The sequence below is a fragment of the Lonchura striata genome, chromosome 4, assembly GCF_050655825.1.
Source record: "Lonchura striata isolate lonStrDom1 chromosome 4, ASM5065582v1, whole genome shotgun sequence".
Lineage (NCBI taxonomy): Eukaryota > Metazoa > Chordata > Aves > Passeriformes > Estrildidae > Lonchura > Lonchura striata.
Genome location: NC_140706.1, coordinates 10,099,501 through 10,387,858, shown reverse-complemented (window position 1 = coordinate 10,387,858; position 288,358 = coordinate 10,099,501). Strand labels below are relative to the sequence as shown.

Here is a 288,358-nt window from a genome sequence, read left to right as displayed (position 1 = left end):
AATATTTTGAAACAGGTTTCAATCTCCTCCCCAGGAGTGTGACAACTGCTGCTCTGTTCAGTTTCTGCATTCCAAGTTCTCTAGAGCTTACATTATTTCAGCTGTTCATAAAAAATGTGAGTGTGTGCTTCTTCAGCAGGGTTGCTCAAGTCATGGAGAAAGAGCCTGATTTCTCACTCTCTTCAGGGAACGATAACCAAAGTATGGTGAAACATGTACACTCTTAGCAAATTTGCAGTCACACTTCAGACCTTTATTTCATGCTCCAGGCAGTGATCATGAAGCTCTTTCAAAGTGCACAAAGCTGGGCAAGCAGAGCTATTTCTTGCTGCTTGTGTCAGACTCCATTTCTTACACTTGTACATGTAATTTTGAACTCCTCCTCAATTTTTTTCTTGTGACTCAATCTATGGAGTACTTCCAAAGCATAATTAAAATCAACATTGATTTCACCATACTGCCATTGGAAATATTACTTGAACAGTCTTTATGCAATTAAATGTGCCTGTGGGGTCTGGATTTGAGGGTATCCAGATAACTTGAGAACCCAAAGCATAACTTTGGATTGGTTTGGCCCCTAAAATAACAAGAAGACAGCCTTAAATATAAGAACCAAACACAGTTTTGAATGGTGAAATTAGAGAAAAATGCTCAGAAAGATCTGAATTTTGCTTCCCTTTAATCCTTATTGATTTTAATCTGTTAATGAAGTTGTTTTACGTGTCCACAAAAATAGTGATTTTTAAAATATTTGTGTTCAAATAAATCTGTCAGAAATTGAAAAATAATCACAAATATTTGAAAATTATCTTCTCTAATTGGTCGACATTTTGTTTCTACTTCAGACATTTGAAATTTCATTCAGTTGATCTGTAATTCTCTTTCCCCTTTCAAAAAAAAGCATTGTTTCAAATCCCAAAATTAACACATCATTTTGAAAATGTTGCATCTAAAAACTCTGGTGATTTTGCCATGTTTCCAGAATGACCAAGAGCCAATAATTTTAGCCAGATACTTCCTTTGCCATGATGGATTTCAGATGAATCAGCATTTATGTTTAAAGAAATATTTTGGTGAAAGAATTCTCACCAGATCTATATATATAGCCACTATTCCTTGTCTAAGGGGAAATAATAAAAAGGAAACATGAACTTTGATGTTCTAGACATTAAGATTTTCTTCCACCTGTCAGGATACCAAATTTGTGTAAGTCTGGGGTCTCATCTTCACCCTGTCACAGATTTCCCACATAGCCCTCAGCAGCTTGGTAAGTTATCCCTCTTCTTTAATTCTCCCCACTTCAGTATTTTCATCCCTGGTTAAATAATGCCTACTAAATGTATGGCAAGGCAATATATATTGTATGAGACCAAATTAACCCCTGAAGTGCTCTGACATCCTGACAGAATGAGATCAGCTGGTCAGGAGCAGTGGGAGGGCACCAGCACCAGCCCTGAGTGGTGAACAGGTTATGCACTTTCCATTGAACAGCCCTTTTCCTCCACAGCAGTGACACAAGGAACCTGGCCCAAATCTGAGCCCCTCTCCTAGAGATCAGCCAGCCTACTGGTGTGCACCCTCCCCTCACATCTGTCTTCACCTTCTGCCCTAAGGAATTATGCTGCTCTTCCAGTCATTCCCATCTGTTCCCAGGTAACCAAGAAGCAGCAAAATGCCCAGGGGTGTATTACATGCAGATGAGATAGAGACTATTGTATGTATTTAGCCATGGAAATCTTGGAAATCTTCAGGGACACAAGAAGGTTCTGGTTTGTATATCTGTGTGTGGTGACATCCAGGACCTCCCTAACTGGGCTTTGTTCTCCAGCACACATGGTGAGAAGACTGGAGTAGATTCCAAGTTACTTCTTGTTTTCTCAGAAGAGGATCCCTAACCACACCATCAGCATCCTCGCTGATGTGTGATACATTTGTGTTTGTCAGCATTAAGATCATAGCCAATATGGGTCCCATTTTGCTATGCTAAACACATAATAAACCATATTTCTTCTTGCATTTTCCCTTGGACATAATACTAGGGCAGTGGCATCACTGGCAGATGCTCTTGAGAGAAGTGCTGCATACTTGAAATTAAAGGTAGGAGCCATAAATCTGCTTCTGTGAGCAAAATTTCTGGTGATGTCAATATGCTGTGGAGAGATTGCACAGCAGGAGTGAGAGTGAGATAGATATATTGACAGCCAGAGAAGAGGTGGGTAGGTGTAGAGGTAGGTGAATAGATGGCTTGATAAAACAATTTACTCTACAAATAAATTTAAACAACATATTGAAACAGCAACCTTGAACAAAAATAATAGAATTATCATAATATTGCAGTGTATTGTGTTACTGAAATACAAAGAAAAGGGGATATAGGCAAATTTTTTAAACTTTGTACATCACCAGCTTAGGTACTGTTTCACTGCAGTATGAGCACTTCTGTCTGTGCATTTGGGAAGACAGCAAGGCAGAACACATACAGTAAATACTTCAGGAAAGGGTAAAGAAAATCCACATCAATTGTAGAAGGATTGGATGGGATCCCAGCTCATAAGCCTGAGGATGGAAGAATCTACACAAGTCCTGATGACACTGTAAACGTTTTCAGAGTGGGGGATTCTGAGAATGGGAAAGCAATCAAACTAAGAAATAGAGCCTAAAACTACACATGACACAGTCCAAGCCATTCGCTGTGGGGTGGGAGAGAATCCTATCAGGCAGAGCGTTAAGCACTGGGAGAGAGGTAATGGAGGTAATTGAGGCACCAGCACCAGAACTATTCAATAATAGATTAGATAAGTAGTAGAAATAATGTAGGGGAATATCCTGCATGGCACAGGGAGTTGAACTAAATTACCCAGGAGGAGAATAATTGCAATTATAGATCTGTCCACCACCACTAGAAAAGAATGGTACCAGGTGCAAGTATTAATTTTATTAAAAACTAAACTGGAATGTACACACTCTCAAACATAGTCAAAAGCCATGTATAATCTATTTAGGAATGAAAGTCAACCCTGTTTCACAGATCTATATATTATTGTGTTAATTTTAATTTTTGCAAAGCTGATGCTGGTGTGACACTGAAAAAACATTTGGTCTGCAAAGTCTGTTAAAGATAAGTCTCTGCTCCTTTATTTCATTCATGTTGGAAGTGTGTTATTTTGATTTGTGAATCTGACAAATTTCATTGTCCTTCTTTTATATTCATAAAAGATGGTTTGGAATAATCTGAATATATAAAACAGTCTGAAAATAGAAACCGTGTATTCTTCTGATCCTTGTAGTAGAAAGCAGAAACAGCACTGGAAAATTAGCACACACATTTCACAGGATGTGAGAGTTTCTCCTTTAACCATTTCTAAGAGCCTGGTGGTGTCCCACACATCTCAGGTCTTGCACCCAGCAATTAAACCATGCATTTCTCATCATTTTTATTGAGAGAGGGACTCATTTCATTCTTATGGAGAAAAGAAGACTAAAAGAGACTCGTTCCAAGCCACTTGACTTTGGTATCAATGTTCCAGTGAGTTTGCTAGATGTGCTACTCAGCCTCCAAGCAGATCTGTGAGGATCAGAATGCTCCAGTCTAGCCTGACAAAAGCACTTTTTCAAAATGAAGCTGTGGAGTGAAAAGCCACATGTTTACATATGCATGCCTTTCAGAATTGCCAGAGTCTTTCCCCAGATTGCTTTCAGTTCCAACGTTTCTGGGTTTGCTTACAGCAATCCCCAGCCAGATTTCCTGTGCAAGGTGCTTTCAGTTCAAGCACTGTCCCTGCCACTGCTGCCACCGTCCTGAGTAGCCCCTTCCCACATGAACTCAGATTTCCACAAAAAGCATGAGGATTCATTGATCCTGGCATCTGACCCAGGGCAAAAGATTTTTCAATAAAGGGACAAGTAGGCATGTGAGGGGACATTTCCCCATTGATTTAGATCAGAGTCCAATGACATGACAAAGGGACTGTTGTCTTGACTGTATCAGTCATCTGCTATTTCTGATAGCAATGCTTATAGACACTCTGTCTCCCTTGAGACATGCGACTGAGAGATTGAGTTTCATTAAAGGTGGTATTTGTCTTAATAAGTGAGTTGCTAGTTTTAATACTTATTTTCAAAATATTCTGCATTTCTAAATTGGATTTTTAAGAAAACATTATTTTATTATCATATTCTACTAAAAAAATAACACTGAGGAAATGCTAAGAAACAGTCTGGAAACAGCCTGTTGTTTGCTATGTTTTTAATTCTGCGAGCTTCCTAATATGAAAAGATAGCTGAATTTTCCACATATTTGTTTCACAGGTTTTATGATGCAATCTGTAAGTTTACAATTTTAAGCATTCTTCTTTTTTAATTTAGCTGTTATCTTTTCATCTATTTTGCCTGCATCCCAATTTTACAACTTTACCACATGGTTATTAAAAGCTTGTTAACACAAGGATGTATAAACTAGTGCCATTCTCCTAACCCACTTAAATGTCAGGTTTGGTAGTCTAGGGAAGCAAACACATATGTGAAATAATTATTTAATAATGGAAATTGAATACAGATATTTAGTTACAAATCCACAAATTGCAGAGTGTTTTAAAAACACATGCACATCCTACCACATAACATTTCCTACAGAGTAATTAGGGTTCTTTGCATCTATAATTTCACATCGATGACTCTCTAAGCAAACACTGAAATTACACAGTGATATACCATAACAGCTCCAGACTGCTTCCCTTGTGCTGCACAAAAAGGCAGAGTTATGTCACTGTACAGAACACAGAAGTCAACAAACAATCCTACATGTACAAAACATGGGAGACTGCTAAAGCCAAAACTTTTTCAACAATGTAGACTTTTTCAGTGTTTTATTATATGCTAAAGCACATACAAACATACCTGAAAATACAGGACCACCAGGTATTTACTCAACTGATAATTGGGAATCAGTGTAAATATATTATAAATCTGTTTGCATGAAAAAACATGAGGATGTTCAGATCTTTATCAGTTCACACAAAAGAGTCACTAAAACTCAGTAAGACAGTGAAAAATGCAGTAGACATTGCCATCATTGCAAGGGAAGAGTGAAAGGGAAGAGCTATTTACTTGCAAAATAGATCTAAACTTGTAATTTACTTACAAAAAAATGAGAAAAAGAGAATATTTATGTTGTCAGGAGTAACTTAAGGAAGTGTATATATCTCACAGTGAGTATAGGCTATACATGTGTAGTCTGATCTACATCTCCCAGAGGACTGGGATGCAGACAACATTCTGATTAACTGACAGGCAAATCTCCTTTCTGATTTGAGCATTGGTGTTACTTTAGAAAGATACTGCATACAGGGATTCTTTTTTAGTAAAATATTTTTGTTCATGATGTTTAGAAAGAACTAAGAGTTCACATCAATCTCACAGTCATGTTGGCTCTGTGCGTAACTTTGCTTTTCTCATTAGTGGTCACAAATAAAACTTTGGGTGTTCCCAGATAAAATCTATAGGCAGAACTGAAGTTCTTGTAGCTGCCCTATAGCTGGTTGTTAAAAGAAATAAGGAGCTGGATCTGGAAGATTTGGGGAGAACAGCCATGATGAAAGCTAATCCAGATTCAATCAAGTGTTGATCTTCAAAAATTATTAAATGACATTCTCCCTTGATTAGCATGCTGGTTCAATAATTTAAGTCAAAATAGAAGACAGCCATGAAAAAGAACTTCCCTAGATGATTTCTCATATGATGCATCCTCTATAAAGGTAATACTTCTGACCTCTAGATCTAAGTGTGAAAGTAATGAAAAAAATAAAAGTTGTGGGAGAGGATCTGTTGTTTAATAAAGTCTCACTTCTTTCAGTGTAACAATTCACAAACTGATGAAAAACCTCTGAGCAGGTTGGAGTGGCCTCTGTTCCAACCAGAACAGCTCAGAAACCACTGTCCCAGAGGACACAGCAGACTGCAGCAGACTGAGGAACCAAAATTCAAAGGTGAATCTGTACAATGGGATTTTGCACAGTGTTTTACACAGGCACCACTGCCACTACATTTGTCCTCAAAGTCCCCCAGCATTTCTGGTCTGGCCAGTTGTCCTGGTAGACTCATGATTTGTAACTGGCTTATTGGGTTGCTGACTCCAGATACACCTTTTGATACTCTGACCACACAGCTGCTCATAAAAGAGTCTCTGTTGCCCACCAGGACCTAAAAGTCTCACAGGTAAGGACAACTATTTTGCTTGAAAATCTCTTTCCCTGCTGCTGTGGTTCTGCCTTCCTCAGAGCCACCTTCAGGCATGCCCATGTCTTCCTCTCCTGCTCCTTCTAATTACTTGCAGATTTTCTGATCTTGCAGACTTTCTCTGATTGAATGTTCTCAACTGCTAATTGTGTTAAATAACTTGATTTTCATGATACAGCTGTTGTGCTGTGTTCACAGTGGACATTCCTTTAGTTTTGTTTTGTTTTGTTTTTTCCTAGAATGCCTGGTAATGTTTTCTGGTCTCCATTGGATTTTATATAAAGACCATCATCAATGTAAATGATGTGTGGAGAGCAGAGAAGAGGCAGATATGATTGTCCCCTCTGTGCACTGATTACATTGCAATCACCATTTCCCATTCCAGAACTCACTGTTTTTCTCTAGAGTTAAATTCTTCTCTGAAATAAAAAGCTTTCTTCTTTTAGGAACAGAGCACTTCCTAAGCACTGCAACACAGAATAGGACAAAAGATAAATATTTTTAGTAATAAACATTTTACAGGTTTTAAATTTTTTATATGATCTCTACTTTAAAGTGACAGATGAACTGGTTGATAACCACATCTCAGGATGCAAGAGCATGTTCAACATCAGTGTTGAGACAAATGTAAATGCACATTTCATTTCAGGCATTTCCAAGCCTCTCCAGTAAATGCATGACTTACTGTTTCAATATGGTTACTATTTTACATTGTAGCTATGAAGATATTATAACTTCAGATTCTTCAAAAAGGAAAATATCTTAAGGACTCAATCTGACAAATTCTGCTCTGAGTCAGACAAATTCTACAGGTCTCATCCTTGCCTTCTCACCATGTGTTTGTAAGGGAAAGCAGAATCAGTCCAAGTCCAAGTTTAACCTGCAAAAGGAGCCCACTGCATATATTCACATGAATAGGAAAGGGAAATAAATGGCTTTCCAAAAAAAAATAGTGTAGTTAGATCTACACTACACAGAAGATGCAGAGAGATCATTTTTACTGTGTGCCTCTCCAAAACTATTTATTTTTGTTTATGATTTTGTATCATCCATGTTGTTCTTCTTCTGGGATTTTGCAATGGAATTTTATCTTCCTTAAGTTTTATTAATCTTGCCTAGATTCAAATTAATCTCTCCTGGGAGACAAAGTTGTGACTCCTGTTTCTTTGTCTAATTCCTCTATTGTCAAGCATTGGTGGCTTCCTTGCAGAACATGAAACGTTACTGCTTTTGAGGGTAACACTGCAAGACTTCCCCTAGGCAAATGAAATCCTTCTTTAGCATACAAACATATAAAATGTGTAGTAAATTCAATCCTTTCCTTAAAAAAAAGGAAGAAAAGTTATTTCAAGTTAGCAAAACAAACAAAAAATAAAAACAAAACCCATAAAAACCAAACAAACAAAAAAACCCCCAAATCCATGAAAAGGGGAGAAGCAGCAGGAAAGTTTTCATATTCTAGAACAACACCTAGTAAGGCCATGGAATTATGCTGAGTAACTCCTCTCTCTCTAGTCTGTAGCACACCTTCCCTCACCTGGTGCAGGTGAGACCAGCCTGGTCAGGAGCAGAAATCTAAACAGCACAGGGGTGGACAAGGCTGGCACAGCGTCCTTGTGCTGCCCATCAAGGTGTTTATGTATGTGATGATTAGGGAACAGCAAAGCAAAGCAAAACAAAATGAAAATGAGTGTCTGCTCCAGCCTCCTGATCATGAGACTCCAGTGGGAAACCAGTCCTAGGGGAGTTTTCTAAAACCTTCCAACAGAGCAGATAAGTGAGAAGGCTTGCTCTCCAGCAGAAAAAAGTGAATTCTCTAATTCTCGGCACACTTTCAGACAAGAAAAGAAGTGTGATTGATCATACTAAGCTCTGGGAATTTTACAGCATAACAAGTGATATGAAAATCAAGTTTTCTGGAGCAGCTGCGCCTAGAATGAGCCTTGTGAGGCTTTTATGAATAGGTGGAGGAGAGACAGATTCAGCAGATTTTTTAAGTCCCTTTATTACACTCTTTCAATGATTAATGCATTTGTGTATGTATCCAACACATTTGTGTATGCATCCAACTGATTTTTAAATATATTTTCCCGATGATAAATGTCATATTTAATTACCAATATTTTTTTTTTTTAAGATTCAAGCATCAGGTCTTACTCTTAACTCTCTTTCCTATTTAGTTTATAGAGAATTCCAAGGGAGCCTGCTGGTACCTATGTGCCATGCCTAACACAGGAGATCTACCAGCACAGGCAGGGATTCCTGTTATTCTAATAATCATCAAAAAAAAATCACTTTATATGTGCTTTTGATAGGCAATGTGGAAAAAACACACACTTCTCAAGCAGTTGCACCATCTCTTTTTAATGTGTCAAACGTTTAATACCATGCTTTTAAATCTCCATTCCAGCAGCCAATGAGCTTTAGCACTGTTTGGAGTTGGAATTGGTTGTTTGATTTGGTTATTTGTTTGTTTGTTTGTATTTTTTTCTTTTTTTTCTCAAACTGCTTGCTAGTAGAGTTTTTTGGGATTTGAGGGTTTGGGGGTTTTGGGTTGTGGGTTTGTAGTTTTAGTTTTTTGTTTGTTTGTTTTTTTATTGAGGTTTGGAGTATTTTTGTTGATTGGATGGTTTAGGGGGTTGTTTGGGGTTTGTTTGCCTGTTTTCTTGTTTAGTTCTGCTGTGGTCTGTTTCATTCCTTGAAGTCTCTCATCAGCAGGTTAGCCATACAGTGGCTTGTAGCAATCTCCTGTTGCAGCAAGGAGCAATTAATAACTGCAAGCACAGTTGTTTTGAGCTGTAAAAGAAATGTCAGTAATATTCAGTGTGATCAACATTGATTGCTCAGCTGGGAATCCCTATAAATCCTGAACTTGGTTTTCTTCAGAGAAAGCCCCTTTTGCCCCTGGCCGTGTTACCCTGTGTAGCAACAGTTTGGATAATACTTATGGCCAGTACTCTCAGAACCACCGCTTTTACCTTGATGGGAAACGAATATTTTGGGGTAGTTATTTACTTTGCCTTGGTACACGGCTGTTTCGGGCGTTCGCTGCTCATTAACTCCTAACGATCGGGTCCTTCAGCAACAAGCGAACTCCTCTTGCCTGCAGAACTACTCTTCCTGTTGTTTCTATTGAAAAAAAAAAAAAAAACAAAACCTTCCCCGTTTTCGTGGGGTTCGTATTTTCCTTTATTTTGCTTCTGTAATTCCAGCAACAGTTTGAAAGGAAAAATGGTAAAGCAGGGGGAAGACTGAAAATGGTTCGATAAATGTAGAGAAAAGTAGATTAATTGCAGAATAACAACTTCTTATGTGGTTATTTTTCACCACGGAGACGTAGGAGCCGCAGTCGTGGAAGGACAAAGTTTAAATAAAGTTTCGGTCCATGTTAAAGAACTAAAGAAAGGGACCCTAGTGTATAGCTGTTATATCTGATTGAACTTCCATTGGTAGGGATTTAGGAAAAGGTGGATTATTCTATTGTTATTAATTAATCTGGTAATAGTAGTCAAGTAATGGGGTGTAGGCATGGAAAATATTAGAACAAAAAAAACAAAAGGAAGGTTCTGAAACAGATGACCAGTTATGAAATACAGAAAAATAGGAACCATAGATCATCACTCTGGTAAATGTGTTTTTTAGCCACGGAGCAACTCGCAGACTCAGAGGATTTTAATTTCTTTAACTATCATAATAAATTCAGACGAGAAAAGAAGCGTGAGTCCTGCTGTCCAGACCATCAGTTCGTTGCCTGCACCTTCCCGGGAGCGGCAGTGGGGAGACCTAAGCTATGAAATGCACCCAGCAGGTCCCCTAAGCCTGACACCACCCTCTCCACAGCCTCGATTTTTTTTTCTTTTTTTTTTCCTTCCCCAGAGCAAGGCGACTCCGTGAGACACCTCTCGCTACTTGACACTGATTGGAAACGGATTAAAAAGCGAGAGGAGAGGTCAAACGAGAAGTGTTTTCTAGATAACCACAGCGGCCGGAAAGCTTCGGGCGGCCGAGGAAAGCGTCTCCCCGCTTCCTCGGCTCCCGGCCGCGGCGCTCCCGGCTGGCAGCGAGCCCCGGCAGCCGCCCCGAGCCGCGGGGATTCGGCCCCCTGGGCTGGGGCATCCTTGCGCATCTGCCTCAGTTGCCCACGGAAAGACAAACGGAAGAGTGAGAAAAGGAAAGAAAAGCCCTTCTTGTCCAGTCGAAACAACTATCGTGCTTTTGTCCCCGCTGGGAAAATCGATGAGTTGCCATTCGCGCATGCAAGGGTGAATTTCGTAATGCGACGATTATGCTTTTATTTTTAAATTGTGTTCTTTATTTGTAAAATAAGAACCATCGATGCACTCTAGGAAATACCTTTCCTTTGGTACTACCTGGTAGTGACTATTGAAAAGGCAGGAGTTTCAACTTTCTGAAAAGGTTTATTTCCAACCTTAGGATATAAAGCATGTTAACTTAGAAACCAAAAGACCACAAAAGCGTTTGCAAATTTATATGTAGATAGATATCTTAAAAAAAATTAAAACCCCACTTCTTCACCCTAGGATAGCAGGTAAAACCGTTCCACGACATTTCGGAGGGCGGGATTAGCACAAGAGACAGCTTGTCTTGCTCTGTTAAAACACCACATGACCCCCAGTCTGAGAACCAGTTAGCACAAAACATGTAAGAGAGATCTTGGGATGTTTCCTCCGAAGGGGAAAAAAGTCACAGTTTAAGAACCAGGTCCGAGGAAAGGTGTCTACAATTTGATAATGCAAAAGATGGGGAGAAGCTACTCAGAGGGATAATTAGAGGAGGAGAGTTGGAGATAGAGGAGCACAGAGCGGCCTTCGCCATTTACCAATCTCTATGAAACGTGACTCGGTTCACGGTAAAGCGGCTGCCACGGTGCACGGGACAGACACGGGGACACAGTCCCCACGGACTGAGGCAGAGCACCGGCCCTCCTGTAACACCGGAACCGGATAATTTGGAAGGGCGGCAGGCAGAGCACGTCCCCGTTTCTTTGGTGGCTCCGTGTTATCTCCTCGGTCCTGACCGCCGAAAAAGCGCTGCAAGAGGGAGAGCGGGTTGGCACCGCCCTTCCGAGATCTAGCAACGTGTCGGCAGCCCACGGACACGCGTGGGGGGAGCCCGGGCAGCCCCTGCGTGGGCCGGGTGGTGGCTTTGGCGAAGACGGACACTCCACCTGCACAGCGGGGTCATAAATAAAATCGGGGCGGCCCCCGGCGAGGGAAGGTCGGAGGCCAGGGCTATACGTCCCCGTCCAGCAGGCTGAAGTGTTTGCCCGGCCCGGGGAGGCAGAGGTAGGGGATGGCGCTGCCCGGGCAGAGCAGGGGGAAAGGCAGCGGCAGCAAGCAGCGGCTGAGCAGGGGGCTGTCCTTGTAGAGGGACGGGAAGGAGAGAGCCGAGGCGGCAGTGGGGGGCTGCGGCTCCCCGGGGGGCTCTGCCGGCCCCGGCCCCTGGCCCTCGGGCTCGGATGACATTTGTCTCTTGAGCTTGTTGCGGCGGTTCTGGAACCAAATCTTCACCTGGGTCTCGGTGAGGTGCAGCGCGGCGGCCAGCCCGGCCCGCTCGGAGCTGCTCAGGTAGCGCTTCACATCGAAGGTGGACTCCAGCTGGAACACCTGGCTCTTGGAGAAGATGGTCCGTGTCTTCTTCCTGCCGCCCGCCGCCGATGATCTGCCGTTCTCTCCAGAGCCCCCGGCCTCTCGCGGCGGCGGCTGCCGGGGACCGCGTGGCCCCTCCGCGGGGAGCGGGGACCCCGCATCGCCGCCCTCGGGGCGGAGGCCGCGGCTCGTCCCTTCTGCCCCAAGCCGGCGGGGCTCGCTGCCTGCAAGGGCAAAGCACAGCATCAGTCCCCGCCGCAGCCCGCGCCCCCACCCCGCATGCACGCACGGCCCGGCGGAGCGCAGGGAGAGGGTGGGGGACAGGATGGGGAGGGGGCTGCCGAGGGCTGGCCGCGGTCCCACACCCTCCAGAGGGAAGAAGAAGGGTGAGGTGCTTCCATAAGGATCCGCGGAAATCCCTCTGCCAGCTGTATGACAGGAAAGCGAGGGGCTCCCTGGCACAGGACAGGCAGCCGCAGGAGGCCGGGAGGGGGGCACAACGCCCTGGAAGCAGGTTGGTGCGTGTGCGGCATCTCCCCGCGTCCGCCCGTGGAGCCCCCCCTCCTCCCGCGTGTCCGTGTGTGTCTGAGTCTGTGTTCGCGTGTGTCTGTATTTGTGTCTGCGCGTCTGTGTCCGTGTCTGCGTCCGTATCTGTGTCTGTGCTCGTGTTTGTGTCCGTGTCCGTGTCCGTGTCTGTGTGTGTGTGCGCTGGCCCGGCCCGGCCCGGCCCGGCCCGGCCCGGCCTGGCGGCACTGGGGGTGCCCAGGTACCCCCTGGGTGGGGGCCGGACTGCGACCCGACGTGCGGGACAGCCTGAGGCTGCTGGCTCCGTACCCGAGTCGCTGGAGCCTTTACTGGGGTCGTGCTCCTCAGGCCCCTCTCCCTCCTCTTCCTCCTCCTCCTCCTCCTCCTCCGGCAGCGCGCAGCAGGCTCTGCCCTGCTCCCTGGCCGGGCGGCGGGGCCCGGGCTGCAGGATGCTGTCGATGCTGAAGGCCGGCGGCGCTGCCGGGGCCGGAGGGACGCGGCCGCCGCCCCCGAGCTGCACCATGGCGCGGCGAGCCGAGCGTGTCCGGGCCGGGCGTGTCCGGGCCGGGGGTGTCCGAACCGGGCGTGTCCGGGCCGAGGGTGTCCAGTCCGGGCGTGTCGCCGAACCGCGCCGAGCCGAGCCGAGCCGAGCCGCGGGACTGGCGGCGGCGGCGGGAGAGCAGCAGCGGCAGCCGGGCGGAGGGAAGGATGGGTCCGCGAAGGAGGAGGGGTCGCGGTGACGGAGGGAGGGGATGGAGCTAGAGGGAGCCAAAGCACTGAGGACGGGGGGAGCGGTGCAAGGGAGGGAAGACTGCAGAGAGGAGAGGGAGAAGGAAAACGAGCAGGGACTAGAGGGAAGCGGGGAGGGAGGGAGGGAGGGAGGGGCGAGGAGCCGAGGGGTCCCGAAAGGGTGCCCCGGGCAGCCGCGGCAGGGCAGGGCTCGCTGCCCGCCTGCCCAGGCCCTTCTGCAAGTGGGCGGAGGGAAGGCAGAGCCAGAGCCCACGGAGAAGGCGAAAAGGAGGTGGGATGGCAGAAGGGAGATCTCTGGATTGAAGGAGAAGAATGGAGGGAGAAGACGGGGAAGATGGGAATGAGGAGTCCAGTGAGGAAAAGCAGAGATGGAAATCAGAGAGGGAAGGAGGGAAGGAGGGAAGGAGGGAAGGAGGGAAGGAGGGAAGGAGGGAAGGAAGGAAGGAAGGAAGGAAGGAAGGAAGGAAGGAAGGAAGGAAGGAAGGAAGGAAGGAAGGAAGGAAGGAAGGAAGGAAGGAAGGAAGGAAGGAAGGAAGGAAGGAAGGAAGGAAGGAAGGAAGGAAGGAAGGAAGGAAGGAAGGAAGGAAGGAAGGAAGGAAGGAAGGAAGGAAGGAAGGAAGGAGGGAAGGAAGGAAGGAAGGAAGGAAGGAAGGAAGGAAGGAAGGAAGGAAGGAAGGAAGGAAGGAAGGAAGGAAGGAAGGAAGGAAGGAAGGAAGGAACTGTGAAAGATCAGTTAATACAGGCAGTCTATCCCTGCGCTCCTTCCACCTGCAGACTCTCAGACTGAATACGAATGGTCTCCCTGTGGAGAAAGGGATCCTTTTTTCCTCCCAAGGAGTCCCGTGTTGTCAGGCCACCCCAAAATCCACATATAACTTCCACACATTCCCCCCACACCTCACCATCCCCTCTATCTCCCCTGCTCCTCCCCGCGGGTCAGCAGAGCTCTTCCTCAGCTTCCAAATGAGGCAGTGCTGGTGCGTGGCAGGTGTGAGTTCTCCAGGGTGCGCCTTTGGGAGATGGAGACGCGTTCACCTGAGCTGAGCAGCCTGGGGAAGGATCGATGTGTTTCTGTACTATCTTGAGAACTTTTGCTTCCTACACCTACTAGCACAGCTGCGTTTAAAAAACCGTCGAGGCAGGACGTCCAGCGATTTTGAGCCGCCGTCCTTTGTGCATCACAAGGAAACCTCTCCCCGTCTGCGACCCCGTGTAAATCCAGGACAATGCTTCCAACGGCATTTAAGGGGGCTTTTAGGGAGAGTCTCGAGGCTTCCACCACGAAAACTGCTGAGGGAAAGCCAGAAGTCCTTGAAAAAAGAGTTGACAATAGAAGGGCTGACAGGCTTTTAAATATTGCGATGCTAGAGATTCCATGAGCTAAAATCAGGGACATCTTAAGCTTTGGATGCGTTAATCTTTAACGCACTGGTACTTGAGAAAGCGGGTTTCAGCTCTTTTTCATAATTTTTTTTTCCACTTTATGAATGCACTCAAATTTTAATGCAGCCTTCTGCTGGAGAGCTGCACATTTTCCACCAGCCGAAAAAGAAATGTATCCATCTTCCATCAACAGGATTATTGGCCAAATACTCAAACTTGTTGCATTTGTCTTACAGTCTCCTATAAGAACTGGGTGGTTTATCAGAGCAAAATATCCATTTAAGAGAGAGAAAGAGAAGGGCCAGGGCAACGACCCAGGTAAGAGAGGTACAAAATGCGAAAAAGCAGATGAAAATATAATTTAAGAAATTTGGTCTGAGATGGTGAAACTAGGAGCATGGGAGCCTTGGATGCACAGTCAGTTTGCTGTTTGCACTCCTGTCCCAGCCTCCCTTCGCGCTGTCTGTGAGTGAGGCATGTCCCAGGTGCTCACATCTATTCTTGCTGCAAACCATTTCCCTTCTATTAAAAACAAAACAAAACAAAACAAAACAAAACAAAACAAAACAAATAAAACAACCCACCAAAGCAAAAAAAAACTACATCCTAAAAAAGAGAATGCCTTGAGACAGTGTATTTTCCTAGAAGGCATTTTCTTGGAAGAAAAATTAAAAGCTGAAAAAGACAGAACTAAAAGGAAAGTGATGAAGGAAACATAAGTTTTACTACCCAATCTTTTTTTCACCGCAGCCTCCTCCACTCCCCGAACAGTCCAAGCCCAGTCCTGGAAAATGTGATCCGGTACCACCCTGCTGGGAAAGGTCTGTCATCCATTCCCAGCCCCATCTGGCCACTTTTCAAAACCGGTTTTTTTTCGGGTGAGTATTTTTGGTTTGGTTTGGGTTCTTTTCGTATGTTAGGTATTTTTGTTTTGGTTTGGTTTTTTGTTTGATGTTTGTTTGGGTTTGGGTTTTTTTTTGTTTGGTTTTTGTGTTTGGGTTTTGGTTTTGTTTGCTTTTCCCCGACAAACCTCGTGCAGAAGGAGCACGCTGCAGAGCTGGATCTCTTCAGCCCCTGGGACAAGTTGGAATCAATTCACTGGCCACAAGAGGATGCAGGGGAGTCCGGGGTCCTCCTGCAGCGAGTTCTACAAGCCAGGTCCATGCCGGCCTCCCCATGTCCTCTTCTAGGTCACTCTTACCTTCAGGGGAAACTGAAGAGCAACAGGTAGAGCGTATCCTGTCACCTGCGAAGAATTCTCCTGCAGAGGGAGCGGGGATGCGCGGGGGAAGGCAGCAAAGCCCCCGGGCCCACTGCACACCGCCAGCAACACCAGCCCCGCCTCCGCCGGTATTGACCCAGAGATAACGTGGGGAACAGCGTCCGACCGGGCGGAGGGGAGAGAATCTTCCCCAAAATTCAGGAGTTTTTTCCAGTGAGTGGTTCCCGGGATGAGTGGGCAGCCCCAGGAAGAGACTCGTGTGAGCAGGGGCAGCTTTGGCCGCAGCCTTCGCGTTCTGCCGGGATCAGAAGAGGGTCTGGGCTCAGAGGCCAGGGAGTGATCCCAGCTCCGCTCCTCACCACCGCGGTTCCTCCCGCCTCCGAAAGGCTGTCGGTAACAAGCGACAGCTTTTCCTGCAATAGGTGGAGGTTTTCCGACGCTGGTACTCCTTCAGCCCACTCTTCATTTGCATTTTATTTGTGAAGAACCTCGTTGTCTGGGACGTGTGAAGACACGGAGGCCAGTACCGCACAGCGGCAGGGCAGGAAGAACCAGCCTTTTCCTTTTAGTAATATAATCCTGTAGTAGAAGCTAACATCGTGCAGAGTGGAAACCTTTCACCTGGGAAAGCTTTTTACCAGAAAATACTCGTCATACGTATCTATATTTCCATTTTAGCTCAGAGCACAAAAAGTCTCTTACTCTAACCCTGATGGAAATGAAATCTGATTAGACGGTACAGAAACGCCAAAGAGTCTGGTTTTGCTTGGTTTACAGAATCGAGTTTAGTTTATCCCCCGAGGTACTCGAGGGTAAAAGTCCCTCCCTGGATTTCAAATCCCTTGCAAGTAAAACCCTGGCGATTGCGGACACAGCAGCGCCTCGCAGCGCTCTCTAAACCATCTCCGACGCTCTCCTGGGACTCAGCCCTGCGAGCGGCTCTTAAGCAGAAGCCCTGTCCCAAAAGCTTGTTAAAATCACTAGGCGGGTTCGGGCACTTTGGCGCTGCTTGTCCCTGAATAAAACACGCTTTAGCGGTTCAGCAGTGGCTGGACATGGATTGCGGGTTGCTGCTGTGGTCTCCCATCACCCCGGCAGGGCCCCGCTGCCGCCCCCCTGGAGCAGGCAGAGGTTCGGGCAGCGGGGACATCCCTTGCCTGCGCCGGGCAGCCCGGGGAGGGAGCGGGGGAGGGTGGCAGAGAAAATGGCATCACTGGAGGGAGAGCAACTCTCCCAGGGGTTCCCCAGGAAAGCAGCTACAAGCGTCACACAGACACAAGCTTTTCTGGGGAGCTGGACACGCTCAGAGGATGCTCCGGCCCAGGAGGTGTTGGGGCACGGCCACGCTGTGCCGCGGGACAGAGCATCCCCTTTGGAAATTCTGTTTCTCTCTGAGGTCAATTCAGAGTCCTCTGCTAAATCGCCTTCCTCCTGACACTGTGCTTGATATCTGAGGAAAAATCTGGAGGGGAACTCCGAATAAAGCTAGTTATATCCAACTGTTTAGGGGGCTGGAATTGCTAAAGAGGAAAGGGAAAGGGAAAGGGAAAGGGAGAAAAGAAAAGAAAAGAAAAGAAAAGAAAAGAAAAGAAAAGAAAAGAAAAGAAAAGAAAAGAAAAGAAAAGAAAAGAAAAGAAAAGAAAAGAAAAGAAAAGAAAAGAAAAGAAAAGAAAAGAAAAGAAAAGAGAAAAGAAAAGTTTAAATTTTAGGTGGACATCTAAATTTTCGTTTATATCTTTTTGAATAGACATTCATGTATCTCACTACATAGAAATTAGATCATAAGCAGAGTTGAGAAACTCAGGATAGTTAAAGGAAGCATTAAGACATCCATCATAAAGTTACATTCATCTGGAATGGGAAGGAAAATGTAGGAATATTGCCTGGATCTAATTTGAGGCTGACAGCACTGCGGGTCCACTGGAGTCAGGAGCTAGTCTCTCTCCGATCGATGGTGAGCACGGGGCACATTGGCAGAGGGCACAGACAGACTATTCCAAGATAATGCAGTGGACAAGAAAAAAAGAAGAATCGATCCAAATATATTGTTGAACAGTGGAGCCAGCACGCACCTACGAGATTTATCAAGTATTGATTTGCATTAATATTTTAGACTCGTGCCTACGAGAAAAGTTATGGGCCATCTTAAACCGGTGAGCAATGTACCATTTGCAAAGTAGCCATTTAACAAGGTGCTTTCCAGCATATCGATCACTTTCATTTAAAGTGTAATTAATAATAACGTCTTACTGCATCTACAGTAGGAATTTATTTCAAAAGGGCACTTCAGACTCTCTTTTGATTGTCGTTTGCTTTGCTTAAAAAAAAAAAAAACAAAAACTTTTCACTGATTATTTTTATTAGCGTCCAATAAACACAAGTTGTCTTTGTGAGTAATCTGGCAAGGTTCTCCTTTGCCTCGCCTCTGGAGTGCCATCTAGCTAAGCTGTTGTAGCAACATTCATTAAATAAATGTCAACAGACAAGGATTTATGCTGCATAATAATATTACAGCTGTAGTATAACTGGATTTATTTTAAAGCTATTCTGAGGTTGCTTTGATCTGTAAAGCAGCAACGTATGTCTCTATATGTCATAAATAGCCTTTGCAAAAGTACTTTGAGCTTTACAGTCCATCAGCAATTTCTTAGAGATTTCTGTTTGCAGGAACAGTACAAAGCGTGTGACTCTTACAATTTTTATTCGTTTAATAAAAAAAAAAAAAATACACACAAGGAAGAAATCTGCGAGGAATTTGCTGTCCTGATTTAAGGGATGGGCTTGGGTGTTCGGGTATGGGGGTTTTGTCCATTTTGAAATAGTCAATGCACATACCTCAGGGACTGCATCTGGTGCTAGGTGTTCCTCTGCATCCAGCAGAAATTTCTTGCCATCAGATACAGGGAAAAGTATAATTGCAAAAGCTACGAGGTAAAAAACCTGAGGTGTGTATGTTCCTACTTGCAGCACATACTTTTAATAAGCCACTATAAATCATTTTCTGCATGTACAGAATAAGGCATAAGTAAGCACTTTTTCTTAGATGACTTCACGTCTTGCACCTTTTAATATTTTACCATGATCATAAGTTACAAATACAGTGTATGAAAAAAATCTGTTTATTGATATAATCAGCACATCTTTAAAAAACAAACATACTAATGTCAAAACACATTTTAAAAATCCGATTGATCATTTAGCCCTGCCAGTTCCTTAACTTCAAGGAAAGAATACTTAGTAGAATCAGAAGTATAATAATCTCATATGTTACTCCAAAGAAAAGGCATGTGGAGAGTGGCAGGCATGTTAAATTTCTCGTTGGATTACAATCTACTCTGATATGACTGTAATGAGTCAGGATTTTACTCCAGTAGGTAACACTGGGAGGTCTGGGGTGCTGGATATAACGGGAAAAACTGTTTAGCCGCTCTCTTCCAGGGGCAGCCAGGCTTTGAACGGCATCAAAATCAAGTGCTTGCGCCCTGAGGAAGAAACATCGCCCCAAGTCACCTCCCCTGACACGAAAAGGCTGAAGTCCAGCCCAGCCGCTCCCCCGCGGCCGGGGCACCGGCGTCCCCAGCTTCGCCTCCTCCCGGTCCTCCTTACACCGCTCGGGGACCAGGCTTTAAACGTTTTCATCTCAAATTCGGGTGTTTGATAGATATGCCAAGAAAACAGCTGGCCAATATGTCCGGAGATTTCAGGGTGAGATCAGCATCAGTAGGGAGATTAAAAAAAAAAAAAAAAAAAAAAAAAAAAAAAAAAAAAAAAAAAAAGTAAAAAGAAAACTTCAAAAGACAACAGCGTCCAGAAACGGGTTTACATCGAAACCAGTATCCCGGCAATTTAGTGCTTTTCTCAGGAGCTTATAAACATATACATGCATGTATACATATATATGCAATTCTCAAGTGGTTTTGAGGCTTGCAATGTCCTGACTTCAACTGCGCAGGCTGGTGCTCAGAGCCGTATTTCAGGCCAAAGCAGAGACAAGCAGAAAAAGAAAAGAAAAGAAAAAAAGAAAATAGAAAGGGGAAAAAAATAAAAGAAAAAACAAATGAAAAAAAAAAAAAAGAAAGAAAAGGAAAAAAAATGGGGGGAAAGTCCAAAATTGCGTCGAGGTTATAATCCACCCCTGACTAGGGTTTTGTATCAAAGCTGAAGCTCCACCACATCTTGCTGATCGATTTCATAACCAGAAAAAGATTGCTCCAATTATAATGAAAAGCGTAGGAAAGAGTAAGAATTAGATCGCCCTTCCTTCACAGGAGACAGGTCCGCATTCCCCAACAGATCCAGGACCTGGCCTTGCCTGCAGGGACACCGAGTGCTCCGAGCTGGTTGGTTCATTTGCAGCTGATTATGCCCTGGAACGTACGATCAAAGCTTGACTTTCCACCAAGGCTGAGTTTTATAAGGTCATTTCCCCCTTACTATTTGGAAAAAGGAATTCAAACTTTTAGAAATAATGATAGTCCAGAAATTCATTTTAGGAGTGGGTAAGAGAGGGAGGGGAAACAAAACAGTCATTAAAGAAAAACAATAACTTGGCATGCATAATACTTCATATAATATCACGTTACAGGTTCGCTTGCATAATCAGACATACAGCTCCCCAGTCTGTTCCCATCTGATTATTTTTCTTTGCTTCCTTTTTAATTGCCAGTGAATTATTAATCGATTACACAAACCGATCCCGTAAGAGACGGACAAGTCGAGGTGCACTTTCCTCAACCTCTTCAGGAGACCAAAAAAAAGTGGCAAATCCACTTGTAAAATACAGTATGTAGAATTACATATATACGTGTATATATAAAACCGTGTATTTTAGCCGATAATTTGCCAGGGAAATAAAACGAAAACAAAGAAACCAAATCCTCACAGCTCGGATTTCAGCAGGGCGAATTCTTTCCAACACTTTGCCTTCCAGTTGTTTCAAATCAAAACTTCTGCATCGAGAAGGACCGGGGGCCACCAGCACATGCTTGGGTGTCGGTAGTATGGAAATGAGAGTAACGATGGGAGGGGATATGTACGGATTAAGTGGCTAAAACAAAGGGCCCTGGAGAAGCTGCTGGAGGCCGGGATCAGCAGGGTTCCCCGCTCTGCACGGCAAGCTGCTGGGGCCGCGGGGAGGCTGAAAGGTTTCCCCGGTAGGAGCGCCGGCCCGGGCCCCAGATGTCCCGGGGAAGGTCTCTCGGCCGCGGCGGGGCCCGGGGCTCGGCCGCCCGCGGGGTGGGGGCGGCCGGGAGGCGCCGGCGGTTCCGTACATTCGTGTCACGCCCGGCAGCTCTGCGGGATGCAGCAGGAAGGGTCGGGGGAGCCTGTAAGTCCCCCGGAAAACGCCGGTCTGCGTCAGCCCGGGGCCGGGGCGGCGGTGAGGGGTTTGCCGCTGCCACGGGGCTGGATTTTCTTTGGATGCGCGGCGGTGGGAGCCCCGCCGACCTGATCCCTGTGCATGGCTGGGGTTTTTCAAGTCCTTTCGGCTCCCTCCGGGCTGCCGCACGTCGCTCCGAGTTAACCCCAAGAGTAAGTTTATTGCACGTTAAAAAAAAAAAAAAAAAAAAAAAAAAGGCAGAAAAATCAAGAAACGTGTAAATTGAAAATAAAAAGTCCGTGGAGGAAGGGGGGTGGAACTGGAAGCCGAGGGAGGAGGCGAGGGGCCCGCGGTCCCGGCAGAGGTGGACGCTCAGACGAGTCCTGTCATCTGCGACCGTAGGAAAGGGAGGGAGGCGGCGGGGAAGGTGCCCAGGGGGTAGCTGACGCCGCTGGAGAAGCCCACCAAGGGGGGCGACATGTGCGGCAGGGTGAAGCCCAAGGCGCTCGCCGGCGAGTTCTCGTGGTACAAAATGGGGACCCGCACTATCCTTTGGGCGGCGTGGGAGAGGTTGGCCGCTTCCAGGTCTGCGGCCAGCTGCCGCTTCCACTTGTTGCGGCGGTTCTGGAACCAGATCTTCACCTGGGTCTCGGTGAGGTGCAGCGAGGCGGCCAGCCCGGCCCGCTCGGAGCTGCTCAGGTAGCGCTTCACGTCGAAGGTGGACTCCAGCTGGAACACCTGGCTGCGGCTGAACACCGTGCGCGTCTTCTTCTTGCGGCCGGCGGCGCGCTGCTCCGGCTCTCCCGGCTCCTCGCCGCGCTCCTCCTCCTCCTCGCGGCCGCCCGGCCCCGGCCGCCCGCCCGCCGGGCCTCTGGCCGCCGCCCGCCCGCCGCCGCCCGCCCGCTCCGCCGGCTCCTCGGGCGGCTCGGGCGAGTCCCGGTCGCTGGCTGCAAAGAGAGGCAGAGGCTGCTGCAGGGATCGGGGAGCAGGGGCAGCGCGCTGCCCGCCCGCCCCGCTCGCCGGGAGGGGAAACCAGCGCGGCTGCGGGGACAGCAAGGCCGGGCAGCGAGGGGCCCCGGCAAAGGCTCCTGCCGCTTCTCTGCCCCCTGCCATAAACTCCCTAATATTTCTGAGTTATAGGCACACGTGCACGCATGTTTGTATGGAAACACAAGCACTGTATTTTATATCTATAAATATTCTGGTCTATGGACACGCTCGTGGATCTGCGTATGCGTGCGCACTCCTGTGTATGCACATAACACACACACGGGCTGTTTTCAAGCCATAAAACGCACCCGTGAGTGTATACACACACGTGGATATGCACAGAAGTGCGTGTGTAATTTTTATGAATATATGCACACGCAGGAATACGCGTGACCTCTTATTTATATACACATGTCTGTATTTACACACGTATACATACTTAAAAGTACATTTGTAAGTAAGAGGGGTAAGCATAATATTGTGTCCGTGTGTTTATAGAGAGGGACCAAAAAGAAATAATTCACATTATTCTGGACTACAAAAAGGTAATGGATGGGGACAACTATTCCAGTATCGAGACATACCTCCATGCAGTCTCCAACACTGTGCATTCCAATTACAATTTGAAAGGGGAAAAAATATTTCCTACTCTCTATAAAATAGAGGGAAAAGAGAAATTAAAAAAAAAAGAAGAAAGAAAGAAAGAAAAAAAAAGGGGGGGGGAAGCGCAGTTGTTTCTGGAGTACTTTGCTGTCTCTATATGTACTTCTGAGAGAAATTAAAAATATTAATAAGTCCATGAATGTAAAAAGAAACTATTTGGATTACTAATCACTCCTCTTTTCCTTATTGAGCAATTATGAGATTTCTGCAGGCTCAGAGAGGGTCACAGAGATGGGCCAAGGCACAATGTTTTTTCTATCAGGAAATAGAAAATAACCACTAATGGCAGCCCGTTCACTCTATCCTATGTTAATTTCTACCCCGAACCCCAGCTTCTGCTCCAACACCCTCTCCTTTGGGATCCCTGCGGCGAGAGGCCGCGGTGCGAGAGGAGGCCAGCGGGGCTGGCTCTGCAGGAAGGGTCGGATGGGGCAGCCGGGACTGAGCCCAGCTGCTCCCCCGGCTTCCCAAAGTCTCCATTGCGCAGCTGGGGGACGATGCTCCCAGCTTTCCGGCTTGATGAGGAGTCAAAAAAAAAAAAAAAAAGAAAAAAAGAAAAAAAGAAAAATAAAAAAAGCCAGACCTGCCTCTTAAAAAGAAATGTAAAAAAAAAATAAAAGGAGAGAAAAAATAGAGAAAGAAAAAAGATGGGGGAGGGAAAGGGAAAGAAAAAAATCCCCAAGCAAGCCAAGAATCCCTGTTTACACTTTGGGCGGCGGGGCGGAGGCTCCAGGTGCCTGACACATAGGGAGCATTTCCGGAGATTTGCCCCGAGCGGCCGAAAACGGGGAGGCAGGGCGGGGGGCACTCCGTGCATCCCCCTCCGGCCCGCTCCGGGGGCCGCGGCGGGACCCGGACCCCCCCACCCCGGGGGGAGCAGGAACACCCCCAGCCCCGGCCGGGCGCGGCGGTGAAGGGTGGGGAAAGGCGACTTACTGTCGGGGCTGGCGCAGCCCAGGAAGGCGGCGTGCGCCCGGCGGTACCAGCCGACGGCGGCGTCGCGGAGCGGGCAGCCCGGGGCGCCGATGCGCAGCGGGGAGCGCGGCCCGCAGCGCGGAGCCCCGCGCCCGCCGCCCGCCGCCGCCGCCCGCCGCGCCCCGCCGCCCGCCGTGCCCTCGGTGCCCAGCAGGTCCTCGATGAAGAAGGACGAGACGCGGGCGGAGGTGGAGCCGGCGTTTTCCGTGGCTTCGTCCGGCATGGTCGGAGAGAACTGCGGGAGGGGATCCCGGCTCCGCCGGCGGCTGGCTCCTCGGCTCCCCGCTGCCCCGCGGCCGCCTCTCGCCTCTGCCTAGCCCCGTGGATGCTCTCTTGGTATAAAAGCGTTTTTTTCCGGAGTAATCATTTCAGATCGCGGTTTGCCATCATTTCCTGCAAGCTAGGAGGGGAGGGGGGAGGGGGAGGAGGGGAAGGGAACGGGGAAGGAAAAAAAAAAAAGGCAGCCCGACAACCCATCGGAGGCGCCAGATTCTGCGCGAAAACGCTAATAACGAAATAAAAATGTCATGCGAGTTAAACGGCGGGCAGGAGCGGGGGATCCTGCGGTGGGCGGAGCGCCGCGCCGAATGGGATCTGCGCGGGGAAAGCGGCGGGCGCCGGGCGCTGCCGGGCGTCTGCGTGTGTCCGCGTGTGTGTCTGTGTGTCCGTGCGCGTCTGTGTGTCCCCGTGTCCGTCCGTGTGTCTGCGTGTCCGTGTGTGTGCGCGCCGCCCCGGGGCCGCCGTTCCCGAGCTCCTTATTTAGGTCAATTAGGGAGCAAATCCCGGCGCGGGGGGGCGGCGGCGGCGGCCCCGGCACACGGGCCGCGGCCGGGAGGGCTTGGCCGCTCCACTTCCCGGGCCTTCCATTGGCTGCAGCGGGCTCAGCGGGCAGCCCCGGCAGCCAATCGGCGCCGCGGACATCGCGCTTATATTAATATCATTAATATTATTAATAATAATCACCCCCCGCCCACCCCCCGCCGAGCGCTTTCATGTGGCGGCGGCGGCGATGGACGGAGGAGATGCGCCCTCCGCCGCCCGGAGAGCCGGCTCCGGCCCCGCGGGGGCTGTCGGCGGAGCGGTGAGGTTGTCCTCAGCACGGAGCCCCCGGCTTGAGGCGTTTGACTCGGTTTTGGGAGAGTGGCGGAAGGGCGACTGCTCCCGTGAGCAGGCAGCGGGTGTCCTGCCGGAGGGGATGGTGTCTGCTTGGGAAGGGGAGAGGACTCTCCTCTAAGGGGTCTCCAGGTCCGTTTTGCTTATCTTATATATGTGTATATACCTGTACAGATATATTTTATGGGTGTCCATGCGGTGTCTGTGTAGTTTATTTAGAAAGACGCCCAGCCCCGCTCATCGGCGAAGAGGCTGTCCGGGACTCCCTGTCCCCTCCCGCCCTAGGCGGGGAGGCACAGGCGATGCGCTGCGCCCTACAGGACCCGGCCCGTGCTTCCTGGCGTTACCGCTCTTCAGCCCGACTTTTTAAATCATTATCTTACTGTAACACCATTTCGTGGGAAGCTCTTAAAGTCGTCCTCCCCCTACCGCTTTTTTCCCAGCCTCTGGAGCTAGCCCTGGGACATGGACCCCGGCAAGCCCACCAAAGTGCGGGGCGCCGGAGCAGGAGGGTGACGCTCCGCCTTTCCCTTGGGACCAGGCGAGCCAGATTAGGAGAGGGGCAGCTCGGTCCAGGGCGCACGTCGGAGACCCGTGGAGGTTTGGGTGAGTACAGAGGTTCCTCCGCGATACGCATCTGCTGCTCTGCTCAGCCTCTCCTCCTCTGCTCTTGTCTGCCGGAGGATCCCTCCCTGGTCCCCTTTGCGGTGCTCCTGGACAAGTGCCCCTTCCCCAGCCCCGCCTCCCCTCCCGCTGCGGAACGGGGGCACCGGTTCCTGCCCAGCGGGAGCGCCCGGCGGGGCGGCGGCGCAGCCGGGAGCCGAGCCGGCCTCCCCGCCACGGAGCGGTCTCGCTCCCTTTCCCGGAGAGACAGTGGGGACCTTTGAGGTCAGGGCCCATTTTTTGAAAGAATACCTTAATAAAAAAATAATAAAAAAATAAAAGTCATAAAAAATAATTAAGGTAAGGGAATAATTCCCCTTCCAACGGCTCCAGAAAGAAAGATGCCAACGCCCTGAGCTGTGAATTGGACTCTGGAAAAGTGGGAATTCTCTCTTACTTGGGCAGAGACCGAAGGCAGTCTAGTGAATTGTAAGCCGAGCGACAGAGCATTTGTCACTTGTTGCACAGAAGTGACGTTAATAAAGATGACTTCTATGCTTTGCATATTTCGCTTGCTCCTGCGTAGGAAATACGGGTTTGGCCGAAAGTTCTTATGCATTCATAAACCGTCAGCTCTATTTGACTGCCAGACTCAGAAAATGTGTGCTTTCCGGAATACAGAAAAAAACATGTGGCCAGTGATTGCTTCTATACATCACATATGCAGTCTGCATAACTATAAAGGATATGCTTGTGTTCTATATCCATATTTTATAAAGTGTTTCTACAGTGTGATGATGGATCTTCTGTAATATTGTTTGTTTTCCGCTTATAAATAGTTTAATAAAATTAAACTTAAATTTGCTCATGCTTTCCCCACTCCAACCCCCTCCATATTTCTTTAGTATAAGGTATAACTGTTGGGTGTGCAATAATGCTGAACTGTGCTTGTGAAAATCGTGTATACTCAGATGTATTCCTGAAACACAAAATCAGGATGAGTATAATTCTATACCTGAAAATGCAACACTCGTACATACATGTCCGTGTTTACTGGGGATATTTTTAAACTCATAGTTATGTTTACACACTTTTCGCATTGCGATAGTGACGTGGCTAACATTTCAGGCTTCCTGTCCTTACTGCTTGATATGATGATGAGAATAAAAGGGGTGTGTGTCTCCTGCAGCCATCCATCAGGGCAGGGAGCAGAAAAAGCACGCAATGTCGGTATTCTCTTAATTTAACGTTAGAAAGGCATCCTTGGCCGCTGCCCTTACGCCTTTCGGAGTCGCCTGCCCGGAGGCAGCGGGGGCGGAGGGGTCCCCTTGTGCCGAGGGCTTTGCCATCACCCGGGCAGGGGCCGCGCCGCAGCTCCCGGGCCGCCTCCGCCGGCCTTCTGCGGGGCCGCGGCGAAGCGAAACCTCTCCTTCCCCCACTGCCTTCTCTTCCTCGGCCATCGCTGTGTGGCACCGTAAACCTTTATTTTTTGCAGGCGGGAGAATGGAAAGACTTAGCCTGGACATGTCTAATGCCTGATGCCTTCGGTGGGTCAGGAGGGAGAAAGAACCACGTGTTTTCTACAGAGTTGACTTTGAGACCGGGTTTAGACTAGGGGTGGTGAGGCCTCATTTTTTTCCATCCTTGGCTCTGGTTCTTTCCCAGGTACGTGTTTTTCTCCGAGGCGTCGGAGACACCCAGGGCCAGCGCAGCCCCGAGAGGTGGCGGGCTGTGTCCCCGGCCCCGCTGGCAGCGGGGTCTCTTCGGCTGAGCACTCCTGGCTCCCAGTCCGTGCCCACCGCTGCCCTGGGATGCCCGCCGGCCGCACGGCGCGGGATGCCCGTGGGGTATCCCCGTCACCATCTCCGGCGGCTCCTGAGCTCGACTGCGGCTGCCACGCAGAGGGCAGACAGAAGTGGGGATTTGGGGCCGGGCTCGGTGGGGAATTAGCCGACGGAGGGCTATATTTGGGGCCGAAAACGCGTGTGTGAGTGTGACAAGAGCCTCCAGCCAGTCACGGTGCCGCCGCTGCCCGGCCGCGTCCCGCACGGAGCGGATCGGCTTCCCGCAATGTGAGTGCAATCACCCTGCCGGTGTTTGATGTCCCCCCTCGCTCTCCCTTCGCTGCCTCGCTGTGTCGAAAAATAGAAGCGAAATGAAAGGCAGGCTTTATCGCTCGCACCCCTAACCTCTGCTCCTCTTTGCTTTCAAGGGCCGCGATTTTTGGAGCCCGGGTCTTTGCGGGGCACTGTTGACCCCCAGCGCTGCGGGCAGAGGTGGCTTTGGGCAGGGGCATCTTGCTCCCTTTTCCGCGTCAAAACAAAGCGGTGCTGAACAGATCGCTCAGTTCTTGACACCTTCCCAAGAGATCAGACGGCATCGCTGGGGGTAAGGGAATTTTTGTCCAATATCTGCCTCGGGTTGATCTATCTATCTATCTATCTATCTATCTATCTATCTATCTATCTATCTATCTATTTATCATCTATCTATCTATCTATCTATCTATCTATCTATCTATAATATATTATACATATTTATAAGTTATAACTATACACATAAACCCGCGTGTATGTATATATATATATACACACGTGTGTGCGTGTACTTAAAAATAGTGTTTCAGCCATGTTCTGTTCAGGTGTTTAGGAATAAAAAGAAAACAAATAAAAGCTGTATTAGCATCTTCAATAACTAGTCGTAACGCAAAAACTGTTCCTAGAAAGCACTGTTGCTTTTTTGTGTCCAAAAATCCTTCAGGAGAGCAAAGGGGGTGGGATGGTTGGGCTAGCTACTAAGAAGCAGTAATAAAACAAGAGAACAACAAGTAACAAACGAACAAACAACCCCCATAAAATAAAAATAATCCAGAAGATGATTAAGCCCCCGCTAAATCTCTGTGTAACAAATTCCTCTCCTGCTCCTTTTTTTGGAGAGGCGGGGGCCCGCTCACCTTCCTGGGAGCCACCCAAACTCTCCCTCTCGGTTATCTCTCGTCCCTCTAGAATTTGCCAGGTCTCTGCACAGGCTCTGCCACCCTCAAAAAGCGGCAGGTGCGGAGCAGGACCCAGGAGTGGTGGGTTATGTCCCGCTGAGGCTCTCAGGGACAAGGAAAGGGGACTTTTCGGAGGGGTGCCCCTGCTATCCCCCACGCCTGGATGGAGGTCCCATGCTCATCTCACCTTTTTTTGGGTGGCCTCTGCGGCAGGGAACACGAAAAGGACAAGGACACGGCAGTGGGAAACTTTTACTTGAAGGTAGAAAACCCCAAAGCCCCTCAAATGTGGGTTAAATAGCATTTGAGTGCAGCAACACTTTGTGGATTCCCTCCCGAACTTGCAGTAAAATTTAATGGGTCCCTGAAGATGGGAAAACAGAGCAAATTATTTTTCTTTCCAGTGTATTATCTTTATAAACCCAGTCCAGCTGAATGCTTCACCATCAGTGAGACTGGAAGAGAACTTTTCCCCTCTCAAGGGCGCTGCCCAAGCCATGCTGCATCCCATGAATGTGTTCATTATTCACAGATAGTCACTAAGTGCTTTGGATGGAAACTTGCAGCCTGTGGCACGTCCTGACTGCCCGTGATGTCTGTTTATTGCTCGTTAGAGATGCCATACAACTCGCAGCATGAATAGCATCTCTTAAGAGCTGGCTTCACGCTAAGTGAGGGCTATTTTAACCCATGATACATTATCGAACCGGAGAATGTCCTTGGGTACCTGAATATATTAACTAAGAAAACAGTTTAAGAAGGATTTTGGGGAATATCTATTCCCTTGTGTTAAAATCCCAGGGCTCTTTCAGAAATATTTAATTGTTTCACTGGAGATGGGGAGAGAGGGAGAGAGTAAACCATCAGCAAATTATATAAAATCTTAAAATAAAAAAAAGAAAAGTAGTCCCTGCGGAAAATAAGATAACAATTATAATACAATCCAGTTTTAAAGTGACTTTTCTAGAAAGGTCTTTGGCACTGATGTCCTTATACAATTTTAACTTTTTTACTTTTTTTTTTTTTTTTTTTTTTAATGTACAGTGAGAAAATGCATGGTTTTATTGGTACTGGTTAGGGTCAGCCACAGGAGAATTATGGAGGTCATGTGAAATAGGTGCCAATAAAGCTTTTATTATTGTTATACAGACAAAAGAGCATTATGGAAAGAGATCCTTACCAGACCTAACCATGGATATTTTGTTCTGTTAACAATCACACTGTAAATACAGAGACACTGTAAAAAAGAAAAAGCCCTGACTTTTCAAAGCTTTTCAGAACATTAACCTATTATCAAGTAAGATTGTTGGAACTATGTTCCCCTAGAAAATTAAGGTGTCCTGAAATGAAGTACTGCACACAACTCATTATTTTATCTAAATCAAAAGAGCTATGGAGCTAAAAACAAAAATCTTGCACTGTCACAAGACAATATGACTCTCAAATTTGAAATAACATTTAACATTTGATTTTTGTGTAATGCAGCATAATTTTTTTTTTTTAATAACAAGGTACTCTTTAGCTTGTTTGTATGTATCCACTATTTGAATCTGAAGATTTTCTTCCAAAACTTGAAGTTGAGGATACTGAAGTAAAAATTAAAATGCTGTTCCCCTTCCTTTTTCCAGTCTTGAATTATTTTAGCAGAGCACTAAACTTTGTCAAGTGCTGTAGTGAACATCCACATGTGTTGATAGATTGGATTCTCAGATCAAACTTCAAAAACTCTTGGAGCTTAGTGAATTTCGTAAAAACTCATACCTTCTTAAACCTGATTGACTCAGGAGTTTCAGATTAATTCCAGGACAGAACCAATTTCAATCAAAGAAAGTATTAAGGACTTAGAGTACAAAACATCCTTTGTACTTTTACAGTTGTGTAAAAGGAAAATTGATTCATGGATCAAAGTTAGCCCCCAAATATTGTTAACATTGGAGTAAAAATCATACTAGCTTTTCCACTTTGATAATAAAATATTTCAAACTGTGTATGTACTATGGGGATATTCTAATGTTCAAGAAAACTTGTGAAAATTACATTAAATGATATGATATTAAAAATCACATGTAGTTATGATTTATATTAATAAGAAGCAAGTGTGCTCTGCATAGATAGAAAACAGAAAGCATCTCCTTTCCACTGACTTTTGAGTCATTCATTATAAAGAAGGACAACTATACAACCTTTAAAACTGTCATTAGATCAAGGAAAGTGTTTTCCCTTGTCATGTGGAAATGATGCTTCTCTAAATCATATTTGAGTAAAGCATATATATTCCACCTCCAAAAAAACCCTCTTTCACCAGTGATATATATGCAAATATAAAGCCATAAGTTTTTGAGTAAGTCCAGAAATAATCTTTATAGAAATCCATAAGTAGTTAGAGTTTATGTGAGTCATTAAAATCTGGGGATGAATATAGTTTTCAAATGGTTCTGCAATAGATTATAAATGGTTTTGCAATGCTCCAGCATGTGTGGAGATACATATCTGGAGATATATACAATTACATACATATGAATATATTTATTATGGTACGCAAAAAAATTACATTTTCATACAGCATGAAAATAGTGTTGAAATGCTTTTAAAAAGGTTTGAACCTAGTCAAAATTAATATTGTAAGGAAGTCAAATCCTAATGTAAATCCATGGAAACCCCAAGTGCATTCACTTTCTTGTTCTGAATTATTTTGTTATCAATTCTGATTAGTCCTAGAAAACCCTGAAGCAGTAGGAAGGCTGGGTCAAGCACTTAGTGAACCCGCTGGTAAAGCTCTGTTTGCTTTCTCTCCTGGAGCAGCACTGGGAAGTGCTATCTTCCCCAGGATCTCAGTGGGGCTGGCAGGAAACTCAACCATATCTGCTCCTTCTCATAAGATTCCCCTTTGACTCCCCAAGCTCCTTGAGTTGTGCTAGGATGGCCAAGCCAGTTCCCACATTAATTCATTATGAAACCTGAGCACCTCGGCTCACATTCTGCCCTTGCCAGGACATGAGAAGTCAACCCAGAAATTTACACAAGCCTCTGGCTATGAATAATAAAATCTGCACTGCAGTTAACTGAAATTGGAGCAATAAGTGGCCTTGCTGCAGGAAAATTTCCATATTAGGCTTTGTAAATGCATGTCTTGCCCAGAGGAAGCTCTAAAGTTCTATTTAAATGAAGACACTGGAGAAGTGGCTGAGGAGAGCTGAAGGTGCAGCTTAGCTCTGTGCCATACTAAGTGGGGAGAGGTGCCAATGTCTGTTTTATGTCCTTCTCTCAGGCAAAATTCTCCCCCCACATCTGCTGGAGGGGACTAATCAAACTAAGTGGAGACTTCTATGTTTAACCTTTTCATCCTGTGCTCCTCTTAAATATAGAGCATACCTAGCCAACATTTTCCACAAGTTTAGGGGGCAAACATCATACAGGGAAAGTCAGGTGAGCTGCTTTGTGTGGCCCCTTCCAGCTGTCTGTCTTGGGGAAGATTTCTTGGTGCTCCATGGCAACACCTGCCACGGTGCAGAGGCACCACGGCAGCTCTGCAGAGAAGATGCAGCCAACTGAATTTTGTGAGGGGAAGAGCTCAGCTGGAGGTGGAAGGTGCTCTCTGTACCAGCACTCTGTGATGGTGTGGCCTCTCCACTCCAGATCATAGATTATTTGTTCTTGCCTTGTCCTGCTCAAATGCTCCACATGGCTTGGCTTTCTTGTCTGAATGTGCATGGGCAAGTTAAAAAGGACCATGGCACAAGTTTGGGCATATGTTTGCTCACAGTCTTCACTGTAAAGTTACTCCCTGGATGCTTTTGGCCTATCAGTTCCCTTTCAGACCATGTCAGGGCATTTGGAGAAGGATAAATCCATAGACTGCTCCTGGTGGATATCAGACCCCCCTGTTTTGGCAGGGAAGAACCAAGCCATGTCACACCATTTGCACTTAGGACTAGAGGATGGAGCCAGCAGGGATCCAACCTGCAGCCTCCAAACCCCTGTGGTGCATCTGGCAAGGGACCCCAGTTTCCTTGGTGGGAAGAGGAGGTACCCTGTGCAGTTGTGGCACTTTGTGTAGGTGCTAAGCACTTTGCAAAGGAGACTTCTCCTTGCCTACACTTCCTCATCTCCCCTGCCAGCATCCTTGCAAAAGTCTGGCAAACACCAGCCCTTTAGCAGTATTTATGGCTATATCTCTATCTGATGAGCCACTCTAAAAAGTAGGTTAACTCAAAACATACTGCTTTGCTGCTTGGAAATACAGATGTGAAGGGATATCTGGTTCTAATATACCGATCACCTTATGGTGTGGCAGGTTTCAGTTTCCACAATAGAGAGTGCATTTGTGCTAGGAGTGATTTAAGCCATTTGGGACCTTCAAAAGCAGAAAACCTTCATGAACCTTATTGGAAATGACTACACTTGGTGAAAAAAAAAGGAAGAGAAACTAGAGGGGTGATCCAAGATCACACACATCTAAAGAGTGGAGAGGAAGCCTTTTCAAATGTTGCTTTCTCACAGAAAATGCCTAAGTGTTTGAGAAGTATCTCCATTCCTCTGTTGAGCCATGAAGTCCTGCTAATGCTAATGGAACTAGAATTTCATTGCACAAAGCCACCAGATTTAGTAAAGATTAGTCAGTTTATTAAATATTAGCATTATAAACCATTATACTTTCTACTGCATTTTCCATTTTCCATTTCCACTTTTGCCAAGGGAAGCAATGAGGAGGACAAAGCAGGTTTTTCCTTTCAGATACACCTGGTGGATTTGAGCTCTGCTATTTCTCTTCCCCTCAATACACAGAAATCCCCCAGGAAGAGCAAAATATCAGCATAAAGATCGTCTGTACAGATTGGAAAAAAGGATTTTGCCCTTGGGTCCAAAAGCTGGAATGTTTTCTGCAGATCATAGACTCCATAAAACATATGTACTTAATAAATAAGCAAACAAGCTTATGCTTAAGTGAGGCTTCCACGCAGTAAAGGAGAACAACATTTGACAAGTTGGGGTTGAAGGTTTGACATTTGCACCCCTTGTATCCCAGAGCCACTTTTTTCAATATCCACTTTTCAGGTTCACAGCGGCTGTGCTTTGGAGGTGCACAAGAGGAACTTTACAGAAGCTTCACAGGCCTGAGTGACCCCATGCAGAAAGTGTGTGGGATAGGTCTGCCTTTCCAAAGGGGGAACCAAATCAGCTGAGAAGCCTTTCCCTCATCCCCATCCACCTTCTCACTGCCTGCACAGCTCAGCAGGGAAAAGAGCAGAGGGGAAGCAGCTGCAGCAATGCCAGCACTTGGGGCTTTTGGCAGCCCTCTGCAGCAGGAGCTTGGGGTCTTTTTGCATCCGTCTTCTGTGGAGCTGTCAGCAGGTAAAACACTCTGCTGTGCTTCTCAGAGCTGCTGAAACATGATGTGCTCTGCCCCCACCTTTGGCAGAGCTTGCCTGACCCTGCCTTGCTCCTTGCTTAGGTGAGGCAGATTCAATCCCCTTGGCAGCCCTGGCGGGTCACCCAGCCTTGGTCAGGCCTGAGGAGCTGTCCTCTTACATTTAGCAAGAGGAAAAAAACCCACCAGCTGCTTGCAATTGCTAAGACACTAAGCACAGATTTTGCTTTCACAACTGAACATTTGAGAGTCCGTGATAGCCAGACTCAGCAAGATCTTATCAGTACCTTTGTCTGTCAGGCCAAAGGCCTGAGCACCTCCAGGCCTCCACAGGGTTGGCTGGGATGGAGGATGCCTGTGTTAAATGCTGCCCCAGCAGCGAGCACATCATTCCAGAGCCTCGTGGTCCCCACTTGGGGCAGGAGCCAGACAGAAGTCAGGTGTCAAACCTGATAGATTATCTTGACTTTTCTGTGCAGAGAGGCAAGAGAGACACCTGTAGAGGGTCATCTATTCCTCCTCTCTGTGCATCCCTACTTGGCAGGGATGATGGCTCCTGCAAGTGCTGCCAAAATCACTGTACAGGGCATTGACATGAAAGCAAACACCTAACTGCTAGCTGTTTGATATAGGTAGAAAGGAAGCCCACTTTTATTTCTTAATATTCTGGTTGTTTTTATCTTGTTTTGTCAGAATAAACCTTTCCCCTCCCTCCACTTGTGCCCCTTGGTGTGAAGAACAGCAGAAGCAGGCCAAGGACCCGACTTATCACTCCATCTTTAGCTTATCCTTAAAAATGTATGTGCATAGCCTCAAAACGATGTCAGTACAAAGCTGCATGGCAGCTATTCCTTTTCATAAAAGGCAAGTTCTGTGTAATTTTGACCAAATTATTACATGCTACAGTGAAGTCAAAGTAGAGTGCAGTTGAGGATAAAAAACACAGTAAATTATATTTGCTTAGATTTGTTGTTCTCTTAGTCCACAGGGATAAAAACCAGTGATTCATCTGGAACTCTTCATTTCCACCATAATTTAAATTGTTTTATTAAGTGAAACAACTATACTATTCCGAGTTAAATTCATTGGGTTATATGTTCAATTCAGGAAAAAAAATAGTGTGACAATGAAATATTTCCTTGCACATTTTTTTTTTTGTGCTAATTCAGGAAGTCTTGTGGGCACCCACCTCTGAGATGAACAGAATTAAAAAGAGCAAGCATCTTTTTCCCTGATGCTGAGTTGTTCCTTTCTATCTTGTGCTGAAATTTCAAGTGTTTCTACACACAGGTTTTCACTTTTCATATACTTACTAATACCAGTTTAAAACCAAAACAAAACAAAACCCCAAATCCATTGAGATCTAACAAAGAAAAGATATCTTAGACTTATGAGGTATAAATTAAAGAGCAGGTTATCCTTGAGAATTATGAGTTTGAGGAATCTGAACTATTTATTTCCACAAGGACCAAATCTAATGATGGATGGGAAGGATTAATGAGGATTTTAGCAGTACTTGTATCTTGCTGATTCTAAGGACCATTCAGTATTTAGAGAGCTTTAGGCACCTTTCTGACACCTAACAAGGGCTTAGAAATTCTTTAGTTTAAATTTAAAATTCAGATTAATAGTCCAGATTAATTTGCTACTACCAATTTTGCAAACACTAACAATTGCCAATTATTGTGTTTGTACTTAATCAGATATTAAACAGGATATGTAGATGAAGATTATTTCAAATTCTACCACAATCAGCATGATTAAGAAAAGAATTATAAACACCCCAAGGTTGTCTTTCACAGAGTCTGAATCTGGGGAAATGCTAAAGTGGCATGTAAGTTTATATGGCTTCCATTTAACAAGAGTAGTTGGATCTGAATGAAATCTGAGGAAATAAATTATAAAACTGGGCCTTTCCTTGAGCTGAAATCTTTTGCATCTGACCTATTTCAAGGTAATGGTTTTGACCATCGGCCACATGTGCTTTGTTTTGTATTTATTTCTATTCTGCAGTCTTATCTGATGTTTCTCCCATGAGCACATTTAGCCAGCCTTCCTTGGTATGAAACTCTACACTTGCGAGGCAATGCACAGGAAAGAATTTTTGCTAGTGGGAATCAGCCTTGTGCATCTTTTCCTTATGTAAATTAAGTCAATAAGAAAAGTGTCTGGTCATTCTGCAATAATTTTAAAAGCATATAAAATACTTCCCTCTCCACTGCTTTAGTTTCCTCTTCTAATCTTTTTTTCAAAATGTGTGCCTGTATTTACTTGAAGCTGCAATTAATGTAAGCAAAAAATAGGTGAAAAGAAGATGATACAGAGGAACATCTTTGCTAAGCCTTGACTGGAGACATGGTGTGTAGATACCTTTTAATTGCTTAAACACCAGGGCAGGGTTTGGTGTAACTGAAGACCAAATGGATCTTTCCACAGTGCACCTAGAGGCTAAATCCCTGTGCTGACCAAGCACAGACCTCTGCAGAGTGCTCCCAACACAGCCTGATGGGTGTGTTTTTCTCATTTCTCACTAAAAGTTTATTCCAAATGGAGCAGGTGAGATCTGTGGTGTAAAACAACTCCAAAACTGTTCTGGTGCTGCAGAACCCCTTGGGATGCTCACAGGTGTTGTGAGAGCACAGTGCAGGTAACCCATTTCAGACAAAAGCCACTGCTGAGGCCCAGGTGGATTAAAATTTTCTTCTAGCAGTTCTGTATTGCACAATCCAAATGTACACTAAACTTAGATCTGTACTTCTGCCAAGTTGCAATTTATAAATAAAAGGCTTCAGAGCAAGCCAATTTTCCTACTTAGTTTTAATAGCTAATACTCTGAAAACCTCAAGGCTAATTAAACTGTTCATTGTCCTGCTGCATTTAATTATTCAGATATTGATCTAACATCTTAATACATAAGACAAAATAGTGACACATTTTATATTTGGAAATGGAAAAAATAGGAAGCAGAACTGCTTTGCAAATCATTTAGCAGTTAAAGACTGAGCTCAAAAAGCATTTCCAAGTGTTGTTTTTTTTTCATGAGACACATAGACTCTTTGTCTACTTAAAAAAAATTAAAAAAGAAGAAAAAGAAGGGGGGGGGGAAATGGTAGAAAGAACCCTAACAAGAATCCCAAACAAACAAGCAAAACCCTACACAATTACCCATAAAGCCTGGCTCAAATTTTACATCTAGCTGAAAAAATACCCTACACAGTAAATTGCCAAATCCACGTGTCTCTACAAAGATGGAGACAAGTCATTTGTAACAACAGAACAGCACAGGGCAATCCTGTGTTCAATTCTGACCTTACCTAACACAACCTCTGACCTTGGACTAATAAATATTTCACTTGCCTTATTCCTCCCCTGCCTGAAAACTGAGCCTCATATGTTTCATTCTTTTACTGGTGGCTTAATTTAGGTCCCCATCTTTTGATATGGGACTTAGTCTTGCTGGGTGCTTAGCCTTGGGACTGAAATAGAACCCCACACAATACAAAACAAGCTGCTCTATAAAGACAACCTTGTCCAGGCTTTTTTTTTTTTTTTTTTTTTTTTCTGAAAGAATGAGTTTGTGCTCGTCGTTAGTTTTTTGTTTGTTTGTTTGTTTTGTTTTTGTTTGTTTTGTTTGTTTGTTTCTTTTTTTTTTGTCCACCATTTTAATGTCTTGGAAATATCATCTTGTTCCTAGGAAGCTTTCTCATTACTTTTTTTGGAAAGGCTATTTTCTCCTTCCCAACCACAATATGTGAAGATTTTGGAGAATGAGAAACACAGATGTTCTGGGTCCACCAGCATCACTTCCACTTTTATTGTAACATAAAACAGAAAAATAGAACCTGGGTCATTTATAGTGGAAATAATCTATAATTTAGCCATTTACAGCTGACCTAGACACCCTAACGTGCACAGAAACTTATGAATGTAGCACACATCCTGTCTCACCCACAGGACACTCTTAGCAGAGGCACTCTGCCCTAATAGTGCCTAATAACATCCACTGACTATGAGGACAGCTCATGCTGACATGTTCAGAACATCGTTAGGTTGTTTAAAGGCAGCTACTTAGTGTGTTTTGATATTCCCAAAGTCATCCAAGATATTTACACAGGGTTTCAATTATGACCCTGGACTTTTGGGAGACTCGCACGGTGCTGGAGCAGGACCATTTAATGCCACATGGCTTGAGTGATACCAGACACATCACTCTGCTTCCCACCTGAAAAGACTGTGAGACAAATGGCATTATTAATGCCAGGTTTTGGGGTTACTTGTCTTGTTTTGTTTTGTTTTTTTCCCAGAGGACACACTGAAAAGGCAAAGTGATTTGCCAAACCATAGGTAACAATTCCCACTGGATTTGATTTGCCCTGCTGGGTGTAGGCCCTGTGGTCAGAAGATCCCTTGGAGGAGAGCTAATTCTCCTGCTATGGAGTAAGAAACCAACAACTACCTTAGGGCAGCTCAGTTGCATTAGCTGTCCCTCCAATGACACTTATGCTGCCTTGAACTTGCTTCTGGGGCACAAGTAAAAATGATAATGAAATTAGCAGAAGAAAATGGGGTAATCTTGACCCCTCTGAAATAGAGATTTCACTGCAAGGGTAATGCAGAGAGCTGACCCAGCTCTGGGGACCTCTTCATGCAGGACAGCACAGACCAGACACTTTGCTGGGAGGGGCAGAGCTGAAGGGCCACAGTGAGGGAGCACAGGAGAGAGCAACAGGCTGTAGGAAAGGCTTCCTATGCCTTCATCCATGCCAAGGTTCTGCTTCCACTCAAAACTTTGATCTTGCAAGCTGTTAAGGTCCCATGGCTGGTCATTAGAAAGTTCTGGAATCATATTTTTGTTGGAAAGAAGTAAATTTAAAATTTTTTAAAGCAACATGTATTTCAGTACAATGGCTCAGCAGGGGATTGACTTAAAGTTTGACAAATGGAAGACATTGTTTTATGCAAAAATGCAGTGTGCTCTGCCTTGCACCAGGAGGAAACACAGATTTTCTCTTAATTGGCTCTAACACCGGTTAGAGGTAAAATATCCATACAGGAATAGCATACAGCATCTGGTCATAATTGCACAATTCACTGGCTGGTAACTCCTGTGCTGCATCTCCAACTCAGAGTAACTGACACCAGATAATACAGTTGGGATTAATCCAGGCCTTATGAAGTGTTCCAAAAACTCGGAGCTAATTACTAGGCTTGAGATTCCCAGATTGGCATATGGTGTTAAAAAATGTTGTGCAATTGAAAGGAAAGCATAAATTTTGCAAGAGTTGTATTTTGCCAGAAAACTTGCTTTCCCCTCCGATTATTTATTGCTAATTGCAGGGAAGTGTCTTACATATGTCAGCAAGTTTCTTTTTGAATCTGCTAGTCCAGATTCTAGTACCCTTTAAAAAAACTACCTTATAAAAATCTTCAGAAAAAAATCTGGCTTCTAGTCTGGCAAAGACAGTAGAATTGACTGTAATAAACTATAGCAGATCACTTTGCAGTCGCATTAAAATCAAGTTTAATAACATTAAAGCTTGTACGTGATGGGAAATTCCCCTTTAAATTCCTTCACCATTTGTTGGTTAAAAGTCAGCCATGAGTATTTCCCTTCCATTTCTCCTTTCCACAGAATGGTTATTGCACAGACACAAGTTTTTAAAGGTTATACTCAGGGTGGAGTCTTGGAAGGGGAGCAGAAGGACCTTGGCTGTGCTGGAGTGAGAGAGTGGCATCTGCTGATAGGGATCAGGGACTGAAATTTCACTCACCAGAAACTATTTAATCACAGAGAAATTATTCAAGAACTAAGTTGGTTGTTAAGCCTTTTCTCAATGAATACGAATCTCCCCTGCTCATATTTTGGAATTATTGATGGAATAATCTGCTGGAGAGTAACAGAAATTTAGGTGAACCATTTATTTATTTATTTATTTCAGGGTATATCTCTTTACTACAGCTGTCCGAGTCCTTCTTTCTGCCATCTAAACAGCACCATCTTCAGGCACATTTTAAACCTATCCATTCCTCGTAGTGGAACAGCTCTTTTTCTGAAATTGCACAGCTCCTCCTCCTGCTTTTTCCCTGGGCATCGTTTTTAAATCTTGACACTTGTCAAAATTACTCTATCACTCCAAGATGCTGTGACTACCAAGAATACCAAACCCTTTCCAGTTGCACGCATTTTGTCTGTATGATTGAATCTTTTCTCAGATGGACACTTAAATTTTCTTTAAAGAGTTTCACCTGTTTCATATAGTTTACTTCTATCATTCACTGTGATTTTTTCCCCCCAATCTCCTCCGTGGAAAGACCAAATCTACTTTCATTGGTAAGTTCAAACAATATTTCCACTTTATGTTTTCACCCTTGAAAGAGACAAAGAGATTTCTAGATCAATGCTATTTTGTTATCTCCTTGTCTTAAACATATTTTTAACACAACTAAAATTCAGTTAAGTCAAAAGAAATACACGAGTTATTAGGCTCTAGCAATTACGTTTTTTCATATATAAACAAAATATGTTTTGTCTTGATGAGTATTAAAACTACAGGAGCACACAATGAGAGATACTCAGTACATTTATAATGTCATCATAACAACCTATTGTTATTTACCCCAACAAAATGTCATTTGCATGGTTTGTTTATTCTTTGGTTTTGTTTTTGGATTTTTTGTTTTGTTGCTTTTTTTTTTTTTTAATAGTCCAAAGGCAAACAAACAGAAAAAAAAAAAAATCTATGCAGCAGATCTGTGTTCAGTCACTGTGCAGTTCTCTGGAGCCTTTGGAAGAGGAAGCAGAGACAGACAGAGCCTCATCCCCTTCATCCCACTGCCCACTATGGTCTCTGTGCAAGGAAAATTGTAAAGTGACTCAATATATTTATTTATGACAAGGTTTATCCTCGAAGAAACACAGTAACTGCTTCTGCCCTTTGCTTGACAGCTCGTAAATGACGGGGAGATGCAGTCCTGCCTTGCTGCCCTCTCCTTGCAAAGAGGAGGACGGTGCTTCACGTCGAGGAGGGTGTTCACATCCAGCATTGCCTCCACTGAGTTTCCCCAACTCCGTGGGATCTCTCCAATTGTGGCTGCTTGTGGCTGCTGCAGCACTGATAGAGAAAGCACAAGCTCCCCTGCCTTTGCTTCAGTACACAGACCAACAACGTGGTGACACTTGAGGTTTTCGTTAGTCATTATCTGGGAAAGAAAATATTCCCCAGTACCAAACCCGCTGGATTTGCCAATTTCCAGTTTTACCGCGAGAGATAATTTTGTCAAAGCTTCGCGGGGTAATTACGGTTTGCGTCTGCACGGCGTCTGCAGCAATGCAGCAGCAGGCAGCGCTCGCCAGGCTCCAGGGCGTGTTCCCAAAGCAAAGGAGAGCGCAGATGCCCCGGGGGCCTGTCCCGGTGTCCCGGCATCCCGGGTGTGTGATCCAGACGTGCAGCTCTTCAGACGCTGCATTTCTCCGAGAAACAGTGGCTATTGCTCACCCCTGCTCGGCCTCCTCCTGCCCGGCCGAGGGCCGGGACGGGGCGCACGGGGCTCGGGCGGGGCGCTGCGTTTCCCCAGGGAAGCGGGAGGGAGCCGCGCCAAGGTCCGAGGCTGGGTAAAGCATCCCCCGAATGCTGGGGAAAGCATCCCCCGAAGGCAGGGTAAAGCATCCCCCGAAGGCAGGGCAAAGCATCCCCCGAATGCTGGGGAAACCATCCCCCGAAGGCAGGGTAAAGCATCCCCCGAGGCAGGGTAAAGCATCCCCCGAAGGCAGGGTAAAGCATCCCCCGAATGCAGGGCAAACCATCCCCCGAGGCAGGGTAAAGCATCCCCCGAAGGCAAGGTAAAGCATCCCCCGAGGCAGGGTAAAGCATCCCCAGAAGGCAGGGTAAAGCATCCCCCGAAGGCAGGGTAAAGCATCCCCCGAAGGCAGGGTAAAGCATCCCCCGAAGGCAAGGTAAAGCATCCCCCGAATGCAAGGCAAACCATCCCCCGAAGGCAGGGTAAAGCATCCCCCGAAGGCAGGGTAAAGCATCCCCCGAAGGCAGGGTAAAGCATCCCCCGAAGGCAGGGTAAAGCATCCCCCGAAGGCAGGGTAAAGCATCCCCCGAAGGCAGGGTAAAGCATCCCCCGAGGCAGGGTAAAGCATCCCCAGAAGGCAGGGTACCGCCGTTCTCATCCCTTCGGCCCCGAGGATGAGGGGAAAGGGCTGTGCGGAGGGATGACACTCGGCGCCGAAGAGGGGCGGCAAGGTTGTTCCTCACTCTGGATAGGAACTAGGCTGTTCGTAATAAAGAAGCTTTGCGATATCTTACAGCAAAGATAAAAGTCTTGTGTCCTGCTTTTGGGCGAGAGATGGCCTTTGTGGGTTAATTTAAGGAGACGGAAGAAGCTGCGGTACCGGCCGGGAGGGGAAGGGAAGGGTGGGCAAGTACCGAGGCCACGCTGGAGGGGCAGGGGGACAACGCAGAGCCCCCCTCGGCTAATGCTCAGCCCCCCTCCAGCGCCGCCCGGGTCTGTCTCCGGCCCGGTTCGGCAGCCGCAGGTTCCGCAGCTCAGCAGTCCCGGCCCCAGGCCCGGGCCCAGCTCCCAGGGGAGAGCAGGGATCCCCACGCTGCACCCCGACCTGTGGTGTCCTTCCCCACGAGGGAAGCTGCCGTCCCGGGAGAGCCGGCACGTCCCCAAGATCCCCCCACAACGCGGCCCCCTAACAGGCCCGGGGGCGCCTGCGGCTCCAATGGCACCGGGGATTCGGGAGCTGCGCCCGACTCCCCTTTCCACTCCTGAGACAGAGGAAAGGATTTCTTTTCTCTTTTCTTTTCTTTTCTTTTCTTTTCTTTTCTTTTCTTTTCTTTTCTTTTCTTTTCTTTTCTTTTCTTTTCTTTTCTTTTCTTTTCTTTTCTTTTCTTTTCTTTTCTTTTCTTTTCTTTTCTTTTCTTTTCTCTTTTCTCCTCTCCTCTCCTCTCCTCTCCTCTCCTCTCCTCTCCTCTCCTCTCCTCTCCTCTCCTCTCCTCTCCTCTCCTCTCCTCTCCTCTCCTCTCCTCTCCTCTCCTCTCCTCTCCTCTCCTCTCCTCTCCTCTCCTCTCCTCTCCTCTCCTCTCCTCTTCTTCTTTTTTCTTTTTTTTCTTTTTCTTTTTCTTTTTCTTTTTCTTTTTCTTTTTCTTTTTCTTTTTCTTTTTCTTTTTCTTTTTCTTTTTCTTTTTCTTTTTCTTTTTCTTTTTTTCTTTTTTTTCTTTTTCTTTTTCTCTTCTGTTTCTGTTTCTCATATTATTTCTTTTCCTTTCTTTTCTTTATTTTAGCCCATTTTCTTGGTCTGGTTTTGTCCCTTTTTTTACTCTGATTATTTTACTTTTTGAGATAAACCATTTTTCAAGTTCATTTCGTTTTGCCAGACCCTGTGGGCCCGGGAGCCCAGGTTCAGGGCCTCGCTCGGGCAGAAGCAGGAGGAGCTCGCCCCTTTCCCGACGCCTTTGCGGAGCCGAGCCCGCCCCGTTGGACAAACCCAGCGCAGCGGAGAGGCGAGGAGGGATGGAAGACAGGGCACTAAAATCCCACACAAAGCGGCCTTTCTTCACAGCTGGGGGGTCCCCAGCGCCCCTCGGCCAGCCGGGCACCCCAGGGACCCGTCCCGGCCGCCCGAGCCCCGGTGAGGAGCGACCCGAGCCCCGGGGGCTTCCTTCCATCGCTTTCCCTCGCCCCTCAATAAAATGATGTGCATCTTTCCAGGAGAACACACATGCGGGTGAGGGTATCCCCACAGAGTCCGCCTGAAGGAAGGAATAATTTTTCTTCAGGCATCTGTCTCCTTTCCTCCTTTAGCTCTATCCCAAAGCAGAGGAGTATGCTTTGTTTTGTTTTGTTTGCTGGTTTTGTTTGCTTGTTTTGTATGCCCACTTATTTTTCTTTAAAGTTATTTTTAGTGATGTCTCTGTGTCTGTTCAGAAAATTTCCAGAATATTTGATTTTGTTTAAATAAAATTTTTACTTTTTTTTTTTTTTTTTTTTTTTTGCTAACACTCCCAGGGATAAGACATAGATTAGTCTTAAACTGAATCACAAAAAATAGGTGGCTATCCAAGATGAAAGATAAATTCCCAGCTACACCGGTGTCATGTAGGAAGGCCTTGCACCCAGGTGTACCCTATTCTTTTCCAGGTTTGACTTTACAAAGGTGAACGTATCTTTAAGTTTTGATTCTTTCCTAGTATGCACATCCTCTGTCATTTCTCTGTTCTAGACCCTTGCTCAGATCCAAGAAACTTTTACTTGCTTTATTGTTTTTTGTTGTTGCTTTGTCAAAAAACAACAGCAGAACAAGTATATTTATATGAGAAAAGCCCCACAGAATAGTGCCCTGCTCCCTGTTGTACAGCATCAGAGCCTGGGCACTGAACTCTCTGTGAAATGCCAATCACAGCTGAGGTGCTGCACAATTTGCAACAGGTTTTAACTTCTCACTTCTGCACTTACACCTTCTTTCTCTTTTCCTCATCAATGGGACTCTGCAGAGCCCAGCTAAGCATTTTTACCACTATCCCACATTTTGGGTTTACCTGATTTACTTTGCTATCACTTCCCTTCATATCACTCCTCTGAATTTTTGTTTTCTTTATACCCAGATGTGAGGGTGTCTGTGTCTGAACTCTATTCTTTCACATAATATTGTCAACAGAAACAATATTTAAAAAAGAAGACAGGTTTAAATAGAATGTATAAAGGATAACCAGAACAAAACATACACCAGATCCTTCCATTCTTGAAGGTAGGGTGTCTTTTGCCCTTTTTGGAGTTTTCTGAAGTTGGTAAGATGTTATTCTGGGTTGGCTTTTATCAGGAATCTCAGATGTTATATCAATATATTGCTGACAGAATTTCCTGTGTCATAGAAAAACAAGCACCTAACTATAATTTCTGTAGCAAAAGAAATGCTAGTATGACTCTTCTGTGCCAAATCTAGAATATCTTTATTGCCAAATATTAACATTGCTTGTACAGCTTTGTGAAATACATACTTTTCAGGTAGCCTGTAACCTCTGGTTGTTTCCTGGCAGTGTGATAGGTTGTTAATGAGCCCTAATATTGGGGAGATGCAAATCTGTGCATATGCTGAACATCTTGGAGGTTTTGCCTTTCAGAGCTTTTCCAGTTCTGTAAGATATTTAAGCCTCTGAAATCAATTTTGTTTGCTTGGGAACTCATTCGTATCACTGTGAAATCTTACCTACAAAGTTCTTCAGCATGAGAAAATGCTGAAACGATCTTTGCAAATTTGTTCTCTATTATCTGTTTTGGGAAAGTCAGACCTACAAGCAATTAGTATTAAGAACACATGAAAAAATTAGAGAATGCTGAAAGTCATTGCCCAGACTTTGGTTCTCCAAAACACAAACCACATGTCTTCAGGGTCTAGGTTTGAACATCAAGCTGAGTTAATTCAGATCTGATCCTACATGCAATTATGGATAATTTACAGGACCAGTTCTATGCCCCACTAGTAGAACTTTATGTTTGTGGTATCTGTGTCTTTTTGGTGAGGAAAAGAAAATTAAGTCTAATGCAAAAACATTTGTATCACTCATCTGGATGAAAGTATCTATATGATGTGTGTGGTAACATTATTTCTGGTCATGAAATAATTTCTCTGTCTTTTAAGAGACTTTCTCACTGTTTTAAGAGATTTGGTATGCATATGCTAAGCAGGGTTGGCCACACACTTGCTCTCCAACAGTCCAAGTGCCTCTCTCCTACCTTGGCCATGCCACATCAATCTTTGCCTGCCTGGGGGCTGCTGAATAATCCAAATTCCCAATATAGAGAAAACAAGGTGCCTTGAGCTGTAGTGTGATCACACTCACTGAGTCACTCTGGGGAATAGCTGCCCCAGATTTTCAGATTTTTTAGGGATTCCATTTTTCCTTCATAACCATTGTTCACAGGAGAAACATCCTTTAGTGCTGCAACTCATTTCCAGAGCACTGGTTCCCTCCCTGCTCATCTTTCCAAGGTACGTGCCTCACAGCTCCCAGCCTAATGGCATTTTGACATGCTGCTTGCAGAGTTGGGAAGCTTGGCTGCCCTTGTAATGATCAACAGGAAAGAGTCTACAGGATAACGGAAATCTGGAAAACATGAGGGGTGAAAGATGTGCCTTTGTTTAAGTTGGAAAAAGAAAAGGAAAAAAAGAGTAGGAAGACAGGGGACAACAGTGTTCTGTATGTAAAATGTGGCTGCAAAGTCACTGGTAGTCACTTATCAGCAACCGAAGAAGAAAGAAAAATCACTTAAATGTGCAGCTAAGAAAACTAGGGTAAGTATTAGAAACAGAGTTTGTTTCTTAGGAGGGTATCCAAGAAAAGGGTTTGGTAGAAATAAATGCAGATCAGAAGAAATATCTATCAGAGATTATCTAAAGTATTGTACTTAACTTCCATGCAGAGGGTGGAATGGTGGGAGAGTGGCCCGGATGGTTGGATGGCTTCTCTTTCTGTGCTTCACTGCTACAGGGCTATCTCACCCCCGGAGGCAAGGCAGCTCTTCAGCTGGCTGACAGCTGATGCAGGATGGAGATTAAACTCAGCTGAAGACTGACTGTGGTGGTACAAATATGTTGATTCATGTGGAATTTAGGCTCTTAATTCACACCAAACCAGCAGAGCCACTGCTGGCTTCAGTAGCTCAGTACTAAGTTCTTATCTGGCAGGCACTAACCTGTCCATTTTGCTACATTTTGAAGAAGTATCACAAGATTTGCCTCTTACCAAATCCATTCCATCTCTGTGAAATATTATGGCTATTTCAGCATGAGCTGTATGGCAGTCAGAGATCAGAATGACACAAAAGGTGATTAAGCTATTAAGTTCACTAGGTTATTAAATAAAACTATTAAGCTTTTCATTTTCCTCTTTGTGGTTTCATTTGAATAATTGTTACCCAGGTTTCAGATATTGAAATTACTGCCTAAGAAATGGTCTCAGTAGAGCAGAAAGGATGCAAAATGGACCAATTAATAGGAAGAAGACCTACATTTCTTTTTTTAAACAACATAATTACTGGGATAAGAATTCAAAGGAGGAAGCACAGTACTGTTTTTCTAAATTCTGGTCACAGAGGTCCTTTTCCTGGAAACAGAGAGGGGGAGATCAGCTTCACTTTTGGACTGCATTTATTTGTTTGATTATGCTCTGGAATAGATTAGGAGTGCTCATACAGGCAATTATGGCACCTCTGATGGGGCATGGCAATAAACAGGAGGGGGGTGGTAACTTTTTCTGTTTTCATATTTGCCTGCAGTGTAAGGGGGAGAATGAGCACAAAGCAGAAGGTGGTGGAACCGGTGACTGGTGAGGCAGAGAGAGGAAAAGAAAATTAGGACAGTGGATGTAATAAGGAGGGAAGGACAAAACAGTGGCAGGTTGAAGCACGGGAATCAAATGGGCTTGGAGTCATTGTGGAAAATCACTACTAAATGATCTTGTGGTAAGTAGAAAGTAGCTGAAGGAACAAGGTGAGGGATGTAAGGATCTAAGTGAGAGAGGAAGCAGGCAGAGACATGGACCTGGCATGGGCATGGCTGGACTGGCACAGGAAGGTGGCAGGGTTTGCTCATAACAGCCGCTGGGCCTTCCTTCAAATGTTCCTCCAGAAGTCACAGCCATGCCTGCGTGTGGATTTTGGGAACATCACAGCTAAGCCTCGGGGATGGAGGGTGGGGAAGGAGAATGCTTAATGGGGATAAGCAGGAAGGTGACAAGGGCCCAAGTTAACAAATGACTCAGCTGAGCAGGGCAGGGGATCCCTGAGGACACAGAGAGCAGTGCCACTTGCTGCCCTGCTCAGCTCTTGCCATGCATCTTCCCACCCTTTAACATCAGGCCAACATCTTCCCATCCCTGTAACACATCGGGCCAAGGAGCTCAGTGCCATCTCCTCCTGCCTCCACCACTCACAGCAGCAGAAATGAAGCCACCCTTGGCTGCGGGCACTCTCCCTGGGAGGGCAGCAGAGCCAGTACTATTATTAATCTGCTCTATATATAAAGTGTCAGGAGGATACCCTAAGGCATCTCCAAGAAGTTGCAGTTTAGATGTGTACTGCACGGGGTATCCACCTCAAAATGGGTCGGGGAACTAAACCCTGCCTGTCTGCAGGGATTAACCCTCTCCCAGCAGAGTGCCAGACCTGCAGCCACAGCAGAGGGAAGGTGAAGGCTGCTATTACAAACCTCCTCTGAAGACTGAGGTGCTTTTAATTTTAGTCTGGGAACTTCCCCTCATTACCCTTCTGACAGGATGGGCGCAGACAGCATTAGGGATGCTGGGCTAGACACTGGCCCCAGAGGAATGTCCTCCTCCTCCACCTCCTCCTTTTCTGCTGCGGCACCTCAGCACGGGGAGGCACAACAGCCCTTCCAGTCAAACACCTTCCCTTGCAGGACTTCAGTTTCTCCAAGCAAAGGCAGCTGCAGGAGGGTCGGAAACCTCCACCCCACCCTCAGCCTGGCTCCCCACAGCCCTGCAAGAGTCTGGCTGCTGCCTTTTCCCAGGGCTAAAGGGGATCGCTGATTAAAGGGGCCTTCTGGCCAGCTTTCCCCTAAAAGGAGCTTACAAAGCCCGTTTGTTTAACCTTTTCACAGCAGCTTGACCCTGTCATGAAGAACAAATCACTCCGAAACAACGCTGAAGTGTGGGACCGACGGAGCTGCTCCCAGCCTCTTCCTCCTCTGCCACTGCAGGCCAGGGATGAGCCCAGCCCTGGCCAGGAACAAGGACCCATTTCTGCCTCCCACCAGCCCAGGACCCATTTCTGCCTCCCACCAGCCCAGGACCCATTTCTGCCTCCCACCAGCCCCAGGACCCATTTCTGCCTCCCACCAGCCCCAGGACCCATTTCTGCCTCCCACCAGCCCCAGGACCCATTTCTGCCTCCCACCAGCCCAGGACCCATTTCTGCCTCCCACCAGCCCAGGACCCATTTCTGCCTCCCACCAGCCCAGGACCCATTTCTGACTCCCACCAGCCCAGGACCCATTTCTGCCTCCCAGCAGCCCCAGGACCCATTTCTGCCTCCCACCAGCCCAGGACCCATTTCTGCCTCCCAGCAGCCCCACAGCTTTGGGCTGGGCACGAGGGCTGGGCGTGGGTGTCCGTGCCGAGGGCACAGACTGGCACTGCCAGGCCAGCCTTCTTCTCACCTGCATGATAAGAGCACAGCTTCTTGCCTCCAAGTTGTTTTGTTTTGGTTTTGGTTTTTTGTTTTTGTTTTTGTTTGTTTGGTTGTTTTTTTCTGAATATTGGATAAACTTAGGGGATTGTTCGTTTTTTTCCTGATTTTAAATCCTTTGGACAAGTTTTGCGTTTCTATTGCCTGTTTTACACAATTTGTGTGCGCCTTTTGTGCACTTCTCAGCAGTGAAACCAGAGGACAAATAGAATCACTGGTTAAGTTTAGATGAAAGTATTTAAATTTTGTTACGTTGCTTGTTTTATGGATAGGGAAGGAACTGTTCAGTTAGAAATAACAATTAAATGCTTATTGATATTCTCAGATTTTAAACAATAGCTCTCTTTTCCCTTAAAACAAATTATCAAAGCAAGAATGCATAAATTGGCAAAAGTTATTATGTTCCAGTGTTTTCATGAAGTGATTTTCTACATGAACAGGAAAATGAATCTTAATTGCTTACCACAAAAATATCCTCAGGCACTGTAGTACAATTAAGAGTTTTTCTTTAAATAGCATGCAAGAAAATGCAGTACATATGGTGCCATTAGCAACTTCAAAACAGTATTTGGATATTCATTTAATTTAAAACAGCATGTGCTAACACAAAACTTAGCAGTAATAATAAATGTAAACTTGGGTAAGAAAGTAAACAATGCCATTTCTCTTGAGTGTGTAAGCCATTAGTCAAAACTAACAGAAACAGATTTTGATAGCAAGTATAAGAACAAAATATTTTGTAATAGCTAATTTTAAAGTCTTGTTTTGTTTGGCTTTGGTTTAAAAAAAATAATAATTGTACAGAATTGTGTTTTATTGTGTTCAGTAACTAGGCCATCCAGTAAAAATGGACAGCAGCAGACCAAACTAAATGTCTGAAATGAGGAATTGGATAAAAGTTGGATAACTTCTCATTTCTGTTACAACTGTGTGTGTAAATTTAAACACCACACTGGTACTTTGTGTTTTTACCTAATGATATTCAGCGCAGAACACAACAGATAGAACCCAATGTGCTGAGGGTGACATACTCAATTTAATGGTCCCATGGAAATCTAACTGTGTAAGTGGCCAGGTGATTAAATAAAGATCCTTCCTGTAAAGCAGACTAAGCTATGTAATCTCTGCCTAAATCCTGACACTTTAAAAGAGTGAGATGCTACTGAAATTAAGATTGTTTGTTTGTGGAGGATAACACAACACAGACCATTCCCACTTGCCCTTGCAGGGGAAAACATTAGTTATCCATCTCAGTGAATTTTATAAAAACATTGCCAGCTGGAAGAAAAAAACTGTAATGGCCCTGACCTATGAGGTGCAAAATATCCACATTGAAACACTTCAGGAGAAACAAACAGCATGAGAGTATTTTCCAGGTCTCCTTATTGTAGAGAAAGTTTCTTATTTTCACTGCCCCCTCCTCACAGCAGCTCCTGTGAGCCCTGGAAAACCCTGCAGAAATTCGTGTTCCCTGCTCCCTCTTGGAGCCTGGCCCTCAGTGTAGCTCCTGGACTTTCCTTCTCTGCACAGATGGGGAAGATAGCCGAGGATGCAGGGAGTGAGGCACAGCAAAAGGCTAATTCCTGACCCTGGTGACAAAGGAGTCACTGCTAGGCAGGGGCTGTGCCTCCCCTGGCCAGGAGCCTCAACTCTGATTCCTGCCATGGAGCACAGTGCCCAAGCCCTGCTCAGGGGATCAGGGTCAATAAATTAGCAAATTACAGTGCAAACAGGAAACATTTCCTTGGCAAAGAGAAAACACGCAGCAAGATAATCTATAGTTAAAAGAGAAGAGGTTTTGTGCAGTGCAGGAGAGGGCCATCAGTCTTGCTGGCATGTACGTCCTCCTTACTGGAGCTGTTCTACTTTGTATGAATAATTAAATCATCTTTGGAGCAAGGACTTGACCCTGCATCTCTCACATCCCAGGTGAGCACCCGAACAACTGGGCAATAGACTCAATCTCTTGCTCTTCTCTCCCTGGCCCAATGAATATTTAATCACCTATACAAAGTGAAGCAGTTCCAATGGGAGGGAGTGAAAGCCAGGCACCTCACAAAAACTCTGTAGCTCTATGGCCCATCTTTTTTCCAACCAGATTTTGACTCTCACTCATGAAAGCCCTCAGTATGTTGGAGCAGGGGCAGTGTTGACTGGATGCTCCCCTCTAGCAGAGTCAGAGATGGTGGGAGAGAGGTTCTGTCTCTCACCTTTCCCATCCATAACACGTCCCCACCTACTGTGGCAGCCACTCTCTGGCCACAGAGAGCAACAGGCACAACTTTCCCAGGCATTGTCCTGGGGAAGACTGTGAGAAGATCAGAGAAAAGAATGATAAACAATTCTTATCTTCACTTACTGCACCTGTTGTTTTGAACATGTGGAATGTATTATGGAGATTTGTTTACCAAAGGGTGGTTTCATAATTCGCCAATGGTGATGGTGTTTCGATTGAAGGACCAGTTGGGTCTACCTGTATTGTGATGTTGGTAAGGGCAATGGGTTTATTAATAAGTATTGTAAAATAAAGTGATCGATCAGCCTTTTGAGAAGCATGGGGTCAATGATAAATATTACCCAGCTGAGGGTTTGCAGTGGCAATCTACATAATTTATTTTACCACTGATAATATTGATGGCCACCCTTGGTGTATTTGCCTAACGATTTAAAGTAGTCAGCTAGGCAGAAGAGTCAGACAGAACCTACACATCCCAGCAGATCTGCCAGGGAACATGCTCCTGCTTCTGCTCAAGTTGGTGACAAAGTCAAACAGATGAAATGTGATGGTGGCACAGCCCATGTGCCCACTGGTGGGAGCTTAAGTCTTGGAAAGGTTTAGTGTCTCACATGGCTACTGCTTTCACACTCAGTGCCTTACTTTATCCACTGAGGGATGCACAGTGCAATCCAACACATCCAGCAGTAAAAAGCATAAGGAAGAGCTGCAGGGAATAAGAATGCAAAGAATGAGGTCATTCTGCCCAAGGCGCAATTTTGTTTTTTTTATAATTCTGCAGGAAACTAGGCCATCCAGTAAGGTTTTTAAAGCTAATGCAGATTTTAAAAAGAAAGCACAGCTGATGTTTTTTAAAAAATGTGCTGAGCCAGAAAAGGTATTTCTGTAGCCTATCAAGGTCAGAGTGGAATGAGAAGTGCCCTCTTATAAAGAATCACTCCTAGTCTCACGTGGTCCTAAATAACAGTTGTTTCCTAAATCCTTATTCCTGTTAGAAGCAAAAAAAATCTAACAAAATGTTTACTGTTATTTACAACTGTACCAGAAATTCAACATTATGTAGGAAAAAGTGAGGAAGATATTTACCTATTTAAAAAAGATAATTGCTTATAACCTTCATTTTGCCAGCGTATTGTTGCATTTTTCCCAACAGATGTTCTTTTGGGAACATTTGGATATTTATCATCACCTCAAAGTAACACAAATCAAAACATTGTGTATTTACAAAAATAAAAATGAGATTTTTTTTTTTTATTTGCCTGTTAAAAATTATTAAAACCACTCAAATCTAAGGGTGATAAAGAGGGGTATTTATGGTATGTCTGGGCTTTATATTTAGGTCTCTGGGTTGGAAGTCTCCCCACAGGTGGACAACAAGATTTAAGACCCTCCAGGCAGTGGTACTCCAGCTATCCTCTGGAAATGCCTGATTCTACAGCCTACATGATGTATCCCCTTGACATCATGCCCAGGTGAGCTGTGAGCATATGGCTCTCTACTCTCCAAATTTCCCAGTCCTGGCCATAGGCTGCAGACATGGAACAGAGACACATCTGATTCCCCACTACCCCATTCCCAATTCAAATACTATAAATTAATCTCTGTTGGTTTAACTGTCTTTAACTTGTCTTAATTGTAAAATCAACTCCTACCACCTGCAGAAGGGAGATTAAATCTCGGGAGCCATTGGGAAAGAACTATCACAGCAGGAATATCAACTCTGCATCAGCAGTACTGGCAGGGGGAGGAGAAAGCACAGGCACAAGTTTTCTGCCTTCAGGAAGGGGCAATTTTCTAAGCACAGACTTGCATTGTTTGCAATTAATTAAATTATCACTTGATTTTACTATTCCAGACCAAACTTGCTGAGCCATGGGTTTTTGCCTATTTTTCTGCAGTGAGACTCAGTCCTGTCTCCCAGAGCTTGTCAGCAGAGACGATGGCAGGAAAGCGATGAGTCAAGAGCAATCAGATCAAGAGGGTCATTTCACAGACACACCAAAATGTCTGGGAGCATTTTCTGATCCTTTCCCTCTTCTAACTGCAGAATGAGTTATCTTTGCTGAGTGTGCTTAAGCTAGCCTTGGAGAAGGGCTGTGAAGGGGCCTGGAAACACAAATGGTGTTTCAGCTCCTGCTGGGGATGGGAGACATATGGGTAAAGTATCACTGCAGCCACAGCCTCTCATCACGGCCCCATGGCACCACACCATGAAAATACTCATCCTTGTGAGACCTACCTGGCTGGCCAAGGACTCAGGAATCCCTGATTCCCATTGCACAGTATTCCTCAGCCACACTCAGGACATGGATCTGGCATGCTGTTTCTGTGAAAACGATGTTTATTTTATGTATTTGCCTGTGTGCTGTTTGCCTACTAAATTAGGAATAAGGCTCTTTGAAATTGTCAAGTTTCTGATCATATCTTCTGTTTCTGCACTTGTGGCTGCTGTCTTTGAGCTAAGGATTTCCTGCAAACAATTTTGTATTCTCCTGTCACACTGATCTCTTGCTTGTGAAGGATTCCCAGGGCAAACCTTCCTAATGTTGATGTTCAGCCAAGGACAAGGGCTACTTTTAATGCTATGTAGCTTAATTTAGAGTTTTTCTTTGCCTTCAAAAGGAGTTTAAGCTGCTGCCAGTGGCACTATCTCAGTTTTGTCAGGTCTGTCGCAATACACCCTTATTCTCCCTGTGCTCCAAAGCTTCCTTCAAAAGAAGTATTTATGACGAGTTATCACAGACAACATCACTTCCAAAATGTTGTGTATCTCAAGTAGAACGAAGAGAGGATAACTGCCTTGAAAAACCAACAGTCAAACCATGCTTGTGCCCAGAGAGAGCTGGCCTTCACAGGTGCAGATGAAGATGCACCCTGATGCTTGGAGGCAGGAGGGTGGTGAGCAGAGCATGAAGAGTACATTGCACTCATGTTTCCAGATCCTTTCCAAGGCAGCACGACAAGGAAGTTTAAGAGCTACAAGGGTGTTGAGCACCCAGTAGCCTAGCAGAGCTGGACAGGAGACTGAGAGGCAGACACAGCCAGGAAATAGTGATAAATTTAATTTTTTCCTTGTTAGCTCATTAATATTTCTCTGTCCCCTAGGTCTGTGCCCTACACTGCTTTTTCTTCACTTTCTCCTTTTGTCCTATATGCAGCTTTCCCTAATAAGAGTCACAGCCTAAACCTCTCTCTTTATGCTTCCTCTTCTCAGGGATGATACAAAACAATGTCAACAGATGGTGGTTTGTGTGTTTTCATGTGTTTTTCATACATGCACAAATTGATTCAAAGAGATGCACCCTTTGCTCTTCCCTCCTACCAGGGAAACACAGACCGAAAGCAAAGCTCCTGAGAAGTCTCTATTCCTGCTGTTCTCCATAAAATCACATATAGCAAAGCATTCTATAACTCACTGGATTGGGGCCATATGCTTGGTGTTATGAAATATATGGAGGAAATACGTGCTTCTCAGTAGTGTGAGGAAAAGCCACTCAGCAGTTCCCATATTTTATGTTTCTGTATATTACTTTGAGCAATGCAGATATATGTCTGTGTTCAGAAAAAAATCAGCCTTATTTCAGCTGCCAGTACCAGGAGAGTACAGAACTGGGGAAGGGCTGCCCATATAAATGTGACTGGAAAGAAATTTTAATTTGTGATACTGCTTTGGCACATAGGAATGGGATCTTGGTGTGTAAATGGGTGGTATAATCTCTGGGTGGAGGGAATCATAGATAACACAGTTAGAGCTTGCCTTGTACCGTGTTTCAGATGAAGAGAAGGGAAGGACTAACATTCTTTCTGGCTGAGATGTTGATACATCACATTTCTGCTAATATAATTTGTACAATTTTGTTATTACACAGCTCTTTTGATCAGGAAAACCTAATGAAATTTGTGAAGCCTTTTTGTGGTGCCATCAGGGACAAAAACCCGGCTGAGTCAGCACGGGGGGCGTCGGGCATTGAGGCTTTGCCTGGGAGACAATTCACACAACAGGCTGGTTAAGCCCCAGCTCCAACACGCCCTCTGCATGCAAAAAATAACACTTCAAGTGAGCTGAGTTCTAGAAAATGAAAACTAATTGCTGGGGTTAGAAGAATTCAACCAGTCTCAAGCCATTAGGATCACGGTCGAGCAGGGAATGTCATGGAGCCAATTGGAGCAAAGCTGTCAGGGCTTTACCACACTTAAGACCTAACCTTGGGCTGCTCTGCGATCACACGACCACGGCTCCAATATCTGCAGGAGAATATTCTCCCCATGCCCCAGCAGCACTTCCCTCCACAGATGCAGCAATGAGTGCACGGAATGCCGATTCCACAGTACTCCTCATCGCCAGCAGGATAGGGACAGACAGGCCTGGCGGTTTAATTTGCCTTTCTTTCTTTCTTTTTTTTTTTTTTTTCCTAGAGGAATAAAAACAACAAAAAGACAACCTAGTCTGTCGTGAGATTTCTGACTGATTGTGGAGTAATTCGGACAGAATGGAATAGAGCCTGCTCAGTGGTTCATGAACAGCACTTATCCGTACTCCATTATTTTCCCTTTAGTTTGCTTTACAAATTAGAAAAGGGCACCAGTGTCAAATTCTTGATGCAAGCCTCTGTGTGAAATGATAAGCTAAATCCTAAATTGAGGTCAAAGCTGTTCATGTGGTTCCTGCTGCTAATAAAAACGCTTTTCTTTGTTCCTGACTGCTAAGAATGCCTGCCTCATTTATAAACAAGATCTTATCCCAAAAGAGACACCTCTATGCAGATGTTTGGGAAAAGTACTTTGCTTAAACAATAATCTTTCCTTAAATATACATTATGTTTTGTCAAGAAAAAAACTAGCATGGTTTCACTGATAGAAATTCATTTATTCTAGCTAAAATTCTGGTTTTGTCTGCATGTAGCATCTCAGTGTATTTCTCTGAGTGTTTCACAATGTGAACAATTGGCAGAATAATAGAATTATCTTCTAATGATTTAAATAAAATTCAGTTTAATTTCCATTCAGAGTCGCTGAGTTTCCCTCCACAATTTCCTTTTTTGACACTTCCTGAGTCCAAAATGGAAGAAAAAAAAAACAGTCCCACTGTCATTTCAATCCTTGCTACCTGGAGAGCTCTGGCTAAGAGGATACAAACCTGACATCATCACATCCTACTGAGGGATGATGCAGCACCTGGGAGAGTGATGTCCTAGGCATGAGTTTTTATGGTCCCAAAGCTAGATGGAAATGACTCAGGAGAAATTTGGTGTCCCTCCCTGAGGAAAAACGACACCTACCAGAGGGATGGGAACAATTGTTTACAATTACAATTTTATCCTTAGAATTGCTGCTGTAAAGTCACTCAATTTTAGCATCTCCATACATCTTTCAAAGCCTTGATGTCTGAACCTGGCTTTTTCAGTGAGTTACCAGCTTTGTTCTGTGCAGCTGTGTAGTTTCAGTGTCAGGAGACAGCTGATTCCACCACCATCAAACTTGGACACCAGAAACCACTGTGCCTCTGCCTTCCTTGGTTCAGTCCCCTCTGCTGTCACTGTAAATAGACTGCAATTGGTTACTACAATCAAATAAATTCTCAAATACTACAGAAAATTAATCTTCAGGCTTTTTTCCCCCCTTCCCTGGGAGAAAGGAAACACAGTGGGGTTACACAGCTCAAAGCAGTCACAGGAAACAGATAATTTGGAGACTTCAGTATCCATTCCTCTTCTTCCTTTTTTCTTTTCTCTGTGCTGAGCCCTTGGTAACTGCAGTGAGATGAATTAAAAGTGTCAGTTTGAAATGGTTGGAAACGGGTATAAATTGGAACTGTCTTTGCTGAGAAGCAGAATGTTATGGGATCAGGGCTAGAGGCAAGAGAGGTTTTGGAAGGGCACCACGATGTGTGTTTGCATGTGAATGTTTTACTACTAGGGAAGCAGAAACACAAGCAGAGATGTGAAATCAAAGTAGGGAAGACTGTTTCCTGCTGTTCTGTTTTTATAAAATAATTTTATAGTTAGATTTACAGGAATTCTAACCAAACAATGCAAATTTTATATGTAATTATAATGAATATGCAGATGTTATTATATGAAGCAGTGCTCTCCTGCACTGCTAAGAGAAGATAATCCTCATCAGCTTTACTTTGAAATAGCCTAAACACTTGTCCAAATATCCATACAAGGAGAGAGGCAGAGTAAGGATAAAGCAGAAATATGTTTGTGCATCTGCTCCAGGAGCAGCTGAAGGGTTTGAAGGACAAGAAAAAGCAAAGTCCTACCTGAGGAAGTTAAAATAAAAAAGAAAGGAAAAAAGGGGGGTGGTGGGACAGGAAGACTGACTGGAGTCCTTGGCTCTTTTCCTCGGGGGCACACATTATGCCAAGGAAAGTCACTGAATTTCCCAAACCAGGCTTGTGAAACATTTGCCCGGTAAAATAATCTAGCAGCACAAACAGTTCAAAGTCTGGGCATTTCTGCCAGAAAGACAGATAACACTCATCCCCAGCTTTGACACGTCAGGAGCTCACAGGGCTGGAGGTGACAAGCATCTCAGAAAGGTCTGTTTTACCCAACTTCTCTCCAAGGAAGTCCCACATTGAGTCCCTGGAGGGAATTTTTCACAGCGTTTGCAAGCGCTGCTGTCAAACCCAGCCATGAAATGGCATTGTTGGGTAAACAGCCCATTTCCTCTCCTGTCGTACACTGTCCCTCGGCAGAGCAGAGGCTGAGCACAGCCAGCTCGCTCAAAGAGCTGGAGTTCCCTCGCAGACCCCGCGGTCCCGGGGCTCCTCCCGAGAGCATCCCACGGCTCTGCGCTGCCCGCCCCCTCCGCCGGGGCTCCGGCTACGTGTAATCGGTTTCAAAGAGCGGGTTTTGGTGCTTTTTAATACTTAAAAAGAATTTATTGCTAGTTAAGTGAGCGGGTTGAGATGCCAGTGTCGAAATGGCTTGAGGAGGGAGAGAATTCTGGATTTCCTGTTATTTGTCTTGCTTCACAGAATCCCATTTTTTAGTGAACAGATGGAATATTTTTGGTTTGTTGAACATTTTGTCATCACTATTCAGCACCAGTTAACCTGCCAAATGCTCTTGAAAAATACACAGTTATTGCAGTCTCTGGTCCTCTCTTTTACAAGACCAACTTTGCTCCTTGGTTTCCATGAATAAAAAGAACTGTTTATTTTTTTTTTTTCCTTTTTTTTTTTTTCTTCCCTGCCTCAAGATCCACAGACTATTCTCTATTGATCTAAGTGGCAAAAAGCTCATTCAAAGTAAGATAGATGTTATTCTGCCAGAACAGGAAAACTCTTGGATGAAACCAGCAGAGACTGGAATTTTTGTACAGGGAAATCTACCCCATTTGCCAACAGTGACCAACAGCCAAGGATAACTGTGATTAATTTTTTTTTCCAGTTGAAGGTGGGTGGTGGTTTCTATTAGCTTTTAAATGCAGAAATACAAGGAGATTTGGGTCAGAGGCTCTGCTTGGTCTAACATACCTCTGCAAATGCACTTGTTTGCTTTCGGTCCTGCTGAACCAATTAGCTCGTGCTAGGCTAAGGCACCATTTCAATGGGGCAGAATTGCCTCCTGTAGAAAAGCAGGCTGTGTTCCATCAGGACGTAAAAGGTGGACCTCACATGGCTGACTTTGGTAGGACATTCCCCTGCTGAATAACCATGGTGGATAAAACCTGTTTTCTTTGCAATTTGGGTTTGTCATGCTTAATTTTATGTTGGTTTTTTATTTTTTTTAAGCATTATTTTCAGTCTTTTCCAATTCCTCTGTTTTCTACTCTCTCTTTTTCAGAACTCTTCAAACTGTAAAATCCAACTCTGAGCACAGATTTCAGATACAAAACACACATTGATTTTCATTCCCTGCTCCTTGGTGAAAAGGGATAATACCTCTCTCATGCATTTGAGTAGGATTTATATTGTAATATAGCCACCACTGCTTTTTAGAAAATCTGGCTACAGTTTGCTACCAGCCTCTAGTTCATCTCTCAGACTGAAATGACAGCAGCAGAGAAGACTATCTTATATTTTTTACTGCACTGTGACCCATACATGTTTGTTACCTCTACCTTTGTACTGAATCTGCACGAATTCAGACCGTGAATTCAGCAGAGAGCTGCAGAATGGTTGTCAGTTTGTTTGCATCTGTCATCTCTGATATCCGTGAAAAAGAAAAGAACATGAGCATGGCTATACAACAAAACTAAGGCAAAAAATATTTTCATGAATTATGTGCATGTTTCCACTGGAGAAGTTTTGGTCTAGTTAACAGCAGAGGAAGTCAGTGAAAATTTTATTTCTATGCCTGGCACTGTGTGGGGTCAGGAATACTTTGCAGTTCTACAGCACTTTATGAGTAGAATTTCCTAACAATATGCCCAAATCCTTTTCCTGATTTCCAGTTAAAACACTCTTATGGTTCTTAGGCTGTAAATGAAAGAAAAACTTCAAGACACACACTGGAGAGGGTGGGATTCTGCCCTGTTTGTTAGGACTACATGAGGAAGTTAGCTGAGGAAGAAATATTATATATGCCCTCCCCTACCATCATGGTAATACATCATATCTGTCATTGGATATTACAAGTCTTAGAGAACACTTCCCCATGCTTCAGGAAGGACAAAGGGAAGAATTTTCTTTGAGGGATTTTTATTCAGTGACAATTAGTTGCAGAAAAAGAAGTTATAGAACACCAGATTAAAAAGGACCTCCAGGACCATCTGGTACAACTTCAGAACTTTTTAGCTGGCAAATTCCTTTAATTTTTTTTCATTTTTCTCAGTGATTAGGATCCAAGACAAACACTTTGGCAACCTCCTATGTACTGCTCCCCAAGGAAAAAAGATGGCATGACAATTTAAGTTATCAATGTGTGATTTGTGAATTCTGATTCAGTGAATTTCTGAATCTGCTTTATTACGAATACTCATAACATTCCTGCATAACTGAGATCCAGCAGATGTTGGCAGACCCTCACTGCATGTGTCTGTGACCATGAGCAGCACAAGACTGCTAAAAACTCACACAAGGAGGAGCATTTAGGGATCATGGTGTTCCTCACTAGCAAAAGGCAAGTTTGTCAGTGGGGATTGGAATTTCAAGGTCAGAAATGCCAAGAAAAAAATCATTAAATGCCGAGAGGAAGGACATACAAGGAAAGAGAATTTCAGGAAAGAAAATGGAAAAAGAGGATCTACTTTTGTGGAGGAGACTATTTGTGGCTGTTGAACCAGCTGAGGTGAATGTGAAACCACTTAGATCTGTTTCAACTCCAGAATGTGGAAAAAAATATTCAAGTGGGCAGTGTTAATATATGCCCTAAAACTGACATAACCTTGAAAAATCTACAGATGGTGAAAAAACTGAAGAAGATAAATGCTGTCTCCTCTTTCATTGCTGAACATTAAATATTTCAGGAACTGCAACATTTAAAATCTCAGCAAATGCAGGTATGTGCCTCAACTATAATATGAAAGAGAAAGACACAAGACTTGAAATTATCAAAAAATGAGAAGCTTTGGGAAAGAATAGTAGAGAAAAAGACTGAGAAGAAGCCGAGGAAAATGGTAAAGTGGTGCTGCAGGTGTATAGTGAAAATTTACTTGAGAAATGTGGACTTTGGTGGGTGGAAGCCCAGCACATCAGGGCACCCACTGTGTGTCTGAAAGCCAAACTACCCCTGGGTGCTTCATCCTTATGAGTAAGCCACTGAAAATCTGAAGTATCAGGCTTGTTCCAATGCATTTAACTACTTTCATCAATTTTCTGGACTTTTTTAGAAATCCTGATTGCTCAGTGATCCCTCTGTGAATAAATAAAAACTTCCAAAGCACTTTCAGGTATTTATTCAAGTATTTGAATTGGAGCTGGAGTCTTCTATCTATTGCAACTCAACATAGAAAATATGAAATTATTTTATATAAAGAGGTCAATAAATCTTAAAGACAGAAGGATCGTTACTGTAAGACTATGTACTGCAGAGCACAGACACAAAGAATTCATCCATTAATTCAGAATTCAAAGTACATCTGAACATATCTTAGTTACTCTCTGTCCCATAAATCCAGAACTTTAATTTTTAGCATGTCTTAATATGATTAATGCTCAGCCAAAAGCTATCCAAGTTACTTAATGAAAAACTTAAGCTGTCAAAAACATGAATTCAACAAAAATGTTGGGGTTTTTGTTTTTGTTTTTTTTTAATGCAGGACAATTTACAGTTTTCTCTGCACAGGATAGAAAAAAGTTTCGGGTTTTCTTATGGATGAATTTTTATTTTCATATTCCAGTTAATGTTAGCTTTTTATTTTAAATAGTAAAGGTAAATAATTATATTACTCTAAACTACTGGAAAAATATTTTCTTCAACTTAGACTGGCTTGGGAAGATTCCTGTTAAAAAAACCAAACATTTATATATTCTAATTTAGGTCCAACTCATTTTTCAGAGACTTTAAAAGTCCTCTTAAGAAGGAATACTAACAATAGTTTTTGAGCTAGATACAGTTAGCTGAGATTGGTGCTTTTAAATTCATATTTCTGTCTCTGAAATTCTATTTTAAATAAACACTTGCTCAGTATTTATAGTATAAAAGCACAATGTGTTTTGTATGTTTCTTATTGTTGCCATTGCTATGACATTGATTGCAGTTGCATTAATGAAATCTTTTCGCAGCCCAAATTAATCTCACTTTTACCACTGTAAGTGCTTCAGTAAGAGATAAGAATGAATGAATCAGTATGCTCACAGAAAACACTGATTATGAGGGACACTACTCTTGGCCTCAGACAAAAAGAATTCCTGTGTGTTTTGTTACGAAGATCATATTCCACAGATCGATGAATGCCTCGCTGAAAGTTCAGTCTGGCCGTGGGACACAAGAGTCCCAAGGACCAAATGGATTTTCCTGCTTCTTTTGTGGAGCCATGGGGCAGAGCCTTCCTGAAAACAAGAAGCAAAACAGTAGAGAATGTTGAGGTATTGTGATGCTGTTACCAACCAGTGCTTTGGAAAAAACTGGCAGAAACACCAACATATCCCAGCTGCAGCCCAGAGGACAGGAAAGCCAGAAGCCTGCTTGAATTTCCATTTTGACTCACAGACACAGAAGTTCAGAAAACTAAGGTTTCTACGGGTATTTCTAAATTATTTTAATGTAGTAATTTATTTTTATAATCACTAATGTAAATTATTAGGCAGAATATGTGAGGGGAAATGAATTATTTTTTATTTTTCTTAACTAATTATAAATATCTTTCACATGTATTGCTTTATATGTATTAATTTCTGTATCTGGGTAGTAGTTGTGGTATAGCTATAAATGTATCAGTGTGCAACAAGGTACTTACAAATACATTACAACAATTCTATTTATCTGGCACTTCAAAACTGTTGTTTTCTTGGAGCAGGAGGAAAGATAAAACTGTATAAACTTCACTGTAACAACTAAGGCACTCTAAGATGGTCTTTTTCAGGAAGTACAAATAAAAACCAGGAAAAAAAAATCACTTAAGATTTAAGCGACATTTATGTTAATCTTATCCTCTTTGGTCCAGTTTGACAGACTGCTGCTGTCCTGTTAGATCAACATTAACTCCCATCTGTGGGCAGGAAGAAGAAAACTCTGCCTGAGACCTTATGTTGCTACTGAAACCAGATTTCTGTTTCTTGTAAGACAAGCAAATGCAAGTACCAAGATGGAGGAAACTGAATACAATTTCAGCTTCTGCCTCTTGTTGCATCTTTTCCTCATCAGCCACTGGAGGAGAAATGAGTCCAAGGCAATAACCTGACTGGGCAGTCCAGTGCTGCCACGTGTGTGCCAGTTCAGCTTTGTGGCTGCTCTGCATCAGCAGTGCCACTGACAGACACGAGCCAGGGACAGCTGACTGAACAAGAACACTGGAAGGTAGCAACACACAAAAAACCCCCAACAAAAGCCCAACCAAAAAACATATAATACCTGGGAGTTAAAAAAAAAACAAACCAAACCAAACCAAAAAATCCCCCAAAAAAACAAACCCAAAAAAACCCACCAAAAAAACAAAACAAAACAAATACCCCAAACAAACCACAAACCAACAAAACCAAAAACCTAACCACAAAAAAAAAAAAAAAGAACCAACAAAAAGAAAGGAGAAAAGCAAAGACCATGGTGTCATTAGGATGCAGCCAAAGCCAGGAAGGGAAATCACTTCTTTCAACTTCCCTCTCGGTGTCATTGCTGACTCCAGAGTAAACTGGCAGCCAGAAGGCAAAGGGAGAGCAGCAGGTGTGGGATGAGGATCTGCTTCTGGGTCCCACCCATTGTTTCACTTAAGCATATGCTTAAAGTTAAGTGGCTAATGAATCATAGAATGGTTTGGGCTGGAAGGGACCTTAAAGATCATCTTTTTCCAAGCCCCTGCTGTGGACAGGGACACCTAATAGAATAGTTAGAATCCCATCCAACCTGGTCTTAAATCAGGCCTGGAAAGTATCTAAAAGCAATGGTGTCTGGCTCTATGGGAAATTATCCATAGCAGTTTTTATTCTCTACTACTTTATAAAGCATCTGAAAATCTAAAGCTTTCTAAAGGATAGAAGAGCACAATTTCTCTTGACTTTCAGAAGTTACTCAAGGGCATCCTCCAGTCCCTGAGACAATCAAGAAAATAGCTTTGCAGCAATAGACATGGGCTGATTGTTGCTCTGCAGTCTTTTTCCCAGAGGAAGATGCTTTGAGCCTGCTCTCCTGTTAAGTCAGTGTCTGTAATACTGCATGGTGCACAAACCATGGTCTTGAAGTTGTGGCTGTCAAGAGGACAGCCACCACTAAAAGGAACCAAACAGGCAACTAAACATTAAATAAGCACTGTGTGATTATTAGCAATTATACAATCTTTTGGACTCTTGTGGGACAATACCTGTGAAGGGCTGAGAGATAGAGAAGATCTCCAAACCACCTTATTGTTGTTCTGTTCTCACCTCCCTGTTTCAGAGAAGAAACACTTTCTCCTGCCATAGTTTGTCTCAGGGTGGCATGCCATGCCCCAGGAGCTATCTCCAGCATGTCCCCAGATGTCCCCAGCTCTCCAGGGCCAACTGGAAACACCAGCCTGTGCACAGCCAGCAGCACAAGGGGTTTTTCATTCTCATGGGACCCCAGTGCCAGCCCAAAGAGCCAAGGTCCTGTACATGGCCCCTGCATCGGTAACGAAGCTTCCTAGTGCCAACACCAAGAGCCTTTTGGTCTGCTGGGGAGACCTTTCTGGGGTGAAATGGAGGGAGTTCTGCTCCCATGCCTATTACTGAATTCTCCACAAAAAGTGCAGGCAAGGATGTCAATTAACACTAATTGGGTTTCTTTTTTTTTTTTATATGTGGACACGTGTCCATTAGGAACTTGATTGATAGACTGAGACAAGTGATTCATTTTGTTGTTGCCATAAAGTAACCATTGTACCATTTGGGGTTCTTTAAAAGGAAAATACAGCAAGTCTCACCTGCTCCCATTAAAGTCAAAGAATTTTGCTACCAATTTGAGAGAAATTTGTCTTTGGATTCTGAACACTTTACCTAGAGGTGAGTATTGCGTTGTCTTGCAGTGCTTTTATCCAGAACACCTTGCTGTAAAAATAATACAGTCAGACATATTGCTACTGATCTGAGCAACACCTTGTGCTTTCTCTGTAAACAGTCTTCAATTTTTTTTCTTGATGCACAATTTAAGAAGACCAAATTTGAGCTTTATGTCAGTACTGAAGCTGGGTTTCAATTTCTTTGAAAGAAACCACCTATCATTGATTCATCGTGAGCTGAAGACCACAGGAGTATACAAACTTCTCTGGTGAGAAACCACTTAGTGTGGTCACAGGAGGAAGCTGACAGCTCCATTATGGGCTTGTCAGAAATCAGCTGCACTTTAAAGAGGACACCAGCCCATGGGTCTCTGCTCAGCACGAGGCAGTGAAGGAACAAATGCAGAACAAAGGTGGGGGACCCCAAATGCAATTTTCAGCTGCTCACCCTGAAGCAGGTAGCCTGCCTAAGGCATCATTCTTACACAACTCTCTCGGCAGGAAAACTGGTTCAGAAAAATGCTGCTCATTTGGCTTTTCCTTCCCTGACCCATGGTCCTAATGTGTGGATCATATGCGAAGGCAAGATCAGAGCTGACAGATCAGTTTTGCTCTCAGATATAGTCAGGTAGATGAACAAAATCAGCTCAGTGAGTTTTGGCATTTAGAAACAACAGCTGGAAAATTCCTTTTAGCACTTCCTTGACATAAGTCAGCTGCTAAACAGGAGGGTTTTTCTTTCAGGGCTGCACTAGTGTCCCTGATCAAGCCCCAGCTCTCCCCAGTTTGGAGCACAGAGCTTAGCCTGCTTTAGAAAACTGTGGACACAAATCTGGCCCTTGAGGGTTCTTATACATTTTGGTCAGTAAAAGTGAGGCATGGCTTTGAGGAAAAAACAAATTTTCTACTTCTATAACTCCCTTTTTGTCAACAACTTGATTTTGACTGAAGTAAAATATAATGCATAGAGATCTAAGAAGTATTATTTGCGTCTTGCTTAATACCATGCCATGAAGAAAGACTGAAATTTCATAAGAAAATCTACAGAGTTTGGTGGACAGAAAGCCAAGAATGCTGTCAACAGCATCCACTGGAATAAAGAAAAATCCCAGAATTCAGGGCTGTTTTTTTTCTTCCTGCCTTGGTATCTTTCTTCAGTAGAAAGGTTGCTAGTAGAAAACAAACTATCTGCTAAATTTCCATAGGCATCCAGGCATGGGATGGTTTAGGAGCATTTTTCCACACTTTGCCTTGCTTGATCCTGGCTGGATTCACGTTTACCCAGCCCTGGTGCCAGTGGCTTTCTGTAAGGAAAGATATGAGTGTTATCTCAATGCTACTCTTAGGAGCCTGCTGATCGTGAAATCACTCAGTGATTCAAAGACTGTGAACTCAGTGATCTAAAATTATAAATATATGCAAAAAATACCCCCCTAAATTATTAAGTTTACATCCCTGTACAGGTAGTACCCCTCTAACAGAGCATTGCTTTGCTGTATGTGAAGGAAGAAACATGTTGAGTGCTCAGTGGATTGCCCACAGATGAGGTTACCAAAGCAGGCATTTTTCTTTCTCTGATGCATTAAAAAATCCCACCCATCTTTTTCTTACATGTACTACCAGGTCAGTGATTATGTAACATCTGTTATACTGTACTGTCAATAAACTTCAGAAATAATGCTGAATGGGCAGTTTTTGGAAAATCTCAGAATATATATTCCTTACCATTTACACTGGCACTAGTTCTTGATCTGTTGTTGCTAACACTGTATTGTTGCTCTTAGTTACACAGTATGTAAATTTGCCAAAATAGTATTTTTTTTTCCTATAAATGATTCATGCGCACATTTATTGCAGATGTAAGGATGCAGCACTTAAAGGTTGCTTGCTTGCTTCCTTTAATAGATGTTTTCCCATCCAGGCTGGGTCATGGTGCCTCCCAAAATAACATCTCCTTTAGGCCTGGGCAGAGCTGACAGCTGTGGGCAGGCTGATGAGGCAGTAACCCCAACCCCAAACACTCACCATCAGCCCCTTGGGACAGTAGTGCCACCAGCCAGCAGAAAGAGGGGCTCATTGCTAGGTGGCACGTGGGGAAACATCAGCCTCATGTAGGTGAGATGATCCTCAGCTCTGCCTAAATTTCAGAGCAATGCTCAGTTGGTCCAGGACAGATGCACAATTGCCAATATTTCACTCTCATAAATAAAACCCTGCTGTGTTGGGGGTGTCTTCAGTCATGGACTGGAAGTACCTGTATTTTCCAAATTTCCCTCTGTTTTTTAAATCATTAAGGGTAGAAAAATACATTTGTGTTTCTGTCTCCCAGAGAGGACAGGCAGCTACAGGGAGAGCAGGGCTGTGCTGGGTGTCCATGAGGATGGGTGCCCCATGAGGAGATGCAGTGATGAAGAAACCCCACCCTCATAGCAAAGCTCTTCAGTATCTGGAAGGGCTCAAAATAAATTTATCCAAAGGTGTGAATCCTGCTGAACTGAGCAAGACCCTCAAGACCCTTGCAGCATTCAGGCTGCAAGCAGCACACAGCCTTTGGGAAATGCCTCATGTGGCTTTCACCATGCACCAAGGATATCCAGCCAGCCGTGGGATGATGTGCAGCAGTGTCCCTGGTCAGAGGCAGAAGACCTCCAGCCATCAGTAAGTGTCTTTGTCTCACATTGTTCATGGTGTGCTTCTCCCAGGTGACCAACAGCTCTGCCCCTAAAGCAGCCACTTCTTGGAGCCACAGGCACATATCTGCTTGAGTGCCAGCCTGGGAAAAAGGAGCCCTGACTTGGGTAAGCCAGACTGAAGCCCAGGGGTGGCAGACACTCTCTGGAAGCTACAAACCCTGATTTTTACTTTGGCATAAGAATTACTGTGCTTTCCCCTCTTCCTAAAATCTGCTCACATTACCTATTAAATATTTCTGTCAACATGCCTAGGAAAGACTTCAGACCTCTCTCTGCAAACCACAGGGCCACCAGGTCAGACATCAGGCAACCAGGTGCCTTCAAGGGATGGACACGTTTGAGGCAAACTTCAGGTGAGACACAGCATCTGCTGTAGAGAGCTGAGCTGTGGTTTTATGGATTTATTTTTTTTTTAATGTGGACTTATGGTTTTATGGAAACTGTGAACTTTCTGTAATACAGCTTCTGAAAGCAATATTGCCATTTTGCATTAATGACCTTATTGATAAGCTGAAGTGGCTTCTGTGGCATCACACATGGGACCAGAGCTCTGTTACTGCTGAAACACCTGACCATCCAGTCAGCAGGTTGAAAGGCTACAGGGGTTTCTGGTTCTGGTGGGAATTTTGGAATTATTTAAATTTTGAATTGTTGGGGGAATAAACTGTCTTTTTATTCTGTGCTTGGAGAGACAGTAAAGTCTTTTGAAAGATATCTAATAAAAAAACCCATTAAAGTATCTTTCAATGAAGGCTATTGCATTAGCTCTGCTTGCTTTGTCCCACAGAACAAGACTTTAATAAAATATCCCCATTAAAAGTAAAAGCTGTTTGCAATACATTTTAATCTCTTCAACATAAGCTATCAGTGGATGCTATCTCCCTTTAAAAAAATGCAAAGAACAAGAATATTCCTCAAATGTTTGTATTCATACCCTGATTTGCACAAACAAGAACAGATTTTCAAAGAAAAAGACACCACTTTTTAGAGATTGTAAAACTTCATCTACAGTCTGAGAAATCTTTTAACCTTTGGATAAAACTAATTCCCAAAAAAAAGTCATTCTCATGTAAAATACTCCAAAATGAAGGTGCAAACTTACATAATTCGCAAGTTTACCAGATCTCTTTCACCATCATGTCAATAATGTGATGAGGCACTGGTAATGCCACTGAGCTTGTGACTCAGAAATTCAACAGTACTCAGTTTCTGAATCATGAGAGGTGATTTATGATAACAGAGGATGTAAAACAACACTAACAGCACAGAAATAAAACAATTCTCTCCGAGTTTTTAAGTAGTGTGGAGGCTATTTGGCTGCTAGCTATGAATTCATGGCCAGTCTCTTCATAAAATATTTTGTGTGTGATTCCAGTGAGACTCTTTATGTGCATAAAGATACTGTGAAGGACTGTAAAAAACTGAGGATTTTCCCAGGGAACAGAAAGCTGAGCAAAGCAGCAGCTCAGAGGGAGAGGGATGCTCTCTAGAAACACAAGAAGGCATTAAATATTAGAGACAGCTAACTATGCCAAAGAAAGCCTTTAAGAAAGGGACAAAAGCCACTCTACCCAAATCTCTTACTCACTGTGTCTAGAAGAAGTGTTTAAATTAGTTGATCAGATCTACCAAACTGACCCATCATGGACTCTTCCCCTATGATCCCTAACACTGCCATCCCATCCCACCCGAGTGCCCACAGAGGGATCCTGTGCCAGGAGGAGCAGGATGATTTCTTCTGCTCACCTTGAGCCCTACTTCCCAAGATCCCAACTAGCCAAAAGGTGCCACTGAAGTCAAACCATATTATCCTTTCTATCAGATGTTATTACTCTCACCTGTAATTGAATTTTCCATGAAGCAACTATTCAGAAAGGTCATCATATCCCTTAAAAAATAACAAAAACAACCTTACAACAGCTATGATGATCAGGTCAGCTTTTCAATTTTTTTTTCTCCTAAAAAACAGTGCAAAGCCTTGCACTGGGGTCTGTGATGCTATGCTGTGCTGTGTATTTGTGCCCAAAACAGCACTGACATCACACCAGTGCTTTACCTATTGCTGACCAAGGCACAGCACCCATCAGGTTCACAGCATAAAGGCTTCCTCCACTTCTCACTCTGCCCCTGCAAGAGGCAGGCAGGAGTTTGAGGACACAGATGGAGAGTTGATCCACAAAGAGATGCTCCAGACTATAATATCACACTGGGCAATAAAACTTCAGGGTGTTTTTCCAAAGAAGCTGTTACTTGATAAGTGCCACAGTGTTGGTCTGCTGAAAGTGATGTAAATGTAAGCACTTGCTTTTTAAATTTTTATTGCACTTACTGATGTGCCTTTATCTCAACCCATACGTTTTCTCACTTTTTGCCATTTCAATTCTCACCCCCATCCTTGAGGAAGAAGCTGGGTGAGGGCTCACCTGTCAGGCAGGGTGAACCTACCACAGATTCTCCAGTCTTAATCCAGGTACCCCCAGCTGAGTCTCTAACTGGAAAATCCTCTGTAATATAACAATTCTGCATCATGTCTCCCTAGTACACAGTATTTTGTAGGAGGTACAGCTTTCCTTTGAATTGCATCTATTTTTCACCACAAAACCCATGGTAATTTCCATTTAGTAGTTCATTACCTACACTTAGGCAAATTGAAACTTAAAGTATCAGTTTGAATAAGGACCACATTTCTGTTGTTTGATTTTTTAAAATAATTTATTATAATGTTTCATTTAATAATTTATTATTATGGAGTGCTCATAGTGGGTTTAACTACTACAAAAACTGCCAAAAGAGCAGCAGAACAGTGTACAAGGAATTCTGGCTGCTTTCAAGTGCATTAATGATAACTTCTTGACACCCCCTTGGTGAAGGGACAGGTGAGAAGAGACTGTCTGAATCTCATCCTTGCAAATGAGGAAGAGCTGCTCAGGGATGAGAGGGCTGAAGACAGTCTTGGTTGCAGTGACCATGGAATTGTGAAGTTGAAGATTCTCATGCGAAAAGAAGAACTGGCAGGATCACAACACAACAGACTCTGGCTCTTTCAGGCACCTACTCGGCAGAATCCTATGGGATATTTTCCGAGGAAGGAGAAAACGAATTAAGAATTAAGAGTCCCAGAAGAGCTGGATGATTTTCAGTCTCCTTCAGCCTTAAGAACAGTCCAACTAAACATGTGGAAAATTAAAGGAAAGCTACAGGAGACATCCATGGATGAACAAGGAGCTCCTGAAGAAATTAAAAAAGAAGTCAGGACAGATGACCTAGGAGTAATCAGTCTCTACTCTGAGCATGCAGAAATGTGATCCTAAAACTGAATTTTCCAGCAGGTGAAGGGAGGTGATCATTCCTTTTGGCCCAACAACGACAGGATGCATCTGGAGCTTTGGGTCCAGCTCTGGGCTCCCCAGGATGAGACATGACCTTGCTGGGTGAGTCTGGTGAAAGGCCACAAAGACAATTAAAGGGCTGAAATATCTGTCACTATGCCAGGAGGTGCTTAAGAGGTGTCTGGTACTGGCAGTGGGTGATGGGGTTTAGGGGTTACAGGTGCAGTGCTGGGTTGAAAGTTGGACTGGATGATCTTAAAGGTCCTTTCCAATTTCAATGATTCACTGAGAAGCTGAGAGATCTTGAAATGTTCAGCCTGGAGAAGGCTGCAGGGGACCTTATCACTGTGTGTAAATGACACTTCTGTGAGAAAAGGGAGTAAAGAAGATGGAACTGCACTCAGTGATGTCCAGTGAAAGGACATCACTGCAAAAACTGAAATACAGAAAAATCCATTTAACTATTCAGCAACTTGACCATTTTGAGCAGGAAGGTGTTCCAGACAACCTCCAAAGAAATTCATCATAATAGAGGAAAAATCAATCTGCTAGGGAGCTTCATTAACACAAACTAGAATCCAGTGCAATAAATAAGTGTGAGGAGAAGAAATGTAAAAAACAGACAAATTAAAAATTGATAGAAAAATCTCTAGAACACAAAGTCTTCACACTCGGGAGATCTTGGCTCCAGTCTTGTCTCATTTTCTGCCTTTAATTAGCCTCTTATGATGGAAAAGTTTTAACAGGAATTAATCACCCTGGACAACCCCCTAGTTAGCAGGGAGTGCAAGAGCCCTCACTCTGGGCCTGTGCTTCAATCCAGACAAGAAAATTGGTCTTCCAGAACTTAAGAGCACAGTTAACTGTTGATGACTCGGTGAGCTGGATCAGCTGTCAGACAAGACACACCACGATGGAGCTCCTAGAGATATTCTGTATGGTATGGATTGTCAGGCCTGGCATTCTCCTGAAATCTTGTAAATAGAAGGAGGAAACATCTGCCTGCTCTTTTTGTTGCTCTTCCCACAAGTCTGGGATGGGGATCTTTTGATTGTTTAGGGTTTTTTCCTCTCCAGGGTGCTGGCTGGGGAACGTGAGACTCCATGCTTCTTCTGAGGTCAGCTAACCTCAAACCAACTCAGCAGTACTGCAACAAGCAAATCCCACGGAGGACCTAGGCATCAGGTACACATTCTCCCTAGGGAGAAAAACAAGCATTATTCTAAATACCAATAACAAGCATTATTCTAAATACCAATTCTGTTCTCACATGAATTTAAAAGAAAATTTTAAACATAGCAATTGGGATAATCCTATTGTTATAATGGTTCAGAAATGGGATTAAAATCTTCATGCTGTCCATTTCAGAATTCAAATATAGCCACTTATTTCCTTAGTTCTAGATCCAGAAGCCATTAAAAAAATAAAAATAGGGGCCTTAGAGGAACTTTCAGCCTGTTTTTTATTTGTGGCTTTACCTGCTAGTGCAGAAAGAACTGATAGAAAGAAAAAGTACACTCATCATTGTATTTTGTTTCATTTCCACCCAGCATGTGTTTTGCAGCTTCCCATTTCAAGACAAAGGCAAGCTTTAAGGCCTAACTCCTCCCTCTATCTGTAGAGTTGCTAGCACCCAGAAGATGCTGCAATTTATCAGCTTCATAGCCATGCTTGCAGCCACACAGTCCTGCCCAGAGATGTATTCTGGAAGAGCATCCCTTCAAAGCTTCTGGAACCAGTTCAGAACGGAGATGAATTCTATTAATTTATCTTTTCATTTTCCTCTAGACTACTAAATCCAGCAATTAACCCAGCACCTAGAGGGGTGTTTCTCCCCTCCTGGCTGAATTAGGCCATTGCGTGAGAAGGCTCCAGCACAGAAATCCACGTCCTCTGCAAGCAGACAGCCCGGAGGTTTAAGAGCTTGTACCGGATGAGTCAGCACAAGATTTACTTCTGGCCGACTGTTCCAGTAAATAACAACGTTTCCTCCAGACAAAACCATCCAGAAAGTGGCATGGAACCTCCATTTCCATTTTCTCCTCCCAGTGACAGATCCTAGCAAGCAATGCCATCAGGCATGGCTGCCAAGGGCTGGAAAATACCAGGATTTATAAACAGCAGTGAGAGGGAGCTGTAATGAGATCAATGTCGAGGATTGCAGTAAATGGCCTATAAAGCAATTTTAAATGGGATTTCCTGCAACAAAGGCCAGCTCCCTACAACCTTTTCCAATAATACAGGGTGAAAAGGATTGGATTTGAATTGTAATACCCGATACTAAGGCGAGGACAGACAGCTTTGTACTCTCCATAAAGCTGGCTGCTCAGGCGATTTGTTAATTTCTCATCGGGAAACAAAAACTTAAAATAAATCTATACGGTACATCCAGCCCCAAATTACTGCACCAGAATAATTCGTTACGGTACAATTGAAAGGGGATGGATGATCCTATCATTATTTGTTGGTATTATATGGAATATTAGATGGAATAGATTAAATGAGAGCCAGCAGCAAGCGCAGCCATGTTTATTTCCCTTTCCCGATTCCATCTTGGATGTAATTCTCAAAAGAAAAAAAAAAAAAGTAAAAATTACCGAAGCAGAAAGCTAATAAACTTTGTGAAAGCTATCAGAAATAGTCGTTTTTCGTTCCAACGCTTCAAGGCACTAACAAGTCCCTGTTGAGGCTTAGGCAAAAGATTTCTTACCTGGGAAAAGCCCCTCCATTTCTCAGGGCCGCTATTCCTGCCTCGTCCTGCACAGCCACTCTCACAGCCAAATCTTTGATACTTCACGGCAAGAGCGGAGCCGGGGCGCGGAGGCGCCGGCACCGCCTGCGCGCAGCCCGGCGCACAGAGCAGCAGCCCTGGCGAGCCCGCCCGGCTCCGGGCGAACCCGGGAACCTTCCCAAAAACGCACGGCACAGGGACCAACAAACAGCCCCGGGCTCTGAGCTGCCTCCCCTCCACCCGGCACAGGCTACCCCGGAGGAGAACATCGCCCTTGCGCTCGATTTTCAGAGCCGCTCCCTGCTCGCCGAGCGTCTCTGCGCCGAACGCAGCCGCCGCTTTGCCCATTCTTTTTACGATTAGATCCATGCTAAAACCAAAATTCAAACTATTTCAACGATTTTTTCCCCCCCACTCCCTTTAGGGAGAGGATTTCAGCAGAGAAAGCGCCTCTTTAGGTACATCTGGACGTGATTTTCCAGCGTCGCGTTCCCATGAGCCTGTAGTTAAAAATAAATCAAAGACAGCGAACTCGGAGAAGAGAGCTTTCGTATTTCGCCACTGCCCAGGAGGTTTTCTGGTCGTTAAACTGAATTTATAACACTTGGGGATTTCTTTCCACGTGGGGGCTATTAGCGAGGTATTTAAGAGCTATTACCGCGGGGTTCGTGATTGTTAATGTTGATGCCTATTTAAAGCTACATGTGACTTCACAAACTTAAATTATTAGCCTGCTTTCCCTAAAATGGCAAAAGGTATCCTCAAGAAAAATACGCACACCCTGTGGCGGAGCTTCTTGGTGCCGGGATGCTGCCCGACGGTTGTTTGGAAGTGTAAATCCTGGTAGAATCTTAACTCCACGCGTCTGCTAGGGATGACTTTGTTTTGTTTTGTTTTGTTTTGTTTTTTGGGGTTTTTTTTGTTTTAGTTGACGTGGGACTTACTGCCAAGAGTACACCTGAATGTTATTTGGAAGGTGAAGAAATCACAAAGGCAAAATCAGAAACGATAATTGTCTTTCTGACCTGACTCCCTCTTTGCCTTTAGCTCCTATCCACCACCTTCCCTGGGATGGGTGTGCGTGTGTGTTGTTAGATTGATTTTACTTTTTATCTTCTTTGAACATCCGAGCGGCATGCCCCAAAACATTCCCCAAACAATGCGGGAAATTCACTGCCACCGACGGGGCTGCGGCGACCCGGCTGTCTCTCCCAGGATGGGACATCTTGTGGCACGGCCGGGGCTGGGGTGACCCGAAAAAAAGTCCTATTTTGCGCACCTACAAAGAGCAGCCATTCTCCGTGCCGACCTCCGGGAGGCTCAGGCTTCCTAGGGGTGACTCCCACAGGCCTGTCCGGGCTGCCACTGACCGTGAAGGCCAGCGGATGCTCCTTCCTCCTGTCCCCTGGGGAGGGGACACAGGTCGGCCCGAACGTCTGCTGCTGCCTCCCTGGGTGCTCTCGGGGAGCACGCACGGCGCTGAGCGAAGGGATGGCCCCTCTTCAGTGACCGAGAGAATGAACGGAACGACACGGTTTCATCCCTGGAAAACCCCCGGGAACGCTGGGTTAGCCAGGTTGCGAAGTGGAAGCGCTGGAGGGCCGCAAGGGGCTGGGCAGCAGCTCCCCTTCCCCCCCGGTGGCCGGAGAAGCCGCCCCTCTGCCCCATCCCTCCCTCCGAGCCCGCTTGAGGCTGAACAGAGTAGATGGGGCAGAAAGGGGGGTTGGAAGGGAACACATTTGCTCATTAAAAAAGCTTCAAACGTGACAGAAGTCTGTCAACCAGTTGATCCAAGGCCTCTGTTCCTCTGGGGGGAGGGGATCCCCCATCCCCGAGTTCATCCAGGGATTCCCGCAGGTGACCGCGGCTGGGGCAGGGGTGGCTCGGCAGGGCTTCAGGAGCGGCCGCGGCCGGAGCAGCCCAGACAGGGCGAGCAGAGAGCCCCGGGCTCCCTCCGGCTCCACGGCTTTCCCCTCCCGGAGCTTTCCCCTCCCGGAGCTTTCCCCTCCGCTGCCCGTGCCGGGAAGGGAAGGCGCTGCGGCGGGAGGGCAGCGGGGCGCCCACAGGGCCATAAACAGGCAAACAAACAAGAAGGCGTCGCAGGGCTCGGGTGGGGCTCTGACTGGACTCCAGCTCGCCGCAGGCTGCCACGGCCACCGAGGCTGCGGTTCCAGGGCTCGCCCGCAGCCCTGGGAATGATGCAGGAGCGAGGGATGCTGCGGAGCCGCTGGAAGCCCTGGTTCATGCCGTGACCTGGGGAAGGCGCAGACCTGACGACTAATCGATCCGCGCCCATTAACCAAGGCTTCCAGCAAGCGGTGTGAATCGTCCCGCTTCTCCTTTCACATCCGAGCAGCAGAGCTAATGCGAATAAAAGGTTGCCAACAAGCATGACGTTGTTGGTACTAAATCAACAAAGCAAACCTTCCCAATGTTCGTTTCAAGGGACCACACCGAGAACTGCATCTCTTCCCCCCCACAAAAATGCACCGACTCCACCAACAAACTCTCCCCAAACCAAACCAAACCAAACCAAACCAAAACAAACCAAACCAAACCAAACCAACACCGCAATCAGACCTAGATTTCAGAGGTGCCCAGGGACGAGCGGGCTCTCACGAAGGCATGTTTGTGTTGCATGTCAGCGCTACAATGGTTTCACACACACACACACAGATGTCAGGAGGAGCTGGCGAAGTCCCACTCGGCCCCACGGAGGAGCTTCAGTCACCCGCGCGGAGCCGCGCTGGACCCGCGGGTTGCGCTTGTGCGCTCAGGGAAGAGTGCCAGCATCTCTGCTGCTGTGTCAAATGTCACCAGAAGCCCTGTGACCACCTGCCTATTCTTTTTTTGCCTAAGATAAAGGGACTATTTATTTCGTATTCCTACTTATATTCTTTCTCTCAATTCCTTAATTTTTAATTTTCCTTTATTTCCTTCTTTCTTTCTCTCTTTTTCTGTTTCTCTCTTCTCTCCTCCCTCTTTCTCTCCATTTCTCTCTCCCTTCCACTATTTCATCCTCTTGTTCATTCTTTCGTTCTTTCCAGTCTTTGGCTCTGGCTTGAAGGAGATCTGATGTGATTAAACTCACAGGGCGTTGGAGGGCAGAGGTAAATTAAGCCAAAGCGACAGAAAAGATGAAAGAGGCTTGCTCAACTGGAGTGCCTGAGGACAGCTACCCTCCGCCTTCCTCCCCTGGGTCACGCAAGCTCCCCGCCGTTTTCCCCGGGGCCTTTCTGCCCATCCTGCCCCGGAGCCGCTTCTTCCGACGACACCAAAAAGGATTCCTTTTTTTCCTTTCTTTTTACCTATAGCTTCCCCGGGGCGCGTGGAGAAACGCGCCTGGCCCAGAGCGCTGCCTGGCCCTGCCCGCATCCTCCGACAAGCGGGGGAACCTCGGGGAGGTGATGGATGCAGAGGTGGAAGGGCACTGGGAACTCTGCTCGTTACGGAAGAAAGGCTCGGAGCTGCGGGGGCTTCCCGGCCGGCACATCCCGCACAGGAGCTGCCGGCCCGCACAAAGCTCTGGCGGCAGCCCCGGCGCGGCCGCTGCCTCGGGACACCGGGATCCGCCACCGGCGGCTCTGCCGGGCCCTCCGCCTCAAAAAACACAGGAGAAAGGAAAAGAGAGAGGGTCTCGATCCCTACGCTCCACCTGCAACGCAGCCGGAGCTTAAACACAGTCTTAACCTTGTACTCAGCGCAAAAAGTAACGATAATTGTAGTAAAACAAAAAGAACAGAGACCTATCCCAATTTAAAATTCCTTCTTGCAGGGCAAGAATGTCTGTGCTTTTCTGTTCATCAGGAGCTTTTAAGCGTTAAAGATGTTCGGAACCACATTAAAGGTATCTCGAAATTCACCGATGAAAGGAGACAACAAAATCCGATTTTAAATATTGGTAGGTCCCTCTTTATCTTTTGGGAAATCAGAGAAAAACAAAATGCGGAGACCAACGAAAAGAGCTGAAAATCCCGAGCTGCGAAAACCCTAGACGTACATAATTTTTCAGGGTATTGTCATGGCAATAACTTGTGTAAACGGATGCGCAGCTGAATTTTAAAGCGTGGCAGTACACAGCCACTTTAAGAGATAGGCAGCTTTAGAGATAGTCCATAATCTGCTTATGTCTCTAAAATAATGCATAAAGCGCATCTTGAATTTTATTTATAACTATAGCTAAATCAAGCTACCAAAATGGGAGAACAGAGTTAGCCAAAGATGCTGGGATGCAATCTTACATCAGCCCGAGGCGAGATACATAAAAACTGCCATGCAACGAAATACTGCAGAGATTTATAGGATCAAAAAATACAATAAAAAACAAAGTACACCGTTGGTTCCCATCTTAGCAATTATGCAATTTAAGTGAGGAGAGATTGCATTTGGAGTGATCAATTCCACGTCTTTCAGAAAGCTGTGGAGAAATTTGCATCATGTTTTAAATGTGATTTAAAATGAGACGTGATTTTTTGGAAAGTAAACATGTAATCTTTATTTTACTACAGTCGGAGGGAATTAAAGGATACAAAACAGAGTAATTATTTAAACGTGAAAATAAGTAAGAACAAGTGAGGCCGGATGTAGGGTTGTTCACGATTGATTTACTTCTCTGATGGATCTTTTCACCGAAGTGTTATCAACAGGAAAAAAAGAAAGGTGGATTTTTTCTCCCACAGGGAAAAAAAATCCCCCTATGTATTTTGTCTTGGAAAAATACACGGAGTTCCACCGCCGGGCTCTCACCCTCCCCAAATGCAGGACTTTTCTGGCAAGAGAACCACGCGTGATTTGCAGAGCACCCGCAAATCACTCCCGGTGACTATTCCCTCCTTGCCCGAGTCTGCTTAATTTGTAAATAAGTTTCAGGGCCCCTTTCACAGAACCCAGTTGAGCAGGTAATTTGTTGTTAGTGTTTGTTTAAATGTTGTGAACCATGCACTCAAAAATAGGAAAACTATACACAAAAGAGGCAAACATGGGAACACAACTGGAAATTACTGAGTTATAAAAACGTCAAAGAAGAGCAATTTGCAAAGAGGCATCAGTAATTGTCTCCTACATTAACGGGAATGATTTGCCAAGCCCAACACTTTTGTTCTCTCCAGGATGGACGGGCGCTTCGCCATGGACCTCAATGAACTGGATCAGGACATTTTTATCAGGCTCTCAGCCCAGGGAGCTGCTCAGGACCCGGTGTTGGATCCTGCCTTGCAAATCTGCAGTCCTGGAGTGGGTTTGCTTGGGGAATGGAGTGGATTTATCATAGTCTGCCTGGACAAGAAGGAGACATATGCCTCTGAGCCTCAGCTTTGAGGGCATCTCCCAAAGATTCAAGGAGAGCACTGCAGCTCTCAATAGGAGTATGGGGTGAAAAGCAGAGATTGATGGGCTGGTCTCCAGTAGGCCTGGGAGGGACACACTGTGGCCCTGCTCATGCCACCATATGGTGAGGTGCTGTGGTCAGTCTGAGATGCCTGGTAGAGCCACACTTCCCCCAACCCAGGGAGGCTTAAACAAGTCCATCCCTGCTGTTTAGCTCTATCATCTCCCCCAAAGTCACATTTCATAAATGAACTCTCATCATAGAGCCAGTCTGGCTTCTCATTCTGTTAAGACCCCATTTCCCTGCTGGAACATGGGGAGAAATATTTTGCCTCGGGTTCAGTCAGGCAGAAATGAAGCTTGCACAGACTGACTGTGGCTCTTTGGGGTCATATTTTGTTGCTTACCCTTTTCTGCCTTATTTAGGACACTCTAAACTTTGAAACTGATTTGCGGAGAGGCAAGCTCAAATCCAGATCTTTAGACTCCTGCTCCTCTATCTTCAGGGTGTTTTTTCCCCCCAAAAAAATATTCTCTTGCATTCATACAGTCAAAAAAAAAAAAAAAAAAAAAAAAAAGAAAAAGACTGCCCAAAGCTAGAGGCTGGCACAGTGGGATGACTGCAGGTACCACAGCTGTAACCTGCTATTTTCATGTGTTAAGCCAGAGCTGGCTATGTTCAGAGCTGGTTTCTAACTGCTCACATTTACATCAGCAGAGCTCTGCCCAGTCCCTTGCTTGTATTTTGAGAAGGAATATTTTTGCACAGACTGACTCAGTAAAGTGTATCTGGTGTTAGGGCTGCCAGAAAGGTTTTATCTCAGATTTGCTCACTATCCAGGGAAGCATAAAACCAACATCCACAGTACAACATTGCACTGCGGAAAAAACCACTTTATGAGTTTCAAAGCATTATCCTTGCTTAAAAACACAGCTACTGGTGTAACATGTTGATGGTGAGAGCCACAATAAAACATGCAGACTGCACTGAAGCCAGGATTTTACTGAAGGCTCTGCCTGTGATTTTGTTGCTGAAGAAGTACCAACCATTCCTAATGAACCCGCAGCAGGTTATAACACAGTTCCAAGCACATTATTTTCATAAAATAATGGGCATTTATCTCTGCAATAAAAAAAAGTAAAATAAACTTCCATATTTCAGACATGAAATTTTCTAATTAATGGATTAGGATCTAGTACGCTAACCAACTAAAAATTGTAATATTCTATTAATTTCAGGTGGAAATTCCTTTCTTCCCTCTAACATTTACCTCACAGTGGACATTTTTTTAAACTTAAAAGCAAAAGGAATATTTTGCACTTATCCTACAAAGGATTTTTTGTTAAGCTGATTTCTTGCATCCCATGAACAGTATTAGGCAACAAGATAATATGGATTTTCCTTGCTGAGACCTATAAGATAGGATTAAATAACTGCTCAGGGCCTGATCCTGCCCTGCATTTTTCAGACTGTTTTGCCTGGTACTGAGTAGCCGAGAGGCCAGCCAGCCCCCCTGGAGCAAATTCCAGCTGAGAGTCTCAGAAGCAGCCACTCCACAGGCCTCCCTATGGCGAGCATCACTCAGCTGCCGTGGCCAAGCAGGGTGCCAGAACCCAAACTTCACCTGGAAACACCAATGCTATTCAGAGCTCTGCTTAGAAGAAAAGTGACATTAATTTGCTTCGATATGCGCTGTTCTTTTGCTTAGGGAATTCATGGAAATCTGGATTTTGACATCCTTCACATACGCTGCCCTTTGCCTTCGAGCTTTCAGCAGTGCCAGCGGGATGGTCTGAAGAAAAGCCCAGCACACAAACAGGCTCGCTGCTGATACCACAAGGAGAAAATACAGAATTGGGCTGGCAATTTTCAGGTTTGGCTTTTGATATTTAGCAAAGTCAGCCTTAGACAGGATCACAAGCACGTTAGGGCGGGCTTAGGTGTTAGTGGGACTAGCTGAGGCAGAAGGGAAGCTGACCTCGGCTGCTGTGCAGATGCTTTAAGAAGAAGGAACCCCAGGCAGAATGGATATGGAGATTAAGTTTGCCTGACATTTCCCATTTTTAGACACCGCTGTGAGCTGATGCTTAGAACTTTGGGCTGAGTCTTACTTGACACAAAGGGAAAGGAATATTTTTGGCAAGGAAAAGAGAATGTGTTGGATATTGTTACAAAGGGAGAGGATTGCTGCAAACAATTGCTGCAATTAAGTATACATTATCAGCAGATCCTGCAGTTGTGATGTAGCTCCCAGAGATATTTCAGAGATTACAATAATAACTGTAAACATAAGAAAAATATACAAAATAATTACCAAACTATCACTACCAACCCTACTAGGAGCCCCGTGTTTGCATCTGATTGGCAGCAGTCAGGAGCTGTCACACACTGAAAAGCATTCAACAGGTAAGACAAGAAAATGTGAAAAAAAAATCCTGAAAACTTTCTGAAGAAAAAAATAATTCTTTTTGCACCAAAATATAATTGTGGCTCAAAGTTTTGTAAGGAAGCAAAGTATATAATGGGATTTAAATTCTATTTATATGCAATGTCTGTCTCCTTTACAAAACTTTGAAAATTGTGCCGCAAACTTTGGAATGATATCTAGATTGGCCAAAAACTCAATAATGGAAGTTTTCTAATTTGAGGAAATATTTCCAGTTTTATAAAAATTTGCTATTGATTCATGAAGACAAGTTTTAATCCTTCCCCGTGTGTTTCTATTTTTAGTTTTAGATGGTTACTCAGTGTGTGATGCATTTAATGCACTGACCATGTTAGGTACTTTCAACACTCTTCTGTTTCACTGAAAATACAACCAAATACAGGTTAAAAAAGTTCTAGGTGAATTGAAAATTTTTTAAAAAGAAAATTTCATTATCGCTTGCTGTTTTTTTATAAGTGGAGTGAAAATAATGGAATATATGTGTGTGTATGACTGAGTAGGAAGGGAGCAATTATGCTCTGCAGATTGTGTGCTCAATAGGATTTTATTTACACAGAGTTGTTTACATTTGGGCTTGTAATTTACATTCACTGGCTGGCATAACTGATAAATCCACTTATTTGCCCATTTTTGATTTTTTTCCCCCATATATTTTTAGAAAGCTGGTACTTTCTTTTTTCACCAGATTTGGTAAGGTTCATTCTTTGATCTACCAGTTTGCCCTGTAGTCACAGCAACTGCATCCAGCTGACAAAAGGAATTGCAATAACACGGAGCGATTTTTAGGGGTTTTGCTCCTATTGCCATAATCCTGTCTCACAAGGAGAAGCATCCACTGATGAGTCAGAACATGTCATGGCTCCTGCCTTGTCTCCTGACCAGGAGTGGGTCACACACACACTGCTGCCCCTCCGTTTGAGCCTGGCCATCTGCAGTGACAGAGCTGCAGCTGCAAGGTGCCCCTGCAGCCTGCCCTAGGTCTGCATGGCAATCTGACATTTTAATCAAGAAAGTGACACAAGATGATTATTAGGTACTAGAAACAAAATGGGATGTGTTAAATGATTTCTCTCATAACAATGTGAAATTTCTCTTTATCTTAAAATAAATAATATGTCTGTGAATTGTGTCTCCTGAACATATTTTCAGAGGTACTCCTGCTTTATTGTTAAGCACATCCTTGATTTTATTGCCTAAGATTTTTATTCCCACTGTTAATTTGAAGCTCTAAAGACTCCAGCTGAAACTGTAAGTTCTTCCTGATTTAGCATCATCCTTGCTGACAAAGTCTCAAAATTAAGAAGTGCAACTCAGAGCTCTAAGCTGGGTGACTCAACTTTCCTGCACAACACCTCCAGCTGTCTTCATCTCACCCAGTGCTGGGTGTCTCTGAGGAGACATTGTAATCTTCTGCTTATAAACTACTTACAGTGTGCCGGAGGTACTTTCTGAAATTTACTTGTGTTAAGCTCAGCAAGTATACCTGAGTTTGTGAAACGAAGGGACCAGGAGATTCTGGATCTGGAGTCATTCTGGATATGCAAAGGTCTGCCTTGAACTTTCATGTATCTTGTTTAGTAAGTATTTTCTGAGGCAAGGTTGTATTTAAAGAGCGTGTATGCACCATGATTTTATTAAATGGCATCATTCTGTGTATTGGTTCCTCTTCATTTCTAACAGCCTATTTTTCTTATTGACTACAGTGGAACACTGAAAAGGTTCTTTTAAAGATTCATGCAAAGTGACTAATGGTTTCTTTGCAGATGGTGATATCTGGCTGTGAGTCCACCACGGTGTACATGGACATGTAGATAACTCCTTTAATTATGTATGTGTATATACAAGCAGACTTTCATTATTGTCTATATGCAACTGGCTTTTTTTATTCTCCAGTTTTGAATTTGCTGTCTTTGTCCATTTTATATCAAAAGATAGTTCTGAAAGAATTCATAGATGGTTTTAATTCTGACTGCTCCAGACAATTTTGTATCATTAAAAAACCCCACTACCTCACTACTCACCTTTTTCCAGACCATTCACAAATATGTTGAACATCTGGATGCCTGCAGGATTTCATTAGCAATTACCTTCCACAATTTATCACTACCTTTTGTTACAAATCTTTTTGAGCAGTTATTAATCCAAAGAAGGATCTTCCCTCTTATCCCATTAAATCCTATCTACTTTAAATGAATCTGATAACTGACCTCATCAAAAGATTTTTAGAAATCTAAGAACATTGCATCAAATATGTGACCTTTATCCACAGGCATATTTTCTGCTTTGAAGAACTTTATTACACTAGGAGGCATAACTTCTCTCTATGAAAGCCATTTCAACTCCATTTCTACCAATGCTTGAGACAGAAGTCAGACATGATAATCTCTGGTTCTCCAGACGTGCAACAGGTCCTTTAAAAACCAGGTGTCATGTGAATCTCTCTCCCTTCCTCTGATCATGAGGCTGATTTTAATAACTTATTTAAAACTTTTAAATCTACATTTATTAGAGACTTCTTGGGGAATGCTGTCTATCCTGGAAATTTGTTGCAATTTATTGTATTGACCCATTCTGTAATTTCCTCTGGTGCTGGGAAGAGCTTACAGTTTATGATTGGGAATCCATATGCAAGGGAAGAAACGTGGTTTGGATTTCCTCAAGCAGTTGAAGGAATGTGATGTGGATCTTTTCTTCCAGCATGGGAGCCTTGATCCCTGTTATTTACTGGTGTGTGATGCTACACCTGAATAGACTGAGGAATGACTGTTTTACAGTTTTGGCATAAGCTAAATGTCCTGTGAAGGCTGGGATGGGTCAGACTGAGCATGGATACAGAAGCTCAGCTGTTTAAGGACTTGGATGTTAAGAGCAAAGTGTAGAATTTGGGAGTTGTACACTCACGTTCTACGCATATCTGCATATCTGCCATTTTATTTCTATACCTACAGTAAGCAAAGAGGAGTGAAGTTACTGATTGCAGAGAATTTTTTTTTTTAGTAGAAAAATAATTATTGTAACAATGTGTTTTGGTAAAGCCCATGAAAGTGGAGTCTTGAAATTTTCATCATTAATATGCTACTCAAACAGAATTTGTACCTGTAATTTTACTGTTACAAAGAAACACATCAGTCACTCATTTCTGCAAGTTTTCATGCCAGACTTTTGTTGAAATCTGGTCCTTGGATTTACAGTGCTTCACTACCTTGTGTAAATAAAAGTAGCAGAACATCCTGGCTTTGTAGTGTATCTACATTATGGCATGGTACACAGCAAAATCAAATCCCATGCATCTCTTAAATGAACTTTTCCTGTAACTCCTGTCTATGTATAACCAGGCATTCAGGCAAAGGATTTATTTTTTTCCCTAAGTGTTTTCTTTGACGTTTCTGGAAGCAATATTCAAGGTTATATCCAGAAACTCCACAGTTAGGATAGAAGTTGTTTAAGCAAATAGAAGTCACAGAATGACCTGCAGTTTTATTGGAGGCACTGTGTACAGCCCAGCCAGACGGTGGATCCCGCTGGGACCTCGTGGAGTGACACTCCTGCCTGCTGCACAATTCCCATTTTGCTCTCTACTTTTGTCACTCCAATGCAGATGGACAACCTCTGCATTTTGCAAGAGTGCAAATGGCTGCAGAGCACCAAAGGTGACATTGTCAAATGTATTATTTCAGTCTTGATCTTAATGTACATGCAAGAGTGTCTCTTTATAAGTATGCTTTAAAGAGCTTAATCTAAGTGGCAGCTCGTAACAACAGCTTTCATGGTCTCTTACTGCTACTGTTTTGTAGTTTTACTAACCATGATCAGTGTAATGATCTGATAAGACAGTATTATATTTTGTAATATAGAATCAGAACATATTTGCAGTAATGGAAATTAATATCAAAAGACTGTGACCCAGCTTTTCAAAAGCAGCCAGCATCATTTACCATCACCTAAATTCTACTTGGTTTCCTCAGGAACTAAAGTATCATTTCTCTCACAACAACCTTTGCAGATTTTTGTTTCTGCCCTCCCAGCCTCAATGACTGACCTTTTCCCATGGAGCACTGAAGCGGGGAAAATTCCTTCATGTCATCCAACTCATGAAGTTCACAATAGCCCAGGCAGAGTTTTCAGAGCATTATGACTTAATGCAGGGAAAGGTGACATCGGGATGGGATGAGGATGCTGACAGAGGGAAGAGAAGTTCTATCCTAGTAGCAGGACTTTTATTGTCATCACTGTAAATCCTACTCAAAGGAAATACAAACTCCATAACTGCAGATGTTTGTGTCTTAATCCCAAACCCTAAAGGGAGGGAATCCAACTGGTACTTCACACATGTGGTGAAGTCTCAACACTTGCTGAAAAACATGGAGAGTCTCAAAGTGTCAACACTTCACAGCTTCCTTTCTGAGCAGAATGAATCACACTCTGGGTGGATTTACCTTGCAGTGAATTGATCCATGATGAACCAAGATAGGAGAGATCCAAAGCAAGAACAAAAGTGAGCAAGGGCTTGAAGAGCTGAGGAGAGGAATGGAAGAGGCAATGTGATACTTTTGCCAAGGAAAATTAAATAATAGCGCTTGAAAAGATTGACTCAGACTAAGATTTCAGCATAATACAGGGCAGTGTGCTGTGGAGAGAGACAGGAAAATGCCCATATGAATGTGGAGCTCCCTGAACTGGTGCTGCATTTCCCACTGTGTTGTAAGATGTGTGCAGACACACATATTTTTTTCCTGTGCAAAAAATATTTAGATATTTGGGACAGTGGTTTATTGATGGTTTTGCTTGGACCAGTAGGGCTTTCATTCCATGCAGCACAATACTGTAGAGACCCATGTGTAAAGACAGATTTTTTTTCATCTCCTTTCCTAAACCAGAGACAGAGTTTCTATAATGTTTTGTCATGAGTAATATTCTGGGGAACAAAAGGACTCAGATACTACTCATGAAAAGCCCTTTTTGGTTGCATATATGACTTAATTTCAATTTGACACACTGTAAATTAGAGATAATGGTAGAATACTGGAAATGCCACCTCAAATTTTACAGTAAATTGTGAAAATATATTTTCTAACTATATGGAAACACCTGAAACTACTGCTCGTGCACTGGTGTTAGCATCAATCTGTTTGCGTGCTATGGAAGAAGGTGGAAGATTTTTTTTTGCAAGATTCTAGAAAGGTAGAACCAGCTCAACACTCAGCTCCTCCATATGTAATGGGGAAGCAAGCTGGGAAAAAAAAAATAGAGAGAAAGACAAAAAGACAGAAATACAAGGAAACATGAACAAAGATTCATATTGGTAACTGGGCAGTTTGATTTTAAAGTGGTGAGCCACCAGTAAAATTTGGAACACCAATGCATGATCTGCAGGTTTTCACACTAGGGCAGACAATATTGATTTAGCCTAAAGAATGCTAAAGGCAGAAGATATTAAGTTCCTGAAAAGACAGCCTCTCTGTTCCTCTCTAAATCTTGCCCTAAAAATATTAACATTTGTAACTTTTTTTTTTTTTTTTAATAAATCTTGACCTTGCTGCATTCCTGGGACTCTTAGTGATGGATTAAGGGCATATTTAGTTGTGACCAATCTGTTATAGCTGAACTCCTGAGTCATCTGCATTCTCCTGACTAGTGTGAATTGATGCTTACCAAATGTCTCTCTTTAACTTGCATTTGCTCCACACTATGTTTGTTTCTTATACTTCAAGAAAGAGGATTTTGTTTTCCTCTGAACATTTTATTTTTTCCCTAAACAATTTCCGGATTTTAATTTATTAAAACTACAGGAAGAAAAATAGTGTGCTTATTTTCCTCTCTCTTTCTCCCTCTTTTCTTTTTAACAGTTTTAAAACATGGATGTTATTTTCAGCTCATTTAATCAGGTTTGCATGTTGAAACACAAATTTAATCCACTTTGTTTCCATCATTCTTCTAAGCAGAAGTGCACTACAATTTTGATGAGCTAGAAAACTCCTATAAATTTTCAGAGGATTTATGGATTTGTGGTCATAAAATCACTTGAAAAGAAAAATTGCATGCTGGGTTAGTTTCTTAATGCCAAGGTGTTTTTTTCCCCACACAGATCCAGGTACTTTGTGAGCTTGGGAGAAAACCAGTGGGGTTCCCCTGTGTGTTGTTGCTCTGATGTAAACATATTATTTCTCAGGAAAAATAAACTATTCCTGGCTAGTCAGTGTGTGTGTTTATGGAAATAAAGATCCTTCAATATCTTCAATTTCTACTTATAAACATTTTGATCATTCAATTTTCTTTTTAAAACTGGGCTTCCACAAATTTTAGCACAGTGTTGATGACCAACCATACTTTCAGCAAAGCTTAGGAAAACAGCAGCCCTGGGATCAGGCTCAGTATTTCCTGTGGAATGGCATGAAACACATTGTACTCGGTGCCTTAATATAGGTGAAATTAAAAAGAGGTTAATATTTATTAAAACTGAAATGCAACTGATTGTTCAGCCCTTACAGCGATGAAAATACGTGTTTTGACGTTTTTCTGTAAATAACTGTTGCCAGTGCAATTCCAAAACACTGTGACCACTCTAAAAAGAGAAATCAAAACTCCATTTTGTTGATGGATAGTTTACCCACATTTTAAACAATTTGTCAATTAACAGATAATGTGCTGCTTATGTATGTATGTCTGTACTTGCTTGTACTAGATGGTGGTTATCACATAAATAAAAACCTCGGTGGAATAAATTTGAAAATATTCCACGTCTTTAATGTCAGGTAACAGCTGAAAAAATAATAAATACATTAAAGAAGTGTTGCTATTTTCCTTCTTTTTACTTTACTTTACTTTACTTTCACTCATGCATTTGCATTTGTCTTAATGAAAAATCGCCAACTGATGATGAAAATAATAAAAATTCTTATAGGAACTCGTGTGCTTTTCAGATTTCATGGCGGTTTCCAGCCAACTTCCCAGCTCCAAGCCCCGAGGATGAGCAGGATGGGGATGTTTGCGCTCCCGCATTTCGGCGGCTCTGCGGTCGCGCCGGGTTTTCGGCAGCGCCGCTCCTTTCCCGGAGCGCTGTGGACATCTAGCGGCGAGCTGGATGGGGACGAGGGCGCAGGGGGGTAAGAGCGAACGTGTCTTTATTGTTTTCATCACATACTAGCAGGAAATCCTCCCAAGACTAAAGAAAGCTTTCCCAGTTCTTTCTCATCCCAACCTGGCCACTGCGACTCTCCCAGGACTGCAGTTCCCATGAGAAATTTCACGCAGCCTGCTCTATTTTCAGGCTGATAATGTCAAAGAAGCTCATAAGCTCTGAAGTTGAAACGACACACAGATGGTTTAGGACAATGCAGTCCAAGTGGTACAAACTCCTGATGATCCAACTTTGTCTTTCTGAGGAAGAACTCGGTCCCTACAAAAAGAGGAGAATGAAGTGAGGACTGTCAGCTCTCAGCTGAAATAAAACATTTCTCACTGAGGAGGTTTCCAAATCTTCCATAGGAGCTCCAAGGGGAGGGAGGCAGGGAAAAGAAAAGGAAGGGGAATCAGACCAGCTAATTGTAGGAGAGATGTCTGCTTCACTTAGAGTTATTCTACTGATACTGCCAAGCACTTCTTCTGCCTCTGACAGTGCTGGGCAGTGACTCGAGTGTGATAAGCAGACAGAGGGGCCATATGAGGGCCAGTGGCTTGCTTTAAAGCCCTTTGCTCTTTTACTGTGAATAAAAGTTAGAAGCAGAGCTCATGTCATTTATCTTTGCTGTTCCATCTGAACATTTTTCTACCTCCTGTCAGAGTGGCACCGTGGCAATATTTTCCTGACTCCTCCCTGTGGATGTCCTTGCTGTTAAAGCAGAAGCAGTGCCTGGGACCAGGGTGTATGGGACCTGGACGTGCCAGGATGCATTGCTTCATCCCTGGCAGCAATGCCAGGCTGACCCACAGCCCAGGACCCACGGAGCTGCTCTCTGGAGCTTTCCAAGGAACTCCTCGTGCTTACTGCACTGCATCTGCCCCACCCAGGGTGCACCAAGCATGTTGGACATGATGCCCTTTATTGGGCATCCCCCTCGAGGGAGCTTCTCTCTTGCCCCATCTCTGCCACAGTCACAGTACACAAGAGAAGAGTCATAGATAAAAGTATGAGAGGGAGGAAAATAATGTGGGTAACCCCTGAAGGCTGATTAGGTCATCATCAAGTTTGCTGATTACGGTCTCTAGGGAAATATTGCTTTGACTGAAAGTGAATAATTTTCATTCAGTTTTGACCTCAATATAATTTAGAAAGTGTTGCAACAACTAAAGGGCAAAGATATCCCCATTTTTAAAAATTAGAACCTGTTAGATAACGTGGACTTTGAATTTTCCGTTGGGATGCAAGAAACTTTTCAGAATATCATATTTTTCCATGAACTGGGAAACCTTGGTTTCACCTGGACTTTGCTGAAATTAATAGGGATTCAAACAGTTGTTTTGGATTGCTTTGTTTTGCTGTTATAGGTAGCAGCTCAATTGAATAGCCAAAATATAGTCCTCAAGACCAAGATGAGAACACCAGATGAGATTCAAAACCATTTTCTTCTAGAACACATACATGCAGAGAAGAAAAAGGAAACATGATCTTAATACATAGATTTAGCAGAGTTCTTTGAAGAGATTCAAGAACTGCTGTTTGATCTTAAACCTTGTGAGACTGATAGGATCATTTTATGTGCCCAGCCCAGCAATGACCACTAACCTAATTGATGACTGAAGGAGGACAGCAACCCTCAAGCTTTACTGGTTCATGTACAACCCCTAATAAATTGTGTTAAAGAGTGGAACATTAAGATCATCCATCATAATTTCCTCATGTACAACTTGCAAACCGCTGAAATGGAATTACTCTGAGCCTTCCCAGCATGACTTAAATTTTAAGAGAGGTTCCTCTAATTATGTGCCCCTGGATAAGGAGTAAAATGTGAATTTCAGACTGGAAAGTGCTGCTGGTTCTAACAATCAGCATCAGCATCTCTCCACAGCAGTTAAATATGCAGCAGTAGAGTTCCCTGGGGTCTCTGGCCAGGAGCAAGTTGTGCTCCAATTCTCCTGTAAGGCTGCCTCTTAGTTAGATTTATACATTTTGTATTTCTCCATCTCCAGTTCCTAGCTCTTCAAAATACATTTATTGGCAGCAACTTCAACCAATTCTCCTATCAAAGTATGAGGATAATATTTAAAAACTTTTCAACAAATTTATGAGTAGGAAATTATATTATAAAAAGGACAAAAAAGTGATCAGACAAAACAAGCCCTGGGTAAAAGAGAAATCACAGTTGAAGTAATCTAGGCTAGTTCTGTACAACTGTACCTCATTGAATTTAAAGAGGGGTCTTGCAGAGCAAGCTAGACAGGAGTCAACACTCTGGTGGTGGTACTGCAATCTCTCTAAGTGGAACACCTACATTTGGAAGCAACTTCTGGAGGATAACCTATTGAGAGAGAGAATTTAGGGTTTTAGATTGATTTCAATTTTGCATACAATTAATACTAAATTGTTCTTGGGATTTTTTTCCTGTTACTTGTCCTGTCAGTCACAGACCCAGAGAATTGGTTATTCCCCTTTTTTCCTTCAACAGGCTTTGTCTCCATATGTGTCTCATATTTCTCGTGTCTCATGAATTCTCGTCTCATAATTTTTTCTTTTCTCCACGCTTTCTAATCTCAGCTCCTGTCCTGGTTTTGGCTGGAATTCCTACAGCCTTTCTGAGTCTATTTTCATGCTTCTGAGTAAATTCTTACTGTTCTCACCAAGTCTGTTTTGAAATAGGTCCCATTCAGCACAGACCGAAAAGAGAATTCCAGCAAGGAGCAGAGAAGAACATTCCCTATATTTCAGGCTAGACTGTTTATGCACTTTGATGTGTTGATGCAGCAGGATGTTGTTAAATCAGCTTTGCCCATCATCCCAGACATTCCTCTCCAGCCAGTGTTACCAACCAATCCCCAGGACTCTGCTTTTCTGGGGTCATGCTGGGCTCTAACCCTGCCCACCAACATTCTCAAGGACTGCAAATTCTGTGCCACCTGTCACAGATGGGTTTGTTGAACCAAACAGGAGCCAGGTTGTATGTACCTCTTTCATTTTGGCTCTAAGCTGCTGAGAGCTACTCAAATATTTTTCCTAACAAGTTTCATATCCACCCATGGAAGTTCTATCAAGGCAAAAGTTTCCTTTGCTTTTTTTAGAAGAGCATCATGAAGTCCTCCCACTGAAGTTCACTACAGTCAGAAGACAGCTCATCTACTGCTTTTCTATCCATAAGTCTTGCTGTTCTGCCATTAAAGCAAAGTAAATTGGATTATTAAGCAATGTTTTTTCCAAATAATTGCTTATACAGAATATGTTAAGACTCAAATGGTGGGAGGTAAGGAACATTTAGGAAGTCATACCCAAAGCTCTTAGTGCAGTAGCCAGCTCCTGAAATCACATAAAAAAATAACAGCAGATATGTCTAATATATAGCAAAGTGAAAGGTGTCATATCACACCTGCCTACACTTTTTAACCTGCATGACAGGAGATGGATATTTCTTTCTGTATTCCTAGCCTGAGCTCCATCTCCAGAGTTTGCTAGTGCACTTTCTGGTTATTTGTACTATACTTACACTTTACTGAGTATTTACCCTTAATAAGAGTTCATTTTCAGGAAGGGCTTCAGAGCCCAGACTGACTCAGCTCAATTAACTTATGGATGGAGACTGTAAGGACCTTAATCCATCAGGAGACAGTCACCCATTAGAATTACAAAAAGTGCTGGGAGTCTTCTGCAGCAGCTGCAGTGATTTGACGGGGCAGGCTAAGTCTATTTGGTATAAATGAGCCACCAGGAAATTGCTGAATTTAACAGAACCCTTTGAAATGTTATTGTTGAATGTATGGAACACTATAATCCACATATATATATATATATATATACATAAGCATAAGAAGTTGACAAAATTCGTTTTTCACATTGCTTTTACTTAAAATTGCTTAGAGTCTTTGTGACTAGCTGAAGTGTTGAGGACTGGTTTTACATAGAAGTTGTGAGATTTTGATCTCACAGGTAAATCACAGAATCATAGAATTGTTTAAAGACATTGAGCCCTATCATTAAATTATACAACCTTACAGCACAAATGAAATTACAATCCAATGTGCAGCTAACAACAGAAGTAGGAAGAGGTGATTGAGAAGGTGCCCTGCTTCCAGCTGGGATAGTTTTCTTCCTAGTAGCAGGTACAGTGCTGTGGTTTTGATTCAGTATAAAAATAATACTATTATTATCATGATCATTTTTTTACCTAATTTCAAATATTAAACTGTATCTCAGCCCACGAGTTTTGCCTTTTTTCTGACTCTCCACCCCATCACACTGGAGGTGTGGAATGAGCAAGTGGCTGTATGATGCTTAGTTGCTGTCTGGAGTAAAACCGTGACAGAAGGTGAAGAGAAGTGGTAAGAGGCAAATTTTTCTATATTCAACTAGATGACACTTTTAGAACACCAGATGGCTCGGAACACATTTAGTTTAGCATGACAAAGAAGTTATTTGAAAAATATGAAAATACAGATGAAAATCCATATGAAAAATAAAAATTCAGAATCTGAAAGCCAGAATTGCTTCTCTCTATACTGTCATAAGCATCTTCATGAGAAGCCAAGGAAGGATATTCTGAGGAAAAGTAAAAGAATGATCTCCAGACAAGGACAAATACAAGAACTGTGTTCATCTCTGGAGATTACAGTGTTAGAAGGACATGGACCTGTTGGAGAGTGTCCAGAGGAGGGAAACAAGGATGCTCAGAAGGCCTGAAGCTCGTCCCTTATGAAGATAGGGCATGAGAGTTGAGGTTGCTCAGCCTAGAGAAGAAAAGACTCTGGGGAGACCTTACATCAGCCTTTCAGTATCTAAAGGGCCTACAGAGAGCTGGGGAGGGACTTGTAACAAGAGCATGGAGTGGCAAGATATGGGGAATGATGTAAATTGAAAGAGGGGAGGTTTAGATTAAATGTCAAGGAATTATTCTTTATCATGAGGGCAAAGAGGCTCTGGCACAGATTGCCCAGAGCAGCTGGGGATGCCCCATCCCTGGAAGTGTCAAGGAAAGGTTGGAGGGCCTTGGAGCAGCCTGGTCTGGTGGAAGGTGTCCCTGTCCATGGCAGGGGAGGTTGAACTAAATGATCTTTACCATTCCTTCCAACCCAAACCCTTCTAGGGTTCTATGAGCAGAGTAACAGCAAAGCACCTCTGCTGAGGTGTCTGACAGTGACCCTCCAGTACCAACGTCCAAAGCAGCACAGGGCCAGCAGCAGCCACACCTGGGCCTGCTTCTGACAAAGTGACCACAGAGCAGAGTCTCTAAGCAAAGAGACTCCACTGTCCAGTGCTGGTGTCACTGGGCAAGTCCCCAACAGTGTGAAAGTCCTTTTTTCCCCAGCCCAGCTGCTGAAGAAGAGGTCTGGAATGCGTGAAGCCAAGTTTTCAAGGTTGTTTATTTTCCTTTATCTATAATAGTTTCTCTCTGACCTGCTGAGGTCCAGCTAGCACAGAAGCCATGGCAGTCTCCCTCCTGCCCCAGGCAGCTCCCACATTATATACCCAAAATTACATGTACCATGTTTATAATTCCCATACCAATACCTAAAACTTACGTTGGACAAGGTGTCCCTGTCCTAAACCAATAGAAAAGTGTCACCATCACACCGAGACATGGAGGACAAGAAGAAGGAAGAAGAAGGTAGGGCACGCCCAGGTTCCTCCATCTTGTACCCCTGAATTTCATTCTAAAAACTCCCAAAATTCTACTTTTCCACCCTGTGTCAATTTCCTTATTATATCATTCAAACCCTTTTTGCTTGTAATTCCTCATATAAGGTCAGCAGCCTCTCCCACAGGCTAAAATTGAATCCAAAGGTGTTTTTCATTTGCTGCCAAGGTTCCTGGGCTCTTTGCCAGGGGCTCGAGTCCTCCAGGGCAGCCAGAGGGATGCTCTGGACTCTGATATCCAGGACAGTGTCACCCAGAACCCACAGAATGTCCTTTTGTCCACAGAGGTGCTTGGGGAGTGCAGAGAATGAAGAGCTGAGGGAGCTGTGCACAGAGATGATTTGCACGGTGCATTTGGTGGAACTCCTCTGGATTATTGTTTCTTTAAGCAACTGATCAATGCTGGACCCAGGTACATGAACCTGACCTCAGACAAATCAGTTTCATAGTTTTCTTACTGAAAACACATATGGTCTAAATAAACAGACAGAACATTTGTTTTAACACTGGTTTTAGATTTCTTTGTTTTTTCTATTGTGTTCTTAAATCAGTTTGAAATATGCTAAACCCCAGCAATTTCTAGTTTTTTTTCTCTCTGCAGAATTACAGGCTTGTGAGTGGGAAAGATTTCACTGACACCTACTTAAAGACTTTCAGTGAAAAAAGCAATTAAGTTGTAACATGATTTTTTTCTTTCAGAGGAATCAAATTTATTTCTTCTGAGCAATTAAAAAGGTAAGTTTGACCTGCCCAGACAAGAGCATTTCCACTTAATTAAGGATCAGCTCTATTGACTTTAAAATTTCTAGAGTCCAAGAGATTGTTTAAGGATTATACAGAGTGTCCAGGGAGTAAATTGAACAGTAGGCCAGAAAAGTCAGTATTTTTGGGTTTACATAAGTGGCTCTATAAATGATCCTCTGCTTCTTCCTTAGGGAGAAAGCAGAATATACAACCCTGATGATAGCAAAAAACACAGACTTTGCTGCTACCTATTTTCTACTCAAGCGTGGTCTGACAAACCCTTCAGTGAGTATTTGAGAAGGGACTGTTGAATGTTGAAAGCTGCAATAATATTCCCATGGATTTCCAACCTTTGCATCAGAACCCCACCTCCAAGAAGGTAAGGTGCAGATAAGCACCTAAAGATTGAATGTCCAATCCCACACTGCTGCTATCAGACTGGCAATCACTATCATCCCTAAAACCCTTTTGTAAGGGAGGAACAAAGATAAGCACAGAGTAATGCCCTAAAAAGTATTTTTTCACCTGGCACTAAAACTAGCGCCAGCTTTCATCATTCAAACCTGCTCAGAGATTCTGCTTGAGAACTGACTTGTGCCAAAGGAACACTTGGGAACCTTCACCAGAGTGCAGAACCTGCTGCTGCATCCTTACACATCCCCTCTGCCAGAGATGCAGCACCAAACAAAAGCCACGGTCCCATCAAGAGCAGAAGTTTCAGCAGGTTAACTGTGAAATAAATGGCTGCAAAACATTGGGCTTGAGATATGAACAACTCTGGGTAGGTGTTTAAGGAAGCTCTTCCCGGATTTCAGGACTTGTTACATAAAACAAAGAGACAGTTCTTTAACCACTACTCTTTTTCAGTAACTCGTGCATGCTGCAGTCTCAGCAATGCCTCTGTGTTTCCCAGCAGGAGCTACATAAATGTAAAATCCATCTGTTAAATGCAGTCCTTGCTAATTGTTCGGCTCTTTACCATGCCAGGACATCTCTCGCTTTGACAGAGGCTTTAACTAGAAGATATTTTTTCCAAGCAGTAGTTTGCAATTCAATATTGTAAGTAACTAGTCCTGTTTATCTTTCAAGAGAGATTGGTGACACAGAAAGGGCGAGGAAAGCAAGTCTCTGCCTTGACAGCTACAAAGTTGCTGTAGGTTTCTTGTTTGTGCTTTCTGAGGCTTCAGCAGGAGATTTCTGGCTCCCAGAGGCAGTGTAGTACATGCTTAATTCTTTAGTCAAAAGTTCTGTGCTTCTTCTTCTTCTTCTTCTTCTTCTTCTTCTTCTTCTTCTTCTTCTTCTTCTTCTTCTTCTTCTTTTAATTTTTATTTTTTTTTATTTTTATTTTGCTTGCCAGCTCATGAAAAGCAGAGTGCAGTGGTGAGGGCATTCACTCAGGCTTTTCAATGCCACTAGACTGCAGTGTGAGTTCAAAACAATAAATTTACCATACACATTGCACATGCCCCTGTATGAGCAACGATTTGTCATGTGAAATATTGCACGCATAATGAATGAAATGACATTCCAAATGTATGTACCCATTTTATTGTAAGTAGCAAATAAAAATTATGCACATCACCAGTTTTTTCACAATAATAGTATCATCTTTAGCTGGTATTTCTGAAATTAAAAAAAGCCCACCTTACATCATTTTAAGGGTTGCACTATAAAAGTTCAGATCTTAAGGAACAATAGTCAAATACCTATTCGTGTTTGGACTTTGAAGACTGAAAAAGTTGTTTCGTGTCACATTTCATACAACTAATCAACAGAGGGCAGCAGATTCCTTGCAAAACGCAGGAGTGCCAAAGATTTAGGAGATTGGCTTAAACAAAGTGTAGCAACGATTGCATTTCTTAGATTCAAAAAGCTAGTACAGAAATTCGTGATTTACAGAGCGTCCACTGTTAACTCAGCAATTTCTTCAGTGTTCTGTTACATCAGCTGATGAAATATAAAAGCTCCAAGTCAACACAGAGCACTCCCAAAAATCCTAAATTTCTGCTTAATGAAATTTCAGCTTGATGAAGTGTCTGCTTTGCTTTAAGCACAGATTCATGAAACTGGAACAAAGGATGGGAGGAGTTTTTTAAATTTGTGTTCAGTTTTGAGAAATATTAATATTTTTTGCAGCATTTTTGGACCCTAATGAGAAACTCCTCCCTGCCCAGACCTCCCAGGCACCCCACAAGATCCCATCTCCAACCTCAGGAGCTGCTTAAATGGCAATTTCTCTGCCATTGACTGGCTACACTCGAGACTGTCTGTCCCTGAGGTCTTATGTGGAATAGGAGGAAACATTTTACACAAGAGGTTGATTAAAAACCATACTAAAACTCAGTTTCAAGTGGAGTTTCTGGGGTTGGATTCTCAGTATCCAACGTAGTATAAATTGAATATTTCCTTGTAGCTGGAAAATCCCAAATACTTCTTCTTTAATGTGTACGAGGGAAGGAGTTCCTGATGCATTCTCTCACCCACTAGAAATTATAAATTTTTTTTCTCTTCTATCCGGCTACTTCTCTACTCAAATGAAAATCAGAGAAAATTAAAACTTTTGAATCCTTTAGCACTCAGTCAAAATCTGTGTAAATTAGACAGCATGTTTAACCAAAGCATCCCAAACCCATTTTCTAGGGAGTGGGAGACAGAAATGACACATTGTGGAAGGTATAAACCTAATTTTATTTAAAAAAAATGAATGTTTAAAAACTTTTACAAAATAAGAATTGTTTTTTTCATGGAGAAATAAGTTTATACTTAAGAGGTATTAAATTTCTGTAGATGGAGGTTTCAGGAACATAACCAATGTACCTGGAAAACTGCTTTTCTTTTTTTGTCTTACCTGAGATATTATAAATGGTTTGAGAAAAACAAACTAAAAAAACCCTTCCAATGAGGTAAGCATACCTCTTTACTGAATTACATTTTTTGGGACAACATTGTATTAATAATTTGAAATTTATTTACTGCCCCCTTTTCCACTTCTGCTTTACAAAAGTGAAGTTTGATTTCACCACAGCTCAGGAAAAATGTTACCTGCTCATGTAAAAAGTTTGAATTTGTCCATCAGAACAGAGGAAAATGGATAGCATAGAAATGCTTGAGAGAGTAATTTGATATTCAAAGAGATAGAAGTAAAAATATATATAAGTACAAAAATAACAGTGGAGATTATACTGTATGTTTTAAAACAAGGAAAGTTCTCTGCTTAATTATTTATACTCCACCTTTTCTCTCACCAAACCTACCTGTAAGATAGACAGTGAAGGAGCAGATTTTGGATTTATTTAGGCACCTTAATGTAATGAAAACCCCATCCTTGAAGGTGTGTGCTTACTCATTGCTATTGCTAAAGCTTCTGTCTTTATATTAGATTGCTTTTATGACAGTAACACAGAATTAAAGATCAGAACATTGAAAATAGTACATCCAATATGTATTTGAATAGCAGCTTAGAGGGAATAAAACAATAAATCTAAATTCTTATATCTGCTGCAGATGGTTTTTTTCTTCTTTCATTCGGCATTTTAATGACTTGTAATGACTTGTATTTATCTCTTCAGTTATAACCTCCTGAAAGGCATCTTAGGCCCACATCCCTTATGTAGAAGGATTTATTATCTCCTTCTCATTGTCCTGCATAAGCCCCAAATCAGACACATTGCTCAATTTTGTCCCTGCTGATATCACTAACACACCGTAGAGTTCCTCTGATTTACTAGTTGTTTAACAGCAGTTTTAACAATCCATTGCAAACTCCAGTGATGTTGAAAATGCCAAAGACACTCTGACAGGATATCCCCAAGGAAATACATTGCACAGCTTGGTTTATTATTCTCTCTTCAATCCATGACAGGCATGGAAGATGGTTTTATTCTTACTTTGTTCTAAAAGTGAGTTTATAAAATAGATTCCAAACTCACCCTTCTCTAAGAATTTTGCTATATTGCTTGAATCAAGTGAAGAGAAAACAAGGCAAAGGTTTTTTAACAGGCTCTGTTCTTGTTCCTATTTCTGCGCTGTCAAAGGAGAGGGCTACATCCTTCAGCAGTCCCAGAGATCCTTCTTCACTTTTTGTTAGCCTAATTAACATGCAAGGAAACAATGTAAATATTAGACAAAAAGGAGAGCAACCCATAAAGTTATTCCTGGCAAAATAACATAGGAACAATAAGAAACACACCTGGAAATCAAGTCAATAGAACAGTCAATAGGAATAGAAAACAAATTGAATGAAACTTTAAGAGGCAACACCCCAAGAGCTAAATAGCACACAGAGGAAGAAGGAAGTCAGCATTTGGGAGGCTCAGTGCATGGATGGGTCTGGGCGAGGCTGCACAGCACCAGGGCCTTGGCTTTGCCACCAAACTCTCTGAAATACAGGTTTGGAGCAATTGCATAACACCCAAACCTAGCAGAGGGAACAGCTGCTAGCTATGGCTCCTCACCCAAAGAGAAGAAAGATCAGAGACCTGTTGAAAGGCAGAGCATTTAATTAGTGCCGCCTACAACAAATGCACAAAGCAATTCCTCTAGTTGTAGTGCTGCTGAAGTATTTAAAACCTGAACATGAGAGCTTCCCTAGAACAGGTCCTTCTTAGCTGAAGAGTGGGAGAGCCAGGTCCCAGGAGGTGATGGAAAGTCCTGGTTACATCAGCAGAAACAGCCAAGTGCAGCAGCACCTAGCAAAAGCAGTTCCCTTAAAATAAAGGAAGATAAGCACAAAGTGTTCTCTCTCGAGTAGAAAAGCATAAATGAATAGCTGTCTGAACAAGCTAGTGTTTTACTTTAGCTGTATTCAGGTAAGGAAAATGTATAAAGCAATTATTTTATTAGGGAATTTGACCTGAGGTTCCTGATTTATGTGGATTACAGGTATATAAAGAAGCTGGAAGTCTTTCTAATGAGGTTTTGGTACCTTAATTTACAACAGATATGGCTTTTATCAGGGTATCTGTAAAAATTGTAATTTGATTTTTCTCTTTCATTATTTTAGGAGCAAACTTGGATCCTCATATTGTGGGTTTCTGAGATGAGTAAACTCAGCCTCAAGAGTGTTTTATCCATTTGGAATGTTTTGCATTTAAAATGGATAGTCTAATTGTTGAATGTTTTGGTTTCTGATGTGGGAGACAAAGTGGTAAATTATTAAGGTACCTGTGCTTGGTACTTGGCTTTTTCTATTAACCTTTTAATGCCTAGTATTGTTCAGTTATTGTAGAACATGTGGGAGACAGCACCACTGACAGAAGCAAGCTAAAATAATGAACCAAAATTATTAACACAGTAGTTTTGAGTATGCTTTAAGAAATACCTTTCTTTTTTTGCTTGAACATTAAAGTTTGAATTTCAGCATATGTCAACTATTTCATGTTTTTAATCATATCTCTTAACCACTTTAATGATCTTTCTCTAGGGAACCAAAGTTTTAGAAGAGAAACTTAAAAATTATATCAAATGTATTCAGCATAAAATCTGCTAACCTGATTATCTCTTTTGGCTGTGATGACTCACAGCTCACTTGATAGAGGGCTTAGTGCTTTGAGTTCTGGCTGCTGAGGCACTTCCCACATGATTCCTGATACCTCTCCCCCTTTTAAGGAATTGTGTGTTAAATCTGCATCAGCCAGTGTTAGTGATAAAGGCAGAATAAATGCTTTTCTTTTCCCCTCTTCTGTGTGTGTGTGGGTAAAGGCCTACTTGGATTATGGTAGTGCTAGGAAAAAAGGGTAGATCCACATCCTATTTATTTGGAAATCGTGATGAAATAGAGACCGTATCAGTGAAAGAGTGAAGAATCACACCTAAATTAGGAGAAGGGGGGAGTTCCAGTGTGAATCCACCCGATCTTATGCTGATGTGGAGAATAAAATCATCAAATAATTAATGCTGGAAAAAACCTTTGAGATCCTAGAGTCCAACTATTAACCCAAGCCTGCCAGGTCCACCACTAAGGCACCTCCCCAAAGATTACATCTGCATGTTTTTGAATGCTCCCAGAGGCAGTGATTTCCACTCCATCACTTCCATGGGGAGCCTGTTCTGATACTTGGCCACACTTTCAGTGAAAATGTCTTTCCTAATATCTGCCCCAAACCTCCTGGTGCAGCTTGAAACTCTTTCCTCACATGTCTTGCTTGTTACCTGGGAGAAGAGGCTGCCCCTCACCTGGCTGCAGCCTCCTTTCAGTAAAGTGCAATAAGGTCCCTCCTGAGCCTCCTTTTCTCCAGGCTAAACACCCCACAGCTCCCTCAGCTGCTCCCCATCAGACTTGTGCCCCAGACCCTTCTCCAGCTCCATTACCCTTCTCTGGACTTGCTCCAGCACCTCAGTGTCTTTGCTGCTGTGTGGGGCCCAAAACTGGACACAGCACCAGCACCTGGTACAGGGGGACAATCACTGCCCTGGCCCTGCTGGTCACACAGTTTCTTGTACAAACCAAGATGGGTATTTTGAAGCACCTCTCTCACTCCCCTTTAAATCCATGTAAGGATTTGCATGACTTTCAGTAATGTCACCCGTTATAGTTGCAGGTTGTTGCTTTCCATTACTTAGATTTTCAAGGATAAAGAACAAAAAGTTAAATTCACAGTAACACAACGGACTTAAATTCTTCAATTCTCCTTTCTCTGTGGCAGCAAATGTAAAACAAATGATTAGTTACACTCTACTGTATTTAGTTGAGACCTTATGTTCAGTGCCATAGTACTTTGTCTTCATTTAGACCTCGAACATGTAAGCACTTGAGCATGTATACAGAATTATTCACGAGTAAAACTATTGATTTCAAAGCTATTGGCTACCATATGAATCAAGTTCAGCTTTGTAAGGTTAAAGGTCTGGAGACATTATTTCTTCACTATACAAAGAAAAAAAAGGGAGCTAGGCAAGCTGTGGCTTTGGTACCATTGGGAGATTTTTCTTACAGATAAAGATCTCTAATGAAAATTGTTTTCAGTATTGTTATCCTGGAGATGTCAGGAACAGACAAGTGAAGATATTGTCACCTTCCAGAGTTCTGGCTTGTGCTATTGAAGTTATTTTATACCATACAACATTTTTTTAGTTTGTTTCTGGAAGCTCTCTGCAGGCCTGGTGTAGTGAAGATTGATCTAAACACAGTTAAAACAAATAGATAGGATTTTTCATTTTTCTCTCCTCCTTAATTTTTTTTTTTTTTTTTTTTTTTTTTGTGCAATGACTGTGCCCTCTGGGAATACACTGTAGTTCTTGGAACCTCTGCAAAAGCAGTAAATAACTGGATTTCTTCTGGGTAGACTAAAGAACATGGAGTCATGTCTGACATGACTGACTTGGTGTTGCTGAAAGCCACTTGACTGTGGAACTTCAATGCTGCTAGAACCATGTGTCACAAGCCCTGGGTAAAAAAATCTTAATTCCATCTGTAAAAAACGTGCCTTTTAAAGAGTAAATCCCAGTAATATGTGCTGAAAGCTATCTGAACTATTCAGCTCTGTGTGACTAATAGGCTCCATTGCTATCAAAATCCACTGCCAAGATGACAGAGATTTCTGTTATGAGATCTTCTTTGTGAGACAATAGCAAACTAAAAAAAATTCAAGCCGACTCCCTTGAAACAACAAATCTAACAAAGAAAAATACCCTACCCCTAAATCCCCAATACCATTCATGCCTCCCCCAGAACCAAGCAAAATAAGACCACCCTAAACAAAAACACCCACAACTACCATGACTTTTTTGGGTGAAAAACTCTTTATTTAATGAAAGACCTTTTTTTTCTCCCCATCATAAAAAAGATCAAGACATGATTTGACTCAAGAACCTTTAGAAAGGAGGAAGTGTGTAGTGGTGGCTCACCAGAGCAACACCATTGTAATTCTTCAGCTTTTGCTAAGGACTCAAGAATTCAAGAGGGTGACACTTCTGTGTGTTAGCCATGTTTGTCTTTTCTGTTTGTGTTTTTATTTTTTTTTTTTTAAGAAATAATATAGGTTATAGAGCTGAGCAGTCCCATCTGACCATGTGAAAAGGAGGCTGTTTTGGAGGATTATCTCTCCAGCTTGCAGATGTCTCAGTGTCCTTTGTGAGGCACCCTGCCATGAAGAAGTGCCACTGCAGATGGGGCCATTGCTGCACCAGGCAGAGCCCTGAGATGGGCTGAGGCTGCTCCTTTCCCCCCTGCTGTCCACTGAAATCCAGTGTCTGCTACAGCTGCTCTGGAGGTGCACGTAGGACCATGGGGAAGGAGAGAACTTGTGGCTTGCATTACAGGAGGAATCTATAAAAACAAATAAAGAGCTTGTAGGCAATGTTTGACACCACACTGGTCTCAGCCTGTCCAGTGGTGACAGATGTTACTCTGCACTTTTTCTGGTGAATAGAAATGTAGTTGTTGAACCACAGGTGGCTGCTGATTCAAAAAAGCTTAGTGACCCACTTGAATCTTGGGAGAAGCTCTAGTGTTTGCTCTTTATAGTGGTTGATACCTTGCAAGGTGCTCCTCTTCTGCATCAGTCCTAATCCAGCCCTTTTGACTCCTTATAAGAATTATTCTGAATATTCTGATATCCTTCTCTCAGAGTCCTGCTCAAAAAGGTGCATTGCCTGAAAGCACCTTGTACAGGCAGGACTGTCAATAGCTCTTCTAGGACCTGCAAGAAGTTCTGTGGATGTCTTCTGAATCATGCTTTATCCTTTGAGCCTCCTAGCAACTGTGCACCCATTTTTTACTTCAAGGTAAGACTCCTTCTAGAGACCATGTAAAAAATAATAGATTCCCTGCTTAAGGAAGACATATAAGTAATTTCAGAGGTTAGCTGTGTGTTTCAGCACAGTAGCATTGAGATGATAGTGCTGATGAGCACAACAACCTATTTCAACGTTCCATTATCATTAGTATTATATACTACCATTACGTTACTTGCTTTTAACTCAAAGCCTTGTATAAGGAGAAACAGTATCTGAAAGAATCCAGAACTAAGAATACTGGCTGATATAAAAAAAAATACAGTCAGGCTCTGTTGTATTTCACTGTTAGCAGAGAGCTTAGAACAGGGAATCAGATATATAAATTAGCTGATATAAGCTGATACTTTGGGCTGAAATGCAGCCCCAAATAAAAAGTCACTTGGCTACTTCAAGGAGCATGAAGTGCTTTGTATTTTCCCCAGGTTTATTTGCTGCTTACTTTCTATAAAATATGTTTTCACGTTACTGAATCTTTTTTAGAATAACACCATCACCTTGTTTTTCTTGTGAGTATTGCTGATGGTATTGCCACTGGGTGGTCCCTGGTGCTCAGCACTTCCACTGTGTAGTGAACCTAAAAGTGGAGGCTCCTTGGCTGATCCAGCTACCTCTGGATAATTAAACAAAGGAGTTGTGGGGCTTCACTCTTCAGTCTGAGATCTCTGGAAAACTGTTTTCAGTGATTAACTTTGTTCACAAGGCAACACAGTTTTCAGCAACAGTTCCACTTGTAGACTTTATTACAACATGATTTATTAAATGGATGAAACAGTTTTAAGTAAGTCTGATATATTTCTATCCAGAGGGAAGGTTTTACAGTCCTCAGCTCTCAACTCATCCCAGTTTCAATGAAGCAAGGAAGATGCTGAGAACCAGGGACCTATAAGGCTTTCTGAGACCATTTGTATACAGCAAGCTAGGTTGCACTTGTATAAATATAAGGCAACAGGTGGATCAAAAAAAGGCTGTTTTATAATGGTTTGAAGGCTTACTCAAACTGCAACTACAGCTGGGATCTCTGTACAGCTTGGATTTTGTATAATCATATTTCTTGTGTGCTCATGGAGCATGGCTCCTGTGTGCAGTTTCTCCTCTCAGTTCCAGGTATCATTCTGAGAACAGGTTAAGAAGTCTTCAGTGCAGAGCCCCATGACTGAACTTACATTTGTTATAAGATGTGCTCTCACAAGAGACAATGTAGTCCTAAATCCAGTGAATTTTCTCTAAGGGAAGAATAGAAAAGGCAAATGACTAACTGCATAAATTACAAAGAACAGCGCAAACTATTCTTGGTGAAAAGAGCTCGATCCATTGCATAGGCTCCTACTTGGAACACATTAGTTATTTTCCAAGAATCTAGCTATCAGGGGTAATAAAGAAACACAGCAGGTCATATCTGTGAGTGGTAAAATCAACCCTGAGAAAGTACGATTGGACTCCTGTTGTAGTTAGCTGGTGGAACTGTTCCTGTTGGGCAGCTGCTCTTGGATATTGCCCAGTTTCAGCAATATTGACCAGCACAGGCAGCTCTGAGCAGTTACCTCCAGCCCATGGACAGGAAGAGAGAGCAAAGACTTGCTGACTGACTGGAACAATAAGACAATGTATGTGTGTGAAATTACTCTGCAAAAGATTCTTAAATTCTTCCCGCTAACATATGGGGAGTTCACGGTCTAATTCACTCACCTTCTTGGGGTTTAGTGATGCGGGATAATCGCTGTCCTTCAGTCGAGGAATCAAAGAATATATTGACTTGCCCAAGCACAAACAGTGCTTTGGTGGGAAGAAATGAACTCAGGTCTTCTGCCCACGAGACAGGTTCCTTTCCCTCCTGTCTAGTCTTGCCTGCCTGAACAATTTCAGGGTTCAGGAAGTGAGGAAATGTACTGTGATCAATAGGAAAGGTTTTACTAATTTGCTGGTGTTCTTCCCCGATTTGGTTGATGAATCTCTGATAGAAGAGTAAAGCTCCAAGTGCTTTACTTCTTTTCATCTTCCTAATGGGCTGGACTGAGTTTTGTGAGCCCTTACCTTTTATAGAGATGAGAGGGTGAGTGGGAGGAAAATTTATGTGAGCTGATGGGTTTGGAGGTGTTGTTCTCTAGCTGCTCTAAAACCATGCTTCTCTGATCCCATTTCCTTGCTTCTTTAATCCCCTTTTCCTTCTTTAACCCCCCAGCTGTGTGAATAGTTCCAATCTCCACCTTGGACCCGCAAGTAGATTCCAGGTCAAATACCACTATGAATAATAGGCAACCAGACATAAAATCCATTTAATGCATGAACATACTTGATAACAGTGTAATTTCTTCTGTGAAAAGACTTGCAGTTGAGTTCAATGGTATAATAGCATTAATGTATTTATATGTGGGCACCTGATACGGCCTGGCTTTCCTGAAGAGGAGCCCTTCCTGGTGAGTATCTTGGTTTACTTGTTCTGTGTGCCTGAAGCCCTAAGCTGATGCCAGGAATAAGTGTAAGAGGACTTTGGGGTTTTTAGTACCTGGACATTGGCCCTTCCCACAAACTTAATGTGAGGGAAGAAATCAGAGGAAAAAGTAATTGTGATAGGAGTTGTCTGAGGTGATGGAATAGGAGGATGACTTCTGAGTCCTGTGTTTTCAGGCCTTGGTCTTTTGTAAATTGAATTTTCTGACAGCATAGAAATAACCACACAGGCATTATCCTTCAACATTTTAATGTAAAGATGAGTCTTTGTGATTATTGTTGACTGTGACTTTAAAGTGGTTGTGCTGTAACTTGCTGTTAAGAAGACAATACACTAGTTTTTGACTTGTTTATGATAAGAGAGCAGAAGATTGATGGGTACTAACTAAAACAGAATTGAAGGGCATGTGGAATAGCACATAGTTGAAAGGCAATGGGAGGGATGAGTTCTTGAACAAAAATCTATCAAAGAAAAAAAAAAAAGGAAGCTCTTTACAATAATAATTGCAGCATTTCAGGGACACAGAACCTTTCACTCTTGTGTTCAGGTGCATGCTGGATCTCCAAGTTAATGAAAGTACACAGACAGAAGCTGTGGAGCTGAGCCCTGACAGCAAGGGAGTAAAACACCTGAGACCACTTCAGTCAATGGGAAAGGAACACCATAAGTAAGGAAAAGGGATTATTTAGAAAACAAAATACTACACCTAAATGCAAACTGCAATAAATGAGGCAAGTCTGCCCAACTCCTTGTGCTTTCTGGGAATACCCATCCCAGTACGTGGAAGACTGGGGAATGATCATGACAAGGGCTAGCCACCACCAAAAGGTGGAAGCCATGCTACAGAAGTCAACTGTGGGAGGAGAGAAGTGCAGTTGTGGGAGGATGGATTGTAGGAGAATAGAGATAGTGCTGAAGGCAATCTCACCCCTGAGGAGTTGCAGCCGTACTAATTACCAAGGAGTAGGAACAGACTTGCCCTTAATAGGTCATAGTTGTGTTCCATAAGGATAGTCCAACAAGGACGGGTGTTATATAAAAGGGTGGCTCAGCTGGTTGAGGAGCAGGGGTTAGGTGGTCATGTTGGGGACAGGGAGGGTCAGTGTGTGCTGCTGGGGATAGAAAGAGTTAGGTGGTTGTCATAGGGGCAGGAAGAAGTCAGCCAGCACGTGAAGAAAGAGAAAAGGGGTCAGTCCTGTGAGGAGCTGCCAGTGAGTCACAGGGAGAAGATATGAAAGTTTTATAATAAGATAATAAACTAGCAGTGATAGTCAGTTCCATCCACCATCAATTGGTGCCAAGCACTGACACCAACAATTGGTGGCCCATATGGGGATGAGTTCTGACATGCAGTGACTCAAAGAAATCCATCTGAGGCAACTTCTGTTATCCCACCCATTTTCACATGGGCTTGTAGAGATGTTTAGGTATTGTGTGTCAATTAAAATGTGAAAATGCATGTGGAAATGATCAGTAGGTAATGAGAACTTGGATATTTGGTGTCAGTTCACTTCTAATGAGCAACTATTCTCTGTTGCTCTTTCCAATAGTTAACATTGCATAAGAATGTGTGTTACTTCAAAAGTGGGCCTGTTGTGCACTGCAGAATGGCTCATTTTTGTGGCTGTTTTTTTCCTTTCCTGTTTTATTATAGCTGGGGAGATAAAGGAAATTTCTTATTAAAATAAAGATAAAGGTAGACTTTGTTATTGTAGGATAATGACTTCCTTACATTTATTACTTAATATTTAAACAAATGTTGTTACAGAGTAGTGGAGTCTTTTGTTTTCAGTTTTTTAGTTGATTAGTGGTTTGAGTTTTTCTATCATCTTTTCTTCGTATCACTAACTCCTTGTGCCTGAATGCATGAAGGACTTCATTCCTTATTCTAATAATGGTCTTCCTTACTTTAATATTGGTCTGTAAGTTCCTCTTCCTTCTTTGACATGCTTTTCTGGAAACCTGGAAAAGTTCTTGGGGTAAACACTGTGGGCCAGAACTTTGTGTGGCTTTCCATTCATAGATTTCAAACTGGAATAAGTTTGGTTTAACACCACTGTCAGGACTGAATTGCTGCAAATGAACATTCTTAGTGGCATTTTTGACCAGGTGCACTTATAGGAGTACACAGGAATTCCACACCCTTTTAACTCATCTCTGGTGTCTTTGAGGAAGATGAAAACCAGCAACAAAAAGTCTGTCTCTAATGTGGATGGTAGGGATGTCTGAAATTAATGAATGTGTTGCAAACTGGGTGTTCATCTCTGTTTATCTGACTCATTGCAGGACCTCATTCCCACAGGATGGAGGAGAGACCAGGAGTTTTCTCAGGGCATGAAAGGAAACTGGTCCAGTTAATGGCAAAGAAATCCATAAAGATGGAATAAATGCATAGACATATCTAAGCTGGGAAGTTGCTGAGATGAAAGTAGAAGCAAACTGGACTTGCTGAGGAAACCCAGTGCCCTTGCTCTTCCCTAGGCATTCAACAGTGTCTTCAGGTGAAAGGGAGTATATTTAGAACAGGGGACCCTTGATCTTACTAAATAAAGTACTTAATATTTAAATAATAGGTAAACTAGTCCAAGTACAGTCTCCACTATCCAAACAGTGTTAGAGAAATCTTGAGATTTCTCTTTTAAAACACTGAATGACCAGCTAGGATGTCAGAAGCACTGGTGGGAGGACCTGTGTCTGTTTCTTTTAAAAACAATGCAGAACAATGAGTCCTGTCTCCTATTTCTCCCCAAAGCAGGTCATAGTCTCAAAAGTGCTCCTCCTGTTCCATGAAGGACTGCACTCAGGAGGGAGAAGGGGAGGTAGCAGCCAGTGGATTGCTTTTACACAGAGGTGCTCCTAGGATGTTCAGCACAACAGTTCAGGTAGAGATAGAAGCAGCATCAAATGCCATCAGGCAATGCCAAAGCAATATGAAGACTTGCTCATATTTAGATTAATCAGTCAAGGATTTAGTTGCTAAATTGCCATTTGGCTTTAATTAACAGAGGAATAATATCAGGCCAAAAGAGAAAACCACAGCTGAAAAGGTTTCTTTTATGAAACTCTGGATACACTGGGACATGTTGCTTTAAATGAATTATTCCAAGAAATAGAACAGTGTTAACTTTTTCATTTTTGGTATCTAATAATTGTATGCTTTAGTGAATTGAATATATTACAAGGGAAAACAGTACTTGGATCATCCAATTATGGTGGTTTTTTTGTTTGTTTCTGTTGGGTTTTTTCATTAAATAGCAAAATTCAGGGTATAGGTAGCAAACTGCTACAGGTAAGGAGTAAAATAATCTTTAATGTAAAATACATATTTGTGTGCCTAAAGGGGAAAATGGTCTTTTTTTAGGGGCTCTTATAAGCAGAAGTGAATGTGTTTAATTCAATAGGTTGATCTGACTCTCACCCCCAATGACCAATTCCTAAATGTCTTTAGGAACTCAAGGGGCTTGAATAGAATAGTTCTTGAACTTTTTATCCCAAAACTCTTGAGAAAAGTTGAGCTGCTGTAGAAGCCCTCAAGGAGCCAATGGAATCACTGAATAAAAATGGAAATGGGACTTTTGGCTTAGCACAGTAGAAATAAACATAATATGAATTTCTGCATCTCTCTTGAGTTCCTAACTTTCCTGGAACAAAAGACTGAAGTGTTCTGGCACAGGCTGCAGCATGTATACACCTATGGGGTAATGGAAAAGAAAGAAGAAATTGTGGAAGAGAACTGGACAGTATGAAAAATAAAACAGTGCAAAAATGTCTATAAATTTTCTTGATGTTTGAATAAAAAGTGAGAATATATCCCTTGTGTAAGGGGAGACTTCTCTACAAAACTGGTTAAACTGCTTCCTGCTTGATTTATAGCTTTCCACAAAACAGATGAAAGTTGTATTCTATTCCTTTTTTTTTCTCTGCACTTCAGTCAGAGTCACTTAAACCACAACTCATGAAGTCCAATCCCTTTCATTTTCATCTGGGAAGAAAGCTAAACACCAGATCTCAAATTAGAGGGGCAATGTATATGCCAGGATGGTATATTTGTTATCTTGCTAAAAGTTAAGTAATTTGTTGGTTTAGTTTTATAATTAGAATATAACTTTATGTCAAAATGCATCTCTGAGTATTTATTTGGCTGGAAGATGGATGGGGTGAAGAGAGAAGAGTTGTAGTCCTCTAAGTGCTATTTTCCATAATAATTTATACAGCTCCAAAGACTTTTAGGAATTTTTACAGGTATGAAGTTAAGCATAGATTTCTTGACAAGTCTCCATTATTGTGCTCTTGTGATTTCTTAAATAATTTGAGTTTATTAATCAGAAATGGAGATGTAAATATAAAGATGTGGGTGTTAATGACACCTGTAAAACCATTAAATTTTTAGTAATTATGCTTTTCATATATTTGTTTGCATGCTGCGCTGTTCTGTCTCAAAACTGAATTTCATCAGATCAGAAGGCAGATTTCCTTGGTTTGCAGGATTTGTCTTTCATTAGTTTTGGTATGTCTTAGTATTTATGAAGATGACAATGCCAGTAGGAACATTAGATTACAAAGGTAATTCTGAAAAGGTCAGCAGGTCTGACATGCAATTTGTCTTGTTCAATTAGACTTTATATTGATGTCCTGTCTGTCTAACCAGTGTGGTAATCACTTCAAATATAAATGATGTGTGGGCAATTATTGTATGTTTTTGTTTGAAAAAGTCACAACTCTGAACAATGACAAAGCTAATACATGTTTAAACTACAGTGTGTGATTCTGTGTTGGCTTTGATCATTAGGTCTTGTAGTCTACCTGATTTAAGAATTTAATAGGCAAAAGAAGTGTCCAGCTGTGGCATCTATGAATAAGTTAAGAAATACTTTCTGGCTTTCATTACTTACCTGAATGAACACGTCCAAAATCAACCCAAAATGCATGAGGCATGCTCACTACCTCTTCCTTAATCTAATGCCTGTTGCTAAGATTCAGCATCATATTGCAAAAGTCAAAATGCATTGACCTGTATGATCCTCCAAAATGCTTGCTCTGCATATTTACTACATGTCTGATGCTGTTCAGAAGAATATAAAGAGCAGCTGTCTACATTGATTTGCTAGAAGAAATGAAGAAAGGATAAGTATCTTGTGTTTAAATAAAATAGGTGTTCAGCAAACAATTCAGGAGAATTAGAATTTAAAGTCCAATCCATTTCAATTATCTATCATGGCTTGCCAGTATCCAAGGATTTTCATAATTTGCTTTAACTTTGCTTTCCAACAACTCTGAAATTAAATTGGAAATTATGAGAGAGCAGGATGTGATCTGCTTCCACAGCACCTGCCTGATTATTTCAGGGAATGGTTTTTCTTCATCTTAATGAAATGGGAATACTCATTTATAATTTTACAATGCAGAGAAACGTTGCAGGAATTCAATTCAATTGGATTAAAACATATGAAAGTATGCTCCTTGCTAGTCCTAATGCTGCTAAGAAATGTAAGGGATTAGCATTTAGAAAAACTGTCCTTAAATATTTCAAATCTCCCTTAAAACTAGTTAATGTTTGAACCTCCTTTAATGGACTGTTACTTCCACAGTGCCATCAAAAGTGTGTCTTAATCCTCTTTTAACATTAATTTTGGAGCCCTTTCTCTTTTCAGTGGCTGGAGTATTGATATTATTTCTCGAGTGACAGAAATTTACACATTTACTTTTTCTTTATATTTCCATAGTAATGATTCAAGTATTTAGGTATTTTAAAACTGCTCTAAGTATTGAGAAATAAGAGAAATATGATACTTATCTTGCAGAAGAGACACTGCTGATGTCTGAGATGGGGTAGTGTCATGGATTACACACGTTTTTTCCTTGTTTGTCTTGGAACTATTGAAGCCTGAAGAGTAATTACTAAATTAGGCTAAAAAGGTGTTATTTTCCTCAATGGAAACTGTCTGTAGGAATTCACATTTCTTGTACATTATATAAGGAACTGAGAAAGAGACTATTTGCTTATACTTGAAATATAGGAAATATAGGAATATGTGCCATATCCCTTTGTAGCTGGAAGGGGTGAAATGCTGCTCAAGAGATGCCAGTTCTGTTCCTGCTGTCCATCAGCTTTGCAGCATCAGGTCAAACTTCTTACATGCTCTGGATACCTCTGCACAAATTGCCTAAGCAGAAGCACTGAAAAAGTGTCCCTCTGGAGACAAAACGGCAAATCAAAAGGTGAAGAATGTTCTTTAAAACTTCTGCTATAACTGTCCGTGCTGACCTTGATTTTGGGGATCAAAGTGAGTGGGTGAGAATGAGTGTTCAAATACTGCCAAGATCCACTTGTGAAGTAGAAAGTAATAGTATTTAATGGACTCAGTGGGTCTTGCTGCTCTGCAAGCATGTCAGGACTTTGAGTAGATCAGAAAGGAGCTATGAAAATATGCAGTGATGAGGAAAAGTGGCCTTGTGGGGAATACTGGGGGTCTGTTTTTTGTTATAACCAGTCTTGGAAGACAATCCAGCATAACTGCCTTTATGGTGGGAGCAAATCTGGAGCTAAAGCTTACTTTAGTCAAGCAAAACTTTAACTAGGACTTGTGCTTGGGAAGCTGATCCAAGGCAAGACTGATATGTCTAAACAAAAAGAACCATCTACTACTCTCCTCTCTCTCTCTCAAAATGGTTAAGATTATTCCAAGGACTAAAATAATAAACATTAAAATTCCCTTTTGAAGAGACAAATTAGTAACTTATTTTAACTCTAGTGTTTGGCTTTTACTGACTCTGGCATCCTGAAGAAGAAAAACTGTAAGGATTACATTAATAAGAAAATTACATATGTAACAAAAATGAATAAGTATCTGAATGGTCTTTGTCTTTTACCACACTACTTTATTAAATTTGAAACAGAAGCCAGTTCTGAAAAACACATTTGAGGACCTTTTTCATGTACCCAGATTTTAGTAGAATGAGGGGGCTACTTCTTTATGTCTTATAAGGCAGAAGGAATATCCACCCTTCTGGAAATTTAATTCTTTTGAAGCTTGTATTCATGTAGCTTGTACATCCTGATGGAAAAAAAATTCACATGGTTCTAGATATCCTGGACATACTAGAAAGGTTTTAGTGAAGCCCAGGTGTCTGGAATTAGTCTGTCCATTTGCTCTACAAGGAGAGGATAACTCAGAAAGGGACAGCAGGACATGCATCCACCTGCTGACACCTCCCTCCCTCTTTTTCTGGGACAAGGCTTAGGACAGGAGGCACATCAGACATGATTCTGCACATGCTGAATGACAGAAGCTGGCAGCCCTGCTAGTCCTGGCACACTTGCAGCAAGGCTAAGGAAAGCTTTGGAGGAGTCTGGCTCTCAAGGCATGCACTGATGCAGTACAGGCCACATTTTTGGGAGGTGTGATCCGCAGCAGAGTGCTCCAGTGCATTGTGCAAGGGCTCTCCTGAATGGGAGAAGCCCCAGGGGGGTGTTGAGAGTGGGGCCTGGCATGGCCCCTCCAGCCCCTTCCCTTGCATTGCAGGGGGCAGGTGGTTCACCAGAGACAGGGGCTTGTAAGCTGTGTGGAGTTAAAATATCACACTAGTTGGAATTTTCTGTGGAAGTTTCTGGCAACACTTGCCACATTTCAGCCTTGGTTCAGTGAAAGGTGCATTCTAGGGGATGCACATTTGATGAGGTCTCTAATGGAAATGATAGTAAATGCTTCACTCCATGGTGAAAGCAGTTCTCTGATGAAGCTTTTGATTAATTTAGGAGTTGACAAAGATATTGCAGCATCTCAACATTCTGTGGGACCAGCTGTGCCAGGAATGTGCATCCTGAGCTAAAGGTAGTACTAGAAAAAAGTTTTGGCCAGGGAGTCTCTCTTTGTGTGTCTGACAGCACAGCTCTTGGTGTGTGGGGTATGTCACACCTGCTCTGGGATGGCTTTGCCAAGGGGTGTAATCACTGCTGTTACCATTCTTTGCAAAGGATACCCAGGTAGGAAGGTTCCTTGAGTTTGAACACCGGCCTAAATTTCAGTGACAAAAAAATCAATTTTGGTATAGAAGCAGCAACAACAATGCATGAGCCCATAAAGGTGGTACTGGGCAGCAGTTTTCAAGTCATAGTATAATAATAAAGGAAAAGTGAAAAAATCCTGAACTTGACTCATATCTGTCATTGATATGTATAAAATTTCTATACTACTGACACAGGATTAATAATCAAGACCTTTATATTGCCTGTAACCAAAATTATGACAATTCAAATTATGACAGCTCTATTAGCTCAGCTAGGGCCAGACTGAGATGTTGCCTCTGAGCCACTGAATCTGTGCTGCCGTGATGGACTTCAGAGGTGTTTTTTCTGTTTGGTTTTGCTTACCCAATGATTGTGCATCATGTGAGTTAAAAAAATGCAAGTAATTTTTCTCTTTGGTAAGAGACCTGGGTCTGAGGGCCAAATGTGTATGGGAAACACTTGAAGGACGGCTCAGACTCTAGTTCTCCAAACTGGTATTCAATTTTTGTCATTACCATGGTCTAGCAATTGAATTTTTTTCAGATTAAAAGCCAAGAAAATAGGCTAATTGTTAGTATTTTCATTACTTGCTCTTTCTGCTAACACCGTAGACTCTTAAAAGTTGGGTTTTTTTTCCATTAGCTTCTACCTGTGTATTTGTGTTAGTGGTCTAATATACTTGGTAGCTTCAAGCTTTTCAATAGGAGCCATTCCAGCTTTATCATTCCTTTTGTAGGAAAATATCTTGTGCTGCTTTGGAAATTATCTCTATTTAGATAATTATATACATGTCCTACCTAAATGGTGCAGCAGTTTAATTAAATTAATAAATCTGGTTTAATTTCCAGAATTCCACATGCATTTTCTAAGTCTCAGTTTAAGTTTTTCTGCAAGAGAAAATTCACGGCTTCTGGAATGGAGCCTTTTCTGCCAGAAAGACTAAATCTGCATCTTATGGATGCCTTACTGCTTGGTGAACTGTCTTGTTGAGCAAGAGGTTAGACAAAGGCTGTCTAACAGCAGTGCCTGTGCTGTTGAGTAGCACAAGGCCATGACACAGGTGTGAGCACTGGGTCACAGCCATCAGTCACCATCCGCAGCCTCACAGGATGGGTCAGGCTGGAAAGGACCACAGGAGTCACCTGGTCCAACCTGCCTGCTCGAGCTGGGTCATCCCAGGGCACAGGACACAGGATTGCTTCCAGTTGTAAATATGATGCCTGGTAACCTCTGGGGCCACAGCAGCCCAGCACAATTCCACATGGAAATCCCTTTCACTGATACTTTCAAATATGAGCAATGGATGGGTGACAGTGCAGTTGAGGCCCTACAGCTTTCATGACCAGGAGCCAGTGTCATTTTCTCTGCCAGTGCCTCCCCTTTGGCATATAGCTGGTGGGGACCAGGATCTACAATGTACAGCTCAGTGATGTACCTTGAGATAAGGGAAGATAATTGTTGATTTTGCTTATATTTCTTGACTTTTACAAGTCAGCTTCTGTTGAGTTCATTACTGCTTGGCCTGAAAAAATACTTGTGTGGATAACCCTTTTCTATGAGGATAGAAATTCTAGGGAGGAAATAATTTTGCATCTTAGAATTGTCTACCAAAATGTTTGAAAGATGGACCAAGCAGAAAGACAATGCCCCACTGGGTTGTCCCTGTCACCAGACACAACCCTACCACTTAGCATGGCAGCAGAATCCTGAGCAGAACTGTAGGGAAATGTGGTTTCTATGCTTTCTCTCCTTGGCTGAAAAAATCCCCAGTGATTAACACACAGGAAGAAGTTCCTGGCTCCATTCCTGGAACAGCCCCCAGGGAACCATAGAGAAAGTACTGCTCGTACTGGCACAAATCACCTTTGTGATGTGACCAGGTCCTGCTCAGAGAGAACTGGCTCTTCTGGGAGATAGAGCATTTTGGTGAGGGATGTGGATGGTGGCATCTCCTGAGACACGAGCACCTTGCCCAGCTGGGCAGTGTGGATATACTTGACCATGTAGGACTGAAGCTTCAGGCTGCTGAAACAGAAACTTGGAAGGATGGGATGCCTCCTTTTTACTTACCCAACCCTGTGAATGACCGGACAATATCTATTCAAATAGTAGCTATATATGCTTTTGTTTCTACCTCCTTTGTGGTGATGAAATACATCTTCACGTGTTTGTTTTGGAAAGAGAAGCTGTTAGAAGCTGAGCCACAGCCCTTCAGCTGGGGCATTGCAGCAATTATTCCTGCTGGGATGTTGGCAGGTGATTGTGTAGGGGTAGCATGAGAAGAGAGGTGGTAACAGTTCATACATGAATAGACAGGCAGGGATAAGAATGTAGAATCCTCAGTTACAGCAGTGGACAACATGAAAAGTGGACTCATGAAAAAGGAAGAGTTAACAGAATGGACTGTCAGCATGGGTGTGATTTATTCCGTGCTTATAGCACTGTGGGAAGGCAAGGCACAGGCAGAGGAGGGGCTGTGTTCAGGGAGGGAGGGGGTGAATGCTGCTAAGTGTTTGTGAAGGTTTTGAGGGAAATATGCATTATCCAAATTACCACCTTCAGTTCTGGAATTAGAAGAGGCAGACGAGTGTGCAGGGCCATCTGTGCCTGCGAGGCCAGGCAGTGTGTGTGGGAACTGAGGGCTGGGCCCTGCTGGGATCCCTCTGTTTGCCATGAGGATGCTCAGCAGCCATTTGGGTTGCACAGCAGGAAATGGCACTGTGAGCACTGTTGGTATGGATTTCTAGGATGTCCCTCAGTGTCCAACACCTTGTGGTCAACCAGCTGGACACACGCTTCACTGGTGATCACTGGAAGCTGGACCTAGGACCAATGGCTGAGGGGGAAAGCAACATTTTGTATTTTGCAGTATATGGAGAGTGTTCCCAGAAACTACTTCTAATTCCAGGCAGGAAAGGCACATTTTAGGAACACTGCTGTTTGTCCCAGACTAGAAATTAATCTGCCATGTAGTCCCTAACTGAGGGCAGCTTGCCTGGCTTCAGCCTGAAGAGGGCTGGAGGCAGGACTACAGATGGGCTGTATGAAGCACGGATAGTTGTCTGATAAGCATATGGAGAAAATGCTGGGATAGGGAGATTATCCCTGGCAGACAGCAAGATGTTGTCACACCTGGTGCCCAGCACAGATTTCCAGCCTACAAGCATAGAACAAGGTGTACTGGAAGGTTTCATACCCTGCTGCAGGCTTCTGGAGTGTGACCACCACTGAGCTTGTGGGGATTAACAAGGGCCAAAGCATGTCAGAGCTCTGAGCTGGGGCTGGCTACCAACAATTTGTAACTTGGATGCAATGGCTGTGTTTCAGGAGTGGCTTTCAGCTGATTTAGTGTATATGAATCAGTCTGTGCTATTTGGCCTTGGAGCCCAAAGGTTCTTAGCCCTCTTTTTGTCAATACAAACAATTTTTTCTAGGCTTACTGAGCTGTCTCTCAACTTTTTATCTACTTTTCAGCTGGATCTCAAAGTTTCCATTCTCAGTGCTGTAACCACATGTCTTTGAGCAAGTGTACAAAACTTGTGGAGTGTAAAAGAATAAGAAAAGAGCAGATAATAAGGAAAGGGAATTTGTGAAATTATTAACTTGTCAGTTTAACATCAATTAAGAGAAAAATTCTGGAATGGAAAAAATCAAACCATCTGTAACCTCTTGGAAAAATATCAAAGAGCTGAGTAGCTGCCAACATGGTCCATTTGTTCAACCCAGTTCCCTTCTGTGACTGAGTAATTGCCAATGGATAAAGGAGGCACATTAGATGTCACATTTTGAGATTAGTAGAGCTTTTGTTACTCCCTTGCATCACACTTTTGCAAATACTTACATAAATTTAATTACGTGTTGAAAAGCCAAATTACTTAGATAATCATGCTCAGAAAATTGATCTGATATCTGAACCAACAGAAACATCAAATGAGATTTCATAGGGTCTTTTGAATGGAATAGGGAGTTGGCCTACTACTTACAAGCCTTAGCTAGAAGCAAACAGACTGGCTTTATTGCTAAGCTAGTCCTCCAGTCTTGATAAAGAATATAATCAGAAATAAGGATAGGATTTAGTATCACAGAATGGTTGGGGTTTGGAAGGGACCTTTAAAAGTCATCAAGTCCAAACCCCCTGCAATAAGCAGGCTACATCAGGCTGCTCAAAGCCCCATCTAACCTGACCTTGAATTTTTCCAGAGACAAGGCGCATGCAACTTCTCTGGGGACCCTGTTCCAATGCTTCTCCACCCTTGTCATAAAAATATTCTTCCTTATAGAATCATAGAGTATCCTGAGTTGGAAGGGTCACAAGGATCACAGAAGATCAGCTGCTGGCACTGCACAGGACCACAGCAAGGGAGCATTGTCCATGTGCTTCTTGTCCAGCCCTCTGGTCATTTTTGTGGCCCTCCTCTGGACACAGCCCAACAGGTCCATGCCTTCCTTGTGCTGGGTTCTTCGGAGCTGGATGCAGCACTGCAGGTGGGGTCCCACCAGAGTGGAACAGAGGGGCAGAATGCCCCCCTCACCTGCTGCCCACAGGGCTTTGGATGCAGCCCTGGACACATTTGGCTTTCTGGGCTGTGAGAGATATGGCTGGGCCAGGTCCAGCTCTTTCAGCCTAAGTCCTTCCCAGCAGGGCTGCCCTCAGTTCCTTCTCCCACCAGCTCTGTTGATACCAGAGGTTGTCCTGACACAGGTGAAGCACCTTGCATTTTAGAGAGGGAAGGGTGAGGTGTTAAATTCTTTTGAGAGTAAATATGTGATGAGTGGCTCTGAAGGCTTCCTGGAAAATGAGATGGAGAATCATGGGACTTAAGATGTTCTATGACTCAGAAGCACAATGCTGGTTTTATCTGGCATGAGAAGGAAGCAAATGTTGTATCAATAAACATTTGTATTGCCAGCAAAATACAGAATGTACTCCTGGTCTGCTCAACATTATTGAGGCCTTAGTTGTAGCGATATGTCCTCTTCAGAGGAATATGGACTCCCTGGAGATTTTCTGGCGAAGGCAGGCTGGAGTGATCATCTAGAACTGAAGAGAGGGCTGAATGCAACAGGTCAGATAAAAGCTGCTGTCAATCTGTTGTTTAACAAGCCTGTGATACACAGGATAATAACTTTTGCAGTGGTTTAGAGTCATATAAAGGAAGGTCCCTGTGTATTTTAATTTCATTTCTTTAGCTAACTGGGAAAACTGTGTCAAACACTGAGATGGGCTGCTGGAAGAGTCTTGGGCACCTTTGCCTTGAAGACCCCACAGAAGCTTCGAGGCTTAGTTTGGTATTTTATCTGTTTTATGAAGAACTAGTTATCTAACAATTTTCATTGTAACACTGTTTAGGTTATATAAGGGCCAAAAGCCTAAAATACTAAGTAACATTTCTTGTCAAGATATCAGAAGTCTTCCTGGCTGAATTTTAATCCGGGTAAGGAAAGGAAGACATTCAACCAAAGAGAAGCAAATGAAATGGGAGTCTCCCAAGTTTAGGACCATGCTTTTACTTTAGGCAAGAGGAGAAAGCCTTGGGAATTCCAGCATTCCAGCCTGCCTCGTGCTATTTGCCACCTTACATGCTGACAAAATGGTTCCAGATTTTACTGAACTGTTGTACAGTCTGACTCTTTGTATAGAGCTGCATCAAATATGTGAGGAGCAAAATAAGGAGTACCTGTGCAGTGTAATGCAGCTCTTGGACCTCAGAGCAGCTGATACCTGCAGGAAAACAGGATTTACTGGTAATCCAAACCTGTTGCAAGCTAGATTTGAAGGTCAGCAGCTCAGACTCCCACTGCAACCTAGTTGATGTTTTCCTTGGCTGTTCCCTGGCTGGTGACGGTTCTGATGGCAGGGGTACACAGGAAGATGAGAAGATTTTCTCTGTGGGGTTGGATTTTCAAGAGGTGGTGAATGCTTCAGAGACACTTCCTTGTCTTCCTTTTGCTGAAAGTGCAGGCCTGGTTGGCCATCACCATGAATTTTAGAGAAAGACATAATAAGTGCCATGCCAGCAATGTCCATCCAGCCCTGGAGTGCCATGTAGATTATGTACAACATTATCTGGACTATGCACTGAGTCAGGATTTTTTTCCACACTAGTGTGATAGTGGGGTTATAGCCAGCCCACCCTAAAAAGGGTCATCCAGCCTTTACCTAAGTCTGTGGTATTTGTCTGGTGTGCTGTAATGCTCCCCACTGCTGATATGGTCTCCCATAAATATTGATACTGATCTTTGAGATGATATGTTCCTTCCAGGATTTGGTGCAGGAATTTAAAGTTTTGGGAACGTTGCAACAAGGAACCTCTTTTTTCTTCCCCAATAAAAGACTGTTGAAGCATGGCCATGTTACCAGGCTTCACACTGCCCCTGCCCTGCCCTGCCTGGGGAAGGCAGAACAGTTTGTGCAGGTCACTGAGGAGCAGGAGCTTTTACAGCCACTGCCTCCAGCTGAGCACATCTCTTCATTCCCATGCAGCTGTCGTGAGCTGGCCTGAGCACAGAGCCCAGGCTGAGAGTGTGGGGTACAAACAGGCATGTAATTATTAATCTCTGTTAATGCCATCACTTGGCACCAGAACAGAGGAGTGGGTGTAGAGCATTCAGCAGCTTTTACCTAGTGCATAGCAAGAGCTCTTTAAAGCTTGTAGCAGTTAATAAGCAGCTCATGACCTTCAGAGGTCAGAGTTTATGAGGAAGAGAGTGGTCAAGCAAAGTGTCCAGGGACAAACTGCTCACTTCAGCCATCTGTGTAAAGATCACTGCCTTCCCTCCCTGTCTGCTGGCTTTGGGGAGCAGAAACAGAACCACCCCAGGCTGAGCTTTGTAGGAAAGAGGACATGGAGTTTAAAAACAGGTAGGAAAAAAAAGGGGATTTAGGAGAGGAAGAGAGCTACATGAGAGTGTACTCAAGTAAGACCTGGAGATTTAAGCAGAATTCCCATGTCTCTGTTCCCCAGCAAGGGCTTGCAGGATGTGGGGCTTTCAAACTCTGCTGTCCTGGCAGGGTATCTGTCAGTTTGAAATGTCAGAATCACAAACCTTCATGATAGCTTGTGGTGTGGTGTGGTGTCACTCCTGCTGCTGATATTTGCCTTTACAGAACATAACCCCATTACTGCCTATTTTTTAGGTCTGTGGTCTGGTCCTTCGGATCACAGCATGATTAAATTCTTTCTGAGAGAAGATATCAGTATGCTACATCATGTCCTATATTTTGCATGACATACTCTCTAGTTTATGTGTTTTGACCAATTTCTACTCTCTACAAGAGCAGTTTAATGCACAGATCTGCAGAATTAAGTTTACACCAAAAGCCTCCTGAAAATGTTTGAAAAGTCCAAACTTTTCGGCTTCAGGCCAAAGATGCTTTTATTAAAAACAGCCAGCCTCTGAAGTCTGTAGGAGACATACATAAGTGTGTGTTGTGGAGTAACCAGTGAGACTGTTTACTGAACATGAGCCTTTGTTTATTGCCTTAGAGGAGTAAGTTAGGTGATGTTTACACTGAAAAGCTGCACTGAACTTCCACTGGGTGCAAGTACATGGGTGTGTGTGGCTTTTCTGTGGGAAGAGACCTTGGCTCCTGCTGTTTTCTGGAGCTCTGAAGTTGCTTGTAGACTCTATAACTAGTTTTTATTGAGGTTCAGAAAGTGATGGTGAGTGCATGAGGCTCCTATGTGCCATAGCTTGGGTTTTATGAAAAGTTTTAGTTCTCCAGAGTAATCTGTCCTTTAAAGAGCATGGCTTGTACTTGTGTGATTCCCTGCTCATTGCAGGGAATTTGGACTAGGTGACTTTTCCAGCTCCCTTCCAATCCAAACTCTTCCATGATCATATGATTCCAGTCTAGCACATACCAAACATAACAGGAGATGAGTGGTCAGAATCATGCATTTTGACATGGGAAGAGTTCAGATGGATGAAAGGCTGGAAAAATTCGCAGCTGCCTTAAAGAACATTCCCTATACATTTCTATTTAAAATTACACTTGATTAATTAAATATCACTATGCAGCACTGAGACTAGATTCTTTGTTCTTTGGGATTTTTTTGGGTTTTCTTGTTTATAACTTTGAAGTGGGAGTCTCTTTATATCACCATATCTCGGGCATTTATTTTATAGATGCTTGTAAGTTATCTGTAAAACTAAAAATATTTTTACTAAACAGGAAAGCTCAGTTTTCTCCTATGTTTGTCAAACTTTTTTTTATTGTTGTAGTAGTGGCAGAGAGAATGCTTTAACTCCTGCTATAAACAAACATGTCATTTTTGGGAGAAGCTGAACAGCTTTTCTAACTGAAATTTTGCTTACAGCGTGGCACTTGATGTTTCCCTCATTTGATACAAAATCCCATCACAGGATGAACATCTGGCTGCTCTCTTGTTGTCCTCAGTACAAGGGATCCACTGCTTTGCAACTTTATTGCAGGTAAACAGCCTTATTTAACAGAACAACAGTGATTTTACAGGGCCTTTGCTCTAGCTTTGTGTGCCCCTCACGAAGGAAGAAAGAAGTTAATCACAATGAGTTTGCCTAAAGGTATTTCACTGAATGATTCTAAATCAACTAAAATTCAATTAATTAGACATACATTCATATTGTTGCTTTTATTTTTAAAGTGTTATAAGATGGATTTGGCTTCAGTGGCATCAGAACGGATTATAAAATTGCAGATAATGGAGGAGAGCTGGGGACTTGATATATCTAGCATGTATTCATACCAATACCTGTTCCACCTACTCCAGGCCAGCAGATCTTTAGTGGCAAATGCAATTTGGAGGGTTTTTAAACCCAATCGAATGGGTATCAGAAAATTAGATTTAACTCTTTGCCATGAGGGAGCCTCAAAATTTGTCTTAGATTTCTCATCTTGCAGCTCAAGGTTGAGTTGGAAAAGTAAGGGATGCTGTTACTGGGGACAATGAAGTACTGTCTTCAACAGTATCCTTTTCAAAATCATTAAAAACATTTCCTTTGGGGTTTGAAAATGCTTGCATCTCTCGTGGTGCTACCATAGTGTTAGAATATACAATGTCTTCAATTAAAAATATATATTGTTTGTTTTAGTTAATTTTTGTTAATTACATTTTGATTTATAGTCAAAGGGAAGATTTTAGGCTGGTTTAAGCTAAGACAACTCAGTTGTGCCCAGTGGAGCTTTATGCAAAGCTGCTCAAGGGGATGTGGTGGACAGGAGAACTTGGTGCTTTTCATGGGCTAGCTTTGCTTCTCACTGCAGGCTGATGAGGCTTTCCAGTGACTCTCTACAGTGAATGCCACAGTCACATTACTGAAACATTTCATGTTTGTTTCTAATTTTTAAGCAAAGTAACAGTGTGAGTCTATCTACACATTAGCAATGAGAAAAATAAAAAAAAAGACTGCTGCTCACCTATTAATCAAGCAGCAGCACTTTGTCCCTTTAAGAAGAGCTTTTTTGGAGAGCTTGTTTGTGAGTGACCTCCTCAAGTCACCGTCTGAGACAAGGACCTAGTGTATGTGCTCTTCCTGGTGAGCTGGAAGTCACTTTAAATCTGCCAGCACATTTGCTTAGCTTTCCTTTTAGAGAAGAGCCAGCTGTTCTTCAGGGTCTCTGGAGTATCTGTATGCTCTCTTAAACTCTCCTTTCTGGCTAGAAAATAGGGACAGTAGCTAGACTGTTTCCCATACTAAAAGTTTAACAACCTTGGGTATTATTACATTGCTCAGATATGTTCATGGCCATAGTTCAGTCCCTGCTTGCCCTTTCTCGAGGCTTCATCAGCCCCAAGTGCAGGCTCAGCTCTTGGAGCAAGGCTGGCTCGTGTCAGCCCCTGGCACTGCCCACCTACCCTTCACTTTGCAGAGGTGGTGACACTTGGCTGGCAATTGGCTTTTCTGTCACGACCCCGAAAAAATCCAGGAATAAGTGGAAGGGATTCTGTTATCTGAAGTTAATTAGGAGTTAACGAGGCTTGTTTGAAGCCAGCAATGGGAGCCACAAAACAGAGCTAGTGATTAGAAGGGATGTGAAAAGGGCTGTGCTGAGCCATTAATCAGACAAAAAGAAGAAAACAAGTAATACTGACTCAGGAATGTTTTTCCCTTTGGTTTTCCAAGTAGGAAAGTCATGTTTAGGATTAAACAACACCATTTTAGAAGTGAGATAGAACAGTTTTATGAAAGGTTAAAGATGCTAAATGGGAGACAGAGGAAATAAGAGGGCAAAAAGTTTTATTCATCTTGGTCACTGGCCATGGAGTTCATTCCATCTTCTGTTGAAGGGTGCATGAACCTGTGCTCCCTGTCTCTTGGAATGACAATTGTTGAGACCAAGCCATCTTCTTCCAGGTGAATACACTCGTTGGTCCTTGTTCTTCCCCTCCTACTCTCAACACAGCTAAAAATCAAACCCCAGACCCCTGAGCTGGGGTAGGATGGAGGGTAATTTCTGCAGGCTCCTGTAGCCTGCTCTGTCATGTCCACCAGCAACAATGCTCAGGGATTCGACGACAGAAATTAAAGCAAGTGTGTGATATGATCAGCACAGCTGGGCTGTTCAGTAGATTCCAGAATCCTGCTGACAGAAGAATATCTAGCCACTTTAAATATAATATCAGGGGTTGGGTTTTGTTGTTTTTGCTATGGTAGGTTTTGTTTGTTTGTATTTAGGTTTATTTTTTTTCCCCTCCCCAGATGTGACAGGTGACTGAGTAAAGTGAAGTTCCTGAAGTGTTTTCCCCACCCTCCTCCTGCTTCCCCCAAATATGGAGAGTAATTTATGAAAAAAAGCTGTTGGGAGAGGAATTTCAGACCTAAAATAGTCACCTAGTGTTCAGATACTGGACAAGGCTGGACAGGGGAATTTTCAGTTAGTAATGCTTATTTTTCTCTTTAATCAATGTCTTTTTCAAATGGACAGAATCCTCAAAGTAGTCCTGTGTTTTTCATGTTTCTGAATTCAAAATATTCGTGACTATTTTTTCCCTTTTCAAGTGCTTAATTATTTGAAATAATTCCTTCTATAAATATTAGTATCCATACATTGATGTGCCTGATCATACAATAAAAGTGGCTACAAAGTCAGCCAAAGCAAATTTAATTTTATCTTTTATGAATAAACATACTGAAATATTTGCCCAGTTCAGACAGGAATACTGTCTTTCCTTGTTTTACTGTGCTATTTTGACTTGTTCCATTGATTGCTACATTCCTGCTGCATTTAGAAGATTCTAACATTTTAACAGGCATGAAGAAGGTGGGTGAAGGATGCTAATGAATGCCTTTATTGGAAAATTTAATGTGTATTATTATAGGCTGCCCATGAATGAGAGTATTCCAACAGGAACCCTGAACCTGCCAGTCAGTGGTGCCAAGACCTCCCTTTCACTAGAACCTATTTTAATAATTTTCTTGGACTTGAAGTAATTAAATGAACATGATATTCAAATTGAGTATCATGATTTTATGTAAATTACATTGAATTTCCACTTCTTTTCCCCCTTCTGAATGAAGCCTATTTTTGACTGCTATGCACTAAGCAGGATCTCCTGGTGAGCCACAGAGTGACAGCAGGCAAGTCCTTAAAGTGAAATGTGAAATGATGATAAGAAATCATCTGTATGGGGCTTGTTTTTTCTCCTTACCACTCTTTACTGCCTTGTATTCAGTTTTCACTGCCATGTTTGTTTTGGCTGTCTCCATAACCCTGCTGTGACCTCTGTCATCAGGATGGTATATTTTTTCCCTGCCTCGTGTATCTCCTCTGTTTACTTCACAGAACTGAACAAGACCAATGTTGATCTGAATGTCTATTCACAGCTATGTTTACTGGCAGTATTTTCCCATGACAAAATTTTTTGTTTTCTTTTCTCTGGCTTTTAACCAGTTCCTAGTGCATAACAGGACTTAATTTTCTATCCAGTTACCCTGTTCTCCCCTCTCCATTTTTTTTTTAATAGTTCTGTCCATAATTAGCTTTATATGCATGGAAAATGCTTTTAAACATTTGAATAGTGATTTCCATGAACTTAGGCTTCTAAGGAAGATCTCTGGATCCACTGAACCAAAAAGAACGAAAAATATATCCAGCCTAGGATATTTAAGGCAAGCACTCTTGGTCATGCCATGGCACATCACTCTCAGTAGACTTCTGGAGCTGCCTCCCAGAGTAGAGGATGAGGAAGACACTTCCCAGAAGTGGGGGAGAGGCTCTTTCTAAACTGCTAAAAGTGCTGCAGTGAATTGGGTGGTCTGAATTCCTTCCAGTGTCCAGGGTAGCTACCTCTAAACAATGGAGCTGGCCAAGTTAATTCTACCTAAAGGGTTGTCTTGCCTCTGAAATAGGGCTTGCTCCATGTGGTGAATCAGACTCAACTTTTGTAGGACAAAACGAGGAAGCCCTGAAAATGTTGATGCAGAAGTTCTCTCTTGCTCTTATCTGATAGACCTGCAGTGCAGCAGGAAGCTGGGGGCTGTGTGCCTTAGGGATTCTCTGTAATCTGGATCATTCAACCTTGAAAGGTTTGCTCAGAGAAATTCTACTGAGCTGTCTTTTACACTTTTACGTACAGAGACAAAATCCTTACTCTCATTAACAAATATGAACTACGACCTTATATTAATACATTTAGAGACTGAAGGGATATTCCAACTCTTGCCTGCATTATGCAGAACTATGCTGGAAAACTGAGAGAATGGAGGTGCTTTATTAGATGAAATTTGTGGACTTTATGCAGAGAAGATACCTTACAAGGATGTGGCTCCTAATATATCTGATACTTGGATATTGCAACAGCTTTCAGGAGAGAGGAATTTAGGCTCAGTGTAAAACCCTGACTGAAATGGAAAACAAACCTTGTGAGATCCAGGATCATGCCTGTAGTCTGCCAGGACTGTGAATGTTTAACTAACAAGGAAGAAAACACCTTCCTTCTTTTGTGGACATTTCAAAAGGGTCTGGTTGTTACTGTCTGGAGTAAAGGATCTAAGTATATCTGTCTTGTTTTCCATCCCTACCTTGATAACTCTTATGAAACAGCATTTGACATATGTGGGACTCAACAAGAACACTTCAGACATTGTTGGTTTCCTGCTGCTACCCACGTATCAGAGAAGTGGCACAGTGACACTGGGTGGCAGAGGACCTTGCCTATAGCAAAATGCAGCTGCTCACAGATATGTAAAAACGAGACAGCAGCACAAGTGACCTGTCAGGAGAAAGCACCAGGAATGTCCAAGGGGTTTTGGAGTTACCTGGCCTGTGCAACTGTGGAATATTGGATGCTTGTTATTTATGAGTTATTTGCTTGGCTCACATGAAAGGTTTTCTAGGTGATAAAGATTACTGAAAACCAGCTTTCTACAGGTGTACAGCAAGTGTGTGAAAAATGGTCTATCATAACTGAAATAGTGCTGAATGCCTATAGCAGTGCTTTAAGATAACCCAACTCTGTGGTTTCCATTGATTTATTTTTGAGAGTCATAAGGCATTCAGTTGTAACATGTCTCATACAGTTAACATAATTCAACCATATAGTAGTAAGTTTCATTAAAATTGAAAACAGTTTGTATAATAAAATATTATCAGGTACTGGTTAATTTAAAGGCTGGTGAATAAAAATGTGAATCTAATTTTATTTTATAAGTGAAAATTAATATTTATTGCCTCTAGTAACAAAAGGCAAATCTGATTTCAATTTAATGGACCCTAACAGAAGACTCTGAAATATCAGCTCCCAATGAATTTAGTGTGATAAGTTCAGCTACTATTTTTTGACAATATGAAATCAAACCCAATATCTCATTCTCCTAGGGGAAAGAAAGTAGATGGATTTGAACCAAAATAAATTCAATCTGCCCTATACTGAGGAACTGTACCAAATCAAGCAGCTCCCTCACATGACTGCTATTGTTTTGCCCAGATTTGATCTAGCAGTCATGTCAGTGCTGTGTCTTCACATTCTTAATTGTGGTGGTATTTCTGTTTGAGTAGGCTTTGTGGATAGCTAGAGAGCAAAGCCATGTTTTTGCAGCAGAAGACAACTTTCTGTGCTCAGAGGAGTGGAGTGGCAGAAACTGCCCACTCAAATAATCACCTCAATGGGGCATAAGTGCATCTAGGGAAAGAGCTCAGGGAGAGAGAGGTTCTTTTAATGCCCTGATGAATCAGCCATGGTTACAGGGAAATAGTTCTTCAGAGTGCTGTCAGAGTAAAGCAGAATGTTCTTCAAATTCTGGTATTTGTTATGTCCCAGTAAATATTCTGATAAGGACACAAGGCACTTTTTTTTAACAGCTTAATATCTCTTTCTGCTTTATTTCCCTGCTTTTTGAAATGGAGCTACTTATCTTGTGAGTTAATTAATTTTTAAAGTCTTAGCCAGTTGTAGCTTCATATCTCACTTTGAAACTAAATTCCATTATAAAAGTGCTGTTTCAAACTTATGAGTCTGAAATTTTTAATCTCCCTTTCCTCCTCCTTAAGTCCCACAGCTTTCTTCTCTTCAGTTCTGGTTTCTGAGGCAAACATTATATTTGAACCAAAAATAACCCAAATTAAAGTAAAATTTGGCTTAATGTAATACTTCTATCTATTGCTAAATCAAAGAGGTTACAACATTGATTTCAGCATTATCTGTACATGTCTTTCTTAAACTCTTGCCCAATATCTGTTTGAAGAAAATAAATTGTAATTCAGCAAACTTGTTTATGAGTTTTTGAGATTAAATATTTTTGGAGCTGTGTCTTGTTGATTTGAATAGGGTTTTTTGAACAGTGGCCTACTTGAAATAACATTTATACTGTTGAGAATCATTTATCATTTGCCTTGGCGAATGAAATTGTGTGTTGCGCTTTTGAGCACGTCTCCATTTGGTTGCTTGCATTCCCAATCTCCGTTTAAAGCCACATTCAGATTTACCACAGCACACAGGTGGGACAGTGGCACGTCAAGGGCGATGTGCCGTGGCACAGGGAGATGTTCTGCACATGAGCACCTGGGCTGAACCCCAGTTAGTGAATGAATTATAGCCAGGGACAGCCACAGCCTTCAGCTGCTGCCTTCCCCCTTTGTGTTTACACCAGTTTGCCCTCCAAAGATGGAAATGCTTCGCTGTTTGCCAGAGCTGAGCATTCTCAGGGCGCTGCTGTGATGCCGCTGGTGGCAGCGCTGTGCTGCCGCCTGGCACAGAGCAGGCAGCTCTCAGCTTGATCCAAGGTGAAGGCTCCTGTCTGCTGCAGGAGCAGGAGAGCACTGACCTTGTTCCTCCAGGCTGCTCATTGCACAGAGACCAGTTATCTATCCTCAGTTAAATCTGGAGCTGCACGAGTGCTTTAGTTAGGGCTGCCTTTACTGGAGTGTCAAGAAGAGGAAAGTACACTCTCTCACATCCTTGAATGAGATTTAACAGTGACTGAGATGTCCTAAAATTTGAAATGCCTCAGAATAAAGATAGATTTTGGGTGACAGCTGGGTAGGTTTAGTATTTAAAGTAAACCAACAAATATATTCACCATTCCACTCTGTCCCTTAGCATGCTGAAAAACATCCATTATAGCACTGGATTTAAACATTGGCGGTTATTGAAATTGGCTTCTATAACAGACCATCTGTAAGTCAGAAATCATTAAAAAGTTAAAGAAATATCTGTTGCTTGAAATGGGGAGCACTTCTGTGTAGCATTCTTGGGTAACAAAGCCAAAAGGAGAAAAGACAATGCCATTTGCTTTTTGTGAGAATGGTCCCATCAGTTCATTGTGTCTGAATTGACTTGTTCAGTATCACACTTTTCTTCAAATCTGTTTAGCCTTTGTTTTTTCCTTCCCCCCCCACCCCAACCTCCGCCAATATTTTTGTTTTCATTTTTTTTTTTCTTACCTGGATTGCTAACTGCTTGCTTAGGGTAGAAAAGCAGCAGAAGTATATGTAAAGTCACTCACCAAGAAAGGTTTGTATCTTTTCTCATTCAGCATTCTGAGGATTGTTCTGTGGGAACCTGAAATTTCAACTTTTTCACAATTCTGCTGTAATATGAAAAACTGAAATTCAGCAACAGATACAAAATCTCACAGAGGTGTTGTTTCAGCTGACTTCTGCCTTTTGGAAGCATTTGAGTCTTGTCCAGGTTTTAAATGGGGAGAACATGATGATGGAAACTTCATCTCATTGGGGTGGAACAGGTCTAAATGCCATTTGGACTCTACCAGACCACTAAAAGTAGCAGCAGGTGCCTCCTATTTGTGTTTTGAAGAAAAAGAGGCTGAGTTGTCTGAAGGCTCTGCTTATCTCTGTGTAGGTATATTGGAGTGCTGGCCTGGGTCCTGCTCTGCCTGGTTCTGGGATCTGAGCAGAAATGAGCCCAGAGCAGGGTCCAAGACAAAATGTAATCTCTGGGAGAGTTGAGGGAGTCATAAAAAGAAGATTAATTAAGAACATGGCTTGGGGGTCCTGAAGTTTTACGAAATACTAATTTTACACATCAACACTTGTTGCTTAATTGTTATGGATTTAAAAAAATATTCTAAAATAAAATATTCCTTAATGATCTTATTTGAATTAATTGTTTGGCAATTACAGAAGTGTCCTAAGGAGTCTCAAAGAAGTTCTAAATTTCTGAAAAGTTTTGAAAATATCTTAATTCGCATTTCCCCAGAGATTAGCATTTGGAGATAAAGCCTGGGAAAGAAAATGTTGTAATTTTGTTAATATCAACATATGGATAGTCTGGTTTCTTTTCTTTTTTTTTTTTGTTTGTTTCTTTGTTTTTTTTTTTTCTTTGAGGATTCTGAGTTACATTTGGGAAAGTGTCTTATTTTTCTCACCTTTGCAAATTGGAAAGTTGAGTAGATTGAATTGATGTTGATGTGGAGGACTTGCAGAAACTATTTTCACAGTTTATTAATTTTAAATTCAAAATATCAAATTTTTCTTGGAAATTAATGGTTTACTTAAGGTCAAACTAATGCTTTAATTTTTTTTTGTTTTCCTGTGAATGGAACAGCCTTAAATTAGTTTTTGACAACTCCAAGAATGCTTATGTTTTCTATTCCTCATGCCAAGACTGAGAGAGATATGAAAAGTGAACTTTCCATTAATGTTCTTGGCACAAAGAGAAACATGTTCTCCCAATGTTGATTAGCACTTTATTTTTCAGATCTTTTGGAGGGCTTGGAATTGCCTTGTTCTCTCTATTAAAATATTTCAATTCACCTATATAACTGGGTTTTTTACAAAAGAAAAGTATTCCTGCTCAGATAGAAGACTCAAAATCCAGTAGCAAAAACTAGATGTTGCTTAGCAGACTTAACAGGCTTTTGCAATCAAGCTGCTAAAAAAAAAAAATCACATTTGTGTGAGACTTCTGGAACATGAGGACAATTAAAAAAGTATAAAATTGCTTATTTTCAGTAAACTAATGTGCTTTAACAATCTGAAAGTGAGTTTACCAGTTTTCCTTTTAAATTCCGCTTCTATTATTTAACTCGCTAAATGATATCTGAATTTGGCTTGTTCTGAACCAAAGTATTTTTGCCTCTTGTGAGATCACAGAAATTGATTCATTTAAGTAGAATAGTTGTCATATGCTTTTCTCTGTCTAAACCCTAATTCCAATTTCTTCCATGAATGTTCATTTTATTTTAGGAAAAATTTATCATCTAAGATGATGAAAGCTACAATTTTCTCAGCAAGCTGTCAAACAACTGTTCTATTATCCTGTCATTTGCACATGAATAAAATGTCTGTGAGAACTAATAATAAATTTGCCTTCATTTTAATGTGACTGGTGATTTCGTGCTATCTCAAGGAACACTGCAGAATACTACAGGAAGTGCAACTGAGCAGGCAGTGATAATGTAATTTTGGCCCATCTTCAGTTACATGGGAATCCCATCACCATCTGGAAATATTTATTAATGTATGTAAAGTATGGGAAATTAAGGCCTGTCCCAGCTGAACTAATGTTTATTTAGCTACTATGACTTAAGGGTGATAATATGTGAGTTTGAGTATGTGAACTCCTGTGGACTGCTGGGTGAATAAACAATGTGACAGAGGTTTCATTGTAAGTTTATCACTGCTATTTGCTTTTTGTTGTGTTGACTTTTCTTCCTGCTGTGAATATTCCTAAAAGACAGGATTTCTTTTTTTTATGTTCCCTTAAATGTTTAAGAGATGTGAGCATGCCCAGTGTAAATACATAAATATTTCTATTTCAGATTCTCTTTTGGGTTTGGAAATGAGATTAGTCAAAGGGATAGGGGGAGAAGGGAGAGCATGCCGTCAGCTGGAGAAAAGATTAAATGCTCTTTGATCACAAGCAGCAGGACTGCTCTTCCATTGCTGTGTCCTGCAGATCTGACTTTTAAGTCCTAGAGCTGAGAAATACACTATTTCCACTTCTTTTTCTCCAGCAGCAGCTGTTGCTACCTGAAATGTGGAGGTCTGGATTTTCAGGGAGGTTTGGAGCAGGACTGCCTTGCCAGGGTGCAGGCTGCTACCTGAGAGCAAGCACATTGCCTCCACAGCCCTCCAAGCCCTGGTCTTTTGGGGGCCACAGCTGAAATTAGGACTGTAAAAAAGTGATCTTGTGATGTCCCACCCTGTCATGGGGTGTATGTCTGGGAGAGTTTTTTATATAAAGCTGTAATGACTTGCAAATGACTGAATTGTCTTGCATGATTCTCCAGCTGGTGGCTTTTTGTGTAGGATGTTCCTGGGCTCATGGAGACCCTTAGTTTTTGGGGAAGGCCAGTAGATGCTTTGACTTCCTGGCATATCTGGGTGCCACAGAATAGAGGAGGTATCCTGGCCAGGCCATGGGGAGTGCTGAAGGCAAGGACATATCTTGAGCTGTGTCCCTAAGACAGATAATTTATCTGTGCCTCCACTTGTAATTCATGGCTCCAAGAGAGTAGCCAAATCTTTCCTTTCAGAAATAAAACAGAATAAACTTTGAAACTGGTGATTACACATTTTTTTTCTCCAGTGTCTGGAGTAGTCAATAGAAGCCATCCATATCTCTTTCCTCTTTATTGCCTTAGACTGGCTTGTAGCTGTCATTCCTTTGGATCTGAATTGATTACCTGTCTCTGGACCAGTATAATCTCAGCAGCGTGGGAACAACACAGAGTCTCTACCCAAACATTTATGGAAGTTTCCTGGAAGGCAGGAAATTTCTCTTTGGGCAGATCTTGACTAAATCCTCAGCCAGAGCTCTGGCTTATGGGTGAGCATGTAGGGAGAGGAGGGCAGGGGAGAGCAGGACTGGGAAGGACTGACATAAATTCTGTGTCACTGGGTCAGGCCAAAGGACTGTCTGGGCAAGGGTCTCTGTCTCAGAGCATCCCACTCACCATGCCAAACCCATGTTTCAGCTCTCTTTCTGACAGCTCTGCTAAACCTTCTGCAAGTCCTCTGTGAATGACACAATTCCAAACGTGAGGCTGCTTTGGGCCAGCAGCAGGAGAAGAAATGGGAGGAAAGAGCAGCATCTGCTGAGACCTTACTGTTCCATGTCACCACTGTGTTTTGCAGGAGGTGAAGAACATGAATCTACTTGAGCTTCCTATACTGACAAGAAAAAATTACAGCAGGCAGTCAGAGACAAAGTAGATTTTGCCATCCAAGAAATTTTGTGGAATTCATCAAATTATATTCAGTACATGGGTCACAGTCAAATAAATGATTCATATAAAGCATCTAAATAACTGCCTTAACATATCTTGTGAAATAGTGTAATTTCTAGTGTGTTTTAAGCTATTGCTTGATGTAGCAAGTACATATGCACTCATAAAAAATTATTACTGGTGTGTAGTAAATGCATAAATTGGTGGGTTTGCATGACAGAGACAACAGTTTCAATTACTTCAATGTCATTAATATTTTTCTTAAATTTATATCACCTATTTATTTTTTTTTGTATTGCAAGCATGAAGAGGAATCCCAGGCAAAGTTCACAGCATTTCTGAGATGAGTTATTATATCCTACAGCCCTTGTTGTCTCCAATACCTTTTTAAACCACTTCTAATACAGCAAGCAGAGATGCTTGATTGGACATGCAGATCTTGAGTAATTTAGAAAGTTGCAGAGTTAAATTTTCAATAATGAATCAAAGTTTTTTTTTTTTTTGGATGATGGAAGAAGTACTTGCAAAGTCTTTTGATCTGTATGGCCCATATAGGGCATAGAAAGTACAGATCAAAGTACAAAACAGTACAAAGTTAATAAAAAATCATAAGAAAATGGGTGTGTTTTGTGGCAAAAACTATCAAACTTTTAAGTGTGAAACTAAGATTTGTCCTTTAGTTATAACAAAGGAGCAATTGAGTGTCAAGTCTATCTGTGTGCATGACCACCACACTTCAGTCATGAACTCTTTGGCTGGTTCAAGGATTCTGAGGCTTCTTATAAGAAAAGATGAGAAAATTGCTGGTTTGACAAGGAGCTTACTTGGAACAGGGTGATTGACTGCCCAGATAGACACCTTTTCAGCAAAATGTTTGATTAATTGGTGCAGCAACTTCTCTCTAGCTGGGAAAGTCAGAATGACCTGAAGAGTCCTTCTAGGCAGCTCCTGCTGTTCCTGGGTCAATTCCTGTGCTTGAACATTGTCACTGCAGGCCCCCTGTCAGGTAATAATTAGTATTGACTCTGTGACTGCAGAAGGCTGAACAATTGTTTTATTATATCATCCTGTACTATATTATTTTATACTTATTAAGAAACTCAGTAACCCTTACAGACAGTCCAATACAACTTTGACCTAACTGGTCAATCAATCCAAACACCATTCAGTGTCCAACTAAGAAATCTCCCTTTGGTAAACAAATGTCCATGACACATTCCACATGTGCACAACTGCAGGTGTAAGTGGAGATAAAAATTGTTTCTCATTCTCTCTCTGATCTTCTCACAGCCTTCCCTGGGGAAATGCCTGGGAAAATCTGTGCCTGATCTCTGTGGCCAGAGAGATGCTGCCACAGAACATTTTAATATCTCAGGTAGCCAACTGTGCTTTTCCTCCCACAGGCTCCATCAGAGGTTCCTGCAGCAAAATTAAGCACATATATAGGTAAATGATCAGAAAACAATCTTACACATGCGAAAATGGTCAAGCAGAATAAACTGGTTTTGCCTGTAGCTACAGTGATCTGTAGCAATGGGTCCAGTATGGGCTGCAGTGTTCTTGTAGCACCATGGGTTACAAGAATTCAGGAAAACTGGTTCAGGATGTCCCTCAAAATCTAGTCAAAGTTCCCTGCAAGAGCTTCCTGTTGTCATCTGGACAACAGCCACAAGCCCTGTTCAAGTGTTCCACTCATGAGTTTTATTCTTTGCCAAGACCCCTGGAGGCTGGTTGGGTTTTTTAACAAACCCTCTGCCCATGACTGCCTGTGTAATATTACCTCAGGAATTCCCAGCCCATTTAAATGAGCTGTCCAGGTAGTCCTGAGCTCTAGATTAGGCTTTGTGCTTTGATGAACGTTTCGCAGTCCTCCCTTGAGTTGAAATTTAGAGGTTCTGAGCTCAGCAGTGGCTTGTGTAGGTTGCCTGGAAGTAATGGACTCTGGTTCTGTGAAAACTTGGTTCTGATGGCAGCTTTAACAAGTGATAGTAAAACATTTTCATCAGAAAAGTTCCAAATGGTTCTAATCACAATAGAAATGAAACTAGAATCTCTTCCAATTTCTCCATCAAGTGTTGTCAGACATAACATATTCTCAAAAAAATGTGAATTTTTTTAACATTCATCAGACATCTGAAAAATCATTTGAAACGGTATTTGATGGAAAACTTGGAGTGAGGAATTAATGAACAACTTAGAGGCAACAGTAGAAGAAGTTTCAAAGAACAGAATTATTTGAATTTATTACTTACGGATAGTTTAGGTGTGTGTCTGTTTTGTTTTAGTTTTTTATATTTAGATTTGTATGACACCTGTTTACTAGAATATTCTAAATTACCAGGATAAGAATCTGAGTAATTTTGCTTGCTGGACCAGTCAATCTTAATTTCATTCCCTCTCCCCTTGGTTTGGGCTGAAAAGGATGTAGAGGTGGTGTCTCATGTCTTACATATATTCTTTTATTTATTATTTTTTCAGTAGGAAAGACAAAATTGGCTGCATGGAGGCAGGGATTTCAGCACTGACCTTAAAAAGAACTTGTATTGACAAAGGCAAATACATAGGTGACCAACTACTGGTATTCACTAGAAAAAATATTGCATAATAGGTTCTTGAAATATGCTTATCTTTTTTATATCAGTCAGAAATTAAAAAAATCCTTTTTTTTTTCACTGCTGGAGAATGGAGGTTGTATAAATAGTTATGTATTATTTTGTTTTCCCAGTTCCGTTTCCTGTAGAGAAGCAGAGTTTCAAGGAGGTTGATTTAGGTTTCATGAAGAATTTGTTGAACTATTCATTTGTGTTACCGCAAAATGAATAAGTAGCTATAATATAGATATCATTTTTTTTTCAGGCAATGTTTATACTGTTCTAGATCTATTTTTTCCTTTTGTTTATTTCTTTGTTTAAAGTTAGAAGCTAACGCATACAAGAAGCAATCACCCTCTCTGCTATGTTCATTGTTTTTTCAATGGGATCTCAGTCTGTAAATTCCCTTCAGATCTTGGCAGAAATTTCAAGTTCCAAACCCCCCAATTATTTTTTAATATTATTCCAGAAGAATAAGGCCAAAGGATGCTTTTCATTCTTCTGTTCCCTCTGTTCTTGAGCTGGTTTTGGTGCCACAATTGTATCTGTGTGTTGTGGTAGGAATAAATCTTATCCACCAAATACCTGGTGTAAAAGAACTTCTGCCACTGGACATACTGGATTATTCTTTCATCACCCATTTATTAATTGTTGTTTGGTCTTTTCTGGCTTCAAAAACATAAAACTTGTAACAGCTCAACTTTAGGATGAAGAAATAGAACTGTTATATTGAAGTGTGACGATAAAAAATCTCCTATCTGAAACTTCAGAAATCAAAGAGCATTTCTTGTTTCCACAAGGTCAGCAGTTCTAATATTATAACTGCCAGGGATAAATTCCTTTCAGGCCTGAAGAAAAAGTGCTGTACAGCTCTGTGTGCTTGTTGAAGGGGGGAAACCTGTCTGAAATAATTTGCTCAACTGCAGGCTTTGTGTGAGACTTTGAGCAAATGAGCTTTTCTTCTAAAAAAAATGAGGAGTAATAAAAGCCTTTCTGCATCTTCTTTTATTTTCTAAGCTGGAGGATGCAGAATTTATTAAGAAAGACACAAAGTGTGATCTTTCTCTAAGTCCTGTATAGGGGTTAAAGAGGAAATAGCAGGGGGTGAGTGTCCACCTGAGCTACAGCCTTGGAATTTGCCCTCTGTACGCTTATTTTCCTGGCTTTGATGATTAATTCAAACTGGGAGGCTGTAGGATGCTTCTCTCCAATTCCTTTTGCACTTTGACTCAAGTAATGCTGCTCCTAACTTTATAACTCTCCAGGGGACAGGATTTTCTGGGAACCTGGATTTATAGTGCATGTGTCCAGTGGTGATAGAGCATGATGAATGGAAAAATAAGAGGGTTCATGATGTTTTTTAGCTGTTTCCTTTTATATGAATGTGCTAAACTATGACTAGGCCATATTCTTAAAATGAAAGATAAGTGAGATCTTAGAGAAAGGTGTGGTTTTTTCTATCTGCATTTTCTGTCAATTTAGTCTGACAGCTTTTGTCATAGTTCAATAAGAAAAAAAAAGGTGAAAAAAAAGTGCATTTTCATTTAAATTTGGTTGCTTTTTGTATGTCAGCAAGTGTGGTTTTGTTTCTTAAAAGAAGTCTGAAAATAGTATTTTAGATTGTAAGGTGGTAATTAATTTCTATCCTAAAATTTGGTTACACTTGTCTTGCTTCTGAGTAATAACTTTACAATTCTACATTGATATACAAAACAAGGTTAGCTCTAAGCCCCTCAATTTTTCAGGGCTCTTCGTGGTTGTCCATAAAATAGATATATGTACACCTGAATTGTTCTCTACCTGGAAAGAAGCTTCCAAAGTTCACAGTGAGCAAGGACAAGGTGGTAACCATTTCACTGATCTGTTTGCACTGCTTGCTTTGGCTTCCCCTGCTCCAAGCTGTGGGGTGCTACCACCTTCTTTCCAGATGTCAGAGACACTGTCACACCTTGCCCTGTGCCAGTTTAGCCCATAAAGCTGCAAAAACATAATCTGGGTTTTTTCTGCTGGGCTGCTGAGCTGAATCTGTTCATAGAGGTTTCCAGCAGCTGCCAGATATGTCAGGTTAAGTTATGACTAAGCATGACTGACAAGGTGGAAAGAGTAAAACAGAGAGATAAGGAGACAAAAGTCAGAAATACCTCTTGACTCCTATTTTTGAGGGTGATTGAGTGTCTTGTCTTGTACTGGGGGACAGCTCCTAGTGAGGGGAGTCAGCAGACTCAAGCATCAGACCATGAACTCTCGTCTTCCTTAGCTCACAAAAATCACTGGAGAAGGGAGCCTGCTCTAGGAGGTTATTTGGGAAAAGAATGACTAATTTCAGTGCCCTGGAATACCTCAGAGGAACAAGTCTCCTCTCACTGAGTACTTTATGCATCTGGAGCGATCAGCCTCAAAAAATTAGCCCATGCAAGACTTTCCCTGAAGTTTTGTTCTCTGGTCTTTTCCCCTGAAGTTTTGTTCTCTGGCCTCTCCCTCTCTTGCCATTGCTGCCTTGGGTGGGGAATGTCTTGTGTTCTGGACCTTTCAGAACATCTGGGCTCTACTGACTGCTCTGAGCCAGAGAATCTGACAATTATTTGTAGACCTCCCGTGTCATGTAAGAGGTACAGACTTTGCTGGTTCACATGCTAGAAATGATAGTCCAGTTGTCCTTTAAAACGTGTCCCTTGGTGCTTCTGTAGGCAAGGGAGCCATCATAATTTTACTATTTTTCCACTGTACTTTAAAGAAAACATATGATGAAATTTCTCCTGGCTCCCACCCCTCCCAGTTTTCAAAATATTAAAACTGAAGAGCTTTAACTGCCTGACACAAGTTAAAATTCACAGTGGCTGTAGGGCATAATCTGAGCAAAAGTGTAACTTCTTCCCAATATCTTTAAGCAGTGCTTTTACAACCTTCTTATTTTAATACTACTTGAGTGGATAAAAACAAAGAGTCTTGCACAATTAGCTGCAAAAGACATGTGGTTGCAATTTTACAGTTATGAAGACTCTGCTCTCACTAGGCTCCTAGCAGTGCTTCTAAAATGCTGTTGGATTTTTCTCTCTTCTTGTTTCTTCTGCAGCTGAAGGCCAAATTTATAGGCAGAAAATATTTTTTTTTTAATTGAGAAGAGTTTGTTGCATTAAATGGCACAAGCACAGCCATATTTAATAAAGGCTATATTTAGTTTCAGTGCATGCCTTATTTACCAACTGCAATGGCTTTTTTGATTTTCAACATATTCTCTTATTTTTTACAACATACTCTGAATCAGCAACTTATTTGATCTTTTGTTGCCTTTTTCTTCTACAGCCTTGTTACTTCCAGACCTTCACGTTGTGCCCATGTGCCTGTGTGTGTGCAGGGTTTTTTTATGCATATACATAAAATTCTGCCTTCAACTGAAACAGTAACATTAAAACCCCTCTTCTCTGAAATAGTGTCATTCCTGTTCACTGCAGCTGCTATAAAAACATGGACTGTGTATTTCTGGCCTGTCTCCAACATCTCCATTCTTCTCCTCTGCCAGTTCTAAGATTTGGCCTTTGCTGTATCCTGTGCTTGGGGTGGAATTCCTGAACTTTTTGGGTCCTTGTTTTCCAACTTACACTTTTAACCTCTGATTTAATTTGTATTTCCTGAGTAATGTGATGCATTAGCAATTCTCAAGCATTACCCAAAATACAGAGACAGTAAGTACTTTAGAATGTTATGTTCTGTTTTCTGTCTTAAATACAATGTTTTAACAGTCTTCTGCCCTTTAGTTCAGAAGGTCATCTAGTGTTTTTGGTTGCTATATTAAGGAATTGAAGATTGATCCATGGTAAAAACAAACTTAATTTATAAAATCCAGAGGTACATGGAAGAACAGTTAGTAATTTAAGAGTTGGAAAGGAAAAGTGTGAAGGTGGCTTTGGTTGTGTACATCAGGGGTTCAGTGCTGACTGGGACAGGGCTTGTGTGGAATGTGACAATGCCAAACAAGCTCAGTCCCAAAGGTAAGCAGTGCTAGTTATGAGCCAATGCATAAGGACCATAACAGAAAGTGGATGGATTAAACACAGAATGGACCTAAATTTTTTACCATTTTCTTCATATACAGTCAGAGAAGAGGGGAGAAGTAAGATTCTGCCTTCCTTTTATTGCTGCTACTGTTCCACAGACAGCATCAAGCTCTGAGTGCATCGGTCTGTCTTTGTGAGCTGGTTTGAAGTGCTGTGGGATGAATAACTAAAGCACAGGGAGACAAGCTGACCCACACAGCCAGAGGCAACCTACACAGCAGGCTCCACAACCCTGAATCAGGGATCAGATTCCTTTCAAATGATAAAAGACAGGTAGCCTTCTTTCTCAGGGTGGGAATGAGTAAACTCAGGATCCTGAGCAGAGAGCTGTATTGCAGTTCAGTAGTTGGTACAGCTTGACCAGACTGCTCCCTGTGATGAAATGACTGGCTTTGAGATGAGGGGAGAGCAGTGGCTGTCACTTACCCAGACTTTAGCTAGGTTTTTGGCAGCGTCTCCCACTGCCAAACAATGTTTTTGTGTCCCACAATGTTTTTGTGTCCCAGCTGGAATGTCAAATCTGGATGTTTGGATCACCAGGTGTGTTGATAATTTATTAAGAGATTTGGGCTCAGAGTGTAGCAGTTAAGGAGCAGTAAAGTTGTACAATTTCCATTCTAGAAAGGTTTGTGCCCTACCTGGACATGACACTGAACAGCCTGTTCTAATTTCATTGGTGATCATGCTAAGAGCAGCAGACATACCAAGGTCCCTTCTACCCTGAGTTATCCTGTGAATCTCTTTTTCTAATGTTTGGGGGCACAGCTGATTGTCCAATTGGCCAGACCAGAGTTGGCCTCATGCTGACAGCAGGAGAACATAAGGTGGTGACCCTGTAGTGGCAACCTTCCTGTCAAAATATTGTTAACAAGCTAACTGTGAAAAACCATGGATTCATATTACATTGTGTTTTCTGTCACACAAGAAAAAGGCTTTGATTTAGTGGTGTTAATGACAACTGTAACACAGCACACCCACTTGCCAACATAAGGTTTCCAAGTTTCCTGTCCTCAGTATTTCATGTTGGTTATGTCTTGGACTACATTGCCTCTTGCATCCCACCTCTTAGGGGAGGGTTTTACACTTTGGTATTTAGATTCCTGTAGCTTTCAAAACATGCTCAAGGGCTGAACAAAAGCAAATTGCTCTTGGTGTTGATGCTGAATATTTTTCTACAGACAGGTAGGATTTCCTATGCTTTTCTTATTTTGGAATCCCATCTTATTCCCAAGGCTGTCTATGTTCTGATCATGAGGGGTGGTGGTTTGACTGTTTTTTAGCTGCAGTAAATTCACTAAAGGGGAGGAGAGAGACCCTTCTGCTACAGTCTTCAGGGTGCCTTTAGTGAGACCAATGGCTTTGAATGCCTGTAAAAGATGGAATTTATTCACCAAAATACATTTGGGTTCATGCCTTCGGGGGGAGGACAGACATATTCCTTAGATAATTTAAACTTACTAGCAGAACATTTGCCAAATCCTGTGTTTGGGATGAAACATGTGGAGAAACTTCTGGCAGAGCATCCTGAGCCAGTCCCAGGGCATAACTGAGCTGTGCAGCCACGGGCCAAGGTGCATGCACAGCACACAACTGAGTGGGACACTCTCACCCACCCTGAAAATACAGACATGTCTGCACTTGGGTGCTGTCAGGAGCCTCTTGTTGCCTTGGGGAACTTTCTCTTTCATGGATCTGTCCCCAGCTATTTTGTTCCTGAGAAGCCTGATACAGGACAAGGGTTTTGAGTATCTTGAGCCCCTGATGATGCACGTAGACAAGGCTTTCTTCTTGCCACTGTGGTGAAGGAGTCAAAAGTTTGATCCAGGTGTCCACAAGGCCAAAGCAAGTCATAACCCCAAGTCACTATCTGTTTTTAATTGTTTCATCCTTGCATTCCTAGACATTGAGGGCAGACAAAAGTTAGGGCACAGATTTTATAGCAGGTTCATCTGTTCAAACTCCCCATGGCAAATGGTCTGGTGACTTTGCCTTTATCTTCACTTTCCCTATTTTCAAAACAAGGTGAGCTACCTTGTTTTGTTATTCCTAGTTCATGCTAAGCCTATATTCATTGAGTACTAAACAGAAGCAAAAGGTCTTTGTAAATTCACACTTTTCTTTGTGTATAGTTATATCCTTCAAAACCCATCTATACAAAAGCCTTGACTCTTAATGGAAATACATGTTACTGCTACCAGAATTCAGTCTTTGCTGGCTGAGAATAAAATTCAATATGAAAACCTAATTTTCTTTTCTTTTTTTTCTTGAAGTTAAGTTCTGATGTTGGGCATCTTGTCAAATTTTCTGGTCCTATTCCCTCACCAGTTCTGCACATGACTGGATGAGGATGCAAATCTTCACAATAGTCATTCCAACTAGAAAATGAGGTGCAAACCCCATCTTTTTTTCTTTCCTCCTCCACTCTATAAAAAGTAAGGGTAATGTGAGGCTATCTTAGCCTATATTCTTCCTTAGATCTTGAATCATGTCCAAAAATGTGTCTTTTTTTTCTACATCTAAGTTACAAATCCTGAGGCTTGCTATAATGGTGCTATCAATCTTTTCTATGACAATACGGAGGAGGAAAAAACTGCTTTTTGTCTTTTTGAGCTTTTATAAATTAGGTTTCTTCTTCTTTCTTTTTTTTTTTTTATTTTCATGCATTAGTCTTGAATTTATTTCTGTGGTAACCAAAATATCTGCTTTTTCTTCTAGAATTCTCTCTCACATTTTACATCATCAATGGCCCAAGGGTTGATTAGCTCAACTTGTTTGATCTGGTTGTTTCTCCAGATCACTAAGTCTCCTCAACACCCAAGAACTTCACTTTAACTCAATCCCTTCCTTCCTTAGGAAGCTCCATTATATGCTATAAACAGCAACTTTATGCAGAAGTTCTCAGCTTGTCTTTAGCAGGATGACTGTTGCCTGAAGAAAAGTCTGTGTGCTTGAAAGAATGTTTTTTTGCTTGTTTCTTTATATTTATCACCCCTGGCAATGCTGGTTGGTTGAACAGAGATTTTTTCCCCCTCCTCTGAGTTTTGTCTCTCTTGTGGCAATAGATTGTTTCAGCTAAGACAATGGTTAAGCAGCAGCATTGACTCCAGAATCAGCAGCAGCTTTGGGAACTCAGTGGATAGCCAAGCAGTGCAGCAGGCAGGTACTCTGTGCTTCAGAGAAATGTGGGAAACCAACCTTCTTCCTAACTCATGCAAGGAAAATGTCTACAGAATTTATGAGACATTTTAATGAAACAAAAGAAAATCCGTTCCCATTGTGAGGAAACAAAGTTTTTTTAATTACAATCTACTATCTGCCGTTTTGTAGACTGCAAAACTCAAACTTCAAATGAAATATAAAAAATGTTCCATTACTCACTTTTCTCTTTCTTTAGAGCACACTGGAAAATAAGCACGTCGTCAGAGGCCCTTTCTGAAAGGTTGCTAAGAAATAAAAACTGACCCAGTCCCAAGTGTACTGTGCTGTCTGCAAGACAGAACAAAAATACCCTTATTTTCCCCCACAAAGTTGACTGCATAAACACAAGAGGTAATGGTTGCATTCAGCATGAACAAGTAGAAAATTCACCAAGCATCACTAGTGCACTTGGGAGGAGAGAGGGAACAGTCTCCACCTGCCAGGTGCTGCTGACCTTACCTGCCTGCAGACAGCTGCCTGCACTCTGCCAGACCCCTTGCAGCCCTGCAGCGCTGTGCATTTTGCAAACACCCTCCAAGGTGTTTCATAAACGCCTCCCTTTATCTTGGAAATACAATGGAAAGGCGCCTCTGTGGAAACGTAACATAAATAAAGCGTTGAGAGCTATTACCGCCATTTCAAATCCTGTCAGGGATTTGATTTTTTGAAATGAGAAAACATTCTTCCTCTGACTGAACCATCCGCAGAAAAAGGGCAGCAGGGTGGGGTGGATGCAGGACTGCAGAGGGACATGTGTTTGTGTTTCCAATTTTGACCCTCCTGATTTGTTTAGCATATGTAGTTATTCCACTAGTTTCCTACATTCTCAGTCACTGACCTGAACTGTTCAACTCTGAAATAAAAGAACTTCATAATCTCACAGGCCTGGACCAGAAGTGTAAAGGAGTTTTAAAGAAAAGGAAAGAAATATAACTTCTAAGCCTTATTAGATGTATACTTATTGTATTGTACAATAGTTATTGTACTGTACATAGCATGAGAAGAGCCCAGATGCTGCTACTCATTACACCACTGCTGCAGCATCCTCCCATCCTTGTGCATGTTCATCCCAGCTTTTGCTCCTCGTGAATTTAAATGAGAAGCAAATTAGTAAATGAGAAGTGTGCAGGGATGGAGCTATCTATGTGTGCAGACATGTGTTTACTCAGCACAGGAGGATCATTGTAGGTCAGAGTCTCTCCCACTGTGGGGATCTCACCAGAGCCTCTGCTGCTGTCCCTGTGATCAGAGAGCAGAGGCTGGTGTGGAAGCAATGGGTTGGAGAGCAGAGAAATGGCATGGTACAATTTGCTTTTTTTCTTTTTCCCCCTTGACTCAGTCTCTTGGATTTAATGAACAATGTCTTTGAAGGCAGCTGGGAATGTGTCTTTCAAGTGTCTGATTTATTTCCTTTGTAAGAGAAAAGTTTTGGCTGTCTTCATTTCAGAATAGGTGGGATTTCAAGTTCCCTCTTACCAAGCCTGGGAGCAGCTGTGTCACTGATGATTTACTCTCCCACCTTAACTTCCTCACTTGGTTCATGCTCAGCACCAGGTTCCTCTAAAAGAGGGAGGCCACCCCTGCTCCCAGTGTACTCTGATTTACCAGTGCATTTCCATTTATTGTCTCAAATTTTGACTCCCTCTTTGTCAGGCTAATTTCATCATTTTTATATCAGTTTTCTTCAGCTGAACTGAATTCCTCCTTTGCAAGGAAGCAAATATCCCTAGAATATTTTTTGTTTTGTTTTTTATTTTTTAACTATATTTAGACTTTAGAAGCATACAGAAAATCAAGGGTGAAATTATATAGATTATGGGAAGCAGAAAATCAAGCAGGGCACTTTCAAGCCCTGCAGATACTTTAAATGTTCTGGTAGTGCTTAACAGGCTTTGTAGGATACCATGACACAGCAAAGTCAAAAATACACCTGAGTAGCCTTGGCTTTTAATGATTCAATGAGCTCTCCTTGGCTTTAAAAGATGTGATACCTGTGTGTTTTGCCATTTTTTTCTGGTTTTAATGGATCTGCAATAGACTCCCATCATTATCTACAGTTTATCTTCCTGCCTTTTGCAGCACTTTGGAGATGTTAATTTTATTTGAGATTTAAATGCATAATCCAAAGCCCATAAATGCATTTACAGGTCTCCTCAATGTTCAAAACTGAGATGAGTCTGAGCTATATGTAATTCCTTTTGATGCCAAAGGGTGCTGAGCACTTCTAAACTGACAAGAATAAAAATTCAGAGTGCTGAAATATTTGCATTTTCACAAATCAGTTTCATGGGCCACAATATCAAGCTGATATAATTGACTCTAATTCCTTATCATATGGCTTGCCCCTCAATAGCAGTAAGTTTACATCAACAAGGACTCATTTCCTAGCTAGGGGACCATCTTTTAATTAGGAATGGAAGAAAAAATCCTCCCAAAGCTGAACTACCACTAGGACATTATGGGATAACAGCAGTAGCTCAGTCACACATGACTTTAATCTTGAAGTGCTTTAAAAAATATTAGCTGCTAAATGACTCTACCAGAAGATTGGTTCTCATCCATTGTATGGTTTTTTTGACCCTGCTTTGATGAAAGGAAGCCTTTAAGTGGAGGCAATGTCTATCACAAGTACTTTTCAAAGTATTGAGCCATTGTAGACTGTTGAAATATACTTATCTATCAGCATGAGGGACAAGCAGGTGTATTAAGTGCTTATTGGCCCCAAATCAGCTTTCAAAAAATTGCTATAATCAGAAGATGAAGAAAAATAATTCAAAATAATATTAAGATGTACACCCAAGGTGTAGCCTTGGGTGGAATTTTTTGTTTGTGGGATTTTTCCCCTTTTAATCTCCCTTTTCCCCTCTCTTTCTCTCTTCAGCTGCCCAGTCTGGGTTGTCTCCTTCTGTCTGCACTGTTCAGATTCTCTTCCTGCAATTTTTGCAAAGAGTGACCCTCACCATGCTCCACTCTGAGTTAAAGCAGATATTAGAATGGTTTTGAAATTTGATAAAGTAAGAACCCTTTAAATCTAATTAAAAATATTGTTTATTGCATAGTAGATATACTAAATAAATTTTCTGCATTTATCATTAAAAATGAGTAAAATGGACCACTGGCTCTGTCAGTATTAGCTATTATGGTTTTGGCTGGGGAAAATAATGCAACTTGGAAATGCTTTCATAATTTTTTCCAAGGCATCACTAACATATTTTCTAGGTCAGGCTAGTGATGCCAAATCCAGCAGTGAACAATGCCATATGTTTAATAAAAACCCAGATCCAACAGCACATTATTGCAATGGATCTAGTCTGTGCTCTTTTTCCCAGGTAATGCTCATAACTTTTTTCTATTGCTGTGTCTATCATCATTAAAAAACTGATCTTTGGTGTGCTATAGGAGGGTCTTTATTCTTTTATTGACACACACCTAAGCTTGTTTGCCTTTTTCTTCTCCCACTGCACAGACTGAGTAGTTCTCTATTGATGTACAGCACCAATGTAATGTGCTAAAGATGTTCTCAGAGGCAGAAGCCCCAACAGCTTTCCAATAAGCGTAGATGTGCTGATTTTCCAGGAGGGTAAATTGAAGCTTTATCTGAGCTCTGTTGTTTCTGCTTCTCATCATGCTCTTTCTACAGCACAATTTGCAACTTCCAGAGGAGCACAGCATGTCTGTGAGTCAGTGGCAGGCGAGGACATGGCTTGCTTAGCACTGGTGGTCACAAAAATATTTAGAGCATGCATTTCTGTATATTTTGTGAGGCTGAAAAATTTCAATGTTTATAATTACCAAATACATAATTCTTTTCAGTGTAGCCTTGTAAATTTGAGGTTGAGAGGATGAATCATATTTTAAAGGAGTGATTTAAATGTACTTTTAGTCAACAGAAAATATGGATTTTCTTTCTTTTATTTTTCTTCCTCCTTCACTCTTGGTTGCAAGTAAAATTAGGTTGTATAGGGAGATAAAGAAATAGATCTAATAGCGGTACAGAGCTTAGCAGTTGAGATGCTAGCTCCAAGGATATTTTCAATATTGATAATTGCTAGAATTTCTTACCTGTCATTTTAAGCAGAGATTCAGTGCTGAAAACAAGGTGACCCTGTTTCATGACACAGCATCTCTATGTTCTGCACTTGTCACACTTTTGCTTCCACATTGCCTGGTGATAAACCTGCTCTGCTCACAAATGAAGAATTGCTTTTACGATTTTCCTTTTTTGGCTTGGGTTTTATCTACAAAATTTTAGAGCAATTGTATTCAGCAGAGGTGGTGCAGTTTGTTAGGCTGTGAAAGAACATCTCACAAGGAAAGGCTGAGAGAGTTGGGTGTGCTCAGCCATGAGAAGAATGACTGAGAGGGGACCTCATCAACATTAAAAATGTCTGAAAGTATCCAGAGGATGGACCAAGCTCTGCTCAGTGGTGCCAACCAACGGGGCAAGAGGCAATGGGCAGAAACTGATGCACAGGAAGCTCCACCTGAACATGAGGAAAAACTTCATTGAGCAGTAACTGAGCACTGGGACTGGCTTATCAGACAGGATGTGGAGTCTCCCTCACTGGAAATATTCAAGAACTGTCTGGATGCAATCCTGTGCAATGCGCTCTGGGATGGCCCTGCTTGAGAGGGGAGGATGGATCAGATGACCCACTCTGGTTCCTCCCAACCTGACCCATGCTGTGATTCTGTGAAAGAAAATGGTTTTTTGTACTAGTAGTGCTATTAGAGTTGTGACTATCTACAAACCTGGCAGAATTTTGGAGAGAGTAAGAACCAAAATTAGACCAGATTTTTTGTGGCTGCAAACACTCAGTAACACATTCATGGAAATTGTTACTCTTTGAAAACCCGTCAGGGATTAAGAACAAATTCTTGAAAACATTAAGGTGTGGGGGATTACTTTGGTTAGTTGGTTCATTGATTTTGGGTTTTTTGTTTGTTTGTTTTGCGGTATTTACAACTTTTCCTAGTTGTAGGTTGGAGGGTGAAAAGTTGTTTTAATAATGAGAGGCGAGAGAGGAAAGAGAGGCTTAGTAGGAGAGATGGAACTCAAGTTGCGAAGAACGCTGACATAAGAGCACACATTAAAACGTGAGAATGCAAGACATGCTCAAAAATCCAAACCTCAAAAAAGCTCCCAGTCCCAGGAACAGACTGTGCATAGCCACATGGATGGTGACTTCTGCCTGTTTGAGCTGGTCTCTGAGGAATAAAGCACAAAGCAACAAGAAGAGAGCTGCTCAGCCTGCATGTTCATTCTTACTTCTGCTCTTCAGTAATTAGAGGCTGTTACAGCTCTCACTGAATCCAGCAAGTCTGCTGTAACAGATTATTCTCCATGCTGCAAGCAGAAACATCATTGTAAACTAAAAGAATGGATCCAAAGCAAAACAACCTCTCTCTCCCATCAAAACTGGAGTCCAATAATCATGTTTTCTCCTAGTCACCTGTTTCCTTCAAGGGAAGGAGAGGAGCATGGGCTGGATGGGAAGAAATCCTGTGAATCAGAGTTAGTCACAGGGAAGGAGAGGATAGAAATCTCCATAAGAAAAAGGTTTTCTTAGCAGCTAGTGAGGTCTCCTTAGAAGCGATGCCATTGAAACGGGAACATAATTATAGGTTAAGGTTCCTGAAATAACACTCACAACCTTTTTTTCTTAGTTCAGCAAATGTGATGTGAGAATTATGAAGAGGAGTTAAATTAAATACCTTCTGAAAAATCCTAAGTGAGCTGTTTCCTTCCTAGATATTATACTTTAATAACAACATGCCTGCCATCTAGGAGAATAATATTCAATGATGCTACTAATACAGACATAAAAGCTGCATATTTGTGTAAAATCATATTCACCAAGGCAGATATCTGATGTGTTGTGCAATATACTATCTGAACCTGTCATTTTTGAAATGATATGTTAGACTGAGAAGACAGCAAGAGAAAATCTATTCATGTACCTATTTTGTGTGGAGAAACATCCTCCTAAGTTCTCCATCTCTATCAGAATGGGACTATGTAACATCACTTTGTTGGCCATGGTGGTGTCAAGGTGGTTTATTCCCCTGTATCTGGGGATAGAAAAAAAAAATGCATCTGACACTAATTAGGAGGATTATCATCACTCTCTGCAGGCAGGTAAACTTCTGTCATCAATGACTACTTAAAATGAATTTGTACTCAAATTTCTCTATTTGCCCCTTCAAAATAGAGCTTGCAACTATAGTTAAATTTTTTTTGCCATGGAGCATCAGAATGCAAGAGATGTGAATCAACATGAAGACTGGCCTATTTCCATATCAGCTTAGATTCAAATGTGTTGGAATAAGCTTTCAGGTTTTGGATGCTTATCTGAAGCATCTTAATTTTTTTTTTTTTCAGAAGTTATGTTTTATATCTGAAGAGAAAAGGTGCTCACAGCTCTTCAGAGCTATGGTTTGACGTGGCAGTGGAGGAACCTTTTACTCTCCTACTTGAAGTAACAGGGTCTCTGTCAGGTCTCTGTGTCTGCATGTATATGTGTGAGTGGGGAATGAGCCAAATGTTTCACAGTCTCGACAACTAAATTTAAGCTGAGCTTGTTTGTACAGCTGAACACTGGCTCCAGAAGGGATCTCAAGCATGAGACTTTGGGGGGTTACTTGTTTTCTTACTAGTAACAGCTTTCTCATCACCACCCCAAACGCCCTGAGAGGATGGAGGGAGTAAACTTGCACTCTGCATGGGTTGTCATACATCTGTTTTAGGAGAAAAGCAAGTAATTTCAGTTGCTGTCATTCTGGCACTTTCTAAGCCTTTGATGCATTTAAAAAGAGCTTTCCCTAAACAAGTCTGTTATTTCTGTGTCTTTTTCTATCTGGATCCAGGCTGAGGCATGTAGCAGATGTAATTGCTTGGCATTACAGTGAGCTAGGAGCTCCCATTTTTATTCTCTTTCCATAGAACAAAACCCACAAAAATGAACTCCCAAATCCACAAACCACCAAACAGCCAGACCCTCCAAATCCTGTATTTTTTCAAAAGACCTGCTCTGATGCCTAAAACCATAGATGTATATTCACATACTTGATGTGAAGCTCAGATTCCTTATACTCCCAGCAGGAGTCATGGTCAGTAGTGGCTGGTCACTTGCCCACTGTTTTTCCCAGACATGTGTTTTTCCTATCAGTGCAAGGCCCTGCAGAATGTTGACTTTGTGCAATGGGATTCTGAACTCCCACAGAGTTAGATATTACTTGATCAAAACTTATTTTCATCTGAACACGATCCTTTCACTATCCCATAATACTCTACTTGTGCATTAAAGAGTTTGGTCAAAATACTTCAGTAGTTTCTAAGAACATTTACACTGAATTTTGTCTTTTATTTAAAAACCGGTAATAATAATTTGCAGGTAGAAGCAAGTTGTTAAATTTTCATCTAGAAAATGCTTTTCTCTTATCTGTGATCTATTCCAAAACACTTTCATATGTCAGTGCTAGATGATCTATGGGCAGAGAGATACATTATATTTTTTTTTTTGTTTCCCAAATACATTAATTATTCATAAGTAACTCACAGAACAGTCCAAGCGAACTAATTACAGACTATGGGTACTTTGTAAATTATTGAACAGAACTATTTGTGGCATGATATTGAAAGAAATTCTTCAGTGAGTGTGACTAAAACTTCTGAATTACAGAATAACAAAGTCAAAAATTACTAAATTGTAAACAGAGGATTTATGGTATCAAATTTTATTTCTATAAATTTATGCCACGCTCTGTAGATCTTATCTTGCCAAAGATTTGATCCTGAAAAACCATTGTACCTGCTATACCTGTTTGTGAAAAATACCTAAACATTTCCATATTTGTTTTAAATCTAATGGCAGAAAAAGTAAAACAAGGATATAAGAAACTGAGTTTTATTATTTAGGCATATTTTCAGACCCATAAGATGTATTAAGTTCACACTGCTTTTCTGTTTTGTTATAGATAGAATGTATCTTTGGTTTGAATTAATGTTTTCTAGTAGGGCTTCTTTGTTGTTTTTCACATGAATTTGTTACACGCAGGATTTCAGTCTGTGTTATCCTGTTGAACATCCTATTGAACTATTTTTTTTAAATATGTTGGCATTTCCCACTGGTATGTTCTCAGTGGAAAAGTATTGGATAAAATTGGTGTGTCTTGTCAGCCATTTCAGGAGGGCAGCTGGGGCAATGCCCCCAAGCATTACCTGTCACTGGCTGTGCTTGGATTTCATCCTTTGAAGCCAGCAGGGTTGTATACAGTCTCAAATTTATTTTCATTTTGACTTTAAGGAAGTTAGATAACTTCTCTTTCCAGAAGAAATTATTAAAACATGTCTGTTTACCTTTTGTTATTGGACTGATGCCTGTGGATGCTGATGAGAAAGTTTCCTCCTGCTGCCACGTGTCGCAGGGAGGTCAGTGAGCAGAGGAGCTCTGACAGGTGGCACAGGGCTGCTGCTGCACATTTCTGATGGCACATACAGCCAGCAGCAAAGCCAGGATGACTTTTGATTCAGTAGAAGTGTTCCAACGTGAGTTAAATGCAGTTTTGTGGAATCCATGGCTCCTTTTTATAGCTGTAATTTTCACCCTGCAATTTGAGTGCAGAAAGGGAAACTCTCCTAGACAGGGGAAGCTGATACAAGTTTACCTAAAGGTTACAACAGGTAAACTCCTCTCTCTGCCCTGGAATAAGGACAGTGAGAGCACAGATACACAACCCTATGATGCAAATATTCTCCTTTCCTTGGGAAACATACTCTCTGCAGTTCTAATTCCAGTTGCTGAAATTGTGTTTAATGTTGGCAAAACCTCAAGTTTCAATCTCTGTCAATGAAGTTGACTGACTGCAGCCAAACTATTCCCAAGTGAACATCTCCATGAGACAGGGCAGAATCAAGCCTTCAGGGAGCAGAGCAGAATTTCTTTTTCCAGGCTGAGAAATTATTTATGTTTGCTTCCTATATTGTAGAGACAAGCCTCCCCCCACACCTTTTCTTACTAAATACAACATGAATTATTAAATAGAACATCTATTCATATGTTATACTCTTATTTATTAATTTCACTTTCGCAATATCCTATTCACAAAAGTCCTTTGGGCATTTTTTTTTTTTCAGTGAGGTGAGTAAAATTTGTTTTCTCAGCATTTTATCCATTATAGTAAAAGGCCAACAAGTACATTTTGCTTCTCTGAACATAAACTTAGAAGAAATATTTGCTTGGCTGATTTTATTACATCCTCAGACCTATTTGAACTCCATTCTAGATGTGGATAAGTAATAAGATAATTGTATCAAAGTTCCAGTGATTAAAAGTGTAAGAACAATCTGAAACACATATGGTCAATCTCAGTAATATTTGCCATTACAACAAATATCCTCCTTAACTGTGCTGCTCCCCTTCCTCTGCCCTCAACCCAGATATTATTATCTTGTTGTCTATCACAGTCCTGGTATTATTTATTTTTGTCTATCTCTTAATATTCAATCTAAAACCATTTCAGGAAAGAAGCCTTGTAGAATATGTGGGCAATGAACAAATGAAAGCTGTGGGAAGAATATTCTCCTTGCACACCTCATGAAGCTGCGGATTTGTGTGCAGCTGCTATTTTGAGTCTTGATCCAGGACCATGGTTATCCCAAACTTAGCAGAGTGTTTGGCTGGAGCTCTCCCTGCGGGAAACGTGCTGTGTTCCCATGTTTAGCATTGAATCCCTGACCTTTCATGCTTCAAGTTTCCTCTTGGACTGAGCAGGCTTTCGAGCCAGCAGAGGTTGACTCTGACCCCATGTGCAGCTCCTTGGCACAGGCTGAGTTCAGTGCCTCTTCACAGAACCACCCTGTGGTTTCTTTACACAGGAGAACAAATGCCTCAGGTTCCCCAGGTATTTCACTTTCCCATGCATGCCCTCCTATCTGGTCCACACTAGAGAAAATGCTGGTTTAAGTTTAATGTGATTTAATCCTTCTGGAATGGGTGAAACAAGCTTTTAGATAACCCATTCCAGGTCAGATAAAGAGAGCCAGAAAGAAGAAAAATGTTGTTGTTTTTTTATCCTTTTAATTTTGTCATTGCTCTCAGAACCCCTTGGGATTAAGGACAGCATTTCTTTAGAAAATCCAGGACTAGTCTGCACCCCTTTTCCCTCCTCCTTGTGCAGTCACATCACCTTCAGCAAGACATGTTAGAGTAGAATAATTTAAAAAAGGCCCTCAATACTCCTTAACTCCTTCATTCTCCTTGTTTTGCCCATCCTCCCCATTCAGTGTGTCAGTGCTGCATGTGGCATTTCTGCAACAGCAGCTGCAGTAGTGTGGCAGGCTTTCTGCTGTGCAGAGTATCACAGATCAGAAAGCAGTTTTCTGAAAACCCAGCTCCTTATTTGAGATGGTCATAACTGCTTGAGGTAGGTGTGCAGAATATTGCTTCCAGTGTGTGGTAATTGTGAAAAAAACCTTGCTTTTCTCTCACTGATGAGGCATTTGGCAGTGCAGTCAATGCAGGGAGTCTGTGGAGCAGGAAAGTGAACTGACTGACAGCTTCTGCCAGACATTGATGGGGCAGTACAGATGTTACCACTCCTGGTTTTGGATAGCTCTGTAGTACTCCAGGTGGAGCAAGGCAAGGAAATAAAGGTTTTTTCTGGCTAAGGCAGAAAACAGAAAACTGGCTCCGGATTGAAGAGTCATGGTCCTGGGCTGGCACATCCAAGAAAGCCTTTTCAGGTTAGCAGTAGACAACATGTTCTTAGTAAGTGAGACTAAATTGATGCCCACAAAACCAAAATTTCAGCTTATTGATGAAGTTCCTTTCTAACTCTTAGAGTAGATGCCATGTAAATCAGCAGAATAAGACCCACTTCTTTTGAATGTAGGAAAGGTAATGTATTTTTTCCTCCCTCCCCTACTCAATACAAAAGTGAACTGGAGACTGTCATCTTGGGGAAAAGCAAGTAGCCAATGATATTGAAGATGAGAAATAAATGAAAGAGAGGACAGAAGTCTGACCTACTTGTTTTGGTGCTTACAGCACTGCTTCTCTTTATCCATGCTATGGGAAGGATATGTATGAATGGCATGAGCATGTGATTAGATTAGACTGCTAAAAATAGTGTCTGAAAATAATTATATATCGTGTGTGTGTACATATACATCGAATCTATATAGCTGTGTTTTTAGCTTCATTAAAGATCACTTATCATCCAAGACTTAACTGCAATGGACTGACACAGTTCTGATAGCTCTTGGCATGTGATGTTAGCTCTGGGAGGAGTAAAAATTTACCCCTTTACAGCCTTGAAAATAGTTTGAAAAGATAGTCTTGCATTCTTATTCAGGGAGTTTATGGCTTGTTTTGTGTAGAGGGTGGCTGGCAAAGTAAAGCTGTAACCCTGGTTGAGGAGAGGGCTGTGTACACAGAGAAAGTGCAGAGCTGGGTGAGCCAAAAGAAGCAAAGGGAGAGACATAGGACATGTGATTTGTGTAGACAAGTAAATCTATGGTGATGAGGATGTGCAAAAAAGTCCTGAGTGCCCTGAAATAGGTTGCAGTTTTGTCAATGGCAGCCTGGGAGTCTATTGAAGGAGGTCTTGCCAAGGGAAAGATAGGGAATAAATTAAAAACAAAACCAGGAAGGTGAAGAAAAATAAAAATACAGAAGAAGAATTCATAGAGCAAAATTAACACAAGAAGGGCTTAAGAGAGAGATAGACAGGAGGGAGTGGGATGAAGAGAAAAAGAAGACAAAATTGAAAACTTCTGAGTAGCAGAACTCTCATTATCTTTTTGTTCATTATCCCTGTTTGGTGAACAGCTAGCACATTGTGGATTCACTTAAATATCTAGAAAAGCAGAACTTGTGCAACTGAATGCACTGAAGTATAACTGATTGGAATGAAACAAGGGAAGAAAAATTGTCTTTTATCTTTATCTGTAAGGCCTGAATATACGAGGAGATCCTCTTTGAGAAGAATAATACAGACAGACGCTGTGGAGGCAAAGTAGCTGAACGACCTGTTCAAGGTCATCTCACAGGCAACAGACAAAGCTAAAAAGCTTGGAGTTACATTGCACAGTGGATGAATTCATAAAGCTGACAGAGGGCTGGCATGCTCTAATCCAGTTTTGTGGGTTCTTTTTTTCATAATCTTCAAATAAATTCCAAAAATTGAGATGCTACTTTTTCTCCTTTTAGAAACTTTATTTTGAGAATTACATAGATGTTCCAATACTGATTGAAGTTTTACAACACTGCCTAGGGATGGCCCTTCTCAGTCTACTCCTCCCATCCAAAGCACAAGCCTACCAATTAAGGAAAATCCCTCTTTGTTCTGAAGCCTGAAAGGAGGTATACTAAGCTACAACATAGCTTATATGACCTGATAAGTCCCAGTAAAGAATCATCACAGTCTGATGCAACAAAGCAGTTCCTACCCATGGAGATTCCCTGCAATGTCTGCTTTCTGTAGTTATATTGATTAATATTTCTAAAGACTGCAAGTACTGTAGCCATCAGACACTGGAGGCCAAATTTCAATCTAATGCAAAACCACTAATCAGAAGTTGAAGTAGAATTGAGCTTTTAATTTATTAACTTGAGGAGTTAATAAGGGCCACCTGAATAGTACACGTAAATACTTCTCACCATAGCAAACAGAATCTCCTTTAAACAGTATTTGTGTCTTCAAGCTAAAGCATTAGAAATTTTTATTAAATAAGCTCCTTGACAAAGTGTTTCTAAATGCCATTTTGTCAAGTTTTTTATTGAAACCACAAGGTTTTGGATTATTAAGTCTTTGATCTCTTAGGATAGTTTTCACAGTGCAGTTCTAGTCTTCTGTTGTTTAAGGAGGGAGATGTGTTTTCTGGAAATAGTTTCCACAATTCTGGTGGAGTAGCCCACTGATTTATGAAAAGAAATCAGTGATTTATTATATACACCTTTTCCACTAAAGTAACTTAACATCAATCAAGGAAAATCTCTGAAAAAAGGTTTTACCTTAGCAACGAGAATAGTAGAGTAAAAGCGGACCAATTACTCACTCCCCATCATTTGCATTATTAAAGAGCCATATAATTGTTTTATGCATTTAAATATGCATATTTTAAACTCTTGCTGTGGCAAAAAATTCTATTTTATATGGTACCTAAATTAGTTTGTTTCTTTTATTGGAAGAGTATTAAAAAAAGTGAAGATGTTACCATGTTACATACAGTATCATAGCAGGAAGAGTGTCATATCAGTGATTTGCATAAAAGACTCATAAATAGAAGCATTTTAAGTGATGGGTCTATAATGTCAGTAATAATGGATCTATAGGTATATTGCTGTGCATGTTTAAAACCATGTTCTCAGGTGCCACGTACAAACAGTTCCTGTTGCAAAGAAGCAGTGGTTTATTATACCAAAAAGATATTATGGTTGATGATAATGTTATTACGTTCCACATAATGTAAGTAGATGTGTTGAAGCATTATAAGAAGGACTGAGCTCAGAGGGTGAAGTTTCTTCAGGAATGTAGAAATTGGCAGACAAGGAATAATGTCAAGGGATATCTGGATCTGGACATTTTTCAGGGTGCTGAGGTGACATTACAAAACCCTTTGAGGTCATCAGGCAGAGAACTAATTTTAAACAAATATTGTTTGCCAAGAAAACAATTTTCCCATTGTTCCCCAGTGAGCAGGTTCATTTCAGAACTGATGGTTTAGCTGCTATCAGCTACAAGTGGTAGCTCCTGAAAACAAATCTTTTGGCAAATACTCCTGTTTCCTTTCTAAAAAAGCTGAAATTGATCCCAAATATAACCACTTTAAGACTGAAATATAAAATTCACTTGACTTGACCTATATGCTAATAATTAAATGCAGTCATGAGAAAGAAATTTGATGTCTCCATCTCTTCAGCCCAAGAGGACCTAATAGATGTAGAGTCTATTTAAAAAATGAGCAAATTTTTTAAAGCCCACACAGGGTTTTAGAAAGAAATGGTTTCCATTTTTCAGATTATAAATTATATTTAAGTATTTAAAATCACTGGCTTTGGGATTATTTCATTTTGGGGAGAAGGCATTTTGAGTCAATGGATCGGACTTTGGCATTAGCCCTGTAAATTAATTCAAGTCTTCTACAGAGATCATTCTGATTTGCACATAAATGATAAAATAGTTTTGGGAAGCCTCTTAAACAGCATCATAATCAAGGCAAACACTAATAGCAGACCACCAGCCATGGATGTCTGAAAGCTGTGTTTTTCTGCCTCGGACATGAGAGGCAATCCTGCCTGTGCAGGACAGGTGCCAAGGTGAGCTCCTGGCTCTGAGCAGTTCCTCTCTGCTCTGGGAAGGAGATTCTGGTGCCTTTCCTTATGCTGGGTGGGGACTTGCCCCACCAGGATTCCCTCCCAGGCTGCAGGATAATTCCTGTCAGTAAGCCACGAGCATGGACTGAGATGCAGGTGCCAGAGCTCCCTTTAGAACACTCGGTCAGGGCTGCACACGGATTCCAGGCTCTTCCATGAGACTCGGGAGTTGTGCATTGTGACTCTTGGCATGCAGAGGTGTGCATTGATGGCCACTTTCCCCAAGGTTGTTGGCTGCACACTTGTGACTAGTTTTACAAAAGCTTTGAACACCAGCCTTCTTTGCCACCCTGAGTGTTGCAGTCCTATTATTATAGAGATATTATAAGAGTATTATAGCACTGAGAACAATTAACTCATGGCAACATGTCATTATATTAAGACTTTAGCAGTGATAGATTCCAAGACTTATTTGAAGTATGGCCATTATGGGCTCAGTTATGCTTTTGGCCACATGGGGCTTGACTGGAATTATTTTGGATTTATTTAACTGTAACTGAAATCAGAATTTTTCCCCATGATTATTCAACATTTCAGAGTTTTGAAAGGCCTGAGCTATCATAAAGAGCTAAAATGTAAGGTGTGAATGTACAAACAAACAAAAAAGGAATGTGTGTGGGCAGAAGATGTATTCCCTAGTCTGGAAAAATTTAAATTAGAGAAGAGAAATTCTAAGCAATTTCTTAATGGAAATGTCAGTGTAGCTGTATTCATGGCAGTAGAAGCAGGTACCAGTTCAAGAAGCAACCAAATGAAAAGGAAAAATAAGACAGGCAAAGAAAGTAAAATAGCAATATATAGTGTGAGACAAGATTTCTGTTACAATCTGTCTGTCAACTCTGCTAAAGCCACTCCTCTGTTAAAGCCAGTCAGCACGTACATCTTATCTATTGACAGGCTAAGGATGCATTATTTCCATCAGCAGGTTACCTAAGGTACAAGACTGGAAAGGTCTGGAATATTAAAATGCCCTTTCTATAATTGCAGCAGTCATATAAAAAATGTTTTTCACATTCTTGGAAAATATACTTCAGATGCCATCAACAAAACAGTTCAAAAACCATGACCAAAAGAGCAGGCTGAAGCTAAAGTACGTTTGGAAAAGACTTTTAGAAAGACTAAGCACTTTCCTGGTGCTCTGTGTTTTGCAGTTACAGGTATTTGTTAAACACAGCTCTCCAGAGAAAACCTCCCATGGGCTCAGCTGCTCTGACTTGGGGGAATGAAAAGCAATCCTCCTGACTGTGAACATGGTGGCAGGGTTTCCATCCTGTGTAATAGATTTTTCACTGTGCTAATGAAATGCTGATTGCCAGACAGTAAAATGGATGCATCTCAGTAACACAAGATCAATTTGACTTCCTTATTATAACAAAGGTAGCTTTCATTTTTCTCAATTAATCAGTAACATCATCAGCACATCTCAGCTGCAGTCAACTAGTGATTATAAATTGACTCTGGGGTCACTTGGTCTCTGCCTTGCAAAGGGAACATTTTAAATAATGTTCTCATTTTTCTGTGTGGTATTGGAAATCATGCACATGCACTTATAAGCAGAGAGTAGACTTGATTTTCTTTGCAATTTAGCCAAGATCTGGAGTTTATCCAACAGCAATTAAATCATGCCACCTTCTTTAGGCTTCAACAGAGTGGGGCAATTTTCTCCTGTTGTGAAAGGGAATGTTTCTCTATAATTATTTGGTCAACAGGAAGATCAGACTCAAGTTACATATACTGATGATTTCTTATTCCAGTCCAGATATTGTACCTGTAACAATGGTATGCAAATAGTTCTCACGGGTATTGAAACAGCTTTTTGTCTCTCTTTTCCTCCTCTCCTCCCTTTTCCTGTTCCTTAGTTGTAGGTGGAAGAAAACACATTCTTTAGATTATAGCCCACTTTTGTATATAGATTGATCAACCCTTTTATCTTTATTAGCAGCAGGTAAGAGAAAATATTTACATCCTCTGACTAAGCTTTTGGGTCTTTAACATTCCCATCCTCTGGGCTCTTTCTGTGGACTTGGAAGGACCGGAAACTATGTATAAACAAGTTGTAGGATGTCTTCATCTAAGTTTAGATCACTGCAGAGTGTGTAGAGGGAAGAAAGTGCTTTAATATACCTGCATGATGAGCAGGAACACCCTACAGTAGAGGAATCTGGAAAACTGAAGGGAAAAAGAAAAAATTGCTTGTCTGACAAGCAATGCTGCTTGTCAGACAAGTTATCAACTTGTGTCTCCCACTGAGCATGAAAATATGTACCTACAGGTGCAAATGTTTCACTTCACCTTTCCTCCAACATGCTGGACTCTCACCAGCTCCCAATTTTCCAAAGTGAAGGAAACCTTTCATTAGCTAAAGTGGATTTCAGCATAATGTTGTCAAATGTCTCAAAAAATGATGCTGTCAAGAAGAAGGCAGGCACAATGTCCTCCCAATACTCGATACAGTCTAAGAAACTTTAACCAAATGGGGCTATTTTTCCCATAAAGAATTAAATTGGCCATGAATTTACAACTTAAGACTTCATTGTCTTGCTGAATTCATTTTCTTTAACTTTTAACTTACTTCCTTTTCCCCCCCTATTTTATTAATTAATTTGGAAGTCAGCTCTAGGGAGAGTTATTCAAGCTCAAAACTTGTGTGGTTTTCACATCTTATAAAGCCAAACTACAGAATAAGCCAGGAGTGAATCTCATCCAGTTAAAACAGATTGGTATTTTTCAATCTGTTATTTCATTGCTTTGAATAAAAGTTAGCTTTTGTGTGTTCATATTTCATGACTACTCATAGCAGACAAGGAGATCATAGCTTAACTCCCATTGCTCCCATCAGCAAGTTTGCTTAACTTAATCTCTGATCCCTACTATGGGAAAAATTTCTGAATGCATTCTGATAGCTTTTCCTTTTCTCTTATGCCCCATTCCTATCAGAGCTCATTTATATTCTCCCAGCTTACTCATACCATCCCTGACCAATTTAAGAAGCCTGCTGCCAATGTGCAGACTTCCCCAGAGTCTCCAACATCATAAAGATAAGCACTGACGTTGCTAAGAGAAGCATCCCTGTCTCTTGCCCAGGCTTTTTTGTAAAGTAGATGAAGTGAAATAATAAGATTAAGCTAAATGTGATTAATAGGGTAATCACATTTTTCATCTCAGAATCATTCTGTCAGCTCTCCTTCTGTTTCAGACAAGGGAGATCTCAATTTCTTTCATGCTCTATCTCCTCTATCTCTTCAAAAGACAAAATGCAAATAAATTTTGCTTGGTATAGGTGTCCTTATTCAGTTTCAATCTGTTATAAAGCAATATGCTACCAGGTATCTCTCAAAGGACAAAACCTGTTGTGCGGTTTGTTTTTGTTGCACTTGATTTTTAAGTGAGTCTATATGATCAATGCAAGCTCAACCAATAAGTAACTCCAGGTTAATACAGTTAAGCTTAATTATAGAAAAAAAAATAAAGGAAATAGTGTACTTCTTGGTGCAGACTTTGGTTACTCAAGCCAGTGTTTGTGGGGCCTTCCAGCCTGATTATAGGGGCCTGTATATGGCTTATATCCAGGAAAGCACTCAGGAGCAGGTTTATGGTTTAATGGGCATCTAATGTTGTGCTGGATAAAAAACTATTGGAGCTGTACAGTGCCATCATTTTTGGACAGCAGTCTTTGTCAATGCCAGCAGAGAGTTCTGCATCAGTCAATGGCAAATGTTGGCCACTGGCACCATACAGACTCTTAACAGAGAGCTGCCCTCGTGTTTGAAATGATAGGTTTGGAGGATGTAAGTTCTGCAAGCAGCAGTTTGTAATGAGTTTAGGAGAGTAACTGCTCTATTATAGATCACATTAAGGAACCTTTTACTTGGGTGAGGTTTTTTTGCTTTCTTATACCCAGATCTAATCTCATGGCAATTCACTTCATTGCTAAGGAAATTGCTCATTCTATGTCCTTTTGTGTGTGCCCGCCTACCTTGTACAGCTCAGCTCTTCATGCCAAGAAAATCCTTGGACAAAATCAGATGTTAAACCACTGGAATATGAAGCAAAGCAACAATTTTCAGTGTCTCCACTTACTGCACCACTGTGGGGAGCAGGAAAACTGGGCAAGAACCAGTCATGGGAGCTGTCTGTGACTGAAAATACCAACCAAGCATCAGAGGTAAATTAAACCAAGGCCAACCAAGTGCTCTACAAACAGCTCTTCAGAACTGGTGTTGTGCAAGGGTGCAGTCACACTGGTACTTCACAGGCATGAACTTCAGAAAAGCTTTTTATAAAGCAAAAGCGTACTAGGCTTTTGCCCACAAACTTCTAGACACTTAAATTTTGAAGACAGCTTTAACTAAAGAAATTCTAGGAGTAGAAAAAGAATAACAGCTTTGTGGCATTCATTTTCTCTCCTGATAGTAAAAAGTCCTCTGACATTCCCAATAGAAAGGTCAAATGCTGAAAGGTACTGAGCACCTATAATTTTCACTACAATCAACATCTGAAATTTACTTACCTTCAAGGACTTGTCAGAAAGAATTCCTACAGGACACAGTATGGGAGGGTTTGGCTTTTTGACGTGCCAATCAGGAGTGGGTGTTTTGAGGTAAAAGACCAACTGATTAGGAAAAACACTTTTGATGGATTCAATCTTTAATATTACCGCTGTCTAGAGACCAGTATGTCCCTGATTTGCCCTGTGATGGGAAAAGAAGAGTCTTACGCCCTGTTAGGAACCTGACCAGCAAATGAATTAGTATGAAAAAACTCTGAAAAAAGTTGCTCACTCTTCTTCATCGCTGGGAGGATCTTGTCTGTGTTGAGTAGCCTGGACATTGGGGAAATGCAAGGACTGAGAAAAAATATGGGGGGCACAGGCAATGCCAGCATTTTGTGAGATGGAACAGGACTAAATCCCTTTGAGCTGGCTGTATATTATATTCTGACCCCTCAGGAATGAGGAAAAGTGCTGTAAATCTCATTAGAGGAGAAATTAGAAGCAAATATATTTAGGAGACAAGTGAAAATGCAGTAGTGGCATAACACAGTAGAACTATTATTTCATCCTGCAAGGTATATAAGAATTTGTAAAGGTTCTGAGTCCTGATGATTTTGAGGTTTCTGCAAGCTGAAAAAGAAAGTGGTAGTTGTGTGGGAGAATGATCATTGAGGTTTAATTTGGGCAAAATAATTTTGTAAAGGTTTTTAAATCAGCTTAAATGCAACTGGGTAAAAAATGGTTAAAGATATTCTGTCTCTCTAAATTCCAAGTAAGGAGATTACAGATAAAAGGAAAGTTTGGAAAAGGAATAAAAAGAAAAGACTTAAAAGAAATTTTCCTTAATGTCCTACTTCATAAAGGGCTATAAAAAATTCTATTTGGTTAACTAATTGCCCTGTACTGCTGATTGTTTTCCAGCATATAATCTTCTGTTTAAAAAGTTTGAAAGGTGTAAGCTTCTAAGTTTCTGGAAAACCTCAATTGATGTTAGTCATAATTCTCTTAATTGCATGTTAATTTTGTGGGCTTTAATGAACTACCTGATATAGTTTCAGCAGAGACTTGCATTCCTTTTTGAAACAGGGTATAACTCTTGTGCTGAAGTTTGTGGATAGCTTCAGAAAGCTGAAGTCACTAAGATTTTCATTAGCGAAGATCCTGTGAAGGGAAATGCAAATATGTGTTTATTAAATTGTTTGGCCAAATACAAGACAATGTCATGTGAAAGCTGCTTGGAGACCTTTCATACTTTCTGAGGTGGTAAATTTATCTGTCTGTACTTGTATGTATTGTTCTTCAGCTTGAAATATGCCTCTGATAGAAACCATCCCTCCAAGACTGATTTTCTGCAGGAGGCAAGGGTTAATGAATTTCTGCCGTGCCGAAGGCTGATGCTAAACAAGCTGCTGTGTGTCGAAGCTGCGTGCTGGGGAACGAGGCGGGCAGCGCTCAGCGGTCCTGCCTTGGCTCCTTGAGGAGAGGCTCTGCACAGCCACACTCTGATGGGAGCAGAAGTTTTTTGCATGGCTAACACTGGCCTTTGGTGGTCCTGGCTGCTGTGTTCATGTTTTCCAAAGACAATCTAGAAATGAGGTATAAAGATGTGGCCTATGGAATCTCTATTTCTTACAGACTCAACTAAAACAAAGAAAACTAGTAACACTTGTTGTAGAATATGTATATTTTAGTAGTAAATAAACCACCAGAAGAAGATCAATAGTAATAAAAGTTTCTTTGCATATGTTTTCCCTAAGCAAATCTGCTAGGGGAAGTGCACTGTCACTTGATTTTTCTTATCATAATATTTCCTATCTTTACCCTGTAGCAGGAAATCTCTCCAAGGGCTGTGAACATGAAATGGTTACACCCGTGAGTTAAATGGAAAAATAAGCAGTGACAGACAAGGAAACTGGATTGTAGCAGCTTTCACCTGGCCTTCCTGGGAACAGGTTCAGTGATGTGCTTCCACATCTCTGCCTAATGAAATCCACCTCCATGTGTTAGGGAAGTGAAACCCTGTGATAACTCCCACAGCTCTTGGGAAGGGCTGCAACACGTGGAACTCAAAACTACTTGTCTTACACACATCTCAGCGGCTGGTCACAACTTTGCAGCCTATAATGTAGAAGCAATTGCTGGACTCTTCAGCTGCTTTAGCACCAAAAACTCCCAACAGGGATCAAACTGCATCTTTGTGCACCTTCATGCTTTTGAATGTGCAGTGAGTTTAACATTCCTTTTGAAACATTGTCTCTGGCTTAAAATAGCTCTAAATTTCAGAGCTGCAGTGGGTTCTAAGTAGACCTGGGATCATTTTAAAATACTGTACTGAGATACTGGTAGAATACTAGCTCTACATAACCTGCTGCATAAATTAATGAGTAGTCATCACATAATGAAGGACTCTGGTTGTACTTGCAATAAAGTACCCAAGCTAGGATGTTTATTTTATTAAAGTCTGTGATAAGGCTGTTGAAGGGCTGATGAGAACCAAGTGTGGAGCTGATCTTTGAATGCAAGCATGGAGCATTTCCATGTAAATAAGTTCAAGCAGTTGAGGGCTGGTGTCTGCATTAGATCCCTCATCTGGAGTGAGCTAATTAATGCCCTTTTCTCTGCTTTTTACAGAGCTCTTGAAACTATAAGTATTTATTCTGACTCTTAAACAGAGCAATGTCTTCAGCTACTCTCACACTTGGATCTTTGTTCTCTCTGCTCATCTACCCAACTAGAGACTCTGACATTAGGAAGTGGGAAAGCACACATTTCTCTACAGTCATATATGCCTATTTTTTGGAACAGGTTTTGTCCATGTGTCCTGTATTTCTAAGTTCCTTTTCTTTACACAGACATTTGTAAAGTCCCTAGCTAAGCCACTGACACCTCTACTATTTTCTCATCACCTCCTGTCCCACTTTTCCTTTTACCTTCATGGCCTTGTTTATTCTGCTTAAATATGACACTTTACAAATTTTTGCACATATTTTTGTGGATTTGTAATACCTTTGGAGTTATTCCCTCCATCCTTCCCTTTTCATGCCAAGTCAAAGAGCTGCTTTTGGGCTTTGAGGACTTCTATTTTTTTCTTACCACTTAAAAAGACAGTTTTTCACCCTGACTCATATTGTCCTTGCTTGTTGCAAGGATCTTTATGATCAGGATTCAACTTCTGACTTTGCTGCAGGTCCTTTGATACTCTGTGCTTGTAAACTCTGCTGTTGCTATAGAAAACCATTAAAGTTCCTCTCTTATCCCTCATCTTTTCTGGTTTTTGCCTTATGAAATTACTGTCAGCTCTGGGCAGAAGGGATTTCCTCCATTATGTTCATACAGGTCCTCACATAGAATGAGAAGCCAGTAATTCAACATAATTACCCTGACAAGCATAGCTGAAAATATTCACCTGAGATTTCTTTAGTTTTACTACTGGCACTCTCTTCCATTTGTCCAGGTTTTATTCATTCTTTCTTAAAACTCGTGCATTTCAATAATGCCCTCTGCTCAGTAGATCCACTAAAGGTAGCATTTTGACAAAGGTTTAGTTCACAAATATAATGTTCTGAAAAGAAGGTCTGTTTTACAGGGTGAATTCTCATATTCATTTGAGACAGTCCCAAGAGCTGCAGCAGAGTATCCAGGATTGCCTTCTGAAGCACAATATTGTCAGGTCAGACACGGCACTTTCAATAAGCCATTGGGAGTCAATTAACAATTTTTTGAGTTCTGGCCTGTTTTAGCAGTGACAGGTCCTGAAGTCAGGTCAGATTAGTTTGCATCAACTACAATTTGCTTTTATTTTGTGCAAGATTCACACCAGTATTCACAAGCCATTTCACTGACCTTTGTTAGCAAAACCCTGACACAGTTTAAAGGCTTTTTTAAAAGTGAGAGAAACACAGTTGCTGGACATTTGGAACTCTGGTGTGCTCGTATAGTTCCTATTGCAAAACTCTGTCCCTTTGCTTGCTTAAACCCTGCATGACCTGAAACCTGTTTTGTGAGAAATTACTCTTCCTGGTCTCCAAAGAAGGCCTCTTCTGATGGAGATCTTGATTCATGATACGTAGAAGACTTGAGAAGGAAAATGCACCAGAGGGAAAATGCACCAGAAGACAAATGAAGGAAGAATCACCTAAATCTCATAAAAGAAAAATATGAATTTAATCTTTCTCCTTCCCTCTTTTTCTAGTACCCCATTTCAAAAGGCAGAAATATCCATGCAGCTCCTCTTGCAGAGCTCTGACTCTTCCTCCTAGCTCTATCTCCTCTCTGGTCCTTGATTTTCAAGGAGGCTGTAAGTTACTCTGATGTTTTTGTCCCCCCATCATTAAAAATATAGTTGACATAATCAGTGTGGTGTATGATCTAGGAGAAGTAGTGAGTGTGCTGTAATGTTTCCTACTCTCATTTCAAGCAGTATTTGGTTGTCTTGTGTTAGGACAAGAGCTGGTTTTACAGACAGCTCCTGGTTTTGGCTACTTTGGGCAGGAGTAGAGATGCCTCAAGAACAGAAGTAGCACAATGAGGAGGTGACACCATTTTGCCTTCCTCTTTCACTCCTGGGCACCAGAATCAAACCTGGGAGAGCCTCCAGCTCCGTGAGCAAGCAGAATTCCTCCATGCTCTGACACAAAGAGGGACCCCAAAAATAAAAAAATAGAGTCATCAGAAAGCCAACTTCTGCTTATGATGTTCTTCTGAAAAATGGAGTCAAAACAGGAAAAACATCTGTTTCCCAATGAAAGCTTTCTGCTAGGCACAGAATTCAGAAAGCAAAACTAATATGGTCAAAAAGGCTGACCTCTGTGTTGTTTGACTCTTCAGATGCATGAATATGCTTCAAGAAAAAAAATTTAGGTATTTACCCACACTGAGCAAGACACTCAGGAGTGCTTGTAGATCTGGAAAAGATGTGTAGTCCTTGTCCTTCATAGAGTTTAAATAAATCCAATAAGAAGTATTCAGTAAACTGCAATTAAACTTTGTGGGATCCAAGCCATAAACTGTAACTTTTCAAAGGAGAACTTGTTCTTTTTCTATCTCTTTCCACAATATTATCTGCCAAATAACACCTAAAAACTTTATTCAGCGTCTAGGATAGAAGTAGAAATTTTTACTCCTTTGTTCTCAGTTTGTGATAAGTTTGGTCCAAAATTCAATGCCTCTCATACCCAGGAGTGTAGACTCTTATACCCAAGTCATCTTTAGACTCTTATGTGAATTAATTTAATTTTAGGAAAAAATATACCTCAAAACTTAGAAGTAGAGGGGACCTAGGTACTTATAAGTATTAAAATGTGTCATGTTTCACACTGATACATTTAAAACAGTAAGTCTTCAAATTGATAAGGCATTGGTGTATCAAATTTGCCTAAGTTTTAACTGAGAATTAAGGACCCTTAATGAAAAATGAAAATTAAATCTCTCATTCCAATTAACACATAATTACATGTTGGCCTTGGATGAAATGACTGCCATTTTAATTTCATTAATATGTTGATTGAGTCAGCTGTTAAAAATCCTCTTAATAAAAAACCTTCATCCAGTCATATGCTAGGCATTGCTATTATACAGTAATGATCATTTTATTGAGGGGAATGGTAATATATTATAATTTCTGGTCATAAAAATGATATAAGTGTACAATATCTATAAAGGAATTTAATAGAATAATTTCTTGGCAAAATGAAGTGTCCTTTTCAGATTTTTCAGAAGTCATTTTAGTTTTCCATCTGCAGAATATAAAAGACTGAGATGAGTTTAGGAGTATTTTCCAGCTTTCTAGAGGCAGAATTTCAGATACTGGGACAGAAGATGCAGAATAAGACCTGTAAATTATTTCAGCAATAGTGCAGTAAAGACATCTCTTAATATGGCAGGCTATTTTTGAAAGTGTTTTTGAAAATGATACAACTTAGAATCTGAATTAGTGATTTTTCAGCAAATTCTACATCACCAAAACTGCTGCTTTCTCTGCTTCCTCCTGGCCTTGCAGTCCAGCACAGCAGGGCGATGCCTGGCAGCTTTAAAGGAGGGATGGGCTGGGACCTGCCAGAGTGTGCTTCAGACCCTCTCAGGAGCAGGGGGGTGGCAGGGCAGTGATTCCTGGCTCACATGCAGTGTGAGCAAACCAGCATCTTTTATGGAGACATCTGAGTGATCCCATAAATCCTAGTATTACCCATACACACCCCTCAGAGGGTTTGGTGTTTATTTTTCTCCATTACCCAAAGCTTTTTTCATTGTTTTATTTGTATATGGGGGTGTCTGTGTGTAGGCACATGGCATGGTTGTGAATGGATATTAAAGAAGTTTTCGACAGCTTTCATGATGATATTTTAATATCCAGGGTTTCAGAGAAATTCCACTTCCAGTACTACAGATTTGTTCATTCATGGGATGTTTGCATGAATTACTGTGTTTCTCCACAGTGATGCTTGCAATTTGTCCTAACTCATTTTCTTCTGCAGATGTTAAAAATTTGCTTCTTATGCCTTTTTGATATGATCATATAAAATATGTTAAACCAACAAGTTTAGAATCTTTAACTAGATATTTTGGAGACTTGATGAATGGGACATTGAATTGGGCAAGGAACAGACTGGAAAGGGAAATGGCAGTTAATGGAAGGATCCATGAAGTATGGAAGACCTTATTTGATATTTTCACTAAAATTCTAGTCTGTGTGAACTAGCAAAATATTCTGGTAGCAAAATTTCATGTTTTATCAATCAGTAGACAATTGAAATACAGTACAGAAAAAAAAATAGCTCTCTGTGAGATCTGGAACACTGAAAAGAAAATCAGAATTCCAGGTTGTATTGTGAGGCATTAATCCCACAGATTGCAATAACTACTATGAAATAGACTTCAGATGCCATAAGGTATGTTGTAGACATTAACTCAAGAGTATTCTCAAAATATGGAGTAGTTTGTTAGATACCTCCACCCTACTTTTCTCCAGCCTTGGCTATGGTTAATGCTGTTTGTATGTGAGAGTAAAATCAATTTATGTGAGTGAGAATTACAGAAGAGAAGGTGTTGCTTTCAGACATTTACCCGCTGTTGTGTCCCAGTCTGTTATTCCCAAGTAAAAAAATTCCAGTGCCAAGTAAGATCCAATCCTCTGGACAAGAATAGAGATCTGCTGGCTTTGGCTTTTGTAGCACTGAGTCAGTCAGTCAAGCACTGTTTTGAATGACAAGGTTAAACTATAACAACCTCAGTATGGATTTAAAACAAAATTATAATGGAGAAGGCAAACTTAGTTTGTGAACTAAAGGTCACTATTTTAGGGAGGCACTGTATAATTTCACATTGTTACTGACTCATATTCATTCCTTGGTATGGATTACTCATGTTTCTGTTAATATAATTGGGGGTGGTTTGCAATTGAGACTGTTTGGCTGCTGTCAGCTGGGATAGAGGTGCTTATTAACGGTGCTTTAAGGGTGAGTGGGTGTGGGCACATGTTTCAGAAACATCTCAGTCTTGAACCTGAATTTGGAGCTACACATTTAAAGAGCCTTACATTTATTTGTTTCAATTGGATTCTCTCCAATTACCTTCTCATATTCAAGTAAACATCCATCAAAATAATCTGTTCTAAGCAATATACCGTAAAACACTTCATTGTTCAAAACCAGCACTCAGAATCATTGCAGCATACCATGTCACGTATGTATATCCAAAGTGCTCTTGTTAAATGGTGAAGAGGTATTTGGATCCTGAGCACATGGGAGAAAAACCTATCATGCTGCTAATGAATAGTTTTAAGATGCTTTGAAAGTTATTGATCTCTTCCTTTGTTATTCCTAAAAAAGGAGTTTTCAAACCAAGAAACATTACAGCATACATACAAAGAGATCATCAAAGGAAATTTGCCCATGTCTATAAAAATTGCCATGACAAGGCTTCCCTATTGAGTATTGATCAGGTGTTACTCTCATCATTGGCTCTTTAACAAGTTGCCTTGGTGTGGTGAAAGTGACTCTGAAGTGTGACGTGTGTAACTTGGCTTTCTTGTGCTGAACTCTCTGTGTGCTTTTGCAAAATCGATGGATTCATTCTGCATGGATGGAGCGGGCAGGGTGAGCTGTAGTACTCCCCAGAGCTCCTTGCAGTACAGATACCCACCTGCATGAAAGTGTGGATCAGTCAGGATTAACAGATCCATGAGGATTTTGTGAGTCCTGGGAGGGGGTGAGTACAGGGTGTTAAAGCTCATGACAAGGAACGTGGTATCCTACACCAATTTGTAACATAATGATTTTCCTAACTCGTCTAAAACCCACATATTGTGATTGACTTAAATTTGCATTTGGAGTCACCAAAACCCCAGAGTAAATTATTCTAAATGCAGATGCACTATCTACGTTCATGTTTTAATATTGAAGTTATAAGTAAAAAAGATGATGTGTAAATAATTGTACTGTCTTGTTCAATCTGTCACAGTGTGTTCACATAGAAGCACTGCAATCTAAAAGGTCCTTTTTTATGACAGGAAATATATTTAATTTTTACCATTCTGCTTCATTAAATTAAGCTAGTCTGCTTATACAACTAATTGGTTTGGGGTTTGATACTCAGTCTAAAAATACCAGTTTTCCTTTATTTGTGTCTTTGAGAAACACATGAACTTCAGACATAACCTGGCAAGAAAGAGAAAGCTAGAAGTTAATGGAGGTTGCTTAGCTGTGTACTGCTGGAGAGAATTGTTATACAGTAATCTGCTATCCTCAGAGGGCAGCTTGAACACCTTTTCCTGTACTCACTTATAGAACCACTGGGAAAAACAGAGAGATAGTGCATGTCAGCCTCTGGCTGCTGGAGGAGGTGCAAGCAGCTGCTAAACCATAGGCTGGAAGGAGAACTACTCTGAAAATATTTGCGTAATGTATTTAATCTATTTCTGACCAGCTGTGTTTACAGAAAAGATTAACTGTGAAATTGTATTCAAAGCGGGTTTTTCTCCCCCCAAAATAAAAACATAGGAAAATATCATAAAATTATATTGTGCCTCATTTCCATTCAGATAGCTTTAATAATAGCAGCAAATTCTGTTTTGACTGTTTAATGCAGAAAACTTGGAAAATACATTGTCACTTAAGTTTTATTGAACCAAGAGCAAAACTTATTCTATTTCCTTATTTAGTTTTGCATTAACTTATCTCCTTCTCCAAACTTGAGTGGTTCAGCATTATCTGAGTGGCAAAGCCTTTTCAAATTTGTCAGTATTGAGCTGCTTTCCAAGACAATATAGTCTTAATTTCCTAATGCATATTTTGGGCTTTGTGGAGCTGTAAGAATTTGTCTTTGTCTACCTGGTGAAGACAACCCATAATTTCTTGACTCCAAAATAGATCTTGACTTCTTGTGGCATTTTGCACATGGAAATTCTCCCTGCTATTACTGTCTGATATTTAAATAGTACGCGCATTCTCACAGGAAGGGCTCACCGGGAGCGCTGAAACTTTCCGAGCACGCACGACTTTCTCTCCTCAGTGTTGGAGTCCACCCACTCACAGAGTGGGAGCCTCAGAGCTCAGGTAATTGCTGAAGAACCGGGAGCAGGAATTCTTCTATGGAGCCACTGGGACACGACAACGTGTCCGAGGAAAGTCCCATTACAGGACCTGTATGGAGAGCGGCGCTTGCACATCCTCACAGAGCTCCTGCATGGTCAGAAGTTTTGCTGTGTGGATCTGGACTTTATCTGAACCTGAGTTTCATATTGTTGTATTATCTTTTCTTAACAGGGGAAAGGAAAGAGTGCCTAACTGACAGGTTCTACTTCTGTGCAATAATTGTAGAATAGTTTTGAGTTGGAAGGGAACTTTTAAAGGTCATCTGGTCCAGCCCCCCATCAACGATCACAGAATGAATCCACATAAGCAATGTTTCAGGCAGAGTCCATTTGCTTGCTACAAATTGACTGAGTTTCTTCAAAAGTGTGCTTTCTTTTTTAGTTTTTTTTTCTGAGTTTAGTGAGTAGAGCAGGTTTTTTGCAGTCTCTTTCTCCTCTCCTACACACTATGTTTGTTAACATTCATAAACATGAAATGCAACAGGCTCTTCAGTTTTCTCTTTTTTGCATTTAATTTATTACTCCTACAGCAAAGAAGCTGTAGGACTTCACCATGGTGCAAATATCGCTTAGATATATTTATTTTTCATTCAAATAATTCAAAGATGTTAATGAGTAGCTGAAATACTAGACAGAGAAGAAGGTCTCTTGGATCTTGTATTTATATCAACTCCACATCTTGCTATGAGAACAATGCATAAATACATCTAAATATGTTGCAAAATTATGTAATCATTACAGCATACTTTTGAAAGGAATAAACAGAACAAGGAGAATTTTTACTTTTTATTGTATCTGTGCCACTAGAGGTTAAGAGAAAAGCAGGATAATGTGCAGCTTTTCAATATTTCATATGCAGTTCTTACATTCAGGCAATTTTAAGGTCCTGGCTAACTGTAATTGAGGAAAGGCATCATAGAACTTTATTTTAAATGTGCTAGATTTTATCTGGAGTAAGATTATAATTATTTATTTCAGTTTTTGCTTTTGATCGCAGAGGCAGGGATTACTGAACATAAAGAGAGTTCAGAACTTTTTTGTATTCTGTGCAGTGACTCAATTTGTGGTTTTGAATGTGGCAATATTGAGAACAAGAGATTCTCTCTGAGGATTGACATCTAAATAATCTGGAAGGGATATCTCTATATCTCTATAGGCCTGTACACTTCTTGTAACGATGTTCCCAACCTGTGCTGGGTTCACTAGAACCTTTCTATTTGAACTATCATCATACCTCCTATGTTAAAAATGGGTCTCTAATATTAATTTTCTAGAATATGCCCTGGTTACAGGAGCTGCAATATTGAATGCTATTTGCAGTGTGTACTTTAGTGGTTCACACCCCTCTGAGACTCTTTTGTGGACAAGAAATGCCTCTCAAGGTATCCAGGCACAGCAACTTACTCTCTTCCCAAAATTTTGCATAGCCCTGAAAAGGGCCAGTGAGTAAAAACTCTTTACCCTGGGGCCAGTTCTGTCCTCCCTTTGACAGCCTCCTAGCTAATGCAGTTTGTTCACTGGATGAAATGACAGCTGTCTCTGCTGACAACTTTCTAAGGAAAAAAAGACTGAAAAAGGGAATCTTCTTATGTTTTCTCCTTTAAAAAAAGCCTAGACAAAACAGCAATGTTAAAAGCTGCTCATGCCACCCTGATAGATGACATAGGCACAGAGCAGAAAACAATTATAACTGCAACTACTTTGACAGAGAGGAGTACTTGCCATATAATATTTAATATTTTTGAAGGCATTGCTTAAGTGAGGGAGAGACCATAGTTAAAAGTCAGGGTGAGTGATGCTGCTCATTGCAACCCAGGTAGACTGGCTTAAACTGGGTGATTGCCAGCTAGATATCATCTTTAGAGATATATGCTCCAGCTGGACTCCAGCAATGAATCTTGAATAGATCTCAGTAGTGCTTTTTTATAGCTTCCTGTGCTGATAGAGATACTGAGGGATCAAAGAAGACTGTTTTTCAAGTGTGCTGTATTTGCTGAATACAGAAAGGCATAATGGCAATAATTTTAAAATTAGTTTTCGGTTTACTGATTTCTGTTGGTTGTAATGCTTTGCCTTATCTGAGGAAAGGAAAATTAAAGAAGCACTCAGCTGAGAGGGGTCTGCAAGTTCTGTTACTGTTGAGAAGTGCTGTTATTACCTGATTTATCTGTTATTTACCTGATCAACCTAATCCAGTTTGTATTATAAACAGTGTTGCAGATAAACTGCTGTGGGTGGAGATATTCCAAATGTGCTGCTGTGCAACAGCATGCCCACCTATTAACCACTACAACATGAATCCCCTGAGCAGAGCTTGTAACCAAAGTGTCTTTGTGGAAGCAATTTTTCATTACCCTAAGTTATACAGACTATCCCTTATACCAGCAAGGAGTAATTGCAGAGGCTTAGCATGGTATAATTAGAAGCTTTATTATGCCAGTTGGAGGAATATTTCATATTAACACTGACAATTTTCCTGAGAGTCTTCTGTGAAAAACAGAATGAGAACATGGATGTGATACTAAATCTAACAGGTAACTTTTCCAGTATAAAGTCACCTTTATAACATCTTATTCACACTGACATATCACTTGTGGCTCCAGAAACTTCCTAGCAGTACTGCTTGCCTCAACAATGAAACACTGCTGTGCAAACAAATTAATACAGTAATTTGGGGATTCAAGAGCTTACAATAATCTCTGAAAATGTAACATTATTTAATACACTAATATTAAGACTGACAAATCTGTCAGAGTAGTGACTGAATTTAATTACATATTTCTGTTATGTTTATGTTTCTTAAAAAATAGAATATTATGCATCATTGCTTAATGCCCAGGTAAACGGAATCAATTTATTATTCAGAGACGTCCTCTCAACACTTAGCTATATGACTGATTAGAAACTAAATTTTAGTAAACCTCTTGGCTGCAGCCATCCATTACACTCCTTGAGTGATATCCTGTCACCAGAGGCAGCATTGGCATGGAAAGAAAGGTGTTCTGCCTGCATGACACTCATCTGGAGTGGCATTATTCAACACCTGGCATGCAGTGTGGGACGACGAAGGATTTGAAAAGATGTTCTCACAGCAGCTTGTGGTAATGGAGCAGAAAGGAGTGAAATGATTTTGTTGAATCCTATATTTGCAAATGTGGGTGGAATTCTCTGAATAATTTTGGCTGAAATGAAGCCTTTGCTCAATTTCCTCCCCTGCCTGGGGGAAGTGAACCCACACTCCCATTGGGAATACTTTAGTCAGAAGGCTACCACTTCATCTGGGGTAGTGTTCCTTCATGCTCTGAATTGCATATAATAATGGCATTTTGTCAATAATCAGCAATTAAATTGCCTGGGGAAAAGCAGAATGGGAGTGAACCCACAGCCCAGAGATTAGGGCACTCATCTGGGAAACATTTTTCTCTAAAACAGTCAGAGAAGGGAGTTGAAACAAGGGCTGCCTTGGATTCAGATGGCCTTGTAACTGAAGCACATCAGGTGACATCCAGATTTATACTTGGGGATTACCATGAAAGAATAACAGTGCATTACAAACAGTGCAAAATAGGCTTAGCATTGCTTCTAAAATAATTTTAAGAGTGTCTGACTTTCAGGAAATAGTGCTATTTTAAAAAAAAATGCACAACACTTGCTATACCAAAGTTTGCTTCAAATATGTTATTATTAATAATTTTAGCATAGATTTCTGAAAAGGTTCATGATGTCAAACCCTGAGATAAGTGCAACTGTGCCTATTACAGGTTTAGTTTCAGATTACTTTAGGTTAGGGAACCTTTTTTTCCTGCAAGAATATGCAAAGGAAAAAATGCCACACTTAAAATACATGGGCCAATATCTTATGGTTAAAAGGTATCCTGAAGATTTCCTACTTTATCACACAGAACACCATAAAAAGAAATTGGCTGTCCAGATGCTCAGATCAGGCCTATTTGAAAAGAAATAGTATAATCTTGATTTCTGTACTGCATAGATTGAAACCAAACTTGAATTTTATGAGTCTTAAACACCTGTGATGGATGACTTTTTTTTCTTCAAAATTTAATTCAATAACAATAATGCTTGCAAAACCTTACTTCAAAAAGTGTGTTTATGTGTAATTTTCCAGACAAAAGATGCAGTTATCTCTTCAGTCTTGTACAGTGGCTTTCATAGTGTTGCAGGCTCCACAAGTTCAAACATAATGAGTCATATGCTAGTCTCTCTTACAAAGAATAACAATTGTGCCATTGACTTGAAAATCATGACATGTAATTACCTGTTTGGATGGGTAGAAATTACCCCTGATTTTTTTAAGCTTTCTAGGGAAGTGGCTGGACTCTAAAATATGTGCAAGAGAACTGAAGGATCAAGTGCAAATGAGAGTCCATGGGCTACCCTCTCTTTTGGCTCATTGGAGGAGTTGTTCTGTGCATGGCGTAGGGGATGGGGGACCAGACCTTTGACTCCTGTCTGTCACCTCCATCTGTGCTGCCTGTGCTTGCCTTTGGCTCTATTCCTCTGCAGCTGTATCCTCTTTTAGATCATTTATCAGCTAATCTCCTCATGCCCTGTATATCAGAGAGGGACCCCTACATCCAGGCCCTTTAACATCCTTCTCCCAAAGGAAGGGTCAGAGTCCCTCTCCTCCCTGCCCACGACACTCCCTCCAGAACCTTCACGAGAGCTTTGAAGATCCACATCTTGAGCACAGCCCTGTAGAGAGACAGTAATCTTCCTTCTGCTCATCGTTTTGGGAGCCACAATTCTCATTTTTAGCATCTCTTCTCAAGCTATCTTGCTACAGCACGTGGAACAATATTTTCATTTGATAGCATTTGTGAAGCATTAATGAATGGTCTGTGAAACATCCTGGAACCTCTCACAGAAATCAGAGATGTTTGTTTCTCTGCCCCCAGTAGGGCTAAATTACAAACTCTTAAAAATTAAACAGATTTATTGCAGGGCTGATTGCTTGAATAAAGTAGCTCTTACTGCTTTGAAGCAATCAATTGGCTTTCTAGGATTCTGCTCTAACTTTAGATTAAATATGGCCTGAAACAGTCGAATTCCCTCACACTGTGGTTATTTTTTTCTTGTGCTAAATGGGTAAAGAATAATCTGTTACACTAAGGTTTAGCAAACAGATGCAGGATCATTGATTTTATTGGAATTCTGCCTACTCAGAGGCCTGGAGCTGACCCTGAGGTGTAATTGGGTTTGTCATAGCAGTGAGGAGTTTTCTGGAATACAGGACACCGTCAAGATAAAGGAATTAAATCTGGCAGAGGTGAGCCCATGGTTACTATACTTGAAGCAGGAAACCGACCTGTGCATTTACATTTCACCTGTTAAATGACAGATTCACCCCATGTGAAGCTGAAACAAAAGTGAGGTCAGTGGATTTATCCAACTCCAGCCTTGATGTCAGAGAAAATTACTAATCCCCTTTTTTTGCCATTTTGCTGGCTTTGCTTCTCCTCAGATTTCTTGGGTTTTGAGAGTCTTGGTTTTTCTCCATAAAATCTGAAATGGGAGAGTCCTGGAATGTTTTGTATTGGAAGGCACCTTAAAGACCATCTAGTTCCAATAACCCCATTATGGGCAGGCACATCAACCATGACGTGAGGTTGCTAAAGTCCCTGTCCTACCTGGCCTTGAACACTCTTGGTAGGAAGAGGAGGAACTTGTTTTCAGAAGAGAGTGTGATAATGTGATATCCTCATCCTGCTTTCAGCTTTTCTGATTTTTAATTTTTTGTTGTTGTTGTTGTTGTTGTTGTTTGTTTGTTGGTTTGGTTTTTTGTTTTTGAGAAACCTATCTGAAATTCCATGAACCCAAGGGATTGTTACACCTTCTGGGAAATAATATTTTGGTACTTTCACCCCTCAACTGTCCCATAAGTCTTTATGCCTTTGAGCTTAGATATCATCTGAATTTCTACTTAACAGTTTTCATCCCCATGGGAGGAAGATAAAAAGCATATTGCCTTCTCTTTGAGAGGTTTTCTAAACCTCTCAAATGAAAAACAGAAGGCTTTTGGTACTTACCACCTGATTATTTGCCACCTTGTAAAATCAGGCTGAAAAATTGGTGCTTGAGTTGCAAGCACTTTAATTTCTCATTAGGCATAGGATATATATGCCTTTTTTTAACAGAGTATGAAGCTCTGTTGTCTAAGTGGTGCACTGAACATCTATAAGGATTCATCCTTGCCATTCTCAGAAATAATTTGAAAAGTTATCTTCACCTTAGCTTACTAAGCAGCAGGCATACTGCAAAAGACCTAATTTTTCACTTCCGTGACTTCCTTTTATATGTTGGTTTTGGGGTATTTTTAAGAATAAGCTAATAATTCCAAGTCAAGGCATTGGTACTGTGAAATGGAATTGTAAAACTCAATAGATTTAAAGTAACTGAAGATGACTTTTTGAGGGTTTTCAGCCAGACCTTTTGGCATCTTGTATTATTTATTTTTTCTTCTTGGAGTTCCTAAATGCCTACTAAAATCTGTAACTGTGGTGCAGGTATGCTGATGGTAAATTGAAATCAAGTTTGGTTTTCTCAGTCTCTTTCAAAATATTATAGACCATAAATTGAAAACTAGTTTCCCCTGTTATCTTCCATGCCTGCTGGGTTCTATTCTGCAAGAGTCAAATGATGCAATTTGAAAAAGACAGGCAAAATATAATGGGAAGCTGGTCTCCAATACTAAGAAAAATAATCCTTAAAACATTTTACACTATTTACTCTGCTCTGGTATTGAGGTGGAAGTTTATTTCCCCTTGCATTGGTTCCATTGAAATGCTAAATGCTCTCAGTGAATGAAAACTTTAAAAAAAATATTCAGCTCTAGCAGCAGAGAATAAAATTATACAGAGGTGATAAATCAAGAGCCCTTTGTTAGCTACTTATTAAAATTAAAATATTCATTTTGGCTAATCACAGTGGAAAACTAAGCCAAAATGCAGGTATTTGAAACATAAATCTTTTTTATAGTTATAATAAAATAAATATTTGAGTGATGCTGGCTCGCTTCTTGACTTCAGAACCATTCATTAACAAATATAGAATGTTTATAATTCTTAGGCATGTGTCAGTATGAGAAGTCAATGCCAAATATATAAACAAAGATTTAAAACAGATATTTTGGAGGTATGGTAGGGATGGCTTTCCCACCAGGAAACTACTGAACAAAAATTCAATCTTGATATGAAAACCTCATATTTAACAAAGTGACAATAGACATGTTAATAGATTTTTCCATAAAGCTGATGATGGCAACTCATTCCTGAACAGGTCTGAAAAAACAAAAAAAAGTACAATAGGCTGGGACAAAGCCAGAGATATGCAATGGAAAGATTTCAGTAGAGAAGGTGTGAAAAGGCAAAAACACAACCTTCAGATTTATTAAATGACAAGAAAAACTACATCTCTAAAGCAACTGAACCAGCTTAAAAGTAGTTGTCTCTGACCCTTCCAGTTGCTGCATTTGTGGATCATCTGACATTTTATTGCTTCTCAGGTTCTGTTTCCCTCTAAACAGTGGCAGGTCCCTTTGTAACACAAACCTTTCAGTTCAGTGTGACAAAGAAATTTCTCCATTTCCACCTTCTGCAGACTTAATTCAAATTTTCACCAGTCTGAACAGGAAAAGGATCAGGTTTTGCACAATCACCACACAATCACCATCTTCATTCTGGTTGCTCAGTGCAAGGAGCTGGTGGGAGTGTTCCCTCTCTCTGTCTTTTTTTTCCCTTGGCTATCTTTCTTCCCTTCATTCACTCCCTCCAAATTACAAAGCCTGTAAGCAAAATAAACCAAAACTTCAAACTCTCAGCTTCCACACAGAATATAAAGGAGCAGCTAGCACAATACAAAATGAATAGCAGGAATCATAAAACCTTGTTCCCATACCAGAAACCCTAAATTAAATTTGGTTTCCTGAGGACTAAAAGCTTTCTCTGACTGCTGCGCTGCAACTTAAAGATTCAATTAACCACTTCCATCATGCTGGCTTTGTGCCACTAAAGTAAAACTGACTCCACAAAGAGAAAGTCACAATCAATATAAAACCACTGGGGTGGTTAAGCATGTTAACAAGTTGGCCAAAATAATCAGAAAATTATGTCCCTAAATTCTTTGAAAGCAAGGCCTGCATTTTTCAGTGAGGACTGAAAGATTCTTTTGATTATATTAGGACATGAACATAAGCAACATTATCATTCCCTGGGGTATTTTCAGGGCCTTTTTATGCTTGACCAAACAGTGAAGTGCTTTTTAAGGTGCCCTGAGTGTCTTCTAGCTCCTGAAGTCAAATTATCCAAATGTATCATCTCACCCAATACTAGGTTTTAAACGTAACGTTGCTACCATAAATGCAGGTGGCAAGTTGCTTGGTATCTTCCTGACTCTCCCCAAAAGATCAAATATCTGGCATTATTTAAATATTTCAGATGATATTTAAACCAAATAATTTCACTTAGACATTGCTAGAGCTGTGGGATGAAAGGAATGAAATTGTGATGGAAATCTAAAAGACGATAGAAAATTTAATTTCAAATTACGCTCTGACTTTCAGATCTTGGTCTTTTAGAAACGCCAAAAGGATCACACAGACCTTTACCTTGTGCTTTTAAATACTGTGGGGACTTAATTAATCATCCTGGGTAGGTTAGACACTCAACCTCTTCCTGAGCAGACATATTTCTTTTCCCTTATGTTTGACCTATTATCTACAATCTGATTTCAGGCCCTTTTGTGAGAGAGATTACCAGGTTTTCAACCCTACTGTGTAAAGCCTCCCAGTTCCAATCTAAAATGTGATTAAGATAATTTGAATAGTTTTCCAAACCTTGAGTGCTAGAACAAATTTCTCAGTGTTACAATAGAATGGATGAGATTCTAGGTTAATGGCCTTTTGTCTCTTAATAGGGGTCTAAACCTTGGCTGTCTAGCAGTGGGAAAAATCTGTAGAAGGAAAATTTTTCCTCAGTATCATCAGAGCAATACCTAAACCTGAAAGCAGATATTTCCTACTACATGAGAAAATTACAGAGCAGATAAAAGAGTGATGAGAAGACATAAGAAAGAGTATTCACCAGGAATATTGTGATCAAACCACTTTTCCTTTCACCCCTGCTGCTCAAGCCCAGCAGCAACTCCTGGTAATGGTTTTTGAAATCTCTTCTTGTGGAGAAAAGATGCTCTTTATGCACTGTCCCTTTCTTTCTTTTCACAATATGCACAAGTTTGGATTTCTTCTCTTCATACATGCTTGCATTCCTCCCTAGTGAAATGTGTTTAGTGCCTTTTTATCATACAAAAGCCACTGCTTTTTCATCTTTTTCCTTCAAGCTGTCATCTGGGTGAATGACTGTGAAGGCTTAAGTGAAACTCGCTCTTAGCAGCCCCCTGCAGTTATGATTTTGACATAAAAGGTCATGAGGAAGACATGATAGAAAAAAATTATATCTCTGTTTCCCAAAAAAGTTAACATATTATCTAAATATTTTTCTAAGCAATGGGCACACATAGACTTTTACATTCACAGTTCAGTATGGTACTGTCCTTCTACTCAGAAATTCCAACCATTTCACTTCTTTGGAAAGCTTTAAAAATCCTGGACAAACTCATCCCAAAGCCAGATATAGTTCTCAATGTTCCTGTTTTTTTTTTTCTTCCAGTGTATTTGTATGAGATGTACAATGAAAAATGAACTCTGAGAATTTGTTTATCAAGTGAAGAGGACAGAAAAAATATAATCTAAATTTTGTAGATGGTCATGGGGCTAACTATAACAAATCTCCAGTGAAGATCAAAAGAAAACTCCTTCATGACATTTCTTGCTTGCCTCCATGTTTATTATGTGTACATGCCATCACTTTGGTTTCATTCCTATTTTTTATGGATCTGGTGTAAATAATATTGGAAACATAATTCCAATAATAAAGACTGCTGCAAAGGCTATGTTAGAAACAAACAGCACCTTACATGTTTTAAATATTGCAATAAGATGGAATCTCCCTCAGTAAAGCACTTAGATCAGGTTTTTAGTCAGAAACATTCATAATGATTTTTCCTTTAGGCTGAGAAAGGTAGTGGGTGTGTTCTTTAAGATCCCTTCTTTACCTTGGGTGATTTAAAAGATTGCTCCTCAGGTAAATTAGAGAAAGTTGTAGCTGAACTGTGATCGAGGAACTGAAGCCTCCCTGAGGAGAGAGACAGTTTAATTTCTGTACACTCAGCAGTGCTAACTAATTTAAACAGTTTCAATTTTTATATTTTTAACTTCTTTTGTGAAATGTTCCAAGACATTTACAAAATGAAATTCTAATGATTGCTTTGTTTCTTCTTAAATCTATAATGTGAGGAACACCATTCCCACAGCTCCCATGGGAGGTAGGGGAGAAGTAGGGAAAAGTCTCTGTCACAAAGGCTCTAAAGGAGGAGTAATTTGCTCGTGCCACCCACTTCTGCCCTCAGCCATGATGAATCTTACACACACAGATTGCTGTGGACACTAAAGGCCATTATGGTAATCTATTCTGACTGAACAGCACAGACCAAAGACCTTCACCAATCATTTCTGCATCGCAGCTGTAACACAAGGCTGTAATCTGTCTTTTAAAAATGCTCTCTAACTTGATTAGAAGAGCTATCACACCCCCTAATAAGTTGTGCTAACAGCTTGTTATCCTCTTTTAAAATCTGTGTATCAAGATTCAGTCTCTAAAATTTCAGTCTCTCTATTCTGCACTGAAGAGCCCCAATTCTTCCACAATTAAGTTCTACTTGATTGTGATCCTAATCTTTTAACCTTCTTTTGAATATGATAAATAGACTGTTATTCATTATGCCTCCATGTTAAAATTTGTTTTTCAGACCTTAGATCATTCTAGCTCTTTTTTCTTTGCCTTTTCTTTGAACTCCTGACCCAAGACAAGAGAATGATTTTCCAACAATGGTCTTATTTAAAGTCACCATTCCTACAAAAAATCAATCACTACATTCACCTCAGGAAACCAACTGGTAAGAGCACTGGTGTGCTTCAACACTAAGGCATATTAGCATGGATAAACACTGAACCAAATATTTAAGCCAAGAAATCAACTAACAGAACTTTGAGTAGTTTTCTTCATTATCCCATCACTGCCTTAATGTCCAACAGCCTATAAATAAGCTTGTATTAAACAAAGTGAGTTTAAGATTAGCAAAAACTGATATGATTAAACCTGTGTATTAATTCTGGTGAATTTATTCTTCAGACATCCAATATTCCTAACACCAAGGAAAATTAATAATGAGTATGGTGCTCTGTAGTTGTGTATTGGCCATTCTAGGGCATGTGTATAAAATATAAATGCATGATAGCTTGATCTTTAATACACATTTCATAAAGTAGAGCCTCTACAATCAACATACAAATCATATAATCTAGCTATTCCATGAAGGGATTTAATTTTCAAGCTGCTCTGATGCTGCAGTGTCCTGTCCTGTGCTCACAGAACATGTAATGCTGATGATGGCCAGGGTTTCCTTAACTGCCCCCCTGTGCTCCATATCCTAATGCAGGATATGTTCAAACTAACCACAGAAATCTCATCCAAATCAAAGTCCTGTATCAAAAATTTTTCAGGATTTTTACCCATCTGTTGAACTGCAATATATAACATTTCTCATTCATTTGGCAACTAGGACATTTTCTTTGATAAAAACCCCAGCTTCTTGTGCCTTCCTTAGTTACAGAACTTAAAGATTGCCTAGAAGATAAGCTGATACATTACTAGCTTACTGTCCCTTTTAATAATGTCAGTTTGAAAGGTGTCAAATTTATCCCATGGTGTTGTGAGGCCCCTACACTCACATTTGGTAGCTGTGGGTGCAGTTTAAAAATGGTGAGAGATGGAAAGATATCCCTACCAGATCCCACAGTGTCACAGGGGAAGCAGAGAGATAAACCTGCACTAGAGATAACCTCCCCTTTGTGGCACCTGCAGAATTTCCTGATGCAGCTCAGGTAAACTCCAGTGCACCTACATCCATATTCCTCTCTTCAACTACCCAGAATTTCCAGATGATGTTTTTATGACAGCATCAAAAGTTATCAACTTGAGGGATAAACAGCCTTAATGGGACAAACACTCCACAAACACACTGATGGCATTTCAGCCCCGAGACAATTGGCAGGTCAGACAAAAGATGGGGAAAAGGAAATTGCTGTTTTGAAATGAATGCAGGCTATGGAGATACAGTTATCACTTTGAGGGTTCTGATGGAGTCACAAGCAATGAACAGAGAGCTCTTGATTTCCTTTCAAACATAAGAAAATATTGCTTTGTCTAGGAGTTAGAAACAAGGTCATGGAATGAGTCCATCAACAAGGAAGAGTGGATGCAGAGAGGTTGGGGAGAGTGACCAAGGAGAACAACCTCTTTTGTTCATTAGTAAACCATTTCCAGGATGCTTACTTCTGATTAATTCCGTGAGTTTGTGATGGGCAAAAGAATATTTTTACATCACCTAATTTTCAGAAATTACTAAAATACATTGCTTTGTATTTTCTAAAAAATATTTCAGTATAAAAGACTACAGAAACCATGTATTTCAGAAGATGAAGTTTAGTGAGCTCATCAGCAACTGAAACCAGGAATTTATAATGCAAGATGTTGGGAAAGCTCAATAAATGGTGCTGCTACCAACCCTACTTGTAGTATGATCAAAGGGAAGAAATCTACTAGAGATCAGAAGAGAAGTGTGTGTTCTTCATAGATAAAATGCCTTGAAATTCAAAAGCTGGTTGTAAAATGGATGGCAAGTAAAATGATCCAAAATACAATAGGGTGCACAAATTTTGGGAACAAACCTTCAGAAACAAAAAGGCATAGTGACTCCTGTAGTTTGTCTCAGCTCCAAAAACACTAAAAAAAAAGTCTTTCAGAAGCCCTTAGCACAATGATTGTGTGATGGGTATGCCTTGGACAGCTGCCAGACACCCACACAACCACTTTCTCATCCTCCCTCCTTAAGAAAAAAGCAGAGATCAGTCACCAATTACCATCATGGGGAAAAAGGATTTGACTTGAGAAAAAATAATACAATTTAAACAGATTTGGACAGTGAGAAACAAAGACAAAATTAAAGCAAATTTTCCCCATCTCTCCTTTTTCTCAGGGTTAGGTTCACTCCTGAATTCCTGACTCTCCTGATTCCTCATCTCCAAGAATGGGCAAATGAGGAATGATGATTTATGGTCAGACCATAGTAGTTCTTCTCTACAGCTCCTTTTCACCTGCCCTAAATGTAGGTTTTCACAGATTTCCTTCAGACAGTATTCACCTTCCTTGGAGTGGGGCTATCTGTTCTGATGTGTGCTGCATGGGAGTCTCTGCCCCCAGTCCTGGAGCACCTCCTCTCTCTCCTCCTCCTGGGTTCTTGCAGAGCTGCTTTTCACATTTCTTTCCCCACTTCACTGTGTGGCATCTTGTCCTATCTTAAATACATTTTCCCAGAGGGACCAGCAGCTTGGCTCCTGGCTCAGGTGTGTCCTGCAGCAGTTCACAGGGCTGGCTGGAGCTGCCCCAGCCTCTCCCCACTGCCAGCCCCTCACTGCAGACACCCAGTGCTCCAGGCTTTCAGCAGCTCTGCAGGGAGCTGAAAGGGTTCTGATCAAGAAATGAAGGATTTTACTACATTTATGGTGCTTGAGTATAAAAATTCAAAGAATAAGTGGCTTCTTAATTGTGAGTTTTGCATCCCTGGAGCATCTTAAACATGATGCCTGTGCTCTCCTGGGCATGGACATCCTCTGTCCATCAGCTATAAAGCTGGATGCAGAGGTGGCCATTCACAAACTACATAGTTTTGGAATAAAGAGAAGACTTATGGTAGTGGAGCAATTTGTATGGAAATCCAGAGATTCCTTGTTTCTGTGTTCATCAGGCCCTTTATGCTCCGATCTGTAGGGTTGAACATGGGGAAGGATTTGATAATTTCAGAACCTAGGCCCTAAAAAGTAACTTATTTGTTTGAAGGTGAATGTTACATGTGATTGTTGGAATTTTGTAATCAAATTCCAGTATTTGCAATTTCAGTATGAATCACTTTTACTCACAGATCATCTGTCTCAGTGAACATATTCAAAGGCTCAACAAAAGGAATAAGAATGTCTGCCAGATGCCTCTAAACATTGCTCAGTTCTCCCTGTGCAGTAACTTGAACAAATCATCTCATCCCAGCTCACCCACTTCTGTTTCTCTCACACGGTGGCATTGACTCTCACCTCTGAGATGACCTGATTAATGAGGTTAAAGGGATGCAGGGGATGCTGTAGAGAGATGCAAGGTTGCATTGTTCAGGCTTTGCACAGCACATGTGCAGAGTGTGGCATTTTCTGAGGGGTGAAACTGCTGCAGCACAGGGACATTATTTCACTGTTTATGTCATTTCAGGTTGTGATTTAAGCATGCAGAAGGCAGGCCCCTGATGTGGGATACCTACACTGGATGCTGGATTCTTCTGGCATTTTTTTGTTTTGGTGTTGGGTTTTTTCTATCTTTGAATCTTTTTCACGTATTAGAGTAGATTGTAACTCTTGCAAGGTTTCCAAATCATCAGGCCATCTTCCAATCCAAAAGAGAAACAATGAATCAGAGACATTTCTTAGATGAGCCTATGTGTTTATGTGAAATGTTCACCAGTCCTCGTTGTTGGAACAGAAAGGACAACAGAGATCACTGCTTTGCTTGCCTGCTGGGAGGAACAAAGAGAAACTGGTTTAATTTGGAAGAGAGAAGGTTCTGCCTGGATGTTAGGAAAAACTTTGAAGCTGACAGGGGGCAAGAGCCCAGTTCAGGACAATGTGTCATTGAGGGCTTTCAAGAAGAGGCTGGGCAGCAGCTGTGAGTGGGGACTGCTGCACCAGACCAGGGATGTGTCCTCAACAGTCTTACGAAGTATTTGTCTTTGGTTTTATGGTTTATTCTCTGCAAACCATAAACAAGCAGTGTTTAATCGTTAAGTCCACAGAAATATTTTCTTTCCCTCCTTGGTTAAACATTTCAGAGAAAACAAACCATCCAAAAAAATTACCCAAACCAAAACTTGCTCAGGGAAAGAACAGCACTGATTTTGATGAGTAATTCAGTCTGAGGTCTCATATGTGTTGGACTAGCTCTGTGATTTTTGAGCTGAAAAAGGCTATTCTTTACACAGATCTGGAGGAGGAGCCTCTCTACAGAGTATCAGATTCTAAGGGCTGCTTGTTAGACAGAAATGCTTGTGATGGTACCTGGTGCTGTGACACCAAGTTGCAGGTAGAGCTGCAAGTTTATCTGTTTCCCTTCTCCTCTGCAATTTCCTATTTTTTTTCCTGCCCTTCTTGCATCACATTTGTGCCTAACTCCAGGATCTGAATTTCAGTGTTACAAATCCTCAAAATCATCACAACATTGAGAATTGCTATCTAGCTACATTTATTGTGGCAATGCCAGTGATGTGGCTCTGTCCCCTACATCTCTCTGTAATAGGATTTTCTTTCAGATGTCTTCAGAACATCTATTTAACTAATTGATAAAACAAGACAATTTAGTTGCAAAGCCAACTGATGTGTATAATCAAGGAAAGCTGATGATTTTTACTTCCAAACTGCTCTGGCAATTTTCAAACCAAACCAATCTTGTTAATCAAACAAAACCAAGTTTGGGATCTAAAAATAGAACTATAAAATTAAATGTATTTTGTTCTGATAAAAAATTTGTCTCACTTTTCTTTCTTCTGGAGAAATTTTAAGCAGAAGCTGAATTAGAGAAGGTTGCAAGGTCTGCACAAAGGTAAATTAGACACTTTCTCTGTAACAAGGATAAGTTTTGAAACTAGTAGCAAAAATGTATACTTTGAAAACCATTAAAATCTCGAATATGATAGCCAGAAACGTTTGTATAAGTGGATTACTATACTTTTAGAACTGTGTACACTAGACAGAGGAAAGGCTCTATTGCTGTTTATGTTAAATGTCATAGAAACAAGAGGCTTCTATATAATTAGGCCCTCATTATTAGGCTTGGTATAAGTGGAAAATAATTCTTTGCTGAGAAAAAAAAGAGATTGACTTCCTTCACACATATAAGGATAGAATAAGATGCCCGAAATATTTCAACACAAAAAGGTCTTTGCATTATTAGAAAAGACATTTCAGACATCTGAGTGTGTCCCTCCATGTGGGGCTGTCTGCAAAAGGGCAGCCTCTAAAAGCCAGATTTATAGAATGACACAAGGAGTACTTTAGTACTTTACTCTCTGCTAGCAAATAACTGGAGACCATTGCTGAGGCCCTGTTCACCAGGGGCAGCCTTGTAGGATTCTGTAGAGTAATGCTTTGCAGAAGATCCAGTGGGGAAGAAGAGGTCCTGGACTTGAGTTTATCAGATGTTGAACTCCATTGATTCTCAAACACAGCCAGTAAACCAGACCCTCACACTGAGAAGTCTAATTTTTCTATAAGAATGCATCTTATTTGATGTATCAGAGGAAGGTGAATGTAAGTATCACTAGTGACTGAATTTGGTTTGTATGGCATTGTATCTCCTCCATGAATTTCAGTTTGGAACAAGAAAAATTAGGCCATTGTGCAATATTTGCTCTTGTGTGCTACAATTCATATTTATATGAATTCAAGAGACCTGACTTTGCCCTGGGTGCTTGCACAGATGTGCACAGGAGGAAAGGTTTCACTTCTTGGAATGTAAATGGTTACAAGAGGAGGCAAGAACATGAGGCTTAGAACAATGAGCAATCTGGATGCCAGCCCTACCCAATGCCAGCTGCCTTTATGAGCATTATCAAATCAAAGGGAAAATGTGCTGAAGGGAATAGGGATGATTCAACACATGGAAAACTGAGGGCAATATAACACATTCTTTGATCCTATGGCAACTGAATTATTTAGATTTAAGACTGGAAAATGATCTGTCTGCATAATTTCACTAACAATCTAAAACCGAAGAGCATTTAATTTCCTTATTCCCCCTACTTCATTCAATGGATGAAAACCAACAGTAGGAGTATAAAGAATTAATTTTTTTATTATTATTATGTAGTAAGGATTCTTTAAATGTACACAGCTAAGCCTGTTCTGGAGGGAGAGAGAAAAATATAGAGATGTAACTGGTATTAGAGGTTAACAATCTCTGTGATAGAAAGGGAGCATTTTTTAAAGCAGCAGTGGAACAAATTCTTCATAAAGAGCCTCTTGGACATGCCATCAGGTATTGGTGAAATCCTGTGTGTGCACAATCTGTTTAGACACACAAGCTTTTCTTGTGAAGGCTCTGCCACAAGCATTTGCAGATGTCAGGTTTCATCTCCTCTGCCTGTAAGACCTGAAAGCAGCGTGAGGCTGAAGCCCCTCAGCAGATGTGCCCTTGTGTGATCTCACCTAATACATGCAGGAATTAATATATTGTGGTTTTTTTTTTTGTTTATCCTCCCTGCAAGTCTTCCACATGAAGGTTCTCCAAGCAACTGTGCTTCTTTTTATTGCCTGCTACACCCGGGCTGAGACCCAGGGGTGGTTTGCTGGGACTCACAAAGTGGCCATTCCTCATTTTCGTTTATAGCAAATTAAATTGAACCAAAACTGTGGCCACAGCCATTACTCACAAAAAAGCATGTGGGAATAGGTTAATATCTCCCTTTTCCCATCTGCTTTTCAGGGCTGTGGAAGGTTTCCCTTCCAGTTCTCAAGGTGAGTTGTTGCCTGGGCAGATAACTCTGCTGTGAGCTCTGTGCCTGTGTGTCTCTAGATCAGTTTAGTCAAAAATGTTGCCCAAAAAACATAATTCCTTATTTTCTGGGCCACTGAAACTGTGATTTGCTTCCTGCTTCAGTCTGAGTATTAGTGAATCTGTGCCTGAAGCTCAGGTCTTCTCTTTCTTTCAGTGAATGCCATAAGTTTTAGGTTCCTATCTTACACTTTACTCTGGGCAAAATGAAATTTGAATTATTCTCTGCATGGAAGAACAAGAGTAGCTCTCTCCTGTCAGATTATCCTGAAGATCGTGGCTAGAGGAAAGCCCTGAGAAATGTTTCAAATTACTTCTGTATAGAACTTGAGTAACAAACAAAAAACAGCATAAATTTTACCCTAAATTTACCTTTCCTGTAAATACCAAGGAGACTTAGGTATCCTCCTGAAGCTTGATTAATTACCCAACACCTGGACAATAAATCTGTGACAGGCAACTCTGTTCAGGGAAGTAGATGTATATGAGTGAGGCCACCTGGCTATATTTATGACTGTTGCCACTGTATCATGTAAAAGTTTATTGTTTTAAAATTCAACCCCATACATCTGTTTGTCCATAGGATTATTTTGCTTACAGCCTTACATCCAGAGTGTGATGGAAGGATTTAGTGAGATGACATACATGTCAGCATAAAAAATATTACAGAACCATTTCAGATATACCAGAAGTGTATCCTTAACTGAGTCTTGCTTAGTGTCCTGGGAATACTTCTTATGTGGGATTATGCCCTCCTGAGCTAGCAGGGAACATGCATGCAAGGGCACACGATATAAATAAAGCTCTGATGCAAAAAGGTTCAGAATAGAGCTCTTAACTGAGATGTTTTCTACAGGCAGCTCTTGGCATTGGCTTTGTTCACAAAGGTCCCATGATCGTCCCCAGAAAAAGAATTTAGCTTCTAAGCACTTGGTGTGTTTAGAAATGCAAATATCTTTGTGCCTGGCATTTGTGATGGCTTGTCAGATTTAGGTTGCTGTGTGTGAAAATATACACAGAAAAATGCCCTCCTTTTGCTTTTGTTAATACAATATTCCAAAATTATCTCTCCTGTTCTAGTTTCTGCTTCCTTTTGAGTCAGGCCCAATTATCCCTGCATCTTTCCAGCTGAATGAGCAGTATTTCAGGGGACTGCTCACCTATGTACACTGCAGCACAAAGGTACACACTGCTCGCCTGTCAATCAACAGGTCTTTAATAACTATGGTACACAGAGAAAATTTGTAATCATGAAACAGGCTATGTCTACATCTACCCTGAACCCTCTTCATGCCATCTCGACCCTCAGGAAAATAAAGCAGATTTTGATCCACTCGTTGGCAGGAGGGTAATTTTGTCTTAAGTAAATCCTTGTGCTGGGAGATGCAAAGCAACTTGTCCTTGTTCAGGCAGGCTAAGGAGCCTGTTTCCCTCCAAAAGCTTTGCTTTGTGAGGCCAGGCCATGAACCTCTTGCAAGCAGCCCCTCCTCAGTAGCTTCCAGGAGAAGATGGGTGCTGTGGCTTGTGAGGTTGTTACTGGTGTTTGGCCAGGGCATTGGTGTTGGTTATTTTCATCAAGTTTTTGCAAGCTATCAGAGAAAAAGAATTTTAACATACTGCAGTGAGAGTGGAATTTCCTAGGTGCTACCAGTGTAGCTCCACAGAAATATACCAGCAGGGAATTCGCCCCAAAGCCTTTTTGAAATACAAGAGTTTTCTGAAGCTTTTAGTGAAAAGGACTGCCAAAGAGGCCAATTAAATAATAACTGTCCTAAAGTCAACTGGAAATTGCCTTTGATATGGGAATTCATCTGTGCCAATAAGTGAAGCCTATTCAGGGGGAAGGTGAAATAAAAACAAATAAAAGTATCATGGTTACTGACAGAGAAGTAGATAAAATTCAGTGGCTTAGCTTGAAACATGCATTCACAGTTATAAATTAAGTTTAACTTCTCCTTCTCCATTCTGGAATGGATTCTGTTCTACACATTCCACTCTGAGAAGAAAACTATTTTTCCTTTTGGACTTCTCCACCATACCTAATACGTTATCACTACAGCTTGAAATCTCATATCTATATACCAAGAAACAGCTTCTATATCTATCAGAGTGAGATAGAATTGTATACTACATGCATAGATTTTATCTGAGCAAAAATACTCACTACTATTCACTATACAGAACACAGGAAATCTCTAATGCCAATTTTGTAGCAGTTTCTAAACCAACTTTCTGAATATATGCCCTCTTAAATGTTTTCTCTTCATCATCTACATCTGAATTTTGTGCCCTGTAACAATTGATTAGCATTATGTAACAGACATTCCCTCTTGCAGTTAATAAAAAAAGCCTCACTAGATATTACTGCCACAAATTCTTTTGAAAAATGACATTCTCTTCTTAATAATGATCTTCTGCATTTTAGAAGATAAAAATATAAAGCAATCTGTGCTTCAGTAATAACAATCTACTTATTTTTTTTGTCTTCTTTTCAGTAAAATACTTTTACCCGTGCATATGATTAAAAAGCCATCTTGCTGATCAGTTGGCTTTACAGCTGTCACAAATTTTTTATCAAGCAATGTAGAATAGATGGTTTATTCTGATTAAATGATAATAAATGTATTATTGATTTGACATATTATAAAAACAAAATATTGATGGCAAGAACTGAATAAAAAAGGTATTGTTTTATTACAACAAGAGATTTCCTGAAAATATTTTCAAAAGCTGCTAAACGATAACAATAGAAAGTAGTTATAATCCAAGCAAAGAGATTTAACAGAGTGCCTTTTACTTGGGATTTGATGCAAGATTTTCAAAACCCAAAGTTACACCTTTAGTGTCTAAAGTTACTTTTGTAGTCCAGACTGAATTCTAAATACCTAAATTCTAACCTTGAGTTTTTGCCCTGCTGATGGAGCAGCTCTTTCTAAAAAAACAGAGCTCATTGTCTGAGCCAGCAACTGCTGTGTTGTAGCCCTGTGCTTGTGTAATCTGCCTTGTGAGAGCTGTGGCTTGTCAAGTTAACTTTGAGGAATTTCAGATTCCAACAAAAGCATTACAAAAATTAGTCAAGATTAAAAACAAGGGCAGATAAATGCCTATCAGGTACTTACTTTATCACCTCTGAGCTCAAATGGAAAAGGAGGGTTTCTAGTTTAGAAACCCTGACACCTTGTAAAAAAAAAATCTCTGACAAGTGACTTATTAGTCATTAGAAGTTTTCACTCCACTCTTCCTACTGTTTGTCTGATTTGGATTTTAAATACTTTTTCAAGAAAATGGATTGTTAAATTTTTAATTTTTTTCAGGTGTGAAGTTTTTGGATCTTTATTTTCTCCGCATTTCTGTAGTCAAAATGGGAAAAAAAAAGTAAAAGTGGGAGGGCAAGTGCAAAGGAATGAAATATAGAAAAAGGAGCTTTCAGTCATATGATTTGGGAGAGTTTTTCCCAATACTGATTTTGTTTTCCTTTTGGTAGAAAAAAAAAAAGATAATACTAAGACAGTAAAAAACATCATCCAAATGGGAAAATAACACTGAAAACTAGCTCTATTTTTCCTGCTAGGCAGCCAACAATACAAAAATAGCTCCAATTTTGTTAATTCATTGTTTTCATCAAAATGTTTTTGAAAACTAACTATAATCTGTGGGGTGGCATAGAGGAAAATTTTCCCCATTTTCTAGCATTATAGATATATGTAAATGGAACATTACTACAAGAATAAACACATCATAACCCAGGGAGACACAGCATAAAAATCGCTACAAAAACAGGAGTGCAAGACTCCCATCTTCAGTGACTTTAGTGATAGCTTGTTTCCTTGCTTCCCATCCTGATCAGATGGTCCTTCTAGTAACACCTCCACCCACCTCTCAAAGCTGCTGGCAATATCCAGGGTTTCAGTGGAAGCCTGTCTCCCCTCCCAGGGGATTTCCCTGCTTTGTCCTGGCAGGCAGCATCAGCAGCTGGCCTGGCTCAGAGATTTAGCTGGATTCAACTGGGCAGCCCACTCAGAGTCCCTGCAAAGCTGCTGCCTAGCACACAAACCTGAGTGCTCCCTTCCACAAAACCCTCCATCAGCTCTGTCACAGAACAGAGGAGGCACCAGCTCTGGAGGCAGCTGAACACAGCAGGTGTGTAAAAATAAACTCCACCTTTGTAAGGTAAGAGCTCTTTGCCTTTCTCTTCTCTGAGCCCCAGAAGTCAACTACAATGATGGATCAGTTCTAGAGGAACCATCAAGAGTTGGCCCATGCAAAATGAATCCTCTTTGACAGCACATCTCCATTTCATGAATGTATGGTACTTTCTGCCCTACAGTGTCTGAATAGGAATTGCTAATCAATACCATAGGGCTGTGTTGCAGCAAAAGAAGACTGGAGCTGTAAATTCTACATTTCTCTACCTGTTTTTGCAAGAAGCAGTAATATAAGAATGGTGCTTTGGGGTTACATATGGTGAATCTGTTTCTATCGGACTATTGCAATCATAGTTTCAGCAAAACTACAGTTACAGTTTTAAGAGTCCAGTTGACCTAAAAGCTAATTTTCTCAACACCTTGGGAGTTGAAATGTCACATACTGTTTTCCTGCACAGAACTGAAGCTTGTCTGAAAAAAATAGAGGAGAACCCAAAGAATCTGCCCTGGATAATTTCATCAGTGATTAAATGATGTATATTTTACGGGCTGGTTTCTCCTAGGCCCCATTTGGAAGGTGAGGTTGATGGACTAGCAGCCAGCTGTAGCTGGTGCACACTGGACTGGTATTCTCTGTTTTTCTTGTGTATTTCTCAAATTCATCCCTGGATATACTTACCCAAAGAAAGAATTGTTTACAATGTTGCAGGTCTCTGAATCTAAAATATGATAAGATAGTACCTCTTATTTCAGGGGGATGCAGTTGTGAGGGACAGGAGAGAGGCTGTTTGTGCTCCTGAGCTGTAAGTTCAGTTAATTCGATTGCCATGCAGGACTCATCTGTTTGAAATGAACAGGAGTCTGTAAATGCCAGCTTGCAGTCATTTTGCTGCTTTATTTCCTTGCACTCACTACACTTTTGCAGAGAGTTTGTGAAACGGGCATGACACATGAAGGAAGAAAAAGAGAAAGGGGCATTCACTAAAAAAAGTAAAATGAAAATTAATGGGTATTAAGGAGAAGCAGTCGGGGGCCTATAAAGCCAATATCCCATCATTAAGGAAGGCAATTCAGTTACAGAGAGTGCACAGGCAATTAAATTCTTGCCAAGGGACCCTGAGGCTATGCATGGAAATATTTACCTGATGCTGTGTGTGTGTTTGCTCCTTAAAAGAGAATAAAAATAGAAGCTAAACAAAAATCAAACTTAAAAGGACATGACAAATTTATGTATACATGAAATCAATCTAAGGGGACCATTTATAGTTTTAACAATACCAAATAAAAACATATTGTTATCCTGAACTGTACTTTATTTTTCCACAGTGTAATTACTGAAGTGTATGAATTGAAAATTCAGCTAGCATATAAAGAAAGCACCCTTCATTTGTTTTGACCATCAAAAATTTAAAAGTGGCTTATTTCTGTTATTTTAATCTTGGGACATATGTAGTTCTTGTCGTAGGATGTGCAATTGCTTGGGAAATAGTTATAAAAATAACTTCAAAGAACAGAAACAGAGCACACTGATTTGGAGCCCTCATGACTGCTGCAGTTTTCTGGATATATGTAGACAAAATGTTGACATTTATCATTCCAGAGTTTTTTTTCACATTCAGACAATTTGTCATTATTTGTATCCTGAGCAGGAATCAGGCTTCTAAGTATTGCATATTAAAAAACCCCAAAACAGGACCCGTTTTAGAAACACCAAAGTCTCAATGCAAGCACCGTTCCCAGAATCCCAGCTCCTGCAGAGATTAATGCCTCCTTCCCAACACTGTACCACAGACAGTGGGAGGCTTCTGCACTGAGAGTTTACAAATAAAAGCAACTTAAGGTAAGCAACAAAATATAAGGCAAAAGATTTCCTCTAGAAATTGTTCTGGCCTTTAGCTAAAATCATAAAATCATTCAGGTTGGAAAAGATCCTTGAGTTCAGCCATTAACTCAGCACTGCCAAGTCCACCACTAAAGCACGTCCCTAAGTGCCACATCTATGCATCCTTGCATCTTCTAAATTCCCCCAGGGTGGTGACTCAACCACTTCCCTGAGCAGGCTGTTCCAATGCTTGGTAACCCTTTAGGTGAAGGAATTTTCCCAAATATGCAGTCTAAACTTCCCCTGGTGCAACTTGAGGACATCTCCTCTTGTCCTTTCACTTGTTACCTGGGAAAAGAGATTGACACATCCTCTGAAAAATGGTGAGTTCTGTAATGTCTGCTGTAGGTACATCAGCTAGAAAACTCAAAGTTTTTAGAGGTACTTTCAGTGAAGTTAGATATAAAAGCAGACATTGATAATGCATACTGCAACCCTCACCACTTCAAGTCACTTAAAGCAAAGCCAGAGGAGAGATGAACTCCTCAGTGTGTGGTAACAGTGACTATCTTCTTCAAGTCCTTATTATATAATCATCCAGGATCTTTATTATATAATGATCTAAGACTTCTTCAGCACTTGTTTGTTCATAACTTTCAAAAGTATTTAGGAATGAAGTAATATTGTGCGTATCTAATGTATTAAAGATGCAAAGGTTCAAAAGCTCAGAGCATTTAACACTCTGGGCTAGAGACCAGCAATGGAACTAGACACAAATCCTTGTCCAAGGCTTGATACTTTCTCCATTTGTTGTTAACTTATTATGAAACAGTGCTAAAAGTTTTGGACCCAGAAGTAACACTTTTACCTTACACCCTTATCAAAGGTTAAATAAAACTTCTGGGATTTAGAAGCATTTTTGGAGTCACTATCATGACAGAACAGTCTCAAAGAGTTTTCTGAACTTTCTAAAGCCAGGTGGGAGTGCAAATGATATAAAGTGCTTTTAAGTTACACTGGAACTTTATAAAAGCAGTGGAGATGGGTAGGAAGAAATGGGTTTGATAACTAAACAGAACAGCACATTTATCAGTTGTAGCAATGGAACCTCTACTCTGTTGATCCCATGAACAAGTTTAGGGAGGAGAAAATCTAGTCTGGGGCTTCATCATGTTGGTTCACCCTCCCTCACCCAGGCTTCAGCTGCCTCAGTGGTGACACAGAGCAGAGAATCCAGCAAGCAGCTGCTCACACCTTGGTACAGATTTGGCCCCAGGAATCTTGTTCCTTTCTTGGGTGGACACAGAGGGGAATTACACACTTTTAGTTCTACTTCTGCAAGCTGCATCAAGGATTATAATGGTACTTTGAGACATTCTCTGGCTCTGTGATATATTTAGTGGCAACCAAAAAATAAACCTTATAACTTATAACCTAATAGCAAAAATAAAAAAATAAAAATAAAAAAACAGTGTATTGCTATATCCTACAATAGCATCTACCTCATAGTCATGGAGAAATGTTACTGGCATTTTTAAAGGAAGAAAAGGATTTCCAACTCCAAATGTGACAACAAATTCATAAATTCTTCAGCTGTTCCCTGATCTTCAGAAATGCCACTTCTACAGAAAGGTCAGACACCTTTGATGCAAAAATGAATGAGCAATGAAGCAACGTGTTGTGCCAGAGATTTCCCATTGCTCAGGCTTTCACTAAAGTCTTCAGCTGTTATGGAAATATAATCATTTCCTTGTCGCTTTCATGCCACCCACAGCAGCTATGGTGTGACTTGGTGCTTTAGGAACTACATTCTTCACCATTTCAGAGCCAGTAGGTCAGAAAGACACATTTGAGCTACTGGCCATAAGTGAGGTTTGTTTCACTTGGGAAAAACACACAAACAAACCAAAAGCAATATTTTGTTTGGAGTTCTAAAGAAAATGCTTGTAAAATATTTGTATATTTACATGCCTCTAAAGTGCTAAGAACTGTGGGGGATTGGGATTTAGCTGGGGTAGAGAACATGATGTAGAGCTCTTTAGTTACTAAATTTATTCTAAACAAATAAAAGGTTTGTGCTCTGGATCCAGCCAAATGTGTGTTAGACAGAATTTGCACACAGCAGATATAAGAATTCTAGAGATCTAAATATTCAAATGGCCTAATGATTTGCCCACCTATAGCAGTATATATGCAACTTTCTATAGAATATCATTGTGATGCTACCCAGATATTAGGACTACAACTTTTGTTTATTACTAGGAAGAAACAGGTCCCAGAATCACAAGCTAATTCAGGTTGGAACAAAACACCTCTAGTCCAGTCTCAGGCTCAAAGCAGGGTCACCTGGGAGGCCAGACAGGTTATTCAGGGCATTGTCCACTTGGGTTTGAAATTCTCTGAGGACAGACAGCACAGCCTTTCTGGGCAACTGAGATATTTTATTACATAACACATAAAACCTCATTGATAAGTAAATGCATTGAGTTAATTATTGAGTTGTGCTAGAAGAATCAGGCAATGAAATAGTCAGTCTGCATCCTAAATTCCTAATGACTCTTTAATATGTTTGTGCCTACTTTTTTTTTTTTTTTTTTTTTTTTTGCCTTACCAAAGTAGAAAAGAATAGCTATTTTTGTAGTCCTGTAAAATACCTTCTGTTTATTTCTCCTCTGAAGAAGAAGAAAAAAGAGCACAATTTCTGTCACTAATTAATAGTAACTGTTACCACAGCAGAAATCTATTTGATACACAAAATGTTATGACACTTTTTGAAAATATTGTAACCCGAGGGCAGCCTCAACCTATGTGACCATCAGTTATCCCTAGCTGGATATGGCAGAATTAGGTAAGAATGAATTGCTGCTCAAGTCTTCAGCAACAGACAGGTTCCTTTTCCTTTCACATTTTATATGCATGGCTACATTTTTTTAAAATTACTTTTATGTCTTTTTTTTCCCCTTTAAAAATATATCTGGGGACAATCCCATTCCTTATTATGACAAGCATGAGTTCGATAGACATTGACTGACACTTCTGAAGGTGGTAAACACTGTCAGGAAGCCTCCTCTGTACAAAACATTCACCTGGAACTCAAGATCCCACTATAGTCATAATTTTGCCTGAGAAATATACACACACTAGCCCCAAATGTTTGTTCCCAACAGTATTGCTAGATAAGGAGTTCATCCTGCCTAGCATTGGAATCATGTGTGCAATTTCTTGACTCTTAAACATTCGAGTTTCCAGGAAATTTCTGCATTATTGAACACATAGGTTCAGTAACCTCAAGAGATGACATTCAGAGTCTGAGAAAAGCAGAATCTAGTGATGTAGACTGTATCCTGAGAGACCAGCACTTAAAGAAATAGGAGGTATGAAAGAACCCTGGGCTTATAATTTTTTCTTTATTTTTAAGTTTATCTGAGTTTAAACCTTAACCCATAAATGAGATTGACTGTATCAATAGACTAGTTTTGGGGGGGGGATCTTTGGTAATTTTATTTTTTGGGTAGTATTTGTGATTTCTCTACTTTGCCAGGAATAGAGAAAAAGTCCACTCCTTTGGGGTATAAGTCATAGTTCAGTTATGCCCTGAAGGCACTTGTTCAACACATAATAAAAGTAGACATCCAGAAATGGCAGTATGAATCCAGCAGTAGTGACTAAAACCCCACAGACCTTAAAGAAATGGCAGCAATATCATTGTTCCCCCACAAACTGGAGGTAGTACATTCCTTTTTCCTTATTCTGCAATATCCAAACCCCATGAGCTCCCTACCAGATGGGGACAAGCAAAGGAGATGCATATTGAGTTTGTGTATCCTGATGGGATTTTTGTGCAAGTTCTGTGGGCCTATGGCAATCACAGAGACAGAACTTTAAAGCACAGGTGGGACTTTCTACATTGGAGCTAACAGGGGCCTGACAATCAATAGTGGGTTTGCAACAGCAAACAAAAACCAGAAGGTTTTTATGATCTACCTACCTAACTGCCATTAATCTTTTAGTTTCTCTTCAGAAAAAAGGGCATGGCTGTCACTCCCTAATGCATAAAGGCATTGACAGACTAAGTATAGCAGAAGTTATGAAGCATTTAGATGCTGTGATAATGGAGCTCAGCTGAGTGCCCATAAACCCAGGGGCCTGGGCTGCCAGGGTGCAGGAGCCTGGAAGTCTCGGCTCCCTGGCACCTCACCCAGCAGCCTGCCCAGGAGCCAGGCAGCCAGGCCAGCAAGTAGTCAGGCCCCCAGAAGCTGATTAAAGGTCTCCTGGTTTCCATTATACACTGGCTACAACAGACACATTCTTTAAAGAACAATCAGATTTCATTGAACTGCCTTCTTTTTTTACAGAAAAAAACATGCCATCCAGGAATCTTTAATTACTTCTATTGTGTTGTTAAAACAACACATCATGTTTCTCTGATGTTCCATGTGGCATATCCAAAGTAGTATCTGATGGATTGAATAAAAGTCTCCCTTTAATTACCTACAGAAATTGCTGCTGATGTAAACAAATCAGTGCCAAACTTAGGGAATTTATAGACACTTTGAAATTCTGCACACAAGCCTTTATTGGTGATAAAACAGTGTGGCTTGGAGTCTGTCAAGAACTTGCAGTAACTCCTGTTATTGCAGGCACTCATATATAGCAAAGCACCACATGGAAGCATTTCATGGAGTCTTCTGGAGAACCTTTCCAGCAGAGCTGAGAGGAGGAGGGTGTCATCAACCCTCTGCAGGTCAGACACTGAGGCATTTTATGGAAAGACAGTGCAAGCACAGGCTGTGTATGGCAGTCAGATTGAAAGCAAGGGCTAATTTAAAGAGTGCAAAAAGGGAACAGGAAGCCAAAGTGAGAGTGTCTGCTATAATGTGGAATGATTCAATAAGCAGGTGTTTAACTTCTCTAATCTTTGCTGGACACTTGAAATTGCTCCTCTCAGTACAGCTCCAGGGGTCCAACAGAAAAGCTCCACACACTGCACCAAATCTGATCAGAGGCACACCAGAGTAGCAGGGGGTCTCAGGTAGGGCAACCCCACTTGAGACAAGATTAAGCTTTTTTCTTTGTTCAGCTGTGGTGTTTTCTTTCAAAATTTACCTGGACTGGCTGGGGTTTTTCAGGATTTCTAATATTCCTCCAAGTATTTGACATATGTTTGCTTTCCAGATAGAGAATGTCCTTGTGGAACAAGAGTGTTAGTCTACTGAAAGATAAAAAGCTCGATCAAATAAAACATTTATGTGCCAAAAGGAAAGGCATTTTAGCTGCATCACCTATATAAATAGTCTATTGGCCAAAGCACTCAGTGAGGAAGTGGGAGACCTCAGTATTAATTTCTTACTCCAGCAGATGAAGTTGAAAGGGATGGTGTGCTGAAAATATTCCACTACTGAGCAAGTAATTTGCAATGTTGGGTCAAAGGCATAGAGAACAAAAGCAAGTGAAGCATGTCCCTGCAGCCTAGGGTGAGCCTCAGTTAAGGGTGCTGTACGTCTTGGAGCCCATCAGGTTATTAATTCTCTGATCCATGTCACTTACTAGACATCACACCAAAAGACCTACTTCTAACAGCCTGCTTTTTAGTGTATTACAGGACACTTAACAGAGTTAATGGAGGCAAATATGAATCCTCATTTTATTCCTGTTGTCAACAGGGTGAACAGCTTTCTCTGTCAGCAGAGGACTATCAGGAAACAGCATCATGCAAAATGAATGACTGCTGTTCACAAAAATGCTGAAACACAACTAATTGATTTTGATGTAGCAGGCAGCTACATTTCATTTGTGTTCTTTACATTCAGGACCATTAGCAAAGCATTTTTGTTAAGAGAGGTACATATAGGCAAATTGAATTAAGTGCAGATCTACTTTTCATTAGATTTTTCAGACAAGTATAGTAAAGAAAATTGCTTTACAGCAGAAAGCTACTTACTGACAGAAAAACTTTTTTTTCCTAGTGTAAACAGTATCATTGGTGTGGCCTATTTAAAATAAGCTTCTACAGTTTTGCATGAATTACTGTTTTCCAAAAGAAAAGGTGAGGAGGGAAAGACTGGTATTATGGTAAGATGTTATGTCCGGACTAAGACACAGGGTTTTATTACCTACTATTTTCCATGCCTCTTTTTTTTCTGTAAGATATTGACAATCTCTCTCTACCTTATCAACTGTTGTGTAATTGAATTAAAAAATGTTTGGGATAGTGAAGAACATGTGCCAGAGGAGAGATAAACTACTTAAAACGTCTTCTGTAGCACTCTAAGGGCTGCCACTTGAAACCAAGGCAGTGTACCAACTGTAGGTATTTCCTTAGTTCAGATCAAGTGTGATAGTCACTGTGAGTTGAAGACACCTCAGCCTTTCTTACAAAACCACTAACAGTTCCCAACCCTGCTGGAGTCGGGCTGGCATAAAGATCCAGACATGACTCTGAGCAATTTGCCACTTTTTGCTTTCTTGAGTTGCAGCATTACTACTATTTCCTTGTTTTCTACCTCCCCAGTCCTTTCTTAAGAGCTCAAAGTGATTGGGACCCACAAAACTGAAGCCAGCTCTGTTATCAGAATAGGATCTAGGTGTATTTTTCAATATACCTGTGACTCTTCAAACTGCTGATTATTCCTTTCTCACATGACTTACGTGTCAGATTCTCCTACTTCTGCCCTGAAACAGAGATGTGCAGGGTGTATAATATGAATTGATGCTTTTTGCTAAAACTAGACTATATTCAGTGTACCATTATTGATGCTACATAGCCTTTGGGTCCAAGTGCCAAACCTTATTTTTGGCTTAATTTCAAGGACAAATGACAAATTTAAGCTTTGAACAGTGTTGAACAGTGAAGTGAGCAATCCTCTCTCTGCTTTCTGCTGTGACATCTTTTGTATGGCCCAGGTGACCCACAGATCTGGAACACAACATTACCTATTGTGAAATGAAAAATGCAGTTTCCTCTACTGTACCTGTCCACAGTAAACAGAAGGCATGCAAATATGAATGTCCTCAGTGTTGTTGGTAGCCATTTCCTCATGCACTGTTCCACTTTCAAATTAGAGCTTTTTCTCTAAAGCATCTAATTGCTTTCTGCTCACCAACAAGGTCATAATGAGCAACCATAAAAACAAACTCACTGATAGCATCTGGTTGTCCTTTTGCACAGCTTGTAGATATTCTCTCCTTGAGAGCAGTCATAGTTTAAGGTCAGAACCTTCTCCTGAAATGGATTTCATTACCAACACTTCCTACAAAATCCTTACAATTCTCAGAAGCTGTTCTAGCCAGTACCAACCCTCACAGACCAACAGTTTTATTCTCTGAAAAACAAATGCAATCACATAATGCTCTTCACACAGCTTATACTAAAAATATACAGTCAAAAAAACTCCTCATCCACATCTTCTATGGGCTTGAACAGTAGTCCAGAGTTAAGCAGAGAGGATTGCATTCCTTCTGTTCTCCTACATTTACGCACAACATTTGCTTAAATTCCTCCGGCATGTTTACTAAAAAAGAGGCAACGTTTAAGGAAGCTCCTAAAGTCCTTGCCCACGGTGAGTATCTTCTGACTCACAAGTAAATTCCACTCAAGTTTTCTGGGATTACTCACAAAGGATGATAGAGGCCAATGTGTGCAAAGCTGCATAGAGATTTCACCTCAGATCTGCTTGTCAGAAATCACCAGTGCTCTTGCAGCAACATTACTTTTGTGAGCAGAGATCGCACAGAACAAGGGCCTGATTCTTATTTCCAACAATGATTTAAAGCTGTGATCCTGTCACATCTCCTATTTATAAGGCCCCTTCCATCTGCCTCAAGCCCTGAAGAGGCTAATTCTGCATTTCTCTCTCACGCAAAACTCCCACAGAGGTGGCTGAAGGACAGCAGCACTGAGTTCCCATCCCAGCTAAGTTACACTGTTCGATATTTCAATACCCGACAATAGCACCGTGCAGAAAATTGAAAATGAAACATCAACATCTCGCTTATGACAGACAGGAGCTTTTCTTCATGGTGAAATGAGCAAATGAAGAGTTAAAGATCAAGTACTTGTTAAAATCGATATGGCTTAGTAGCAATATTTTGTTTTTCCACAACAGTAGAGAGTGAATGTTTCAACTGGTTTATCATATCTGATCAAAGAAAAACTCAGCACATTTTACATATCTTCTCCCTTTTTCTTAAGCCAAAGCTGCATAGACTATTTTTCTCCTGTATACACTATTAGCCAGCTTACAGTTGAAGCACAACCACAGTGTGAGTAGCAGAGCTGAAAACTTTTTATGGAAAGTTAACACCACACAGTATATTACAAATTCCAGTCTTCAGCTATTACAAGTAATAAGAGACCACTGTATTTAAAAAAGTAAATCAGCCCCATTTTACTTGAAGCATACGCAGTAGTTACATTAAAAACAACTTTTATAGAAATCCTCTGTATTCACTAATTTAGAGGGAAATGCACTTAAAAGGGGTGTAAACTGCACATCTTTATTAATGAATATTACTTTTTATTTAGCTCAGAATAAATAAGACTCTCTTGAGGCATTGAATCAGATGAGTAACTGTAATGAGAAAAATTAAAACCATAGAAATACCCTGGTTTTAGCTATGTTGCTGATCATAGATAATAAGTATCTGCATCAATCCCTTTAAACCTTTCGGAACTGAAAAAAAAACCTGAAGCATTATTTCTTTAATGTTTATAATGACCACAGAATACTTTTACTGCAAAGAACTTAATTTTAAGGCACATCAGTCATTCCATATATATTTTATGCCCACTAAAATCTGACTGTCAGAATTTCATTTACATAGACTATTTGAATTCTACAAAGAAAACAAAGGGAGAAGGACTGTGTTTACAGGTAACAGAGCTCATTTCAAAAGCAGCACAACAGTGAAACCACTGTGAGTCTGCAGACTGGGAAACCCCTCTCAGGGAGCATGAGGTGACAAAAGCAGACCTTCACTTGGCAGGAATGGGTACCTCTAATGAAGCTGTCCAGGAGCTCAGAGGTAGTAGCCAGGTACCATATGGTGCTTTGGTTGCTCTCGTGGTTATATAGTTTCTTCAGAGTAAACAAACCTGAGCTTTTTAGCTACATTGTTACCTACTAATAATAACAGCTAGTTTCATCTTTTCTTGATGTACTTTTAATAAGATCTCTTCATTTTGCAGAAGAGAAATGGCTTGTAATTTTCTCCTCTCAGTTGCTATTTTTATTTCTACTTTATCTGTCTCATGTATGCATTTGTACCAGACCATTTGTTATTTAAACAAAGCTCAAATCTTTTCACATTCTGAGCCTTATTTCAAGAAAGCATCCAATAAGTTACAGATTTAGGACTTTGAAAATATTTCAGTTTACTTAGTGAAATCCAGCAAAGTTCTAATGCCTTTGGTTCAATCTAATCCCTACTTCAGCAGAACTCTCACCTGAATTTGAGTTAAACTGTCCATTGAAGGAACAACCAGAACCTCAGCCACTGACAGTCTCCTTTTCCAGGGTTAAGAGAACCAAATGCTTATTACGAAAAAACTGATGAAACAGAGACTGCTCTATCCCTTTTCCTCATGCCACACAGAATTCACAAGAAGAGGCTACAGACACCTTTCAGACAGAACAGAGGGACTAAGGAAGGGGGTATCTGATGATTCCTTAATATAGATTTAATTCAGCTGTTTAAAGAAATCTGTTATATGTGATTAGATTTCACTCTTTTCCCAAGAACTGTTTGCTATGGAAAGGTGCATTTGAGGCAGGTGCCAAATCCTGCTGCCTATGGAAGGAGTGATAAACATAGAAAGGAGCAGTATTTGCTCCACAAACAGAATACACACCTTGCAGCAGCACAGATGAAGAAAGGATGTAAATGCTCAGCTCACGCTTACACTTGGTATGCATTCAGTGGTGAATGTACAGACACCAGTCCCTTTCTCTCATTTTGTTCATTGCACTTTATGACATTTTATAAACCCATGGGAAATATGGTTTGCTTCAATAACTTTTCAAACTATTCTCCCCTCTTCTGCCTCTCTTCCCAGGAAATGCTCTAAAATCATAAACTAGAAAAGCAAACAGAAGAAGGGAAAGCAAGCAACATTAACACCAAAGGTTTGGAACAGCTGCACCTCCTTTTGAGATTTGTTCACACACACCACTGACAATCTGCAATGTATGCTTCTCATTAAAAAATAAATATAAAGGATTTAGTTGCTCTAAGACTGTAAATATGAAGGATTTAAAGACCTTAGTAGTGGGGTGATTGCTCTTCATCTGAAAACCTGCATATCAGAATGCCTTCAGCTGCCTGCCTGAGAATGAGGAGCATGCATCCAGCCCTGAGATTAGCCTTTGAAAGGAGACTGAAAAAAAGGGAAGGAAAAGTTCCCCTGGGCACATAGAAGTGGAAACTTGATTTTAAAAAAAATTTTATCTCAAAAAATGTTAGGCAAGTTGACCAGAATGATTTTTTTTTTCACTATCTGCTCCAGGACAGCAAGGTCCTTAGGTCACTGATCTGAGAAGGATGGAGTGGGAATTTACTGCCTGGTGAGCCAGCAGAAGGAAATGAGGTCATGGGGTATATATATTATTTTTCATATTTCATTAAAAAATGCAAGATTCCCAGGTTTGTCTCACTGACTAATCAAAAACTATGGGAAGATAGGAAAAATATTTCTCATCCAGATCTATAGGCAAAGTACCCCTCCAAAGAAAAAGAAAACCCCTTGCTTTGTTTGACTTCATCCCTTGAGCAAAATCATGATTCAGAAGGTTTTAACAGTACAAAGGTTTATTTAGAAAAGAGTTTGGATTGTTCTTTAGGGTTTTTTTTTTTTGGCAAACATTTAAAACCTTTCATAACTGAAAACACTGTCAGTGCCTGGTAATTTGTACTCTCCTTCCCCACACAAGAAGTAAAAACCAATTTCTTACTGGGACAAATACACCATAGGCCCCAGCTGCCCTCTTTATATAAACTCAAATCTCCACCACTACTGCCACTTAACCCTTGCCTTCTGATGTCTCTTCTTGTTTCCCCACAAAATTCCAGAGCCCATAAAAGCTCTCTGCCTCCCAGACTCAGGGTCTCAGCCTACTTTCCTCTGTGGGCTCCCCATGCCCTCTTGTCAGCATTCAAACACAATCACTCCCTCCCCCTTCACCCCTCCACACTCCAGCACTGCTCCCCCAGCACCATGTCACCATTCTGTGCCACGGTGAGTGCCTTCAGCCTCCCTGACACCATCCCTGTCCCCCACAGCATCACCCTGCTCCACCGAGGGGGCGAGCGCTCTTCCCGTTTCCTAAACCCAAGCCCCATGTTCTCTCCCCTCCCTTCTTTTCCAGCACTGAGCCTTCTCTTTTAACTCTACTCCTGCTCGAGGCAAATCCATCCCTCCAGCTCAATGCCGGAAGTTCTTCTTCTTCTTCTTAAAAAGAATGTGTTTAAAGGACCTGCGGAAGTCCTGGTTGAAGATGGTGTAGATGACTGGGTTGAGGGAGCTATTGCAATACCCAATCCAGAAGAAGAACTTGAAGAGAGTCTCAGGGACCTCGCATGCCTCTCGGCAAATACCATAGAGGCTGTAGCTGAAGAAAAAAGGGAACCAGCAAACTACAAAGACCCCCATGACCACAGCCAGCACAAAAGTGAAGCGTTTCTCCCGGGCTTGGGCAACTTTCTTACGGCAGATGCTGCTACGCTTCCGGCGGCGGCGATATGAGAAGAACTGCATGGAGCGATTGCTCGCCCGGGACAGACGGCTACTGGAGTGCTTGGAGGAGTATGAGTAGGAGAAGGACTGGCTCTTGCTTTTGCGGCGATGCTCCTCCCGGCTCCGCCTCCGCCTGCTCTCTGAGGTGCTGCTCTCCTCCAGCTCAATGTCCTCCAGCTCGGAGGCTTTGCGCCAGTGGTGCACGGAATAATGTCCGTTCTCTCCCAGCTGCATCCTCAGGGACGTGCAGCCGCCAGCGGCGCGGCTCAAGCCGTTCTCAGTCTGGGAGGACCCCTCTGGCATCGTACGCTTCTCAGAGAGGGTCCTGGTCCTTAGCTTGGCCACGCGGTAGATGCGGATATAGACCAACACCATGATGAGGCAGGGGGCAAAGAAAGAGCCAATGCAAGAAGAAAGGATGTACCATGTCTCGTCATTGAGCTTGCACTGGGGAAAGACATCTCCTTCAGGGTCCCGGTACACGGAGATCAATGGCGGGAAGGAGATGATGGCTGAAATGAGCCACACGGTGAGGATGATGGCCTTGATCCGCCGCGGTGTCCGTTTGAGGTTGTACTCCACCGCCTGTGTGACCGACCAGTACCTGTCGAGGCTGATGGCGCACAGGTGGACGATGGACGAGGTACAGAACAGCACGTCCAGCGCCAGGTAAATGTTACACCAAGCCTTGCCGAAGTACCAGTAATTCATAAGCTCGTTGGCTAAGGAGAAAGGCATGACCAGGGTAGCCACCAGGATGTCCGCGCTGGCCAGGGACACCAGGAAGAGGTTCTGGGGGGCTCTCAGCGCCCGGCTGGTGAGCACAGCTATCACCACCAGCACGTTGCCCACGATGGTGAAGACGATGAGGAAGCCCACCACCGCCGCCAGGCTGGCCACGGCCGCCGGCGAGTAGGGGGAGGGCGGCTGCAGGAGGGCCGAGGAGGACGGCGAGGCGGGGGGCAGCGCCAGGGACTCGTTGGGGGAGCCCAGGCTCGTGTTCACCAACAGCAGCAGATCCATGGTGGGTGTGCGGGGCGCCGGCGTCCTAGAAAGCCCGGCGGAGCCCCCGCCCCGCCCCGCCGCCCCGCCGCCGCCGCCCCGCCGCCCTCATCGCGCCCCGCCGCCGGTCCCGCGGCCGCTCCGCCGCCGAGCCGCCCGCGTCCCCCCGCCGCCGCCGCTCCTCAGGGCACGGCCGGGCGGCGCAGCCCCGGCGCGGCAGGGAGCGCGGCGGCGCCGCCTCCGCCCGGCCCCCGGCGAGGGGGCAGCGGGGCACGGCCGGCCCCCGCCGCCCGCCCGGTCATGCCCGGCTCCGGGCAGCCCGCGGCTCCGGAGAAGACTCCGCGCGGCCGGCGGGAGTCCCCGGCGGGAGCTGGATCCTCGCAGGGCGCGGGGTCCGAGGCGGCGGCAGCGTCGGCATCAACTCCCATGGAGCGGCTCCCGTGGAGCGGCTCCCGGCTCCGTCCCACTCTGGCTCCGCGCTCCCAATCGCGGCGTGCCCCGCGCCGCGCGCATGCTCAGTGCCCGCAGGTGCGGCCGCCGCGCCCGCCCCGCCGGAGCCCCCGGCGGGCGCAGGAGCGCCCCGAGCGCCGCCGCCCGCGCCCGACCCGCGCCCCGAGCGCCGCGAGCCCCGCGGGCGGCCCGACGGGAGACTCCCCGCGGCGGCCCCCGGGAGGAGCGGCCGGCGCGTTGCCGCGGCGCTCGCTGCCGCTCGGCGGCCGGACAGGTGTTTCTGCCGGGCGCCGTGCGGCTCGGCGGGGCGCGGCGGCCGCCCCGGGGGTGGCGGGGCCGGTGCGATGGGGCCGGCGGGGCCCGGTGCGGGAGCGGCGGCTCCGGTTGCGCTCCCGGAGCGCGGCGCCCCGGTGGCCGCTGCCTGCAGCGCCCGCCTCGCGCGCTGGGGGGCGCCGTTGTCCGGCCGGGCCCGTCCGGGGGCTCGGGGCGGGATCGCCGCCCCGGCTCCGCTGCTCCCTCCTCATCCTCCCGTGCCGCATCCCCAGCCCGGGCAGCTGCCCCGTGCCCCTCCTGCGCCCCGAAACGCGGTGTCCCCGGGTGGGCTGCAGTCTGGGGCGCGTTCGCCTCTGGTGCCCGGGTCATATTCTTTATAGTGCGAACCTGTGCGTGGTGAAGGCACGAACACCCCAGGCAGCGACTCTTCCGCTGTAAAACTTTGACAAAACACTTGTAAGGATCCCGAAGTTGTAACCGAATAGGCCGGGCTTTAGGGAGTCACAAGGGATATTCTGTTTCCAAGTTACCTTTGCGGTGCAACCAGCGCTGCCTCCGCTGTTCTCCGTCTCTTTGTGTAACTTCGTGGACTGGACGATGAAGGCTCGGAAATGAATATGCTTAGTTCTGATAGGAAGGAAAATTCTTCTGGATATTATGATCCTAATATCCTATTCTGTAAGCAATTTACTCCGAAGGCTTTCTTTTGTTTGGTTGTTTGGGTTGGTTTTTTTTTTTTTTTTTTTTTTTTCCACCTGAAGTATAATTTGCGAACATGTTGTGTCTGCGTGTAAAAGTGAAAGGACGTGGTGTTGACACTAAACTCTGTCAGGTAACAAATCCTAATTAAAGACTGAATGTGGAAGCCGTAATCACATTAACAAAGTGTAGCATATGGAACAAAATTAAATTGAAATTGGATGCCCTCTGAACTCCTTCTTAACAGACAGCAGCCTGATTAGGAGGACTCTAAAAAAGCTTGCCCCAGGAAAGTGAATGGAATGGAAGCTGAGGTTTTTAATTCAAAGAGGAAGCAAATAGTATATTTTTGACATGAAATCTGAATAACCTCTGAAGCAGCTTTCTTATATTAGTGTCCAGTTCCTCATATTTGGAAGTTTCATAATGGTATCTGAAATCTGAGAGGGCAAGGTGCAGGAATTTGCAGTCTAAGCTTTGATGTGACTGAGATTAGGGTGAAAGAATGTGTGATCTAACTGGTTCAATATGGGTTTAAAATTTAGTAAATACAAGCTACAAAATCACATGAATATTTGAGATTCAGGATCTGTCAAAAAAAGGGAGACATAAAACCTCAAGATATTCAGTTAAATTACTAAGTAATTTCAAAATCATGAGCAAGGGTATCTTGAAGTTATGTGAACTGGAACTCAAACTAATAAGTTTGAGTTAATAAGTTGGGGCCCCAGCTAGTAAGTTGGGGCTCCAGATAAGAAGAATTGAAGCTTTTCAAAATATACAAGCAAATGTCTGAGCAATTATTTGGCATTTCTAATGAGAAAATGCCAACTGGGACATAGAAAAAAAATAAACTGGAAGTAAAATATGCATATGTTGTTGTGGTTCCTTTAGCATGTAAGTTGTACTGTGCTGCTGAAACAATTCAGTGTATAACTCCACCAAAGCCAGGGAAAGAACATTTGGGTTTTATGTGTAACTGATATCCAGTTTGCCTAAAGTGCCATATGCCACTCCAGCTCATGTATATAGATGTGAATGGAGCGTGGGCATAGACACAAGAAATCTAGTCTCATGAAAATCTGCTTAGTCTGCTGAGAGGCAAAGGTAGGAGCAAGGTGAACAACAGTGAATAAATCAAGTGTAGTTGTGCTTTTGAATTAAAAGTGGGTTTTCTTTTTTCATAGAAACTTGGCAAATTATATGGACACCTTACTTTACTTTTTTTCCTTCCAACCCATTGTACTTACTTTTACATTCATTCTCGCATCTGGTCTTCCTACAGTTATCAGCTCATAATCATTGGCTTTTATTTGAGCTTATGCCTGGTAGATATCAACAAGCTCTCATTTTAAAAAGTGCAGTTTAGAGGCTGAATGAAGCACTTCTAGACATTAAACTGGACTTGGCTGAAATTGATACAAGCCCACTCTTCGTGAAGTAATCCAGTTATTGTGACATACCCATCCATCTGTGCACTGTCACTGCTGCTCTGCTCTCTCATCCAGCATCTAACTACAAACCTACCACAGCAAGCTGAGAAGATTCCACACGAGCAGAACTACTTCTTTTTGGTTTTTGTCTCCAATTTTTTCCAGTTTTTGCTTGGATTCTCAAGTTGGACTGACCTTTAATTTGGTTTGAGCAATTCACATCTTGTTGCCAGGAGAGAGCACCTGAGTTTAAGTCTTGGGAAATCCTAAATCTGTCACTGGAAAATTGGCCAGTGCTGCCCTCAACTCAGGGATAAATTCAGGGGCAATTACCAAAGGTGACATCCACCTAGCCACTAAATTTGGTGGGAAGATTCCTGCTGGCACCCAAACCTGTAGACTTCTCCTCGGTTGTTTAAGAATATTTGACTTTAATAATGCTGTCACAATGGCACACTGTGCCTGCACACACATAGATTCAAGACACAAGGGTGTCATTGCTGGTTTGTACTTCCAAACATGTTTTGCCTCCTCTTTTTAAGATCTGTGGGCCTGAAAGCTTGTTAATATTTTCCTCCTTAGTATATCAGATGGGTTAGTGGGAATTAACACCCCCTAAAATCCTTTCTCATTGTATTTTGTATCTTAAGACATCGCAATTTTAACCATGCTATGAAATGTTCTTCTGTGCATTTTTTATAAAATAATTTCTCCATCCACAGAACACTGGCATCATGTATAGAGGAACTACCTCAGCTTTCTTAATAAGTGGCTTTCTTAATAATTGGTGATTCTTGGTTTTCAGTGGGAACTGGGTTCCTTACTTCCTCCTTGTGGCTTTGAAAATGTGTCTCAGATAAACAAAGAGGTTTATGGAACATCCTGATTTACTAAACATCTGGAAGTGTTATCTAATCTCTCAAACTATGCTTTACATCTATTGACAAAATTTTACAGTCTTACCAACCACACAAGAAGCTGACTGCTGTCAAAACATTGTACATATATATACTTTCTGAGACAAAATTTGTGTTATAAATCTGCTCAAGATGCCATCAACAAACAGAATGAGTTTACTGAAATCTCAGTGAGTAGTTGAAGAGATCACCTGCAGTACAAACAGGTTGTGATAGAAAAATGGATTAAGAACTGAAGAATAAGTAGACTGTCCTGGATTTTGAAAGAAAGTAACTAAATATTAAGGTAACTGAAGTTACTTTGGAGGGGAGTTGAGGGCATTCAAAACTTGAATATTGTTACCAAGAGAAAGATTGTGAAATTCAGTAGTGTTAAATAGCTATTAACCTGTGAATTCCTCAAAGAAGTCAGGGTAAAATTCTAGTTCACTTAAAAAGTGTTTCTAAACACTTGAAGCAGGTATTGTGCTTGAGCTAAAATACAATGAAGAAAGGTATTGGTTCAGCTTCCTCATGCAATTTTTCTTGTGTCATATGTTGGTAACCCTTTTTCATGCTCCCAGTAAACATTGTCACTGGGCTGGTAAGACCATAAAGCAGAAGTCAAATCATGTGGGCCAGCCATATCCTGTCTGGCTGGTTCCCACCAACCATGACTGTGCTGCAGTGCCGAGGGTTCAGCCCTTTGGAGCCAAACCTGGGGCTCCTGCAGGGGTTTTGGTTTAATTCTCCCTGTTTTTGGAGAACCATGAGAAATAGATCTGTGTCCGCTCTCTTCCTTAATTCAGTTTGTACTGTTTCCATCATCTGTACTCATTTTAAAGGCTCCTTCATTTCTAATTTATTAAGTCAATACTTTAAATAGCCTTCACAGACACCTGTTCTGATAGCTGTGCCATTTGCACAGGATGAGTGCATTATTTTTCTAGGACTCTTGACTGTATTTGAGGACTCTTGCACTTGATTTCAGTGGGTTTTTTAATTATGAAATTCTTCTGCACAGTAATATGTATGGGAAATAGTTTGTTGGTTTTAACTTATATAAAGAATGCATTTGTTTTGCATTTTGAATGGGGTTATGCAAGTTTTTAAAAGCTTCAGCTTTTAAGTAGAGAGAATTCTGTGTAGATAATTTATCATCTGTGGCATTGCCTATCTCTAATTTATTAATTGTCTGGCCTGTTTGGCATAAGTGTAAGACAGCCCTTTCACAAAGATAGATTTTGGCTGCAAAGCCTTCCATCTCCTCTGTCTGCATTTATACTGACATAACCATTTCCACAGTAATGATCCAGTAACAGAAACCATTCCAGTGGGGGAGTGAGGGTGGTGAGGGAGGGTGGGGGAGAAAAAGGTGCAATGTTTGTCACCAAGGTTCATCCCCTCCCAGCTGCATCTACTTCATGGCACGTTTCTACTTGATACTTTCACCAGAAAGCATTAAGAGTACTTAATCAGAATCACCATCCAAGAGATTTCAAAGGGGGGGTGCTACTTGCCATGATAATCCATCATTAAATCAAGTCCCACGCAGTACAGGAGAAGAGGCATTTGCCATCTTGTGCTTTATTCTGTGTTGCCTGGCAGAAGGGAGGTCTTGTCTGCACAGGATCAATTAGGGAAAATGTTTGCCATGTTTCCTGTGTCTGGTGCAAGTGGCAACTTCAAAACAGCAGAGTTGACTGCACTGAAGACTTTCCATGGAAACAAGAGCAGATTGTGTTATTTCTGCTTCCCATTGAACCATAGGGGTATCTCCAAATATCATGCTATCCATTTAATTTCCTCATATCTGGGCTGCAGTGATTTGAATTGCATGTGTTAACTTTCTTCATCTTTCAGCAACTACTTTAAGCTCATGAAAATTTGGCTACTAGAAAACAGGCATCAAGTTCTATCTTGAAAAATAAGGTGGGTTGTTTTTTTTTTTTTCTTTGCAGCAGTGTTTGGGAGGTGTTCTGTCTGTCTTTAAAATAAGGTGAGATTTATTTTTTCAGACATTGCTCCTCATTGCACTTTACTTGTATTTTTAAACATTTTGATAAAAAGTTCTCATGTCTTCCTTCAGTGCTGCTGTTTCTGCTTTCAGTGTCTATCAACAGAGCCTCTTTTTTTTTTTTTTTTTTTTTTTTTGACGCTCTTGTACTGCTTTATCTTTCCTCATATATTTCCTTTTTTCTTTGTTTACTTTTCTGGCCTTAATGTATTCAGTAGGTTTAACCTAGCCTGCCTTTTTTTTTCTGTAACAGCATCACATGTGGTATTTCTCTTCCACTCTTCTTTCCTGGTTTCAATAAAAAACAATCTCTGCTGTATTATTATAAAATTTACAATTGACTTCCCATTCTTTTTGCATAATGTCAGATACAGTTTCTGCCATATCAGAAAGCTTAATTGAATGTTACAATTGAAAGTTTTTCCTTATGTATTCATCCTTTATTTTAAATCTATTAATATTTTTCTAATTTTTCATTTTCATGCTGGTTGTCTATAATTGATGTTTGTATGCATTCAGTGTCTGTAAATTTCATCATATACAGAAAAGAGGTACCTGATTTCTAGTAATGGTGTCAGAGGAGATCTAGCACTTCTTCACTTATTTAATTTTGGGGGAAAATGTCCTTCCAAAAAAGGACTATTCAATCAAAAAGACTTTTCACTACTATCAAGTGAGCCTTGACTGTATTTGTACACTGTATCTGTATCTGTCAACATATCATTGATGTCACCTTGGTAGTAAGGACTAGTAAAAGCCTTATCAACAATATTACTCTTTTTCTTAACATACTAATTTGTTCCAGCTTGATATTAAATGGTAATAATTTTCACATATGCACTTAAAATACTGCCAAGAATGCTGATACTTTATCTGTGTTGTAATTGCTCTTCTTTTATGACTCGAGACTGTTTCCAGGCTCTATAACAATTGTATAGCCCATAAAGGAGACCAAAATTTGGAACGAGTTGGGAGCAGTGACTTCTAGAATGCATTACCTCCCTGCTTTTGTGTTAATTTCTCAGTACACTTTGTGCAATCCACTGGAGAACACAAGTCGAAGAGATGCCTTTGACATTTTACTGTCTGCTTTGGATTTGAATTCCACTGTTTAATTAAAATTATGCATCTCCTTCTGTGTTTTGATGAATGGAGCCTTATATTTAGAAATGGCAAATGAGTAAATATCAATAAATAACTAATATTCACCAAAGTTTTTAAGGGAAAATGACTCATTAGAAGCATCTTATAAAGCAGAAAACATGTCACTAAATTAATTCTGAATTTCTGTAACTCATTCTTACCTAAGTTTGCCAGCTGAAGCAAGGAAGAAATCGAGTGTGTAATGGAGAGAGACAGGAGAAGAAGGAGGGATGAAACAACTTTTTTCATTCCTTCTTCATTTTACAAAACACCTGGGGAGTATGGATTCATGTGCTGTGTTTTTTCTGATCTTATAATTTTCAGTGTGGTAGTTTATGCTCTATGTTATCTAGGCTAATGGAAATCATCAGGGGTATTATGTCAAAAGTTGTGGTGTACCTTTGGGAGCAAATTATCTACTGAATGTGGTCAGCATAGGCTTTTCCAAATAAGAGCAGTTTAACTCAAAAAAGATGTACAGCAGGACTGGCAGCAATACTGTAGCCTGCTATTTTTCTATAATGTAAAAAAAAATGTTGATTTCAAGTTCTCAGAAAGTTCAGGAGATTTAAAAGGTATAACTTCTTGAAATCATTGTTTAGCAGTAGGAAGACCATAATCAATCAGAGATCTCTGGTAACTGCTCCCAGTCCTTGTTCATTTAAGTTCCTGTAGCTACAGGAAAGGTAAGCCAGTTTAGCACAATATTAGAAGTGCCTTATTTGCGTTCAACTTTTAATAGATGTATAAGATTTGGGTAACTCTGACTTTGCTATCAAGTGAGCATGCTTGACCATGCAGGTAGCATCCTGTGAGCAAATCCAATTCATAATAGGAATATTACTTTATTCTTTTTTCCTCTCTTGATCTTTAATTATTATGATCCCAGTCAGATATTCTGATTCATGTTGTTTATATTTAGCAGCTCCAGCAGGTGCAAATCTTGGCTAAAATCCACCACAATTATTCTCAACTTATAAGTAAAGAGTTTACAAGTAAGGCCTTTCTGAAGCACCTGTGCAAACACATTTAATCATTTATAAAGCATTTGTTACTAATCATTGCACATTTAACTATTTGCCTGTATTATCACTTATGTCACTGAAAAATTAGCATTTCTGTTCTGGTACTTGGAGCCCTTTTTTTGGCACCTCTGACTGGGCAGAAGCAATTTGGATTCTCTTTCATCTCTGAAAATTTGAGTGAGATGTGTAACGTGATTTTACTGGTGCTAATTTTCGCAATTTCTTTGGAATGTGTTAAAGAGAATGGGTGGAGGGTTCAGAGCTCCCCCTATCACTGAAGATCCCATTATCTGGCATCAGAGAAACTGCTAATGAGTGATAGGTTGGAACAGGGGATGTTTCCTCCTTGTTTAGAACAGTAGCTTGTGCTTATAAGTGGCCTCAGCATTAGCTTAATGAGTAAAAAATGCTAAGAAAAATATCTAAGAAAGGACTTCATTTCTTAAAGAGTAAAGAGGGTAGTTTCTCATGTGCAGAGTAATGCAAAATCATTCTGCAAATCCAGGACAAAGGCAGCTTCTTTGTTGTTGAACCCCTTTAAAATTTAATGCATTCTTTGAGTGGCTACTTTCTGTTAGCAGTTGTCAGCCAGCTTCTCTCAGGAAGGCATTTGCAGCAAACTCAGCAGTCTGACAGCAGCCTCCAGGTAGTCACTCACATGAGCTGATGCTGGCTTCCATTGCAGCCCAGTGGTTTTGGGAAAAGGCCTTATCAGCCTGCCCTGCTCCCCTCCTGCAGAGCTCTCTGCTCTGGCTCCACACCAGCCTCTGAGCAGGACCACACTGATGCTCTCTGCTAAACTCATGGCTTGGGCAGCTCCACGCAGAAAACAAGCCTGTAATTAAATTGTTCAAAATTTGAAGATCAGTGTGTTTGGCCATCCCTTCAGACCTAATTACTTGCCAAAACACACTGTGTACAGGGTGAGAATTAATATTAATTAGGAATCTTCTTGAACTGCAGATTACAGCCATTATAGGCAGAGGAAATGATTATGAGATTTATGCAACTCACATATTTTAAAAAATGTAATTACAGCAACAAAGCCCTGTCTCTCAGTATACATAAAGAGCTTGATGTAGACATTTGTTCCAGGTTAATATTAGTCTAAATTGACAGTGTTCAACCGGATTCATACTGGAGTAAATGACAGGAGAGAAAAGCCCTTTGTGTGCTCCATGTAGTGACAAACTGGTCCATAATGCTGCCCATGGTTCTTTCCTGCTGATAACATCCTGGCACATTCTGCTGGGCTGTCGGAGGGGCCTCTGCTGCTGCCCAATTCCTGCTCCCCAGGGTGTGCACAGACACACCACGGGTCCCCTCCAGGGCAGGGGACAAAACAGTGCCTGGGGCCCTGCTTCATCTCAGCAGAGCTGAAGGGTGTGCCTGGGCTGTTTCCTGATCCCAAAGCAGCAGCAGAGCCCCCAGAATACTGCTGCATGCTGGCAGACCCAGGCTAGAGCTCTTTATTTCTTGGGAAGATGAAGGTGGAAGCTTCTGCTCTCGAGGCAGAGTTCATGGCTGAATAACAAAGCAGCAAAGATTACTCCGTAGTGTAATGCTGGAGATCAGTAGTGAAGACTATATTTGTGTCCTAGGGTGAGTTTATGATACTAAATTGTATCCCCATTCATATGTTTAGCCCAGAAATAAATTTTGCACCTTTAAGACTGGTTCTGAGAGCAAAGTGGGGGAGAGAAGGAGTGTGGAGTTTTTTTTCAGAAACTGCACTCACTCCACCCCATTCCTGCTCCTGGACTGTGTTATCTACAGAAAGAACAGCGAGAGAAAGCTCTCCTTTGCTTTTAATTAGTTATTTGATAACTAAAGCAGTGAAATTCCCTAGATCTGTAGTGTTTTTCCTTTTTCTTAAAACTATTCAAACCTGCTCTGGACTAAAGAACCCAAAAAAACACCAGCAGCTTACACCTATGGGCCACCAGTCCCAGGATGCTGCATTCCAACACCAGAGACTGGCAACAAGCTGAGTGAGCCAAGCTGCAGCCCACAAAGAGGACTTTCTAAATTTGTCATCTCTTCAGAGCAGCGAGAGGTTTGGTTGTTTACTTTTGTTCATTTTTTGTGCTGGTGAATGCTTTGCCTGTGAAGCAAGCAGGTTTTCTTCCACTTTTCTCCAAGGAAATATTTTTCTGAATTAGTTAGGAGAGGAGCTGCTTAAATCTGCTTTCTAGAAGAACTCCTTTAGAGGTTTTCTCCCAGATTTGCCCTAAACCAGGACAATTTGCAAAACCTAAATACCAACGAATTTTGGTTGGATTTGAGGCATATTTTAAAAGACAAAAGAAGAGCACTGAAGAGACAGAAGAGTGGAAAAGTCAGCTGCTTGTAGTTCATTTTGTAGTTCTCAGAAGGGAAACACGGGTGTGCACTGACTTGCCTGATGTTGGATATCATCCCCTAATGCTTGCTGGTTGCAACAGAAGATATTTCTAATTCAGGCTTTCCAATAACACTCAATAATTGCTAAGAATATTTAATAGTCCATATAGATAAGAAAAATAAAATGGCCTAATGGCTTCTGCTGTGATTTCCTCTGGACAGTCTTGTGACCATTCCATTACTGATAAAATTTATATTGGATTGTCACCTTCTCTTTTAGCTTTGAGACTTAAAGAAACTATTTCCAGAGCAGAGTAAAAGATTTTGTGACTGAACATGCACCCTTGTAATAATATTAATGGTATTGAAGTCCTAATTGATTTTGGAAGCAAATACAAAACAAATATAAATAATATATTAATTTGGAATATGAAAATCATCATTCACTGCACTTGAGGTCCTCAGCTCCTGGAAAAGAGGCAATATTTGTTTGCAAATGCTAATGATTCCTGTCTATGTATTTATGAATTGATTGCTGTTGAAATGAAGAACCCTTACCCATATTTTACATTCACTGTTAAAAGCAAGAGTCAGATTGCCATTTTTGTTGCCATATCTCCTTTTATTTCTAACATATTTTATTGCAGGTTTATTCCAATATTCTTGACATACTGCCTTAAAGTAGCATATTTCAAGTGCTTCTCATTGGCAGCCAGCATGGAAAGATCTATATCTACCATTAAAAGGAATAAAGAGAAATATTTTAGAATAGTCATGACAAGTTAAGTGTATTACTGTGGGTGGCTCAAGAAGCTGATAGTGAGTTCCAGTGGAGTGTGTCCCACTCTGTCATATTTCAAAAGGCACAAGGAAGACACTGAATAACAAACCAGTGAAAATGTCAGCAGGCTGTATTTTACTTTATGATTTCAATACCTTAAAGATCATAGAATGGTATTCAAGTATCTTCAGCATTTGATCCCGATAATATAAGGTCAGGCAGACACTTGTTTTATGAGCTTTCAATACTCCTGGTTTGAAAAACATTAAGGTGCTTGGAGAACTCATAAAAAAATAAAATCTGAAGTTTCAGGAGAATGAATATTGACCAACCAAGAAAGCAATGCATTTCTAATGTGAGTAAATATAATCAATGTTGTAGAGGGATCCTATACTCATCAACATGAATCTGTGAGTTATCAAAAATAAAGAATCTCGGAATCGGTAATAGTTATAAATAAGCACAAATAAATAATTCCTGTAACTCTGGTGTTTCTTTGGGTAAAACCATAATCCTTTCTATGGATGTCCTGCATTCATGTCAAAAATGAAGGATAAAACAATAACTCCTCTGAAATTATTTGCAAATAATTGGAAAATATTTTGAGGATAGAGAGTGCAGCACCCTTTTTGAGCCATTTTCATTCAGAAGTATTGTTCTTGCAGAGCTTAATTGTTGACATTTGAATGTCCCCTGCAATCTATAGTAAATTCCTCGATAGTTACATTTACTGAAAAAATGTTTTAAGCTTGGAGTCACTAAAAAGAAAGATTTCTTTAAAATAATCTGGACAGTTTATTTCTTCAGGAGAAATAAAAAAATGTCAGTCAAGACAAGTAGTGTAGGTGTATTCATGCAATATCTTTATAGAAAGTTAGACAATAAGAGAAATTTTCCTACTGTAAAACTATGTATTTAGCCTGGCCCTTACTGTGCAAGTATCTTAATCAAAGAATATGGTTATGGTAATCTATACCTTTTAATATTGTGGAAGTCAGCTGACTACAGTAAAAAATCAGTCACCTTACCAACGAAAGGTATTTATTTTCTACTTATTTTCTACTGCTGAGTTAAAATTTTCAATGTTGATTTTCTAAGATATTTTGAGACTTTTCACTTGTTGTTTTCATCTTCAATTAGGACAAGACAAAGGGCTCAGTTCAGTTGTTTAACTCTGAATATTTAGTGCCAGTGCTGATACCAGAGCAAATCCTTCTTAACCTGCAGGTACAACACAAGTACTATGTTCAGGCCTTTTTTGTCAAAATTTAGGCAAATAAATCAAACTTCGAGTACAGAATATGTGATTCTTCTTTGAAACATTCAAACATTTGTTTTGCTTGTATAAAGAAATTTTATTTCAATTATTTCCTTCAGAATGTTGCGGAAACATTTTCCTGCAGACCACAGTAGTATTGTTGATTTTTTATCAGGAATGTTTGTCTAAATCTGTTTCCCTCTAAAGGATGGTAGAGTGTAAATAGATTTTGGATTTTTTAGTTAAAATCAATGATTGCAAATTTATTTATAGCTTTACTTTGATGTTTTGAGGTAGCTGATACTCTGATTCTCTGGCAGAGTTTCTTTTAGGTAAATACTTTCTGCCAGCGCAGTAACCATTTTGTTGCCTGTCATCTGGAGAATAAAGTGTTATTTTGAGTTCTGTTCCTTGCCTCAAAGACTTTTAATGGATTTTCTAATGCAGGGATCCTAATGTAAGAAGTGACTTCCAGACATCTCCTTTGGCCTCCCCAGATGTGACTTAGAAAGATTTGCTTCCTTGCCTTTAGTCCCCTGGCTAAACTACTTTTTGCTCTCAAACAAAAGAAGCCTTTCAGCCAGAGATCTGAAAATCACCTTCCTCTCCTTGCCCAGGGGTTTTCACCAGTAGAAGTTTGGCCGGCAAGGGATGAACAGAGGAGAATTCCCTCCCTCCTTTCCCTTCCAAAGAATTCAAAAAACCAACCCCAAATCCAAAACACAGTGCAATTGGATGTGGATGTGAAAATGGATGCACTCTCTCAGGAAGAAGGAAGAATGGTATCATCAGTGAAGGAGGGTGTGGAAATTAACTGTGGCATTTTTCTGATTCTCACTGAAGTTAAAATTGCCTGAAAAAGCAAAGAGGCAGTTTTTACTTTATCTTGTTCACCAAAATTATTGAAAAAGCCTCTCAATTGAGTACTTAAAAAATACTTTAAAATTAGTAAATGAGGAACAAAATGAGACCATATATATTAATATATTGAGACCACATATATTAATATAAAGACCACAAAATGAGACCATGTATATTAATAACCATGGTTATTTCAGCAGGTACTACACTGGAAAATATAATGATTTTGTCTTTGCACCTAAAATGGAGGGATGTTCACTAAATCCAAAAACAAACTATTTAATTTTTTTTCTGAATATTTGATTCTTAACTATGATCTTCTGCCAAGGCATATTACAGTCAACCTTGCAGAAGTCACTACAAAAGATTTGCCTCTTCATTGGTACATTGTCACCTTAATATCTTACTTTAAAGATTTCTTTGCTATGCATAAGATAAATTGAAAGAGGTATGTGTTTGCACTAAATCTGTTTACCAAAAACTCAGGCTAGAAACATGGTTTTGTTCTACCATTTACCTGTACTACTGTCATCAAAATTCTCCCCTGAAATGACTTTTTATTTCATCCTGTGGAAGGAATAAAGATGATTAAATATATCAGAAAAATTGTATGTAATATTATAATGGGTATCCATTAATTTTTATTCCAATATTTCTCTAAATAGTGTGCTAACATTATTTAGTGAGAAGTGAGATGTATTAAACTCAATAATTTATCCTCATATATGTGGGGATTTTTTCTGCCTAAAGAGAACTAGAGCTTTTACTGTTCCTCAGTCTGTAAAGATTTATTAAGTAATTTTTAAGCCATAAAAATAGAAAAAAGATCTTCATTGGCTTCATTGAGGAAAGCAGTAAGCGATAGTGAACTTGTTCTTTTCATCCTTCTCAGTGGTCAAGCATTAAAAATATAATTAAAGAGAATAATTCTAGCAAAGAGCTCCAGTAAAAGCAAAGGTTGATAGGTTTGATGTATTGAGCTACTAAAGCACTGAGAGCAGAATATATTGCATCTGGGTTGGGTTGAAGGGAGCAGCCAAACCCTTCTTGTTGCAGAACTGTTCTTTATTCCTTCTGTGCTCTCTCACTGTCCCTCTGGAGCGCTGCACTGCTCAGTTCCAGGGCTCCATCAGCAAACCTTGCTGCAATTCCCACAGGAATGGGCCTCAGCACAGCAGGGAGCAGCTCCAGCCTGGAAAGATCCAGCTGTGACAGCCCCGTCCAGCTGTGACAGCCCCATCCAGTTGTGACAGCCATGATCCAGCTGTGACAGCCCCGTCCAGCTGTGACAGCCCCCGTCCAGCTGTGACAGCCCCTGTCCAGTTGTGACAGCCATGATCCAGCTGTAATAGCCACAGTCCAGCTGTGACAGCCCCATCCAGCTGTGACAGCCCCCATCCAGCTGTGACAGCCCCCGTCCAGCTGTGACAGCCCCATCCAGCTGTGCCAGCCCCCATCCAGCTGTTCCAGCCCCCATCTGGCTGTGACAGCCCCCATCCAGCTGTGACAGCCCCAGTCCAGCTGTTCCAGCCCCAGTCCAGCTGTTCCAGCCCCGTGGGGTGTGGGAGGCACCTGCACTGTGGGATGTGCACTTCATGATTCCGACTCTGCCCATGGAGATGCAGGGCTGGTCTCTGCTCCCAGAAGGTCTGGCTGGAATTTTCCCTCCGAGGAAAAACTCCCTGCTTGGCAAAAGCTTTTAGGGGAGCTTGCCCTGGGCTGTGATGCTGTAGGCATGACTGTGGAAGAGAGAGAGAAACTTTTCCATTTCCATACCAGCAGATCAGGCCTTTGGGATCTTAGGACAAAACCCAGAATACAGAGATTGCTTTTGCTCTAAATTGTTTACAAGTGAACTAGAAATAAATTAATATGAAGTGGCTCAATTACATCCATTAATTTCAGGAAAGAAAACTCCCTAAATGGTATGCATTATCCCAGGTGAAAACCAGGTACATAACACCAACCATCACGCCAGACTAACACAATTATCTACTCCCTTCATTAAGCATTGTCTTTTACACACACACACATACACGCACACACATATATTTGTAAAGTGAATAAAAATTATCAGGGTAGAGATGAGCAGTTTAGGGACAGAGAGAAAAGTCCCTTTTCCTTTCTGAGAAAAACTGAAAGAGTAAAGAATCTCAGCCTCAACAGAGAAAGATGTTGCCAATTTCACAAAAAAGGTAGCTAAGAATTGACAACAGGTTATCTGCCAGCCTGTAGTAAATAGTAGTTAATTTTCCAAATAATGAAACAAAGCTTGAAGTTACAGAAAATTGCTTCAGCTAGTGGAAAATTTAATAAAATTATGCCATGAACACAGACTGCATGATCAAGCCCACTGCATGCAGTGGATGACCCTGCTATAAGGGGCCACAGAGACCTATGGCTTGCACATTGACGTAGGGCTGGCATCAGAAAATGAGGACAGTCAGTGAAATTTTTCAAGAATTCCTTGCAATCACAGAAAGTTTCACTGGGATGTCAATGTGGGCCTTCTTTTTGTTTTATTAACTGTGAAGGATTTTGAAATCACCATGTTTGCAAAGTAGTTAGTTCATCAGAGGATTTGAAAAATCAGACTGGCAGTGAAATAACTGCAAAATAGCCTGAGCGTGGAAAATATCCCCCTTCCATGGCAATGTGGAAGTTACTTGGGGAATATCAGGAATTGTTTTCCCAGATCTTCCAGTCATTTAATGAGTATGAGAGATTTGCTTAGTAATTATGGCTTTTCTCTGATATCAGCTGTAAGTCATAAAAGTATGGGGTTCAGATTTCATACAGATATTTTCATTCCCTTTCAATCTGTTTCTTTTCAGTCCTGTCTCTTATTTGTTTACTAAAATGATTTAGTTAAGATGTCAATTGGGAGTCAGATGGAATGTTTTCCGGATGGTGCATTTTTCAGTTCATTCAATTTGGCCATTTAAAATGTTATTTCATTTTAGCTTTAGATCTTAGATCTGCTAAAATTACCATTTGCATTTTCTGTAGCATCACAAAACATCTTTTCTTTTCCTTAATCATTTTATCAGTCAGGCCCAGGAAATTCTTAACAAATGGTAATCTATGGGTTAGCATTTGTTTTTGATAAATGAATTCAGCTGCAACAAAATAGCCTAAATAAACAAACTTCTGAAGGATCCAAGGAAGCAGTGGTATGTGGTGGTACATCCAGTACAGGCAGCCTGCAAGGCAAACAGGATTTGCAATGAAGTGTGTAAACAAGAAGACAAATCCTCCAAAAAGTTAAAATAACTTTTTTGGGTTATAGTATTTCCTTTGAACTCATCATTCAAAGGACAGAGGAGTGAAATGGGGAAAAGGAGCTAAGATGGAAAAATATGTTTTAGGATTTAGCTGTGAGTTAGTCTGGTAAATTGGAAGACTGGAAGGAAAATCCTAGAGAAAGAAACTGAGAGGAGGAGAAATGGATGATTAGTGGAAATCAATGTTCTGAAGTGAAGGAATTGCATACGAAACAGTTTTCTATAAAACTCCTTCCATCACAAGTGAGCACCCAAGATCACACTGCCCCACCCCCAACTCTCTGGGAAGTTAAAACCAAATAAATTTATTATAGAACTTATGGGAGAAAGTAAGGGAAAACAGCCTCAAGCACTGCACAGTCACTGCTCAGAGCTGAGTCCTGCTGGCTCTTTCATTCCCTCTGCATTCCTCTGGGTTCACTTCGGGAGCAAACACTTTAGTTCTGCTCCAAATAAATGTGCTGAGCAACGGTGAAACGGGAAGAGGAGAAAAGTGAGGCAGCAGCTCAAACCCCACAGGCTGGGCTGGGGCAGCACCCAGCACTCCCTGCCCTCAAGCAGAAATAAAGGAGAAAGGTCTTTACCTTAAGGAAACAGCTGTAGATTTATGTCCATGAACAAGATGCTGGTTAAAAATCTGTTGAGTGGTTTGCAGCTGTGATACCCTGAACACTTATGAAAAACTCATATAAAATGATGGAATACTCTTTATTAATTTCCTTGGATTCTGCTTTAAGCACTGGTATTCCTGATCTGTTCAGTGTTCCAAACAAGGGACTTTTAGGAGTGTCTGGGTGTGCTTGGGATATTCTTAAAATGCACATAATTTTTTTTGTCTTTTAACACTCTAACTCTTGTGCCTGCCATGGAGTCAGTCATTTCTAATAAACCCAAAATACTTTTTTGAGTGTCTCTAGTGCAGAATTTACTATTGGTCACAATAATTTACTTACAGAGAAAATTGGTGAGATTCTAGACCTAACTGATATGCAAACAAAATCTCAGAAGTCTTGAGTATATATATATATATATATATATATATATATATAAATATATATAAAATATATATTATATATTATATATACTATACTATATATAGTATAGTATATATATTATAATAATTATCTATTATATTATATATATAAAGATTATATATATTATATATATTATATATATTATATATATTATATATATTATATATATATATACAATATATAGATATATTATACTAAATGTACAATACTTCCAAAATAAGATTGATGAAGGTGCACAGGTATTTTTAAAATAACTCTAGGGAGTTTGGTTTCCTGATCATGACGCATGATAGAGACATATCTCATATTTTATCTCGAGTCAAAAGATTACTTAATGTGCTCTAGTAAGACAGCTCACCCCTGTCACACTAACACAGCAACGGAGGTGATGAAAGTTTTACTCAATTACATAATTCCAAAGGTTTGGGGTTCCTTTGAGGTCTTCCCTTCTGAGAATGACTTCTGAAAATATTTAATTCCCAAATTAAAACAAATGTGTGAAAGTACTTTACATCTCTGTGAGTGTGACACATGGTGCATTAGCTGCTCTGATGCTGTAGGGCTCTGGTCATTCAGCACTTGGCCCCCACCTGGAATATGCATCCTGCTCTGGGGCCCCCAGGGAAAGAAGGACATGGAGCTCTTGGAGTGAGGTCAGAGAAGGCCATGAAGATGCTCAGAGGGCTGAAGCACCTCTGTTATGGGGCTATTCAGCCAAGAACAGATGCTCTGGAGGAACCTAAAAGCACCTTCCAGTGCCTAAAAGGGCCTACAAGGAAGATAGAGAGAGGTTTTGGACAAGGAACAGGGTGGTAGGACAAGAGGGAATGGCTTTAAACTGACAGAGGGCAGGCTTAGATTAGACATTAAGAAATTCTTTACTCTGAGGGTGATGAAGCACTTGTACAGGCTGCCCAGAGACAGTGTGAATCCTCCAGCCCTGAAAGTGTTCATGAGCAAGCTGAACAGGGTTTTGAGCAACCTGCTATAGAGGAAGGTGTCTCTGCCCATGATGAGGTCCTGAAAGTGGCTAATCTTTAAGGTCTCTTCAAACTCAAGCAAAAAGTTTGCAAAAAGTTGCTGTCAAGAATAATGGAAAAATCTCTTTCTCATCTCTATGATGAATTCTGCCATGTAAAGTTCATATTAAACATCAGGAGAAAGTGTGCAGTAATAATGTTAATAAAACTCTGTGGTTGGTTGCTCAGCTGTAGTAAATGCAATATAGTGCATATGTCTGGGTAAAGGTAGGAATGGAATAAATATGGAGGTTTCTACCTTTGGCAGAGGATAGACTAGGTGAACTCTGCAGGCTGATATTTCACCTTGATTTTCTATGATTTTCATCTGAATTTCATAATTAAGAAATAATCATTTGGGAGCAGTTAGGCTGCTGATGCACTGGAGGCACTCATTAAAGATTTTCTTACCTGTTAATATCTATTGCAAGTTTTTGATTTACCATAAGATTTTAAACCCACTGGGGCGTGATGTGCCTTTTCTGTCTTTTTTTTTTTGTTGTTTTTCTCTGCTATACTATCTAGTGCAGTGGGTTACATTACATTAATTTCAGTTATTGAAACACATACACTACTTTATTGATCATCATCATCATTGCAGCTGTGGTGCACACTGAGCCAGTGTTTGGTGGGAAATGCACACTCAATGATCATTATCCTCTCCTGAGCTTGGTGTAGCCACAGGCTTCCACACAGTTTAGAAACAGCCATCAGAGAGTGCAAACCTGAACTGCAAGAGAAAATTACACTGGGTGTATTCCTTTTTAAATTTATTATAAACATTGACAAAAGTACACAAAATGCTGCCTCATAATCACTGCTCCTTTTTAAATTTATTATAAACCTTGACAAAAGTACACAAAATGCTGGCTCATAATCATTGCTACTGGAAATGCTTGCCCATGGGATGATACCACGTAGAGAAGACAGGTGAAAAATCTTTAAATACCAAGCCATGAGACTGGAATTGTAAAGAGGAAAGAAAGATCAAAGCAGTGTTTACAATAACAAGTACCATATGGACCATGCCTGAAACCAGACCAGTATCATAAAAGTGGATTAGAAAATTCTATCTCTGTACAGGATCTGAGAAAATTATTATCTGAAAGACATCCTCTGTTTTGCAGTAATATCTTCATTTAAATAAATCTGTCTGATTCTAGGATGAGCATTACAGAATTTCAGCTCTACGTGACATCAGTGTTTGCAGCTGGGTAATGCATAAAATATAATAATACTAAATACAAGAAATTTAAACTGGAGAAAGCAGAAAAAAATACCTCATTTTAACAGAAATACTCAGTTTGTTATTTTGTTTATTTTATTATTATTATTCTTATCCAAGTGTTTCAAAGCGTCTTCTGATCAAAAAAGAAAGATTTGTCACATATTAGGGAAAACTTCAGGAACAGGGGACTTACCTGGAAGTTCCAGATTCAAGCCTCTAATATGAATTTCTCCTGGGACATTATGTTTCTGACAGAAAATAGTATTAGAGAACATTTTTAACACTGATAGCTTGAATCAAAATTATTAAACATGAAGCAAACAACCCATTGTGTTCAATCTTTACAGGTATTTCATCCACGGGGACAGAATTAAAGTAGTTTTATCTTACTGAAATGTGGCCAAAAATATGGCTTTAAAGGCATGTGTCAGCTCTTCTTTTCATGACTTTCTAAGTATCTCACCTCAGGTAAGAGGTAAGCCTGAATAAGCCTGAATTTACTCTTATAATTATTCTACACTGGGACGATACCACTGGTTTGTAGTCCTGGTACAGAGTGTTAAATTAGGATCTAAACTCGGTGTATAACAACATGAGTGCTTAGGGAAATTCACTTCTCTTAAAATATCTATGACATAGACATTTATGTTTATGTCTTATGTCTAAAATTCAATTTCTGCCAAATGGAAGGACATTTATCTGACCGAATATAGGTGTTTATTTTAGGATAATTGATATCTGAAGAACAAGTTCTGCCCATTGACTGAAAGAAGATCCCAAGGCTGTTTGAAAGGCCACAGACAGTGACACTTCATCAGCTGAAGCCACCTTTCACAGGCCATGTCTGGGACTCAGCTCTTACCTGGGCACATGGAAACACACATGGATACAAAAAACCTCAGGAGTCCACAGCTTGGAGCCCTGATCCAGCTGGCCTCTGTACACACAGTCTGGTAGATAAATCAAAAAGTAAAAACAAAGCATGAGTAAAAGACAGTTTTATTATCCTTCACTGCTAGAAGTTAAACATGCTGATGCTCTGGGTTGGTCATGTTCCTTTTAGGATGGGATCTCGCATGACAACTCTGCAGCACTGGGTAGTCAGAGCCATCCCATGGCCTCTGCAGGGCAGCTTTTAGGCCAGAATGAGAGCCCCCACCTTGTATCATTCTGATTCCCTAACTGAGTAATTTGTCAGCATTCACATTCTAAGAAACACCTTCACACTGTTTAATTCTTGATTAAATTGCCTTGGAAATATATGAATATGTACTTTGGAGAAGGTTTAATTTTGAGGGATTAAATTTTCCAAATCCCTCTTTTGTAAGTCAGCAACTTCCCCCTTCCAGTAAAGTAAACACAGAGTTTAGAAATCACAGCATTTGAAGGGTATTTATAATTACAGTTTAGCATTTTTGCACTCTCAGTTAGAGCTGTTAGTAATACCACAGACTTCAGTGGAGTTCCAACAGTCTGATCCCATGCTGCAGGGCCCTGCACTACTTAGTGCAGGCTAAATTCCATAGATTCTTAGCATACCTCATTATGGTATTGCAGTAATTCTGCAGAATAGTGCCTTAAAGTGGCAAAATTAGGGAATAACCACTTGAATGCTAATGATCAAGGCAATTCAGATTGATGCAGTGAATCCGAATGCACGCAGGAATCTCACATGCAGTAGAACATCATTCAGTGAGTTTCATAGAGTTTCCCTTCAGTCACAGCCCTCCATGTGGTGGCAGCTAAGGGGATAGATAGTCTTTACTGTCACAAGGCAGTACCCAGGAGGGGTTCTGAAAAGTGACTGAAAAAGTGACTGAAAAAGCCCTTTGCTCCAGAGGGAAACTTCAGGGGAACAAGAGATGGCAGTCTATCAGTACTGGAAATTGAGTCCTGTCTATCATCAAAAATGCTGATTTCAAAAGCCTTTCATGACCCTCCTTCTAATGGTATTGCAAGGTTGGCAAGGTCTGAGCATGATCCAAGACCTTGCTTTGATCCTTGAAATGCTAATTTTCATCTCAAGACAAGAGTTTGAAAGTTCATGTGCTAATGTTCGTGTTCAGTTCAGTTCACATTGCTAATGATGGCTTTGATGTAATGAACTGGATTGACCCAAAATGCCAATTTATCCACATAGTTCTGAAGAGTCTGAAAGTTCTTCTGTTTATTTCACTATATCTGCTTTATTTTTCTCTAAAACTTTGTATCCATAGACCATAATTCCCAGATGAAATCTTTGTCATTAGAGACTTTCAAAACTTATCTGGACAAGATGATCCACCCTTGAATATGGCCTTGCTCTGAGCAGGAGGTTGAACTAATTAGGGTCTAGAAACTCCTTCCAACCTATATTAATCTGAGAGTTTGTAAGGTTTAAACCTGGTAGGTTTCAAATCTGTCCTTGTTATAGCTTGGTATTGAAGGATCTGGACAAAGATTTTCATTCTGGTAGCAGTTTGATCAGTTAAAAAAGACATATTCTCAGCAAGCTGTGAGGAAATATGAAGCAACATGAGTTGAATTGCCAGGCGTACTGCAAGGTTCCTTTTAACTGCCTTGGGCTTCCTAAATGGAGGATGAATTTCAGCTGAAGACAGTTTTCTTCTGCAGGTCTGACAGTTTTGCCCTCAATGAAAAGAGCTCAATAGAGAAATTCAGGATAATAGAAGTATTTAGTTTAAGAATATATCTAAATGCATCTCTACAGTGGGATGTGCAGCAGCATGGCTTGCAGAAGTAGGTCTCTCTTGTGTGAAAATGCCTCTCCCTCACATAGGACCAGATTTGGGTATGGAAGGCAGTGCTGGAACTTGTCATGCCTGTACATTTGGGGAATAACCATTTGGGGGTGGTGGTTGGACAGAGGGAAGGAGCTTTATCAGAGGAATGAGCCCAGCTTTCCTTTTAGAGGGGATCACATACACTGTCTTCACCTGCAACACATATTTGAATTTACACAACAGAAAATAAAACAACCTAAGTTTCATTGAAAGAAATTTGTAGTAAATTTAAAATAAGAGCTCTCTAAACTGCTAATAAATCTTTTACTTCCCTGGAGTTGAAAGGGAGCTTTCATTTTCTGCAAGCATTTTTCAGTGTAGTACTGTGTGTTTATGATATCCATATCATATTTAGCATTCACTTTAATGGTTCAAATATTTCCTTAATTGAAAAACTACTCCAGTGCAGCAATGGTAGTTGAGCTTTTTACTTAAACTAATGTTTTACTTCATCTAAAATTAATCATGAATAGTGAGGGCTTATTCATATAGTAGAGTGTAATTAAAAATAATGCTGTGATTTGGGTTATTCTCTATGGCCCAAATCCTGCAAATACACATGAGACCATCTTTATGCAAGACAGGTTTTATGCTAAGTTCTACAGAAATTTTCAAGGATATAAAAAGGCTGAGATGAAGAAGTAATTTTAAAATTAAGATATATCCAGATCTGTTCCTGTGCTCAGGACATTCAGTAGCATTCACAGTGCTCTTGCTAAACAACTCTACCTGCTCAGCATCAGTGAGAGTCATTATTCTTAGTTCATAGAAGGAAAACCAGACCTTAGGACTCCAGCAAGGATAGGAGTTGAGAAGGGGGAATCAATGGATGAATTTTTGAAAAGCCAACATAAATTGATACTTGTGGCTTCAATTTAAATTAAAATAACAAGATGAAATTCAATCCTCTCTTGCCAACACAGGAGCTTGTGAAGCCAAGAAGATTTCACCGAGCTCACACTCCAGCTGCCTTATAGGAATAAAAAGAAGTAAGAAATCTAACATTAGATGTTTACATATCTTGGCTCATATCTTCTTGTAGCACAAATCAGTTTAGAGTTTATTGGATGAAACATTTTTTGACACTGTGTAGGTGATGGAAGTTACCAAAAAATTATTTTGTTCATTTACATTCATTAATATTTTAAAAATTAACTAAAATATTATGTAAAATAATGGTTAGTAGTTCTGTCTATGAAGTTTATTGCTCTAGCACACTGATGATATTAATATCTTGGGGGGTATTGCAACTAAAATGCATCCATTCAAGAACAGTCAAGCAATGAACATTTATTGGTTGAATAACTAAATAAAATTAAAATATGTCAAGTCACTTATTTACTTTTTTTCCATACAGCTGTTCCAAAAAAGCATGAAACAACAGATTTCTATTGAGAAGCAACTGATTTAATTTTATAAGCAGAATACATGAATTTTAACAACTACAAGGTTTTAAGACAGAAACATGTAAGAGAGTTTTACCAATCTAGAAATCTGCTGCATGAGATAATTTGTCTACAATAGCATGGAAATCTTCCTCCAAAGGCTGTAATGTTTTTGAGTAGGTCTCCATTATATTTTAACTAAAAAATCCACACAACAAAGACCTAGAAGAGAAAAAAAACCCAGTCACTTTAGATTTTGGACAATAATGGACATATTTTAAAAAGATATCTCACAGTTTAAAAATCAATTTTAAAATTTATCTTCTATTTCCCATTTTCAGTAGGTTTTACGTATGGTCTCCATCCTTAAAAAAAAATGAGCTTTGACTCCAGTGCGTGTAGATAATAATGTTTAGATTCCTCTTCCAAAGTACATATTTACCTTCATGGGGGTCCTAAGAAAATAAAGGAAGCTCTTGCCAGCCTGTGGCATTAGGAATTCCAGGAGCCTCTTGTGCAGCTTGCTTTGCTCCTAACAGCTCCCGTGGAGTCAGTTTAAACACTGAGCCTGTTCAGACTAGGAAGCATATGGGTAATTTATATTAATGCTACCATGAGATATTACTGCATCAGGGAAACATTTCTTCATGTTTTTTAACTTTCCATTCGCTTTCACTCTCCAGGAAGAGTTTGAAAGGATTCTGCTTGTGTGGGAAAAATTAACACTAACTGAAGATGTATTTTATTCTTCAGAATTGTTTTTCAAATACTTTTTTTTTCCTCACAGGCTAGTTGTGTTCAGTCTATCCACTTTTTTCTTTTCCCTCTTTTACCATGATTATCTGTAACTGAGTTAGGCTTAATCCTAATTGGTAGATATTGCAGCCTAACCCAGACTCTGTTTCACCAACTCCTTTGAAAATGAGTGAATAGGAAAAAAATAAAATTATAGAGCCTTCCTAAATTGATTTCTTGTGAGAAAGGCAAAAACCAGGACCCAGACCAGAAGCTGTAGCTCTCCTACCTCCCATCTCCACTGGTGTACTCTCCACTGCAGCAAAGTTAGGTCACTCCTTGGGGACCAGCTGAGCAAACAGATTGGCAGCCCAATGGCTCACCTTCAAGAAAAGCAGGATTGGAGCTCTCTAGACATGTGCTCAGGGTGGGCTCAGCCCTGTTCCCTGTAAAACAGATTTAATTCAAACATTTCTGAGGGTCACGTACATGCCCCTGCAAAAGGCAGAGCCAGTGTCTTTAATGCATCATTTTTGCCTCATCTGATCCTTCTAACCTGAGCTTCCACCCAACACTTATTATTCTGTCTCAGGCTGCTGTACTGAAGGACACTCTGTTACGAGATTTTTGTTCTCGTGTCAGTACTTACAAACCTACATGAAGTCATCCCCTTAATCTTTGCATAAATCTAAGCCAGCAGAGCTCTTTGATTATATCAGTATAAAGAACAATTTTTTCTCTTTTCATCCTTCCCCTATTCAGTCTCCATACTGTCTACCCTTTAAGAAAATCCTTCTGGAAAGAAATGACTTGTTTTCACGTCCATGGTGTCTGACTAGTGCAATTCTCCTTGTAAAATTTGCCTGTAGTTTTAACAGCTCAGGTCTTTTCCAGTGAGAGGAAATACTTGGAAACACCACGGAACAGCCATAGCATGAGCCCTTCTTCATGTCTCTGTCTGCTGTGACCCCCATGTCATCTTCAGCCGTGGGGAACGTGGCCTGTGTTCAGCTTCCTTGGGTTTTAATGCCAGACTTGCTGCGGGGTTTCATCTTCCCAGCTCACAGTTTTATCTCACCTGTCAATCTTCTCTGGAAGTTTGTAAGAAAAATGCTAAATAGTATCATCCTCATTGGCAAGTTGTATTAGATACCCATGCACTGAGTTTTCAATTAAGGTCCAAAAGCACACAATTAACATGCTATTTTCTTTTAATTTTGTAATACTTGCATTTGTATTGAAAATGTAGTCAGAAGTTGTAGAGGGCTCTGTGCTTATATCAGCTTTACTACTTTTTTTCAACCAAATTTATTACTTCATTGAGAGAATATATCAAGTTAACTAGCACAACCTATTTTCAATATATCCTAGGCAATAAGAAATAATTTTACTACTCCTGCTTGCTTTGGCCATTCTTTAGAGCTGAAAGGCCCAGTAGGCCCATCACATTCTGTACTTTGCTTTTTTCGTATTTTCTTATAGCCCTGGCTTCCCTTCAGTTTTCTGAAACAAGTTTATAGTTTTAAGTTTTATTGAGAAATCAGTGCTAAGGATACAGAGAGCTGCTCAAACAACATTTTAAGCTCTCTGATGCAAGCTATCCAGACCTACTGATATAAAAATATACAATTTCAATAGCACCTTTTTACTATTTATTTGACTCACTGTCAGAAGACAAAATACACCATTGTCATCACTAATACACCATTGTCATCACTAGATGTGCTGCCATCCCAGCATATTGACTGCTCTACAAAGTCCAAAAGAGAAACAGCTTCTCTATACTGCAGACAATTCTATAGACATCATTTACTATTTTAAGAAAACCTCACTTCTTTACATATTCCTTTGCTCCAAACTTACTTGTACAATATTACTTTTATTCAAGTTTTCCTGACCCTGTAGATTTTCTTGCGCCTTCACCAGTTATTAGAGTTTTATGGCCTAATTTATATTCCTCAGTATCTTTCTTTCTTTTTCTTTCTTTGCAAAGCATGTGAAGCATTTTTTAATATTATTATTATTCCTATTATTTCATTTTAGCACTTAGGCCTGAATTTTTAGCTGGAGTGATTGAATTTCCAGCCACAGGGCTGGAACTTTCTAACTTTAGCTTTCTAACTGCTTTAACTTTATTTTTATTTATGCTTTTCTATTTGAGTTTTTTACCGTCAATTGATGCAATCAAAGCTGTCCTCATATTTTTGACCCTATGAAACTGCTCATGTAAAGCAGAGAGCTCACAGATGCAGAGCAGATGTGCACAAATATGCACTTGAAGCTGAAGCTACATAAAACTATGCAGCATCACACAGAGCTCACTCTGAACAGGCTAGTAGTAAAAGTCTGATTGCATTATGATTTGGAGCAGTATTCCCCATGTTCACATTTTAATATCAAAACTTATATTTTTTTTTTTTTTTTAGGCAACAGCTGTGTTCTGAACAGCAACAACTGCAAGACTTTTCAGCAGTTCCTGCCAACATTCTGGCAAGGTGCAAACAAGCTGGCTCAGGTGCAAGGAGGCAAATGTTGAAGAGTGAGGATGTGACACTGGAGTTACCTTTTCCTGTCACCATTTAGCAGCTGCAGAGGCTGAGGAGCATGACCAGGCACACGGTTTGGGAATACACAGCCATCATCTCATCCATTGTTTCTGTATATTGCAATGAGCTGGAACTACCAATTAACAGCCCAACCATTACCATGTTCACACACCACTGCTGGACACCAATGAGATGTGCTGGGCAACAAACTGATCTGTGAAAAGGGAGGATCCTTGATTGTGCTGTGCTCCTCTTTTCCTCCTCTTTTATTTTTTTCCTCTTCTATTAGCAATTTTACAGCTTATCATGTAAGTGCCTTCTTTCTGACTACTGGATGATTTCTCTTTGCTGTGAGCTATTACTAATGACTATCAACTTCACAGGCTCATCTCCCTGTGTTTTGATTCCTTTATTTTGCATGGCTCAGTAACCTACATGCTTTCTTGCTCATAGTGTGAGGTTCATCAGCTTGTGCTCAAGTTTTTGGTCTGTGGCACTGTGTCCTACCTGTCAGGATATTAGGTTGTAAAGAGTCACTAAATGTTTGCTTCTGAGCTCTCAGTGATTCCAGCAAACAATATTATTTTTAACATAGAATAACACTCTACCTCCCTCTTTGTCCACTCATCCCTCCTAAACAGGTAAGAGGAGAAGAAGCAGCATCCAGTCCTGCAGATCTCAGCAAGTTTCATTCCTCCCCAGAAATCTGAATAAATGCTCAAAAATGCATTTCAATTCCTATTATTATACAGGTCTATAACACTGTTGTATAGGAAATTAGCACATTTATCTCCTCTTATCCCTGAGTGCCTTGATTACTTTTGTTCTTTGCATTTTGATTTTTTGCTAAATTAGTGATTTATCCTCTTCTCTTTTAATAATTGAATACCTTCTGAATTATCATTCTTGTCTGCCCCCTTAAGCAGTGAAATGCAGGTGACACTAGAAGTAACTTTCCTCTAAAATATGTCAGTCTTGCACAAAAATCCTCTATTTAACTCCCTCTTTTTCCCCAGCAGTTCACTTCCACAGCCTTACACACTGCTTCTTTCTCAGAAAAGCAAAAGGCAGTCCCTGGATGTGGCCCTTGCATGTTCAGTGTCACTGCAGGTTCTGTGTGAGCCATCTGCAGTCTGTGCATCCATGATGCAACCTTAGAGTGCTTAAAAGTTGCACCAAATAGCAGCCAACCATGGGGTATTTGTATCCTTACAACCACATTGCTCTGTCAAGGTAACTTTTGCAGTTTCTCTTAATATCTCCTAGTGCCTGAGTGCTTTCCCTGTTTGCTTTGGTTCCAGGTCCCTTCTGACTTCAAGAAGAAATAAAACCTGGTCTGTCCACTCATATTCACTGATCCATCTCTGTCTAAAACACATGAGATGTACAATGCTGTCTGGAAGGAAAATATCTCACTCTGCTTCTCAAGTTTTCTTGTGAAATGCTTGGTGCCTTGTTTTTTTGTTTCTTTTTTCTTCTCCCCTTTTCTTCGAGGAGCAGATATTTCAGAGCAGAGTAGGCTGAGGGTTTGAAGCCTACAGTCTGATGGTATCAAAATGACTCAACTGGCTCCTTCTGCTCATTCAGAGCCCACTGCTCCATTCTATAACCCAAGAGAAATCCAAGACAAGCCAAACACAACCACTCAGCACTGCCATGTAAAAAATAAGGAGATGTGAGAGACTTGTCATCCTGCTAGAAGAGTAATAATCCTTCAACTCCTCTTCATTTAGATATCTCTTTGCTTTTTTGGGAGTCACTTAATCATAGGAGATTAAACATGTGCCATATGTATAAGTAATGCTGTTCCAGGGATTTAATGGGAGCAGACTGATTAAATCCTGTCAAGGATACAGTCATCAGAACTGTCTTGAGATAATGAACTTGACACTGAATTCAAATCCATCCCTCCACTACTGAATTACTAGACTTAGGAGTTGTTACCAAAATTAAGAGCCAACTCACCATACATCTAACTAGGTATATGACATGAATCTAAAATCTTGCCCTTTTCTGGGTTTTAGACATCAAGTGTCAAACGGTAAGAAGAATATTAGGATTTACCACTCTGAACCAATTCTGGGGCATAGCACTGCTACTGGGTTTTGTTTTTTTTCTAAAGCATGCATCCTGTATTTCAAAAAAACATGGAAAGCTTAAACCACTACCTTAACTTTTCTTAGAGTTGAACATCAGTGCAAGTCTGGAGGACCCAATTTACAGCTGGTGTGTACCTGATATAATGAAAAAAATCATGTCTTACTGAACTGGGGAGTGACATAACCTCTAGTTCACAGTTCCAGATACTGAGTAAATAAAATATTTTGTGTTTCCTTCTTTTGAAAAGTTGTTACTAATAGAGCTTCTTTCGTTTGCTTTTTAAAAACTATTAGGAAAAAACTCACATAGATGCTACTTAAGCTGTCATGTTGCAAGCATCTTTAATCATAAATGAAACTTGTATATTCATGAGTTCTCAATTTCAGCCATCATATCAGTGACAAGTGTATTCTGAATCATATCAAGTGTATACAGCAGAAATTTGTTAGATGCATTTCTGACCATGAGTAGCAGCCATCAGTGTCCCTGACAGAAATGATGGAATGAACCTGGTTTGTGTTGCTGCTTTTGCTCCAAACTTTGATGAAAGGTGAGACTTTCATGAGCTTTCCTGGTTGCTATGATGCCATTTTTAACATGTTGCAGGGTCTTTACTCAACATTGACTTTTTATTTCTGTGTTTGTATCTGAAGTTGGCCAGCATACTTCACTCCTAGCCTTCGAGTATTCAACACCCTTTGGTCCTGCTCAAGTATAGAATTCTATTAGTATTTTTTTCTGTAAAAATGCCTCAGAGAGGTAATATTTTAATCCCCATAGAAAACAACCATTCTCCACTGAGAGAATTTCAATTTCCAGAAACACTGAGGCTACATTTCTTTTTGACTAGATGATATCATTCCTAAAAAGAGTAATGCAGTATCCTGTCCAAAGCGTGCCTTGCTTCCAGAGCTATTTCCCAGCCTGCATTAAGGGGTCATGCAGGGGAATTATGCACTCTGTATATGTTTCTCTGGGGAGCTGGAACAATGAAGATAGTTTGTCTGTAAAACCACGTTTTTCTGATGCCACTTAACAAAAGTCATCTTGGTGAGCTGCTGAAATCAAAGCTGCTCTCTGCAACCTGGCAGCTGACCACAGGCTGTTGTCTACCATTGGGCCCAAGATGTTTATCCATTCTTTGATTAGACCTATTAAGAGGTATATTTTTCCCTATATATAGATATATATATAGATATATAGGTGGTAACTGGTGGAATTTAGTAATGCATCTATTTGTACCCAGTGCGCCTTCCCAATTGTACCCAGTTTGTGCTTCCTTACTCTCCCTTTCAGCTTTTACTATGGCTTTGAAATTAATTCTACAAGTTACTGAGTCTCCATTATCATCAACCAGTGAAGTGGAAGCCCCCATCTCCCAAAGGAACAGCACTTCATCCTACTTCTACGTGCTGTGCTTAAATACGTCCAGGAACCTGAAACAACTTTATTCCTTTTCCAGTTCCTCTGAGATTTTATTTTTTATCCAGTATATTTAATTATTTCTATACAGGGGTTATCAAGATGATTGACTCATAAATTTGGAATGAACCTTTCAAATATTTCCAGAAAACAGGGAATGTCTGGGATACTCTGCAGCTGTGAAATATTCAAAAATCTTTATCTTACATTCTCTAGAGGGTAAATCTGTTGTTCTGGACAGTGCCTTGGGTAAATAGCTAGATTTTCAAAGACATCACAATTTGTTAGCTCTAATTCATCCCACAGCACAGACAGCTCAGTCCCCTCTGGGCTTTACAAACGTTGCTGTGAGTGTGAACTCTCCTCTCACCCGTGCATGAGGTAACGCTGTTCACTGCCTTTCCTCTGCCACTGACCCTTTGTTCTTCCAAACACAGCAGATGCAATGACTCCTCTAATGGGGAACATTCCTCCTAAAACATCAATAAAAGTGATTGGGTGTTTTGGGTTTACGCTTCACATCGGATAAGAGTAAGATCACAAACAGGGGGTTTTGTGTTTCAGCTGAGGGGAGATAAATGAGGCTGTGTAAAACACATCTGCTTTCTGCAGCTGACTCTATCTGAAGTCCTTTGACTTTGTATCAGCTAATCAAATATTCATTTGACCAAAAAGTGAGGGAGTAAGCACGAGGGTGACACAGCATGACTGCCATGGCACCTTCTCACTTCTTGCCTCCTGTCACAGTCAAGTAACTCCTTGGTGCAAAATAAAGCAGCCAAGAGCTGCAGTGCAGATTGCTTTGCTTCTCAAGGAGTACCACAGCCTCCTCTCAGGAGAATCATAGGCTTTCCTGAGACTTTAACCTAAGCCTGATTTGAGAATTCCCTCAGTCTCTCTGGTTCAATCTGGCTCCTTCCCAAACCAATTTTTAGCTTAGAGATGAGGGGATTCATACAGAAAACACAGATTTGATTGCCTTCAGGCAGAAGACAGTAGAGACTCTCCAATCACAGAAAATTGCTGTATGCTAAACTATGGCTGACAGCAAGTGATTAGCAACATATAGAGCCTTTTTCAAAGTTTGTGTCTGTTTCTGAGGAGGCCTGAGCTCTTGTCAGGACTCTGAAGCAATACATGTGGACATGCAGGTCCTTCCTGTGTCCTAGGAGAGCCCAGATGGAAGTTACAGCACAGCTGCCCCCCTTGCCCACCCATGCTGAGACAGCTTAAGGCACATGAGAAATGCTGGTGCTGAAAACACCTCTCAGTGCACTGAGAGGCAGAAACTGAGTTTGGGTTCTGATCATTCAGATTTTGACAATAAGCATGTAAACCAGCAACAGCTGCAGCTTATTTCCTAACTCTTTCAGGGATCCACCCTGGTCCTATGTTTGTTGTAGGCCAGAGAAAAATCTTTGAGAAAATGCAACTAATTTAAATTTAATTATATGTGCAGGTTGATTTCATGTGAGAATTCTGACTTTTCAGTTCTATATTATAGTAATGTAATTATTCTTCTATTAATATATTTATAACCTAATTTACTATTTCAGTGTTAGTGAATGGAACTTCTTCACTGTAGGCTGAATATTTCCAAACTGTCATTTTATGACAATTTATGAATTTAAATTTATGAGATTACATGTCTGTGTAAGCAAGTTCACACAAGAAAAAAAGAAAGGGAAGAAAGACAAGGATAGAAGTGTGCTCGTCATGTAACTTAAAGTGTCATTTTTGTGTATGTTCAGTCAGATTTAGTTACATTGACAATTGCCATAATTTAGCTGTACAAAACACTTTTTGCTATAGTATATCTACAATTATTACATTTTGCAAACATGTAATTCTGTCAAATTATTCTGGCTATTTTTATGTCCCATTTTCATTTTTCTCTCCATGTTGCTCGATGCCCTGCTTTAGGCCCACCTAATGGATTTTAAGAAGGTAGTTCAGTATTGATCCTAATACTAGGATCAATACTAGGATCCTAGTTGTTCCTAGTATTTTTACTATCATAATCCAACATACTTGAAAAATAATTAAAGTTCATGACAGTGGTTGAAAGCAGTGGGTGCTGGTGATGGATGTGCCCCACATCACTCAGAGCATGTGCACACACACCCTTGTCAGACCCAGAAATTCTCCCTGGGTCAGAGGCAAACCACTTGCCTTGCCATTTTCTTTGGGGTGATTTTCATGCCCAATTTCAAACACAAAGCAATACACCATGAAAACACAGGGAATAATTTAAACTTGTTTTTACCTATCTATTAAAAATACCAGAATCTCAAGAAAGTAAAGCTTGCGTTCATAAACAAAGGAAATGTTCTTTTGCCTGTTACTTTTGAATCTGTGTCAAAAATAATTTACAAGCAGTATTTCTTCAGTCTGTCAGTAAAAACATCATTTGTTATTCTCTTTTTCTTAAGAACAATTTTATTAAGTTGAGATCTCTCCTATCCACATCCTCTGCAAGATCCCACAACAAATTCTTGTGGTTAAATAATTTCATCTGTTATGCTGTGTCCTGAGGTACCAGGTTTGTTGTCACAATGTCTGGCTTTGCCCTTCAATATTGATGTATTTTTTATTAAATAGTCATGATGTTTACCTCTGGAAAAGATTGCATTATTCAAGAACAGAAAAATCAAGCCAAGTAGAAATAACACTTTGGTTTTGACTACACAGAGTATTAGGAAATAACAGAATAAAATCAATCTCTAGCAGCAAGATTGGATTTTGGAGAAAGGAGAAGGAAATGTAGCTCTGAAACTATTAAATGAGGTAAATGCATAGTTTTGAAGAAATGAGTGTTATGTGTTTATTTTAATATTTCACTTCAGGGGGCTACCGGTTAAGGTGAATGTATTGTTTATGGCAAAACTGGACTGACTAAACTGGAAACCTGAATTCTCTATTTAATTGCAAGCAAGATGTGGCACAGAAAAGAGCCAGGCAGTATTTTCATCTCTTCACCAGTGATTTTTGGTTCTGAACAAACAGAGCATCCTGTCCTCTGGAGCTGGTATGTACCTGGAGGCTGCTCCAGCCTAAGGCAGTGAACACTGTGCAGCAGATCCCCAGTGACTCTTGAACCACAGCAATACCAAGAGGGACATGTGTGCAGGGAGTTACTACTTCGTTCATGTTTTGGGGATATTATCCTGCTGGAACTGCTGGCAATCACACATTGATTTTTTTTTTATATTGGCCATCTGGTAGAACCTAAACCTCATCCCATTGAGTCCTGTTTCATGTAAGTACTGCAGTGTCTCTTTCCTGGAGTGATCTGTGCTAGTGGTTAATAAACACGCAGAGAAATTACACAGAGAAACAGGGGAGCTCTACAAAAATGACAGTAGAAATAGGCAAACAGGTACTTTGCAGAGATTTTAGCCTTCAGCCAACCAGTAGTAAACAGAGGTCTCATGGCAAGAGTAAGGGCAGACAAGAAGTAGGAATTCCAGCTACATCTTTTAGCCATTTGTCCCCTTGTGGAAGCTGTCAAAGATGACCAAGTTTGAGTTTCAGTTGTGTTAATGATACCTGACTGCTGAGTTCCAGACTGAAATATGTATTGGTGATCCTCAGACTGGACTCAGTCTTTGGTGGCTTGTAAATGCTAATTTAAAGAGATAAGTCTGAAAGATAATTTCTATCTTTCCACCTAGGATAATGACAGCTATTTTTGGCCTTTTCTTCATGATAAAGTATCTGTTACACTGTTATTAAGTTATTACTATTTTACCAATACAAGAGTATTGGTTTATATCCAACAGGTTCCTACCTCTTACAAATTATTGCATTTGCTTGTGGAAGTAATTGTGGGAGCCCATATCATAGTCAGAATAGTTGGCAATACAGACTTTGGAGGAAGCTTTAAAAGTATGGTAGCTGCCTTGCTGTTGGCATATCTTTTGACTGAAACATAATAACAGGACATCTGTTATATCAGGAGATGGAAAGCTGTAGTTCCAGGCCATTCTATTTTATACGCAACCTTTTATGGTTGCTAATCAAAGTGTATTCAAATCAATTCAAAGTTATTCAACTTTGTTTTTACAAATTTAGTTGTTGGTATTTGCTGATATAAATACTATGATAACGGTATTATTCTGTGCAAAGACAGCAATAAGCAAATGAAGCGTTTCAAAAATGCTGAATTAAAAATAGGCTGCAGTGATAAATAAGATGGACATGTTGACTTGTTTGGGAGGTTTGTTTTCTGTAAATGATGCAAACAAATCAAGGGTAATTTGCAGTCACTGTGCTTTGCAAATCTAGAATTAGTAGTAAAACAGCTGTTGATATTAGCAATGACTACAGCGTATAATGTTACATAAAGATGGACTGCAATCATAAACACATCTACAGAGATGATCCTCCTCAGGAACTTCCAGCCATCTAGAAGATAAAGGTATCTGGAAAATGGATATGTCAGCTATGGTGGCATTATTGTCTGTGGGCTCTGCTGGAGGAGTCCTCACTGGGTAGAGGGAAAGCTCCCCAGAACAGCACAGAAAGAAGTTGCATTGCCTCTTCCCAAGCAGCCTTCCATGCTATTAATTGCCTCTGTGTGGTAAGAGGGAGATCAAGGTATGAGAAACAGGCAAAGTCAGATTTGTCAGCTGAAGAGACAGGAGTCAAATCATTAGCAGATTAAAATTGTAACTGGGAAACTGGGCACGACAATGCAAGAATTCCTGTCTAGTCTTACATTCCTGTTAAGTATTTAATGTATTTGTGGAGATAGGACCAAATCTATTCACATTTTTCATTTGTAGGTGATTCTCCCTTTATATTTTGTTATTTCCTTCATGGGCCATAGTTTTCCTTTGCTCCTGTATAGAGCTGGTCCACTAGACAGCATTAGGAAGAGGGACTCACAACACACATCCATGGATTTGGATACTTTCAGGTTAATTCCTCAGTCTGGGTCTTGAGGGTTAACTCCTTGCTATATCCAGACTCTGTCAGTTGTCACAAAGGCTTCCACTTGAAGTTCTGAAAAATTTACAATGAACCTTGAAATCAGATATGTGAAGGTAGTAAATCATAGCAGAGACCACAGCAGGTTCCAGTAGAGGACAGAAGTGCTCTTGTGCTTGGAACAAACTCAGGAGCTGAGCTGAGCCCATGATTTTTAACAAGAGTGCTGGGAATATCATTGCAACATCAGGCAGAAGTCAAAATGCCTCAGCATAGGTCAGCACTGGTTCCTGGCAGTGATGTTTGGTGGAGGCATTTCAGAGAAGAAGGACCTGGCTGCTACCTGTGACATTTGTTTTACCTCAGGGGATTAGATGAATTCTGACTCCATGGTACCTCTGTGTATTGCAGCAACTGTAAAACTAAGTTAAGCAAGGCTTGAAATTCTTCCAAAATATATGACATCCAGCTAATGCCAAGAGCTGTATTTATTAAATGTTGTTGTGTAAATCTGACTTCCTGTACAAAATAACAGTATGATATAGATGTATAACAGTAAATTATGTATTTCTTCAGATTACAAGGATGTCTTCTCTTAATATACATTTAGATCAGTAGCAATGCTCTTGCTTGACATGGGAATTATGCATCCATCTCTTCAGGCTAGGTTCAGACATGGAGTCCGGGAGATAAGTGAGCTTATATCAGTTAATTTCTTATAATAAGATTGTTTATCTTTCATCAAAGTGCAAGATAATTTACAGGTTTCTGTCCATATACTGATGTGTGAATTATTCAGCATTGTAAAGTACAGCTTGTGCTTTCTCACTACTCATAGCTTTCCTCAGAAATTTCCTCAAAGCAGCATAGCCTCATAGGAAAGCAGAGAGAAGGGACTTTCAGAGGATCCCTGCTGGGAAGCAAGCTCAGCTCCACCTGTCAGTCCCCACAGAATTTGGTTCTGACAGAGGAAGACGCTCATTTGTCACCATGGCCATCAGCCAGTGATTTATGCTACTGGAGCTCAGACAAACAGCCAAACCATATTTCTTTTCCTCTCACTAAATAGAAAAAGAGAAAAAGAAATAAAAGTTCTGAATGTAATAAGAATTAGGTGTGCAGGAGGTGTTTGTGTCAACCAGTGTGGTTTAGATCCTTGTGCAGCAAAAGCTCAAGGCTGTGGTACCCACTTAACCTGGTGAGCAATGACCCTGCAGGACAGCTGGTGACTTCACCACATGGTGTGGTGATGAGGATATGATGGGATTCATTACTGGCTGAGCATCTGAGTAAGAAACATCAAGTATCCAGGAAAGAACCTCTAAATATATGCTTCCACAGGAATCTGTGAAAATTAAAATATAGATACTCCCTGGGACTGGGGATGCCTGTACCCTGAGCACATTTCAAGTGTGCCATGCAGCCCTAATTCCACAGCTTTACTGTCTGTGCTACTTAGAGAAAATCAGCAATGACTGAGGACTGGTACATGTTCAGCCCCTATCAAATGCAAAGGAAAACATAATATCTTAGACCACAGTAAAATAGCTTTGTGCTCAGACTCAAATATTGTTGTAATATGTCTGAGCACCAAGAATAAAAGTAGTCAGATGGGCTGGATTTATGCATTCATGTTACTGGTAGACTCATTCTTCATCCTTCATGTAGGAAGGTAAAAGCAGGACCTCTGCCCCAACCCACTTGTAGTGAGGTGGGAAGCTCTTCACATAACCTATTCGAGATTCCATTTGCTCAGCCCTGCCACAGACTATTGGGTAGAGGGAAAACCCAGCAGAGTGCTTTGGTTCAGGATAGGCAAATTCTCCGTCCTGCAGTCAGAGCTCTCAGAGGATTTCTGCCTGTCTGCTCAGAAAACAACAGTGGAGGTAACATCTGAGCCATCTGTACCTGAAGGTACATTGCAGTCAAGCCTACCTGAAACTTTGGCTAAACCTGCCGGAGCTGAGTGGTGAACAGTTCTTTTTCAGTGGTGAAACTCACAATAAAACAAATACTTACCAGGCCACTGACTTCAACTGTGAGTATGAAAGTGCCATCAATAAAACACCCAGTGTGATTTAAAAAAACCCTCTTGTGGCGAGTCAGGCTCCATCCAGTCTTTGAGAAGTCTGTCCTCTTTGTGTTCTGTGCTGCTCACTTGACTCCTTACCTCATGCTCCAGGCCTGAAAGCATTTTCCACTGCATGATCTGATATGGAGCAATTTCCAAAAATCCCTGCAGGGGAAACAGAGATATCTGATGTCCCCTGCCTGCCCTCAAATGTAAATTTACATTTTACAAACCACAGAAGCTCATAATCCCTCAGTATCCTCTGTAATGCCAGGTTGTCTCCCCAGCTTGTGTCAATGCGCACTAATGAGGAACAGGCAATAGGTTATTTGGAAGGCAGATAAGCAAAAAGCATGTCCTTCCAGATCTTTTAGAATATGCTATAAAAAAAAGCCCAAACTGTTTTGCTGGGCTGCAGTGTTGTGTTTTAAGGCTGCCCCTCCTGTTCTCTCAGGGATTAATGGCTGCACTGGTGGGTTCACAGGATGAGCTCTCGGTGAGGTGTGAGGGCAGTGAGGGAAGCATCAGGTCACTCACTGGGATGCAGCAGCTTGGGGAGGATGCTCTCCCTTGGGAGGATTGTTTCCGGGGTGGTGGAGAAGGAAATGTGGCTGTAGGGAGTGGTAAGCAGGTGTGTTGTGTTGGTGAGGAATATTGAGGTTGAGGTTGAGCTCAGCTCACTGCTGCCTCAGGCACAAACATTACCTCTAAATTATGTGTTAAGGAAAAGGTCTGTAGGCAGTCCTGGCTAGGGCCTGTCTCTGTATTTCCTTTTGCTGAACCTCCGTGGCAGAAATCTATGAAAGAGCCAGACCTTTGGGACTTTTCCAGCCTTTGTTCCCTCTACTATGCCCACATTTTATGCTACATGGACTGCTAGGGGAAAAAAAAATAGTGAGTACTCTGGCCACAAATCCTGTCCTTAAACAGAGTCCAGCAGTCATTTTTGGGTGAAGGGAGATGGGGAGTAAGATTACAATGTGGGATGTACTGTCCCCAACTTGTTTTATGTATTTAGTCCTTTGCCATTCATTTATCAAAGGGGAAGACACAGAATCTCTCATTCTGTGCAGTTCTGTTCTGTGTTTGTACTAATGAACAAGTCCTCTTTCTCTCTCCCTTTGCATAGGTCAGTCTTTGAAATGCAGCCCTGAATGATGGACTAACCTCATCTTTCCTTGGTTGTCTCCTTGCTCCATTTTGCAGCCTATAAACCTAAAGTTTATTTGTCTTTTGCCCTAATTTGTATGCTTTCCCCTCCATTTTATTGCTTGAGCCTGCATTCATTGAAGCTACTGGAATTGTTCTCTGAAGGGACACAGTAACAACCCAGAGATCCCCACACCCAAGCACAAACAAAATGATGTCACAGACTCCACTATCACCTTGCTGAGAAAGGCAGTTCAAGGTTCAAAATATCCACTGCTGAACCTGCATGCCTAAAGTCCACTGAAATCACTCAAATCAGATAAAAAAATATCACGAACATTCGCCCAGGAGGGAAAGTGGTAAGACTGATTTGACATAAAAGACTAGCTATCATTATTAATTCATAGTTTGGCAGATCTTGGGCATTTTAAGTGAATGAATAAATTCAGTATTACAGAATACCCTTTGCAAAATTAGCAATTAAAAAAGAACATTTTTAATTGGGGATTTTTAAAGCCTCGTGAAATTCTCTTTGAGAATACTATTAATTGTGCTGCTTTAGAAATTACATTTCTGTTTTAGGTGTTGTAAGTTACCAAAATTTGCAAAGCCAACAGAGTTGGGGGAACTGATAAGACTGTGAACCTTAGGTACACTATTGTGCATAATAGCTATGGGCAGAGCTAGGCAGAGCTTGAACCAATTTCCCACCAAGCCAGGGTGTCTTGGCCTCTGTTGTTTTATATGCTCATTTTGTCTGCTAAAAGAACAGAAGTGTCTGGGCCCTGACAAAAATATTAATGTAAAGGCTACGAGCTTAAATTCGGCTTAACCAGAGTTCATAAATGTAATATATAAGTTAAATGAAGTTAATTTTGAAATTTGTTTCACGAAACATCTATGTTTTGGAGCATAAGGAAAAAACAGCCTAATATAAAGTTCTTTAGAAATTCTAAAATGTTGGAGTTCCTGACCCTGAACTTTTTCCCCTTTGTCAAAATTGATTCCATAACCACCTAGGGTAGTGTGCAGCCCTAGGAACAAAATGCAGCGTGATTAATGCACTGAATTCCAGGAACATGCTTACACAGCTTATTGAAAACCTCTGCTCTGGCAAACACCTCTACAGGATTGCATAAACAGCTTCTCCACAGCCACCCAGGGCACTGGTTTTGGCTAGTGCCTGGGTCACAGCAGGAGGCTGCAAAAGCAGTAACTCTCCAAACAGCAGGAGCTGGGTGACTAGCTGGGGTCTAGTTCTTTATTACATTTATTACAAATTTATTACAAATCCCACTAGTCAAAGGGGCTCAGAAGCATCCCCAGAAAATGAGGGCAGGCTGCTGTTGCTGTGTGGTAATTCACAAGTGCAGTATCCCTGCTGAGGCACAAAAGTTTCTGGAACCACCGAGCAGGTGCCAGTGTGAGCCTTAAATCCAGAGATTATAGTTTTAATCTGAGACCAGCAGAGAGTGTCTGACAAAGCTACAGAAGCTGCTCTTTTATTCTTATCTCTAGGCAGCAAAGTTTGTGAATGTCTGCACCCCTCACTTTGAGCATGACTATGTAGATAGCTCTTTGAAGTGCTGTCTCTTACCAAAAAATAAAACTACTGGACATGAATGACAAAAATATATTTAAATGTGACTTTATTCTAGGCACTGGTTGTATTTCAGTTGGAAAGGAAAGAAGGAACATGCTCCTAAATAACTTCTGTGTGGGATCCTGCTCACAGTAGGGACCAATTCATTTGCTTGAGACTGAAACTTTTAGACTCCAGCAGCTATAATGGGAGCTTTAAACATTTACTCAGATACAGACATCCCAATTGCATCTGGAGCAGTCTAAATAGACTACCTGGAGTCTACATCTGAAGCTGTACCTCACTCAGGCTACTGGCTAAGCTGGTGAAGAGAGCCTTCACAGTTTCAATTACTTGGCATTAGAAAAATGGGAGAGTGTTTCTTAGTATTTTTTAATAGTAAAACAATTTGTTTTTTGACATGCTGTCTGTGCCTCATCCAGAAAATCACAATTGAAAAGATAGGCTTTGAGTAACAACATCTTCATTATTCACCCAGATTTTTTCTGACTAAAATGAACATTTAAAAGTAATCTGCTATATATGTATTATCCTTTAATAAAGATAGATTAAAATAATATATCTTATAATAATCTTATACTCTTATAAGAAAGAGAGATGAAAACTAGTTAAGAAAACACGGAGATATTTTTGCAATTAATTTACAGTTTAGGGAATTCTTTCTATTTTATTCAGAGGCATAATGAGTATTCTTTAATGTGTTTTGCAAGAGTAAAAATAAGAGCCCATCAAAACAAGACAAAAAAAGCCAAAAACAGGTGAAAAAAGGGGGGGAAAAGTTTAAAGAAGAAAAAAAAAAAAGGAAAGCCAGGTTGTGTTTATGACTGAAACATTATTTTCCTGGCATTTCCAGTTGCATGAACATATTTGTTTTTATTCCATGCATTTGAAAATAAGATTAATTTTGGTACCCAGGATTATACAAATGCCAGGTTTGTTCAGAGCAATACACTGTATTGCTTGATTTATGGTCAAAGAAAGAGATGTTCTTATGCAGCAGTTTTTAATCTCTATTTCCTTAATATGGTCAGATTTCTGCTTATTCTTTTTGACTTTCTTTTCATGGGCATTTGAAGTTTCTTTTCATGGGCATCTTCCCACCACTGTATGTAAATAATTTACTGACTTTACACATTAATTTAACATTGAAATCATCCATGATTTCCATTGGTCCCTAAATGAGCTGAGTCCTTATTCTTTTGTCTTCAGAATGACCCTTTTGGTACATACTCATACTGAGCCATGACAGGTGTACAAAGGTCCAGAGTCAACATTTTTTTTTCACTTGACTTGTTTTAATAGTTTCTATAGAGGTTAAGAAGTTGAACAGAAACATGTAATTACAAATATTATGCAATAAATTACTTAAAACTAATGCAGTAATAGCTTTTAGGTCTAGTTAGCAGTATTAAAATTGCAGTAATTCATTTTAGATTACATAATAAGAATTTTCTTTCTTTTAATTTCTTTTTAATCAACCCTGCAGTAGGGTTATTTACTTGCTGGCTGCTTCTCCTATCAGGTTGCTCTTTTCTTTTTTTCTCAGCCAGTTTTCCTAGAAACTGCATTCAGAGACACATTTTTGGGTCCATTTCCATTAAGAGTTTTAGACTGTGAAGCATCCCTGGCCATAGCAGGACCTCCTGCACAATAAAGGTGGTAACTGGAGCATCCTCTTCCCAACCAAGGTGGGGAAAAAAAAGGATAAGCAGTATTCTCTTTAGCCTTGGAAAATTATTTACCTGAACTGTAGCCTGAGTGGAATAGGTACTGAACTTAAGTGTTGCTGAACCCTCTCTATATCCTTTGCACCCTTATCCTTTTGCAACCCTGGTCCTTGTGTAAATAATTCTAAACTGATTCTAATCCAATTTTCCTATGTATGCCTCATCTATCTGGTAAATAACAGAGTGAACCTTGTCATGAAACTCTGTTAAAGCTGAGCTTACCCAAATTGACATTAAAACCTGATTTTTGCCAGTAACTTTGATGGTGATTTTTTAAGCATCTGACACCAGTCATTCACAACATACAGATCTACTTCAGCAAAAGATTCCAACATATATTTTAAAAGGACTTGTTGAATTATTTGTTCACTTTCCCTTTGGAACAGAAGGAACATTTAGACTCCATTGCTTACAATTATGTGCAGACTTAAATAATATTGCCCTAATTTTCCCTTTCCATTCATTCTGTAATGATGCCTTTTGCCTGACCATCTCTGATTGAAAGCTAGTTTGCTACAAACTTAATATATTTAACAGAATCAGAAACATTAATTTCTCATGGCTGGTCTGACTCAAAGTTAGGAGACTTCCCATAAAGGGTTTAGTTTCTTGTAGCTGAAGGAAAGCTGCCAGTAAGTGGGTGTGTTGTTTGGATTACATTAGTCTATAAATTTAGATTTTTTTTTTCAAAATCCAAAATTAAGTCTGAAGCTTTGCTATTCAAGTAGTGACTGCTGCTTTATTTGAAGATGTGAAGAAGCCTCTATGGCTTTTTTTGCTTTTTAGTGAAGACTCTGACCTTAAATTATTTTTTTAAATTGCTATTAAAGACTTAATACCTTAACCATCTAGTGCCATTGGGGTTGTGTGGCAATCTGTTGAAACCTTCCCATAAACTATTTCAGGAGTCAAAGGAAATTTGAAATAATAATAAATTCAAGATGGATCCTGTGATTTTTGGCAGTGCTTTGAATATTGGTGCTTCAATGATGTAGATACAAGTGAATACCCAAAAGAGAAAACAATTGATCTGGAAGACTGCTCTTGAGCCTCATGCTGCTTGATTTCACTTAATAACAGTTAATTTAATTTCTTTATTAGCACTGAATTTTAAAATTAATAGTTTTACTTTAGAGGGGAAAAAGCAATAAATCTGGGCAGAACTAGTCAGAATGTCTACTTATCTGTCATGAAACTTAGTGAACACAGGAGTAGTATTAGAAGAAGAGGATGGAATTCTGTTATTGAAGAGAAAATACAGAATAAAATGGAACACTAACCTTTCTGTTACTAATGGTCCCCTAGAGCTATATTTCTATTTTAATTTTCACAGATTCCTGTGGAAGCATATATTTAGAGGTTCTTTCCTGTATACTTGATGTTTTTTACTCAGAAGGTTCCCCTAAGGGTTTTCTGTTTTCAAATTTTCTCATGCTTTTGTAAGGTTATTAGTGGTGTGGTATAGTCTGTAATTGTCCTTTGGTTACTTTCAGAAAGAATTATAAGCTGCTTCATTTTTCTTAGAAGCTTTTAGATATCCATTTGTATCTCAGTGCCAAAGTAATTATCGAGGCTGCTTTTACATTGATTTTGATCTTTTTGGTAAATCTTGACCAGCACACTTCAAATCTGCAGTTACATGTTTTCATGTTCAAGATTGCCTGACTCCTGATTTACTTTTAAAATGTACTTATTTATGCATTTGTGTTGGCTAGCATAGTGAAACACAAATTCTGTAAGGCCACTGCTATAAAAGGTAATAGAGAATATTTTTATAAATACATTAACAGCAAAAAGAGGGCTAAGGAAAATCCCCATCCTTTATTGGGCACAGGAGAGAACATTGCCACCAAGGATGAGACATTTGCCTCTCCAAATGTCTCAGCCTGCCTCCACGGCAGAGGTGATCCAGTTCTTGATCATCTTTGTGGCTTCCTCCAGGAGCACCCCAGCAGCTCCTTCCAGAGATCCAGAGAGGGACCCGTAAGATCCTTCCTCATTAATTTGGGGTGGAGGAGCAGAACTGGATTCTCATTAATCTTGCAGGTTCAAAATTAAGGAAAGGGGATTGTCTGCATTTACAGGTAGAGATTAGGACATTAAGTGTGACATTTACTGAGCTGAGTGTGAAGACAGTCCTAAGTGTCTGCATAGACCTATGTCTACATATATTAAGCCTGTTTAGAATCCCTCTGCAGCCATTTTAGATTAAGGGGATAAGGCCAGCAGCAGCCAGGAAGCAATTCACAAAATTCAAAACCAGATATCACCACTCGCTCCTGGGAATCAGGTCCCAGCAGCATCCACAGTCAGAGCGGGGCTGCAGTGGAAGCTTTGGTGGCCATCTCAGAGCCCTCCCCACAGACAAAGATCAGCCCTGGCTGAGTTATCTCAGCTCAAACTGTGCCAACCACCCCTAAGTGCTTGAGAAAATCTGCAGGGAAGGTCTGGTGGCTTTGCACCATGAAATTCATGCTTCCAGACCTAGACCTCGACCCTTTTGAGTGAGACACTGCCCAGATTCACAACAAGGGACTTCTGTCCCTGAGGAGCTGACGTGCTGACTGTGAAACAAAAGTCAGAATTATAAACAGACAAATGTTAAAGGAATGGGAGATATAAATGAAATCCCTGAAAACAAAAGGTAAGAAATTGCATAATGGAAGGCTCTTTGTATTTGTTCCTAGGCCCAGTGCTGATCTTTTGCTTGAAAGATCAAACCAGAGATTTAATGAGATAACTTTCTGAAATGCTGTGGAACTACAGCCACAGAAAACATTCTCTGAAGAAGCACAGGTCAAAAAAAAAAAAAAGTTATTATGCTAGCTTGGTTACTCTATTTTCTTGGATTTTATATATATGTGTCTTAGCTTGTCTCTGAAAGCAGATGCATCTCACTTCTGCTTGAAAAAAAAACAACAATTCAAAGTCAGAGCAAATATCATCATTGTTTTAAAGCAATTTGTCATCCAGCATTTACCTCTCCCCATATGTCATTTAACTTTGCAGCAAATTGAACACCAAAATCTTCTCTAAAACATGTTTTATTTTGTAGACTAGCTTATTTTTCATAAAGATATTAAATGAAAATCTAAAGTTATGTGGCCACACCATTAGATATTGTTGCAATTGATGAACTGCCAACTCTCTTAAGGTATTGACTAGGTCTGAAGCAGTCTAATGAAAAAATTATTTTAGCAAATTATATTTCAGTTTCTATTACTTCATTGTTAGACTGGAAACATCAAGTGAAGTAGATCAATACTAATTGGCAGGACAGAGAACTTCACACGGCATCTTGTAAAGAAAGGCAATAAATGTCCCCCTTCCATTTCATCAATCTGATTATTTGATAGTAGTGAAGAGAAAATTTGATTTTAAAAAATGTTTATTTCCCATTTCTACAATTTAACTTGTTTACTAATACAATTAGTTTGACAAGCCAACACTCAGGTGCCTTGGTTTTGCTTAAAACTTTCTTTTTCTTTCAGTGTTAACTGTTTCTGCCATCCTCTTGCAGTCAAATCTTTTAAGCCTTTTCCTTTTTCTTCCGGACTCTTAAGGAAGTTAGGAGTCTCTAAAGGAAAGTACAGAGGCTTTTCTCTGTTTCAGTGTTTACAGAAATGTGAGGAGGCTTTGGAACAAGCTACCCTGTGTCAGCTTTAGTGTGGATCAGCTAATATGTTTTAAGATCATTTGATTCTCTTACATTCCTCCAACACAAAGTTTACAATAAAAACTGATTTCATTGTTTTCATGGCAAAAAACCTTTATGACTTTCTCAGCCGCTTGTCATCTTGAATTTCTATATTATGGATAAAATAAGTGAAAGAGAATCTAAAAAATTTTATCTCTTTGTTTATGGTTAATGGTCTTCACTTCCAGACACCAAATATAACTTATCTGCAGAAGAATCTTATTCAGCCTCAGGGGAAAAGCACTGGGTTCCTGTAGGATACTAAAGAAAAAGCCTTACTACTTGAGACAGCTATCAGAATAGCCCAGAGAGATGTAAAAAAAAACCCCAGGCACATTTCCTATGCTCACCTGGATCAATTTACCTCTGCCTTCAAGAAGATAAGTGGAGTAATGGCTCACTGTGTCTTTTTCCTTTGTGGACTGAGAGCCAGAGATCCTTGCCTTGCCCTTTTTGGGAGGTGCCTGCATGGCCTTCTCTTGGCAAGTGGACTGCTCAACCATGGTTTGTGAGATAAGAGCACGGTGTGAACAGTTTATGATGCATCAAACACATAAAACTGCTGGGAGACACTGACCCCAAACCCACCAAGGGAAAGAGGAAGGTGGCCAGATCAAAGAGTGAATAGGAAATTGCAAAGCTTTAGAAATGAAGGAGAAGACTAGAAAGAAGTATAAAAGAAGCATGAACATTTTTAATAACACCAAAGATATCTGAGTGGAAACAACAGGAGTCAAAAGCTGCCCTGGTGTCCTTTCTGTTCAGTAGGATGGAGCAGCTGTCCTGCCAGATTCCCATGGGTAGGGAATTGCAGAGTGCAGCAGGTGAGGACCTGACCTGACCTGACCTGACCTGATCTGACCTCACCTCACCTCACCTCACCTCACCTCACCTCACCTCACCTCACCTCACCTCACCTCACCTCACCTCACCTCACCTCACCTCACCTCACACAGGTGTTTGAACCTTCTGGTGGACTTTCTCACCAGGATGGGGATCAGTGGGTTACAGGGTGTGACAAGGATTCACCCTGGGGTGCAGTTTATTGTATATTCCTCCATGGATAGCCCTCTTCAGTCCTGAATTGGTTTCAACTATGGGAATTTGGTGTCTTTTCCTGGGAGAGTTTTTGTGGCTGTTCTTGAGCATCAGGTAAGTGTTGAAGGAGTGATGTGCACTTGGAAGCACGGGAAGGGAGGTGTTTTCTGGTGGGCAGGAAAGAAGTTAAGACTCTGCATGTTTGTATCATCTGCCTTCTGTGGTTTTTCTCCCTTTGTGGAGATGATTGGTAGAGATGAATGTCTCTAAAGCAAGATGAATGTCTCTAAACAGTTTGTCTTCCTCCTGCAGACTTGTCAGTGGGAGTGATTTCTGAGACTTGTGCTGAAAATCATTTTGGAAGGAGGCAAATCAGGGCAGAAAACAGAGAACATCATTGGGAGATATCACTTACCTCATATACCCAGGCTAAATTGAATTTCAAGATGCAGTCACCCCATTAATGCCTGCTTTTATGGCAAACAGTCCACAGACCCACAGCAGGACAAGTAACTATTAACTCTGAGGAGGTCCCAGGGCTGGAGGCTGAGGATGCACAGATAGAAGAACCACCCAATGTCAGTGACCAGAAGATATATGGATTTAATAATGGTACTGAGTGGGAAACGATGGATATCCCTCACAGTTGAATGATATGTTGGAAAGGAAAAAACTACCCTAAAATGAGTAAGTTTTTTAAAGAGACATTTAACGCAAGCTGTGAGGTAAAATGCTATTAAAATATACTAGAAACTTAGGCCTAAGAGGACCATTCCTACACCTTAAAGGTGGAATATCTGAACAGAAGAATGAAGTAAAAAAAACCCAGACCTGTAAAGGTGGCAGTGGTATCCACTTTAAAAAAAGATATAGCAAAATAAGTACCAATGAACAGCAAAGCAGCCAGAAAAAAAGAAAAATATAGGAGCAACTTGGTGAAGACATAAATGCCAATAATCAAAACTTCTTCAAAGGTATCAGAAAGAGGGAGTTTGCCAGGCTCAGTAGGATGAATAGACAGTAAAGATGAAAAGCTTTGATCTTCATTTATTGCAAAGGAAGGTGGGGAATTTATCACTGTGGCAGAGGAGCAGAGACCAGGATCATGGAAAATTGATCATGTCATCCAGAATTATCATCAGCAAGCATTTCAGAAATCAATAAACTAAATGCAAAGCTCCTGATTAAAAAAAAAAAAAAAATCAGATCTGTGAATTCTGTAAAATCATAGACTTGACAAACTATTAAGCAAATAACCTACACGCTGCTTGACCCAGAATCGGGGGAATAAAAGAAATGGTTCATATGGTGCCATAATTAACTTAAAGGTTCAGTCAGGTCATCTTGGGAAAGACCAACCAGTTCTTTTGACTTTAGCACCAGCCAGATTGGCAAGGTACTGTAATGAATAATGGAATTTATAAATACAGAGGAAATAAAAGACTGGGGATGAGTCAGAGGAAATATAGTGAAATATAAGAAATATAGGAAATATAAGAATACTTATAGTTTCACAGGCTTGTGAAACTATAAATATTCTTTGAAGATGGCAGTTTACTGGATAGGGGGACCTGTCATTCCAGTATGTGTGGGATTAATAAAATAGGCCAACAAGAGCTTCCAGTAAAAGCTGCTGGAGAAGTTTTCCTTCAATTAACCAAAATATTTTTTGACTCTGTCCTGTTGTAACAACATATGCTAGTGAATGAACACTTAATATTATTGAGAGGCTCAAAAGCTACGTAGTGGGACCTGTCATTATCAGAATTTTCACAAATGATAACAGAAAAAGGTAAACAGTGGGAACCAATTTTGCAGATTTTTTGAAATTATTCAGGATAGCTAATTCTGAAGCTGAATTCCTGCAGAGATACAGAAAATTCACAGTGCTGAATGACTAGGTGAAGATCAGGTGATATTCAGTATTGATAAATGGGAATTAATCCACATGAAAGAACAACTCTGTGTTTAATAGGAGATATACAAACAACACTATCACACAGAACTGAGACTTTGGGGTCATTCCTTGCTATTCTCTAAATATAGTAATGGAAATTTCTTGTCAACAAGTCACAGCAGTGCTGTGACAGAGAGTTAAATGACTAGTTCTGAGAAAACCCACACAACAAAATCCATCCAGATGGATGATTCAAAATACTGCCATAGTATATTAACTGCTTTCAAAACTTTTTTTGCAAAAAAAATTAAAACAGGATACAAAATCACCAGTGAAGTTTCCACTTTCTTTGTTGTTGTCTTCAGTAAAGCTTTCACTTTTGATTCAAAATCTCCTTTGGTGATGTAACTGCTTTAGTGCAGTGCTGTGCTGAGGAGGAAAGCTGAATAGCTGCTTTTAGATCTACTGCAAAGCAATAAACAATATTACTTCTGAATATTCTTGGAAAGCTTTGCTTTTCTGTATTTTCTTAAATTCTTCTCAAACTGCATACTCATATATTTCCTACTGGCTCAACTGGATGACCTAAAAATGCCATTTTGTGATAAAATACAAAATAGGGAAAATGTGAGATTTGGGCTGGTTTTTTTTTATTTTTTTTTCCCTTTTAAGAGAAATTCTTTTCAATCATAAAATACAAAGTTCTCAGTTCTCACAGTACTCCATTATCCATGACACCTCGCATCTCATATTTGCCTTATATAGCCTTCATAATTGATCGTGTGCCCATTTCTTGGACATTTTTCTATCATTATTTTATCTCTGTTCCTATGGAAATAATACTTCAGGGACATATTCCAACTCAAATATGTCTGAAAAAAATCAAATACTTGCTTCTACCTTCCTTGCTTGGAGAACCAAGAAGCCTTTTGTTTTGTTTTGTTTGTTCCTTTTTTTCATGCACAGTACTAACCATAAATATCATCAGTGTGACCTTGTATTCTCCAGACAACATTTGGAACAAAATATCCCTAACATAGGTTCAGAATTGTCATGAGAGTTCACAGATGTCAGATATTTTTCATACCCCAAACCCTGAATTTCTCAATCTGCAAAACAGGGTCATGTTTTTATATCTGTGGACCTTTGTCCTCATGACAATACTCTGAGGATTTCTTACTGATTATTTTGATTGTTATGAGAGCAACAAATGGGCCAAATAGAGCTGTCCTAGAAATGTTACAGTTTCTTGGACCACCCTGGTTTTGAAAGCTCCTTGAGAGAGTCTGAATTCCCAGGTAAGGCAATGACAGCCGTGGAGAACAGATTTGGTTTCTCTTGGGAGTTGAAGCATTTCAGTGTGAGACCATCCTTCCCACTCCTGCATTCCCTCCTTCACTCTTTCACCTCTACTTAAGTTCTTACCACAAGTGAAACCATTTCAAAGTGGGGAAAAGTTAGATACTTGGACATTCTCTGCCCCAAAAAACCTTCATCTGCCCCAAAAGCCCAGTCCATTAGTGCCTTGAAGAAGGGATTGCTGATTCTGAAGGGACATGCATTTGATTCTGACATCTCCTCATTTTTGACTGGTGCAGCTGTCACAGCACTTTGTTTCTAGGCAGATGCTGGGGAGACTTTTCTTGTTGTGCATATCCCTAAACTTTTAAAATACCAGACATGAGCATGTTTTATTTTCAGTCGTTGGCATGACCCTCCATGGTGCCCTGTGGTTCTCTTCACCTTTCTCCTCGTGTGCAGGGCTCAGCCCTGGCTGCTGCTCACCCCTCTGGTGCCAGACACAGAGATGGGGCAGAGCTGTGCAGCCTCTGCTGCCAGTCACTGTGTGCCTGCAGCCAAACCAGGTGAGGAAAGGAGCCTGCCAGGAGTGTGCAAAGTCAGAAGCCAAGCACTGGGGGTCTTGCTGCAGCTCACCATCATGGGACATTTTGCCTTCTCTCTGCCCCACTTCATTTACCAGCAGCAAAATACAAGTGTCTTTTGTTCATTCCTCAGATTTAACCCCAGGTGAGAACCTTCCATTCAGCAGGGCCTTTATTCCCCAGGCCCCTCTAACCCTGATGGTTTCTGCTCTTGTGCCTCCCTAGTCCCTGCAGAGCAGGGCAGCTCTGCCCTGCCATGCCTCTCTGACGCCTTTTCTTTTGACCAATTCATAGTTTCTCTCTCTTTGTGTTCCCCTTACAGAACTCTCCTCTCCTCAGATCCCAATCTGCACTGTTTTTGGGCTCCAATTCTTCATAAGTCCCTGTGGACAAGTCTTCTCTGGACAATACCAAAATCCAAAAATATCCTGTGCCTGATTCTCAAGTCTTCCTCTCCTCTCCTGACCCGTTTTCAATGGAGTTCTCCTCCAACTGGGTGCCACAGAAAATGAAACCCATGTTTGGTGTCTCCTCTGTGTCATCCCATCTCCCCCTTAAGTGCCGCAGCAAGCATGGGACAAGCTAGATGCAAAGCATTTAGCATTTAGGTCCTTGGCAGATTTAACCTCCAGCTGCTCACTGCTGATGTGTGGAAGCAGATTTTTCCAAGTTTTTAGTGGCTTTGAAGGAGCAGTTTTTCCATGGGAGCAGCCCTCACACCTCTCCTGACACGACTTGCACACCCAGGCAGGGTTCTGAGCTGCCCTGCTACCCTGCATTTACCCCATGAAGGTTTCCTGGCAGGGAGCAGCAGCACCTGGAGCAAACCCAGTTAACCTTTGGCTGTTGCACTGGGAGACCTGGGCACAGTAAAAGCATGGATTGGCAAAATTGCCCGCAAGGAACAGGCAAGATCAATTATAATGGGAAATATTTGTTATAGCGACCAAATATACACCAGTGCCAATTTATTGTGCTGTCTCCAGACCACTAATATTCAACAAAATACCCTGAAAAAATCAGGCATTCATTGCTGAAATCTGTTTGACATAAATGCACCTTTTGTTTTCATGGTTAAATCCACAGATGTTGATTTATTTTGAATATCAGACAATCAGTTTCCTAATAAAGTTATATATCTCTCCTAGATACTTGAAGGTTTTTTAGAAGAAGACAGTTTAGTCAAATAAAACATTTTCTTATAATGTGTTTAAATGTTACAGTGAAAAAGGCTTTGTAGGGCTCCTTCTTTGCCAAGGAAGAAATTTGATCAAATATTTTTTTAGGAGAGTATAATCTCCTTTACATGTTCATATGAAATAAAATGAACTTAAAAAAGTACTGAAATGTCTTTACTGAAGTTCTGCACTTAATCACAGTTATCACATATTTTAAATGTTTTCTACTTAAGGTCTTATGTGTGTGCTAGATCACTGGATGCTCAAAGGGAGTATAATAATGAGGTTTTACCTTGGACTTTAAATTTTGAAGCCAGTTTGAGGAAGAAGATACAGACATTTTGGCTTCTGAATCAGGCTTCTGAAAAATGACAGCCTGTGCATCCTGTGGAATTTCAATTATTTGGACCCAGGCCAGTGCATGTCAAAGTTGTAATTAGTCAGTGCTTGTAAGAAGGTGCACAGAATGCTGGGAAGCTTTCCTGGGCATAGAAAGCAGCATTTCTTAGATTTGTTAAATAACTATTGTAGTATATTGCTGCTCCACTGTATGCTGAGGTTGAAATACCATAGTAATACAGAGCCTGTGAAGACTTTAAAGCCTACTATTAACTAGAAAGTGTTTCCCCATTTCCTTACTTTTAGCTAGGCAGGTTTCACCTCCCAGGACAGCAGACACTGGCAGAACAGATCAAGATAGAGATAAGATAGAACAGCAGCTTTTGAGAAGGTGCAGAGTTCCTTGGCAGCACAGAGCTGTGTCAAGCACCCTCCTCCGTCCTGGATGCCATCAATGCTTTCTTCCTCACTTGGGAACACCTGCTTTGGGGAACCCAGGACAACCCAAAGTCAACCTCTGCTGAGGATGTGGGATGGGAAGGCAGAAAGGATTTATTGTAGAAACAAGCACTGCTCTGGTCACTAGAGGCTGGCACCTTTGAGATAGAGTGAAAATTTAACAGGGTAGAAATCCATTTAGATTGAAGTGATATGTGCCACTTTAAGCTTGTTAAATATGCTGTTTAGTCTGGTGACAGCAGCCCTAGCAAAACTACCCCAGCTAAAGAAAAAGAACACTAATTTTTACACTAAAAGATAAGAAGTAAGAAAGACTCCTCAGACCTTAAAACAAACAAGACAGAGTGACCCAAGAGTTCTTTCTATACTTTCTCTCAAAAACTGACTACAAGTGTAACTAGCTATAAGTGTAATGTAAAATCAGCAGAATAAATATGTATAACCTATTGTAAAATTCTATGCATATAGAAATTAGTAAGAGTAATAAAAAAGGATCAGGAGTTCTCAGAGGTACGCTTGTCCATTGAAGGGCAATGAGTCCCGACATGCATCCACAGCACTGTGAATAAACATACCCATTCCCTACAAATCTTTATTAAAATGGTAAGGTTTAATTTTTCATCCACATTTCACCTTGAAGGTGGTGCAGCCTTGGTCTCCACTGGGGCATCAGTGGAGACTTCAAGGAGCTGAGTGGGCTCCTGGATGCACCTGCAGCAGGAGCAGACACTGAACAGGACAGAGAACCCCTCAGGATTTGCTGGTCATCTAGTTCTCTTTTATTCTCATTGCTCTGCTTATCTCAAGGTAAATATTGTGCAAGTTGGACGTGAAATTCAACACCTGGAAATTTCTTAAAACATGTTTTCCTCTAAGCAGCCACTTGTCCTGCAACTTGTTGTATAAAGCATCCAGTCCTCTAGTCCCCTGCAAGATAAAAATAGTTCATAAGCAATGTAATTTGTTCTTTCTGCTTTCCTTTTTATTTATGAAGTTCTTTTCTTACCATTTATTCAGTTTTTCTTATGAAGTGTGAAGTAACACATTGAAAAATTAATTTTGTCTTTGAAATATGCTTAAAACTTGGGTGAAAAAAAAGATATGTACTTTTGGAGGATAGCATCATTCTTGATCCTGTTGGCACTTTTGCATCTTTCAGGATACATGGCAGGTATTTCTTTCTCTTACTGAAATTGGGTATTGATTATATAGCATTTCTTTCTGATCCATGAAAAAATACAGGGATAGCAAACACTCACAAACCTCTGGTGATAGATCATTAAAATGAAATTTTACCAATGATTTAGATAGAGGACAGATACTTGTTTACTAGGAAAAAAAAAACCTAAACAAATTTTTTTAGGATTCATTCCATCAGTAAATTTTGAAGACTGGTAACCAGGAAACCAGGTTATATCTGTGATATAAGGACAGTGTCACCAGTAAATCCCCTGAGAGGCAGCTAGTCCCTGTAACAGCAAGGGTCTGTCATCACAGTAGTGATTTGCAGTGGTTGAATCAAGTTCTCTCATCTGCTTCTGGCTGCTTTGGACTCCAACCTGATCATCTCTTGGAAAGACTTTTGTGCTTCCTCAATGTCTTTGTTTCACTTGCACCTACTAGACACTCCACAAACCTCTGTGTATCCTCTGGAGCTCCTCAAAATCACACCTTTGTAAGAAGGGGAATTCCTTGGAACCTCTGAAGGGTTTCCCAGCAAGGGCTGGCACAGCTTTAGGTTCTGCCTTTCTCACTGAGGGAGGGCCAGGTTGATCCTTATACAATCTGAAGCTTTAAAGTCTCATTTTTATCTCTCTTTTCACAAGCACAAATATAATTTTTGTAAGGGTTTGCAACTCCTGATCAGTTTTTCCTGTAGCACAATGGTTTTTTTTCCATCTGCAGGGTTTTTCATTCAAGTTAGATATTATCACCATCATAAAAATATTCTCACCTGTCTTCATTCTGGATATTTCCCTCTTCATCCTTTCTAACCCCAGTGTCTAATGCCAGTTCAACTGTAAAATTGAAAATATTTAAATGTAAATGAATTTTGTGTCACAAGCACCCTTCTTGAGAAACCCAGCAGAAAAGGTTGAAAGTATTTTTTTTTCTGCTGCCAGCACTTCCATGAAAGAAAGCTCTGCTGGTGGCTTAGTGAACATTGCAGGGCACCATTGGAATGGAAGAATGAACCAATGAGAGGAGCACAAAATTAAACAAATAGACTGTTCTCAGAAATCTGGAGATCTTTTTGAGAGCCATATATTTTAAAATATTGTTAATATTGAGCTATCTCCTTCTTGTCAATATTGTACCCCTAAGTTTTTAATATGCTCAGGAAAAAAGAGAAGCATAATACTGAACAACAGTGAGAGGGGAGTTTTTGAGAGTTTTCTACTAGGACCTTGAAATGAAATTATTGGAGAAAATGGTAAAATAGATCAAATTAACTTTTCCCATCCATTTGAGAAGGCTGTTCAGGAGAACATCCATATGGAAATCAAAGTTGAATTGGAGGTGCAGCCATCCCTGATCTCTATTAAAATATTATCTAAAAAGCAAAAAATTATGTGTAATTTCTCATATTTGATTTTGATACCTGTGTAAAAAAGCAGTATATTCAGAACTTGTGATGTTACTGATAAAGTTATTTGTTATAGTAAATACACACATCCATTATTAATACATTTTAGCCCATAAAGAACATTCATGCAAATAACAAGCAGTAATGAATCTGCTTCTGCAGCTGGATTTAATGAGGCAGAGTACACAGAAGAAAAGGAAGATCTAATGGGAAGTTTAAAAGACAGATTAGAATTTTAAAATATATTCACTGAATTTCTTCTTCTTAGAAGCACATCATTCCCTCAATGAAAAATGACAAACATAACTTACTAGTCCATGCTATTCTGGATAGAGATAGAACAGCACACAAAAAAAATTTAAGAGAAATAAGATGTAGAGCTGAGTTTTGAGCCCAACAACATGAAGTGTAAAATTCCTGCTGATTCCCTTGAGCTAGGCATATACTTCAGAAGAAGCTGCTCAAAGGCATAGGCAGATACAAATTCTGCTGTGATAAGTGGCCTCAGACACACAAAACATTTTTCAACTGAAATGTAATGGACACATTGAAAAATAAAAGACAAAAAGGTTTAGGTACAGTGCTTAGGAAAAAAAAAGTCAGTAATAGCACACTAGCAGTGATTATGGATAAGTAATATCGAGAGTTAGCAGAAGTGTTGAAAAGAAAATGCCCAAACAATTACTGAGAGAAAACCAAACAAGAATAATGAGTTTCTTTTTTTCATGCACAACACTATAGGCAACTAAAGGCCAAAGAAGAAATAAAGAATAAACAAATCACATGAAAATTTAATAGGGGAAAGGATCTGCACTTGATTGTATTACATTTGAAGCCATTGCAATTCTGTGAATCTGATCATTGCAATTCTTGCCTGCCAGAGAGAGCAAATGGAGAGTGTGAGCCACTTATTTGTACAATCTAATGAAGTACAAGGGTTTTGTGGTTAGAGGAAAGCTGTTTGCTCTTGAGAACACTTGTTAACAATGACCCGTGCTTGAAAAATTAAAAACATCAGATATTTTCTTTTTTCCCCTGTCTTCAAAAGTGTAGTAATAATTTTGATTGGCTGCCAATTAGATAAAATGTAACTAACACACTGCTGGCCAAATCCAGCAATCTAGAGTTTGTGGAAAAAGGGAGAAAAGTAACAGTTGCTGTGGATTTTTCTGGTGCTTATCTCACTCACTCCTTCTGCATTTTGCTTATTTGCAAAATGACTGATGATTTAGACACACATGCCTAAGTGTGGCTTCCTTCTGCATCTGAATATTAGAGAGGGAAATGTTCTGTTGTGCAAAGCTAAAATGAGTTCTATCCATGGATAGACAATTTTAAATCTGAGGGTACTTATGTTATACATGCAGTCATTCATCTGTAAGCGTTTGCCTTATCTTGCAAGTGCAACTGGGATGGAAAATATAGAGAAACTGTCTCCCATGGTGCTGGAATTTTAACTACTCAAAAATCCCTAACCCAGCTTCATTTCAGCATCTGATTTCTTGCCAGCTCCAACTCTACAAAAAATGAAGTTTTAGAATCTACTTTGACACCGTGGTCTCATATCATCTCCTCAGCGTCTCATCTGAAAGCTCAGTATGTTAATAAAGGAGGTGACTTTCATGCAATCAGGTTCCTTAGGATCTCAAAGCAGGTATTTTATCTTCTTTGTCCTTTTCTGAAATATCCTCTCTTTTTTTCCCCTCCTATTTTAATCTCTTCTTCTTCTCAAGCCTGAGTGCTGCAATGCTACTGGAAGCAAACTGAAAATAGAGAGCTGTTCTTCAGTGCATCCAATAAAAGCTCATCTGGAAAAGACCAACAGCATGTTCATTTCATAGCCATTCAGTTGAGATTAATGAAGACTTCATTAGAAGAAGATGTCAATATTACCAACCACTATTCTGTGGATTTGTTTTTCAATGGAAAATTACTTTGAAATTTTGAGTAAATTATCTTATATACATATGAATTCTATTGATGTTTATAGCTACAGCTCATTACTGGCCCATTTGCAGTTAGACTTAAAAAAAATCTCTCTCTTCTAAGTCTTGGTGATACCAGAGCCACATACAAATTCAATTCTGTAACAAGCCATGGAGGAAACTTTGGTGTGGGGTGGAAACTTCTATTACAATAATTTATTCCACTCATTGACACTCCTCTCAAACAGCTACAAATTGGCCTTGAGTCCCAATACCATTAACTGGAAGAACACACAATCAGCCCAGAACAGGCTCATCCAGGTAGGGATGCCAAGGAACAACGATATCAAGAGGAGAGATTTGTAATTCTATGAAGTTTGGGTATCAGTAATATTGTGTCACTGAAATGCAGCCTCACACTGGTCTGGAAGCAGTGAAGGGGCTCAGTCCCAGCATGGTCACTTCTATCTGTGCTTCATTGCTGTTAGGAATGTGGGAATCCTTAAAATCAGAAGGTTTTTGGAAAGCTGCAAAAGGCAGACCTCAGAGACAGCAGAACTGTGATTAGAGCTAAGCAGTAGCCATAAGATTTGTCAACAGAAAAATTATACAAGAAGTAGAAAGTAAGGACAAATAGAACAATGATATTAACACTTGGCTAGAATAACTCCCTAAGTTACAGAAAAGTATATCTAGTGAGATATTAGGAAGTTCTAATCTTAATAATGGAGCTCTATGCATTGTACCTTAAGGCTTACAAGCAGGTATTGTATTTGAAATAAGCGAGCACTGTTTTAACAAAAGGTACGTGTGCTTATAGTGGTTGGATAAAACTACTGTCAATATGCTTTTGCATTGTGTGATTGGTCAAAAAGCTTTTAAACTTGTAACATTCAGTTCTGCCAGGGATGTGAGCTGCTGGCACCTCCCATTGTCAGAACCATGACTGATGCTGGGAAATAAAACAGCTCAAGATGCATTCCTCAGCAGTCCTGTCCAGTTTGTGATTTGTACATAGAGCCCTGGCTGGTGATAACAGTTAATAAACAACGTGGTTATGAAGGTTTCTTTTTAGTTGAACTGAGAGGAGGAAAGGAAGGACCAAGGGTCTTATACTCCCACCTCTAATGTCTGGTTTTAAATCCTTGCAAAATCAATTGGAGTCTCTTGGTAACTATAATAAGATTTTATGATTATTTTTATAACGCATTGCTGTCGCTGTCATATTTAGGTCCTGCCTATATACAGGGTTAAATTTCATCAGAACTCACAAATTCTCGCTCCAGGGTCCCAAGTAAAGTAATGTGAATGGCTCAAATATCTAGAAACAAGCAACTGGAGAGTCATTTGGTGACTGTGGAAAATTAGCAATGCATTCCACAAGCAGGTACTTCCACATACAGGCTGTGTAACCTGTTGGCCCAAAATCCCTCCCCATTTATCTTTTTCTAATGTCATTGGTAAAAATTAATAATCTATATTTACACATATTTGTAAACCTACTACCAAACTCCTTGAATTCTTCAAAATGCCAGATTTTTTCTACAACCAAGGAAACACTTGGGTTTGACCCATACGATGTGTCAGTGCTCCCTTCTTCTTTTCACATGTTATAGATCCAGCACTGAGACATCAGTGGTAATTATCACATTTCTGGTGATTAAAACAATGTGAGAAGCACACAAATTGCCGCATTGAAGCACAGAGAATTTCAGTTATGCTATTTATCTCTGACATGGGTCAGTGCCAAATTTAGGGATGTACTTGGAAAACAGCAATGTACAAATCTAGAAGTAATTTTCTCATGCCATAGTCTGATATTTTATTTGTGCCTGAAAACATGTGGATAAATATTTCTTACATGTGTGGCTTATGTATATGACATGACAGTTTCTCACTACTCATATAAGCTTCTTATCTTTTTCTAAATGCCAATTATGCTCTTAGTCTTGAGGATGCTGGGTAGCAATTCTTCAGAGGAGCAATGCCCAAGTAACTGCTACACCATCGTGTAAAACCAATAGCAGACAAACGATGCCATTGGAGAGCAGATGTTTAATGTGGGGCAGGGTAGTAAACATGATGGCTTTTCATTTCCATTCTGCTCATCTTAGGCTCTGAAATTTCCATCAGGAAACTATGCAAGTAGTCTGACAGCAGTGTTGATTTTACTACTCCTATTTTTGTGGAAGATTCTCTTGTCAGCCCATTATTACTGTTGTTATCCTTGACTAGGACTTAATCACTCAAGATACCTTTCCAGCCATGTGTACGATTTTGAGTGGAAATTAGTGAGTCCAATTCAAAGCTGTCAGCATAATTTTAATCAGTCAAGAGCTGCCAGTCTAAACTAAACACAAGGGTGGCCCGGGTCAGCAGATGGACAAATACTTCAGTAGTTATCAGCACATTGTGCTGTGTTGTTCATTTGTCAGGGAGCCTGCCCTTAGCAAAACATCCTGAATATTCAAACACTGCAATAAATCACGGCAAAGAACAAGACTGTAGGCTGGATTTTTTTACAGCACTTGGTCCCTAAAGTAGCAGGAACATTACTGCAACAATTTTGCTTTGATTAAAACTTGTCATATGAATGCATAGCTCTGGCTTCCTAGGCTCCCAAATCATGACTGTGAATAATCTAGTGATATTTGTTAATTGTTCTTTGGTGTGTGTACAGATACTCACACCAACACACTCATAGGCACCCACAACACACATAATATATGTGAATTATTATTATTGTAAGGCTTGCTATACATCATAGTTCCTGTGTATATGTGTGTGTGTGTTTAAACTGTAGATATAATATGACTCCCACCTCTACAACTGACCTCTTACTCCTGATAAAATCTCAGTGCAGGCTGAATAAAAATAAAATTCCTATAAACCTGTAAGTTTTCCAGAATTTCTTATTCTACAAAAACACAAGCCCAAAACATTTCATAGTGTCTTGCTTAAAATCTAAAAGAGGATGACTGTGATAAATGCACCTTTCTTTCATACTAAACTGAGATTTTGTCCTTAATATGAGATGTTTTTCCCTTTTTTTTTTTACTGAAACACACACATTTCTACCACACAATTTTGGTTCTAATAGATTTACATCAAACCATCATCTCCAGGGAGAAGCAGTTTTCTTGGAGTATGTTTAAATTTAAGGAGTTGAGGCTTTCTGAAACAAAAGAAGAATTTAACAAAGATATCTGATTGAGTAGGTAGCAAAGAATTTGTCCCAAACAGCATTTGAGTTGGGACCAATTTTCATTTTCAGGTACTAATTTTCTGAAACATCTCACTATTCATTTCTGCATATTCTAATGTTACACAGATGATAATCTTAATTACATACTATGAAAGAAATACTAAAATCATGCAGAAAATGCAGGAAATATGTGTTAAACCACTTTACAGATGACCAGTTAATACAAGATGCAAAAAAGGGTCCTTATATTTTCCAGGAAGAGTTACCTAAAACCTAGTCCAAGTTCTTCAGAAGTGGTGGGCACTTTGATTGTTGAAGTGTCAGCTCTTCATGTGTCAACTTCTTCATGTTTGTCCAGCATCTCTCAATTTTTTAAAATTCCAGAGTCCCCTCATTTTTAGGATTTATCATAGTAAGCATTTCATTCAGTTGGCTTTTCTACAATAATTGAAATTCCACAGATGAGCTGAATGTCTCCCAAGAAATCATCTTTATCTTGTAATTTCCTTTTAAACGTAACAGCCAGACCATCCCCTACTACTTAAGGACAGGTCAGTGATTGTATTTGACATTTTCATATTTGACCCTTTTTCTGCTCTTGATGTTTCCCCACACTGTCTCACCCGTATTTGCTTTTCAGCTCACAGGCCTTTCTTTTTGAGAACCATTTCCACATCTTCCACATTCCACATTTTCCACATTCATGCCAACGACTTTTCCAAGTAAAGAACTGAAGTAGAAAAGGTTAAAATTGCTCAAATAATCTTCTTTCACACAGACTAGGGGAAAAGTTTGCTGGAAAATCATGTGCAATCTTTTAATTATAAAAATCTAGTTCAGATTTAAAGTCACACTCTAAATTTTTGAACTAAATTAAACCTGTCTCATTCCAGTCTTTCTTCAGGAGACCATGGACAAATTGAAGTAATATAAAAGAAGCTGCCATTTCAGCATGACAGAAGTAAGGAAGTACTGGAAATTGAGAAGATGGGCTATTGTTTCTGAAACTAATTGTCAAAACCCTGCACGTTGTGTACTTTGAGCTCTGCAGAAGCATCTGAGCTTCTGAGAGCTGACAAGAACAAGAAATGATCTCTGAACCTGCAGGGGATCCTAATGAGATTCAGCTCTCATTAATAACCTCTTTCAGTATCATCTACCCTTTTTTAAAGTTTCTTGTCTACATCTGTAAGTTGGACAGAAGTCACTGTATTTCACACAAAATCCTTTTGCTGTTGCCTCTTAGCTCTATCCTGCCTTCTGGAAATTGCCATGGATGTTTTCAGTGCAGAAATGTGGGGTATAGATTCCCACTGAAGTTTAAGAGAACTTCCCAGTTTAATTTACCACATTGTACTGAATTGGTATGAAATGGCTCCAAATGTTCATGGGAATAACTGGACCTATAAAGAAATTGGTCTGTGGTCTCCACTGCCCTGTGGTCTCCATCTCCAGCTTTTAAAGCAGCAATACAGTTTCCCTAAACACCAAAAAATCACAGTAACTGCAATAAATCCTTCATTTCTCTGCAGAAATGAAGCACAGCAGTAAAGAGGAGACAGGAGGCTGCAGTGTCCCCAGAAAGGATCAGGATACCAAGTGCATCATGAAGCAAGAGAGTGCACAGATCACCCCTCAAGCTGAGTTTGGAGGATGCTCTGTAGATGCTGAGATTTAAGTAGAATACATCTTTATTACATTAAAAAAATAAGCCGTTTACAAAGGCAGCCTGAACTTGGACAAGTTTCTCTTCAGGAAGGCTCACCTGAATCTTATCTCTTCCCAGGTGCATCAAAGACTATTCAAGACCTGCTGACATCAAGAGACATTTTGCCATGGTCTTTTTTAGTCCTTGGATTTACCTGGCTGCTCATTTGCTGAATGGTGTTTCATCAATGACCTTCCACCAATGCTCCTTCCCTTCTCAGAAGCAGCCCAGACTCTGGCTCACTACTTGTGTCATCAGGCAAGGGTGGCCTAGAAAATAATCTGTTGCCTTAGAGAAAACAAAATTACTGTTCCAGACATTGATATACTGTAAATTTTGCTTTCATTTGCTAGTGACTTTCGTTTGTGCTAATATTTGCTTTACACTCAAGTTTTAAAAATTAGAAACAATTTGCCTTGAAAGCCCCCACATAGACACTGAAGGAGAGCTCTGCTGTTGACCTCAGGTAATTAAATATCTCTTGCCACTCTGGGGCACTTTCCTCTATAACAGATCACAAGGTACCAGTGGATGTGGAATAAAAAATAAGCAGATAAAAATTCTCCTTTACAATTAACTGTGACGTTATTATATATTAAAACAAGTTTTTCTGAGATAAAGAGTTATATCCTTTAATCTCCTTTACATATATATTCAGGCACTTGCAGAACTCCAGTCTGGAAATTAGTACCTCCAGTTTTTTCACATTGCATTTTTTGCCATGAATTTTTCAGTATTGATGGGTATCTCTGCATGTTGTTTGTCTTTTCCAGATAGGAATCTTTGTAATTAAATTTTAAAAAAATTAAATAAATGCATGGGAGGGCGCACACACACACACACAGAGACACACAGAGACACACACACACACACACACACACATATATATATATATATATATATATATATATATATATATAAGCATATAGAAGAGCATGATTTTTTTTCCTCACTTCTGTTCTTCCCAAACAGGACAGACCTACATCTGTCCATGTGTTTAAATTTTTTTAGACAGTTGACTTACTCATCATAGCCAAGACTCAGCCTCGTCTCTGTTTGAACCTCCCTTTTTAGAGCTGCCACAAATTTGTGAATCATAATGCAAAGCAAAGAAAGGAGTAGTGCTTATTCTACATTCAGATAAAATCCTGTGAAATAATTTAACTTTAAAAAATGAAGAGAATGAACAGTTGGTGCTACTTCATTAATCTAAGATGCCATTTGCAAAGGAAGTCAGGTTATTCCAGTAACACTTTCCTGGTCATTAGTGGTTCACATTAAAGGTTTTCTCCAATTTCCAGATTTCAAGGCTGTCTCATTAAGAACTGCAAGAGGAAAGTGCCTTGATTTTTCCTCTCAACACAAAAAACTGACAGGCATGAAGGCTAACTCTGAAAATGAATTTTCAATTAAAAGGAAGTATTGCCAAAGTTAAAACCTGGGTGGCAATGTAAAGCCATTCTCTATTTAGGACGACAAAAACTTTCATATTCTAATCTTTTTAACTTGTCTAACAAGTTAAATTCTTGTTGCTCATACCAAATTCTTATTGAAGTTAAGGAAAAATTGATCAAATCCATCAAATACTTCCTCTATGATGTTAAGAGTTGTTCTTCCAGCTCAGTGGGACTCAGTATTCCAAGTAATCTGGTAGGAGGTTGTCAGTTTATCTTCAGTTTCCAGTTACTTCTGTTTCTATATTTTTTACTTTTGTTGCAGGAGAAACTGTCATTGCTGTTTTACATTTTAATGCCAAGGAGAATGCGTTGGTCTAAAAAATTACAGAATATCTTTAGTAATTTTTGAGCAGATTGTTGTGAAACAAGCCATGAAACTCAGATCCTAGCTTACTGCAACACAGGGGAATTTACTCCTGAAGCTTTCATTTAGCAATGTTTATTTTATTCTTCAAAGATAAGTGTTCTTTCGTCTTAGATGAAATGTGTGATATGTCAACGGAGTCAGAGAAATGGAAATTCTTTCATTTAGCAATTTTGAAAGGATAATGTTTTCCACAGCATATTGTAATATTTATTTGGTTTATACTGTCTTTTTTACTCTTTTTTTAATAGCTACAACATTCTTTGCAGGGAACTTGAACTGCAGTGTCATGCAGGTATAAGCAGATGTAGATCTAAATATTTTTTCAAATAAACATGAAGTTGTGACAAACCTTTTCAAATCTGTGACTTGGATCAATGCTCTCTTAGCCTCCAGCACTTTTGTTGTTTGGTTTTGGTGTGTTGACTTCTATTGTTGTCTTTGGCCTTTTTGGGCTTTGTTTTGATGATAAATTACTTAAAGAATTCCTTGTTTCATCCAGGTTTTGATGGCTTTGTTCTTTGCTTTTCTTAACATGTTGGAATATTAAGTTACAGAAAATATAATTTAATACATCTTAATTCATGTAGTGAAAAGAAAAAATAATAAAATTTTAAGATTAAATATTAAAACCAAATTTTTAATTTGAATGAAGAAAAATAAGCTAGAGATGTTTGGTAAGGATCCGGAGTATATACAGATCTTCCTTCTAACCTGACAGATGTATCATATGAGGAGCAAAACAACACAGAAAAAGCTGTAACTCACCCCAGATTCATGATTCCTCAGGTGCTGGCCAACTTCTAGCTCATAACTGAAAAGCTCAGATTTGAAATTTTTCATTAAAAGACGTGAGGTCACAGATCCAAAACAATCAAGATTTTCCTCCTGTAAAAGTCTGGGTGGGTCGTGGTGCCTGCCTTGGGTCTTGCCAGGACTTCTGGTGTCCCCTATGAGCCACCGAAGTGACTGTCAGGAGCCAGGAGGAGAAGCTGACAAAAACATCACCACCATCAGAATTTATCTGAACAGATCTGCATCAAACGAGACAGCTTGAGTAAATCATCAAATTTCAGTGAAGAATATTTTCTCTATGAGTTTTTTTTTTTTTTAAACCAACTTCTGCAAATAAAAGACTACAAAAAAAAAGTGCATAAATATGGTAGAAAAAGACTGGAAATCTGGAAGAGAATATCAGAAGACTGCAGCAGAGGAGGGTAATTCTTGCCTTCAATGGATGTGAACATGGACCATGGTGGTGTTTCCCTTGGCATCAATGTGTATATTTGCACAAAGACACACATTTATACTTGAGACACTGCATAAAGCTTTTTCTTTATGTTTATGTACACATGCAGATGTAAGTTTCAAAGTTCAGCACTTCTCTTTCATCTGCCCTTCCACCCAGTCTTTACATGTGCTTTAAAATTTCAAATTATCAAAAGACTTAGATGTTTCCAAGAAGAAAATTTGAACAATACATTTTACGTGTTGTAAAAAGAAGCCATTGAATGGAGGTTTATAGTGTGTGTTCTGAGTTCAGGCTATGCAGTCAGAGTGGCATTTCTGGCCTGAAAAACCTTTGAAATTATCTGGCTAGCATTATCTAGCTAGATTAGAGGTTGGGTATCTATCATATTGTTAAATTAATTGTCACTCTGAAATTCAAAGAAGTCACTAGAATATTTTCTGCAATCATAGAGGACTCTTGAGCCTCATTGTAGAGCTGGCACTAAGGATTCTCCTCGAGTAGTTTTTAAATAATTGAAGAGTCGTGTGTAGGTCAGATATAACAGAAAATTGAGAGAGAACAGAGCATGCTTTCAGAACATTACTGGACAATTTGGTAGTGATGTATACTTAGAATTGCCCTACTTACAGAAATTAGCTCCCCTGAAGAATGCCAGAGTATGTATTTCAAATATTACTTACGACCTCAGATGAACTGACTACATTTAACTATCCTACATCGTTGAAATCTGTGCTCAGAAGAATATTGACTTGGAATGACCAAGCTGATAACTTCCCTTCCCTTCCCTTCCCTTCCCTTCCCTTCCCTTCCCTTCCCTTCCCTTCCCTTCCCTTCCCTTCCCTTCCCTTCCCTTCCCTTCCCTTCCCTTCCCTTCCCTTCCCTTCCCTTCCCTTCCCTTCCCTTCCCTTCCCTTCCCTTCCCTTCCCTTCCCTTCTTTTTTTTTTTTTTTGTGTGCACATAAATGTTCATTTAAAAAGCCATTCTAAACAAAACTAACTCAAAATACTGTGGAGAAGAGCAATTTCAAATAGGCTTTGCCACAGTCACCTCTTAGTTTTCTTGTATGAAGAACAGTATTTGGATAGATTTTAATTCCTGATAAATGAATAATAGACTGAAATCACAGCCAGAGTTACAGTCATCACAGTATTTTGGACACTGCTAAAATCAACAGGGAGTTAACAGAAGTTTAATAGAGTTTAAATTCTTGTTCAAATGTAGGGTCAAGATGAACAGTTAGGCAGTAAGCCATGTTATGGCAGTACCTTAAGATATAAGAGGAATAGTTTGAATTTGGCATATCATCAGCCACTCCAGTTGATGTACTTGCTGATTTTCTTTTAAATCTTTAGAGATGTTTGCACATCAGTTTTTCCAAGATTTCTCTGTATCCAATAGCTAAAGTAACAACAAACACAACAGACAAGTCTTCATGTCAAAGTTTACCAACACCTCTTAAACTGTGGAAAACAAGGTTCCAGGACAAATTTAGTGGGCTTCAGTTGTTCCTTATAAACACCTCTTAGAATTGTTGATCATACAAAACTATTAAAAAAATCATAATATGACAGCATAGAGTCCAATTTACTCTTGTGTCTCCCAAAAGCTAAAAAGAGAAAGAAAATTCTGTGTGAGCCAATAGCACCTTTGAGAGAAATCTGCTATAATGAAAAGATACAGAGAAGGGCACTCAGCCAGCCATCAACAGAGACTCTGTTTTTCTTGCAATAATGAAGGTATTCAAGGATTTAAGCTCTATGTCTTTCAACCAAGGTTTTCTTTTAGCCCCATTCTTATATCAAGTTTACAGCTGATTTAGGATGACAGGTTGTCAAACTGACAGTGACCTCTTGGCTCAAACAAGAGCTGTCGAGAGATGACAGCCTGGTCCCTGCCAGCCTTGCTGAGAGAGACAAAGCTGACACTTGTAAAAGCCTGCTTACCTGTCCCACCACATGCTTACGAGTCACTTCTAAGCCAGTGTGGCTCAAAGGTAAATAAAAGGATCAGCAGGAGTCTGAAACAGCACGAAACGTGAAACAGCAGAACATGCTCTGAGCAAAACTGGCAGGGATAACACAAACCATCTCAATGTCTTCCACAGGTGGATCCAGATATCAATATTTTTCTTTCCAACTGACAGCTTAGCTGAAATGTAGAAAAATGAAGGAAGGAAATTAAAGCAGAAATTTATGAACAGCAGATCATTAGGAAGAGGAGACAGCTAAGAGAAGTTTGCAGACATGAAAACTGGCTTTTGCAAGAAGCTTCACATTTACACCAGTCTGGTGAACCAAACTGTAGACAGGCTTGCAAGATTCTGTGCTAAGCCAAGTTAAGAAATGCTCTTGTTCCTGTGGGAGTGGCTTTGCAGCAGACACTGTCCACACCTTTCCAGTTTGAGCAGCTCCAGCTGGGAATTTCACATCACTGTCCGAGCTCTATCTTCATGGAATCACCAATTCACGTTGGAAAAGCCTGAAGATGTGCTTGAAAAGCATGTCAGAGCTCTTGTCTTCCTTCTACTTGCTGAGATTTTGCTGTGAAAAATTATTAATCTGGCCATTCAAAACCAAACCAAACCTGCTGTTTCTTTTACCACAGAGCAATGTTAATAATAATTGATGTCATATTGTAGTAATAATAGATGTCCCATTGCATCTAAAACCCACAGGATTCAGAAGGCAGCAATTACAGTACCTCTTTTGAGACTTTACTACTAGTTCTAGTTAGCAGAAATATCCTTAAGGGAAGAAAAATTCTGGCAGCTGAATAAGGATTATTTTAATTTGAGATGCCTCAGATCTGAGCATTTCTCATTTGTTCATTAATATGTATTTCCATTTGTGCATTTGTGCATCCCCTCCTGAGATTTAAAGAAGCATCACATGAATATGGAAAGGAAAGAAAATCCTCTGGAAGGAAATAAAAACACAAGTCTACCTTGAAAAGGAGTACTGGCTCAATTATATTTTACTATGTTTTCTCAATTAATTATACAAAATCCAGTACAAAGATTCAAACAGGAGAATAAATGAGGTGCTGCCTCCATTTGATTATTAAATAGAAATGGCTGTGAAGTATTTCCATTTTAAAAAATATCACCCCAGGAGGCATCTTCTTGAGCTCATCACCTCAGCATGTCTCCAGCACCCTTAATAGGAGAGATTTATGACAACATTTCAGCTGAAACTTCTTTTAATTGACAGAATTTTGTTGTCACCACTGAAGAATAATTCTGTGAGCTTTAGAACATGAATGCAGTGCCTGCTGCATATGGATTCTCTTCCAGTTTCTTTCAAAATTCTCCTATAACAAAATCCCTCAGAGATGGCACCTGCCATTTCTCACTGTGACTCGGGCTGTGCTGAGGGATCTTTAACTTTGGAACACAAGCTGCTTTTGTAAGTGTTTTGCATTTTCAGGTTACCTTTTCCTGAAATTTTGACTCCATTTTTGTTTGCTGCTTTCCTAACAAGAAAGCTTTCCTTAACTCCTAATGTTTCATATGGATGGCAGTTGAACACATGAGGGAAAAAAAAAAATATCTTGGAAATGGGCACATAAACCCAGACCTGAAGAAGATCTCAGTGTTTCAACAGGCCAGGGACAGTGCACACCTCAGTGGTGTGCAGCTGGGAAATCAATCCACTCATTCAGATAGCTGCAAAAAAATGAGGAATGCAGTTGAAAAGAATTCTGTCTCATGAGAAATTCTGACATTTCACTGATCCATGTCTGAGAGGAAACTCTTGAAAATGCAAGAATGTTTAGAGAGGAAAAAGGCCTGTGGATCTGACCTGCAGCCTGAGATATACCAAAAACATTGAACTTCATACTAACCTATGCCCTCACAAGCAGGTACCTCAGGACAGAAAAGAAACAGAAAAAATGGAAAAAGAGAAGCACTTTGTTGTATTATCAGCATTTCCTTTTTGGTTTTATTAAACAGAATTTATTCAAAAGACCTCGAAGACCTTGAAGTATCAAATTAGATTCCAAATGATCTGTGGTTTTGTAACAGAAGAGATTACTGGTAAAAGATATCATGCTTCCAGAAACTACAGGGCTCAGGTCTACAAGTCTTAACAGCCAGATGTTATAATGTGTTATCAATACTGATTATTTTGGTGAATTAAAATTTGGGAATGATTTTGTAGCAAACTGCCCAGTGGAAGTGTTCTATCAAGTATGATACATGGTTCTTTGGTCATAAAATAAAGGTCCCATTAAGTATTGAAACTTTTCTCTGTTAGGGTTTCTCTCTAATGAATCATATTAATTGTGGTTTCTTTACACATAGCTTGAGTCACAAGGCTGATATTAGTCTTGTCCAGAAGCAGTGAAAGTGGTGGGTGTCAAATGCTTTTTCTTGATCTTTATTAATTGGGCCACCCAGATTCTATGTTTCTGAAGTAGTTTTCAATAAAAATAACACATTTAAAAAAATAAACACAAAAATAAATGTAATAAATAATAAATAAATGAGCTGACTAAAAATTGCACTGTATTGTTCAAAATAAATAGATATGTTTACATATTTGGGGTAATTTGCAATTATTTAGAGTAGATTTTTTGACATTTTACTTAGATTGGTAACTGAACTCCAGGATTTAATGTTCTTAAAAGTCTAATTTCTTAGACTTTAAGTCTTTCATGGGTTTAATGATGAAAGAAGAAACTTGTCTAATATAACTCATGATGAGTAAAGGTCTGATTCCCATTTTTGTACTAGAAATTTGTACAAAACATTAATATAATCTATAAATCTCAGAAGGTGTTTATAAGTACTACATTCAAGACACTTTCCATCAGCAAAACAGAATCCAAGAACTGGGGTTTTAACCCACAAGGGTTTAGGTAATCTAGATAAAGCCATGGCAGATATCCGATGAAGAGTTTCCAGGAGATTTTTTCTCATCTGATATTTTCAAAATGAGTTCCAGTGATCCCTGTTTGCCTTCTAGGAACACCTCATCCCTTCCTGAAAGGTCACCATTGATCACCCTGCCCTCACCCTACTCGTCCTGGTGCTGCTGGTGGCTGTGCTGCTGGGACAGCCTCTGAGCCTTGCCTGAATCCACTCCTTGGTGCTTGGCTCAGCTCAGTTTCTCTGATTCCTTTGATGTGTTCACAGAGTCATGTCTGTCCTAAGCCTTACCAAAGCAATTAAATTATTTGTTTCCAAATTAAACTGGCTGCATTTAATGAATTAATTGTATTTCAGTGAGTTTAATAGCCCAAACTGATGTAATTCCACCCTCTGGATTCCTCTGCTTCAGCTGCCTTCAGGGCAACAAATTAGACCATATGTAGATAGCCACTGATTCTCCACAGTTATATAATCTCCATTATATCAGAAAGAATATTCCACAAATATGTCTATATTTAAAGTACAGGAAATTGTAATTTTTGTCTCCTTTTGAGGTGAAAAAGTCATACAGGTTATCTACAATCAGTTATCTATTCACATTGAAAATGCCCCTGATCTGCAACTCTTAAAACTCTCTTAAACTCTTAAAACTGTCTTAAAAGCTCAGCTATAATGAAAAGCAGAAAAAAGCTTAATAAAGTCATTTGAGAGGGCTACAAAATACATATTCATGTATATATATATACATACACACACAAATATATATATAGAGTATAAACAGAGGCACTTCTGAGGTTTTACAAATGAGGTTTTACCACCTCTCAAAAAATGTTCACAGTTAAATAAACCTGGAAACTGAGATGCATGAGAGTTTATTGCCTTCCAGACTCTAGCTGTTCCACTCAGGTATGTTTTAGTCCACAGAAGATAAGGAAAATTTTTATTCCAATGTAGCAATTTTTCAAGAAGTGAGTTAGTCAGTGAATCGAAGCACCAATATGCAAAGCAAAAAAAGACTTCTGGAAAAGTTTCTGGAATTCTGTAGACTTTTCTTCATTACATAAATTACTGCCAAACAACTAGAAGTAACAGACTCACTCTTAGTGTGAGAAATCCATTGATAGATAAAACCCAGTGATCTGGTATTAGGTCATCAAGATAAATCCTAGATTTTTAAAGGCTGTGTAATATTTCAAATTAAAGCTGGGAACAGGAATTAATAGAACAAGAATCAATCATAACCTCTGTTATGAGGTCCATACTGAAATCGGATAGCTCACCAAACTCACTTTCTAAGAAATAAATTTTAGTAAGATGTACTGTATGTATTGCCTGCTTCTGATCAGCATTAGTCACTTACACAGAGAATTTTGATGTTTCTCCAAGACCTCATTTCTCCAGATGTTCCTCTTAATTTATAATTCAGGCTCAGAGACCCTCTCCCACATACTTTTGTTTCTTTCCTCTCCCGCACCATGGAAACATGGTATTACTGGATTTTAAGGGTTACATATGAGTACAAAACTTGCTTTGGATTTCTCTAGAGGTTACTGGGGCTTATGAGACTCTGTAAATGCTACATTTTTCTTGTGCAAGATTATGGTTTTAAAATACAGATAGTGTCAATCTCATCTGAGTAGGTTTGGTGTTCGGGAGGTGACTGTGTTATTTTTATCCTAAACCATCTGCTAGATGGAAGTAACAATTTTGACTCTATCTAAAATTTATTTTGAAATAAATTCATTTCTATCAGGCACACTTAAACTTTTCAATACACATTTTGATTCCACTTAACAGTTTTTCACAGTAGTAATTCTTTGTGGATCTATATGATTGATCACCCTATTATAACCCTGCTTCAATAAGTAACTGCCTGACAGACACCATATGTTGTTTAACCTAGATCTGGTGGTGTTTTGTTTAAAATCCTCTCTTGCTGCTTGTTTATTCATTTTTTGTCCTGTCTTTTTATTAGGGGATTTAGTTCTAAGTGGGTCACAGTATCTCCTTTTCACATTAATTTTGTAACCGTGTAGTATCTTCTTTCACTCCAGACATCTTTTCTGTTTCTGTGTGTGTTACCTCAGTGAAAGCCTTTATCCTGAGCACCTCTACAAATGGTATCAGTGACCACTCATATATTAACAGTTTACTTTATTCCCCTAGTAGCATATTAAATGACAGAATTTTCTGCCACCTATTTCAGGGCCCTGTGATTTTCTTCCCTATTAAGGATTTTGGAAGAGTGTCATGGTTTGGAATGGGAGGAAATGAGGAATGGGGAAGGAGGATTTTACTGCAACTCATTTTGCCACATTAACTTGTGTCTTTTTCCCATTCCTCAATTTTTTTACCACCAGCAACTTTTCTGCATTTGACATTAGGGGAATGCCTCTTCACCACTCTGTGGATAATAATTTGCAAAGGTTTTTCTGATCTTATGTAAATGCCATAATGAGAGAAAACAAAACTTTGAACTGTAATCATTAAAGAGGCACATCCAAATAACACATTTATTCTAAAGATCTTAAATTGTTTTACAAGGAGGATGCAGGCCTAGACACTGCAGTGATGTTATGGCTTAGCTCCCTGGGGAAGACTCAGCAAGAAACACATCTGAAAGGGCTCAGGGAAAATGGCAAAGGAACCAAAAATCTTTGGTGTGTCTGACCACAGGTTCATGGGATTCAAGGTACCAGCAGAGTTGTGCTTATGCATAAGATTCACCAACTGAATATAACTATTCCCAAAGATAATATTTAAAAAAGCCCCACACAGTTCCAAGAAATTATATTTTCTTTTTTATAGGTGGTTTCTGAGGATGGCATCAAACTGCTCTCTTGCTTTCAGGAAAGTAATCTAATGTAAAGGAAGAAACCTCAGGGAAGTTTTTTCCAGAATCATAATCTGCACCCCTGTTTTCAAAGCAAAAATGGTTTTAGGCAGTAGTCAGTACATATGGAAATCTACAAGGATGTTAATGTCCATGTCCTGCTTCTGTTTTGCACCATTCAGCAATATCTTGACAAAGAAAGAATTATAGATATACCAAGATGCTCATCTCAGCTCTATGATTCTCATTGCAGCTCCCTTTTTTTCTAAAATATTCTATTTTAGCCATTCATTTTCACAAAGATTTCCTGTATTATCATGTAGAAGTTTGTGTCATTGTGGTATATTTGTTGTCTTCTGTATTCACATTTTGCTTTCTGTCCTCAGATCCAAGCACTGAGTAGCTGGGGAAGGTGACAGAATTCATCATGGTAGACTGAACATGAGACTGATATTAATAGAAATTCTTATTCCTCTCTGTGTCCAGACATAGATTTTAAAAAGGTTATATGTTCCCTCAGTAGGAAACCTCAGGAAGAAGGAAAAATATAAACATGGAGATTTAGGTGTTGGAGCAGAGAATGAGAGAAGGGTGTAAAGGAATGCAGTACAAACCCAAGTCAAATTCTAAAAAAAGGCTTGTGTTTTACAGTGAAAAGAAAGTTGTACTTTATTCCAGTGCAGTCATTGTGGTGAGTGAAAGTGAGAGTATAATGTGCAATAATTTTAAATTATCATGAAAATTACCCAACAGTATCTCCATGCTTCAGTATCTTGACTGTCACAAACCAGTGAGAGGAATCATGCCTGCTTTTTTTTACACCCAGTGTTGTGGAGGTTCTGCTTAACTTATCATTTACCAATGAAAATGTATCTGATTTTTTTCCTAAAGCTTTGAGAAGTGAAAATTATACCCTGTGTATTAAATTTAACTGAATGTAATATATAACAGTATATCAAATTTAATTGGTGTACACTTCCATACAAGAAGTGACAAGCTACTTCTTCAGCTGCGGAAAAGATAACGTGTGATTGATGGCAAAAATTAATAATTGAGGAATGTAATTCACAGCAATAGATACAATCTACAGAGCAGTTTTCAAAATGGTTATGCAAGGCTAATAAGTGGGAAAAGTTTGACACACCTCCTGTTCAAGAAGCACAAGGTTTTGAGACAAATAAACGTATCAAAGCCTTTTAAAGGCAGAGAGAGCCAAACTTCAACACCTTTTTGCTCAGAGCTCCCCTGTCCTCTGTGTGTACAAGAGAAATGGCAGAGCTGGGGCTCTGTGCTGAGCACCCACTTTGCAGCCCACTCCACCAGTGCACCAAAGGGGGATGCAAAAACAAGCTTTGAAGCAGAGGTTTGTCAACTGAAGAATCCTTTTTTAAAGTCAGATTCCTGCCTGCTTTCGCTGCTTGAAAATAAATGAGTCTTGAGTGCTTCCTACTTGGTTTCTATGGTGGAGTTCTGTGCCAAAGGCACATGTTAAAACACCTGATCCTGATCCTGGCTGCAACCAGCCTCTCCCTCTGTCCTGGGAAGAGAGGGCCATGTCCCTCTTCCTCATATCAAGATCAAAAACTCCCATAATTGCCCAGATTGTTGGGCCATACCTGGGAAGGGAGGGAGGAGAACAAAGGAGGAGACTGGGACAGAGCTGTTGGGTAGCCACAGCAGCATGAAGTGTTGAAGTCTGGTTCTTGTGATGCTTAAATATAGTCTACTCATCACCAGTCCCTTTTCTTTACACCTTGCTTGAAGATCTTGAACAAAAACATAAGTGAAAAAATAGCTGTAAAGAGGCTAAAAAATGTGATTATATCAAGTTACTTAGAAGTTCTGTGAATTGTCCTTTGGGCTGTATAAGAATTCAGATTTTAACTCTTTTCCCCATGTGAGTCAGGGAAAAGCATAGCTCTGCCCTCTTTTGCCCCCAGCTATGGGAGACCTTCAGGCTTCCTCTCCTGAGCAATCAGCTGATTGAAGAGAACCCACATTAAGGACTGGCTAAGGAGCTCAGAAAAGCAGCCACTTCCAGGCAGCCTTTCCTTCCTCCTATGCTCATGACTCCTAGGCACTGTTTTACATTTATATGATCAATAAAGCCCTTCCCATGGACAACCAGAGTAGTAAAGGGTGGCGCTGGATTCAACGTCCAATAACTGTTTCCAAATGTTGTGACATATAGAACATTCAGCTTAGGAATTACCTATGGTGGACCAGTGTCACAGCCACCTGATGGACATTATTCCCATGGAGCTGGTCAGTGTCACAGCCACCTGATGGACATTATTCCCATGGAGCTGATCCTTTGACCTCTTCTTCCTCCACATGCACCTCCTGGGGCTCCTGCTGCCCCAGCCTGATGAGCTGCGACCAGCTGCTGACAAGGTCCACACAGTCCTCCAGAGAGCAGCTCCACTTCCAGCATCACCTCCTTGTGTTAGTCTTCCAAGATGAGAGGTGTTAGAAATAAAAATGTTAAAATCTGCTGAATGAGCAAGGCAAGAGGTGTATCCTGTACCAGACACAAATTCAGCAGAGCATCACTTTACAGGACAAATCTTTTTGATGTTGCCAAGCCACAAACTTGAAGGCAAGTGCTGCCCCAGTGCCTGGAGCCCAGAGGAGTGGTGTTTTCCATCTTTCAGGAAGCGTGTAGTTTTTGTTGGCATTGAATAAACCTTTTGTAAGTGAACATACTAGAGAAATCATTCAAGAACAGTTTGTCCTTTATAAACATCATAATGACTAAACATTTTCAACTGAGTGTAAATAAAATTTGAGATGCAGGTACAGAGATTAGTAACTAAATTTTTGTTTTGAATTCAACATCAAGTGGATTATTTTTTTCCTAATGATCACTGTCACTGTTATGCCACTGCAAATTAGACAAAATACAATTATTATCTGGATTGCAATTATCTTATTGAAGTAAAAACATAATTGATCTCTTCCTGGGCTTTTTCATTTTAGAAAACAGTAATATTATTAAAGTTGTAGTGAAGAAAGCAGGCAAAGTGCTGAGACTGAGGGCACTGGTTGCTGCACCACACCCAGTCAGGATGCAGCCACAGCTGCCCTGTGCCCAGCAAAAAGAATTTTAACTCTCTACCCCAGCTCCTGACTCTACCCAATCAGTGTTAAAAAGTGTTATATACTGGCAGTTAAAGCCTACTCTCTTTCAGTTTGTTTGGACAACCCTAAATGAATGATCCTTGATATGGCTGCTCTTTGCCATTGAAGGTTCTGGTCCAAAACATTTTTGGTGGACATGGGTGGAGATAATGCTGCCTTCCAGGACAAGAGTTAATAAAGCAACACAAAACCCACGTTTTCAGATAAGATGTAGACTACAAAGGAAAATATAATTCTGCCATTGCTCAGTTGTTCTCTCCATATCAACATATTTCCCCCTTGCTTCTCTCTCTCTGTCATTCCTGCTTCTCTTGTAGTTTTTGCCTTTTATTTTAGTTTCTCCCCTCCCCATATGATTTTTTACTCACAGAAACCATGTCCTCTTCCAATCACATCTTACAATCACACATGTAGCCTGAGGTGCTGGTGTTAATTCTCAGACACTTATCAGTGCCTGTTGCTGATCATATTTAATCTGTGGTACTTACCCACACAATTCCTCAGGGAATGATCTTGCTTGTTTTTCACCTGTTTTAAGTTGTGTGTAAAGGATTTTCCCCTATCAGTTTGAACACTTCCCAAACTTATCTTGGAGAGGGCCAGATTCCAACACCTTTGCTGTGGGCACTCCAGGAGTCATCCCACTGAAACCAATGAGGCCTCCTAAGAATTAAAAGATTATTCAGAAAGCTCATTTTACCAAAATAACTTTACCTGTTCTTCTGCACTTAAGAGTTTATTTTAGCTGACATGTTGGCTTGTTTAGATTTAGCAATTTCGTTCTGGAGAGCTAATTCAATTTTCTAAGTAAATAAAATAATAAATAAGTAAATAAAATAATAAATTGTTATTACATATATTTTGCAGATACCCTGTCCTGCATTTCACAGAATGGTTGTGACTGGATTATCTCCCTTTAGTACAAGGGCTGGCTCTCCTTTTGCAAAGCACATCTTTAAGTGTTATCTTGCTTTTGAGCCTCAGGGACTAGCTGCTTCTCTTTCCAAGAGGAACAAGTTAACACTATAAGAATTTTCTGATGTTCATATCCAGTTCTGCATAATTTCACTTTCAGATATGAAGAAATCCCACATTGATAAGCAAACTTAGATAATCACTCTTTTATCTGATCACACATGTAAAAGCCAGAGTTTCATGATGCTTGTTGAAGAGAATAATTTGGTGATATTCATAATATAATGACACCTGTATTCCCCACAGGCAGAGGCAGAAACTCTTTCTGAAACAGTTGGCATTGCTGGAAAATATAGTCAAATATTTACATAAAGAGACACTTTTTAAGGCCACCTGCACCTGTAGCCAACATACTTCTGAAAAAAGATCAAAGACTAATAAAGACACCTGACACATTTATTGCAAACTGCAGCAGCATGTTGAGTGACACGTGTAGCTGGATCAGGGGCTGTTCCTACTACCCTCAGGTTAGGGAAGGCTCTCAGTCACTCCTGTATCATTCCCAAGCCAGAATACATACTTCAATAACAATTAAACTCCAGTTATTTTGAACCTGCAATTTTCCAAGGATAATACATAATTTTAACTCAGGACAATGGAGATGCTATGTGGATTTTTTTTCAGGTTTTCAGCATTCTTTTTTATTTAAGCCTCATCACTCTATTAAGTGATGTATAGTAGAGCTGAAATTTAAGTTTCAAGTGTTGAATGAGCATCCTTGTAATAGATCACAGAAATAAAAAGAAAGATATTTGGTCTTTACAGTACCTATTAACCGAAGTAGCTGCACTGTAAATATGCTATTGGAAAGTCAGAAAATGGCCTATGAGAGACCCTCTGCTTTCCTTTTTGTTCCATCTCTTGCAAGATGATCTTCTAGCTGTGTTCAGACACTGAGTGTCACAATGTCTGTAGCAGCCAGACAATCCAACACCTGCAGTGAGATTAATCATTTGAGTTCATTAATGCATTCACTCCTTCTTGATGATGTTACTCATTTGCACAGCCCCTGCGTGTACCCAGGCACTGGCACTACAAAGAAAAAGCCTCTTTCTTGAGGAACTGAGCCTCATGTGATTTATGCTCTAAAAGAGGATTTGAGAGGTAGGAGGCAATCTCAGGCTTTGTTAATTTACATCAGCTGTGGTCTTTGCTGGGTCAGCAGCATGGTGTTAGGAACTGAACATCAAATGATGTTAGGCTCCTAAACTTCCACAGGTGCCATCTTGCTGTCACCCTCTGTCATCCACAAGAGGTGATAGGGTTATAAAGAGGGAGAAGAGAAAGAACCTGGAGAACTTCCCCATTGGAAGAACAGCACGGAGCCAGATGTGTTACAGAGCAGCCTAGTTTGGAAAGGACCTCTACATCCAGTCCAACATCCTGCACAGTTCAAAGGTAGATCAAAGGCCTGGCCACCCTGAGTCCTGAATAGCCCCAGTTCCACAGACTCTCAGGCACACATTCAAGGGTGATTTCGATTTTTTTCTCATATATCCATCAGAATTTTCTGTTGTAGCCTAAGACCATTGTGCACATCTGAGAAGAGCCTTGCTCCTTCTTCTTAGATCCCCTCATCAATGAGGTACCACATCCTTCCACTGCCACCCTCAAGCCTTCCCTTCTCCAGGATAACCCCAGAGTTCCATCTCTCCTCACACATCATGTGCCCAAACTGCCCAACAACCTCTGCTGAACTTGTTTGACTTTCTTATCCCTCCCTGGCACGGGAGAGCCCAAAAATTATCCAGACTGAGATACTGTTAAGATGAATAAACCAGATGATGCAAAGCTGTGTTGATACTGACATCTGAGAGCTGTGTTGGTTTGCATGACACAAATGAGACTTCAGACGTTAAGGTGTTTACTCAAACCAGTCCCCTAAAACTTGTAAAGTTCTTCCATCCCTAAATAATAATACTTTCAAGATGTTTCTGTTTTCCTCCATCTGTTCTTATTTCCTTGGGAATATGTTTTACTGAGGAAAATGATGGTCTTTTTTTACTTTCTGTGAGCACCACTGACACATTGCTATGGAAACTGGAAGTTCAACATTTTGGTGCTATATCTTCAGAAAAAAATGCAGGTAGTGCCAAGCCTATTCAAATTTATTTGCCTAAGTTTTTCTTTAATTTATTGTTGTTTCTGGTTAACTGTGGTTTTCATCTGTATTAACGCTGTTTTGCAGATGTTGCTCTGTTGGCATATAATGCATCAAGATGAAATGTAGTTTTCCTCCAGCATGGTAACTACTTATTGGCTTTCACAGATATTGATTTATCAGCCTCAGCTTGTGCAGATGGACCTAGACCTGTACCTGCCTGGTTCAGACTTTCTGGAGACTGGGCACAAGTGTTTTTGGCAGCCTCAGGTTTTGATTGTCCCATCTGAAATAATGAATTAACTCAGAAGATTCACAAAGTCCTGCCCACCAGGCAACCTAATTGTTAGGAAACCACCTGAAAGGAAGACAGATGGGGATTTCTCTCTTCTTCCAGGTAACCAGTGATAGGGCAAGAGGAAATCACCCCAAGTAGTACAAGGGGTGGTTTAAATTGGATATTAGGAAAAGATTCTTCACTGAAAGGATGGTCAGATATTGGAACAGGCTGCCCAGGGAAGTGGTAGAATTACTGTCCTTTGAAGTGTTCAAAACCATGTGGAATCATGGATATGTTATGGTGCTTAGGGACGTGGTTCAGGGGTGAACCTACCAGTGCTGGCTTAGTGGTTGGAATTGCTGATCTTACAGGGCTTTTCCTGGATGATCTTATGGTTGACTGCCCATAACTGGTTGTTAAAGACACTCTAGGCAAAGAGCACCTGGGCACTCACCCTACTGACCAGTCACATGGAAATTATGAAATGAAGTCCTGTCTGTATTCACAGTAGGAACAACCTGATACTTATTAAATGCTTTTTCTCACCAAAATCAAGTAAGCTTTTTAACAAAATAC

General features: G+C 40.8%; 4 protein-coding genes and 2 long non-coding RNA genes across 11 annotated transcripts; 2 read left to right on the top strand and 4 right to left on the bottom strand.

Moving 5' to 3' along the window:
- Nucleotides 1-10,642: 10,642 nt before the first annotated feature.
- On the bottom strand, nt 10,643-13,836 carry LOC110481874 (homeobox protein HMX2-like). Its single transcript, XM_021550691.3, has 2 exons — nt 12,678-13,836; nt 10,643-12,067 (listed from the first exon to the last, which is right to left on the bottom strand). The coding sequence occupies exons 1-2, from the start codon at nt 12,889-12,891 to the stop codon at nt 11,487-11,489; spliced, it is 795 nt and encodes a 264-aa protein (XP_021406366.3). The 5' UTR covers nt 12,892-13,836; the 3' UTR covers nt 10,643-11,486.
- Nucleotides 13,837-21,289: 7,453 nt separating this feature from the next.
- HMX1 (H6 family homeobox 1) lies at nt 21,290-23,906 on the bottom strand. Its single transcript, XM_021550690.3, has 2 exons — nt 23,630-23,906; nt 21,290-21,987 (listed from the first exon to the last, which is right to left on the bottom strand). Exons 1-2 carry the CDS (start codon nt 23,889-23,891, stop codon nt 21,413-21,415), a joined length of 837 nt encoding a protein of 278 aa, XP_021406365.1. The 5' UTR covers nt 23,892-23,906; the 3' UTR covers nt 21,290-21,412.
- Nucleotides 23,907-24,570: 664 nt separating this feature from the next.
- On the top strand, nt 24,571-42,062 carry LOC146767528 (uncharacterized). 5 transcript variants are annotated; one of them, XM_085577638.1, is made up of 5 exons: nt 24,571-24,749; nt 25,225-25,387; nt 27,597-27,772; nt 40,694-41,474; nt 41,816-42,062. In XM_085577638.1, exons 1-3 carry the CDS (start codon nt 24,678-24,680, stop codon nt 27,716-27,718), a joined length of 357 nt encoding a protein of 118 aa, XP_085433764.1. In that variant the 5' UTR covers nt 24,571-24,677; the 3' UTR covers nt 27,719-27,772; nt 40,694-41,474; nt 41,816-42,062. The 5 variants fall into 5 exon arrangements, 3 of the variants coding, with proteins under 3 accessions (XP_085433764.1, XP_085433763.1, XP_085433765.1); XM_085577637.1 differs by having other exon boundaries at nt 41,793-42,062; XM_085577639.1 differs by having other exon boundaries at nt 40,694-41,519; nt 41,862-42,062.
- A 27,731-nt stretch (nt 42,063-69,793) lies between these two features.
- LOC146767527 (uncharacterized) lies at nt 69,794-73,628 on the bottom strand. Its single transcript, XR_014954683.1, has 2 exons — nt 73,495-73,628; nt 69,794-71,982 (listed from the first exon to the last, which is right to left on the bottom strand). It is a non-coding gene; the product is annotated as an uncharacterized LOC146767527 (long non-coding RNA).
- A 53,916-nt stretch (nt 73,629-127,544) lies between these two features.
- On the top strand, nt 127,545-256,843 carry LOC146767526 (uncharacterized). Of its 2 annotated transcripts, none has more exons than XR_014954681.1 (3): nt 127,545-141,441; nt 214,106-214,143; nt 235,467-256,843. It is a non-coding gene; the product is annotated as an uncharacterized LOC146767526 (long non-coding RNA). The 2 variants fall into 2 exon arrangements; XR_014954680.1 differs by having other exon boundaries at nt 228,485-256,843.
- Nucleotides 203,008-208,483, bottom strand: ADRA2C (adrenoceptor alpha 2C). The gene has a single exon (XM_021550710.3). The coding sequence runs from the start codon at nt 208,412-208,414 to the stop codon at nt 207,080-207,082; it is 1,335 nt and encodes a 444-aa protein (XP_021406385.1). The 5' UTR covers nt 208,415-208,483; the 3' UTR covers nt 203,008-207,079.
- Nucleotides 256,844-288,358: the final 31,515 nt, after the last annotated feature.

Bases quoted from the DNA above. Each gene is read 5' to 3' on its own strand.
- LOC146767528 (XM_085577638.1), top strand. From the start codon at position 24,678: ATGGACGGAGGAGATGCGCCCTCCGCCGCCCGGAGAGCCGGCTCCGGC. The intron at 24,750-25,224 runs GTGAGGTTGTCC...CTTTTTTCCCAG, and splicing joins CGGGGGCTGTCGGCGGAGCG to CCTCTGGAGCTAGCCCTGGG. The intron at 25,388-27,596 runs GTGAGTACAGAG...TTTGCTTTCAAG, and splicing joins GGAGACCCGTGGAGGTTTGG to GGCCGCGATTTTTGGAGCCC.
- ADRA2C (XM_021550710.3), bottom strand. From the start codon at position 208,414: ATGGATCTGCTGCTGTTGGTGAACACGAGCCTGGGCTCCCCCAACGAG.
- HMX1 (XM_021550690.3), bottom strand. From the start codon at position 23,891: ATGCCGGACGAAGCCACGGAAAACGCCGGCTCCACCTCCGCCCGCGTC. The intron at 21,988-23,629 runs GTAAGTCGCCTT...CTCTCTTTGCAG, and splicing joins GGGCTGCGCCAGCCCCGACA to CCAGCGACCGGGACTCGCCC.
- LOC110481874 (XM_021550691.3), bottom strand. From the start codon at position 12,891: ATGGTGCAGCTCGGGGGCGGCGGCCGCGTCCCTCCGGCCCCGGCAGCG. The intron at 12,068-12,677 runs GTACGGAGCCAG...TTGCCCTTGCAG, and splicing joins TAAAGGCTCCAGCGACTCGG to GCAGCGAGCCCCGCCGGCTT.